This window comes from Ciconia boyciana, chromosome 11 (assembly GCF_034638445.1).
Source record: "Ciconia boyciana chromosome 11, ASM3463844v1, whole genome shotgun sequence".
Lineage (NCBI taxonomy): Eukaryota > Metazoa > Chordata > Aves > Ciconiiformes > Ciconiidae > Ciconia > Ciconia boyciana.
The window spans coordinates 20,281,721-20,538,846 of NC_132944.1; the positions used below are offsets into that span (position 1 = coordinate 20,281,721).

At 43.6% G+C, this 257,126-nt stretch overlaps 5 protein-coding genes and 2 long non-coding RNA genes across 13 annotated transcripts; 4 read left to right on the forward strand and 3 right to left on the reverse strand.

The window, feature by feature from the left end:
* Positions 1–6,048: 6,048 nt before the first annotated feature.
* LOC140658187 (netrin-4-like) lies at positions 6,049–62,980 on the reverse strand. Its single transcript, XM_072876270.1, has 10 exons — positions 61,753–62,980; positions 54,342–54,883; positions 41,471–41,734; positions 25,243–25,369; positions 24,511–24,699; positions 16,519–16,732; positions 15,594–15,730; positions 14,509–14,577; positions 13,186–13,356; positions 6,049–10,182 (listed from the first exon to the last, which is right to left on the reverse strand). Exons 1-10 carry the CDS (start codon positions 61,817–61,819, stop codon positions 10,046–10,048), a joined length of 1,917 nt encoding a protein of 638 aa, XP_072732371.1. The 5' UTR covers positions 61,820–62,980; the 3' UTR covers positions 6,049–10,045.
* A 126-nt stretch (positions 62,981–63,106) lies between these two features.
* UROC1 (urocanate hydratase 1) lies at positions 63,107–109,532 on the forward strand. Of its 2 annotated transcripts, XM_072875844.1 has the most exons (23): positions 63,107–63,187; positions 63,514–63,642; positions 64,456–64,597; positions 65,425–65,552; positions 72,207–72,337; positions 75,070–75,163; positions 76,281–76,340; positions 78,980–79,108; positions 79,770–79,831; positions 80,823–80,889; positions 81,497–81,640; positions 85,391–85,479; positions 87,111–87,173; positions 87,892–88,071; positions 89,561–89,658; positions 89,912–89,984; positions 91,403–91,524; positions 96,284–96,354; positions 97,315–97,413; positions 98,774–98,873; positions 101,752–101,833; positions 107,112–107,211; positions 109,290–109,532. In XM_072875844.1, exons 3-23 carry the CDS (start codon positions 64,519–64,521, stop codon positions 109,428–109,430), a joined length of 2,112 nt encoding a protein of 703 aa, XP_072731945.1. In that variant the 5' UTR covers positions 63,107–63,187; positions 63,514–63,642; positions 64,456–64,518; the 3' UTR covers positions 109,431–109,532. The 2 variants fall into 2 exon arrangements, with proteins under 2 accessions (XP_072731945.1, XP_072731946.1); XM_072875845.1 differs by lacking the exons at positions 63,107–63,187; positions 63,514–63,642; positions 65,425–65,552 and having other exon boundaries at positions 64,496–64,597.
* Positions 109,533–114,083: 4,551 nt separating this feature from the next.
* ZXDC (ZXD family zinc finger C) lies at positions 114,084–126,983 on the forward strand. Of its 2 annotated transcripts, XR_012044563.1 has the most exons (11): positions 114,084–115,185; positions 115,734–115,886; positions 116,873–116,951; positions 117,073–117,203; positions 118,127–118,297; positions 118,873–119,558; positions 120,293–120,377; positions 122,115–122,287; positions 123,593–123,694; positions 124,759–125,145; positions 126,260–126,983. XR_012044563.1 is itself a non-coding variant. In XM_072875804.1 (10 exons), exons 1-10 carry the CDS (start codon positions 114,084–114,086, stop codon positions 124,843–124,845), a joined length of 2,769 nt encoding a protein of 922 aa, XP_072731905.1. In that variant the 3' UTR covers positions 124,846–125,723. The 2 variants fall into 2 exon arrangements, 1 of the variants encoding a protein (XP_072731905.1); XM_072875804.1 differs by lacking the exon at positions 126,260–126,983 and having other exon boundaries at positions 124,759–125,723.
* Position 126,984: 1 nt separating this feature from the next.
* On the reverse strand, positions 126,985–137,785 carry CFAP100 (cilia and flagella associated protein 100). The gene is made up of 12 exons (XM_072876428.1): positions 137,605–137,785; positions 136,900–136,967; positions 136,064–136,227; positions 135,362–135,442; positions 134,564–134,745; positions 134,323–134,485; positions 132,727–132,775; positions 131,998–132,149; positions 131,041–131,176; positions 130,361–130,563; positions 128,687–128,780; positions 126,985–127,703 (listed from the first exon to the last, which is right to left on the reverse strand). Exons 1-12 carry the CDS (start codon positions 137,783–137,785, stop codon positions 127,590–127,592), a joined length of 1,587 nt encoding a protein of 528 aa, XP_072732529.1. The 3' UTR covers positions 126,985–127,589.
* Positions 137,786–148,103: 10,318 nt separating this feature from the next.
* LOC140657984 (uncharacterized) lies at positions 148,104–150,143 on the reverse strand. The gene is made up of 3 exons (XR_012044564.1): positions 149,833–150,143; positions 148,724–149,595; positions 148,104–148,549 (listed from the first exon to the last, which is right to left on the reverse strand). It is a non-coding gene; the product is annotated as an uncharacterized lncRNA (long non-coding RNA).
* Positions 150,144–158,016: 7,873 nt separating this feature from the next.
* LOC140657985 (uncharacterized) lies at positions 158,017–162,016 on the forward strand. The gene is made up of 3 exons (XR_012044565.1): positions 158,017–158,202; positions 158,562–159,008; positions 161,666–162,016. It is a non-coding gene; the product is annotated as an uncharacterized lncRNA (long non-coding RNA).
* A 2,821-nt stretch (positions 162,017–164,837) lies between these two features.
* Positions 164,838–178,910, forward strand: KLF15 (KLF transcription factor 15). Of its 5 annotated transcripts, none has more exons than XM_072876175.1 (3): positions 164,838–165,143; positions 169,544–170,651; positions 176,835–178,910. In XM_072876175.1, exons 2-3 carry the CDS (start codon positions 169,609–169,611, stop codon positions 177,001–177,003), a joined length of 1,212 nt encoding a protein of 403 aa, XP_072732276.1. In that variant the 5' UTR covers positions 164,838–165,143; positions 169,544–169,608; the 3' UTR covers positions 177,004–178,910. The 5 variants fall into 5 exon arrangements, with proteins under 5 accessions (XP_072732276.1, XP_072732279.1, XP_072732278.1 ...); XM_072876178.1 differs by having other exon boundaries at positions 164,855–164,976; XM_072876177.1 differs by lacking the exon at positions 164,838–165,143 and adding an exon at positions 168,247–168,401.
* Positions 178,911–257,126: the final 78,216 nt, after the last annotated feature.

A 257,126-nucleotide genomic window follows, 5' to 3' on the forward strand; every position in this document is an offset into this window, starting at 1 on the left:
GTAAAATGTTAGGCTTTTTTTATTGTTCTTCACTGTAGGCTAGTTCTGACTGCATAGGGTAAGATGACTAGAATTCTAGTTCAAGACTTATGGATCTGTAGTTGAGCATGGAAGAAGCGGCAGCTTATCTTTCTCTCAAATATTGATGTATCTTGATACTATGAAGGCCAAGAAACAGGTCAAAGACTGCTGAAATACTGAAATATTAGTAAATGTAATACCTAACTCTTTCTACTAAAGACACCCTGAGCAGTTCAGACTGCTGCTAGTAACATATTCATAGCATTAGTAAAAGCTTGCAATGGGTTTGCACCCATCACTGCCAGAAGCACAAGGGTTTATGATTAGAGTATCCTGTGCATTCACCCAGTGGTTCAAGCTGGAACAGCCTTTTCATGCATTCAGAGCCACTGAAGTTAGCCCTGTACAACACACTGAAATGCTTGGAATATTGCTTAATTTTCTGCCATTTGCTAATTTAATTGAAATTATTAAATATTTTGCCCTGCTTGTGGAGAGTGCAGTGCTTACTGTTGGATATACAAAAAAAAAGCTTTTTGAAATTCAAGGAAAATAAACTTGAGGTGGCAAGTTTTGCCCCATGGTGTCTGGAGTGGAATGTATGGCCATGGCTGCCTAATATAAGGCTGTGATTATTCTCCTGTTACTGACTTTACTTTCCTCAAGAATCCTTGGACTTTTCCTTTATTTCTTTTTTGTGTGTGTGTCTTCTCCAGTGAATTCCATGTTCTTAGCATAAACTATAGTCAGCAGCCAGAGCCTGAATGGAGAGGCAATCTCTAAAACAAGAAGAAATGTTTTTTGTGGTGTTTTTTTTCTGTGGGGTTTTTTTGGTTTATTTTTACAAATAGCTTATTACAAATTGGTATTGATATATCTGTGAGCAGACAGCTCATGAAGGGCCTGTTATAGCCGAAACAAAGAGCACAGGAAGATTTGTAGTGATTGCACATTGCAGATTAACCCAGATGCCGCAACAATGATGTGAAGGGTAAGTGGACATAGGATTTGCTGTACCAGGTCTGATGATGGATCCAGTTATTTGTTTGTTTCTGAACATGACAAGTTCTTATGCCTCCCAAGAAGGTGAAAGCATCCCCTCATATGCACTTATTTCCTTCATAGGGTGCCATGCGTGGGAGAGAGGTGCTTGATTTCTACATCTGTGTTTTCTGACCTTTTTCTTAGTGTTACAAGAGGGTTGCTGCCTCCACCCTGTTCCTTTTGCTTTCTATTTTGTCCCCTTCTCATACGCCCCCAAAAACTAGTATTGCTTCCTTTTCCCCTACAGCCAGTCACATTTTTCCTTACAGGTATTGGTTCTGTTCCCTTACCTGACCCAAGGGGCCATCTCTCCTTTCTCCTTACAACATAAAGAACCTAAACTAATGAACTAGGTTGGATCCATCTGATTTTCTTCCAGTTTGGCCCTGCATGGAACAAGCAAAGGTTGGCAGAATTTAATAGTTCGGTGCCATGCTTGTAGTTAGCGTTTCCAATGCTGTGTGTGAAGCTGCTGATTTAGAATTAGTCCAGTCGATAACCATTATGTTGGGAGTGTGTAACATTTTATTAATGGGTGTTACCTGCACAATTGATGATCGAAATATCCTCAATGCCTGTGATTTTTCTCATAAAGGCCATGTTACAAATGAATTGGAGTTAATATTTTCGGAGCTAGGCTCACGACTTTTCAAATGCAGAAGAGTGGAGGGCCTGAGAATCTGGGCTAGCAGAACTTGTTCTGTACATTGTACCATGGTGGCCCATGTTACTTGTCATGAAAGCATTACACCTGGCATAAAGCTGCTATCTAGTACCAAGATACAGGGGCAGTCTCCTGGATCAAAACTCTTTTGAGACTCAGACCTGTGCATTTGCAAGTGGTAGATCATAATTTTTCTCATCACTAAGCCACAAGACAAAAGCATGATGGAGGAGCCAGCAGATCAATACCTGGCTCTGAGCCTGGTGTCACTGGCAGAATTTTGGGTTTTTTGGTCATGGATCGGTCTACACAACAGCAGGCCTGCTGGTGACAGACAGGGTACACCTGTCTCAAATGGGGAAAAGGATCTTTGCACAGGAATTAGCAGAGCTCATTGAAAGAGCTTTAAACTAGATTTGAGGGGAGAAAGGGATAAAACCAGGCTTGCTAGAGATAAGCCTGAGGGCAGCATGCCAGTGTTTGAGGGTCGGTGTGCTAGCGAGGTCCTTTGGTCTGCTGTCTCAGTGGAGGTAGGGGATGGAGATCCATGTGGCAGCAAAGACACAAGGGTTATGAATGTATTAGGAACCAAGGAAGTGCCTGAGAATGGCCACGTAGGAATTAGGGCTTCTTCCCCCGAAAAGGTGGCAGGATCAATAGCCCAGCTGAAGTGCACCACCAGTGCATGCAGCATGGGCAACAGGAGGAACTGGAAGCCATTGTGCAGCAGGAAAACTATGATATAGTTGCCATCACGGAAACATGGTGGGATGACTCACACAACTACCGTGCTGCAATGGATGGCTCTAAACTCTTCAGAAGGGATAGGCAAGGGAGGAGAGGTGGTGGGGTAGCCCTGTATGTTAGGGAGTGCTTTGATTGTCTAGAGCTTAATAGGGTTGAGTCTTGATGGGTAAGAATCAGGGGAAGGGCCAGCAAGGCAGATATCATGGTGGGAGTCTGTTATGGACCACCCAACCAGGATGAAGAGGCAGACAAAATATTCTATAAGCAGCTGGGAGAAGTCTCACAATCGCTATCCTTTGTTCTTGTGGGGGACTTCAACTTGCCAGACGTCTACTGGAAATACAATACAGCAGAGAGGAAACAGTCTAGGAGGTTCCTGGAGTGTGTGGAAGATAACTTCCTGACACAGCTGGTGACTGAGCCAAACTAGGGAAGGTGCCCTGCTGGACCTGTTGTTTGTGAACAGGGAAGGACTTGCAGGTGATGTGACATTTGGATGCTGTCTTGGGCATAGCGATCACGAAATGATAGTTTTTGATTCTTGGAGAAGTAAGGAGGGGAGTCAGCACAACTGCCACCTTGGACTTCTGGAGGGCGGACTTTGGCCTGTTTATGAGACTGGTTGACAGGGTCCCTTGGGAGACAGTCCTGAAGGGCAAAGGAGCCCAGGAAGGCTGGACATTCTTCAAGAAGGAAGTCTTAAAGGTGCAGGAGCAGGCCGTCCCCATGTGCTGAAAGACGAGCTGGCAGGGAAGACCAGCCTGACTGAACAGAGAGCTTTGGCTGGAACTCAGGGATAAAAGGAGAGTTTGACCTTTGGAAGAAGGGGAAGGCAACTCAGGAGGACTACAAAGATGTTGTGAGGTTATGCAGGGAGAAAATTAGAAGGGCCAAAGCCCAACTAGAACTTAATGTGACTACAGCTGTAAAAGACAATAAAAAATGTTTCTGTAAATACATTAGCAACAAAAAGAGAGCTAAGGAGAATCTCCATCCTTTATTGGATGCAGGGGGAAACATAGTGACAAAGGATGAGGAAAAGGCTGAGGTACTTAATGCCTCCTTTGCCTCAGTCTTTAATAGTAAGACCAGTTGTTCTTGGGGTACCCAGCCCCCTGTGCTGGAAGACAGGGATGGGGAGCACAATGAAGCCCCCATAATCCAAGGGGAAATGGTTAGTGACCTGCTACACCAGACACACACAAGTCTATGGGGCTGGATGCAATCCAGCCAAGGGTACTGAGGGAGCTGGTAGAACTGCTCACCAAGCTGCTTTCAATCCTTTATCAGCAGTCCTGGCTTACCAGGGAGGTCCCAGGTGACTGGAGGTTAGCAAATGTGACACCCATCTACAAGAAGGGCTGGAAGGAGGATCCAGGGAACTACAGGCCTGTCAGTCTGACCTCAGTACCGGGGAAGGTGATGGAGCAGATAATCCTGAGCGCTGTCACATGGCATGTACAGGACAACCAGGTGATCAGGCCCAGTCAGCATGGGTTTATGAAAGGCAGGTCCTGTTTGACTAACCTGATCTCCTTCTATGACAAGGTGACCTGCTTAGTGGATGAGGGAAAGGCTGTGTATGTTATCTACCTGGACTTTAGTAAAGCCTTTGACACTGTTTTCCACAGCATTCTCCTGGAGAAACTGTCTGCTCATGGCTTGGACGGGCATACGCTTCTCTGGGTAAAAAACTGGCTGGATGGCCAGGGCCGAAGAGTGGTGGTGAATGGAGTTAAATCCAGTTGGCGGCTGGTCACAAGTGGTGTTCCCCAGGGCTCTGTGTTGGGGCCAGTTCTGTTTAATATCTTTATCAATGATCTGGACGAGGGGATTGAGTGCACCCTCACTAAGTTTGCAGACACCACCAAGTTGTGCGGGAGTGTTGATCTGCTTGAGGGCAGGAAGGCTCTGCAGAGGGATCTGGACAGGCTGGATCGATGGGCCGAGGCCAAGTGTATGAGGTTCAACAAGGCTCAGTGCCGGGTCCTGCACTTGGGTCACAACCACCCCATGCAACGCTACAGGCTTGGGGCAGAGTGGCTGGAAAGCTGCCAGGCAGAAAAGGACCTGGGAGTGTTGGTCAACAGCCGGCTGAATATGAGCCAGCAGTGTGCCCAGGTGGCCGAGGAGGCCAATGGCATCCTGGCTTGTATCAGAAACAGTGTGGCCAGCAAGACTAGGGAAGTGATCGTGCCCCTGGACTCAGCACTGGTGAGGCCGCACCTCGAATGCTGTGTTCAGGTTTGGGCCCCTCACTACAAGAAAGACATTGAGGGGCTGGAGCGTGTCCAGAGAAGGGCAACGAAGCTGGGGAAGGGTCTGGAGCACAAGGCTGATGGGGAGCGGCTGAGGGACCTGGGGTTGTTGAGCCTGGAGAAAAGGAGGCTGAGGGGAGACCTTATCACTCTCTACAACTACCTGAAAGGAGGGTGTAGCGAGGTAGGTGTTGGTCTCCTCTCCCAGATAACAAGCCATAGGACAAGAGGAAATGGCCTCAAGTTGTGCCAGGGGAGGTTTAGACTGGATATTAAGAAAAATGTCTTCACTGAAAGGGTTCTCAAGCACTGGAACAGGCTGCCCAGGGAAGGGGCTGAGTCCCCATCCCTGGAGGTATTTAAAAGACGTTTGGATGAGGTGCTTAGGGACATGGTGTAGTGGTGGTCTTGGTAGCGTTAGGTTAATGGTTGGACTCGATGATCTTAAAGGTCTTTGCCATCATAGAATCGTTTAGGTTGGAAATATTTATCGTGTCATTAATGTGTGAAGAATGAAGACTGGGTCTTAGAGGTACAGTTTTCTCAATAGAAGTATACAGGTGAGGTAAGAACTTGTACAGTACCCTGAAGAGAAAGCACAGCTATAATGTAGAGTTGCAAGGGTAAGTCTCTGTAATACACTGGCTTGATATTAAGTATGGAGACTGACATGAGTAGACTTCTATCTACCTAAGTGCTGAGTATTTATAGGTAAGGCATCTTCCACCTACCGGTCACGCAGTTCTATTTTCATGCCTTGCATCCCACGAATCAACTCTGTGTAAAGGAGCAGTTTTAGGACCTGTTAAGTATTTTTCAGACCTCATTAAGACCTCAAACCAGTAAAACTTCATGTATGTATTTCTTCTGGGAATTAAGCACCTGCAAGTACCTACATGAAAGATTTTGAAGGATTGGGTTTTGATGGAATTAACATGCCATTTACATAAATTAACTGTACCCGGTTTGTGTTTCTAATCTGTACATGTTCCTATTCTAAATGTACATTTTCTTTCATAAGTTGCTCAGTAGAAAAATAACATGTTATCATGGTTGCCTTTTAAATAAATGCTTTTCTCCATTTGCCTGACTATGCCAACACTATCGAAGCAAGAGCCTGATGTTTGGAATGTTTGTGGTTTATTAACTTAAAAAGAATTAATGTGCATGTGGTTTGAGGATTGCATGGTTTAAAATTTTAAAAATAGATCCCAAACCTCACATCAATATAAATTTCTGAGTATTTTTAATTGAAGTTTTAAGTACAAAAAAAAAGTGCTAAAACACGTAACAAATAACACATTAATTTTTGCAGATCTGGGGGACTTGAGGGAGCACATCCTGTGAATTATATCAATTCAAAGAAAGCTTACATCGAGCAGCGTGGAAAAATTATGAGACATGGTAAATGCTACAGAGAAAACTTACTCTTTTTAGCAGTGAGCCACTCTCAAAGAGCAGTGCACAAAGGTTGTGCATAGGTACATTTTCCTTCTTAGCTGCTTGCCAAGAGCAGAAGCTGGAGAAGCATTAGTAGCAATATGTTGGTACATTGGAGTTAGGGCTCAGCACTCACAATGGCCATTTAATGAACTACTTTGATGCTTTAATGGGCCATGTTGCCGGAATGATCATGTATTCATGGATACACATGCTGCACAGCTGTTAGAGAGCTGCTTTGACCTCCAGCATCCTGAGTTTGCTGCTCTCTGTGGAAAGTTACATGTGCTTCTGCTTCAAGCTATCACCTGCCCTATTATAAACTTTCCACAGCTTTCCAGACTTCTTGTGAGTAAAGGCTTTTATTTAATCCGTATGCAGGATTTCCAAGTGATACATCAGTGCTACTGTTTGGTATGTGGTTGCTACTGCCTGTGAGACACCTTGTCTATTTGGGTGCTGTAGGGTTGTTCATGTGGCCATTTTAAAGACAGGTCCTATTTTACATGTACTAAAAGAAGCTGTCCAGCCACTTCGGTATTGGGCAAGTGCATCCTTTTTTCTGTGTTAAGTATTCTTTGTATTACTGTGCCACCTAAGACACACAGTCACAGAGACTATCACAAGGTATGTGATACTGTACACAGGCCTACCAAACAATTCTCTTTTGGTACAGGAATACCATACCTTCTGTGGTAGTTCTTTTAATTTACTATGTGTGACCTTGTTTGCTTGTTCTGAGGAATATGTAACAGCTTCTACTAGGAAGACAGTTGTCATCTTGCACTGTCTTATGCTTATCTTCATTTTGGGTACCAGTACACAAGAAAATAACTTTTTTCCTTTCCAAAATTTCATGGTGATCAGTCTAAACTTTCTCATCTCTTCTCTAATCAATAGCTGTTCTAACTTGATCTATGCAGTTCATTTCTATTTAGATACTTATTTTCAGACAGGCTACCTGGACTGTAGCACTGCAGAACAAAGAGATTGCCCATGGTAGCTCTGTGTGAGTTAGAACTTTATTCTTCTATTTTTCTTCTCTGTGAACTCGGAGATACCTGATCAGCAGAAGTGGTGATACCAATAAAAAGCCAACTTGCAGTGTTGTCTCACCCTAATGTGCTTTCATTTTTTGCTTTCAAATTAAATTCCATGCTTATGGACTACCTGCTACTCTCTAGAGCAAATCCATTAAATAGGAGTTAGTAGTTGGAACAAAATGTGCAATGTTTGTAACTAACAGAGGGAATGAAGTAGACTTAGCTATACAGGTACCTGCAAGTACATTAGAGATACAAAAGAATGGGAAATTAGAAGGAAGAGAAGAAATTAGCTGAATATCTTTGGGTTCCCCCCCTCGCTTTACACTTTAAAGTGTGTGTATGTATCAGCTACTTTTGAGATATCTGAAATGTGTGATATATTGATGTCTATCTTGTTTGCATACAACGGTGTCTGCAGTTGGTAGTCGTTAGTAGGCTCCAAGAGAACACACCAGGGTATTGATATCCTTGTTCCAAATAGTATTTCTACTAGCAGTAGCCACAAATGCTTGTAAATGACCATGTTAAAAAATAACTTTTCATCCACAGAAGGGAACTACGCAGATGTTTACCCTCCCCACAAAATCACCAGTCTGGCACAAAAAGTGGAATATGGGAGTTTGCTTTAATATGGTACTGACTATAAACCAAAATGGAATATGATCATCATTAAATAAGATCCCCTGCAGGTAAAATGGCCTGTGTTGAAAAGCATGTTCCTCAGCTTAGTTCTAAACCTACACTTGATTTTCATTTATTCTGAGAGGCCTTTTGAGAACAGACTGTAAATTCATGTACACATCTTTATTTATATTGATATCTGAAAGCAAACTAGTCAATCTTTTTGTTGTCAGACAATTTCTGGAGACAGTAAAGAAAGCAGTTGCTATGCTCTTAATTTCTGTAAGCTGATGTTTCAAATTAAGCCAAATTCCTTGGTTAAGAAGTGTTTTATTGCATTAATTAAATGGCTTGTTGGAGATGCCACGTTGTTGGATACCACTTTAGGTAACAACAAATAAATAATGAAGTGAAAGAGGGAAAGCAATGGCAATGGGGGAGGGGAGACTTTCTGAAAAGGGGGGAGGAAGAAACACTCTTTATGCACTGTTGGGAGAAAAGTGGGGCTTTTATTTTGTAAATATCTGCCTGTCATCCATTTCCAAATGACCTAAGGATTTTTCTGCTGTTCAGCCAATATGAAGTTAGAAGGAAAACAGCAACAAATGGAAGGAAAGAAGCTGGTTTTTCAGGTTCCCAGTGATAAAGAGAACAAACTGCTGGCCTAAGTTGTAGACTGGGACTTCCATACTTCTGCATTAGTATTGGGCTTTTCTAGATACTCCATGTGCCAGTCAGACAGTGCTAAATGAAGATATCTCACCTTTCCTGAGAGCATTAAAAAATTGTAGACATGGAATAGAAATAATACACAAAAGTAGCACGTGTGCATGCTTTTTATCTGTAACCCCCTGAAAGAATAGACTGACTCATTATAGCTTCTGCTTTACTTCATGAGGGAATGTGTTCCAATCAGCTTCATTTGATTGTGAGTCCTTAAACAGGGGGGACAGGTCTTAAACTACACTTTCCTCAAAATATTGTGTTAGGGAATGATTTAAGTAGCCACCTCTTAATTACTATAGGGTAGGGTAAAATTGATTTAGAAAGAATGCTTTTGTAGAACAGAACTATTTTTACCTAGAGTGCAGATATTACCACTCCTATACTTCTGTGGAGGGAAAATTAATCCTCAGGCACAATGGGAAGGAAGCCTAGCTTCAGTATCCTAACCTGAAGTGTGACCAAGAGAAATAAAGCAGAATGAAAGCACTAAGTGCAATCAAATGCCAGTGATCTTGAGCACAGTTTGAAGAGCCAGGTTGCTCTCACAGTAATTATAGCTACCTCATTTAATACACAGTCCAGCCAATCCATTTACCTCCTCCTGCTTCTGCCTTGTAGCTTTTGTAGTGTTACAATCTCAACATTAGAGCAGCTACTAGTTCCTCACACGTTTTGGCTCTTTCCTAGCATAAGGCTTTTTAGTGGTAATCGCTGTGAAACCTTTGTGGTGTTACAGACTAAAGTACTACAGCAAAGAGCAAAATGACCTTAGAGGGCAAAGGCTGGATTTAAAATCAGGTTTCAGCCAAGGTGCCTTCTGCAGCAGACCTCAGCACTAAGCATTGATGAGAGCAATGTACATCTATAAAGTACCTTGTCCCAAGACAAGTCACATGTTAGTTTGTTCTGTTCAGCAATGGGATAATACTGCCTTCTAGAAAGCAACCCGTTATATTGGCATAATTGCAGCCTGATGTTAAATCAATCTGAGCTCTTTTAAATAAGTATTATTTGACATGCTTGTTTAGTATTATGCCATTTGTAAAGCTGAAAGAAATTGCTGCTGGTTAGTGGTCACTTATAAAGAAAACTACACCCAAGTAATGAAGGCATTATGTAAGCAGCTTGTACATGTTAATACCAGGCTCTGACCTGAAGTATGGAAACACTAATCCATATCTTTAGTTTTGCCTTGTAAAATGATTCTCTGGCTGCATGGAATCCAGCTCAAATTAAGAACTGACTTGTAACCTATGATGCACTACTTAATTTTGTATGATAAGGCTGTGCATTTTTTTTAAAAAAAGTAGTCATGTCCCAAGTTTCCTCTCTAAGCATGTGAAAGGAGAAAGGATGGTAAGTCTGCTTTCATCACTTCAGCTAGGAGCATGTTGAATGGGAATGCATGAACTAACTACACCTTTCACTGCAGTGTTACTAGAAGGCAAAGTTCAGCACTGTAACTTCTGAAGCAGAAATTATTTGCACCCAGTTCGAAGAATATCTGATACTTGTTTTCCCAAATGTGCTTTCCAGGGTTTCACCAGGCTGTTCATGTTCACAAGGAGTTTGCTGGTCCTAGAGTCTTCCTGGCCTGCTATAAGATAGTCAGTACCTAGTTTTTAAAAGAAAAAAGGAAAAACTTCAGTCAATAAATAGAAGAAAACAGAACTATGTTCTACTAATGCAGAATTTCTCTATTTCATAAGCATCTGTCATGTAGCATCTTAGCCAGCTTCATCCAGTTTATGCATGTGCCATCATCTTACATGTAAACATACTTTCACATGCATATTGTCACTGCTGACTCCTGGGCACACAGGTTCAATGTTGTCATATGATTATGCTCAGGTATTACAAGTACAAATTGATTTAGTTCCAGTGGCCTTACCGCTTACAAGTTCAACACCTCCATGTGCAGATGACCAGGTTTGAGTCTGATCTGTCTGACCTTTGTTTTAAGCCGTTGTAACTTCATGTGCTTCAGTAGCATTACTCCTGGCTTGTATAGGTATGATGAGTAGCAGAATTTGATCTGAACAGGTGTGGAAGCTGGTATTATATATGAAAATAGTAAGCCAGACTTCCTAGATTATAACCTTAAGATACAAGTAGCGGAGCCTCAAAAAAGAGGTCTGTGAACAAAAAAGTTGATAACTACACACGGAGACAAGAAGCAAGTACTACTACTAATCATGTCACTGCCTTAGTAGATGTATAAGCACTCTTTTGTTGTATTAACTGTAGTAAGTAAAATTCCCTCATTGATCAGGATTTAGAGAAACAGGTGCACCCAGGGCAAGTTATATGTGAGGTTCTGCACACCGATCTGCAGGGATCTGGTGGCTGCTACTTATGCCTTTGTCCCCTGCTGCTGCTACTGCCCTCCTTCTCGAAAGTTGTGTGCTGGGAAGCAACTCCTGATGCTTGTAGAGAAAGGAGGGTGTAAAAGCCCCGAGAAGAGAGAAAAAGTAAGGTTTCTACCATGAGTCAGGGCATACTGGGATCTTGGGGCAGGGGTTCAGTCAAACAATATGTTGAAATCTGGAGAACTGCAGTGATGGAGACCTGTCCGTAGCTTTAATTTATATCAAGAGGCAATGGCATAACACCTGTATCTCTAGCATCTAAATTTCTGAGCTGTATGTCTTCAGCCCTATGTTTCCAAAGACATGCAAAGTAAAGCTAGAGAGGTACAAAGGAGAAAAATGTCCTGTGATATTTTCCCTCTTCAAACATCTGTGTGGGATCAGATGTACTCTCATCATATTTAAGCAATTTGTTTCATTCATGTCTGATTCGGGGGTCCCACAGTTTCATAGGGAACACTGGTAAATACTTAATTATGCACAACTGTGCCACTGGAGTTTAAGTAGAGGAAAACACCTTACTCATTTGGACTACATTAAGCCAAAAATTTTATGTGCAAATTCAAGAACTACCCCCAAAAAGAGAGCTCAGGGCCCATATTACACTTCAATGCAAATTCAGATGCAATCTTTCACTTGATAAGATAATGGATGACAAAATTTGTTTCTGAGACAGTACAGTTCATTTTGCCATAACAGGAAAAATTCATACAGAGTTTGATTTGACACAGCCTTTCCTAAAACAGCTGTCTCTTGTATGTGGCTGATTTCAGCTGAGAACTTGTCTTAAAGGTTAGATTAAATCTTACATTTTAAGTGAAGCACAAGGAATTCCTTTCACTCAGTGGATATGTTTTTAATCTATTCAGAGGAAAAAACACAGGGTAATTTTTCTATCAGGTGCTGCTTTTAGAACAATGGCAAGTCACCATTTTCTGTGGTATAAGGTTGAGTAATGAAACATGATCCCCAGCATACACTACTGGTCACCCTAATGACACCCAAAGTCTTTGTCTTATTGGGATTTGATCCCAGGATGTGGTCCCAAAGACTTGGAACTTCCAGTGATATGAAGGAAAGGTGCGAGTAATCAAAAATCTGTCAGAATTAGACACCTAGCATCTACTTAAGCACCTGGGGACATGGTTTTAGGGGTGGACTTGGCAGTGTTAGGTTTACGGTTGGACGCGATGATCTTAAAGGTCTTTTCCAACCTAAATGATTGTGTGATTCTACTTGAAAAAAATAGAGTCCAGGCTCAAATTTGTAGGATTCCAAGATTTATCCAGAGATTTCAGCTGTTGTTCAAGTAAATATATTTCTCTCTGTCGTCCACTAAGTTGTATCGCAGGAAAGGCAGCAATAGGGAAGGTTGAATGAGGAATGTATCTGCTTAGCCACTGATATCTAGTATGGAGCCATCAGTACTAGTATGGAGCTTTGCGGTCTATAGTGTGATGTTTCTGCCTTCAGCAGAGCTGGGGAGAAGGTTGCTGCCTTCCACTCCCCTACTTCTCCACTCCACTGCTGCAGGGAGATTCCCATAATTAAAAGTGAACAAACATGGATCATTCTGATAGAATGTGGTTAGCTAGCAAACCTAGAGACCTATCCTAAACTGGTTATAAAAAAGGGCTTTATTTACTTAACAGATGATTTTTCTAATCATTAAAGATTTTCTTGTCTTTCTTGGTTTGAAATTAAATTCATTTGGTTTTATGTTCTCCACCCATGATTGGTTTCTAATATGCTGCAGGTTGTCAACCTTAGGCTTTGATGGAACAAACCATTGAATTCACTAGAATTTACAGTAGAAGGAGGAAGGAAGACTTACTTTTTGTTATTTGAAACCATTACAAAGGCATAGAAGAAGTTAGATTCCCCCCACTTTCAAAAATTTTCATAATAATTTCTAGTTTTTCCAAAAAGAAGTAAAGCATGATGTGAGAATACAGAGTGAGGAAGAAAACTCTTTGGACATAGAAATACAGGGATTTTTTTTTTTTCTCACAAACATTATTCTAGTCACAAATATTCTGGAAGACCAAATAAAGTCACTTAAAGTAAAATATTTGCAGGGAGGTTTGAGCTTTTCGGTAAAACTTTGTTCTCTGATACCAGAATGCTTTTTACTGCAGCTGTCTGTTGACTCCCTCTTTGGTGTGGATGAATCAAAAGACTCTGCCCCAGAAAGACTGATGGCAAGTGTTGGGTAGCCATAGCTAATGTTCATAATGAATTGTCCTTACCAGGATTGAGAATGGGACATGTACATCCCCTGTTGGTCCAGGATTCTGGGTAAATGCTTCTGTTGCTCCGAGAAATTTTCACTTTGCCTGATTTCAGGACCTTCTTCACTTTCACAACAACTTCTGCATGGGTCCCTTTGTCATGAGCTGATAGGATTCTTGCTTTTATCACTGCCAGAAAACATATCAAGAGAGAGACCAACAATTAATTTCTAAATGAATTTTTTTAATGCTGCTAAAAGGTAGAATTTTAACACCTTGAAAGAAGACATGAAAAAACACTGCAGTTGTACAGAAAGTGTATTCTAATGCTCGTCCACGTCAGTCATGGTTCTTCTAAATAAATTTGGAGAAGAAAAACTAGATTCTTCTATTGAAGTAGTTAACTGATCCGTTCACCATGTTATTTAGCAACTACTTTTTAATGGGCTGATGTCAAGTGCTTGGAAATCATAGGAAAGCACTCGTATGTATACATAGGAAAGGTGGAAAAAACAGGTCAGCAGCTAACAGTCTGATTTTAAGTGCACTGATTCTAGGCTTTATATTTTGCAGTTTGAAAACTTGTGTTGAGCTTTAACAGTGGCCTCTCAAAAATTTTGTCTTATGGGAAGGGACTGTCTGCTCTACAGGGAGGAAGTCAGGAAGTTTCCCATCAGACTGCAGGCATGTCACATGGCTAAAATTCCATGATTGCACAACAAACTAGAAGAAGCATTTTTGTTTTGTGGCCTAACATCTGGTTGCCGTGATAAACTTCTGTTCCTTTAATTTAGTAGGATCCCATAACTTTTTGGCAGGGTAATCTCATCTAGACCAGCCCCACAAGCAGGCTTTGTTGTGTCATGACACAAGCACATCAAACCTTTGGATGGCAGAGCTTTCCTTTCTTGCTTCATGTGATGGCATGAACCAGGTATTCATAAACCACAGTATTAAATACATTCTTGGTAAACAAGCATGGCCATTTGAACCTGCATAATGAGTGCAAAAACAATGGCAGTTTAGATGCAAGGCTTTTATCATTTATTCTTGATGTAGAGGACCACCATTCCACTGAGTTACAATTCTAGCATTCCTTCTGCTGGAAAGAGGGAAGCTAACTGGGTAGAAAGGAGACACCACAGAGCCTTGCATGAAAAACGCTATTCAGTTCTGATCAGAAGTTGGACATGTCACTAGACAAAAAAGGCAGAAGAAATCCTACCTCTTATTTCATGACTTAGCCAGTCCTGTCATTTTTCATAGCTATCAGCTAATAACATGCATAGAGAGAACATCATTGTGAAATTATCATACCTTGGGGGCACATCACCCACTTACCATAAGCATATTTCATTTGGCAGAAGTCAGTGACGCTTCCAAGCACCTTTTCTTTGCACACACACTTTTCTAGCAGGGGAACCGCAGAACACAAGGGGTTGGAGAAGAGCCAGGACATGAGAGAGAAAAGAAAAGTGAATGATACTCAGTTACAAAGTTGTATGTATATCTCCCATAATCCGGATGGGCCTTAGGAGTAAATTTGAGAGTGAGCTCAGTTATTTGCAAATCTGTTTCTTGTTAGATGATACAATAATTGTTCTGAAATCTGATCAGTACTGTCAAGTAAAACGCAGCCCTCATGGGGTCTATTGTACAGTTAAAAAACTGATACTAATAAAGAGATTTGCAAGAATCAGATCCAGGTGTAAGTCATGTAAATAATAATACCCTTGTTTGATCCCATAAGCTAAGAAATGCTGATCCTTGCTGGTATTAAGGTAACATCTCTCTCAAAAAAGTCTAGATATGCAATAGGTGGCACTATTATCTCTGGGTCTTACAAAGCCGGTGATGCTGGTAAGTGCTGACCTTCATAATGGCAAGCAAAACAGAACTATTTAAGTATTAAAGGCTCCACCTCATTCTATAGGCCTACTTACTTTGTAACTTTAGCTGGATACAGTATACTTTACTTTCTCTCCTGAGCTGTTGTGCCATGAGGAATATCTTACTCTTAAAATCACTTGTATTCCACCTCAGAGCTGATGCATTTCAGTGAAGGCTGACATGATCTTTTTACAAATAGCATTTGAAGTTCTGAACAGCAACTGAATGCTTGAGAAGGAGCTGTGTGAAATCATAAGCATTATGACTATAATTATGACAACAAAAGGAGAGTATTTTTTCTACACAATCTTATTCATGACTTACCAATTTCCAAAACAAAAGTTGGATAGTACAGTTGGTTTGGAAAATAACAATGTAAGTGTAATGATAACCTATACAGTTCAGATTAGCAGATGTTGCCAGCAGATGGGGGACAGGCAAGCTAGAGATGAGAGGAGGAATTTAAGTCAGGCTGGAGAGAAGGAAGAACTGGCACTGAGTGAAGTTACTAAATGTTCCCAGACTCTGGGCTGTACCTGGGTGCCTCAGTGCAGAAAATCCCTGCTCGTGGTCATTCCATTTCCACTCCTCTTCGCTCTCGTTGGTTGGTGTTTGCACAAGGTCAGGGATTCGTCCCCCAATGGGGATGTTAAAGAATGGCTCACTGTCATAGCTGGGGGGGGACACATAAAACAGAAGACTTGGTTAGGAGAGGAGATGGGTGGGAAGCAGGTGTTTGTAGCCTGTGGCTGTATCCAGACAGATGAGCTTGCTTTCTTCAGGTTGGGAGTGCAAATAAGAGCAAGACTTCATGCCATATAGAGAGATCACAAGATCTAGGCTTTTGTTTAGGCCTTACCACTGCTGACTTAGCATTTTTTAAAGTAACTACATATTGGGCCTTTTTTTGCTTTTGTTTGTTTGTTTTTACTGAATTAAGTAACTCAAAGTTAGTGACCACTTGTTGATGTCACTAGGAACTGAGGACACCTGCAGGACCCATGAAACTGCAGTCACTCAGCAAATCATAGGATTTCTGTACTGATTAATGCATGTTTGGGGTACAGATGCCTGCCCTCTAGAAGCAAGAGGGAGACCTTGTAAGTCATTTTACCTTGCGCACAGATGAGAGGCAAGCTCTCCAGACTCTTCCATCTGTTTCCAAGGCAAACAGGTATGCTTAAAGATGCTGTACATATTTCCATGGGGTTGTGGAGTTGCCTATTATTACTGCAAAAAGTCATCATTTCAAGATTGCCTTGGATAATACAATGGACTTAAAAGTGTGCCAGCCACCAAATGGATTCTAAGAAACCTTTTATGATTTACAGCCACCTTTTCAAGTGATTGTGCACCCTCCAGCATCCTCCAACTACTGTCATTGCTGCAGTATTTCACTTCATCTTTGTTTCATTTCACAGAATCCCATCGCAAAGTGAACCCAAAGGAGGGCTTCTTTACCCATTGAAACAGTTTCCAGTATGCTGGTCGCAGTCTCTGGCACAGTCACAAGGGCGACAGCCATTTTCTCCAAAGCCCCAGTAGCCCATGAGACATCTATCGCAGTTGGGGCCCGCCACACCTGGCTTGCAGTAGCAGAATCCCGTCTTGGGGTGGCATCGCCAGCTTCTGCTGAAAGTTGCGTTGGCTGAACCCATTGGCTGGCAGGCGCAAGCTATGGAGATACGGTAAGAGGTGACTGAGATTATGTGCCCAGGGGTCATCTGGTTAAGTGACATTTTTGCAAGGCTGATAAACTCGTGCCCTCTTCCTTACGCTCAGTAGTTTTAAGTCAGAACTGGTAAACTTTGCATTGTCAGCCTACATTTGCAATACTATTTTTGTTTCTTTTTAACTCATTAAGCACAGCAAAACAAGTACAACTGGGACCCATTTATGTGTGAAAGTCAGTTTTTCCCTACTACACAAATCTTGACCATACAGGGTTTTGAAGCAGTGGCAGGAAGCCTCCACTGTGTGTTTATTTTTAAAGGGGCTTGCAGGTGACTCACTTTTAAAGTGTTTTGCAAAAAGATTCACTAGCATGGACGAGGTAAAAAATGATAGCTATTGCCTACGTTGTCTTTCCTGTGAACACAAAGATCACAAAACTACTGTTTCCTCTGGGGCTAGATGCAGCTTATGCAGGTGGTTCAGATGACCTGAGACATTTTTTCAATTTCTGCCTCCAAAGAGTCCACAAATCTCCTTCAGTGCGAGTTCTAAGGGACACATCTCACCATGTAGTACTGTATGTCAGGAAGCTGATGAAATTTTTTATACAAATACCTGAGCAGATTTGTTATAAGGAAGGCGGACAGAATGAGGGAAGATCTCTAAACTCACTAGATGTATTTTACATGTAGCTGGAGATGAGCAAATAGGAGGAAAAAAACCCAGATCTTTCTAATGCTATTGCCAGCTTGACACCAGCCTGGCAACTCAAGGCAACTTGGCAGTAAAACAGCTCCTGTGGGCAACTCTGCCTTCACAGACAATAAATTGTCATAATCCCACACCACCAGTACATTCCCAATGTGACAGCATCAGGGAGTGAGGTGGAAAGTAATATACAGATAGTGGTGCAAAGCCAATGCTTGACTCCTCTCCATCAGGGCAGAGGCTAGCTGAGATGGTCAAGCTTTGTGCCAACAGCTCTGCAGAGATAAAATACAAGCAATAAACATACCCACTCATTTCTGATATTCAAACAAGTTTGAACTTGTTGAGAGCTGAGCTGAACTCCAGGCCTTCATATTTCAGCTCTTGTTTGTATTAACAAAGCAGCGTGCCCTGGCTTTTGCTTGTAGCAGAGACTGAAAAGGCAACGCATCTCTACTTCATCCATCTGGAAGAGGGCAGAAATAAAAATCTTGTGGCCAAGACCCACTTCAGCAGAGATTTTCAGTTAAATGTTGGACACCCAAGGTGTTTAGATAGCTTGGATCATCAGAGGCCAGCCTTTTGGATGCTTATCTGAACCAAACATGATCTCCAAAGCTTTTGAAGTTTGCCCATCATTGCTTCTAATCAAACTACTTTTCTTCATGAGCTCACAGATAAGAGACCAAATGAACACTCTGATTCCACACATCATTTTCCAAGGGGAAGGAACAAGTATATGACTATAAAGACTGTTAAGTGTAGCAGGGGCAGATTCACTTTCATCTGCAACCTCATATTTGATGCTCAGGAAAACAAAATATCTTTTGAAAATAGTACGAGAAAAAGGGTGAGCAATTTTGTTTAAAGGGCATTTCTCTTATGATCTGCTTACTACATAGTTATTTTTTTCACCATGCCCTGTGTTCTTTATGCCAATATTTTTAATAATATTATTACACTCTGCTGTAGACAGCTCTCAGTCCGTTGTTTTCAAGGGACACTAGCACAATAGCCTAAGGACAGAAAATAAGCGTGCTGTCATGGGCAATGTACTCAACACAATGAGCTGGTTGGCGGATGGCAGCAGGCTCGCCTGTTTGCCACAAAGCAGTCTTGACTTTGGGAGCAAACCCAGGGATTTTGCTGTCAGTTCTGGAGAGCAGGTGTAACAATGAAGTGCTCATTAGCACTGACAGTTTCAAAGGCAAGTTCTGATTTGTTGCTGCTCAACTCGAATTATTTTTGCCCAGATTTTTGTAGGGCTGACTACATCACCCTAAAAGAGGAGACACTGAGTTCCATCCATCACTGGAAAAAATGGATGTCATAGATTTAGGGATAAGGAGGGGAAACACACGCTTCCTTTACTGCAGACAGGTCTGAGCCACAAGAATTAAGAGGCTGCCAACATCTGGGTTGGCTTGAACCCAGGTTTCTGATTTCACTGTAATATCTCTGTAGCTAGGATCTACCTGTGGAGTTTTCACCTTAAATTTCTTATATTTCTGCAACTTCTGGGTCTGTCTTTATTCCCATCTTATTTCCGGTTTTCAGGTTTCATCAGTTAGGGTCACATAACAGATGGGTAAATCATTAGCATCATTAGACTACCTATCACCAACTGAGACTAGATCCTGATTCAGGAAGATGAGACCTTCTCCCATCCTATCCCTCAGGGAAAGTATTACAAGACACTGACTGACAGCATTGGCAGAAGCTGATGAGGAGGTAGGAAGAAAGTGGGCGCCCCCCCCCCCTTTTTTTTTTTCATTTTGGGGCTACAGTTCAGGAAAACTATGTTCTCAAATGAACTGTGGGGCATATTCCCCAATTAGAAACTGGGACAGCTTCTGGAGGATCAGAAAGCAAGCTGAATCAATAAATGTACAACACTTTCAGATGAGTTATACAAGTGGCTTGCAAACGCTTTACTCAGTCTGTGTTTATTTAGCATTTCAGCTCGGGTGTGTACATTGTCTGGCTTCCAGAGTATTACGGCCAAAATCCCAGTTGTGCATCTAAGGTAACTCCTAAAATAAGAGCCCACATGTCACATGCTGAAGGGGCAGCTGTTGATGACTGGGTTTTATCTGTTTAATAGTACCACAGATTTGCAGATAAACCTCACAATTAAAGAAGCATAAAAGCACGTTTCCAAAACCTCACCCTTTTACATTTCCCAATATTTGACAACACAGCATCTTTCCCTGCTGATTTTTGCTTCTTTTCTCTTGGCAAACCCTAGTTTTCTCTCCATCCGCCTCCCTGTCTAACAAAACACCAGCCGACATGACAATGGCCTTGTTTGTCAAAGGCATCATCAATTATGTTAGGGACGGTGTGCAGACAGTTCTGGCTCAGAGATGGCTGGTTTATTTGGGTTCTCCCCTTGACAGCAGTGTAATGAAAAATTTCATCATTGTACTTTAGAATTGGCTATCAGTCATGAAGTATCACAAAGTGTCCTCTTGCCTTTTAGTCTCAGTCCTCTACTAAGTTTGTTTTGTCAGAAACTACTGTAAAAAGGAATAATGAAAGGAAGACAAGGAATAATGAAAAATGAATAATTCATACAGCAGTCTCCACTCAAGTCCTCAATGAATCTGTCTGCCCTCTGCACAGCTGTCTTTCCCATGTAATTAGACACAGATGTAAAATATAATATTGGTTGTAACAATATGGTCCCAACTTACAGGAAAATAGCAAGTGCTCCAAGTAATTCAGTGGACTTTCAGGTAGCTTGCCTTAAACGTCTGTCTAATAATACTGCATAAGATATAGCTATGAGCAGACTCTGGGTATTTGATGAAAAACAGGCAAAATGAAAAATCAAACAAAGCCTTTTGAATCTGAAATATATACATGTGCATCTTTGGAGCATATGACCAAATCAGGGCAATTTTTAAAGCATGTCAGATGTGGGGATTGACTCAGCCAATGATGTTTCTTAAATGAAGGAAATAAGATAGACAGCTGTGTGTGTGGTCAGGGCTGATTAAGACAGACTTTGAACCAAGATGTGATCAGGCCTTTGTGATATTACAATTAAAAGTTCACTCGCTCTGCTCAGAAGTAAAAGGATGAGAAGCAGAGCTTTTCAGAGCGTGTGTGTGTGTGTGTGCATGTGCATCTGGGCACATTTTAATTTTCAACCCTTGTGCTTAGAGTAAAAAAGCTTGTTTTCCTGGAGACCTTTTTAATGGGTCTACATGCCTGCATTATTTTTTAAGCTAAGCAAAGGGTGAGTACAAAAGATGGTGCCATTTCAGAGGGATCCCTTAAGCCTCCAAATAAGCCACAGGAAAGAGCCAAGGATACAGCAGCTTTTCTAACCATTGGTTAGGAAACGATTAGGCTTCCAAGTCAAAGCTCCCATACAAGTCTATATCCAAACTACTTAATCCTGTGTTGTCACCCCCAATAACAGGCAGGTGTGTGCCTTGCTCTGGGGCTCTTTTCATGCCTTCCTTTTTTTTTTTTAAATACAGATCTAGGCAGTGTCAAAACAAGGCTCTGCACACAACCTGGCTCTCATTCATCCCCAGCTGCTAGGAACAGGAGAAGCAAAGGGATCAGAGGCAGGCTACCTCTGCAGACAAAAAGGAATAGCAGTTTCACACTTACATGTCAAATTGCAACAGATTTTTTTTTCAAGGGAATGTCTTTGCAGTCTCACATTGGAGGGTCAGCAAAGGGTGGTTTGGATAGTGCCAGGACATCCAATTGTTATACAACTTTTTTCTCCTAGCAGTGATTAAGAGAGAATGCTGTTCATTATTATGACTAATGCTTAAAGACTCTTTCTGGGCCTGGGCAGTGTCCTGTTAACTTTCTGGGAGCCTGAGGGGGATGTCACAGCTGAACCTAGACTTTGCTCTGGATGGCAGAGCACTCTTCAAGCGTGCTTTCTCAAAGGGATTAGCACAGCATTTCATTCAGCTTTTTCATCAGATTTCCTTTCCCAGCTCAGTATCTACTGTACACAAGGGTCAAGTTTTGATCTCCCATTGAAGGGGTTTTTTTTCCCTCTAAGTTCAAAATGGGAAGCTGAGGACCAGGTTGCTCTCACCAAAATCATCCATTCAGTCTGCTGTTTGCAGTTTATTACTGCTTTTCAGCACTTGCCCAGTGGGTGGGTTTTTCATTTAGTGTTGTTAGTCTGGCACTGTTTGCATGGTTTTCTCAAAGTGAGATGATGCCTTGGAATTGGTACATTTAAATCCTCACAAGCATGCTAATCCAGAAGTGGCAGCTCTTCAATTTATGATCAGCAGGCTGCAGTATGGGAGAAATGTACCTGCTGGTCTAATTGTCTAATTTCTTACATATTAGCAATGCTCAAAACAGTAACTGTTTTTCACTGAGTAACCAGAGTTGTTTTTAGGGTCACACAACCTGAACAATTTACTCAGACCACACCAGATTAAACTTAATAGCAAAGTTTTGCAGCCTAAAGATGGAGAAGAGGGCCCCTATCTTACCTCCTGCATGAGACCTTTCAGTTTAATATCAGCTGTAGGCATAAGGGAGCTGATGATAGTCCTGGAGGTTAAATCTTCCCTCTATCAAACTGAGTCTGTTCTATCCAAAACAACTCTGCCTGTCTGCACTGGTGTTTCTGATTTTGCTATCACTGATAATAACCAAAGTAGTGAAACGTTCCCTGAAAATTCTCTGCAGAGGTACAGCATAACATGAAGTGCACACTTATACACTGCCTGCAAACCACATGGGGAAGTGTTTGGGGATCAGTTCTTTCATCATACAAACCACCACCCTATTAAGGTAATTTGTCAAATGTCATTGTGGGAATTCTCCTCCTCACCTCAAATAAAAGAGAAAAGGCGCAGACTAACCACCCGCCTCCCAGGTTTCTCTTAACTCTGTAGTTATATCTGCAGTGTCCCTTCTATTTCCACACAGGTACAAGCATCATGCACACATCAGTCTGCTGTGAAAGCTGAGGCTCCCTAGAGTGAACTGCAATACCCTTTCCTTATATCTTGATATAACAAGCATTAATGCATGCCGTTACACCCCTGTGAAAGATCCCATTGACTTGAATCATGCACAGATAGGGTCATGCTTACCTATTTGCAATAATGCTGAATCAAACCTGTTACAACGAACAGAAACTCTAGTGCAGGCTAGTGATCCAGAATACCTCTTAAGTCAAGGAAGAGAAATAGATATCCTCTAGAGGGCAATTCAGCTCATCTATCTCATGCATCTACATTAGACTGCAATAAATCATTCCCTAGAGGTCCCACTGTTTCTCCACTGACTGTACAGGAGCCTAGAAAAGACATATAACTTTCAGGTGGCTAACGTGGGATGGCAGCTATCTAGGCCTGAGCGTGCAAGTCAGAGTAGAAACAATTGCATTTGGGGGCCTTCTGCTGGCAGCAGCATGTTTCCAGGTGAAAAGAACATTATTGTGCTTGACTGGCACAATAGGAATAAAGCTCTTTCAACGAGGTAAATTTCTGAACAGTTTTTCTTTTGCCAGAGTATTGGCAGGAGGTACTGAGAGGCCTGTAACCAGACCAGACAAAAGAGGCAGAGGTAGAGTCAAGGTCTGATTTCATCCAGGCAGACTGTTCTAGGGTTTCCACACAGATAGGCTGTATTTTCAAACAATGTTTTTTCCTCTTCGCTGCTCTCCAGTGCTCCTTGACTTTAGCGGTTATCTAATATTACATGTGATGTTGGTTACTACATCACCCTGCTGTTAAATATGAGTTCATAGACAGATTCTTTCAGGTGCTATGAAATTGAAAACTAATCTTCTGGCACAACAATTTATTCTCATTACAATATTTCCCTGTAGCAAATCTGCTCAGACTAGAAACAGGGCTAGAAAGGGGCCACCACAGAGCACTATGGGATACAGGGTGAGTTAGGTAAGCTCACCCCCAGCCCTGCCTGCTGATCAGTGTTCTGCGATGAACGTTGTGAAATCAAAAAGAAGGGATCACGTGGAAGCAGTCTGTGCTGGCACTAAGATCCAGTGGAAAGAATACAAACGAGCAGAAACATAGGATGTGTTGTGTTCAGAAAGTTTAAATATCACAGGCCATACAGTCCTAGGGAGAGGAGCGTTTGTAACCTGAGTGTTTAAGAAGAATCTTGAAGACGACCATCAAAGGGTCAGGAAAGCTTCAAAAGCACATGATGCCAATGGACTTGAGTATAGATGACAGAGGATGATGTTCTCTGTGCTGACAACTGATGTCTGAGCTATGGGGAAGGAAAACTATCCAAAGGGAGAAATGAAATTATGTATATTGTTGGAAATAGCAACCTCCCAAATAGATGCCAGATGGAATCAGATGTGTGAAGCCTGGCAGGATACTCAGGAAATGTTTACATCAAGTAAGGGAGATTTGGGCTACGTTCCAGACTGTCTGGGTGCAAACTACCTTGATCCAGAGGTTGTACACCCACATTAGTGCCTCTATGCCCGAATTACTTCCTAACACATCCTGCTGAAGTGTTAATGAGGCAATTAATCTGGGCAGAGCACCCCATAATACAGCTGTAGAATCCAGAGATAAGTCTGAGTGAGGTCTGCTCTATTTGTTCCCAAGTGGATATGCATGGTCTCATGCTTCCTACACCTCCTGCAGCTGTTATTATATATATATATATCTATGTGCACAGATGTTGCACAATCAAATAGACTTTAACAATAGCTTACAAATGGGCACACACAGTCTTGACATATGCAGAAAAAAACAGCTAAATAAAATGTGCCTCAAGAAAAAAGGAACCATATTATTTTAAAGGCAAGCACAAGAAGAATGTACCTTTCCCCAGAATGCAATGCATTTGGAGAACTATAGCAGTTATCACAGAAAAATGTGTGATACCAGGGGGAGAGATAGACACAGAGAATCAGGAAGATTACCTTTAATCAGAAAACTGTAGTTTAGGAAAAGAATACAAAGAAAGGATAGTAATACTCCTGAGTTACTTCTATAGGAGTTATTGATTTCTTTCTTTTAATCATTCTTTTAATGATTCTTCCACCATTCATTTGTCTTCACCGCACGTAGCAACACTTACGTTTGCAGACCTCTGTAGAAGACATGGGTTTCCCTCTATCTCGGTAATACCCCGGTTTGCACCTTTGACACCGATGTCCCTCTGTGTTATGCTTGCAGTTGTCACAGACTCCACCGCTGTGCTTTCCTGATGCCAGCCAAACACTCAGATCAAAATGGCAGCTATCAGCATGGTTGTGACAGCGACACTCTGGTGGGAAACAGGAGAATGTATTTCAGGCTTATATAATAGGCACAGCAATACCTTTCAAAAGGTATCATTTTCCTACTGTGAATCATGGAGGAAATATCTGAATGTAACACATTTCATCTGCCTGCAATCCTTGATCTTCATAAAAACTAGAAATGGGAACACAGAGTGAGAGTCCCAGCAAGGTCTGAGAAGCTTGAGTGGTTGTGAGCTGTGTGGTATTCTTACAGTGAGACAAAGCAATCTGATAGTATTGTAAGTCCCGCATAAAACCCTGGAACGCTAAAACACATGAGGGGACGTAGCTGCATGAAGAACAGATTTCTGCCTTGTAGATTCCACTTCCCAATAGCCCAAATGGGTCAGCTGCAGTAAAACAACATGCATACTGAAGTTTTCCATCAATGACCAGCAACTTATCCCCAGTTTCTGTAATGGCACCATTAGTGTAAATCAACAGAAGTCTTTGTTAGGGAACTCTGCCTGCTGGCATGGTGAGTGCTCATCCTGAAAGCGTGGATCAGTAAACTCCCTTCCACTTACTTCTGCATTCATTTGGCACCCCTGTTTTTCCATCTCCTGGCTTCCATGGCTGATCATTGTATAGCGGTGCGCATTTCTCACAGTGGTCCCCTGCTGTGTTGTGTCTACACACACACTTCCCGTGGACCTGTCAGGGGAAAGAGAATACATTCAAATAGCTACAAGCAGGAACATGGTGGAGTGCCCAACAGCCTCATGAGGAGGTGGGACTTCTCCTGCACAGCTCCCTGGTGCTCTCAGGAAACCCACAGAGCCTGGAGCTTAAATGTGTAGCTTTATCTCTTCAGACAGTCACTAATGATGTAGATTGTTCCTCTATCTTCCAGTTTAAATGCATGTGGCAACAATTTCTTTTTAACTCTCCAGTTGGCTATTTTACTACTACATTGATGAACAGCCTGTAGACTATTTAAATTGGGTAAGCTAACACAGCTTATTTTGATTTACAAGTTCAGGGCAAGAGCATGCAAAGAGCCTGAGCAGGCAGTGTCAAATACACTGTCGGCCAGCAGAGCTGAGTCACAGGAGAGCACAGCCTAACTGAGGATGCTGGACCCTGTCTTATTTGACATTAACAGCGGTCTGGAAGAGAGAGTAAATATAAGGCAATGAAGTCACCATGAATTACTAAATTATAAATTATTGGAAGAATGAGCAAGTAATCCTGGACCTCCTGGCACAGTTGAAAATGCAGCAAAAATATTAAACCTGGAAAAATACCAACCAGTATACCCACAGAAAAACAATCCAAATCACACATTCTGTGAGAGGAAAGCACTGATGTTTGAAGAGACTTAGATACAGTAGGCACCAACCTACCAACTTACATACGAATATATATGTAATAGAGTAGCAGAAAAGGCCCAGTAAAAATTTGAGCTGTGTAACTAAGAGCACTGTAACTCCACGTGGATAGGAAATTGTACCTGCAATGCTGTGTTCAGTTTTGAACATCTTATTACCAGATGAATGAGAAATTGGAAGATGTTCAACAAAAATGAGCAAAAGGTGGCACGGCTGAAGAATGGGGCTGACCTACAAGCACTAAGCATATAAACCCACCTAAGCTAGGAAACAACAGTTTACAAAATATTTGAGGGGGACCCAAAGAAAGAAGTGCAAAATGTCTTGACTAAAACTGGCTGAATAGCAGAGTTCTCTCTGTGACTATTTGCTTGAAAAATTACTTGAAAAAAGAACTTGCTTCCTCTGGACTTATCTGCCTTCATTGGAACACAATAATGATTTTTAATCATGGAAATATTCTAATGTATGTCAGTTTTGGAATCAGGTATTCACACCAGAAACCTGACCTTGGAAACTGAGCTAGTGCAGCCTTCAATTGGAAAGTTACTATTGAAACTGGTTCTGTTCTCAAGTCATTTCACACACAGGAATACAATGGCCAGTTCCACTATAGACAGTGATTTGGGGCACAAGATTCTGTAATATCGAGCCATATCCAAGAAGTGCTTTACAGGTTGTGGATTTTTTTTTTTTTGGTTGGTTGGGTTGTTTTATTAAGAAATAGGATTCCAATATCTGTTTGCAATGTCCCAGAGAAAGGATTTCCCAGAAAAATTATTTGAGGAAATATTCAGCTTAGGGAGTGGGAGAAAGGGAAAGGTGGTACCACAGGTCATGTTCTACACTCGTCACAAGAGAAGTGGTATGTATTCTGCTAATTAGTGGTATGTATTTCACACGCAAGGAGACACTTGTACTAGAGCAGGAAACGCACAGAAATCAGGGACTAGACCCCTCTCCCTCCGCACGCTGTTGAGGATGCTAAGCTCTGTAACCACTGTCACAGCTCTGGCCCACTGCACGTTACACAAAAAGCAGAGGCTGAAATTTCATTTTGACTGGGGTGTGAATTGAATCTAATCCTTTAATCTCACCACTAACATGAGTTATGTTTCTCCATAGTCTTTCCTGAAAGACAGACTCTCCCTTCACAGGCCCCCCACCTCACGTAGCAGGTAGCTTGGAATCAAGAGAGAAATGTTCAAAAGAGCAGTTGCGTGAGTGCGCTCCCCTGCCCCCAAACCCATCTCCCCGCAGCAATTTGCTCTCCGCTCCCCTGGTTCCTAATCCTCCCAGACCAGATATGTCATGTAGCTAGCACAGGGGATAGGCTGCAGCTGATGCCATCGCCCCTCTATGGCCAGCTGGCAGATTTGCTGCTGCACAGAGCGGTTGGCTGCCTCCTCACGGAAGACTGAGCACAGACTTCAGGGTATGCATTTCTGTCAGAGCTCAGCACCAGTAAACCTCAGGAGGATACAGCATGTAGCACATTATGTGATGCCTCTCCAGACCTTTGTACAAGTCACCCACCTATGTTCAAAGCACTAAATAGGATGACAAATTACAGAGCAAAGAAAAATACTAATAAGCAACAGTGTCGGGCTTCTCCCTATTTGGGTTTGGCTCTTTGGGCTTGTAAGTTCCCCCTCTGTGGACACAGTGACTGCTTTTCAGAAGCCATAGAACAGAGAAAAGGACCAGGAATGAGAAAAGATAAAGTGAGCCTGACCCCGAACCATAGATTTTAATGTCCCCAAACTTCAGACTCTATCTGAACTTTACAGCTCATTTCAAAATGGATCAGAACCAAAACCTTGGATCCAGTCACTTTTTAGGAAAATGCTAGTGTATATCAATGCAAAATTTGTAAGTTGGCCCATTGGGTTTTTTAGAGCTATATATACACAAACTCTGCATTCACTATATAAAAAACACATGAAAGAAATGCTGAGAGTGTACAGTTGGGAAATGGCAGAATTAAACCATGCAATCTTGTTTTAGCCTTGAATGACATGATCAAATATTCATTATTCCACAGGACCCTGTGCTTACAGTGCACAGCACAGATGGTGTGAACACTCATGAACAATTATTCAGAAAGTAAACAGGAAAATTCAGTCAGAAAGGAAGAGTCTGGTTGCTCTTTGAAGGTAAGTAGATGAGTTCGTTTGCTCATTGCCCACTGCTTTGTTGCAAACTGTAGTTTGTGGAGGCTATCTAGGAATGGCATGTTGTGAGTAGGACAGGGGCATAAAGGAAGCTTCCTGCCTGTGATCCCTGCTATTGAACAGTTTACCAAATATATGTAGAAGGATGACTGGTTTAGACAAAAGGGTTGAAAAGCCAAGCAGCCAGCAGACAGGAGAGCCACTGAGCAGGCAGAAGTAAACAGTGGAGCTGGCATGGAACTTTTTTAGGAAGTGTTAGGTCTGAGGAGCAACCTTTTTTGTATAGGTTAAAGAAGAAGGAAAAGAGAATTGATGGGTATTGGGGCAAAGGTAAAGGATAATGGAAGATAAAGCAAGTCTGCCATGTGTTATCTGTGGATGGGTATCTCATGGAAGATTTTTTCCATGGAGAGTAATGTCACAGACAGCATTCATAGATGAAAACAGCTAAGGAGGGGAGTGCAACATGAGGGGACACTGTAGTACAGAAAGGAGATGGACACAAGAAGAGGGCAGAGACACAGCTCAAGTAGAACACAGACAAGAAAGCTGATTCATGGATGTAACTGGCCATTGCAGAGACTGGTCAATGCAGGAGAAACTGAGCTGTGGAAGAGACATGTTGCACTTGAGCATGAGGTGAAAAAAGGGGAGGTGAGGTGGCTGTAACAAGAGACAAACAGTTTGTTCTGTTAGAGAGGAAGAGATCAGAGAGGCAGCCAGAGACCAAAGTCCAGGAAGGAATAAGAATGAAATACAGGAAGCTGTCAGATAAAATAGGAAATGGGGTATCTGCTTAGGGAAGGGAGAATATGAGAGTCACGCTCAACACCAACATAAGGAAAGCAGGCATGTCCCTGACTTGTTATTCCTGCTGAAGTCAGTCCACATCTCACAGAAGTGGGTTCAAAAAACTAGAAGATTGTGCTCTCTACCAGATGCAAGATCTCAGGACTGATCTCACTGGAACACAAAGATGATCACACCAAGGTAGAGAAAAATAGTCAGAGAAGTACAGATTCAGGGGAACTACACAGGTATTTTTCTATGCCCTAGAAAGCAGGGTAGAGTTGCAAGGAGGTAGTAATGATTAAGGAGATGATTGTCAGGGAACAGCAAGAACCAGTTGCTGTCTAAGGGTTGTAGAGCTATAAGCTGAGGGTTACCACAGGCTGTGCCCTTACTGAGGGGCCACCATCCTGAGCACAGCAGGAAGCTGGTACCACAGTCCATTGACAGCCCCAGACACAGCAAGGGGATGGACCAGGGGCAATCCAGGAACAGCAAGAGACAGGCCCAGAAACAAGCCCACAACAAGGGTTCAGATCCATCCAGGAAGCAGAATGAGAGACAAGCTACAACACATGGGAGGGGCCCATGAGGAGGGAAGCTACCTACAGCATTGGCCCGAGGTCCATCCAGGAGGCAGGGCAAGAGACAGGGATGCAGACAGACACATCTACAGCATAGCTGAAATAGGGACTAACAGCCCAGGGCTGAGCTTAAATGGAGCCACCAAGCCAATGGACAGAGAGCGTGGGTAGGAGTCCCAGGTGGGGCTGGTCAGGGCCGTTAAAGTCCTTTGGGTGCCTTCAGGACCCTGATAATAGTTCTTTGATTGCCAGTGGATTAATGTCATTGGAAGCTTTAGGATATCCGACTACTAGAGGCATCTGAGGAAAAAAATACTTCAGCTTTCTAGATCTGTAGCTGGCAATCCAGGTTGAGGAAGCTTGAAAGCAATGTGTGAGGAATAGAGGCTTACATGAGATTCATGCCATCAATTAGGAAACCTAGCCAGTTTTCAGGTAAAGCCCAATTAGTTTATGACAGGGATTTATATGAATACATATAAATGTGTTGGTACAGCAGGAGAAAGATTGAGATCCAGGAGATTTCTGTCTTGCATCTCTCATATTTCACTTTATCCTCAATGTTCAATATGTGACACTGCATCACTCAACATACACTTATCCTTAGATGCAAAAGTATTTAGGCCTGTATGGGCTCTTCCATATTGCTCATTGCTGCAATAATTGAGTATTTCAGAAATATTAAGGAATTTATTTTTATGACACCTCCCTTCATCTGCTTCTCCTCATTACTGTGATAACTCTAGTTGTCTTCAAGGATCATTCCCATTCATTGGAGCGTCATTGTATTGAGAGTTCAGTTGCTCTGACAAATTTTTTTTTAATTTGGTGCCTTCCAAAGTTATTGTGGGGAATGGATCAGAGAAATAGATGCACTGGCAGGCAGGCAGACTGTGTGATCATATAAGCCTCCCCATTTCATAAAACCAGTCTGAAGTACTATGTGCATAACCTGTAATAGTTTGTATTCTTGCAGTCCTGCTTTCCGAGTGCATTCAGCTAGGGTTACCCGTGTCACTAATGCATGCTATGAGCTTTGAAAGATGAAAACTGTTGCTTTAGTACTGATATTCTGGCTGCATCAAGCTTCCAGTTTTCTAATCAGCTTTTGCAAAGGCTAGAAGTTTATAGACTGACATACTTGCAGTTAGAGGATATTATTAGTCCAGGAAAGGAACAAAAATGCTATGCTGTACTCTCAATCACCGTCATATTAGATTTAGTGACTGCTTGAAAGCAAGCTCTGCTTTGGTGTCTTGGTATAGCAGCTATATTCTCAGGCTGTGGTTTCATGATGTAAAGTATTTGGGGGCAATCTCAATTTGAGACATTTCTGCTTTCCTTACTACTTCTTTCCATGCTATCACCTCCTGCATCATGCCCTGAGTCATGTGTAAATTGGGCTGTGAAACTAAACCATGTTAAAAAAAAGTTCAAACTGCTTTTTTTTTCCTTGGCACTAGTATTTTTAATCTGGATTAATTCCCTCATCTGCCTCACAGTACAGTCGTGCTGTTACAAGTCTGGTATTGCTGCCAAAGGCTTTGATTTGTACATCTACCACCTGAGCAGCTTCGAATCAGAACATAGAGGAGGTTATAGTTTTATGGATTTTAATGCCAGGATGATCAGTTCCAATCATTTAGCTTGACCTGCTATACAAAGCCATGAATTTAATCCAGTAGTTCTTCCATGGGGCTCAGTAATTTCTGGTTGATTTGTAGCAAATAGTGTAGAACCATATCCTGCTTTTATACAACGGTTCCAAGAAATTACATGATACTTATTCACCTTTGACTGAACAAAGTTGCTTCACCTGAATTCTGATCTGAAGCTGAGAGAGGGAGTGGACATTTTCCCTCTGTTTGTCCCACAATTTTTTTATTTTTTAAACTCTGTTCAGCTTTGTATAATACCTGAAGCCTCTTGCTTTCTCTCTGCCCATTTAATTTCTTTTACGTTTTGTCCTTTCATAAATGTTGTGGTTGTTGCTCTTTCTCCTGGGCTATTCTCAGTCTATTTTGGGGCTTTTTTCGTAATGAATGAAGGTTAAATTTGGAAGCCTTCCAGAACAGAGCAACTGTTGCTGATTCGGAGAAAATGTTTGTCTTTGGGCTCTGTATTCACTTTGTAATGTCGCCAGAGAAATTTTGGATACAGCAGTTTGCAATGACATCAGAGGCTAGTCCCTTACCTGCTTTGAGTAAAATGACTCTTTCTGGGTCATTTTAAATGGTTAAATACAAAACAGTGTCTGCTATTCTGCTTTGTTTCTCTTACAGTTCAAATGGGTTCTGTTTTCTCTCCAAATTAAGACATGTATCTGTGCAGATTTATAACAAATCTGTCAATATCATGTCCTAAGGAGAGCACATATGACTTTTAAGAGGCCAAATTAAAAATTTCCTTCAACTTTTTCAAATTTGCAAAGACCTAAAAGAATGGGTGGCTTGGGAGTAAGTCCCAGATTACTGTACCTGCTATGGGTAGACTGACAGTTCAAATTCCTGCTCTAATCAGGAATGAAAAAAGCCATTATTTTCCTATGTCACTTGCTGGTTTCTGGGAAAAGGTCTAGTAAGTGCATGTATCTAAAAACTAGTACGCATATGGGTGTTTTCTGAGGGAACTGAATTTCTGGCTCATACTTGGTCACTTTGGTAAATTAAGTCTGAGGGAACTTGGCAGGGATAAGTAGAGCTGGGACACTTGTGGCAAGGCCACCTGAGCCCGTGCAGGTTTTGGTCTCCACAGCAGTGAGTGAATGAGCTGCCACAGGTTCCAAATTCACTGAATAGTGAATTTGAAACACTGAATTTTAGGTTTACTGTTGGACTCGATGGTCTCAAAGGTCTTTTCCAACCTATACGATCCTGTGATTCTGTGATTCTGTGAATAGGTAATGGTGAAGAAATATCAGTGATAGCGTTTAGTTGAATATTCAGACTGGCATCACTAAGATCTTTTTGAACAGTAACAAAAGAACAGGATAAATAGACTGGAAGAAGCACAAAATTCATGCTTCATGTGAGGGAATATAACTCAGCCTGTGACAGTTTCAAGACACAACACCATCCTCTGCCTGAATTCACCTCCATCAGTCTTTACATACACGCCTGATTGTGCCTTAGCCCACATTTCACTCTGCTTTCTCGTTGTTTTCTTTCTGAATGCTAGCTTAATTTTTATTCATTTTGGGGCTAAGCTGTCCTCTTATTTTTACCTACAGTGCCAACAACTCCATTGTCAATCTATAACAAACTGCATACAAGTAACAGCTGTCACGCTGAAATGCAGCCCCTGAGTTACCGCAGGTCACCAGCTCTTGGTGAGTCTCTTAAGAATGGAGGAAGCAGAAATGGGAGCAAGGCTCAGTATTTTAATAGGTGAATGCCTGAATCACAGCATAATTAGTAAATACCACCATTCAAATCTCCTGAAAGTGAATGGCACAAGTGGGTTTGGTCTTGTTCAAGGCTTTGTGCCTGATGCCACTGAACAGTCTGGCCTGAATGCCAACCTTTGCTGTAGATAGACCCAGAATTAGTTTTCAGGGGAGGATAAAATGGGAGAAGCTCTAGATTCTGATATATGGACAAGGAATTGTGGATTTACAGGTCTGGCATAATGGGTTAGCACACTGTGGACAGTTCAGAGAAGTTTGGCCATGACCTGTTCATTCAACAGGCAAAAGAATTCTGTCATTTACTTTGTAATAAGTCTGGCTAACTCCAGCAACTGTCTTGACTTAGCTGGGTTTCTACTGGTTAATCCACAGCGGCTCTAGGGGCATGTGATTGAAAATCCATTCCCAAAGTGGACCTGTGAGCTCTTCTCTGACTTTTTACCTCTATTGAGTGAACTTGGCAGCGTGCATAGCTCCCATTCAAGTGAAATTATGTTGAGTAATGGAATAGATTAAGCCAAGAGAAAAATAGTTTTCTGCAACTTCTCTGCAGATGGCTGCAGCTTGGAGAGTGGGGGAAGGGCAGGGCTGAAAAAGGCACAGGACCAGCCAAAGTTATAAGGAATCTGGGAACGGAGAAAAAAGGGCAAGAAAGTCCATGATTTAGCAGAAAACTTGTGCACAACAAGGAAAGGATTTTAAACACCTAAAGGGTGCAAAGCTAATCCCCAGGACCCTTCCAGCACAGTGAGTGAACCAAGGCAAGGAAATATATGTAGCATTTTATAACTTTTGCACTGAGTAATATAGAACTTGTTTATAATCCTGTGCAAAATTTCTCCATATTTTGTGTGCACCTGCTGCCAAAGCATTAAAATGCAAACTCCACGCACCCACAAGGTACAACTCTAGAAAGATTTGCTTAAATTACTGGGAGATTTATTGGGGATGAGTGAACTGGCTGAAAGGCCTTGAAAAGCCTTGGTGAAAGACTGAAAACTTTTGTTCTAGTAACATGTAGGTGAGCTGAGGACAGAAATAACATAGCAGTCTATTCAGGCCCAAGGGAGCTTAAAAACACAAGGACTTAATGTATGAGGCCAAACACAGCAGCTCCTGTGATTGTCACATCACAGCAACTTCCTAGTGTTGGTGCCTGTGTCAAATTCAACTTAGAGAGACAGAACAGTATATATTGCAAGGAGATATGTATGAAAGAGCCTCAGAAATATTCTGTACTATGGGACATCAGAGAGGTATTGGTAGCAAGTGGTGGCTGATAGCTGTGAGATGAAGCAATTATTTCCCTCTCTTAGATACACACACACACAGACTCTTGTAGCTTTAATGTGAAAAGCAATCCTTAAAAGAACTATAAGGCATATTTTACCAGCCCTAAACTATATTTACAAGTGTTTCCAATCAAATGTTTCTACTAGGAGGGTTATTATGGTTCTTTCACAGAGATGAAAGTAGCAGAGAACATCACTTAGGTGATTAAAACAACAAAACTCACTATTAATGACAGCAATTAAGCAATACAATTAAAATACATTTAAATAGCTCACCCATAGCCATTGCTTTTAAGAAAAGCTGTGTTTAAAGGCTAATAATGTCAGATAGGAAATGGTTTGCTACCCCATTCCACAAAATAAGAGACGGTTTCCTACAAGTAAGATGAGTGTCTGCATGGGTGGATCTTCACTGAGCCCTGATTCAGGAAAGCATTTAGGCATGTGTTTAAACGCCATTCCTGCATAGGCATGTTTTTCTGATTTGGACTTCAGTAGTAGTAAAAGACATTTCCACAACAATAATAAAATGCAGGGAAAAACTCGTTGACTTTATAATTGCAGAATTCCTGCTGACTGAACCACTATATGGATCATACCATCAAAATTGTGGTTATTCTCTAAACCATAGATACTCAAAACATCATGTTGATGGTATGAATGCCAGATGCTCTGGCTGCAAACTACAGGTTCTCAGTAGAGCTCATGGAGAACCTGCATGGGTATCAAGTGAAACACACTGATTATAATTAGAAGACGTTAGAAACACAGCCCACACACCCTATGCACAACAAGCAAATTAAAGATGCAGTATGCCATGGTATGTTGTCAGGGTACACCAAAGTAGCCAAATTAGCCATCTTTCATAAGATGAAATAGCACTCATGAACTAATTTGATTTCAGAGCTCAGCAGAAGGCAGGATATGTCCCCTCTAAAAGTGAGTGTGTTGGCCAGTGCAGGTGGATGAGGCTGCACAGGAGCACAAAAGTTCTCCTGCTCTTGCCTGCACTTCAGTGGGAAGTGCTAAGTGGAAAGGCAGGGGGTGGGCAGAACCTTCTACTAAACCACCTAGGAATGGTCCCTGGAACCATTTCAGACCTAACATTACCTGAACCTTACCTGAATGTTAATTCAGAACCGGGTGAACTACTGCTTACATGTGTCCCTGCTATTCCAGCTGAAATGGCTGTAATGCAAAGTAGTGCTGATTCTGTTGGGAGGGGAGGACAATCTTGTTAAAGTTTGAGTCTAGTGTCAAAGATCCAGCAAAACCAGAAGCGTTCACAAAAACTACAGAGAGGAACTCAGATTACACAGCCTAAATCTGTACTGAACAGGACTCTGAAACCTTTAAGATCTTTTCATCAGGACTACTACTGCAGGTTGTGTGCAATTCTAGGAGATACCTGATGTAGCATCTGAGTCAAAACTATAAGAAACCTAACCAGAATGAATACATTTTTTGAAAGGAAACACCCCAGACACCAACCCAGAGGCGTGCTAGAATTTGGAGGATACAATATATTTAAAATAAAGGGGGAGTATGTGCCATATTTTCGCTTGGATTCAAATTTTTAACAACTCAGAAGGACAGGGGTGTTGATTTTTGGGTTGGCCAAGAACCAGCTCCTGGCAGTAATGGAGGCATTACTTTAATGTGCCAGTCTTCTTCACAGTTACTCTGAAACAGCAAGAGAAGCATGGAATGTACAGGAAAACTCTTTTTTAGATTTATTTAGGTATTCTTCAGTTAAGGTTTCTGGTGGCTTTTGTGAGAATGTGATAAAATAGCAGCTTCTGGATGTGACCTACAAGAAGAGTCTGAATATCCTTTTCCAACTTTTATCTAAGTAATTGTTTGAGAACTTAACTGTCATTTAGAGTCACAGTTTTGAAGCACATCTTGCCCTAGGAAACTAGGAACTAAAACTATCTAGTAAAATTAAAGAGAACCTTTCCATGATGCTCCCCTGTCAGCTTCTTCGTCATCTCTGAACACAAATATCTGAAACTTTCTCACCCACCTGCATGTTCCCACAAGGATTCCTGTGAAATGCTTTGGTCCACTGTGGGTAGCAAAGGTGTCAGCAACACCACTTTCTTTTCATGTAGTTCATGTAATTCATGAGTACTTTTTGCTCCGTAACTTATTTGATCTTCTTGTATGTTTTCAGATCATTATGGGCAGAGCTTGAAGTCCATATTCAGTTTTAATTTTTGGAAAAAAATCATCAGCACAGGGATCTGTTTCTAGAATTTGTTCAACATGGTCTAGAAGCTCTTGTAATCTTTTCTTTTAACATTCCTGACGCTACTCACATCGTTGATGTACACAGGGTAACTTTTTCTTAAACAAAACCTACTCTTTGAGTTGCCAACTACATCAGAGAGCACCTCCTGCATCTCTGAGTGCTGGACATCATACAGACTGGCACAGCTTGGATCAGATAATGTGAAAACTTAGCTGGGGATTATCAGTAGAACTGCACAAGATATTTGAAGAGGAGGTAATACTTGCAAGGGATATGGCAGCCAAGTCACCTAGAAAACTGCTGTAGAAAAACAAGTTTTACCTTATGTAACCTCCATTATGCCAAACAAGGAATCTTACTTAGGATCAGATCCTGCTCCCTTTGAAGTAAGTGGAAAACTTTCCATTTGCTTCATTGTGGAGGATCAGACCCACAGGGAGTCTAGTTTGTCTCTGTAAACAGGATAAAGAAGCAAAAGAAACATCTGAGGCAACTTGTAAGAATTTCCTGGCAGTGTAGGTACCAATAATTAACAAGTGAAAAAAACCTAATGCTTTATACAAAAACATTTTAATCCACATTTGCTTTCCTCTGTCCATACTTACTTCTCATGGACTAGAAAGAGAATTGTGAAATGTGTGGTAAACAGAAGGACTTTGGTCTAGATTCTGTGTTCTGTCCATGTGCGCTTTCTGCTTTATAAACTTTGTTCTGGAAGCACCCCTGGTCTCAGCTAAAATGTGTCATCAAAGCAGATCCTAAACCTGACAGCTCTTACTAACTTTGTTGGAGCTTAATAAAGAAATAATTTACTGTAGAGCAACACATAACTTTGTACATCCTGCAACAGCAATACCTGGGACAGGATTACGTTCCATTGCATCCAATGTAGAAGACAACTAGATGTATTCAGGTGGCCAGGTCCTGGCGGTTGTTTCCCTTATAGCAGCATATTAATGTCCTCCATTTAAAAGAAAATGCTTCTCTGTAGTTTCCGTGGCAAATTGCAATCTCAATAATTTCCCTCACTGACAAAGGAGCTACTTGTAAGAGTTTGAATAATACAGGCTGTGAAATTCAGAAAGGAGAATTTTGTTCTTAGCTATCATAAGAAGCTATTTAAGTTGGGTATGACATCTCTGTGTCTCTTTTTTTTGGGCTGAGGAAAGGAAGTAGAAAACAAGAAAACATCACTGTCAATAGCAACAAACCCCAAATTCAAGATATGTTTGTCCAGAAGTTTCTTGCCTATTGTTTACAGCTCCCATCTTCATTTCTTAAAGTTTTTCTCCTGTCTGATATGATATTCTCAGTAGTTAATAAGGGAAGTGTGATCTAGATAAATTGTGTTGAGGTGGGTGTATGGCTTGTTAAAAAAAAAAAGCCACATTGAAAGAGTAATTATTACTGGTTTGCTGCCAAAATAAGAACTCAAAGGATATTTCCATTGGATCCTATGAAGGTCTACTTTGAACCTTGCTGTACTTAGTATTTTCACAAATTACTTATGACCAGAGAGAATATGCATGAAACTATCTAGGATTTCAGGCTATGAGGAATGATGTACCATTTGGAGGTCAGTTTTACAATTTGCAGTTTTCTTGTACGCATTTGTTTCTACGACACCGTGGTGTCTGTGACATTTTACTTCTCATAGAGCTGCATTTCTTATTGGCAGCCTCAGTGGATAAGCCAGAAACTGAATGGGTTGTCATGACTGAACTGACAGAGCCACAGATAAATTGATCATTGACAGATCATCTAGTAGTCATAGATCATCTAGTCCCTCCAAAATGGTGTTGAAAAGTGTTGGTTCAGAAGTGTCAAGAAATTTGCTTTAGTTTTCTCCATTATTTAGCCTCCATATAGTATCAGTCTAGCAGTGTTAGAAGTGTTAAAAATGGAACAGAATACTTTCAAGAAGAGCAGACTTACAAGTTAGCACAATTATGTCTCTTCCAAGACCTAAGTGCAGAATGATCTCAGTTTTTGGGCCTTTCCCATGGCAAGCAATTACAGTTGTTTTCTACATGGACTTGCTTTTGGTTTTGTTAACTACAGAAAATAAATACATTGTAGGAGGACTCTGAACTCTTAAGAGACTGAAACTCCTATTACTTAAGCCTTTCTGTGGAGGTCTGTGTTTTTCCAGCATTTTATTTAATTACTTGACAGCAGCCCAGGAAACATGAAGCTGCTCTGCCTTCGTGCTGTGATATCACCCACACTAGCCATATTAAAAACTGTGTGTCTTGAGACTTGCTCTGCCCATGTGTTCATTAAATATTAGATGCGGCCAGTGGAATGAATCAGATTGTTTCTGGACATGCAGTGTTTATTTCTAACTTCTCTTTCCCCCGTCGTATTTTAGTCACCATGTGACTGAAAGTAGAGCACCTTCCCTGTCTCTGCCAAGAAATTGCAAGATGACAAAGATTTTTGTTGCAATGTGGTTTGGCTGATATGAAATGTATCATTGGTGTTCACCACTCAACAACAAAGGCCTTTTCCTTCTGTATGTAGGCAAGGAGATTACCGTATTGCAAAGTTATACACTTATATAAACTCCCTCATGCTAGCTATGTAAACCAAATCCCGAGATCTGTTTCTATGTGAACTCTCCCTTCACCACTACAATATCATCATTGGGAAGTATTAAATAAAATGTAAAAGGATCCAGGAATCTTGCTCTCCCAGGAGTGGATTTTCATTGTGTATTTGAGAAAGAGCTGGGGTGTAATGACTGAAGCACAGAAAAGAGGAGCAAAATAGGATGATCATCTTTACTCCAGACTTGTGTCACCTGGGAGTAGAATGTTAAGTTTTGACCATCTAAGGTTTCACACTTCCTCTGGTTAGTACACAAAACCCAAAAACTAAGGAAGGATATGGTAAGAACCTTCCAATCATATCTGCATAATGAGGAGCAACTGCTCTCCATGATCATTAGGGGAGAAGGGACAAGAAGGAATCACCTTAATTTGCAGCAGAGGTTATTTAAGCAGGCACTAAAGAAGAGCTTTCAAAATGTCAAAATGGGAAGAACTACTGAGGGCTGCTATTGAATCTCCTTCATCAGAGATTTTCAAAATCTAATTCAACAAGCATTCACTAGTGAATGGCTTAGGTATGCTCGGTCATACCTTTATGCGAGGACTCAGACCAGCTCACTTATGGTCTTTTCCAGGCCTCATCTAGGATTCTAGAGGTAGTTAAAGCTCTGGAAGGCTTTTCTTGCTTTTCTCACTGCTGCATTTGAATCTCTGCTTAGGCAAAGACTTGCTAATATCTGTGCCAGTGCGAATGATGTGATGCATCCACCCTCTTGTCTCCTGGGACATGAGTCACTCATGAAGTGCATTTCATCAAAACTATTTCACCTTCTGCCCCATGAAGTCATTGATGGCACGAAAAGATTCTATTCCCTTGTGACTAGTGGGAAAAAAAAATACAGTCATAGTTTACAATAGTTATGCCAGTAATATACACAATATTGTGTTTTCCTTTTCTGATGGGCAGAGTGTTTATTCTTCTACCAGCTGTATTCATTTAGCATGTTATTCATTTATTTGGTTTCACTATGTGTATATTTAACAGTTTGCAATAGGGAGGATGCACTCTTTAAACAGCTTTTCTCCACACAGTTAGGTATTAAGTGAGTCTATATTTATAGTTAACAGAATCTGATAATAGCACCTAGTGCTAGAATATTGTAGCTGAATGTTAGATTTATACCACAGATGGAATTGATTCAGAAATTATTTTGCAAATATTGTGAAACTCATACAGTCCTAATTATTTTACAATATCTACCTCTGAACCTAGAAAGTTGAAAGGAAGACAATGAATACACATTCCAGAAGAAAATAAACAAAAATGTCAAGTGTACTATATATCTAAAGGGACAGAAGTTAGCTGAGGATGTATTTCTTGAGTATATTATGTCAGAGTGCACCAGGGACTAAAGTTCTAAGGGTTATTTTGGTTTTCAAAACCCATTACAGAGACAGACAGCCTTGTGGAACCCATGGAGCCATTGACTAGTTTAAAGTGGCTTGAATTCTGTCTGTGATCTATGTGTTTAGATGTACCTGGATATTTGGTTAGCATCATTTCCCTGTGACTGTTATTACAGTTCTTCTATATAATACTTGCAGCTAAATAAAAAAGGAGACAGCAGTCATTCCCCCTGAATCACAACTTCTGAGTATGCAGGCAAACACAGCTCACATCTTCTGCACATCCAGGGTCAAACACAGATAAAAGACTGAACAGGGACAGGCTAGTCGTAGTACTATAGAATAATATTCCTACAAGGTTTGGCCTTTAAAAAAAATATTCTAACTTATATTAAGCTGAATGGGTAAAAGAGGGGAGCAGTGGAAATTATTCTCACATCCTGAGCACTGCTGCCTATGTAGTGACAGCAACAAAAACACAGGAGGCTGAAAACCTACAAGTAAAGGCTGAAACCCCAAGTATGACAGAACTGCTCATGTCTCACAAACTCAGAAAATCTGAGATTCAAGATCTGATGCTGAAATTCTGGTCAGGGCAGTCTTTGCATCAAAGAGATTAGTTCAGTTCTGTGCAGGCATATAGGTAGGAGACTTCATTCACTATATTTGGGGTTGGATCTCTGTTCCAATTACAAACCCCTGTCACAATTTATAGGTATTTTGAGGTCAGGTTTTTAGAAGGACCCATCTCTAGCAATGCAATTAATAGCCATGGAACCGCAGCAAGGGTTTTAGGAAATCTTTTCCCAGAGTGGTTTAGGTTTCACTAATGTGGATTGACAGTGCTGCCCTTTTTTAGATAGGCTTAGGGAGGCTTGGACAGGGTCATACACAAAATGTACAGTTAGGCTGAGAAAGCACAAGCAGGTAACAAGTCTAGTAAGTTAGTAAGTGTCTAGAACTCACCACGTTCTCCATGGCTCCTGTCCTGTTGGCAAGCTCGCATTCCTCTGCATGCCCATTGCAAAAGCAGCTTCCCCGGATGATCAGATCATAAATAGCATAGTGGGCAAATCTCTGAGGTTTCTCTACCAGTCCCGAACCATGGCATGGACATTCCTGTCTTTTTAGCAAAAGGAGGCGGAGGTTGGTGAGTTTCAGGAGATCTTGAGCCTCAGGGCTATAGGGGTCTTCGATCTTGTTAGCCGGACTTAAGGCACGATAAATCACCTGAAAGACAGAAGATACACATCCAAGAACAGATATAGGACTCTGCATATACAGCAAACTTCCCATGGCGATGTTCAGGAAAAAGTAATAATTCCTATTTAGAAGACTCTGTATAAGCAGTTGTGGGGCTGTGACTGATCCCAGAACATCACAGCTGAGTTACCACCAGCTGGCCAAGCCACAGCAAGTGACTGTGTACCTGCTGCCGTCCGGTCTCAGATGCGAGGTAGGAAAAGCCTTACTTTAAACATCTCTCCCTGGGGTTACTGAGCCCAGTCGCTTCTTGCAGTTCAGCCAATATGTGGTAACTCATTAAACGCTGGTTACTTCCTTGTGTTTCTGAGCCAAGTGACAACAGTGTCACTCACAGAAATCCAAGGTTTATTGGTATAAATGCAGTATTAATGCCATCCAAATTTCTCAAAGAATTTTAGGAACATGGCTTTAGCATGAGTTCTAGAGTCAGGTAAACTAAGACACTAAGGGGATCTGTGAAAGAAGTGGAAACTGTGATCAGACTTTTGGCTTGGTCACTTGAACTACATGCTAGAAAACACAGCTTGGCTTAGGGTGAGTAAGCAGTAAGAGAACCCTGTCTTCAAACAAAGCCAGCTGGTTTATTCATTAGGAGAAGAGAAGTAGCTACACTGCAGTGAGCTCGCAGGAGCGAAGGTGCTTTGTGCCTACTGGCTGTCTGTGGGTTCTTACTCTTTCGCCACAGCTTTTCTGCTTTTTGATAGCTCTCCAGAGCAGCCACAGTTTGGTTTTAGGTATCACAGTTCTAATTTGGTGTTTCACAGTGACTAAAGGAATGTGTATTTTAGCTCATGCACTGCTCTACCCTTCTGTATCTCTCGGGTTGTGTTTGTTTCTGTTGCTTCTGGGGAGAGGTTGACAACGGAGGGCTGCACCACGGTCCATGCTAGTGAACTAGAGAGCTGCTTGCATTCATTCCCAGGCTTAGATGTCCTCTATGGATATGCTAACTCCAATTTGAGAGCTATTTTCTCCTCTGGTTGAGTTTTTCCATCATAGCAGAGGGACTTGCCCTCGGGGTTCTTTGGCCCTGCTTTGTAAGTGGTGACAGTGTCTGTCTGCTAACTCTGTTAGCGGAGTGAAAGCTTTGTTTCCATAGGGATTCCCTCTTTCTCTTTCTCTGTGTTTTTCTTTTTCTTTCTTTCTAGTGAACCAACCAATTTAAATACTTACAGCATGTAAAATACTTTTGCTTCTTTTTGCTTGCAGGAGCCAGAAAAGAGCTTGTGGTACATGCCTGGAAGATAATTCTGTTGCATGTTGATGGCACATGGGGAGAGAAACCCCCTTAAACTAACAGAATCGGCTGCCAGGCTTCGCACAGAGCTACACCTGGCGGTACCACAGCAAAGGCAGTTGTACCATTTCCCACCTGTCCGCAGCATCTTCTGTTTGGTTAGCTCTGTTCTTTTTTTCTTTTAATTCCCTTCTCTTATACTGTCAGCTACTTACAAAGCTGCAAACTGCCCTGTTTGGTGAGATCAGAGATGCCCGTATTTCCTTGTTTGACAGAGCTATGGGCAGATTGCCCAGGCTGTGCAATGCAGGTGCCTACATTCCCCTGACCAATGAAGCCATGACAAAATAGCCCAGGCCTTTCCACCCCAATGTCTACATTCCCCCGGTCAATGGAACCATAAGCAAATGGCCCATTCTGTTTTGTCCAGGTGCCCAGCATTCCCCTTATTGATGGATTCACAAGACAAAGACCAAATCTCCTCTGTCCAGTTCCCCTAATCCAGGATGGTCTGATCTTTTTAGTGGAAACCAGTTTTATGAACCCTCTCTCCTTCTTCCGAGTCCCCTGTGGACCACACAGTGGTGGAGTGGTTTCTCAGAGTCCTGAGCACCTGGTCATGTACAGACACACACATCTTCCTCCCACATGGTCAGTTAATCTAAGACCAAGGCAGTGAACTGGATGGAATTGTTCTGCAGAGCCTGCTAAGCTCAGAGATCTCAAAGCAGGGTTAAAAACTAACTACTGGGATATTAATGGTTAAAAGTCCTTGTGAAGCTGTTTTAAATTGGCATAAAACAGAGGAACTAAGGGTAAAGCAGTCTGTTCAGTTACTGGTTTTTATAAGCTCTGTTCTCACACTTAGCTTTCTTGTCTATGGCTTCTCTAATATATATGCTTAGTGAAAATGGTATCTCCTTTTAGGATGGCTCTCCAGAGGCTACCTAACAGATCACTGGCTTGAGAACATAAATACTAGAGGTACTTCGCTCCAGGACAAGACATCCGAGAAAAGGTAATCAATATGTCATTACCTTCTGCAAGATCTGCACTGGTCCTGCCAGTGACCTCCTTATACAAGGCTGGGCAAGAGGTTTAATGTCTCTGTGTCCCAGAGATCCCAGCTGTGAACAGCTATGGATCTCCTCAGAGGAGACTGAGAGGAAGGGTGAATGAGGTGAAGAACAAGAGTTTTTACTGGGCCTCTCTGAAAGAAATGACTAGATAATGCCCAAAGTGTTTCTTTTTACTCTATGTCTCTGGCATTACACTTCTGCTTGATGACAATAGTCTTGCATTGTGCTATGTTAACTGTGAAGGAAATCTTGTGTATCATATTGCACTACTAGAAACCTATTTTGTATACGGTATGATAAGTTTAAAGAGATGGATTCATGTTTTGGGATCTCCAGTCAATTATCCATCCTCCCCATGTCTTAATTGGCATCCAGATAGCACTGAGTTCTTTAGGCAAAAGAACAGCTGTTGGGTGCTCTTCTCTCAGCATAGGGCCATTTGCTTTCACAAAGCTGTATTGGTTTTTGTTTCTTTGCTTGACAGCTTGGAAAAAGGTTGGGTTCCCTGTGGGTTTATTGTTTTGCAAATATTTTCATTTCTGGCCTTGCATCTTTTGAGGGGAGTTGCTTTGGCATTTTCCATATCCCCTTAGAACTCTGAACATTATTTGTGAGTAGAGATGTTAATAGCTTGGATGTCCCATAGGGATTGTGGCATCCTTTTAAGAAAAAACAGTATTCCATTCCATTTGAGGTACAAGAGTTTGCTTATATGATTAATTCATGACACATTTCTGACTGGAATATGCTCCGTGGTGAGACTGGATTTGTTTGTCCTTATCTCTCCCAAGGAAAGGCTTGTTAAGTGTTAAAGATCTGATTTTGGTGACATAACACTAGTGAAGTCTTTTGGGAGTGGCATTTATATGTTTTTCTTGGATTCAACAGCCACTAAGGAATTAACCTCCCTTAACTTTGTAAAAATCAAAGATATTGAGGAGTTACTTAAACAAAGATATTTTGTATCAGCAGAGACAAAGCAGATATGTTGGGCCAATTTAAGTAGGTTTAGGTGAGCTGCATTTTGCACAGAGGTAGCACAGTTTTATTTCATATTTAAATCAGTTTAGCAGCATTATTTCATACATGCATAAAACTGGAAAAAGGGAATTTTTGTCTCTCTTCTCTTCTGGAGGACACATTCTCCTTGAAATATTGGTGGTTAAAACCCTTGAGCACAAGGAAGAGTATAACGTAATCACCATCTCTTGGCTCATTTTTAATATTTGATTGGATGTTTCTTCTCACATTAAAGTGCCAGTCATTAGATCTTCCTTAACATATGTGTTGTCCTACTGTCAAGAGCAATATGTTACAATCCGTAAGTTATACTTATTAGTCTACTATGTATATTGATTCAAATAATTGTAGAGTGGGATGAATTTTTAAAACAGATCTGGTATCTCACCTTACATGTCCTGAATTATTTTTCCATAAATGCATAATGTACCTAAAAAAAACCCCAAACCAAAGCACTAAACTTTTTCCATACTAAAAAATACATTATTATATTTTAAATTAATGTATTTGGGTTTATGGTTCCCTACGAAAAAATGAATCCTAAATTAGTAGACAGATTGATGGTGGTTGTATATGGGTTGATAATTTTGTATGGTACAGGGAAGAATTTTATTTCTGTAAAAAAGGAAGAGATGTCACTGTGACCAAAATACAGAGGTTTTGGTCTGGGGAATGGTTGCATAGGGTATGCAACTATTTGTTCAAAGCCCCAGCACAATTGTTCGATATAACGTTCAGCAAGTAACTTAGGCTATTCTGGATTGCCAGTGAATTCAGTAGGAGTAGGAGAGGTCTGTTGTATGTCCTGCTTACTTTTTTTAAAAATAGGATACAGGTATTCAAGTACTTCATGGAATGGGAGGAAGATGAATAAATTTATATCTGTAAAATTCTCTGAGAATCCCTAGAGATGGATGTTCAATACATGCAATTTTAATAATAATAGGTAAAAGATAAGAGTGTGGCCATCTCAACCATTTCTGCATAAATGTTTTAAAGATTAGATTAGAAATGGATCTAAGTATTAGTGAACTCGTAGGGTCATGACCTGCGGGAGGAAACACTCCATCTTTTCACTGTGTTATTTGTTCCTTTTTTTTAGTTTACAAGGTTTGTGTTTCTGTAGCCTATGAAGCAGATTCATTCTATACAGGTAGACGTTTTACTTCTGCCTTTTGCAGAAAGGCAGAAATATCATTGATTTTTCATTTCATAACATTTTTCATTTCATTTCATAGAGATACCTTGCAAATTTGCAGTCGTCCATTATATTCATGTAAAAGACCTGAAGAGAGTGTAATGAAAAAAGAAGTGTGTTCTTATAATTAAGGTGCAAGCTCTGGAAAGAGCTTCCCATGATGTTCACTGTAAAGCTATTTCTCATCTGATTAAATCTCTATCTGGTATCAAGCTCTGTGGTAGCTCTGTTCTTTTTTTGCTGTAACAGACTGCCCTGAAATCTCCCAGTCGTTTCTCTAAATATCAGTGTGCAGCTTTCATAAAAGTAGCATATGCACAGCTGCAGAAGAAAAACTGATGGTGGTTAAGGGACACCCTAGGAATCTTTCCGCTTCCATTGAATTGGGTGGAAGCTGAGGGTATTCAGCACCTCTATAGTTTCAACCCTTTGTGGAAATACATCCTAGATCCTGAGTTTCCCTTATAATCAGGAGCTGACACTGGAGCTGAATGCTGAGTAGGACATTCATGCTTATCTGCATATCTGCTATCAAGCGCATATTTGTCATTCTCATTTTCAAAAGTCAATCAGCTGCACCTCAAAAAGATGGTCACTACCCTGTCCTCTCCTGACCTTTCTAAGAGCAAGGAAATTTGGAGAATGCTGTAAGTGTGTAAAGCTAAAAAAGGTAGCCACTGTTAGAGGATTGGTTTTGCTGTACACAAGTTGGCACAGCTTCAGAGGGGGTGATGTTTTATCACCAATCAAGAGATCATCTTTATTCCGGAGACAGTGTCTCAGATTTTTGATTTCTTGCCACATGTTTTGCCTCTCCATTCTTGATGCAGATAATTCTGTTTTCTTAACCTGATCTTCCAGCCAGTATTAGTCAGAAAAGACGTGGACACAACAAAGGTTCCCCCTTGCAAGCTCATAGCCTAAGGTCAAGGAATATGAGTCATAAATGGAGGGCAGTGCCAATGCATGGCCTTCTACAAAAGAAGATCCTTGTGCAGGACAAGAATTTGATATTACAAATCAACCTTAAGCTATGTTGATCATGTTGCACACAATCAGGTTAATGAGATCAGAAATGTCTGTGTGCTTATACTAGGCCCATCAGAAGGAAGCTGCAATAAAAACTCTCATCAGTCCTAAATCCTCTTCATTAAGAGATTTTCATGTGAGTTGATTTTGTTCTTAAAGGAATAGTAAACAATTGTCTCAGAATTTTTCCTACCCAGTGGCAAATATCCTCTGATTTATTTGATGGAGCCCCTTGACTAAAATTAATTCTTCCATCTTATGGTACAATAGCCTTTACTAAGATGTTGTCTTTTTCCTGTTTTGAAATACTGTTCGGAGCACAAAGTCTAGCTATTCTCTTAGCTATTAGAAGGCCCATTCTGATGATTCATGGAATAGTGTTTTTTAGTCAAGATCCACTGCTTTTCTGTCCTTCCAGAGAATAAAACTTAGAAGCCAGTATACAATATGATAGTTTGTTAAATAAATAATTGTGCGTTTGATTTTGTAGATTTCTCTGATCTGGCTAAACTCAGCTACTACCAAGACAGTGGCATCTTGAATTCATTCTCTGTTTTCCAAAACAGAAAGGGTCAATGTCCCTTCAATTTGCATTTGCTTTGAGGTTATTCCAGTAATCCATTCAGTGGGGCATTAATATTAATATTTAGGCATTGATGCCAGTACGATGATGGGGAAAGACTGCACAAATGAAGTTAGAGGCAGACAAATCTGAAGAGCCATGCAGACTTTTTCTCTTCCTCAAACAAAATGTATTCTGTAGGTTCAGGTTATCCGCAGGTGTAAATCTCTACATCTGTGTAGAAAGGCAAGGTTTGTAGGGAGAAGCAGTATCTTCCGTCAAGCCAGGAAATGTGGTTGGAGTACAAAATCCAGACTATTGGGCACAAAAACCCTTCAGCTTGCAGTCCGTATACAGAGAATGGACAAAATTCCTTCCATTCCTTCCTTACGTGGGGATGTGAAAACATTTCCATGCTCCCACAGAGGACAGCGTCCTTTTTCATTATGAGGAATGATACTTGCTCTGAAATGGCAAACGGTGGCACGAGGAGTTCCGTGATGCAGACAGCCCGACTGGGAACTGGATTGAGAACGAGGAGACTCATTTCACTCTGTCTGCTGAATTGTCAGGGAAAGTTAAAACAACCCATCACCGCCACTGTCAACCAATGTCAACCAAGCTGTATTCTCATGGGAGAGCATCCATTTCTTATAAGTGGAGCCATTTATATCTCTAGGTCTTGGCTGAAATCTTACACATGAACAGAGTTAGCTAAGTGTATAGTCTCACCATGGCAGGGATGCATGGACAACTGTAGAGCAAATAGTTAAGTGTTCTTTTGCCTGGAGTTTGAAAATTGCAACAATTAATCTCTAAGATTCACAGCATTTCAGATAAGAATTTTTTCACAGTTGAGACTTGAAAAAAAAGTCATGGCTGCAACTCCACTAAGGTTTTATAAAACGGGGTGAGAAGAAAAATTCATTTGATATCTGCTGCCTTGTATGTTCAGAAAATGCAGAAGCAATGCTCAAAAAAAATCTGTACTGTGTCTTTCTGGCTGTTTTATAAGGTTCCAAATGTCTCTGAAATGGTTCATTACAAACCAGGTCAGAGTAGGACACTTGGTGCCCTCCTGAAGTTCACTCGTCAGGGATGGGAATGCTGGACTGGTCTCATCAATTCAAATTCCCTTCAGAGACAAATCCTTGAGCCCCTTAATTCTTCCTCCAGGGAAGCAGGGCCTGGCATTGCTATCTGCTTGTTTACACTGCTGGTGTTAACTGCTTCCTCTCAACTTGCCTCTGCATTCTATCTCCTCTACAGTTCAAGTTAAACGAAACGCTGAACAGACGGCCCTAGTCATAACATTCGGGCACTTACCTTCACTAGTGACTAATCCCTCCTGGAATCCTTTCCGGCGGGAAGTCAGAATAACACGAGCATCATGCAACTTTGAGAGGCCAGTCCTGATGACTGTTGGACAATTCACTGCAGTGCAAGACCCTGCCCTTGCATCTTAGCTACTAGGAATTCAACCTTGTGATGAGCTGAGCATGTTTCTGTTCAGTGACCCCACTGCCATATGAGATCAGACCTTTAAGAAGCCACTGAAGCCTCAGTGGTGACCTCTTGAATTATTGATGTTGCCACTTAATGAGGTATGTGTGCAGGGGATCCTCCTCTGTTTATCAAAAGTTTTGGCATGAATACAGTAAAAGAAAAGCCTGAGAAAAGACAGCAAAAAAACTAGGTCCTTGGAACAGAATCACATACGTTCCACACAGAGCCCTGTCCCTGGCCTGGTTTGGTGTCTGTGTGCAAGTGGTCCCCCTCTGCCAAAACTGCTGCTCAGGGAGTCCTGGTAGATGGAGAAAGGCAGCAGAGGTCTTCAGTGTCAGTGCAGAGGAAAAGGCCTTCCATAGGCTTCTGTCTGAGCAACCTGGTGGCTTTTGAAGCAGACAGAACTGCATCCCATCACAACATGTCTTGGTCTGGCATTCACAGAGTATGTTTAGAAGTGTGATTAAAAGTCTTTTAGCTACAAAGCGAGTCCACTCATCTTTGACAAAAGGCACTGCTGGGGACTTCTGTCCCTAAAGAGGTCACCACAGGATACAAAACGGAGAATGAACAGGTCTTCTGTGCAAGGCACACTTAACATGTTGCCATAGAAACCAGTTACTTAATTCAGGCATACACAATTCTTCCAGCCCCCAGTGAATTCCAGTAATGGGTTTATTATATCACACTTCGTTGGTGTCATCTGTCACACAGACACTCACATAAATGAACCAGCCTTTGATTCAAAACTCCCTTCCACTAGCTAGACCCAATAGGGGAATGGTCTCCTTTTGGGTCTGGTGGTTATAAGCAGGTCAGTGTTCTACCCCGCTTTGCATGCTAATGTCTTCCTTTCATGCAAACATCATCTTCGATGGAGGAGAACATTTGTTTTCATTTCCTGATATTCCAGTTTATTAAAAACGTGCTCTTAATCTCTCATCCTTGAGTGCACGTGCTGTCAGGATGCAGGTTGAAACATTTCGGTCCCTGTTTTCCCCATATGATGTTTGAACTGTAAGTCACACTAATGTCTGATGCAACGTTGTGGTAATTTCTCCTTTTGTTTGGGCCACAGTTTTGATTTACATTAGCTGACCTGAAGGCTCTTACATTAGCTGACCTGAAGGCTCATTTTAGGCTCCATGACTATATAGTAAAGTGTTTTTGAACTAGAAAAATAGATGGATGGGCAAGTAGGTAAAAAATGTCTCGGTGCATAAGACTCCATGCAAGCATTGCCTGTAGATGCACTTACAGTAGATGAACAGACCTTAAAAACATGGCATTGGTTTTAGTTCACGATGTTATGTTGGAGGCTGGCGTACTGAAGCTGATGAGCATAGCAGTAACTATTCTTCCTTAAGAATAGTTAAGAATGTTCTCCCTTAAGAATAGGATAAAGATTAAAAGCACTTGTTTCCTGTTTAATATATAATTTCTTATAGTGATAGAAGTCAACAGGCAAAACATAGGGTACTTAACAGCCCAGTCAGGACTTATAACATGCTAGTGGAGGATTTGCACTGAGAAGTGTTTATAAGCATAGAAAGTTAGGTGTTGATTTTGTGGTGTTTCATATGAGGCAAACGATGCATAGGCAATTGGCAGTGAATAAATTGCTTTGCCTCCTAGACCAGAAATCATCAAGAGAGCAAATTTATTGCCAGAAGAATTAAGATGGGGGGAGCTAGGATCTCAGATAGATAGATTCTAGCTGCAGAAGTACTCTGGATCTGAACAGGAGTAAGGGATTTAGTAAGTGCTGGAGTAAAAGAAAACTGCAAAAGAGACATTAGGAAGTCATCTCCTTGCATTTCTACAGGACTTGTTCCCCAATGCGTGACACTGTCTGTCTCAGCTGTACCTTATCTGACATGGAATGGAGATGTGTGACCCTGTCAGAGGTGAAAGATAAGGGACAATTTACAAGAGACAAGGGATACACCTTAACTTAATGATACATTATGTTCTGTTGTGACATTGCCTCATCATCCAAATGTCTTTTGTTTCCATTCTAGTCTCCTAAAAGTTTATCTTCTGCCAAGTTTCCCCGTCATGCTCCCAAGAAAAGCCTCTTTCAGGGGTCTTGGAGGACCACCAGAGTGTGCTGACTCAGGAAGATGCATCACAGTTTATAGAGGCATGTAAGTTACTGCAGCTCTACCACCTTCTCCTTTCACACCTATGTTCTCAGTTCTGGAAGCCAGTTGACCTGAAATCTTGTTTCATGATGTGTTCCACGTGGGTTTTAAACCTGCGTGTTCTTAGTAAGCCATCTCTGGTTTTGATTCCTTTTGTGCCCTGTTAAAAAGGAATTTGTGTCTCTTCTCCAAGTGGATAGGACAATGCCCAAGAAAAACCTGAGTGTCATGCAGTGGAAATGACTTCAACCCCCTTCAGTAGAGAAAACTGGCATTTATCTCAGAGCATTAATTAGCATTTAAGTTGGAATGGTTTTGATCACTTCAGAAATGTTGTCAGCTTGTGATGTGAGCTCCTCAGCAATCCAAGGCTTAGCCAGAAGCAGTAATTGGATAGGTCAGAGTGGAGGTGAAAAAGAAGCAGAGAACACTGCAGAAAGTAGTGGTGGGGATTCAGTCAGCTTCCTTCCAAGTCAGTTGTGAGTCAGTGCTTGAGGGGATGCCCTGGTGACATTTGTGACACCTTTAAAATAGGTTTAAAATTGCAGTTCTGAGATGTGTGGGCAAAGCTCCTGTGACACTTGTAGTAAGAGTAGCAGTGTCACTCAGGCAAATCTGGTCAGGTATCACTTTAAATAACTACACTCTGCCTTCCTTTATTTTCATTCACAAAAGAATCTGCTGTGTCATATTGCTGACCTGAAAAGCCTGATGCTTTTGCACTCTTGCCATAGCGGCATTTCATGGATTGATTAAGAGGTCTCTGTAACGTCTGCCCAGAACTTCAGAATCCTTTTGGGTTAATGTGCTGTGAAACAGTATTTGTCTTGCTCTCTGTTAAGTTGCCATACAGATTCCTGTGTGCTGCTTTAAAGCTTCAGCTCTCTGTCCCGTGGAGGAAGTGACCTCTGTATGTATTCAATTCATGTAACAGTTCATGAAAGTATTTGGGATCTGCAAGGGTATGACCTGTAAATATATGACTGTTCTTACCATTACCATTGTTTTCTAACATCTACTACCACAGCGTAGATTGATTAAGCACACACATATTCATTTCAGTGTAGTTGCTGCCCAAGTTGACAGAATCATTTTGACACTGGTAATCACAAAGGCTTGTGTTGGATGAATGTTTTATTATTTGATTTTCTGCCATCCACTTCTCAGATTTGTTGTAGCAGCAACACATGGTCTTAATGATATTCCCCAAGGTTAAGTAAGCACAAAAGCCAACATAGTGCAGGGCAACAGGGGATACTGTACTAGACAAGGAGTTGTTTTTCATTTAAGGCCAAGACATTTGCCTCAGACCCTGTATCCTGGTTCATTACTCAACCAGAATTGTCCTGTTTTACCATGAAACACTTCACCTTTCTGTGCTGCTCTTTCCCCATCTGTGAAATGGCAACAGGACCCTTATATGCGTGCTGAAGATCATTAAATGGATCTTGCAAAGTACTTCCAGATTTTTGATTGGAAGGCACACAAGAGTGGAAAATTATATTAGTTGCCTAGATTCTGTATTGACGTGGCAAGTTGTAATCTCTCTACGGAAGACATTTGGATGTATTTGACTTAAATGTATCATAACTGACCAGCAGAATTACTACTCCAGGAAGAAGACAGTTTAGTAGTCAGATGATCTGCTCCAGATTTCTAATATGCAGAGATGTTTCCCAGCCTATTGCACAAAGATGAACTCAAGTCTCTCCTTACTGCTGTTTCCCTGTCTCAGGTATGGTACACTAGTTTCTTTCTTCTCAAGTGCATTTTGAAGTGCACTGCTGAAACCTCTGTGTTTTTTGAAGCCTATCTGGACCATTCACCTCACACCTGAGCTCAATTTGCAGCAAAGTATTACTGCCAAACCTGCATGATCACTTCCAGACAGGGAAACCAAGAGGATTGTGACTTCTTTAAGAAAGAGAGAAGAAAGTGAAAGGACTTCAGCCTCTGTTGTGACTATGGGAATGTCTTATAATCTCCCTTTGTGCCTTTATGTCTCCTCTATAAAATGATACCAATGATATTTACCATCTTGCCCATCTAAACTCTTTCAAGATTGAATGAAAAGGGTTATAACTAAACTTAAGTATCTGATTACTAAGCAGTCATTAATGTTCTTGTCAGAGGAATTTATCAGAGCAATTGTACATTTATTTTAAAAGAAAGTCTTCTGCATACGTTTAATAGCACATGAGAATATTCATACCAAGGGAGGGCCTTTTCCCACCGTTGAATAGTGAAACCTGGCTGCTCACTTCCACTTCCTGTTCTAAATGGTTTCAGTTCTGGAGCCTATGGCTTGATATAATCAGAGCGGTCACGCCCAGCATGGAAAGTTACATTAAACTTAGGGGAAGAATGTATTTAAAAGTCATCCAATCATCTAGGACTTTTTATATGGAGAAGAAGAAGAAAGACCATGCAGTTCATGTCATCCTAAAGAAGGAAAACAGTTTGGATAAATCAGGCTCTACAAATGTGTATTTCCCTACATCTATTTTGCTGGAATTCTAGTTCAGTTATTGGCATCTGCAATGTAAAATTAGGCAATGTTATTCCTATCCTGTGCAACTCTCATAAAAGAAATTTGTTAAAGCATTTCCATTCATTTTCATTGATACATAATTTCTCTTCTTCTTCCCCTTTATTTTCTTGACCCAAAGCCTTTGGGGATGGGTTACCTTTCTTAATTTATATGCACAGTATCTCTTTGAGAACACGCTCTCTGATTTTCAGCCAGTCGTCAGCTGTTTGACATTAAACTTAGTCCAAACTCCAGTTATTGCTTACCTCTCCTCTGGTGCAGGGCACTGCATCTGAATACCTGGAAGTGCACATGGAGCCCTCCTCAATGAGATCATCCTGGAGCCCAAAAGTCGCTGTACAGTTGACAGAGAAATACTTGTAGGGCCTCCAAGTCTGCCCATAGTCCTGGGATCTTTCCAACACCATCGCAGCTGGGCGAGGTGACTTGAACACAGCAATGACATGGGTCAGGTAGAACTCTGTTTCAAAGTCCAGTCTGATTTCTTCCCTGTGTACCCCTTGGGCAGACTGCCACCAGGAGATGGGGTTTGCAAAGAAATCATCTGTCATGTCAGCAGGGAGATGGGAGTTATCAGGCTGGTTGGCATTGCATTTGGTGCAGCGAGGCTGCCCACAGCCATGGGAGACCAGATGGAGGAGATTCTGGTCTGGGTAGAAACAGTACAGTTCTGTACTGTTCTGGCCACACGTGGTGAGAGTGACTGGTGTTCTCCCTGTTGCAAGGTTTCCCACTGGAGGGTTGCAAGAACGGCCATTACAGCGGAAGGCTCGTAGCCTTGTGGGATCTGAAAGACAGGCAAAAGAAACACAACTAAGTAGAATTTCTCAAATAGTTCTCAGGCTGTAACAGGTGACCATGCAAATGTTTGGAGTCCCCATCTGGGGACTGACATCCAAGAGGACTCCTTCTACGGAGAGCTACTTCATCTTTTCACACAAAGTCTGGAGGGAGTTTCTCAATAAATCTAGTCCTTGTTTGTGGTGCCTAACTCAGAAACTAAGGTCTTTAGAAAACTCATGCTTATGGCACTTAACTTTGATTTCTGTTGAAAATGCAGTGACGTCTATTGAATTTTATGTTTAACCACAGAAATCTTGTGTTTTCTTACTTTCACTCTAGTAAAGCTCTGTATCTGAGGACTGGATCTATTCAATGCATTTATTTTCACTGTTATCAGAAAGCAAAGTCAAACCGTACTATACACTGTAGATACATCAAGAAAAGATGATTCCTGCCCAACAAATTACAGACACTAATTACACATACAAACACATAAAGAAAGCATGTATTTCTATAGTTATGCATTACTGGCATAATTTTGAGGGGTGTTGAGTTTCTACTGCTCCTATTGAGATCAGCTGGAGTTGTTAATACTTAGCAGAGCTGAAAATCAAGTCTCTCTTGTTTAAATACCTTGACATGGAGGTAGGTGACTATATCCTATTTGCCCAGTTTGCAAATACTGGCAAATTTTTGGTATCTTCAATGTATATATCTACTTATTTCTAAATTAAGAAAAGGTAGGGATAACTACGAAGTCTTACTATTGTTTGGAAATCAGCAGTGTCTTGTGACACGGGAATTAAAGGTCATTCCCAAACCTTATTACCATACTGGAGAAAAATGCTTTTCTAATGACATACAACGTCCTCTTTGCAACTTAACAGTCTAGAAGGAGTTAAAGACTGACGTTGCAAGGTCATAAATCTAATCCAAGAGGTCACAAGTCAGATGACTGGATATAAGTCCTACAGGAAATGACCCTTCCAGTGAAACCTAGGATGACCATAAACCCTGGGTAATCTAGGAGCAGTTCAAAGGTCAGCTATTAGTTCAACATTCTAGGTCAAATTTTAAAATCCCTATTTGGTTTATATTCAGCCTTTCTTCATGCAAAATTAGTTTTAAGATCAAGTTAGGTCAAAGAAAAGACTCTCTAATTCAGCCTTATAAAAATACTCAAATCATAAATGTAGTTGGATGAAACTGATGTCCCTCTTTCCAAAAGGAATGTTTAAGGTGGAAAAATGTGTGCAGTGTGCATGATTTTGCCTCTGAGTTGCTTCTGTCCTTAGTGACATTTCTGCACAGGCCAGAAGAGAAAGGTCAGAGATGGACATTGTTTCGGAAAACACCTCATGCATTTTGCTTCCTGGGATTAGGACACAAAACAAAGTTGCTGTATGTCCGCTGAATCCCATTGACCAATGGTGTGTGCCATTTTAGCTTACATACAGCAAAGGTAGTCTTAAACTTCAGATAGCAAGGAAGCAGATAATCCAAAAATGCTCTTGACTACTCTTAGAAACAGGTGGAAGCCACCTTCAAAGGAACTTGGACTTCATGTGTGTTTGCCTTACAGACATTGTAAGCAGCAGCCTCAAGAAAAGAGGGGGTGTCTGGAGACACAGTGGGTTTCTCCTGGTGGAGGTTGTCTTCCACCAGTGGCTAGAATGGGCTGGCCAAGACTTTTTGTAGTATCCCAGTGAAGTCCTAGGAGACTGGCAGAGCTTAGAAGGCAGCAGTGCCTGAATTACATGTGCACCTAATAGTCCTCAGATCAAAGGAATGAAAGCTGCCCCTCCTCAGTCCCACCACCTCTCCCTGTGCCAGCACAGAGATGAATTTTCATGAGAGGAGGAGTTGGCAGAAGTCAGCTGGAGAGGAAAGGAGAGAAGATGGGGATGTTTGGCTCTATCAGTTCTGTTCTTTGCTCCCCAGCTTCAACTGAGCAGGTGATTCTTAGCACTACTGGAGATCCTCCACCAAGCCCTCACACCATCCTGACTGCTTGATGACCATTTCAATGTATTTTCTTTCTGATTATGAACTTCTTATTCCATCTGAGCCTAGTACAGTTACAGGGGAACACCAGGAGCTTCAGAGGTTTTATCTGGGAGGTTCCTTGCAACTTCTCTGAGTCTTTTTGTCCTAAGGAAGGACTGGGGTTTCCACAAAAGTTGTTTAGAGCTTCCTCCTTTTTGCAGAGCATCTGAAATTCCAAATTTTTGTCTGCTGTGGAGGGTGAATTTCACCGATTCATGCAGAATTCTTGAAATAAAGATAAATCTCTCCTTGCAGGTCAGCCAAAATATAATGAGCTACAACTGCATGCCTCAAGGATGTCTTTGCAAGTGGCATTTAGGTTCGTGTTCATGCCCAAGCTGTTTGGTAAAAATTACTGGAAATAAGGAAAGAACGGCAATTTCTGTGTTTAAAGTAGATTGGATATTAACTGATTTTGCTCAGTGCTGCAGAAAGGTGTCATCCTTGCCTCCAGAGAATTTAAGTGGGACTGGTCTTACCACTGAGCTTTGAACAAGCATTAGCTCTGACTAAGAGTCAGGTTACTTAGTTTTGATTAAGAATGGGTCCATGTTACAAAAGCTATTGGATTATGGATAAATATACCATGTAATTAAAAGAAAGTCCATCTCTATTGATGGATCACACCACTGAAGCTTTCATAAAGGAAATGGGATGCTGGAGTTCTAAATTTAAGGAGTTATTTAGGGGAAGCTTTGCAAACAAGAATGTGAGAAAGTAAAAAAGGAAACATTTTTTTAAAGGGAATGGCTGCTTTTTATATTTCCCATAAATGGGCTATTAGTCTTGTATTGAGTTTTTCAGCTGTTTTTATCTGAACCTGGAAAAGGAAGAAAAACGTAGTTGTTCTGAACAACAGTCACAAGAAGGTTTATCTGCTCTGCCTGCTAATGCAGCAACATCAATAAACAGTTCCTGTCTGAACTGCTGTCATTAGGAAAATGAGACAAGAACAAAGTGCAAATTAGCAGAAGGGAGTTTGAGAGAAGGAGAGAGATTGGAAAATAAAATCTGCAGTCGATTAAAAGCTTTGCATTTAAAGAAATCAATTGGCAGAACATTGCTTGGCCACAAGGATAGCGCAGCCTGTCCATCACTCACTGATTCTGTGGAAACAACATGAAATGTTGGATCTGGACAGCGAGGGGGGACCGCTGCAGAAGAGAAACAGCAGCCAGGTGAACAAACAACTTACCCCAACTGCCAGGAGGACTCACTGAATAATTCATAAAGAACTAAACAGTTTGATTGCACATGGGCAGTGCATGTTATTATGAAGTTGATTAGCTTTTACTCCATGGAGGATGGCTTGGCTCCAGAAGTGGTATGATTAATTTATTTGTTTGTTTTCTGGTCCCTCAGAGCTGTGCCACAAAGTGGCAGGTCAATGGCACATGCCCAGCACGTGTTATAACAACGGTGTTATCCGATGATTAGGGAATCATACAGTTCAAGGGAGGTCATACTATTGATATTCCTGGGACACCATTTCAAACAGAGATCTCTTACTTCAGAGCCTTGTAATGCAACAGACCATTGTAGACATCAACTAAAAACAGGTTCAATTTGGGGGGGGGAGGGGGGTTTCACCCTCCATTCGATACCCGACAGCAGAAAGGTCATATGGCAACTCAGTCAAAGCCTGCTGATGTGACTGGAAAGATGCCTAATATTTTCTGAGCTATTTGAATTGGAATTTTTATTTCTTTTCCATATGCAAATTTATGATTTTGTGTGATCAAGACTCCTACAGTGAGACAGGAGAGCAAATTTCACAGTTCTGAGCAACATGTAAACACTAAAACCTTTGGGCATCTTCTGCTACGTTTTTGATGGAACAGTTTCAGCATGTATGTCCAACCTGGATTTCACTTGTTCTATATCTGTTTAACTTTTTTCTTAATAACCAAAAACTTTTAAATGTTCTTTTAAAGCTGACCACCCTGGGGACGTGAGTTGCTCAAGTTTTTATTAATCAGACCTAGGACTTTACCCCTTAATGCTGGTTACAACAGAAGTGCTATACAACCCTTTGGTTTGTCTGGGGCCAACATGCAATAAGTTTGGCAAGTCTTCATCCATTTATGAGTAGCCTGAGGTATTTGTGCACTAAAATAGCCCTGATTGATAACGGGAGCTAATGAGCCAGCCTTCATAAACACCCAAGAGGTGAGGTTCTGAATATGCTACGAAACCAAGCTGCCTCCGTGACCTGAGGCATGGACAGAAGAGTAAGATCCCAGGTCTGGGCTCTCTTCCATTGTGGCCAGTAGCCGTCTGCCTGCCCGCATCCCTCCTGGAACGAGGGTGGGCTCCAAGACCTACAGCTTCATTTGCAGATGAGCTGAATAACCCCAGACCAGAGGAAACCAAACCCTGCTGATAATCAGGTCCTGCAAACAATTTTAAGCTTGGTGCTAGAAATGGCCATTTTTGACCACACCACGCCCCCTTTTGGAGGGCTGCCATCGGGAGGAGAGCTGGCCCAGGCACTGCTCCCCGGGGGGCTGCTCCCCTGGGCAGGTCTGGGCTGGCCGGGCCTGAAGCAAGAGCCCAAGCTGTTGTCAGTCCCGTTAACTGTACCAATATGCAAGCGTTTTCAGATCATTGCAGAGTTTATTTGAGGGGAATAACGCCCTCCACCTGCATAAGACTAGAGGAAGGATCACCCAGGTGTCACATCTCACCATATAAAACCTAGGTGACTCCTCCAGCCTAACCACTAAGGTTTTTTTTTTTCCCCTTGGCATTCTATTTAAAGATCTAAGGAGCCAATTTTGACAACCCAGACTGTCTTCTCTGCACAGAGATGGCAGAAGGCAAATATTGTACTCCCCACAAATATTGTACTTCATGTGCTCCCCACACAACTGCCCCATCCATTTGTTTCACTTCTAACCAGGAGGGACCAACTATAGGGCTGAAAAGGGAGTTTACTGCATAGGCTAATAAAATATGTCAAAAATATACTTCCCTGTACAACTCTCTGCTCAGGAAAAGGCTGAGACTTCCAAATCGTTTTACACAGATTGGCTGGACACTGTCTGAACTAGCCTTAGTCTGAGCAGTATTGACCCTGCCTGTAACAGGACCTGTAAAGATTCAAGGTTAATTCAAGAATTTTATATTGCTTCTTAAAAAAAAAAAGGAGGGGGGGGATTAACAATGAACAGGTAACCCTTGTGCTGTCACAGGCTGATGGTTTGTGCAACCTTTTGACCAAGCAGCATATATTTATTTAAAGTGACATTGAATCCTTAGCATCATCACCTTCAATATCCAATTATTTTGCTGTTATTCACTATGTCCTACACCATTATTCTGAGTGTGTTTAGCTCCCTCCTCCCAAATTCACTTTCCAAGCAGTCAGCTGTGGGCTGCATTTCCCTGAAGAGTCATTTTTTACTTTGTGAATTGGATGCAGAGAAAATTTAGGCTAGTTTATAACAGGCTGCTTTCCGCAACAGTATCAGCAACTTTACAAGACACCGCTGTAACCTTTCTGTGCTATGTAGCAACATATGTATCCTATAGTGAGAGTCCTAGCCTGGGAAACTAGTGAATGCCCAAGGTAAGACCCTAAGAGGACTAAGGTACCATGTCCTCCCTCCACTCATTCCCTGTAATGTTGTGCTAGCCAGCCTTTTTCCCAAATGAGTCACTGGATAATATGACAGGATTGTAAATTCATGAGCTGTTTTCAGTTTTTAAGAAAATAACTCTTGCTGTTATGGAAATCTGATGCCTATGTTATCAAAAAGGTTCTAGCTGGGGAACAATCTGAGCTGAAGCCACCTGATCTGCCTTTGACTTTACTGGAGCTTGCAGGGCAGCTGAACGCTTCAATCGCTTTCAAATCACTGCATGTAGGAGTGTTGTTCCTGTCCTAATACTCTGAGCACACAGGTGAAATTTAAACCACTGGTATGCTTTCCTGTACAGAAAGAGAGATCCCAAGCCAGTATCTCAAAGGAAAAGTCACCAAGGATGTATTGTTGTTTTATCAATACTTATTTTTCTGACCTGATCTGCATAATTCATCCCTTTTAACCTTGAAGATGTATTAAACCACAGCAAGAAGAAAACAACCTAATGCTTTGCTTCCTTTCCCTTAAGGAATTTGTCTCCATCATAATCCAGGTATTTTTAGGACCCTATGTAAATACCATTACAGCTGTATCATTCCTATAAATGCTTATTTGTACGCCCACATATAGACACACAACTAATCAACTTCTCTTTCTGTCCTAATCCATTTTTTCTCTAATGCTAATTTAATCTTGTCCACTGCATGTTACCTATTAAGTCAGGGAATACAGTGAATGAATGGACTGTCTTGGATAAACAGTAATTCCTAAACAGCGTCTCTGACTTTTAATGATGCAAAATGAAGTTAACAGAGAATAATTCAGACTTCTACAGTGATGCTGTCCAAGAATGTTGTTGTTTCACTCTTGTCCTGCCTAGGAAGGCAGTGTTTCATCCTTAGAACAAATATCCAGCACACCTCAATCCATCTACCTCCTTCTTTCTCTCTTACTTTTCTTTCATTCACAAAAATAAGACACTTTTTTCTTTTAAGGTTGTATGAAACTGTACATCCTGTTGTAGACTTTGGGAGGAAGCTGAGCTATAAAGCTGTGTATTGCAGGGAATAAGAAGCATTTGTATACATTGACTAACCCAGATTCCTTATAAAAATCCAATGTAAAATAAATATATTGACATACTTTTTTTAACAAACAAACCTGATTTCTATCCCCTTTCCCCTTGCTAAACTTAGGATAAATTGTTTCATGAATGGCAATATTGATTTATTTTGCTTACCTGCTTCCCCATGTCCAGAAATAAAATATTCCAAGAACACAATCAGCATGATGCCTTTATGCTGCATGGCTGTCAGTAAAATATCTGTCCTCAGTGAAGCAAAAAAAAGAGCTGCAGTAATCTACAGGTTTGGTGCTTGCATGGCTTTTCCGTATTTTCTTTCTTTCTGCTCACCTTCCTCTCAGTGTAGGGGTCAAGGCTGCTGTCTCATTCTTCTTGTTCTCGTTTGGGTCCAGAGGTGGTTTTTTTTCTCAGAGCTCAGATGCCTTCTGGGTGTCACCCGTACATTGCTTCCAATAAATAAATAAATAACAAGGATTTTCTGTGTCTTTACCCCTCTCCATGCAGCAGGCCGGGGACGTTCACATCCCTGACGCAGCCCCTCGAATGCACCATCGAGGGCTGATGAGACGCGGAGAGCTCTCTTCGGTCCGGTCCTTCGCGCTTCTTTGGATGCTATTTCGAAACTTTCATTTCTGCTCCTCGCTTTTGGAGGAGCTGCGTTTCGGCTTTGCCTGGGCTACCCCCGGCAACCTTCCCTACCCCCCTGGCACCTCCCGCAGCCTGCTGCTAACCGGGGTAGCGATGGGGTCCGGGCAGCGTGAACCCTGCTTTGTTAGGAGGTCCACCCCAGTACCTTCTTTCCCTTTGCTCCCTGCAGCAGAGGGTCATAAGAAGAACAGAGTTGGCGTTTCTCTCTGAGAGATGATGAGAAGCGAGCGCTTTCTTGGCTCTTCTCTCTTTTTATTTTGGTTTGGTTTATTTTATTTTATTTCCCTCCTCCCTCCGCTGTCACGGAAGCCACTTCTCCCCCACCTCCAAGGGATTTGCTTCACACAGCGAGCGCCGGGGGGGATAAGAGTAAAAAACAAACCCAAGGCCAGCTCGCCGGTGCCGGTGCTGGGAAATCCCTTCCCGTCTCGCTGCCGGCCCGCGGCTGCTGTCCGGGTGCAGGGGCCGCGGCTCCCGGGGAGGGGCGGGAGGGCAGGCCGGGCAGGGGCTGCGCCGCTGGGCTGCAGGGGCAATGCCCGGCGCCCCGGCGAGAGGGGAAAAAAGGGGAGGGGGGGCCGGAGGATCCTTCCTCCCTCCGGCTCCAGCAAGGCTCGGGGCTGGGGGTTTCCTCCCCTCCCGAGGGCTGGGCAGTTATCTGCAAGTTTCGTCTCTGCCTCCCTTCCAGCCTCTAGCACATCTCTCAGTCCTAACTGGGCAGTTCTCCTCTCTGGTCCTGTCTGGCTGCAAAGGGGATTATTATAACATGTGATCTTCTTCCTGTTCTTTATATGTGCTTCTTTTTTTTTTTTTTTTTTTTTTTTTTTAGGGTGGAGGAGGAGGAGGAGGATGGGTCGGTTCCGCACCTCCTCGTCGGCTGGGCTGGTCCTTGTTGCGCTCAGATGCAGGCGTTGTTCTCCAGCCGCATCTTCTCCTCCAGGAGCCGGTGCGTGCGTGGGCGTGGGCGTGTGAGTGTGAGTGTGCGTGTGTGTGTGCGTGTGTGTATGTGCGTGTGCGTGTGCAGGGCGGGGGCAGCCCGCGCAGCCCGCCCGGCTGGTGCCTGCTGTCCCTGCAGCACCCTCTGCCAGCCCGCCCGGCACATGACACCTGCCCTGCGCCCCGGGGACACAGCCCCCGCCCGGCACCCACGAGGCAGCCCCAGGGCGTGGGGAGAGCGGGGTGGCTTTGGGGTTCGGTTTAGGTATGGCTCACGCCGTGTACGAACGGGTACGTTGCATCGGGTTTCTTTCCATCATCTTTCTGTCCCACCAGCTGGGACAAGCCAGGCGGCGAGGGGACTTGTGACTTCCCAGAGAAGCTGGGGTGTCTGCTCTGGCACCACTGACACACGTGCCTGCCCCAGCCAGCACCGGGCATGTCCCTGAAGCCGGATTTGCTCAGGTAACTCCAACACGAAGCTCCCAGGGACCCAGAGAGGCTCCAGCATGTAGCGATCAGCGGGTGAAAGTGCTCAGCCCTAGAAATAATTTTAATTCAGGGAGCGAGTTCCCCCCCTCGGCTTCATTCTCTCTTTCTTCAGCTTTCACGGCAGTGTAACGCCATTAACTTCTGCTTGATGTCACAGAGGGAAGCCGGTCCGATGGGAGTCCAAATGTAGACGAGGTCATTCTTGTACCCGTGTGTGCACAGGATCAGACCTTAGAGGGATTTGGAGAATGTGGGTCATACAAAGAAGAATAAGGAAAGATTTAGTTCCCTTTGGGGTGGGAATGTTTATGTAAGGCAGGGTTATTTAGCTAGGTTTTGGGGTAGAATTTTCTGACTTTACCCTTATCTTCCTTTTTTGTATGTTTTTAATATGAAAACCTGATAGAAAATTTAAAAATGTGAAGGAGGCTTTCCCCTCTCCTTTTTGTCTTTGCCTTTTGTTTGAAAACAGCTAAAATACTGTATAATTACAAAACAAAATTCTCCTGCCATAAATGACAGTTAGTATCCTTCAGAGGGTTTGAGTCTGCTGTGTGCTCAGCTCCCCTGGGATGTTCTGAGTTCTTTCAACTCAAGCATCTTCAGTGGGAGCTGGGGATGTGCAGCACGTCCTAGAGCTAAAGCCAATGTGACAGTAATGAGATGCTGTCATTTAATAATTGTGCTTTGTTGTCATCGCGTGTTGATTGCTGCCTTTGTGGGAAAATGCAGTATTTTTTTATTCGCAGGTCTTAGGCTCATTCCTAACTGAAATGTTTCTCCCAGTTAATTTCACCAGGCTTGAATTGTGGCACTTGAGAAAATTCCCTGGCCAAGAGTTGTAGTTCCATGGCTGTAATAAAGGTCGAGAAGCTCCTGTATAATTTAAACAACAACTCAAAATGGAGAGCAAAGTTCATGTTGCACTGTAAGTGGAAAATCAAAGTTAAGTAAATTAATTTACTTGTGATGTCTGGATGGCAGTATCGTAAAACTTTCTAGTTGTTGTTGACTGTAGGGTATAAAAGTGACTTAGAACTGAAAGCCTTAATTCTTCTTCCCAATTATTGCTTGTCTTGAGAAAACCACTACCAGCACTAATGAGTACATTTCCAGTTTCATACTACTAAAATCCAATCATGCCTGTGAGCTAAGAGGAGTTAACCCCTATGGGGGAAATGTTGCTGTTATCATTGACAACTGCTGTTGTCTAGAAGACGAATTGATGAGATCTGAGGAACAGCCCATACCTAGAGGTGTCAAACAGCGAATGCTCATCTTAGCTGAACAGTGTGTATGAACAGTGACGTGAATAATAATTATTAACTTTAGTTAGTTCCTAAACTATAGAAATGTAAATGCACAATCCTTGAGGTCTCAGGCAAGGTTCATGCTCCAGACCATGACTCTCACTAGGACACTGGGGGAATCAGATGATTTGGAAAGTGACCGAGTTTGCTCTCATGGCTTAGCGCAGCACCAGCTGACAAAGCACCCAGAGAATAAACAGCAAAACTGTGAATCATTCATTTTGGGGGAGGAGGGAAGAGCCAATGGCATGGCACAGAGCGGGGAGGTGTGTCACCTGTGCTGCCTGCCCTCTCTGCTTGACAGGCCTGTTTGCAAAACCCAGAGGACACCCGGAGTGGTGGTGCACCTGAACCGCTTAGCATCTTGCTTGCCTGCACCCTTCGTTCCCCATTCCTTGTACCTCTCCAGTTTGCCTTGCCTTTCCTCCTCGTATTTCCTCAGCAGCTATGGCCAGCCTGAAGGAAATCTGTCGTGGCCTTCCTCTATACCCTTTGCCTGAAAACAGAGGTCGGAGGAAAGGAATACCCCATGCACCTGTGAGAACCCCTAATCTCACTGCTCAGGAGAAAAAGGTAACATGGGGTTTCACAGGGCCTCACTTCTTTTCCTTTCAGATAAATGCAGCTCGAGGCAGCAGACCTGATTACCTCAAATGCTTTTCTGAGTGTGCATCTAACTTTGTGGCAAATGTATTTCCTTGGTGTTATAATTTCAGTGGGTAATGGAACAAAGTACTGGAAACTCTTCTGCTTGCTTGCTTTCTTCCTCCCCCAAAGATAAGCAGGTTGATAGAAGGGAGATTTGCTGCACAACAGCTTCTGTGACTTTAAATGGCTAAATAAGAGGCATTAGACTTCAATGTTGTCAATCCAGCATTGCTCCTTGGAGATGAAATTATGAATGCTGTTGCAAAAACACTGCATATGTATGGGAGTGAAAGCTAACCTCTCAGATACAATAAACATCAAATGTGGTGAATCAACAATACGGTACAAGCTACTCATCTGTATATTTGCATAAAAGATCCAAAGATAATTTATTTTAACCAGTAGTCTGAAGCATCCTGGAATTTAGGCAAGTTTGTAGGGAGTTGGGTTAATTATTTGTCTTTAGTTGTGTAATTCTTTTCCTGTCTCTTTTTGTTTGAATAGTCTATGTACACACTAAAGCAATCATTGCATTATTTCATGTTAGAGATTTTTAAAAAATCATCATCAGAAAATAATGGTCAATGGCTGGACATCCTTAGGAATTTGTACGGGAGAGGATAAGGTGGGTTCCTTAGTTTGAAAGTCTGAGCTTCATCACATGTAACATCACTTATAATGTGACATTCTGGTCAGAATACAGAAGTTCTTTCCCCACTAACAAGTGGCACGCAACTTCCTTGTCTTCGTGGGAGTTCCCCACTGGCATCAGCAGCCAAATTCTTTCGAAGTCCACTTCTACAGAGGAGAGCCTAGTCAAAGGGTAGAAAGAGGAACAGCTGTGAGATATCCAAAGAGGATATACTTCAATGTCAGGAGCATTCATGGCTGAGGCATCCTGTCTGTGCCTGGGACAGCTCAGACACATGGAAGTGTGGCTACTAAGTATTCAGAAGGGGGCTGTGGTGTGTGGTGATGGCTGTGAAGATAAAGGAGCAGGGAGTGAGTTTCACTGCTTGTCAGAACATTGCCAATCATCTCCATTTTATCCCTTGCCTTTGCTAAATCACTTTTCCCCATGAGAAGTCTGCTATAGCATGAAGGAGTCCATGTTGCAGGAGAGAAGATGGTATCTCTCAAAAGGATGCCAAAGCTTACTCTCTACCTGGGGAGACAAAGGTAATGACAAAGTCCTCGCTCCCTATATAGAAACTGGAATAGTTTCCTGCCTTCTTTAAGTGTTGCAGGGAGACAGCAGTAGACTGATTTTCTGGTCCCAGTCTACTAACATCCTACCCTCATCTCTCCTTCTTATCTACCACATGCGATAAGAGGTCATGCTAGTTGGGTTTTTTATTAGACTGTTAAAGACTTAAAAGCTTCCTTTCTGATTTATTTTACTCTTAATCTTCCACCTTAAACTCTTAACAGAGTTAGAGGCTCAGCTGGTATTTATTTTATATCTGAAAGGTCAAATCTCTTTTTTTTTTAAGAGGTGTTCCGTGCTTAGAAAAGCATGTAGACAGACAACTGTAGAAAAGTTTGTCTGTCTATAAGGTGGTTTTTAAGTCTTGAGACAAGCTTACAGATTTTGTTGGCAGTGTATAATGCTGAGCATATTGCGAGGCTTGTGTTTATGTATGGCACCGTGTTAATTTTCTAATTGAAGTACTCAGGAGAAGCTTTGACAGAAGTGAAGTTAATAATGCTCTGCTAATTTCCTCAGGATTTGTCCTTCTCTTCATATGCCTTCATTCCAGTTTTAGCCCTTTCTACCTTAGCACTGCCAATGTTTTATTTTCTTGGGCCTCCTTTTGTGGTTATAATAGAAATCCTGTAAGTGAGATTTATAAAGTTCTGTGAGTTTTGGGGCTTGCCGAAGAGGTATATAATATCATATCAACTTTAATCTTCTTGGATAAATCAAGCCATTTCTCAGAACTGATTCTGTTTATATGTTTCCTGAGTTCTCTTCCTTCGGCATTCTTTGCCTGAGGCCTGAAACAGCCATATCCTCTCTCTTTCCCTCCACAGCTTAGCTTTCTGTTTCTCAGCATCTGTATCTTAATGTAAATATGCTACAAAGAAACTACCCCTAAAATCTTATGCGTGGCATGTCCTTTGCAGAACAAGGATGTTGCATGCTCAATACTCATTGACATGCCAGTAAAGCTGGAGCAGCTTAGGAAGAATGTGCACTTCTCAGTGTTGCTCAGAATCAGAAAAAAATGGTATGTCTTCATCCACGCAGGAGTTCCTTGACATATCTTAGAGCCAAATCATGTTACAATCTTTCTGCTACCCCAGCATGATCATCTGTTACCTGGTTGCAGTATCCCTGGTGTCTGTCTCAGGGCCCTGAGGTCAGTAATGGGCCTTGACCTTGACAAGCCTCACCTGAGATCTCCACCCACGCCCTCTGCCCATAGGCTCAGGGGCTCCATTTAAGCTCAGGCCCGGGACTTCAATCTCAGTTATGCTGGAGATGTGTATGTCTCTAGTTCTGTCACAGGGTGTTCCAGTGCCTAGCCATGGACCTCATTGATCTCATCTCCAACCTGTGGGCTGATTTGCCACTATGAACCTTCCTGGTGATTTCTGGGCCCTACCTCTCTGTGGTAACCATCACCAGACCCGATCCTGACTTGCACTCCTAGCTTGGCCCCAGACCTGCACATCACCATGATCTTGCCTGATGACCTGGACTCCTGATGGAACCTGGCTGCTCTCCCTGGGCTGCCCTGCTCACCTCTCAGCTACTGTGAGGCTGGACCTTGGCTGGTGAGGTGCCTGTCCTGCTGGCTGCGTTACTCTGACGCCATATCCCTTAGGGAGCAGCTGGGCCTTGCTGCTTCATGACATCTGAGTACAAAGAGCTGAAAACCAGAGCCTGTGAAGTTACATAGCACCTGAAGTTCTTGTTGAACTTTCTGGAGAAGAAGCAGGACATTTGACCTTAATGGTTGCTTTATGCATCCAGAAATGGGGTCACTTCTAAAAGTTTATATGTGGATTGGAAAGGCCTACCTGTTGGCTTCTGTTCTGGAATGTCTGGATGATAAAGAACTTGGCTAAACTTTCACAGCTCACGGGGTGTTTATAGCAATGGCCAGTCAGAAATCACCAGGTTTACTTCCCAGCTGAATCTAAACTGGGACCTATCAGGAAGAATAATACATGAAACAACCATCTTGCTTTTACAGTTGCTATTTAGAGAATAGTGCCAGCAAAGATTCTGGGCCTGGAGATCATCAGGCAGAAGAGGACAAGTGGGAGGCAAACAACATCTCCACTGGGAAAGGGCAGAATGAAACTGAAACTGTTGTAGACTTTAGTTAGTCACTTCCTCTCCTCAGTCAGTAAACAGGGAGACTGCAAATCTTAGTGTTTGAGTGTCTCAAGATCCTTAAATTGGAAGTCCTGATGATGGTGTTAGAAAAGGGGAATGAATGCCATTTCTTCTGAAGAGGTACTGGTTCTTCAACAAAAAGAGGCTAGTATTCTTGATTTCTCAAGAGGATCTCACACCAAAGATATTTACAGCTGATCAATTGGAGTAGGATTTCATGGGTTCTTTTGACTACATTTTCTTGACATGGAGAGGTCTGAATCTTGATTAAATGGCAGCAGGATCATGTTTTGCTGTATAAATGCCAGTGAATACAAAAAAAGACACCCTACTAGTGACTAGAGCTTAAACACAATAATCAAATGTTAGATCCAGTTGGCAGATCTAAGAGGAAGACTTCGCATCTGATGCTTGTGTTGCACTGAGCTGAACTGAAACAGTAACGCAGCAAATTCAGAGTGGGTTTTTTAAAACAACCTATCAGGCTCAGGAGTATAAGTGCAATTGATTATTTTTTTAAGACAGCAATGAACTCTGGACCTGATTTTTCAGAGGTGCTGAGCACGTGCAGCTTAGGCTTCTGTCAGTGGAAGTTATGAACAGGAAGAACACCTAAATATCAAATGCACAATGCCTAATATTCAGAATGCAGTGTGTCAGTTATAGGTAAAATCAGTCCTACTTAAAGGTCAGAATAATGTTTTATATGGTGCTTTAATGAAATGTATGGAATAATGGCCTTGTATTGCCTTTCCACAAAAGCATGATGAACAGCCTATTTGAATTTGCTCCTTGAGTGCCTTTCTCAGGTTATTCACTTTATGATTCAATAATGAATATGCAAAATTCTTCCTGATGCACATGGCAATTGCCCTTTCATAAAGCAGTCAGGCTCCATCTAAGCAATTTTAAGTGCCCTAACTCTCCTATTGAGAGACTGTTTCAGAATCTCTTATATTTAAATTCTTCTAATTTCAAGACTACATTTTTTAATGGCTAATTCACAGCTATTTATTCCTCTTCCAGCATTTCCCTGAAGCTCCTTCCTGCTTTGACATTTATCCTGCAGTGAGACAGCAATCAAATGTCACCTTTGTTCAGTTAAGCTAAACAAGCCCCAGTCCTAGTCCTCTTTCATAAGATCAGCTCTCTATTGTCTGTGCAACCAAGGCGCCCTTCCCACCCTTCATATAACATCCAAGTTCATGTTTCATTAATGTTTGAATCATCAAAATTCAGGCTTCTGCTAATGTGTAACATTAATAGGATATAGGCTCAGTCTGAGTGAATTTACTTGAAAATCCAACCAGATTTTGCTTGCTTGTACTTTTAGGGCAAAGAAAAATATTTGCCCACCAGTTTCATTATAATACAAATAATATATTGATCAAAGACTGGGTGATCCTTGCCAGACTGGAAGCAAAACACTCATCCTGATAGTTCTCTGTAGTTGTCATAGGCAGACAAAATGCCAAATGTGGCAATGTTTTCCTCTTGATTTTGTTATTGCAAGCGGTGCAGGTGATTTTATTGTTACTTTAGAAATTTCTTAGATCTAGAACCCACTGTGATGGCTGCTTAATGCTGAGATTGGCTTTGAAAATCCCTGCATATTTTGTCATGGTGTGGATATAGCTGGGATTTTTGTGTTTATTAATAACATGCCCTTGAAAAATGACTGCTTCTCTAACTGGAGAAGAATAAGATGGTATTTGAAGATGGAAGTTGCATTTGCTCATCTGGTAAATAGGTTTTCCCCCTTGTCATTCTCTGTGTGGAATGACAAATCTAATCTGTAGGGTTTTACTGGTCTGATTCTCAGCTGGTGTAAATTGGTATAGCTTCACTGATCTGAAGGGGTCTGACCCATGTGCCTGTTCAGTAGCAAGTATGCCAACAAAAACCTCTCTTAGTATGGGGCTTTTTTAGATTTAGAGATATTGTTCTTTCTGTCTGCTCTAAGGTATGTGACACCAGCATGCTCCAATGAAGGGGCTGGAGAGCTCTAGCCATAGGAGCCAGACCATAGTCATGTTGAATGAGGAGGTTTATTACTGAGCTAAGGGCTTTATAGAGCTTTTCAGGACTTCTTACCAGGATGGATGGATGGTGATGATACCTAGACCGGATGGTTCTAGGTGCCTTTGTTCTAGATACCTATTTCCTGTATTACAGCCTACCCCTTCACTTCCTCCAGAAAATACTTGCTTCCCTCAGATTTCGAAGCAAACTTGGTTCCTTTCTATCCTTTCCACAGCTATTAAAAATCAGCCTAAAGAAGATGTGAAATTCCATATGATTTGTGAATCTCTTCAACTGAAAGTCATGTGGATAGTGTTGCCATTTGTCAGGGAACTTACAAGATCTTTTAGCATCTTTGCATGAAATTGGCTTTTTAAAGATTACAAAATCTTTATTCTCATTATTGTTTTAATCAAATGGAACATGGAATACAGAGACATGACTTAACAGACTGTTACTAAAGATAGTGATTTATTTATGGTTTCTTTTATCCAAAAGGACATACTGTACTTTGCAAACCATGGGTAATGTCTTTGAAGGCAACAGGGAGTATAAGCCACGTAGTATCATCTGCAGAATTTAATTCAGTGCCTAGTAATCACTTCAGCTAATTTGGAAGTGATATATGTAGCATCAATAAAATAATGTAAACCACCACCCTCTGCAATACATTAGGATGCTAAATGTAGTGAGTCTTTAATAAAACTTAGCCCAAGAACATCTTCATCTGGGAGTATGTCACAACTCAAGGCTAAGATCCCTTTTTTGAATGGAAAGTACAGTAGGGTCTTCAGCGTCTCTAGGAGTTCAGGGTCTCAGTCTAAGGATTTCTGAACATTTTTTTCCTTGGTAGTTCAGTGCCCCCTAGCATTGTGAGAGGGAATTCGTCCATGTCTGATATTGATAGGATTGAGCGTTAATTAACAAATCCCCACGGCCTCTCCATGCAGATTTTTGGGGATGGGAAGGGGAGGGGACAGTTACATGTGTACAGCAATTGAACCTACAAGGAAAGATGCAGGTGGAAACACTTCAATAGGAAAGCAGAAATGGAGCTCCTCTGGTGTGAGCTTGGGCTTTTAAATTATGTTATCCTTGTGATAGCTTAGGCAGGCTTCCAGATGAGTCTGACTGAAGTTCAGGGCCACCCATTTATCTCAATTTCTTTTTTCACCTCGATTTTTGTCTCTCTTGGGTTTTTTTGGCAGCTGGCTTTGCGCAATGCCTTGCGTTATTTCCCACCTGACATACAAAAGAAGCTGGCACTGGAATTTGCTGAAGAACTCAGGCTATATGGCCATATCTATATGTACAGATTCTTTCCAGATATTGAGATGAGGTAAGGACTCAATGGTTCACATTGTATTTGGCTGCCATTTGCTTACCAGCTTTCACCTGTGAAACTGATCTTTAAATAGTGGCATTGCTGTGTCCTAATTTACCTCTTGTAGAAGTCATGTCGTAACATATTAATGAAGTGCATTATCTGAATAAAGTGGATGTTTTGTGTATCATTAGATAGCAGTGGTTTCATTTCCAATGAGGGACACTGCATGTTTTGGGATGCTCTTCTGTAAAGCTGCATAACAGTGATCCTTCATCCTCCAGCTTTCATTCTGTTCTCTGTCCTCATGAGAGTCCCATGGGACTAGTAGGGAGCCAGCGTGCACCCTTCTGGATAGGCTGTGGCAGGGCCAGGACAGTCTCGCTGCTGGAAAGCTCAGCACCACTCAACACAGGGAAAGGATCGTGCAAGGTTGTGTGCTTGGTAATGCCAGCTTCACCATACACAGAGATCCCAAATGCTCTGCCCCATGACAAGTCTCAGTTTCTAGTGGCCAGTCATTACTCAGAGACCTCTGATTCCAACCTGGACAGAAAACTTGCAATAGTCCTGAGCTGCTGCAAGTCAAGTCTCAACTGAGCCAAGAGGTAAGACCAGATGAGTGGATGGCTTGAGACCTGCTGTGAGTGGCTGGTTGTTTCCCAGTCTCACAGAGAAGGCTTTCTGGGCTTAAAAGAAAGACAGTACATTTTTCCATCATTGGAACCTGTGTCTGACCCTGGTTTGTAATATGCTGTGCCTGTTGCCTGTTGATTTTAGAGCACCACTTCATTCTAGGGCTGATGGGGCTAATGTTTGTGAAGCAGAACAGTTTTAGAGAGGGCTGCCAGGGGCTAGCTGCTTTTTTTAGACTGATTGATTCCTTTTTGCATCCAGCAGGGGCCTGGTTAATGTCTCTACAGAAATCTGAATAAAGCAAGCAACTAGAAAGCACTCTGATTTCCACAGACATCCATATTTCTGTGCTGTCCATACTAGTCTGGGGTCAGCTCTTGCAGAATTCAGCTAAGGGGAGGACAACTGGAAGACTGTCTGAAAGCTATTGCAGAGCTGGACTACAGAGGACCCTAGTCCTGAACTACAGATGAGGGCACCTTCCAAGTAGGCTTGGATGAGACAGTCCACGAGCTTGTCTCCATCACTGGCATCAGTGACTCTTTGATAGCTTAAAATATTTTTTTTCTTTGTGACTATTTCACTGATAGCTCTTTCTAATAGATACTTACAGTCTCAGATTAAGAAAATGCCTTTTGTTCTCTGTAGTCTGGTAGTGTTTGATTTTTGTTCTGTATGTCCCAGGGAGCACAGTCCAACTTGGTTCTGTTCCATTTAACAGCCATGTTCCCATACCAGCACACTCAGCTGACTTCTGAACTTTGGGTTTTTTATGTTCTGAGCAATACTATGTGGAAATATCTCCTCTTGATGAATTGGTATCATTCCACAGAATTCCTGTTATTTTATCACATCAAGCTTAGAAAAGCAGAAAACACTAATAAAAAAAGTATTGTGGAAAAACTCAAATGCTTTCCCTTCTGGTTTGGCAATGACTACAAGGCATTTGTTTTAGAATCCTGATGTAAAAAGCTAGGATAAAGTGCATATGATCATGGGAGGAGCCCATTCCCTAAATCTGTAGAGTATACATTCCAGATCTTAGCTCATGAGCTGGTCAGTGGATGTCCAATTTTTTTTGTAGTTGGCACTCCTTAGCCTAACTTTTTCAGTGTAACTGTCTTCCCTGTACAAAGCAAGTGTCCAGCCACTATCTATGGTCCAATAAAAGGAAGATCATTTAGGAACCATGTCAAATGATCCTATCTACCTTTAGGAATTTCCAGCATCTGTAACGGTGTTGCTGCTTACAGAAAAGGAAAGAGCAAAACTCTTGATCAATGGTTATACTTCCTTTTGGTATCATACCTTAGAGGCCTCAGCACAATGGTACTGAGACCTGTGCAAACACAGCAAAGGAACTGTTCCTGCCCTGAAGAGCTACAGTATAAATCTAGGACTAGAAGTTTTAGAGCAATTCGATATAACAGATGGTGGAGGAGGAGATAAGAGTGAGATGATTGTAGCAGTTGACATTGAAGCACTTTAGCGCTAGGAAATCTGACACAGAATACCTTTGTGAGGGTTTCCCATACCTCACCTCAACTTTCTGGATGAAATGCATCTTATTCAGTAAAAAGGCCCATATTTCTCCTAACTAGTTCAGTTTTTGAGAGCTTCTTTGGGATTGAAATCCAAGCTGGGTGGTTTTTCTTAGATAGGATCTTAAATAACAAGGGCTGATGAGCCTGAAGGGAACTTCCACTGATGCTGTTTTCCTTGGCGTTGCAGGACTTAGCTGCTTGGCATGGCAACTGCATTATAGAGGCCAGTTCCAGCATCCCAAAAATAATCCAGTTAAAAAGCAATAAGAGCTCTTGGCCACCATATTTGTAACCAGTTGTGATTAACTGATTCAGCAAATGATAAGCTGAATACAATTTTTTTCTTTGCTTAGTTCTGATAACAGTTAAAACCTGATTTGCCTATTAAGGTACGTATGTAATTTCAGATCTGCACTTTCTCCTTTTTTTTCTTCTCTCCTGAATAAAAGCCTGCAACTGAAACGAATGCAGGGATGTTGGCACGCAGGGATATTTCTGTGGGCTATGCTGTTGTGGTTGCCCTTGTGAGTCAGTGTCTCCCCTAAATTTTTGTGACTACTGTTTCAGAGCATACCCCATAGGAGACTACCCTTGCAAGACCAAATCAGCTGCTGCCATTATGTTGATGATCATGAATAATCTGGATCCCTCAGTGGCTCAGGTAAGGTACAGTGAAAATAGGGAAGCTGGATTCATAGGGCAGCAGCAAATATGCAAGTTACTTCCTGTACGTGCTCTCACATAAAAACTGAAGAATTTAGGCATATAGGTGAAATTAATCCTTGTGCAGATGATCCTCCTTCCATGGATTGAATAGGATTTTAGTTGTTCACAGGGCTTTTGCTGGTTCTGCGCTCCAAGGTACATGCCAGTCGCTGTACTTGTAGAGCTGGCTGCTGTGTGTTAGCTAAGCAGGCCAATTTCAGTAGTGCCAAGGCAGCCTCCTGATGGAGTGATGTGCTAGAATGTCCATTTCTGTGAGGCTAAGCCTGCAAGGGACTAAGGTTGATTCTGTACTTTTCTTGTGGTTCCTGGGGTCTGGGGTCTTTTGTAGTAAGTTCTTTAGTTTCCTGCTGTGTGCAGTTGTTAATCCTGCACAGTGGGTCCTGGTCCTACCTCAGACCTCTGAGGCCTCCTACAACACCAACAAGGCTCACTCCAGCTCCCGCTATATGCAGCAGCTTGGTCGCTGCCTGTGAGATAAGTAGAGCTCAGCTCTTAGTACATTGCTTCTACAACATATGTTGAAAAATTAGTGCTGAAAAAAAGCTCCTGTATCTTTGAAAGCTCATCCCTCAAGGACAGATTTACTAGATGATTGCAGGACCAAAGTCCATCCTTACAAGTACTACCCAGTGTAATGCATCTTTTTGCAAATGGCAGGGGAGAGGCCATGCAACTATGTCCCGCTGGTTGTAGACTCTTCCAGCTGTAAATGCCAGTAGCAACCAAACTGTAAGCTCACTCAGTCCCTGTTTAAGGGATTTTACTGGGATGTCTGTCTGTTACAAAAACTGCAATCTGGGAATCACTTTGTAGCATTCTGCATCCAAAATACCATTGTAACAATGACAAAGATTCTCATCTTGAAAAATAATTATTAATTTTTTTCTTAAATTATCACTTTTATGATGGTATTTTCTGATTTCAAGAATCTAGAGAGTGTTGATGCAATAAGCTATAGAAAAGATTTATTACTAAGATTTAAAAAATAGCTTGGAGATACAGTGAAATGTTTCAGAAAAGTGCTTGCCTTATTGTTAAATTGTCTTTTTCAGTTTCCTCAGGAGCTTGTCACTTATGGAGGAAATGGGCAGGTCTTCAGCAACTGGGCACAGGTAGGACATTGCTGCTTTTGCAGCTTGTTTCACAAAACCAGTTTCACCCTCCCCCATGCACATTCTGCTTAGGCAGTTTGTGATAATTCTTGGCAGTTGTCTCAAAATACTCCAAAACATCCTGTCTGGATAGAGGAATGCTCAGTTATGAACTGCATAGATGAGGAGAGCTTTGTTTAGTAAGAAGAGCACAGACAGCCCAACAGAAATACTAAGCATAATACCATAAACATACCAAGCTGTGTATGATGATGTAAAGACCAGTTCCTTGTCTTTCTCTGATGCATTTGTATGTGCCTTTGTATTTTGCACAGATCATTTTAGAGTCAAAAAGAATTCTAGGAAACAAAAAAGTGTACCTTTTGCTTGCTTGTTTCTGGTACTTTTGCAACATTTTTCACAAGTAGTGGAATAAAAAAAAAAGGCCACAGAGTGGGACAGGTGGAGATGTGGCATTGAGTTTTGCAGCGCACAACAGAAACGGCACAGGTAGAAAGCTACATCACCCTGAAGGACAGCATCACTCCCCAAAGCTGGGAAGACCTTGATTTCTGATTCTGTAGGTTACATAAGCAAAAGCTGACTTAAGGAGCCAACTTCTGTCATAAAGGATCATTTATGCACCTTGTTGTGGCATTATCTGAATCTGGCCTCTTGCTTATTAAAAAATCCAAGCAAAACTAATGTGTAAATGAAGTTCCTAGTTAGGGGAGAGGAATGGATTCTTCACTGTAGCATGGGACTGAGTGACTTGGGTTTTCTTCCCAGTTTGACTGTGATTTTTCATTTGTGGCTAAAAACTCATGCTTCAGTTTCCTAATCTGGTAAATGGGGGTTAAATGGAAGTCTTAGGCAGCTTTTGAAGCAAAACTGTTCTGACTTTTTAAAAGAAAGGTACCATGGCAATGCACACCATTTCTTTATTCTGTGTATTAATTACTAAACACCAGTTAACTAATGCCTGTTAACTACACGAGTTTTACAGCATTTCTGATGTGAGCAGTGCCAGCAGTTTATGTAGTAGCCTTTACTGGACTGACATCCCATACGCAGATGCTGGGCTGCAAGGTGAAGTAGAAGTGCTGCCAAAGTCAGAAATACTCTCTTTTCTCTTGTTCTCATCCAAGCCAGAGCTATGACCTGCAGTTGTTTCACAGCAGAACAAACAAAACCTTTTTGTTTTTGCTTACTTAAAGTAGCGATCACATGAATGATTCAGTTATGACAGAACATTTTGTTCTGTTTGTGGCTTGAAAACAACATGCTTTTTTGGAAATCTGTCACTGCAAAATTCCTAGTCAAAATTTGGTTTATATCATCCGTGCAGACCTGTGCTTTCTTCTGAATAATTTTAAAAGAATGAACCATGTCCAGAGCTAACTTTACAAGCCTGCAGACAACAGAACTGTTCTTTAAGCTAGGAAAGACTTTCGCTTCTTCCTTACTAGTTGTGCCTTTCAATGCAAAAAGATCTATCTTACAGCTTCTAGTTTTATTACAATGTTTTTCCCAGCCTGCTAAAGAGTTGAGAGCTCAGCTAGTTACCTGTTCTGTCCTAGGACCAGAATTTGATTATTCAACATTTTTCATGGAACAAAAACAAAATGTAAAAAGCAAGACAGTAACTCTAGTAACTCTTTCTTGTTCAACTTAACTTGCAGCTTGGGAAATTAGCTGAGTGAGAAGGGACTGGCTTCAAATCTGTACCATTTTTAATTCAGATCAAAGACACAACCGCAGAGGTTACGTGCCCATGACAACTGGTTTTGTTTATTTGTCACTGATACTGCTGTCTCTTTGATTAGCAGTTCCATTTTTTTCTCAAAACTTCGTCTCTGTTGCTACAGAAACTCTAGTTTCAAGCTATTGATGAATTCCAATATTGCATGGGAAAGCTCCTCTCAGGCCTAGTTGTCACATACTAAAAGTCCTGTGGAATATAATGGGCTTTGTGGTAGACAGTGATGGATGCAAGTCACATCTACAGGCAGCTTAGATGGTCAAAGCCTACTTTTTGGCATACATCAAGAGTAACTATTGAATTATGCAGACAAGTTGAGATGCATTTATTTGTATACTCCTGGGTACCTCAAGGACTTTCTTCACTGTCCATAATGAAAGCTGAATTTTTTTCTTTGAGAAGAAAAATTATTTCATTTTTAAGTGCATATTGTAATATCCATTTGTTGAAAAGATGACAAGCACTAGAAGATGCAGAATTATCCATTTCAGGTTAGGTCAACAACCTGCATCGGTATTTTAATCACTTTTATCAGGAAAATTTTGCAGTTTGTCTTTGGAAAGATTGCCAGAAAAGTGCCAGATCCAAATGGTTAACCTCAAGATAAAATTAGAACGGCTTTAATAATGAAGGATTTCTGGGGTTTGTACTGGAGAAATTATTCTGGAACTTGTTCAGACTTTTGCTAGTTGGTGGTTTATGTTTCCTGCTGAGTGATATCTCTTAATGGACTTTATTAAAAGCAAGAATGTGTTGAGAGCTCTGGCTGTTATTCCATCTGTGAATACACCTCATTATCTCTATAGCTGCCTTCACACTCAAAGTTTAGCAGCTTCACAAAGAAACGTAAATGCAAGATGCAAACAGATTCCCTCACTTTCCTTGCTTTTCCTTTCAGTTCTGGTTGGTAATGCACTATTTGTCAGAGATGACTGAAGAGCAAACACTAGTAATGTACAGTGGACATCCTCTGGGACTCTTTCCCAGCCATCAGCATGCTCCTCGATTAATCATTACTAATGGCATGGTAGGTATTAGCACCTTGTTTCCTTTTTCCTCCTCTTCTGTTTAGTTTTCAAGTGTTTGCTGAATTAAAATATAACTTAAACTACCTGAACTTACAACAGCACGCAGGAGAATCTGAGGTCCAAATTCTGCAGCATTTATTCCAGTACAGTTGCTCTCACCTCAAGTGTGCTGATCTGCAGTGATGGAGGGAACACTCTCCTTATTAGAAGACTTCTGTTCTGACTGAGCCTGAGCTGTACATGTTCTTGACCAAAACAGTTCAGCTAGGCTCAGTTTGGAAGATTTAAAAGCCCTCAACAGGCAAACAGATGATTATTAATCAGATGCTCAGATATCTGGACTGCTTTGCTTGGAAGGCAAGCTGTACAGGTGAACATGCTGGTTCATTGCCACTCTTTTGAGCCATTCAATATCTATCTCCCTACAGGCTAGTTTTGTGGCTAGAGAACTGCTTTCCTTAAAACTCGCATGACAGACTGCCAGAAAGACCAGGCGTCTTTTTTCTAATACTAGCATGCATGGAATAAACCACCCAAATTAGTCCTCCTGTTTTTCACTGTTTTTCTATGTGTGTGATCATAGAGAAATGGAGGCTGTTAAAAAGATCTGCTTAAATATCTAATTTGCTTATGTGGGTTTTCTCTTGATTGTTTTCTTAGGTTATTCCCAACTATTCCACCAGAGATGAATATGAGAAGATGTTTGCTTTGGGAGTAACAATGTAAGAAGACACCTCACTATTAAATTATATCAAATACTTAACTAAAATGTAATTCAGACATCAAGCAGTGGCTGGTTAAAATTTCTAATGCAGATGGATTTCAACTGTGCTGCATAAAGTCCTGATGCTGCAGAGCATTAGTGCACACTTAAGTGGAATTACTTAGGAGTTTGAGTTATGTTCAGCCACATATATAAGGATGTAATTGAGGTCTGCTAGGAATTAGTATTAGGTTTATGTGTGGGACTTGGCTGAATTACAGCCTGAAGCCTTAATCATAACCTACTTATAGGACTGGCTAGTTCCACTTTGCAGGGGCTGTTTTGCAATCTACAGAAAACAGAAGTTACGAAACATTCCTTCACACTAAGAGAAAGCTTTGAAGTAGAAAGTTATATTTTTTTAATGATTATTTACCTACTCTTTTACTGCTGATCTAGTTGATGAGCACAGGATTATTATTCTGCTGTGTACCATAGAGAGAATAAATTAAAACCACTGGAGAGCTGGGTGTGTACAGATAAGGAAGCTGGAAGAAATGAAAGGGCATGAATAGAGAATATCCATTGCCACTTTCCTGGGAATTTCATAGGAATGTGGACAACTGTTTGGGGCTAACAACTTCAAAAGCGACTACGTGGCTTAGAAGCGCGAGCGCCACTCAAAACCAATGGCATAAAGATGCCAACAAGGTGAAAAGGAGTGTTCTTGTGTCCTAGTCACTATGCTAAATGCCAAGACAAGTTTACACTCAGTTTTTTGATCCATGCATTTTTGAACTCAATTTAACAAGCTAAATGCTCATCTGAGAACATGTTGGTGCATTGCTAATGAAGAAACTCAATTAAGCTGTGGATTTGATAACAGCAAATCTTTAACAACAAATCGAAGCACAGAGATTTTTTTGTTATACTGGAAACATGTAGACATGTACAGAATTCATTCCAGCCTGAGTAACGTGTGGTGTCATTGTGTTCATTGCTATTGCTAGGTATGGTCAGATGACTGCAGGGAGCTACTGCTACATTGGGCCTCAGGGAATAGTCCATGGGACTGTGGTAAGAAGCTGGGGAAAGGTCTCTTTGTTGATACCTTTTGGAGGAGGGTATCTCCTGCAGTGGCTGGTGACTGGAGTGCATTGGGTTGCTGTGAGACGATGTTCTGGCTACAAATTCTCATTGCCTGCTCCTTAAAAAAATGAGTGTCCTTCCACTCAGATAGTCCATGGCATCTTATCCAGAACACAGACGTGAAGGAATCTGCAATCAAGGTCTCAATCTGAGCTTATATCTAGCTACAATAAGTGAAGTATGAATTGACCAAATATGTTAGATAAAAACATTTTCTTAGCTTGTTTTCTTAGCTGTGTTCCTTAGCTGTCTTTTGCAGCCATCCTGAATAAGTCTCTATACTCCAAGAGCAGAATGTTGGGAACCACTGATTATGCTATTGTATTTCATGGTGAGAGAAATAAACATAATCAGGACAGATGGTTTCATAACATCACTTTGTAACATGTTTCCTTCTTAAAAGATTAAAACGGTTTCATGGTCCCAATGACCCCCAAGTTTCAAACTCTGTTCACAAAAGGGACAGAAGATCTTTAAATTTCAGGGACTCTAGGAAAAATAGCTCCTGATAATTGCTATATTGTGTTGTGTGCAGCTCACAGTGCTCAATGCAGGCCGTCGCTACTTGAAGGCAGAAGACCTGTCTGGAAAGGTGTTTGTTACTTCTGGTCTTGGAGGGATGAGTGGGGCTCAAGCAAAGGCTGCAGTCATTGCTGGGTGCGTGGGGATCATTGCAGAGGTGAGAGCAATGCTTCTTTCATTTTGTCGTCTCTCCTTCATGTGCTGAATCTCCTGATCTCCCTCGTTCTCCTGAGCTGACATGTTCTTCAAGTAACCCTGACAAGCCAAACTCAAAAAAAGATACTCTCTTCTGATATGTCTGTCCTTTTCATTGCTGAGCATTTTTTAACTACTATTCCACTCTCTATTTGTTCACTCACTGGATTAGACTGTTAGGATATGGACTGTAACTTCTTATGATTGCTTCACAAATAATGCAGAATGATGCTGTCAGATGAGCCATTCTCAGTGCTTGAGCTACCCTCATTTCATGTGTGAAAGGGTGTAACTTCCACAGGCAATTCCCAGGGGAACTGCACCCTCTTATGCAAAAAGTCTGTTAAAAAGGTGTTAGTTACATTACAATTAATCTTTAATGCCTCTGGCACTCTTATCAGGTGCAATGGAAAGTACCAGTTAAAAACGTTGGTATGATTCACTCATCAAGGTTGGGACTAACAAAGTTGCTTGGTGTTGTGATTCTTTGAAGTCAATGGGATTTTGTAAAACTGGGATTTTTAAAGTTGGCTTCGGTATGAAGGTGGTGAGGCTAATTACAAGCACTTATGAGAATCCCAGTTTGTAGACAACAAAGGTAAATTCTGCTAAGGGAAAATCCTGATGAGGGAGAAGTTCTGTAGTACCATTTTCCCTGTTCCCTGAAGCTCACACACAGTGCATATTCTTTGTAGAGAGTCTTTCATCCTGATGTAGTGTTTCTGTTCCAAATATGTTAAAGTAGCCCAGCTATTTCTTCCCATAAACAAAGAGGATCTAATAATGATCTGCGATTCAAAGACTGCTGATATCCAAGCAATCAGAATAGTGTATGATAGGATCCACTGGATCCACAGATATCCTTAAGTATCACATATAATGCAGAACACCAACATCATAATCTTGGTAAGTATATATACCTGTAAGTTTAGAGTGAAATACATTTTCATATAAAAAAAGTAACATTAGGTTCTCCTACTACCTGCATTTTTCATCTATTATGCTTATCATAGGGTTCTGATCTAACAAATCAGGTGGAAGGATGGACTACAAAAACACTGCAACAATTTTTAACAGAAAATATTGCTCTGCAATTCTGTGAAAATGGTAGTGACTATCTTTAATGATATTGAGTATTGAGAAACAATAAACATTTCCATGTGTTTCTTTCCTCATGACTACCTTTGAATTCAATACACTGGGGAAACATTCTTGGTGGAGCAGATATAGGACTGACCAAAATGCATTGAGCTCTTTTGATTATCTGTAGGTGATGAGCTCTTGTTACTGCTCCAGAAGAAGAAAGATTTTGAGAACCAAACTCCGGTGGGAGTTTAACCTTCTCAGCCAAAGTCATTTATAGAAAGAATTAGCTGGTAAACCTCTGCTGTAGGCATGTCACTTGCTGCAATGAAAAGGGCAAGAATATTGCAATCTGACCCATGGTAATTATAATTAAACTTCAAAACATAATAGGTCAGACCGCCCACGTGGCATGCAGTAAATCTGACCTGCTGTGACTAGCTGGGGTCTTATTCATGGAAGGTTAGGGTTTCATCTGTTTTACAATGATGGTGCAAAAGTGGTTTTGTTAGCACATGAGTTTTGCATGTATCTGAGATCTTATCAGGTACTCCCTGCAGATGAAATAATTTTATTCAATTTATTATTGACTAAATTATTATTGAATAAATTATCTTTATTCAGACTTCTACTCTGTCACCATGATCTTTCAAATGCTAGAGTACAAAGGAAAGATTCCAGTGAAAGCTATTCACAGCAGTCCTTTGTCCTTTTCATCTCTATGGCTGCAGATGATTTTGTTCAGGAGACTGAATATCGCCTGGTTTTTATCTCCTGTGAGATGATCCTTGTCGGAAATGAGTCTCAGGAGCACATGTGGATAGCTATATATATGTACATATTATTTATTTAAGGCACTATTTATGCAAATGACATTGATGAATTGTGTAAGAGATGTCATTTTGTCAGCCAGCGCTTCCGAAGCTCAGACAGAAGGGATTAATGGTGCAAGTCTTTTACCTCTTCTGTTTGACACGAAGCAGATTGTAATTTTATGAAATAATTGTGTGGAGGGCCAGACTATCTCCTCTGAGCTGTGCTAAGCTCTCTAGGGTCGCACTGGAGGTGACATTAGCTCATCATGTTTGTGCAATTTTTTTAAACTAGTGAGATGCTGATCAAAATATGAGCATATCTTTGAAAGTGTGGTTCAAAGGAAGCTAGTTTTCTGAGTATGCTAGCGAGTCGGTGAAAGACTAAGACTGTCAGAGAGGTCTGAAGTAAAATATGTAGGATGTGGTAATGCATTTAAATAGATCTGATCTGTGTTATGCTGAGCTTTAAATGAACCCAATTCCTGTAATTCATATGGACCATTTAATATCTTTCCTCCTGTGCTGATTTAAATAACTCCCAAAGAAGCTGTCCCCCACGGCACCTGACTTTATTGAATAATTCCATTGGCAGTGACACTGATATTATCATAATCTGGGGTTTTAGAAGGATAGTCTTTATTACTGATATGGGAAATGATGGAAGGTTTCTCATGCTAAGAATAATTAGAAAGAAAAGGTTTCCTGGTGTTCAAGCGACTCCTGAATATGGAACTTATTTAATTTACATATAAATACTTTGTTAATGAGAAATAATAGAATGAAAATGATGGGAGTGGGTTATAGAGAAGTAAAAATGCTTTAATGAAATACTGGAAGATACTCAGGTTATATGTTCTCATGCATACACACCACTGTGGGTGTTTAAATCTGTTGCTACCACAGAAAATGGGCTTGAATTAATTTTGCCACTTGCTTTATGCCATTGATAGCTCATTATAAAAGTCTTAATGATGTGCAAGTTTGTACATTGAACCATTAATATGGAATCTGTGCCAAAGCCTCCACAGTTTGTCTATCCATTTATATTTTTATCCAGCTGTCTTTTTTGCATATACACTCTGACATACACAGAAGCTGAGCCCAGAAGAGAGTATGGATTTGGGATTGAGTTTGCTTGGAGCTTCAAAGCTCAAACAAGAGGGAATTAAAGATGTAGTTTTGTTTTGATCCGTTCCATTTTTCAGAGGCATTAGCCAGCTGGGACAAGAAAATGCTTTCGTCTTTTCTTTTCCATATTTGGTTGAGATTTTCAACCAGCAGTCGAAGAACAAAAGTAGGGGTCAGTTTTATTCAGCAAACCATTGCTTCATCCTGGGCAGTCTGGCAGAAATGTCTGTCTCTGAGCTGATCAAAGAAAATATTTCCTTAATTAAATAGAAATTTTATTTTCACAGAAAATAGCCAGATTTGAAAAATAAATTGGAAACATTTTGGCTTTCATTTTTTTCAATACAATCATGAAAAGAAACAGTAAGAATAATTAAAATTGGTGGAAAAATAATACCTCTTGTACAATTTTAATCATAATTTTTGGCTTCTAAAATATTTTGTGAAGTGATGTATTAAAGTATTTTTTTTCTTGCTTTGAGCCTGGAGTAAAAGAACAGAAAGTACAAAAAAAATCAGAGGTGAAAAATAAGTATTTGAACAATCACTCCATATTCTTAAGGCCAAGGCAGGGCTATTCCCTTTACCTCTTTTCTACTCTTTCTTGCAGACTAATTGAAAAACTAAAGGTAAAAGTGACTGGATAGGGGAAATAGGAGTTTTAAGATCTCTGCTATTTCTCTTAGGTTGATGAAGCAGCACTTCTGAAACGTCACAAGCAGGGATGGCTGATGGAAATCTCTAACAACCTGGACCATTGCATTGCTCGCCTTAGGTATGACTTGTAACACAATTCAGTGAGTTTACATCTGCTTCCTAATCCTCACTGTACATCTTTCTGCATTGTGCCATTTTAGTGTGCATATAGAAGGGGTTGAGGGACACCTCTTCTTATTCCAGGTCTGCTTTTGAATGTGAAGCCATCCTTCCAAACAGCAGCAGTCATTATTAGTGACTACCAATGCTTGCTGCAAGCCACTACCAATGCTTCATATCATTTATATATGTGTGGTGGGTTGACCCTGGTGGGAAGCCAGGTGCCCACCAAGCTGCTCTATCACTCCCCTCCTCGGCTGGATAGGGGAGAGAAAATATAAAGAAAGGCTTGTGGGTTGAGATAAGGACAGGGAGAGATCATTCACCAATTACTGTCACGGGCAAAAAAGACTCGACCTGGGGAAAATTAATTTAATTTATTACCAATCAAATCAGAGTAGGATAATGAGAAAATAAAAACTAAATCTTAAAACACCTTCCCCCCACCCCTCCCTTCTTCCTGGGCTTAACTTCACTCCCAAATTCTCTACCTCCTCCTCCCCAGCGGCACAGGAGACAGGGAATGGGGGTTGTGCTCAGTTCATCACATGTTGTCTCTGCCGCTCCTTCCTCCTCAGAGGGAGGACTCCTCACACTCTTCGCCTGCTCCAGCGTGGGCTCCCTCCCGCAGGAGACAGTTCTCCATGAACTTTTCTAACATAAGTCCTTCCCACAGGCTGCAGTTCTTCACAAACTGATCCAGCATGGGCCCCTTCCACAGGGTGCAGTCCTTCAGGAACAGACTGCTCCAGCGTGGGTCCCCTGCGGGGTCACAAGTCCTGCCAGCAAACCTGCTCCAGCATGGGCTCCTCTCTCCACGGGTCCACAGGTCCTGCCAGGAGCCTGCTCCACTGTGGGCTTCCCACAGGGTCACAGTCTCCTTCAGGCATCCTCCTGCTCTGGTGTGGGGTCCTCCACGGGCTGCAGTGGAGATCTGCTCCACCATGGACCTCCATGGGCTGCAAGGGGACAGCCTGCCTCACCATGGTCTTCACCATGAGCTGCAGGGGAATCTCTGCTCTGGTGCCTGGAGCGCGTCCTCCCCTTCCTTCTTCACTGACCTTGGTGTCTGCAGAGTTGTTCCTCTCTCATATTCTCAGTCCTCTCTCTGGCTGCAATTGTGCAGGTCTTTTTCCCCCCCTTCTTAAATATGTTATCCCAGAGGGGCTATCACCATCGCTGATGGGCTTGGCCTTGGCCAGTGGCAGGTCCGCCTTGGAGCCGGCTAGCATTGGCTCTATCTTACATAGGGGAAGCTTCTAGCAGCTTCTCACAGAAGCCACCTCTGTAGCCCCCCTGCTACCAAAAGCTTGCCACGCAGACCCAATACAATGTTAAATGTGTCTTCATTCGGTTTCATGAATATGCATAGAGCAATTACAAATAATGTTACACTTGAAGCATCACTCAAGCTTTCTGGAATCAGTGATTAACAATTACATAAAGGTTGAAAGATCTGTTGCCTAGATGAGTGTTGGAAACCACATATAGACTTTTTTGCTGGGTCTGACTCTGTATATGATTTGTACATTGTAAGATGGAATTACATGAGGTGCATTTTCTTCAACCAATCTTTTTAATCTATTCTAGAGATGCAAGAAAGAATAAAATTGCCCTTAGTTTGGGTTATCATGGGAATGTGGTAGATCTATGGTAAGTAGTATATATGGATAATGGATATATTAATGCTTTTGCTTGTTAGTCAACCTGGAATTAGTTCCCAAACTTGGAAGAGAAGAGGCATTAAACCTAGTGCTGAGTTCATTACTCTAGATGCTCATGAAAAACTGTATTGTCAAAAGAGGGGTCTTCATCCTTATGTTCCAGTTCCCAGTTGCTTCCCATGCACCTTCTCCTTTCCTTATGGAACAATGAATTTGTGAGGGAAAGAAATCCCTAAGACTCTTTCTTGGATGAAGAAAGAGTTTATCCCTTTCCTTCTAACCTTTTGCTAACTGGATAGCAAGAAAATGTCTTTGACTTCAGTGAAGAGTAGAAGTATTGAGGTATTGATTGAATAAAAATAATCAGATGGACAGAAATTCTGGCACTCTTGAGGCTTTATCCAATGGTAAATCTTGCTGTCACACCATATACCAAGGGTTGAGACTGACCAATGAGACTGGTATGTCATACTGGTATCTGACTCATCTATCAGCATTCCTGCACAGGTAAATGCAAAGTATAAAAGTTGCACCTAAATCTTCATCACCATCATTTCCCACCTCCTGACTGCTAAAACTAAGACTTAGCCTGCCAAGGGCATGCCTTTATAAACAACCTCTTGGGATGGAAGAAGTTCACCTGAAAGAGGAGCTAGAATGTGAAATGACAGCTTCTGTTCAAACACTCCATTCATTGTCTTCCCCAGGGAGAGGCTAGTATATGAGCTAGACACAACAGGAGAGCTGCTAGTTGATCTGGGATCTGACCAAACTTCGTGTCATAACCCATTCAGCGGGGGATACTACCCAGTACAGCTTGGCTTTGAAGAAGCAAAGCAGCTTCTTTCCACCAATCCGGGGAAGTTCCGGACCCTGGTACAAGAGAGGTAAATGTTCTGGCAACACATGTTTTTAAACTTTAAGTTTAGTTGCTCTGCAAGTGATCAGGCCTTTGTCTTTCTCACAAGAAGTTTCTGTTCTTTGGTATTTCAGTAGAAATCTGGGGTAGAGCTACAGTACTAATAGCTCCCAACTTTGTACTTATACAGCTATCGCTCAGAATCTGGCATACATCGCTTACCCACCATTTTAGGAATGGTGTATAAGATCAGAGCTCTGAACAGTAATGATTTATTTCACTTCTATAAATTCCTAAGTTGCATTAGGTTTTTAAAATCTGGGACAATAAGTACAATTCCACGTAGTCTACCAGTTGGTTTAGGTTCACTAAATATAGCATGAAAACCCAACAGGTAGGCCAGAAAATCCATCTAGCCTACCATGCTTCCAGCTGTGCCAGTAATGCTTTTTTAGGGAAGGATATAAGGAGGGGACAAACTCCCCCAATCACTCCTCCCAGCTTCCTGCAACTGTAACTAAGTTCGGTTTAGCACCTTGATTTCTGGGAGCTACTCCTGATTTACAAGTTTGCAAGTGAAATTGGAATTGGACATTAGAAAGGGAGCAATTTGGCATAGTTTATATAGAAAGAATGAACTGTGGAACAGAGGCAGCAAGCTGTACTGTTGTTCTCAACTGGTACTTTCGAGACTTTATGGCTCCTAATCTGGTTTCGTTCACCTTGAACATTCCTGCTGGAGACCTTTTTCCAGTAGAAGGTAGAATATGGGCATATAATCTATTTGACTTTGGATGAGGGACCTACAAGGACCCTTCCAGTTTCCCAATTTTGTATCATCCTACTTTAAGACAAAGGTAACAGGTAAATTTCTGGGGGGACTCATTTCTAACAAGCTAGGTATGACCTAAACAAATCCAGTTTCATTTGTTAGGCATTGATTTACCTCTCTAGAGTTCCAAGAGGTTACACCTATGCATGTACAACTTCATATGCAACTATGCATTGAGATTAGAACTGGATAATATTAAGTGGAAATGGTATCACAGAGAGCAGTCCTGGGGTATGGTCTGCTATTGGAAACAAAGGGAAAACTGGGCTGTTTTGGCCAAGGGAGAGGCCAGCACAGTGATGTTTAGCCATTTTTAGTTTTTCTGTCTCTGCTCACTTTCTCTGTGAACTTCTTAAACTCTTTTGCTGTTTTGTGGAGGCTGGTTTTTGTTATTACCTTCCATCCTCAGAGCTGGCTGCATTTCTTTGCTGGAAGACGTGACCCTTTTCTGCTAATTAATGAAGTTCCCTTAATGACTGTAAATCACTTCAAGATTTGGGAGTAACAGGTGGTAGAGAGATTGAAAGCATCTCATTTGGTATCTTATGGGTTTATATCTGAATTTCTCTGGGGTCTTTTGGTTCCATCTGTTTCCCCCTACTCCCATGCCTTTAGTGAGTTCATGATATTATTCTTTTTGATATTTTATCAATCTCAAGAATAACTGTTTCCTTCTTTATTTCAGTCTGAAGAGACATGTGGCTGCTATTAACAGACTAGCTGATAAGGGCATGTTTTTTTGGGATTATGGCAATGCTTTTCTCTTGGAAGCTCAAAGGGCTGGTGAGTAGATCCTGGAGTTGTTAGGTGGAAACAAGGACAATCCTGCATGCATCTTCCCAGCTGTATATTTTGGTAGGATAGAGTTGGTCACTGTGTTAGGCTAACTCCTTAGTCTCTCTGTTTCTCTCATTCTCCAAGACCCCTGACCTTCTCTGTGGCTGAGATAGAGCCTTCATGGGAACTCGGGTGCAGTCTGGTTTTACATTTCATAGTTTTTCTCATCAAGTCACTGACTATTAAAATTATTTTATAGGTGCTGATGTTGAGAAAAGAGGAGCCAATAAAACAGAATTTCGATATCCTTCCTATGTTCAGCACATCATGGGGTACGTTGAGGATAGTTTGGAATAAAGCACTTGAGTCTCTTGTGACTCCTGTTTAGAGGGAGAGTACTACAGAGATTCCACTTAGTGCAAATCTTGCAGTGTACTATAAATGATGAAAAGGAGTTAACCATAGCAGTAGGAAAATTGATCTCACAGGAGTTATGCCAGAGTTAGTCTTATTTTTCTCCACTCTGGAGTAATGCCCAGTGTGGTTTTGGAAGATGTTCTGTTGGCTGTAAGCATCATACTCGTGTTTTCTGTTGGCTTCCTTAGAGTTACTCCTTGCGTTTTCCTGTGTACAGGGGAAAAGAAGAGCCAGACCTGGAGGGACATGTTGTGTGTGATTAACATAAGTAAACTCTACAGCATAGGTTTGGCTAATATTTTGTCCTGAAAAGCATGGCATGTCTTGATACTTTGGTGTAAAGCTTTATCCTTTTTAGAAATAAAAGGTCTTATGAAAGCAGACACCAGATGTGTGAACAGTAAGCTAAAGCATTGCCAAATCAAACTCTTCACTCCTTTACGTGAATAGCTGCATTTTCTCTTTTGTTGCGTCAATTTTCCTTAAGCAGTTCTACTCTCTTGAGTTCTACTCTCTTGAATAGCTAAGTCACAGCCTCAAACTGTAACTATATGCAAGTTCACTTCTAGGTGCTAAAAATGAAGAGCTTGTCTCTTCAGAGCAGTAGAGCTCAATTCCAAATCATCAAAGCCTATGTCTACACTGAAGGTAAAAGAACTTCTGAAATAGGACACTCTTCTGCTCATATTGCCAACTGTACCTCTTACCCAAGCTGTGCATACTGCTTGTAGAAAAAGCGGAGCTCAGATCTGTTGAGTGGCTGGGTTTACAACACCTTTTGCCTCTGACTCATACGTAGCTTGCCTATATCATGTGAATAAGAGCTTGAACATAGAGTAAGGCACCAACCAGATTAGATCTCTTCTTCTGGAACTCAACTGAAGTGTGTCTTACTATTGTGTGTAAACAACGTGGACAGCAAATGAGTCTGGACTCAGGCACTTGTTCCAAACCTACATTTGTCTGATAGTGTAGATGCACTCAGAGTTAGCCTGAGTTAAGGATGAAAAGACGAGGCATCAGGGAGAGTATATTTGATGAAACAAAAGAAAAATTGCAATTCATCTGATGATGCACTTGTTTGATTGAACTGCCCAACATTCCTATCAAGATTCTGGCCTGACTGTATTTTTATACACCAGTCGATGCTGTTTCACACAGCCACTGTTTAATTTCTCAGTTAATGGTCCCTGATGCTTCTGTTTAGATTAGTTCATTGAAAATGTTTCAAATTCTTCCGTCTCCAGCTAATGAAAGAAAAGCACTGCTAGCAGCCAGGATAAATAAGGAAAGAATTTCAACTATCTCTTAATGAAACATGTTCTCTTCCCAGGGACATTTTTTCCCTGGGATTTGGGCCATTCCGCTGGGTTTGTACCTCAGGTGACCCACAGGATCTTGCTACCACTGACTCAATTGCCATGTCTGTGCTGGAAGACTCTATACATCAGGGAGGTAAGACACCATCCCATGCCCCCATCACTGGGGGTGCTTTTGGGGAGAAAAGGAAACTCAGTTGTGCAGTGTGTGATAGCTTTTGGATGAAACTGTAGAGCACTCTCTTGCCTGTTCCATGGGGGCAGGAAATCTCACTGTTCTCCAAACTCCTATAAGGAATGTAACCAGTAGGTAAAATATAAAAACGCCATGTAGAGAGGTTATTGAACCCAAAGCTATTCTTACAATTTTGGCTAAGAGCATTTATCTTCATTTGTTACGGATTTTCCTGCGCTTTGTCACCTTGAAACTTTAAAGCAAACAGAATCTTTCATCAATAGGTCTCCAAGAGTTTTTTAAAGGAGTCAGATTGCTTTGCCCCTATCTCCCAGGTGAATGAGGCATGGGAACCTAGGGAGGTTTTCAAGAGGCTAGCAAGCAGATCAGTGGCAGGAAACCCAGGTTTCATGGGTGTGGTGCTCCATCCAGTGTCATTTATTTGTGATTACAATTTTGAGGTCTTTCTTTTTTGTCATTTGTTAATACATTGACAGCTGTTTCTACTCACTCGTGGAACCAATCTCGAATATCTGCATGGCTCTGTATGCTACTCTAGTATCTAGGAATTACACTCTTTCACTCTTCCATATCCCTGAAGTGGGCTATTACTGTTATCTCCTGCTTATGAATGGGAACTGAGACAAGCTAATTTTGCGTCAGCAAACATGAATCCTAATCTCCCAGGTTGCAGTGGAAGGCCCTACTACTTTCCCTTTCTTTGTCTGCTTTTACAGTAGCTGGACAGCAGACTCAAAGACTTAAGTGTCATTGTCCCCTAGCACTAAGTCCTCAGCTCTTCTGTTTCGAGAGAGTGGAGTTTTGTGCTTCTTAGAATCAAGGAAGGGATCAGAAGGAAACGGATCACAAATCCAAAGCATATTTTATGGGGTGGAGAGCATAATATTTTTACCTGGTAATATTTAAATATTTGTTGCTTCGTTTGTGAAAGACATTGTTGAAATATGAATAGAAGTGTGAAGATTTTGAATGCTCTCCTATTTGTTCTGGAAGAGTTAGCATTGCATGCATCTAGGGTGGTATTTCTGAAAAGGATATACCACATTCAGATATGTCTCGTTTGAAACAAAACTACTGTTGTCTTCCTATAATGTAAGGCTGGTGTCCAGCTTCCTTTTCCTCCCAAGAGGTGAATTATTGATAGAGTGGGTCTGACCCTGCAAGGTCCTTAGCTCTGTCTATTCTCTTAAACTTTCCTTAGGAGTCATCTTAAAGAAATAGCAATGGAGCATGAGGGGTTTTTAATGCAGTGCCCCAGAAGTGCCTCCCCTGTTCTAAGGATATTGAAACTTTCATGTTTTTAAACCTGGTCCCTCGGCTTAATCGAAGGGAGGGTGAAATCAATACTATAGTGCTGGATCTCTCTTCAAAAATTTGCAGTAATTTTTCTGCCATGTACTTCAGTCTCCAGTCATCTTCTCTCAAGATTGAAATGATGCATGACCTTTGGATGGTTTGCATTGCAAGACTAGGAAATGAATCAGTTACTGGGTGCACATAGTATGTGGGTGTTTATATAGATGATAATGTAAAGCTCAGGAGAGAAGTCTCTTGCACAGACAAAAAGCATTGAACTCTTGCATGATATTCTTAATTTAAATGAAAAATTACATTTAAAAAATCCCAACAGGTGAAAACAGGCTTAAGGGCAAGGCTATTATTGGATTTGATGTTGAATTTGGCAGGACAATGAGCATAGGATTTCAAAAAGAAATGAAAACAGAATTTGGCCAGAAAATAAACAGCCATTCATGGATTCATGTTCTTGAGTATTCCACTTGCTGTCCACTCCCTATGGGACCTGGGCTTGGACCAAATTCCAGGGTCTGGATATCCTCACACACTTGTACATCTAAAATCTGAACCTATCTTTGAATTTTATAGAGGTATCTGTTATGATGGCTGAGTGAAAACTCCACAGAGCTGAAGTCTGTTGCATTCCAAGTCTAAACTTTTTGACCTGGCCTTGAGTTCAATGTTAAACGTGCTGCTTCTTTCGTGGAGTTATATTTTTGCGCTTAAACCTCACAAACTGTGGAAAAAGTCCTATGTAGTTTTAGTATCTGCTTCCACACCTAAGGTACCCAAGCTTTTAATTTAGCCTTTGCATGAGAGATGCAGCACTAATGATTGCAGTGTAACTTGGATTTATGACCTCTGTGGTAGTTTGAAGGCTGAGCTGATGCATAACAACAATACAAATCTCCCAAGAGCAAAGGGAGCCAATCTGTGTTGATGAGGACTGTTCCTCTGAGTACACAGTGCTTTCCAGTATCTTTTAAACCCTAAATAAGTACAAAGGCCTATGAAATACCGGAAGCAACACAGCTTGCCTGACTTCAAAATGTATTCCTGTTGGAGTGGGGAAATGGGGGCAGCAGTTTAGCAAATGAGACACGTGTGGAGCTAATGTAAAGTTAAGGTCTTTCTAGAAAGAGCTGTAAGATTTTTCAGTTGCAGGAAGTGAGGCTAAATAAAGGAGAGGATTCTTCACTTCCCCAGGGGTAACTGATGAAATCCAACTTTGGACACACCACAGTCTAGGACAGAGAATATGACTGTTTATTGGAGCTGGCTGGGAGGGACAGATGTGCTGTGTTGAGATATGTCCTTGTAGCCAGTATTCTCATCTGGCTTCTTTTCTGGATATGTTCTATAGAATTAACAGACAGTAAGATCTTTTCTTTAAGTCTGTGTACTGTGAAGTATAAAATATGGTAAGTACTCTCTGAGCTTATAAAAGTGATAAAGGAACTCATTCTCTATGCAGTTTTCTAGAGTAACTCCTGTAAACTCTCATTAAATATCTATAATAACCTAAGTGAACACTACCCATTACCTTCTAGAAGATGTTTCCCTAAAGCTTATGAATGGCAGCACAATCCTCCTAGGACAGCTCTAGCAGATGTTTCATCTTTCACTCCCTGTGAAGCTAAGAGCTGACATGTTAATCCTCATTGCAGAGTTTAGAAGCTATCACTGGGAGCCAACCCCTAAAGCACTGACAGGTCTTTTTAGGATCATTAAAACTCTCTGTATGGAAGGCCTGCCTCTGCAGGAATGAGTGTATTTTACATTTCCCTTTAACAATGTGTTTAACCTGGATTAGATATGAGTATCTTGCCTTTTCCTCTTTCCTTTTTCTGGTTTTACTATGCGTATCTGCTGACATATTGCCTAGTGGAAAGACAGTAGTCTTAAACACTCTTATCAGTTACTGGGGACAATTTCAAGTTAGCAGTGTGCAGTTTCTCCAGTTTGACTGACTTTCAAACACAAGTTTCAGATTTAAGATTCACTTTGGTTCAGCTGGACAGGGTGCTGGGCTATCTTGTCTAGACCGTGCTTTTGCCAAGAAAGGCTGGGCCAGGTGATCCTTGAGGTCCCTTCCAACCTGGTATTCTATGATTCTGTGAAGTTATATATCCATTATAATTTGACTGGAAAATGGGTGAGAGCTGGAAAGTGATGGGGAACATGCTATCTTGGCATCTGCAGAAATGATTATAACTTGAAGCTCTAATGCATGAGCAAGTCACTGTGGCTTAGCATGTTCCCACATGCCAGCTGAGCCCTGGTAGCTGACCATGTCTCTCAGGACAAGGTAATGTGACGTAGCTTAGCCCACAGAGAAAGAGCCTACCGGCAGTAACTTCTTCAGCCATTGTAACCTTATCTGAGCTCACACTCAGCCTGCGGGGAAAGGCATAACTGTAAAAGCCCCCAAAATTAAGACAGTAAGACAATGCTTCTGTCCCATTCCATCCTGCCTCTCCCTTTTGTTACTCACTTGCTACAGATGGTGCCATGCCTGTGGAGGCAGTTGATTGTACTGAGGTTGCCATGTATCTGACTGATACGTGCCATATTTCACTGTTTCACTTCAAATATCTTTATTCTTACTCTTCTTTGGTTTGGCTGATTGAGATGGAATGGCACAGATATAAATAAGAGGAGAAGATGGAGAATATAAAAAGATTATATATAATTCTCTTCTTAGATAACAACATATATATCTAACCAAGGTGTAGGGTGGATTTACACATAAAGTAGCTACTCCATAATTTTTTCTGTGCAGTTTGTGCTCCATAGTAATGCGAAGCAACATACCTCTGTAGGATGAGAGACCTCAGTTTTATCCTGCGATAAAAACATTCATGTGGGCCATTTAGTACAGAGCAGTGGCTGTGCTATAAATCTATATCCCAGTGTTGGTGTAACTTATCCTCAAGTATGTATTGCCAGCTGCTTCTGAGAATTTCTGCTGGCTGACTCAAAGGAGTTATTTACTACCTGATGCAAGGCTGGACTGTAGTACCCAATGTCATGGAGTTTGCTAAAGCTCCTAATTTAGCAGTCTCAGAAAGGGATTAGGCATTTAGTAGGCAGCAAGCTAGGTGACCAAAAAATGAACAGTACATGTAACCCATATTTCAAGGTTTAATTTAGTTTGCTAAAGATCTGAATGGGAGTTAGCATTCCCACTGCCTCCTAGGTGATATCTCATACCTTCCTCTAAATATATGGTACCAGTTACTGCATCAGCTGCACAGAGGATTCTATATAGCATTTCCTATATGCGTGCTCGCATCTGAGAGTAGAATTTGACTTCCTAGTGCTGTCAGATGAATTAAATTAAACTTAGAGCATATTGCATTCATTTCCAAAACCTCTTTTCTTTCTTGCTTTCTCTTGCAAGTGAGCACATCTGTGAAGCAGCAGTACCATGACAACATCCGCTGGATTCGCGAAGCTGGCAGGCACAGCTTGGTAAGTGCACAACATCCTTCAGCACGCGTGACCACTTCTGGTCCAGAATGCAGTTTTGGAATGCTGGAGTGAAAAGCAGGAATGGGCATGAGTGAAAACACTAGCTGTAACTCCCAGGGCTGATAACTTAAACCTCCCTCCGCAGCACGGTTTTACGGTGAGGTAAAACAGTTCTTTCCCTTCACTTCCTCATCTGGAAATGTTCAAATAATTCAGCAATATGTAGTCTTATCTGGAGTGAAACACGTCAATGATTCACTATCCACCTCATTTGTAACCACCTTTCTTTCAGAGCACTATTCAAAACGTCCTTCTTGGCATGGCTTTGGCCCAAGCTCTCCACACCTGCAGTTCCCAGTAGCCTCTTCAAAGCAGGTGATGAGGCCAAAGAACTGCCATCCTCTTGCACTGTGGGAAGCAGGATGCCAGGGAAGCATCCTTTGTTTTTCTTTTAGGGCAGGCTCTCACTGTGAAGCTAACTGGTAACACTGTAGGGCTCATATGTGTTCTTCTCATCTGGAAGCCAGATTGGTCTGTGGGGTAAAAGCTGGAGAGGAGCATAGCTGTGCAGGACAGATGTTCTTTGCCATTCTTTGTCTCCATATTTCTCTTCCCTTCCAGCCCACCATCACCAGTTCCAAACCTCTGCTTCTCAGCTGTTGATAAGGGATTTGTTGATAGGGGGATTATAGCCTAGCAATCAGGTTGATTTAAAAAGTGGGATTTATTGGACAGTAGCAGCTGAATACAGAAATACATATCACTGATTGTGTGAGTGGAGATAAAACTCAGTTCAAAGAGGGATTTTAATTTCTTTTTTCTGGCAGCTGGATGTTGACGAAGAAATAATCTGCACTTTCTCCTACAGAAGGGGTCAATCCTGTGACTCCATTTATCTGGGGCCTGAAGATAAGCCAGTTGCACAGAGAACCTTATCGCTCTGGCATTTTTATTTTCCAGGTTGTTGGCTCTCAAGCTAGAATCTTATATTCTGATCAGAGGGGTCGTGTGTCTATAGCTGTGGCTATTAATCGAGCGATTTCCGAAGGAAGGATTAAGGTTTGTCTCTTTTGTCTTGATATGGTCCGGTAATTGTGTTTAATATCTGAGACTGAGGTGGCAGGTGGGAAAGGAGAAAGCTTCAACCAGTGAGAACAGAAGTGCCTGCCGTTTACATGGGACCAGTATTCTGTTAGCATGTATTACAGCTCAGTCCTCGTGTCTGCCTGTCACCAGTATTGCACTACATAATAGAAGAGAGACGGGTTTAGAAACTCTCTGAAATATGCCACCTTTTATTTCATGGTGGGAATCTGCCTTATTTTCTATTTGGGCATCTACAAGCACAACGTATGCTGTGATTTGCTGAAAACACAAGGCAGGAACTGTAACTCCTTAGCAGTACCCCAGACATTAAAAGTAACAAGAGACTGTGCCACTGCCCAGTGCTTCTTATCCTCTGTCCCTTTTTAAAGGGGCAAACTCAAGTAAAACTTAGAATGGATTCTAGCTAGGAAAGACCTGGTTTTTGTTAGTCAGAAAATGTTTGTTAAAATATTTCAAATGCTGTTGACCTTCTCAGGATTCAAAATGAACGTTGCTGTAAGCTAGTCTTAAAAAATAAACCTGACCAGAGCACTCCCTTGGAGCTATGACTGACAAGGTCAGACTCCCAGGCCCTTCAGATTTTGTTGCATCCTTTTATCATTTCTGCAAATCTCCATTCCCCCTCTCACAAGTTAGGTGCTCATGTCTATTTTCAATGATTTTCTAATTCACTGCCAGCAGAAAACAGAGCCAGCTAATTCCAGACCACACCATGCCAAGAGTGAATTATTCTTATATAAACCCCGTGCATGGCAAATGATAATGAAGACCTGCAAGCTGATCTATATTCATACTGTCAATTAAATTCCAGATCAAGAATGGACTTGTTTGAGCTGTATGAAATCACTGACTTTCATTGCTAACCTGGTTTTAGTGTTGAAGTCTTCCAAAAGAATGAAAAAGTGTAAAAATTCTTACTGTTACTTTTCATTTTCAACAGCAAACAAGAACTATTTTTGAATGGAGATTTTTGCATACTGAAATGTCTTTGAAATTTCAGCAAAGAAATGCTCAGATGAAATAACCATACTGCTTTCCCTCTTCTCCCTGCCCTCCTTTGAGGATGCCATTGGCATAAAAACAAGCTCTTGTTCTTAGTTATGAAAGGATGGTGGCTTTCATGAACAGCATTGGAACTACTGTTTTATAATAAATAATAGCAGGCAGAGAAGGTGTTTCAGGGGGTTTAGGAGAGGGGACAAAGCTGAGGTTTGAAATAACTTAAGACAGAAATGAATTCAGCAAATTATGATTGTTGGTAGCATTGACAGTCCATGAAGGATTCCATTTTCTTGTCCTTGGCTTTTTGCAGGCTCCAGTCGTCCTCAGCCGAGATCACCATGATGTGAGTGGGACTGACAGTCCTTACAGAGAAACGTCAAACATTTATGATGGATCAGCCTTTTGCGCAGGTCAGCAGAGCAGCTGAGGCTTGTCTGTCCAGGCAAACAAGGAAATTGCTTTAAAAGAGAAATTTTTTAATGCAACATTTTAAAAATGTTTTTTATTAACCCTTTAATCCCAATTAATCATATTTCCTGAGAAGCTTTGTGGGATTTAATAGTGATATAGACAATGTGGAGCTAGTTAAATAGGAGAGGTCCAGAACAATGCTGAAAATTCAATGAAGATGCATCAGATTTACCTGAATGTAAATGGAGAGCAGTCTATCTCAGAGGAAGATACTTCTGTTTGATTTTAATTTTGCACCTCGCTGTTTCAAAGAGGTGACCTGAGCAGAATTACAGCCATATTTCCTTGGGGTCCACAAGATCAAAATCAGGTCTATAATAGTATTTTGCTTAAAGCAAAAAGATTCACAGCTGCATTTATTTCATTGCCTGAGGACTCAAGAAAACAGTCTGGAGGTTCTGAAAGGATCTTTTCTGGTCATAAGGGAACATACTTTGATAGCAAAAGCATAAGAATGGAAGTCAGGTGTTATGGATTAGACTCCAAGCCTTGTTGCTCACTTACAGTGTGACTGTGGGCAAATCATGTAGGTTTGCTATACAAAAGAAGCCTTTAATTCTGCACACCTGACCTGAGCTAACCAGACTCTGCTTTTAAGTTTGTGAAATGGTGCTTTATAAAAATAAACCCAAGAAATATCAGATTGGAGACCTGAAAAAAATGACTGAAGCACTAAGCAATTTTTAACCTAAATCTTCCTCAATTTTCCATCCATAAAGTGGAAATTATGATAATAGCTTTAGCCCAGTAGTGTTTCCGCATGTCATGAACTGACAATCACAAAGTGGCTTGAGATTGGAGGATACAAGCTGCTGTAGAAGGAGAAATTATGATAGAGGTAGCTGAGCATATTGAATTACTTCCATTATGGGAATTCATAATAGAACCAAATTATGGCTCAATTTTAAGGAGAAAAGTTCCCTGCTATCTTAACTGGATTTCCTGATGAAAGGAGGCTTTTAGCTGTGTCTATCAGTCCACTTCAACACTTTTTGAGTATGTTGGCTAGTTCTAATAGGCCAGATGGATAGGTGCCTCGAATAATGTTTGGTTCTGACAAGCTATGAGAAAATGGTGCAGCTGCACAGAGAACAGCAATCCAAAGTAATGTCTCCACCAAAGGGCTTAACATAAGTAAACCTCAGGCAAAGCCCTCAGAAGATGGCAATAGAAACAAGGCTTGCAGAATCCTATTGCTCATCATGCTATATGTTTTTTCTTTGCATTTTGTGATTTACATGAACATTTGCCTTCTTCAAGGGCTTATCTAAAGCCTGTTGACCACTGATTGAACTGGTCTTTGAAACCAGGCCTAACTCTGTTTTACCAGGTGAGCCTCTGGAGGTAATAAAGGAACATCTTAGGTCTTCCTCTCTCCCTTCTTCCCTGTTGTTTTAACCCCACATTTGAGCTGGTTCAGTTGAAATTGGCTCCTCTCTAGCACACAGGAATTTTCCAGTGTATTTGCCTGTCTTATTTTGTTTTGCAGTAAGTACCTCAGTCTGATCCTTGGCAAACATGGGTCATCACGGCTCAGCAAAGTGTAGTTCAGCACAGACATTTGCACAGTTAGTGACCTTTATCAAAGCCAAGGAGCAGCACGTTATTACATTGTTAGTCCACTTGCCATGCTCCTTGTCCAACCTCCACTCTTATCATGCTAGTGGCTGAGGAAGCAATCTGTACATTTTTAGAATATGGGGATTTTGATCTCTCCCATTCCCTCTTGACAGCACTGTAATTATGATAATTGGGTTATTAAAGTGACATAATGCCAGATAAAAGATGCCATAATGGGGCTTTTGACAGGGTTTAACATAGATTAGTGCTCAAGTAAACTCATTTTTCCATCAGACATGTAACAACTGTGGGTCTGCAGATGTGGCTGGTGGGGATATTGCTGTTTGTCTAATTTTTTTTGCTGTTAAAAGCACAGCAAATGATCTGTTAAATCTGTCCTGAATTAAATCTGCACAAACTTTTTCAGTAAATTTTACCCTGTTATCCTCTGTGTCTACCTCTTTCCACTTCTCTAGGTATATCCTTTAGCACAAATTGTAGTAAACATACAAAATTCTAGTGAACATTTCAGTGGAAATCATACATTTAACATTTGACTAATGACATTTGTCTGCTAAATTATTTTTCTTCTTTTTTTTTTTTAAAGAAGAAACCTCCTGTGTGATTTCAGCACTTCATGTTCAGACTAAAATTCCCCCATGTCCAGAGAATCGGGGCCAATGTCACTTTCATCCCAACTGTGTTCCCAAAACGCAACTCCTTAGCTTTAGACTGGTTTTCTGCACAGGGCTGGATTAACTCTGCAGTCTGATCTGAAAATACTGTAGGCTTCTGAGAACTGCAAGGTGTGTAGTTTTCCAGGTGTCCCTCCCGTTTTGAAACCCTCCACATGGATGTGTCCAGCCTGTTCTTCCATGACTGAGGCATCCCAAAGGAGAGGATTGTATTTCCCTCCACCCTGAGGCGGTATCTCCCAGCTGAGGAGTGGTAGGTTCTTCAGCTGCTTGACTTGGATCACAAACGCAGAGAGCACCAGGGTCCTCACAAACCACAGTGTGAAATTGGCATTTGCTTCCTCCCGTGCAGGGGCAAAGAGTGGCAGGAAAAATCTCTCTTGCCCGTTCCTCCCAAGAATGAGATGTTCAGTGTCTACCTGTGAGAGAAGCTATGAGTAAACCCTCCCTCCAACAGTGCCTTCACACAGCCAAAATCAAGATGTTAGTGGAAGGAGTGAGCAGCACAACAAAAAAACGAATGCAGCATGTCAGAGCTGTAACACCTTTCCTCTCTTCCTAGACATGGCGGTACAAAATTTTGTAGGAGATGCGTTCAGAGGAGCAACCTGGGTTGCGTTGCACAACGGTGGTGGCGTTGGCTGGTAAGAACTATATTTATGTGTCTAAAGCTGGACTCTGAATCCCGCTACCGCTGCTGTGTATGCGTGTGGGGAGGAGAGACAGGAGGGGAATTGCAGAAAAGGTGTGTATTACTGGAGTAGTACAATGTCGTGATCATGGGAAGGAAAGGATGGGTTTGGAGACAAGGATGTATTATAAGGTAAAGTGTGGTGTTGTATGAGGCTTTTTTAATTAACACCCATATGTCTAGAAAAAGTGTTTTAGACATTGGCCACAGCACAGTTTGGAGAACTTAATTTGCCGAACAAGGACAGTCTGCCGTGGTCTTTTTGAACAGATCCTACTTCCAAAGTTGTCTTCACACATGCACAGCCAAAGTGTTAGTGGATGGATTATGTTTAGGTTTCCCCTTAAGCTGTATTTAAATCTGTGACCTTAGGACCCCAATATAAATGCCCATGTGCTAAAGTGCAACGAGGGGTTATTGATACAAAACAGCTCAGGTGCCAGCCAGCCCCCCAGTCTTCTTTCTCCCCTTGCTCGTGCCTGGTAGGATAAAAGACCACAGCCAAGTAAGGACTTGATTAAACACCTCCTTCACATAAGATGCAGAACTAAGAGAAATCTCTAAACTGAGATGCAGAATGAGAGAAATATTATGTATGGAGTGGGAAATTAATCTCCTTCATGTGCCACCAAAAGGTTACTCTGGGTTTGCAGAGCTTTAGGGAAAAGGAGAGCCTGGCCACACTGCAGAGTCTTTAGTTATGGTTTGTTCTTTCCAGCAAAGCCTCTCCCATTTACAGTCATGTCTTCATTTTTGTGGTGTCCCCAGTCAAAAGGGGGGCAACCCTCTACTAAATGCTGTAGCGAACCCTCCCACTTCCCTGTTCCATCCAGCTCTGGAATATGCCAACAACAGCAAGCCAAAGAACTTGTAGCAGATGTTATCCTCAGAGATGTTTGATAATTTATTATTACTCATCCAGATGACCTGGATCCAGAAAATATCCCTTCAAGTCAGATGGAGAATTCCCTCTCCTGTACTCCAACTCCTTTGATTTCAGTGAAGTAACTACTGAATAGAAGGTACATGAGAGGAAAATTGAACAGTGGGGTAAGAAGGCTTTCTGAGGGCTTAGACACATGGAGTGAAAATCTGGCTTAACTGATTTCAGCGATAACACCCCCTGTGGCCAGCATTTTATTCACAATTTCCATAATTCTGAATGGAAAATACATACCAGAATATCTGCTTACTCTCGTCATCTCAGACTCCAGAGATAGCAGCAGACGAGATCTGTCTGAATGGTGTTAACCTTTTACAATATCTGCTTATGAAATACAAGCAAAGAAAGTAACTTTCCACTACATGTTGTGCAAAATATTTGGAATATTTTTGTGATAATTGATGATAATAATTATTATAATTGCTAAAATAATTGTTTATGCCATGAATGTTTTGTGCATCGATGATGCTTAATTCAAAGGACACAAGTGATCATATTCCCTATCTCTCTCTGGCCTCTGTAAGGCCAGTCCCTCCTGCATGTTTCTAGCCCTCTGAGCAATTCAAAGAGAGATTGGCTGAATGGTGAGACTGCCCTTACTTCTGGAAAACTGGCACTGGCCACACTGCAATTTCAATTATATTGTTTTAGTTGTTTCTTAAGTGGAGTTACATCATTAGAAAGAAGCTCTTCCCCAAGGCAGAGCAGAGGTGCTGTCATTTATGCAATGCATCAGAAAATTAGCATGTGGCTATTCACTGAAATCAAAATATCGATGGAAAAACAGGGTTTGGTTATCCTTTTTTACATTTCCTATGGCTGCTTAGTGGCTTGTCATTGTGGAACAGTATCTGCTCACCTTGTTCTCGGGAGCAGTCATAGCCCTCTGATTAAATTACTGTGCTTCAGTGAAGAATGCAGGGCCTGAAAATTAGGCCCGTCTCTGCATGAACCTTAACAAGCCACCATGCTGAGACTCAGACGTGGTTAACAATGTTGTGTCATTAGATGCCGTGGTCTGGAGAGCCCCCGAAAGCCACGGCACGGCAGGTGGTTCTGCTCAGCTTAACTAGTCATGGCACCACCCCGGCTAGTTAAAGCTCTGCACCCCTTTGCCTTCTAAGGAGAAAGAGGAGAATAATTTAAAGGTGGTAAAAGAAGCAAAACCAACCCCCAACCATAACAAATTACTTTCTTTGCCTGGAAGAGACAGATGCGTTCAGGTTTTTAGGACCCTTTTTCTTCTGGAGAGCTAAAAATTCAGCTGACTTTGTTATAAAGAAATCTCCATGCGCCTGATAAAATCTTCTTGTCATCAGCTGATTTGGAAATGTGGAAGTGCATGTGGAAGTTTGCATATTTATTTATAAACAAATACGCATGTGATTAGAGAGAAATCAAGTTGTCATTGTCAAGTTTCTGTTCAGGGAGTTCAGAAATGGCAATTGCACTGTGTTCAGCTACCAGTCCTCCCCACAGAGGCTGGGCTTCCCTGGAACTGCTGACAGATCTGCCCTGTCTTCCCTATGAGACGAGAGAAGTGCCTTTTACCTGCTTGGATTTTTCTGTGGTATAGCCTTGTGGGACAAAGAAAAAAGCAGGATTAATATTTATTTAGCTGGAATCTGCATCACATGTGCTGTTTGAGAGACTTAAGATTAACATAGTCTTGACTATAATTACAGCAAATGAATGTTATTCATTTCTTGCTGCCTGTTTATTTGCAGGAGAATGTATATCAGCACGCAGCCTGAGTAACCTGTAGTAACAAAAAGGCAGAAGCAATTTAAGAATCGAACTGCACTGTTGACAGTGTGACATCTTGATTGTGAGAGAGGCCTTGTTTTCTTTGATCACCTTAGAAGGAGACATCTGGAAATTATAGGAGGTAGCTTAGGTCAAAATGCCACATGTTTCTTTAATTACCTGAAAATGTGACCCAATGCTAATGAAGGCAGAGCGCTCCCCTTTAAAAGTGAGAGGTTTTGCTAGAAAATCCATCCTAAAAAACATTGGCATTTAATTTATGAGTGATTTTTAGACAGTAGGACAGATTCTGATGAGTGACTCTGATTTACACTGGAGTAACTCCATGGAAATCGATGGAGAGGCTCTAAATTTATGGAGTGCAAGTGAGATCAGATGCTCACTGTTCATGCCTAAGCTTCAAAGGATGCTCTTTGGGATGCTGTGCACAGAGGGGATCTTTCCCACTGAAAGGACATCATCTTCCCATATGGAATATCTTTAGAAAGCACTGGTCCAGGGGTCTGATTTTCTTACTGTCTTATACTGTCGATGGGCTGTCTTGAGGTGTGTTCGTACTGTGGTCCCAATTACATTGCAATGGCATCATTGACGTTGATAAGCGTACTCTAGCTTGGTACCTTGATGGTAAAGAATGGTGCTAATTTGGTCTCTGTACACAAAAGCAGCAGAGTATGGTGAGGTAACTGTCCCTGGTCTTGATATAATTACATTTGTAATGTTGTCATCCAGGCCGGTCCCTTCTTTTGGAGAAGACAGTAACAACACGAGCTGTTCAAAAAGTAGAATTTGCAAGAAATGCAGATGTTTGGATGTTCATTTTCATCCCAAAATGAGACTAAGAGCAGAACTAATGGAAGATTTCACACAGTAAAAATCCTGAGAATTAAATTCCAGGCTGAAAAGTGTTGATAGTGTCAATCAAAAGAAACATTTTATTTTGAAGAGTCAGAGCTTACAATATTCAAACATCTCAAGTGAAAACATGTCTTTGTTTCAAATTTCCCTGTTAAAGATAAGAAACCGATTCATTCACTGACATTCTGCTGTGCGAACTGTCAGTGTCAAGAAAATTGTGCCTTTCAACAGAAAATGTATTTGTAATAATGTTGTATCTAATAATGGTAAAGTGGAGGGAATTCACAGAATGGTACCGTGATGGTGAGATCTGGAGCTTTACGTTCCCTGCTCAGCTAGGTGATAGGGTCCTACTTAGCGCACAGGTAGTGTATATAACTAGTGAAAGGGAATTCACATCACATAAGTAACAACATTACATTGAAAATGAGAAAATGTGAGTTCTAGTTTCAGGAAGAAGATCTCAGGTCTGTGAGGCTCCAATGTAGCCTCATTTCCCCATTTATTGAGAAACTCAAGTTACTGCAGGAAAATAGAGTAAGAAACAATTCCTTCCTGGACTGGAAGACATCCAACTCCTGTCTGATTCATGGATATGGCTGATGTTATTCTGTGTAAATTTTGTAAACTTATTCATTGTATTAACTGTAAAACACAGAGGACAAAATCCTGCCTCCAGGGATCTCCGTTAGTAGTCTCTCATACCATGTGTTGTTGTATGATATGCCCCGTCTCTCAGGTATTGCTGATGCTGAGTTATAATGCCAGAACTCTCATAGATTTACAGCAACAGATAATTATCCAACTGCATTCACCACTATTCACCATATGCAATGAAACAAGAACTTGAGCAGGCCAGACTCTGAAGTCAGACAAGATGTTTTGCTCTATGTGTTTTCCCTGTCCTTTTAAAACCAGACTGGTATTTCTCCCAAGTATAATCTGTCAGTTTGAACATATTTCTGTTCTTCTTCTGCCAATAAGTCTGCTTCCTGAAAAGTTGGCACTGATATCTTTAAGCATCTATGTATCTCATACAAAATGAATGACTGTTTTTGAAATGATCAAGGCAGATGTGCATTAAGAGGTGGTTAACGCTTTTTTAATAAAATACTTATGCTCTCTCATTTGTCCCGAGAGAATATAAATAGATCCATCTGTCTGTTTCAATAAGTACACAGTCCTCCTCATGCTCTTACCTATATGGCAGGCTCCAGTGTAGCAAACATGAACTTAACATGAACATGAAGCTTAACCTTTAAAAATACCCTGCGATAGGTAACGCTTCAGACCATCAGAAGTGCTAACCTTTTTTTACTAGTTTCTAGAGCCAGTACAGCGTGCAGTCCTCAGGAGATGCAGCACAAGCTTAATTTTTTGAATTCCTGCTTGGAGCAGATACTGACTGCTAGCTGGGCATTACAAGAAAGGTGGAATAGGTTTGCCTCAGGTCAGAAAACTAGGCCTTTGCCCTGCTAAACTCCCTTTTTTTTTTTTTTTTTTCCCTAAGTATAAAAGGTCACTGATAGTGTCTCCTATTCAGCACCATTTCTATGTTCTCATCCTTCTTCTTGCAGTGCAACTGAACAAAACTCCTGTGAATTTTGTGGGATTGGTTTGAATTATTTTGATTTAATTCTCTTACATTTATATTTTTTTTTAGGGGTGAAGTGATCAATGGGGGATTTGGCCTGGTTTTGGATGGGTCCACAGAGGCTGAAGAACGGGCTAAGATGATGCTCAGCTGGGATGTTTCCAATGGAGTAAGCAAAACTCATTATATATGTTCACTTTAATATCTTCCTCCCTCCAGGACTATGTTTATTTAGGTACTCAGGTTCCAGTGCTCCTATTCTTTTTAACTGAATGGGAGTATGAGTACTCAGGCAGGAGTTTTTGGGATCTTTTTGTATCCCAGGAATAGTCCTAATGGGCTGAGTGACTCATTCTATTCACTGCTTCTAATACGGGTGGTTATGAGCCTGATTCCACTAGAGACAAGGAATTGGGTTTTTTGGTTGAGTTTTTCCTCCAACCAACTTCAAAGGACTTTAAGTCAATAAAAGAGGCTGAATAATTCTTGGGTAAAGGAACTTACTGTAATATGTCAGGACCACCCCCTCTGACTTTACAACATATTGGAGCCCAATAGTTTCCACATATCTTGGTGTGTGTGTTATTTTTTTTAAGCAGAAAGGGAAGCATGCTTATGATAATTTTGTTAGATATGTTGGCATTGTTGTTTGCCTACATAATACAGTTGACAACTATATGAACTTTAGTCTTGTCTATACCTAACTTCTAGATCCAGGTATCTTGAAAGGCTTGTCATTTAAGTGCCAGCTTGTCCAGCCCTTGCTACCGTTAGAGTTTTTGCATTCCATTAGTGTCCAGATTGATCCTGTCTGGGTTTAATACTAGAATCCCATCTCTGAAGTGGCAGAGAGGTTTTGATTCAATACTTGCAGGGAACCTAATCAGCAGGACACAGTGATGCATAGTCCAATTAAAGGACAAAACCTGTTGCATTTCAGTCACGAAATCTCACAAGGACCTGATGTATTGAGGGAGCTCCCTGCCAATACTGACATGATCTCTTCTGTTTTACTTCTCAAGAGAATTGCAGAATTCCTTCTTGCCTTAGACCTAAACATTTTTTTTTTCTCCCCATAAGACCTGGCATGACTGGGTGTAGAATAGGAGGAGGAAGAATTTGCAAGTATTTCCTGTCCCAGATCTGAAATAACACATTAGTAAACTATTAAGGAAGGAGGAGGAGGACAATGATATTAATTTGTAGATTAGAGTAATGAAGACAAACTCTTAACACACACTGTGTATCAGAGACTGCCTATTAAAAACCCAATAAATCTTTTGCTGCTCTGATTTATTGCAAGCAAAAGCCCCACTCCTCCACACACATGTTGAAAAAGGACAGTCTGAGAATGCTACCCATATTATATACAAGACTGGAAAGAAACTGGAGTGAACCCTTGAAAATATACTGCCGGGAATAATCATAGGTGAGTGGCAGGGAAATTGAGTTGTTAACTTGAAAGGTCATTTCTAGCTGTTAATGCTATGATCCTGGGAACTTATTAGGCTTACATTAATCATATGCTTAAATATTTTGCTAAATTGGAACCTAAGTATTTTTTTTCTTGAACATTTTTGAGTCTGAGTATTTCAGACACGGATTTGCAATTCATAATAGAGATTTGTAAGGCATTGAACAGAGGGAAGGACTTATTTCCTTTGTGCCAAATCTTGTCTTTTTTTCATCTGGGGAATCTTGCTTGTACACAGACCAAAACACAGAGCTTTGCTCTTGGAAGAGGTGTTTACCAGTTCCCTGGCTGTCCACAGAGTTTCATCCTTATGTGCTGGCAGAGAATTTGGCTCTTTGATTTCACAGTTTGAAAATGCATTGAGTGGCATTTTCCTTCTTAAATACTTATCCCACTACAAAAGCATCGATTGCTTAAATGATACTGTTATCTAAAGCAAGTGCTAGTTTTACAGAGGTGGGATGGAGTGCACAATTATTTTTAGTGAGAGAATTTTGTAAAGTTTATAAGGTACCTGGCTCTACCAGTGTTATCTGTCCAATGTTATGTTTCTGCATGAAAATATACCAAGTCTATCCAAATACTGCTCATAAAAATGAAGTAGGTATTACACAAATTATTTCCAAAATCAGTAAGGAAACTAGAAACCAGCAGAGGGTTGAAAGATTTGTTGTCATGAAATTGGGTGCCAGTGTTTGTGCAAATATTGTGTCAGATGGATGTGGCAAGAGAAGTGTACCATTTTTACACCCATTGATTTTCTGGTCTGACAGGTCGCCAGACGCTGCTGGTCGGGTAATGACTATGCTTATGAAACAATCTGCCAAGCAATGAAAGAGAATGCCACATTGAAGGTGACTCTCCCTCACAAGGTGGTCGACGAGAACATCTTGGAGCAAGCCCTGAAACGTTAGTGGTACTCCTAGGGCAATGTTGTCCTTGCAGATACATTTCAAGTTGCTTCCTTGATATCCTATTTTGCTCTCTGGCCAAATGATAAAAGCCTTGCAAATGTCTCTTCCATGTGAGTTCTTTTTTTCCTCTTTAACTTGTCGTGAGGCAAACCTATATCTGTCTGTGACAGGTCCACTGATGTCAGGAACGGTCGTTTCACTAACATATTTGAAAAAAATGTTTGCAATAAGAAACTATTCATTGTAAGGAAAGGAACTGGAATTTTGTCCCTGAAAACTAAATGGAAAAAAAAATCCACTTGTTCCTGATAATTCATAAATTAAGGAGACTCTTAGGTCTGGTAGATCAACTGTGGAATGGAAATTGGAATTCTTCCTTCTAACTCAGAGTCTGCTATCAGCAAAGAGCCATGAAACCCAGTAGCCAAACATGTGGGTGTGTAAACAAACTTATTCTTCAGCCGGTGGAGGATGTACTGATATAACATGTACTAGACTCAAGCTTTTCTATATTGCCATAAAAGTGTTTAGTGATCGCAGTAGAAAGCAACAGATAAACTGTAACTGGTTAAGCGCAGCTAGCCTGCATGTGTGTTTTCCCTGAAATTTTCACCCAAGATTTTCACCACAAGCAAGAACAGAATGCAGTGCCAGATAAGTGGGTGGAAAAGCCTGAGGGCAGTAAGTACTAGACCGTTTCCAAACATCTTACAGCAAGGCCAGGAAAATATGGAACAACTCATGATAAATTAGCGTGAGCCAAATTCTGCATCAGTCTGAGATGGTGCCGTTCTGCTGAATCTGATGTTGTGTGTGCTTTGCTGCCTCACAGTGATGAGTTTGTTCTTCTGTAGAAGCCCATTGCACTTGAGCAGCTTCTAAATGGATGGAAACCTCCAGAAAATCTAGATCGTTAGTGCTGGCTGCTGCTTTTTAATGAAAAAACATGGGCTACTCACCCATTTGGATGTGTGTGGTGCAATTATTAAAGCACTAGAACAAAATAATCTTGTAGACTTTCCTTCTGAAATAAAACACAACTGATGTGAAACAAACTAAAGCACCAAAGACAAGACAGTGTGGGCTTCCTTCACACAAGTCGATTATAAAGTAAAATAGAGATAGAAAGGTCTTTTTGGTCTCCTTTCTTCCTAGGAAGAGTTAGGAAGGCACACAACCCAGTGTGCCTAGATGCAACTGAAAAAAAACTTCATATTTTGCACCTGAACCTACTATTATATTTGTGTTAACAGTAACTCACCGAAGTATTTTGTTCTAATCAGCTGTGATGCAGAACCAAAAGTTGAGGCTTACTTTGAACCCCCTATCCACATATTGACAGATATATATATATATATATATTTACAGAAACATATTTTACATACACATCTATATGTGTGTGTGTACAAAAATAATTCTTAGCTATGACGACTCATGCTAAGCATGGCCCTTGCATATAGGCCTCATTCAGACATGAACACAGGGCATCAGCAATCCCTTCCCCAGTGCGCACGTGGTACTGGAGTTGATCTGGTCTGTCGCTCAAGTCTCCTCGGCACCGTACCCGTTACCCCTTGGAAGGGAGAGGGGTTACACAGGGAAACCGGCGTTGGCGGCTGCGGATGAGGTGTGGTGAGCTACAGTCCTCAGGACTGTGGGGTCTCAGGAAACTATACAACTGTGGTACTTGCCAGGTAAGCACACTCTGCAACTCTGTATTGCCTCTTGTGCCAAGTAAAGGAAACCATTTATTTTGAATTACAAATCAGTTCTTTACTCTGTTCACGTACAGTATATGTCTCCAGATGAATAGTGAGAGCCTGGCATCTGCTTGTAACTGAACCTTCTGTGAAGTGCAATCTGCAGTTGATCGGAATTGCTTTATATTATGGGAAAAAACGCCCACATTGCTAAGTGACACGATTGAGATGTGAGTAGTTGTCAGCCAGATTTGACAGCCTTTGCTTTGACATATGTTATGCATTACCTATTATTAATAACCACACTGGACTGGGTCCAAAGTTAGTATCTTGGTATTGCACAAAACCATTCGTCTTCATAGCCTAAAAGCACTAGGGTACTGTGTTGTCATGAGGAACAGCCAGAAAATACACTGGCTTTTCTGTACTAAGGACTGTAGAACTGCTCCTTAGATTCATCTTAATTCTGAGTTGTAATTCTGAGTTGAAAATCCACCAAAACAAAATGTTGAAGAAATATTTATTAATCTTTGTATGATTTTTGAACTCTTTGAACTCTTAATCTTTGTATTGTTTACTACTGGGGTACCTGCCAGCATGCCCACCTTCACATCCCAGACAAAAAAGGAACCTTGTTTTCATCCTTACAGCTCTACTGACCAGGGGACACAACCTTGCAAGTACACCCATGTTGAATGGCACTCAAGTCCCTGGGAGTTTATAACTCTGGACTACTTGTAGGGAGACACAGAACCGGAATGTATGAGCACAACTGAAGACCTGTTAGTTGAAGTTCAGATTATAAAGTCTTTGTCTATTAACCAGGTAGCATGAGTAAGGCAAAACGGGTTACAGAAAAGCAGTGAACTGATGAGCAGTTGGTCATATTTATGACTACTCACTGTGGTTTATTTTAATTATGAAGTATATATATTTATGTGTCTACATTTAAATCTACTTTGGTCTTTTAACTGCGTATCTCAAGCACTTAACAAATGTGAACTGAGGTTTACTGTATCTTTGGGAGGGCGCAGGGAAACAGTAACCTGTTACTGCCTGGGATGAAATAGCAGGCGGTTTCCAGCATACAGAAACTGTGAACAAGACCAGTGTGAAGATTCTCTTTCTGAGCTCTGCTGAGCCTCATTTTATCTGTTCTCTACTTGTTTGCAGAGAGGCTGGGACTGTGAGTGGGCTATTGTTCTGTGGGGATGCTGATGTCATTTTTAGGAAGCTGACCTCATTGCTGGACAAACCCAATACAGGGAGAGCAGTCTTCAAGCCATGCATCTGTAGGGACTGCATCAGATCCAGACAGTAGATATAGAGGTAGCAAATTTCTTTAGTGAATTCTCAAGCTTGCCACAGGCTGAAGCATCCTTCCTATGAATCCTAGTACCTCAATGCTTTCCTCAAAACACAGACCCTTGTCCTGAAAAGCTTGTGCGTGGTTGCAGATAGAGGCAAGAGCTTGGTGACAAAGGATAAATCATGCAGGACACTTGTATGTCTGTAACTACAGTGTTTTTTAAAGGTGTAAAGCTTATGACATGAGAGAGCTGCTAGCTCTTCTAGTTAGGGTCTTGTTGAATCTCTCCAGGCTGTGGCCAACGAGGGATTTGTGGGTTGATTTTTTTTATTATTATTTTTTATTTTCTCCTTCAGGTTTGACATCCTTCAACCAGGGATGCACTTATGTGTTAAGCAATAAACTCCTGAGCAGACCTTTCTTTTCCTAGGAACAGGAAGGAAGGTACTGCAAAGCCCTCCATAGGGAGATGAGGGTCGCTAGGGGCGGCCAAGAAGAGGAACTGCCCACACCCAGTGGCAGTCAGCAGTGGGGTAAGGGGGATTTCGGAGGAGGCCGAGGTCAAGCACCCAGGGACTTCACAGATGGCTGTGAAGATGCACAGCGGAGCTCTGGGTGTACCTACAGCTCTATGGCAAGAAGTACCAGCTTCCCTGGAGCTGAGCGTGCCTGGCCAGCGGTCTCCCATCCTTGCTGTTGGAGATTTGATGCTAAATTGCTCAGCGGAAAGGAGCCATAATTTGCCTACTGGAAGGATCACAGCACCATCTGCTGGGACTGCTCCTCGGTCCCAGAGCAGGAGGCAACTGGTGTCCCTTCCATGGCACATACAGGATAACTTTCCCTTTTCCTTAAGCATTACAGAGCCAGAAGGCAGCTGAACATTCTCCCAAAGAAAGCTTTGCCCAAGAATGAAAATTTAAAAAAAGTTTTTTATGCATTAGCTGAATTTGTAGGATTTTTTTGCATAGGTATGCAACAGCGTGTCACTGTAGAGCCTCTTCCCTACCCTCAATCTCTTTTTGTCTGTTTGTCCTTTTTCCCTCCCTGCTTTGCAGCCACCCCTCATGGCCCTCCTTCACCCAGCTCCACAGTCTCTGCCAGTCTGCCCGTCTCGCGTGATGCAGCGGCACGACCGTGCTTTCAACAGGAAATCTGCATTGCTCAAGGCTGGTTCATAATGCTATTTTCGTCTTTCCACTGAAGGTGCACAGGACATTTTGCTGAAGTATTTATCCGTGTGGCTGCAAGCTTAGAATCGCTCTGCTCTGGCACAGCCTCTTCCTTGCTGTTAACAGGAATAAACAGATACCGGACTAACCCCCAAAGACCGAAATAATTCCAACCACGCCACTTTGGCTCTCGAGGGGAATTAAAGGTACGAGCTGCTGTGCAGCAGCTCGCTCCTGTACGCTAGCCACCAGGGCAGCCTTCCCCCGGCAGCGGCGAGGCCGACGGGGCGAGCGGCCCCGGGCCAGCCCCCGCCCGCCCGCAGGAGCCCCGCTCCGCCCCGTCCGCGGCTCCGCGCTCCGGGTTTCCCCGGCGCCTCCCGCTCCGTGCCGCCGCGCTCCGGGTTTCCTCGCTGCCCCGCGCCGGCCCCGCCCCGCGGCTCCGGTTTCAGCCGCTGCTACAGGGACCCCCAAGATGGAAACGCAGGGGCTGCCCGCCGCGGAGGCGGCCCGGGCCCGGCCCGGCGCCCAACATGGCGGCCCTGCCGCGCCGCCCGCCGCCCCGCGCCGCCCGCCGCCGCCGCCGCCCGACTGGGAGCCGGCGGCCGCCGCCGCCTCCTCCTCCTCCGCCGCCAGCACCGCCGCGTCGGGCCTCTACGTGAGCTTCCCGGTGCTGTTGGTGGAGGAGAAGCCGGAGCCCGGCGCCAGCCCGGCGCCCAGCCCCTGCGCGCCGCCGGCGGGGCCCGCGCCCGACAACGACGGGCTCCTGCTCGTCTTCAACGTGGTGCGCGGCGCGGCCGAGGCCGGCCCGGGCGGCGGGGAAGCGGGGCGCGCCCGGCCCGGCCCGCCGCCCGCCGAGCCGCCGGAGGAGGTCCCCGGCTCGGCGCCGCCGCCGCCGCCTCCTCCTCCCCCGCCGCCGCCGCTGCCCCCCGCCGACGGCGATGGCGACGGCGGCGGCGGCGCGGAGGACGGCTCCTTCTCGGGGACCATCACCATCAACAACCAGAGCCTGGTGGTGCGCATCGAGAACGGCGTCCTGACGCTGGGGCCCGGCGCCGAGCAGGCCGCGGGCGCCGCGCCGCCGCCCGCCCCGCCGCCGCCGCCACCCGCCGCCAGCCCCGCCGAGCCGCCGGGCGGGCCGCGGCCGCGCTCGCCGCCGGCCTTCCCCTGCCCGGAGCCGCGCTGCGGCGAGGCCTTCCCCCGCAAGCAGCAGCTGCGGCTGCACCGCCTCTCGGCGCACGGCGGCGGCGAGGACGGCCGGGGGGCGGCGGGGGCGGCGGCGCGGCCCTTCGGCTGCCCGGTGCCGGGCTGCGCCTGGTCCTTCGCCACGGCCTACAAGCTGCGGCGGCACCTGCACTCGCACGACAAGCTGCGGCCCTTCGCCTGCGCGGCGCCGGGCTGCGCCAAGCGCTTCACCACCGTCTACAACCTGCGGGCCCACAGCCGCGCCCACGAGCAGGAGGCGGCGCACAAGTGCGAGGCGTGCGGGCAGCGCTTCCCCAGCGCCGCCCGCCTCGCCGCCCACCGCCGCCGCAGCCACCTGGAGCCCGAGCGGCCCTACCGCTGCGACTTCCCCGGTAAGCCGCCGGCGGGCCTCTGGGGCTTGGTTCCCTTCCCTCCCCTTCCAGAAGACAGCTCGCCCGGGTACGGGCGGGATGCCTTCCCGGAGCCTGTGCAGCCGCTCCGCTGGCTTTTCCTCCCCGCTGCCCCTCCCTCCCCTTCGGATCGCCCCCAGAGCCTTGAGGGGCTCCCCCGCTCCGCGCCCCCTCAGCTACCGAGAGGGGACGTTTGGGAGCCGGAGGATGCCGCGCCTTCATGGCCAGCTCAGGTGCGGCTTCGCGCCGGTGTGGTGAAACGCCTCAAGTCACAGCACAGTCTTCAGTGGGGTGCCTTAAACCGGGCTGTACGTGTTTCGATTGCCCACCTTGGCTAAACGATTGTAACTCGCGGGAGTAATGTCGTTTTAGGATTGCGCTGTTTGGTTTTTCCGTGTGCCAGGATGTAATATCCTGGAAAAAAGAGGATCATGAAAGTCCCCCGCTAAAAGTTGGGAGGGAGAAAAGGATGCAGTTTTCCCGATTCAGTTCTGTATCGAGCCGATGCGCTGTTTCCCTTCTCTTCCCAGGCTGTGAGAGAACATTTATCACCGTGAGTGCGTTATTCTCCCATAATCGAGCCCACTTCAGAGAGCAAGAGCAGTTCTCCTGTTCGTTCCCTGGCTGTAACAAGCAGTATGACAAAGCCTGCCGACTGAAAATCCACATGAGGAGTCACACAGGTATTCACGAGGGTGGCTTGTACCTGGGGAAGGACACAAAAGATAACATGTGGAGAGTGAACTGCAGTTCGCTGGAAAAACTGAAAGTCATGAAGGGAGAAAGACTGACATGAGTTATGTGGAGTCAGGGAAAATGTCTGATTCTTGGCCTTCTGGGGGGGTAGGAGTCCACTGAATGACCTTGCCAAATGCAAAGTAGCGATGGACATGCAAAGCTGTGGCTTTTGGCATGTGAATTCTGTTCAGAAAAATTATCCCAGCTCTATTCCCGAGTTCATAGACCTTCAAAACATTGTGTAAATTCTAATCTTGGTCAAAACAAACACCTAAAAAACTCTCAGAACATATGAAACGTATGTACCAAGGTTTGGAACAGCAGGAAGATCAATTTTAACTCAAGCAAGCACTCCTGACTTGCAAGGCCCGCTGCTAAGCTGAAATCCAGCCTTTTAATGTCTTAAAGACAATTATGTATATTCTCTGCTGTCCTCTGTTTTCCTGGTTTCATGGCTTTACAGTGTGGGTTTTGGTTTTTGTTTATTTTTAAAGTGTCACTTTTGTTAAGTGAAAGTTCATAGACGTGATGGAAACTAACTTCACATACTTCACTGTACTGTAATCAGCATGTAATCACAGGTCATGAAAACAGAACACAACATTTCATCTGTGTTTCTGTTTTGAATAATGTTATTATTGGTTATTGAAGCACCTTCAAGATAGCTCAGATTAATGTGAGATGGATTGATAATTATCTATGCTCCCTGATGCACAGGGAAAGATGTGAGTTAAAGAAGTTAACCTTGAGTTAAAGAAGACCCCGATTGTACGATGGGGAAGGGGCTTCGCAGTACTCTGCAGTGAATTGCAGGAGAGGGTGGTTGAGTCTTCTTGTTTTAAATTAATTCAACTCAAGCAGCTTTTGAGATTTTCTAGTAGCAGTGTGTATTTCCATATTAGCTTGCTAACGTAACCTTTCTTTGCTTAAGGTGAAAGGCCTTTTATCTGCGACTTCGAAGGTTGTGGCTGGTCTTTCACCAGTATGTCCAAGCTGCTGAGACATAAAAGGTAGCCTTTTGTCATTATACTGTCCTAAGTCACTTGCTGTTTGTTTGTTTGTTTGTTTGTTTTCCAGTACTTAAGCAGCAGTGGATTTAATCATGCCAATGGCAATTTCCTTCCCTTGTAGGAAACACGAAGATGACAGGAGATTTATGTGCCCAGTAGAAGGCTGCGGGAAGTCCTTCACAAGAGCAGAACACTTGAAAGGCCACAGTATAACTCACCTTGGTACAAAACCATTTGAGTGTCCAGTAGAAGGTATTGTTCAATTCTTGTATGTGTTAACTGGTAATCCGTGTGTATGTTGCCTAAAGATTGTGTGGCTTTTCCCCAAACGCAAGCTTGGTGCATGATCGGAGCAATTTAGAGTGAGTCTTCTGACAGAGTTGAGGTAAAACTCAACAGAAGATGTGTAACTGAATGAGTGATCATTCTCAAATGTATGGATTGTGGAGAAAACAGCGGTTCGTGCTCTAGCTTGATTTTGTTCTTTATGATGAACTGCTTTATTCTAGAAAATCCTGCTTCTGATACTCAGTTTCTGCAGTTCAGCTTTTTCACTTGATTCATCAGAAGTAATGAAAAGTGGTCCTGTCCCACACCTTCAGGGCCACGTTTTGCTGTTGTGACATGTCATCTCGAGAGTTCGGTGGTTGCACTGTGGTAGTCTCTGCTGCTGGGATGGTGGATGGCCATGTGAATGGCCTCTGCTCTGGTTGTACGGGAGGCTCGCTGACGCTCCGTGCGTTTCTTAGCACTACCTCCATCACTTCAGTAGGACTGCAGGAACACAGATTTTGGGTCTGATCTGGAATATTCTGCTTCATAAAGTAAAGCAGGTCTACTTGGTGATTGTTTCTCCTTTTAATGGTTTTGCTAGCAGTCGTCATGAAGAGTTTACATTTAAGATGCCATAGCAGGGAAAGGTTGTGCATTACGGAATGACTTAAGAGTTTCTTGTCAGACAGGTTGTTGAACTGTCCTACCCACTGGGATGTCCCTGATGTAAAACAAGGAAATGTATATTTGCCTTTCTTCTGATTCCTCTGAACGTATGTGCAGGCGCTGCAAAATAGCAAATAGGGTTCTGCAGAGCTACTCTGATTTGATACTCTGATACGAAATATGAACGTCAATTTGAAATTAGATGAAACTTTAAAGCCTTGTATATCTTCTCGCAGGCTGTTGTGCAAAATTTTCAGCACGAAGTAGTCTGTATATTCACTCCAAAAAACATCTACAGGATGTGGACTCATTAAAGACTCGTTGCCCTGTATCGAGCTGTAATAAATTGTTCACTTCCAAACACAGTATGAAGACGCACATGGTCAAACAGCATAACTTCAGCCCAGGTAAAGTATTTGTTTCAAACTATAGGAGGGTGCAATGGAGAAACTGAATGTTTTATTAAGGAAAATGTCTCTTTACTGATGTTGAAATCCGAGCCCCATCAATATGACTGGCAAAATCTTCACCGAGACTGGAGTTGGTTTTCCCCCACTAAAATTTTCAGTGGGACCTGAGTGTTAGAAAGTGAGACTTGAGCTTGACCTATGTGAAACTGTGAGAAATTGCAGCTTTTTTGAATGAAGTAGAGCTTGTCCTTCTCCATGCCATCTGTGAAATATGAGCAAGGACTAAAAGCACTTCCTTTTGCACTCATTTTTCCACTCCTCTACAACCTAACTTAGTCTGGACTGCCTTATTGTTATCTTTTGGCAAGTGCTTTTGTAACTGAAATTTCTCAGTAAAGGAGTGAACTTATTTCAGTAAGCCTTTTTTCCTTAAATCTGCTTTCAGGGAAGTGGGGAAGTGTTTTAGTAGGCTGAGAATCTAGAATTTTAAGCTTTCTGCTCTGATAATTCATATTTTTCCTCCCCATTGTGTGATGAAAGGTCTGTCTTGTAACCAAACCCTTCTCTTCCAGATCTCCTAACTCAGCTGGAAGCAACCAGCTCCCTCACACCCAGCAGTGAACTCACTAGTCCAGGACAGAGCGATCTCAGCAACATAGACCTTGTATCCCTGTTCTCCAACGTGTCCAGTAGCAATTCTGGAATTGCAACAGACATGGCGCTAGTGAACTCTGGAATTGTCACGATCGATGTTGCTTCGGTGGGCTCAACGCTCGGAGGAAACCTGCCTGTCAGTAACAATTCTTTAAGCCAGGCAGTTGATCCCTTGATACTGGTGGCTAGCAGCGATATGCCGCAGAGCCTGGACAGTTCTCTCTTGCTGGGAACCAGTGCAACAGTTCTACAGCAAAGCACTTTAAATTTGGATGATGTACAGACTGTCAATGCAGAAGCCTTGGGTTCGCTGGCATCTCTGTCGGTGAGGAATTCCAGTCAAGATGTGCATGGTTTGACATCCAGCAATAATTTAGCAATCGACACAGCCACTTTGACTCCTTCTAGTAGCCTCGGCGGTACCAATGTGCCTGAGTTACTAACACCAACTAAAGTTGAACGGAATTTGCTTCCTAGCTCGGACGTTGTTGGTCAACAAGAGGGCAGCAAGGTAGTGACGCAGTTTGTCTTCTCCAACCCTCCAGGGAGCTACAGTGCACAGAAAGAGATGGATCTTGGCACGGTGACTGGCAGCTCATTTTTGGTATGCAGTAACTATATTCATTTTATCCCTAGATGACTGAGACGCCCTGACTTTGGGGATATCCATTGCTACTTATACCTTATAGGGAGACCTTTCTCAGATTTTGCAGATCATGCATTTTGGCTTTTTTTGATGAAGGATGTACAATGTTATGTTGAATAGTGTGTTGTCAGAAGTAGATTCAGTGTGGTGATAAGTTCTTGTAAGAAATACCAGAATTCTGGTGGGGAGAGTTAATGGTGAACCTTTCAAAATAAGGGATTAAAAAATAAGTGGCCATCTGTCTGAGGATGAAATGGAATTTACAAGAATACACAAGAATACCTGGTATGTCTTGTGCCTTTCATTCCAGGGAGAGATTTGGGCTGGGAGAGTAACTGAAACATTTTCATCTCAGTCCTCATTCCCCTTTTAAGTAGTCTTCCCTTTCTGCTTTACTGTGTTACTGCAGACTTAACTCTTTATTTACATTACAAAGTAAATGTTTACCCTGTTAATATCTGAACACTTATAAATGTGGAGCCAGCTGCCTTTTGTGTTGAACTCCAGATAATTACTGACAGGGAATTTATTGAAACTAATCAGAAGAGCATGGGAAACTACAATGCAAACACTGAATTCTAGAAGATAAGTGTAACTGAGAACTCATTAGTCTGTGTCCATTGTCTTGGTTTGTTCTTGCATTCAAAAAACTGCATCTCTTGGCTTGTGGTTTTTTTTTTTTTTTTAACCAGGAGAGCAGTGGGTCTGCGAGAACAGACTACAGAGCCATTCAGCTAGCCAAGAAAAGAAAGCAAAAAGGGAATGGGAGCAGCACAGGTGAGAAGCCATTAATTTTGTTAAATTTACTGAATACAATTATTTAGGGTTTTTGGCAGTGAAGTGGGAGCAGGTATCTGAGTACATTCTTAAACATCCCATCCGGTTTATTGCTAGTTAAAATAATTATGCATGTGGTGTACCATCTGTTACTCAGGATAATCACATTCTGTGGAATATCAAATTCACAGTAAGTTTATAAAGAAATCTGCACCATATGTTTCATGACTGTTAACAAGACGCTATCCCTCCATCTCTTCATCTGCTTTTTATTTTCTTATTAAAACAAAAAAAATTAAGGTCACTTTGCTTTGTTGTTTATGCTTTTGGTATTACCTAGTGGGTTCTCTTTTACTCTGTAGAGACAATGAAAACATCAGCTGGATTTGTTTTGCTTCTGTGTTTCACTTAGTAACAGTGTGTATGCAGTGTTAAGGAATTTATTTCTTAGTTATCTAGAAATACTCAAACCTCTCTCTTAGGTTTTAGCCGTGTAGAGAGTTCTTGTGCAGGGTGAGGTTTAGGTCGTGATTTCAGGAATGCCCTCTTTCTCTTAGACTGTAATTTGGCTCAAAGCTGTCTGATGTGAATTATACACCGTTACTTTGTCAGATCAAACGTGGTCCATGGCTCACTAGACTTGCATGAGCTCAGGCATTTCAGTTGTGTCAACCCTTGGGCTGGGGTGAAACATCATGTATATGTGTGTGTGTGCGTGTGTATATATATATATATATATGGGTGGGTGTTTTAGTTCTTCCTTGCTGTCTGTTAATACCTTCCACCTCTGAAAATCAAGGTGATAATTTTTAAGGTGACTTAAGAGACTAGTTCTGAATTGAGCGCTGTCATGTTTCTGTATTTGTAAAAGGCATACCTGCATAAATTCTGTCTGGTTGCACTTAATCTGCATGTCTCCTAAAATGGCCTCAGAAAATTCCCATTTCTGTTCCTGCTCAAGACTCCCAGTAGTCCACTTTTCACCAGCTGTTGCCTTAATGCTACTATGTGCTTCTCAAAGTGGTCTGAAGAGTCTCGTATTTCTAATTGCTTTAGCCAGGTTGAATAAACACTGTAGAGGGAAGTTCAGCGTTTAAAAAGAACTTATCCAAGCCTTTTATTTACTCTAGATTTAAAAAACAAAACAAACCTGAAACAGCTGACAGGATTGTATCCTTACATTTATTTTGATTTGGTTTTTGGTTTTCAGCTTGTGATACAAGCAGCTGGTTCATCTTGTTTTAAACTGAAAAATGCTTAAGATTGTGATAGTTGTACTTCTGTAGCCTGTTCTAACTAACAGTCCTTGAAATCTTTCTGGAAATAGATGAGCTTCACTATGCTCTTTTTACAGTTTGGAAAAATGATGTACATGGCTTCTCAGGAAATGAGTTGCAAAATTAAATATAGAAAATGCAATTCTATTTCCTAATTCCATTCTGTAACTCCACAAATATGCTGATATTTCTGTGCTACTACAGGGGTGAGCCCTAAGCTTAGCAGTTTGTGATGTGGTTTTAATGGCATTCATGTAAAAAGATGCTCAGTCAGCAGTTGGAGTTCATCAGCTGATTGCTGTCTGGCCTTTTAGCAGTTATCAGATGGTGCTTAATGATATTGCACTGTTCCAGGCATTTGCTGTGTAGCGTAAATAACTGCATAAAATTGAAAAATACTATCAGGAAACTTTGGCAAATTGCTTCTGACCATCTAAATATTAAAATTGCTCTCTTTTAGGGGCATCTGGCTCTGGTCAGAGGAAAAGCAAGGGTGGTAAAGTAAGCCCTACCAACTTTCCATCATCCACTCCTGGCAGTCGACTGGGGGGCAACATAGTTCTGCCAAACGGAGGTCTGACAATAAGGGACCCCGCCACTGGAGCCCAGTATGTGCAAATTCAGCTTCTTCAGGTAAGAGCTGAGGAAGAAAAACACGCTCGTCTTCTCTGTTACCCAAGCTGACATATTTATGGAAGAATCTGGGTATCTGTGAACTCAGGTACTGCTGCCCCTAGATGGGATCCTGAGATCTGCAGTATGTACCATGTCCATTAAGGCATTGGCCCACAAGAAGCACTTTCTTGGGAAGTTTATGTGGAACTGGCTTTAGAGAGGTCTAGAAATGCCTGAAAACAGAGCTGGTTCAATCATACAACTGCTGGGGGCCCAAACAGATCCATTGTGGAAATGGGTAAGATGTTTTTATTTGGTTTAGTACTAATCTTCAGTCCAGCCTGGAACATACGGCACTGTAACTGTAGGGAGCATCCTGTTCAGCTTCTTAGGCTGGATACATTTGATGTAGGAAACACTGTGGTGGAACTAAGAGCTTTAGCAAACTTTTTTTTTGCATCTGAGAGTTGTGATCCTTCAAAGGCTTAAGATTTTCCCAGTTTGGTCAGGCAGTTATGAGAGCAGCGAAACAGGTGCTACATTCCTGTCCCCAAATCTGGGGTAACTGTTCTTCCAAAAGGAAAGGATTACTAACATGCGTTACCTTAGGGGATGCACCGGAGTATGACTTTTTCCTCCCGTCTTTGTTGACACCCCCCAGATTTTTACATTACTCCACCTCTCTCTCATTTGCAAGGTAAATGAGACTGACATGAAAAGATTCCTGCAAAATGAAGTTTCAGCCTAAACTGTTATTTTTCTAAACTGTTGAAATAAAGCTTAAGATTTTTTTTCTAAAAATACCTAGTAATCCATGTGGGCTGTTAGTGGAGCATGCCAGGTAATATGTTTTTGGCCAGGTGTATATCTGAATAGTATCCAGAGAGAGGGTAAGTTCATTCTACTTTATTCCTAACAGCATATGGTATGGAGGAAGCTATGGGCAGAGTTCTACCTCTGTCTATTTTTCTGATGGGTATAAACGTTTGTAACTTTTATGTTAAGTACCAGCTTCACACAACATGATGAAACTTGTCACATATTTCTGAGTGTTATGTTTGTTGGAAGATGAACTGTTCCTTCCATTTCAGATCTTCCCAATTTTCCGAGTTGATTATGATAGGATAATAGGTTGTACAATGAGCTAGGTTCCGATTTAAGTGGTAGTTAGCTTTCCACATAGCTTTGTGGATCTAGGCCTTACGAGTACAGTGCAGTAGCTTTATCAGATTTTTTTTAAGATTGTGAGGCTGAGTGAAATTTGCCATGTCGTGCTGAGATGCTTGGGGGTCTTGTAATCGCATCATGTTTCTGCATTCACAGGATGATTCCCCAGGAGAGGGAGATTTGCCCTTTCAGCTGAGCTCTCAGTCCTCCTCGTCACATTCTCAGCTTACAGTGGATTTACCTGTTCACATACTTCAGGTACAGCATGTCAGAGCCATTGGGTTTTATTGCCTAGCTTGAAAGGGAAGAGAGTTTACTGTGAACACTGGTGTTCTGCCTAATGAAAGTCCCATGTTTTCCACTGGGAGTTTGATTTCGCTTACAAGAAGCAGTAAGCAGAGAGCTGCACTGCAAGATTTATCTTGTGTGTGTTACCAACCTTTGGCATGTCATAGGTGGTTGTTTTCCTTCCTCTGTTGCCGAGTAATGAATAACTAAATGTTACTCATTTATTACTGAAGTGCCCCATCCTTGTTTTCCTGATCCCATCCTGCAGATATTAAATGGGTCAAGAAAGAGGATCAGAATTGATATGTAACAGGCTACAGGAAGGGTGGGAAGAGGGAAATAAAATCTTGAGCCTAGATTTCAGAGCAGTGTCTATGTGGGAATGGCAGTTAGATTAAAAAGCCTGCTGGCTTCTACAGTCTTTCGTTCCTCTACTTGCCCTTGTTAACTACTGAGGGTCAGCGTTGCTGGAACGCAGAAAGCTTCATATACCGTCTTGCGTGAACGTTTTGTTATCTGCTGTTCTGCTAAACTGCATGTTAGTGAGTAGGAGCAGCTGAGAGCCCAGCAGCAATGAATGGTTAGCATGTACATAAACCACATTTTCTACTTGACCATGTGGGGCTTCGGTTTTGATAAACTCTGCGATGCACTTATTCTTACCAGGTGTGCTTCTCCTGGATAGAAAATAAAGCTTTTGTATTTGAGAGGAGCACCTTACTGTGATAAACCTAGAAATACAAGAAGAGTACTAGGATTGTTGGCCACGGCAGAGAGTTAATAGAGGAAAAGCAAGTAGTCAGTGATTTTAAATTTATCTCCATTACTAATGCTCATCTGAAGTGTTCCAAACAAAAACAGGAGTGGCACTGTTTGAGTGGGTCCCCAAAGTAGGAAAGCTTTGGGTTTCTTTTAAACCATTCAGAGCAGTTCTCTGGTCTTGGATAAATGTCAAGGTAATCTTACTGATAAGTGTTGAAAGCATCTAGAGGTGAAAGCACCGAACTCTTCATGCTGTCTGTTTGCTTTAACAGGAACCACACAATTCCACTGAAGATGATGCAGGTTCTGATAACTCTCAGTTCACTGGAAGCACAATAAACTTACAGGATCTGGAATGACCATTATTAAGAACAGTTACTTGAAAACAAATTGGGCAATCATGTCTTGAACAGAGGGAGATAACTGTGTGGGTCATTTTCCAAGGAAAATATGAAAACTGGAAGTACCGGATGATGGTTGCACTCCTCGCAATTTGCTAAGGACAGTTGCAGCTGAAAGATTTTTTTTTTTTTTTAAATGTAATCCCACTTGATGTGCCTGTGTAAGATACCCTGTCTGCCTGGTGGCTGGAGAGACGGAGGCAGACTGCTGTACAGTGTTGTTTCAGGGAGAAGTACTGTGTTAAACTTCAAACTGAGGTAATATTTACTGTTTTCACAGGAAAGCAAGTATTCTACAGCTAACAAGTACAAATTTATAATCCTGCCTACGACAGTTAAAACTTTCCTTCTGTTGGTCTCCTGCTGGAGCCAGTAGCATCAAGGAATTAAGAGCTAAAATTTGCAAGTGTTTTCCACACACAAAAACCCAATTGTTTCGGCCCCTGTGTTTTGGCAGAAAACTGGAATAAAGTGTCACATGTAACAAAATTAATGTCCTATGCCATGAAAATGAGATGCTCTAAAATATTTGTTTTAGAAAGCTAGATTCTAAATGTTAACTTAGCTGTGAATCAGTTTGTAGCTCATGTTGAGTTTCTCCCTTTCCTTGCTCCTGTGTCCCAAATACTTTGCTGAATTCTTCCAGCAAAACTTGAAAAAGAAAACTGCAATAGAACTGTACTCACTGTAAGTGATTAGCTAAGAGTCCAACAGCATCTGAGAGAGGTTCGTTTTATCTTTGTGTTCCCTTTTTTGGGAGGAATGTTGACCGTCATGTAAATTTAAGCACCTTGATTTTATCTCATCTATAAACTGCTGCCAAGTTAACCTGTAAACTGGCCACTACCTTTTATTTTGGGTTGGTTTGTTTTGTTTTTGTTTTTTTTTCCAATTGAACACTGTTAACACTTGTTCTTTATTGATATCCTAGAGTGTCACATGCACGTGGAGCTTCCGGCTGGTTTACAGAATATGCAGAATATTACATAATATTTTATGAGGGGAAAAAAATTGTTACCTAGGAAGATTTGCCCCACTGAAAAACTGCAGTTTCTCTTGGGGGCGGGGGGAGAGGTTGTATGTACTGTACTTATCTGGATTGCAGACACCTAAATAAGTATAGGGTTGTATAGGAAAAAAAAATTGCTTTGGTTACATTTTAAGGTAGTAATTTAAATGTTTCTTATGGTGATGTACTGAATGCCTATAAAATTATGTATAGGAGTTTGATAAAAGGGTGTATGTACTGTTTTTTATTCTCAATGAGGTGTGTGTGTATGCACGTATGTGTATTTTTTTTACAAAATAAGATATGTCATGCAGGAGAACGTTGTGATCTTTCTAATCTTGCACATATTTATTTATTTTACAGTTATACTGATGTTGAATTCACACGAGGTCATTCAGAAATGCTTTTACTTCCTGTGCCTTTTGAACTATGTATGTGTCCAGATAAATGCTTTTTTTTGGTTGAAGACTTGGGGAGGAAAAAAAAGCATACAGGTTACATTCAACTTCAGATCCTGATTTGTAGGCAGTATTATATCCTCTGGTTGAACCAGTTTTATTTTTCTATCTTCAGCTTAACTGAGCATTGAGGTCTCTCTGTTCCTCTCATCCTGAATTTACAGCTTATGTCCAGGGAATCTCTTAAGCCTCTCAAGCTGGCTTTCCAAATCAAACGAATTGGTAGATGAGATCTACCTGGTGGCTGTGACTGCAGCATGGAGTCCACTCCTGAGAGGTAGAAAGGTTGGGAAGAAGTCATGCTGAAGAGACTACTGGGTCTTGGTCTAGTGGTCACCATGCTCTCCCTGGAAGCTGAGACACCTCGAGCTCCCAATGCCTGCATTATTCTGTTCTCAAGGACCATACCAGTTCTTAATCTATTAAAATGGCCAAGGAACACTCCATCTTTTTATGGGACTTGCAACCAAATCTTTCTACTTCTGAAAATGTACCTCACTCAGCTTTGTAAGTGAATGTAAAGTGCTAACTTCTTGGGGCCGAAAATTGGATCACTTGGCTTGAACTCCATTGCTGGCAATGGATACCTGGAGAACTGCTGGTGCAAAAGGGTTAATAAAGCTTTTTTTTATGGTCAGTTTGTCACTGGGTATCGTTCTTTGTATGGATGCATCTGACATAAAGCTAATTGGTAGCAGCTTGGTTTCCGCAGAGCTTGTGTTTTTCCTTTGCTTGTGTCTTCTCCACAGTAGTGGGGCAGACTCTGTAGTGAAACCCATCCTTTGGATTAAAGCATAGCCCTCGGTTTTTATAGTCCTTCAGCAGATTTGTGATTATAATAAATGTCTGGCAGGTGCCTGGCTTAGTCATGCCTTCACAAAGATTGTTGCCCAGGACTGCGATAGATCTCGCTAGTCAGGTTTGTAGGGATAGTGCTGTTTGCGTCAAAAACTGAATGAGGAAAGCATTGTTGCTAGCAGGAGCCTGAGAAGCAAAATAAGAGAATTTTAATTTATTTTCTTAGGCAAAAGATCAATAGGAGGGGAAAAGAGGTTGCCTGACACAGAAACTTTCCCTGGGATCTTGGGGTAGGAGAAGATCTTGGGGTAGGAGAAGAAGGGGGAATTTCATTGGACTGTGAAGTTCGTCAACTGAGCAAAAACTAACAGAATGTAGATCTATGAAAAACTTCTAGAGCAGCATCAGCCCTACGTGCTGTGGTTAAGGCTGTGCTGTCAAGTGAAATAATAGAATTGTTCTTCCTTCTCCTTATCCACTTGTTCTTGGCTGTGCTTTTTCTTCTCCTTCCTGGCAGGTGGGTTGGAACGAAACACCAGCCTCCTGCTGCTCTGCAGAGGAAGAAAAGGATGTGCATCAGTGCTGTGTTGGAGCAGCGAGTCAGAACCACGCAGCTAACGCGGCTTCGTGCTGCCAGGGGCCGTGGCCCCTTGCTGTCTGTTTTCTAGGCAGGTTTCAGTGTGTCTATTGTGTTTTTTCTATTAGAGAATGAGTGTGAAGCACCTGAAGGCCATGCGTGTGCTCGTGCTTCTACAACGTACTATTGCACCTGCAAGTGGTTTCTGAGTAAAGCCTTATTTGTACCATCTCAAGAGGAAGGGAAGCTGGAAATCTGAAGAAATATCTGGGGGAGCCTGCAGAACCCTCTTATCTTGAGTATCTCTTATCTTATGCTCAAGTCACCGGCTTGGTGTGTGACTGAGAACTGGGATGTCCTCGCTGTGGTGTTGACCTGTGAAACATGCAGCAGGAGCCATGGCCTGAAGCTCCGCACCGTGCCTCCTGAGAGGACAAAGCTCAGTTCAGCATAATGCGGACCACGCCAAAAAAGGTATGGTTTGATGGTATGGCTGAGCTCATCTAGGGCCTTGCTGCCGTTGTCGGGAGTGTCTTGCTGCTGCCCCATTTCTCATGTGCTGATTTTCATGCTTTTTTTTTTAATATTGCCAAGTTAATGAGTTGAAATGAACTTACTGAGAAAATAAATAAAGAAAAATAATAAAAATAAAAATTATAAATAAATAAATAAATGTGTTTTTTTTAAAAAAAGAAAATAATAAAAAGAAAATAAAAGACAGGAGGACGATGGAAGGACACAGAGCTGGAATAACTGGCAGTATAACTGACTTCCCAGCAGTTGCTTAAGTTACACCAGCCCTGTAAATTGGGCTACACCTGACTATGGGTGCATCCCCACCCAGCCATGGAGGCCCCTGGTAACACTCTTCCCCTTAAATGCTTGACGTCCTAGTACCCCCAGCTTCCCTGGAGTGGGCTGTTGGGGCGAGGTGTTCCTATGGATGACTGCACTTACCTTTTTTTTCACAGTCGCCTGCGACCTTTCCAGGGCCCTTTGCAATCTTTCCTCCTGCTGCTGCTTCTGTTGTCTCAGCTTTTCCTCTCTGAGCCTTTTGAAGGGAGCAAATAAAGGATGGGTTAAATGGGGTGTGCAGCTACACCGAATATGCTTTTGACACACAGCATCAACATCTAACGTTACATCTTACATCACATCTTACATCTAACAGTGTAAGACCACCGGAGCACAGGGGTTTGGGTACAGCCGATGCTGGAGTTTGTTGCTGTGAAGGTGGTAGGAGGGAAATGCTGCAGTTGATCCTGCTCTTTCTGGAGTGAGGGGTGGAAAAAGCATGTCAGGCTTTGCAAATGGGGATGTCAGACGGTCGTTCTCTGTCACAGACATGCTCTGTGCCACCTTCAGCAGGTGGCTTATGCTCTACAGTTGACCAGGATGCTCACCAGCTTTGTGGGTGAACGATGCTTATCGTGTCTTAAGTTCTCACCAGTACAGATGTGAGTGGGAGGGTTTCACGTCCGTGGAGCTACGCTTTGCCTGAATGGGCACAGTGGAGGCTGGTACCGTTCGCTGGCTCCAATTCCCCATGGAAATGAAGCACTGGAACAGAAATGGGTTCAAGCTATGGAACGCTGCGGTGGAGAGGAAATGAATTCCTAACCTTGTGATCTTCAGGAAGATTTTAAATGCTCTTTGAAGGTTGGTTTTTTGTTGGTTGGTTGGTTTTGCTTTTTATTTGGGGGGGTCTGATTCCTTCCTGAATTCTTCTCCTCCATCCCCAGAGTAGAATAAATGCGTGTCTTATTTCTTTTGTAAGACAAGAGTGCAAAACCATTCACAGAACATCAGGAAGAAGCATCACACCCTTTCTACTACAAAGGTGAAGAAAGATGCAGAGAAAGAGAGTAAGTAGGAGGGAAACGTCACTGTTCTGGCTTTAAATCCTCAGGCTATTTTTTTTTTTCTCTGCTGGATCTGATTCACCTGAGGACGGCCAGATACAATCAGCTGTCCAGTTGCATCTTTGCTATCTGTGAGGGGAAATTGCATGTGTGTAACTGAGCCAAAAGGAATGTGTCTCATCTCAGAACCCAAATTTATTGTGTTAATTGGCTACTATTTAATTTAATAATACAAGTTAAACTTAAGAGTTTTGTAGAAGAAACATTTGAAAGCTGGCATTGCTGACAAATGCCCTTATGTACCTACTGAAGCCTGACAAAATATCAGGGCATGTCAGGCTTTGAGTGTGTTAAATAACCACAGAGGAGTAATTTTCTATTTAATCAGTTTTACTGCAAATGGTCTTCTTAAAATGATGATTCTCATAATTGAATCTGGGTTGGGGGTTGTTTTGGTTTGTTTGTTGGGTTTTTATTTTATTCTTCCAGATTTTGCCCTTTTCTAATGTAGCTTCCAGGTCTTTTCTGGAAGAAAAGACACTCCCACAGCAGCAGCTGTGGGCTGCTGCTCGCCGATCGGGAGATGCAAGTACTATGAATGTGAAACCCTTACAGAAGTAAGCTGGGATGGACTGGTCACATGGGCTTTCAGATTGCTGCTACAGTTTCCTGGGCTGATCTGACAAATTTGGCTCTTTCAGTGGCTTTGCTTTTGGCTGTCAACATTTAAAAATAGAGGCCCCATTTCCATACAAGGGTCTTGTCTTACCTTATCCTCCGTTCCTTTTTTTTGGCTTTCTCAGCCTGTTCTATCTTTGCTGGTGGGATTCTCTCCAGGTTGTCCAGTAAATCATTGAGCTGTTTTTCTATCACCATTAGCATCTGTACTGTCTGCAGGTTTGCCTCGTTTTCTCCGGTGCAGTGGCAATAGACTTCCAGCACCTTCTTGTTCAGACTTGTGAGCATTTTGTCCTAGAGACGAGAGGAGATACAGTGAGAGGCATGGCTGGGTTCTGCCCAGTAGAACCACAACATCCCTCCAAAAGCAAAGGAAATCAGTACACTTTAATTCCCTCAACAAGACTCAACTGCTTGTTTCCTGGTTTGCTTAGTGCTAGTGTCTGGGATAGATGGCTGTATCGAGCCATTCTTCTCTTGGTCTCATCTTCCCAGCTTTGCTGTGCCCTGGGACAGGTTGCAGCTGCCCGGTGGCCTCGCCAAGCCCTACTCCCACCCTATAGCAGCTGCGTGGAGCAGACACGTTTGCCCCAGCTTGCTGCCTCAGTGGTGCCCCAGACCTGCCCTTGCTGTAGCTCCATTGCTGAGAAACAGTGCTGATCCCTCCCCGGTGCAAGCCGCTGTCTGCTTTTTTCCCAGGATGGATATGGCTGGTGGAGAGGAACCATTTCTGCGCACACTAACCCCCCTTGCCTTGACCTTGGGATGTACCTCGTCATCAGCTTTGTGTTCTCCTGAGGAAAAGAGGTGAACTTTGAGCTTCAGATCTGCTACTTTCTCTTCTTCCTTGGCAATGGAGGATTTGAGGGTGACTACCTGCTGTTTCAGCTCTGCTAACTTCTTCTCCCTAGGCCAGGAGAGAAAGGAGGTATTTGGAAAGGGCATCTCTGAAACACATGACTCCTCTGTTGCTTTCCAGCCTGGGACCATCCCTCCTGCTGCCGGCAGATGGAGGTAACACTTCGTGCCATTTCTGGGGAGCTTGCACCCACAGCTCTGAGAGCAGAGAGAATTGTGATTTTTCTGGAATAAGTTACTGCGCTGGTGTGGGGGAGGGAGAAGTAGCATAGCTAAACGTTCAAGATTTTTTAATAAGTCAGTGGGGGAAGTAGATTAACCTGTACAAACTTTCACAAGGGGATAAGCTACGCTTTAAATGGGAATATGTGTGCCTACCTGCCATTGAAATACTAGATTGCAATTACACTTGGGTTCCCTGCTGGCTTCCTCTAGGAAGGATTTGCATTGAGTCAGAATAGGTGCTGGTCTGAATCACTCCAGGACATGCCTTGTTTCTTCTTTTGATCTTTCTTTATGAGAATTACGTGATACTTCTGGCTTATGTCCACTCCAGGATGCTAAACGCATCAGTTCCCCAGCCTGTGCCTTGAGGACTAAGGAACTGGTCCCAGGCTCAAGTCCTGTCTCCTAAGTGACACAGATGGGACGCTTTCCTAGCAGCTCACGAGATGGTGAGTTGGGTGGCCTGCAGCTGGGCTCTAACGTATGAGAAAGAGACTCTTTGTCGTGTGCTGCGTGAACAGCAGTACGTGTGGTCTGCGGCATGCAGCCTGATGGCGAGGTGCTAGTGGGGGGAAGAGGGGGTCACTTATGTTTGAAAGCTGGGGCACAGGGACCCCTTCCCACCACTGGCAGGATCGCACTTACATGCTTTCATATGTAGTGATGAAAGTGTGTTGGACCTTGTCCAAACTTTCCTCAGTCTCCTGGGAATTCTGGATGAAGGCCAAGTTCTCTTCCTCCATCTCCGTGAAAATAGACAGCAGTTGTTGGGGATCAGTAAAATACAACTCAGGCTCCTGGAGTGGAAAACACATGTGATGAGTTTTTGTCCTCCTCTAGCTTCTTTTCCATTGAACTACATGGAGGTTGGTCTGCACCAGCCCTGGCTGTTCAAATGCTCTCCCATGTAGAGAGGTCCATGACTGTCCACGTAGAGATGTCTCCCACCTCCCTGCCATGTGTGTAGTTTTATGCTGCCTCAGTAGCTCACCCCCACAACAAGTTGCACTTTGGGGAGTAAAAAGTGGTGCAAACATCTGTGAGTGGGAAAACTTCTATTTCAGACATAAAACAGTAACTTCACTAATTTCAAAATCTCCCATTATATGATGTCATATCTTGTTGGGCGATGGCAGGTTTTGAGATGATGGTAGGTTTTCGGAAAGTGGAGGAGGAAAGTTAAACCAAGGTATTTATAATACGTGTTGCTAAAACATGAACGTTTATGAATGTGTAAACGTACATTTATAATTAGTGGCTACAGTAACTCCTCAATACCATAATGAATGGTTAGAAGGTGAGAGAAATTAGTAACAGCAATAAATGAGACAGGACAAACAGAAAGTGTAAATATTTCAACATGAGACTTCTGACCTCATCTTCGTCTGAGCAGGTTTCGCTTTCTGCATCCTCCAATGAACTTCTGAAAAAGCATTTTGTGTATCAGGCCCTTAGAGAAATGATAACTCAAAGGAGACCTTGTTAGTGAATTAGGAACACTGTTGTTTGCTGTCACTGTTTGCTCCTGAGCAGCCCTTTGCACGTTCACACGTTTGGCCCCCCGGGGCTGTGGGCTATTCGGGGGTCAGGAGGAGCAAGGGGTCACACAAACATGCAGCGTGGGAGCTGCGTCTGTCCACAAGCAAGCTTCCTTTTGAGCTGCTCCAGGCTCTGCTGGCCAGCAGGGTCGGGACGTGACGCGTGAGCCTGAACTGAGCCTGTTGATCCAAATGCCTTTAAGCTCGATGGGAGGCTCTGGCTCTTGGGCAATGAGAAGGCAGGGGTAAGAGCCTTATTAAAAAGGCTCAGGCAGCAGCACAGCAAGCGTAGAGAAAGCCTTGTGCTCCGTGTGGGATGTGGTACTGCTCCTAAACAACATGGTGTAGCCACCATGGGAGTCTGCAGATTTTACCTGCCCTGGGAGGTTGTTGAGTGCTTCTTCCTCTGGACAGCCTACTACCATTAACCAGCAGTGCGGCCTCTTTCTTCCCTGCTCAGCCCCAGGGACAAGCCAGCGCAAGAGCTGGAAGAGCATGGCAAGAGGTGCCTGACTGATGTTGGCAGCAGAGCCTGCTCATCACCTTCACTTGCATCCGTCACCCTGTGCCATGGAGGGGTGAAAAACCTCCACCTGCATCATCTTAGTGGCAGCCCCACTTGTGTCTGCATCGTTCCTGCCATGTGGCAGCAGCCCAGTAATTGTAGTGGCTTCATGAGGGTGGCACATGGCAGCCCTGCTTGGGAGAACCTGGTGCCTGCAACACTCTGAGTGGAGGCAGAGGAAATGGCCCTGCAAGCAATGACTTACTTCAAACTCTATCGATAGCCAGGTTTTTTGGCCTTAGGAGCTCGCCAGCTACTCACGCTTTGCTTTTCCAGGCAATTACTTTCTTTGCCTCAAGAAGCTGGAGCTGGGCACGCTTGTCTCATACTCCCGCTTGCCCCTCCTCTTCTCACGCTGGCCCTGCCTACATTACAGCAGTGTTAGCTCTGCCTGCATCCCAGCGTAGACTCTCTGAAGGCTCTTACTGAAAGCAGACAGTCAATGCAGTGTGGGCTACAGTGACCTTGGACCTTCGTGAACGGCAAAACAACAGGCAGCTATTTGCATGGTGGCTGTGACCAACAGTGGGAACCAGTATCTCAGCCACAAATAGCCCACAGAGAAGCTTTGCTCCAGGACGAATGCCCAAGGTCTATGATTCCTCCTGGGGTTACCTCAAGGCCCAAATTCTTTGGGCAAGGCTCTCAGCAGAGGGTTTGAGGATGGAGCTCTGTTGGAGTAGGAACATAGGTACTGACTTGCACACCTGATGGCTTTCTACTGGTATTTTGATTTTTTCCGATAAGACCCAGATCTCAGTATGCTCGCAGCGAAGGTGAGGAGTAGGTTTCCTCTACTCTGACTCCCAGGCAGTTGAGTGCTCTCTACAGTATTTAAGTCTGTAGTTCGCATTGTCTTGTACTTACAGTTTTCTAGTTGATAGAGGCTTCAGGAAATTCTTGAGCTGTGGCCTGATCTCATGTAATGACCCAAAATCCAAACTTTTTGAAGACAGCAGGGAACTTGGCCCATCTATATAACTGGTGCCGTAGGGTCTGGCAGCGTTTGTCCCGGCTGTCTGACCCTGTCCTGGAGACAAGAAGAGATGTGCACTTAGAGCATGGGGCTGTCCCAGTGAGGAGCGGGCAGCTCTTCCCTGGCACTCACCCTGCTCTGCGGTGGTGGGAGGCGAGGCACTTTCTTCATTAGCTTTGGATGCCGTTTTCAAATCCTTTTCCTTCGTGTGCTTTTTTCCATGTTCCTCCTGCCACTCTTTTGGAGATAGTTGATAGAGGAAGTCCCTGTACATCTTGTACTCCTGCAGAGTATTCTTGAATCTGGATATATCACTGGGTTGAGAGAAGTGGATAAAGTTTGTTAGCCGGGAGGAAAGCCCCTGTTTGAAGAGGTTCTTTCTAACTCTTGATATTCAGCTTCACCCAGAGAAGGCACAAGAGGGCACATGTCTTCATGGACATGCAAAGACAAATGGGAACCTGCCCTGCGTGCTCTCTGTGGTTCCTCATGTGGAAGCTGTCTGGTCACATCTCTGTGGCCAGACCCTTGCTATGGCACTGGGCTTCCTAATTTGGGAATTTTTACTTCAAAATGAATGAGAAATCTTGCCAGCTCAACTCATAATGGGAATTATAATTTATTTTTTTCATCTTTCCCCAGGTCACCATTAAAATGCATTACTTAGTTTTGAATGGTTTTTAATCTGAGACTAGGCATTTAATTTTGGTTTTGGAATATTTATACTTTTTAAAAATATCATTAAAAATTAGTTGAGTTGTTTTAGAAACAAAGCCAGCATCTGGAAAACAAAAGCTGAAACGTTTTGACTCTTAAAATCGAACATTTTTAGAAATCTTTTTCCCCGATTCCCTTTTTCCCCGCGGGCTGGGAGGGTATAGTGCTGTAGGGGCTGTTAAAGGCTAGGCAGGAGTAGCGTGCAACCGTTACCTTTGGAGGTTCTCTATTTGGGAAGTGATTGCCTGGATCTCCGTTATTTTCTTTGTCTTAGCTGCGCTTTCTTTTTCGGCACTAGGGAAGAATGCATAAACATAAGCCATAAAACAATTTAACAGTAAGTGAATTGAGGTGCATATAAAACAGAGAAAAAGATGTGGGGGGAGGCTAGAAATCTCTCATATAGATGTATCCCAGGCGATGCTTGGCTCCTGCCTGAAGGCCCTGCTTGTCTTGGCAAAGAGAGCATGGGGTCCCAGCGACGCTTCCAGGTTAAGGCCTCCCTCATCTGGCTGCTGCTGAGCATCAACCGCTGCTCTGCCCTTGTGATACCTGTAACGGGCCAAAGCGCTCAACTTGCTTCACCAAGGGGGGACTGTCCCTGCTGTGAGGGGTTGGGCAGAAGCATCTCCCTCTCGCAAAGGTGTTGTGAGAAGAATGGAAGCGGTGGGGTCAACCGCAGGTTCCTTGCTGCAGCCAAATCAAGGGCTTATGCAATGAGGGGAGTCCCCAGCTGTTGTTCTCCTTCCTCTCTTCCATTGAATGTGTGGGGAGAAAGTGCCACCAGGACTGTAACTCTGGGCAAACTTGGACATAGAGCATTTGCTAGCCAAAACCCTGCAGGGAGGTCAAGCAAAAGGCCTCCTGTGTCCAGCACAAAAAGAGCACATGGGTGGTTCGCGCAACTTCCATTACATTTTCAGGGCTTGAACAGAGTTTTTATGGTTCTCCTTCAAGAACTCATCAAACATGGCAGCATCCTTCTCCAGGTAGTATTCCGCCTTTTCCAGTTTTCTTTCCTCATTCTTTGCTATGTTCTCCATCCTTTGAATCTCATCTCGCTTTACTGCCATGGCATACTGAAATGAACCCAGAAGGCAACACAGTCACATCGGTTGGTTGATTTGGAAGGTATGTTGGTTTAGCTTTGTTCTCGGTTACCTTATTACCTTATAGTTTTTGGCGGAGAGGGTAAGGATTTCAAACCAAGGTATGTGTCTTACTGCAAACTAGGTACGTAGAGATAGAGGCCAGTAGAAATTTCAGAGGTAACATAGCAAATAAGCAGTGAAATTTAAGACAGCATCCAGAAGCCCCAGCGCTGCATTAACTCCTGGCTGACAAAGATTGATTCGGTTGTGTTACAGCACAATAATAGAGGTGGATAATGGGGATGTTCCAGCATGGCTCCCTTATTTTGAGTTCAGAATGGCTGCCAGCTATAATTTATATATAGGACAGCAGGAGCCAAAAGGTCAGTATATCTGTGCATCTCACAAATGCAATAGTTGCATGGCTGCTACTGGATGGTGTGAATGACCTATGTTCCTTTCTTTCTTGGTTGGGGATTGCTGGGCTATAGATTATCAGTGTCTTTAACACAGGACTTGGACAGTCAGTTCATGAGGTCTGATGTGTGCCTCCTTGGTACAATCTCTAGGCAATGGATCTCAGGGGAAAAAAAACAAAACAAGGCAACACAGGGAAGAATAATTAAATGAACAGAAAGTAACATTCTTAAAGCCAAGTACCTCAAGTAAAAATATCTCTCTTCTGTCATTTATGTAGTCACGGAAGGTCTCCTTTTCTAATGGGTAATCTGAAATGAGGATATAAAGTTGATCAGACTAGAGGGGGAAATATGGCCAAGGCAAAACACAGTGAATATGGAGGCTGCGTGAGCAAGGATGTGGTTGGCGTTGGAGCCAGCAATACTGATTATTTTATTTCAGGTTTGACCTTGTTTAGGATCAGTTTCATATGGGCTTTTGTGGAGTAAAACCAGGTAGAACGGAGTGGTGACTCTGGTCCTTATAAAGGTCAATGTCCTCTAGATATTAATGGCAAAGCTACTCCTCACATCAGAGGCAGAAAATTTAGGCCGACATCCACCAAAATCCAACTTTAGGTCAGCTTAGTAGAAATGTCTGCATGACACAAGGTCCTGCAAACTCTCAACTGACTGCCAGCTGATTCCCAGAGCTCACAGCTACTGCAGAGGCCATAGGGGATGGTGGAATCCAGACTGCTGCAGTGGGGGTGATACATGCTCCGTAGGTAAATGCATGAGATGGAGACGGCCCAGCCGCACAGAGGTTGGCAAGATGCAGCATATAACTATTGTGTCTGCAAGAGCTCACCGAAGTCAGCTAGAGCTAACTGCTACTCTTTGGTTTTCACTTCAGGCTGTTACCCAGCTGAGCAGCACCACTACAAGGACAGTAACTGTTCCTTACCTTTTTTAATGGCTATCTTCCAGGAAAGACTCTCCTGAAGGGTTTTCAGTCTCCCTTCATTTGTTGCCTGTTTTCTGCCTTCCTCTTCTTCCTCCTTTTGCAGAGCTTTCCTGAACCCTTTTTGCTTTGCTTTTATTTTAGTGGAGTAAGTCATTTTCTCATGGATTTTCATGGTCTTCATCCTTTCACGTTCCTATGAGGAGAAGTCAGTTATGTGGACAGATTGATTATGTGCTTTGTTTGCTGTGGTTTTTAAAGACATGAGTGGTTATTCACAGTTTAGAAATTTGCAGGCTACTGATATCCTGCTGATGCATGTTTGCCTGGTTTATCTGACTAATCCCAATGACATTCTCTCTTGAGGCAACTGAAACATTTCATTTCTTAGCATTTGTTCTCATTAGTTTGTTGATTTGTATTCTGCATCTAGCCACCAGCTGTGCCAGTTTGTACCTACTCAGTGTCCTCATTTTTCCTTCCTGGATTATTCCTGGGAGAGAATGGAAATTTTCAGAGATTCATCCTTCAAGTTCCCTAGTAAAAGGGAACAACAGGACAGCCCAGGCTCAATACCGACTCAGTCCAGCTTTCACAAGGGCATGTAAACTCTCAAGTTCAGATTGAGAGGACCTATTCAAACCCACTCCAGAGGTTTCTGGAGGGTAAAAGATTGTTCATGCTCAGTGCTTTCACATGGGCTGAAGTGTAATTCATTGCTCTTTGCGCAGTTTGGGCATGGGTTAGGCTGAGGACGTCACTCGGCAGACATCCTTAGTGCACTTCATCCTAAGCCCTTCCCCATACTTATATAGGGACCTTCAACCCAAGCTAAAAGCAGGCTATCAGTCATCAATGTGAGGTGAGGAGGCTTGCTTAAGCTTGTTTGGAGCCCTCCCTTTGTGATTCAGAAACAAAGACATCTTGCTTCCACACTACTGCCTGGCTTCTGCAACCATGTGCAACAGTCGGACCTCTCGGAGATGCGACAACCTCTCCATGACTTCCCACCCTCTTTGGATCGCATGCCCTAAGGAAAGTCCACTACAGAAATAAGGAAGAAAGAGACAATCCTGAGACCCAGCTCTCTGGTCTGGTGGGTTGCAATTCCCTGTCTTATGGGGAGAAACCTAAGGCATGAAACCCACATCATCCTTCTTCCTAGGCATTCATTTCGTTGGCAGTTCAGAAGAAGGTCACATCAGGCATTGGAATACAGCTTCCTAGGCAGAAAGCCAAGCCTGTTGAATGGAAAGCAAAAGATCGTGCACCAAAGCTTTATGTAGAAATCAACGCTAACAGCACTGGCAGGTATCTTCTCCAGGAACAGGAATGAGTGGTAAATCTGCCTGAAGTAAGTAAACAAAGTGACAATACCCAGATTTTGTACTAGCAACCAGCAAGCCTGTGCTCAGATCTGCTCTTGGTAAAGTTAATCTCTCATCATGGATTTCAGTGGACTTGAAGCTAATCTGGGAGCTGAATAATAGCTGAATTTGGCAGCTATTATTTCTGTCATGCACCAAATTTTGGTATTATATTGGTTGGTAGCCTGCCCTAGTGAACTGCTTGTATATACCTTGGCCTAAAGCATGTATACATACCGCCTTAGCCTTTTTTCTTTCCTTGTCCCTTATTGAGAAAATATCGATATCGGGAGGAATTGTAAATGGATTTTTCACTGGGTTTTCTTCATCCTCTTCTGGGCTTTCTGCAAAAAATGGATGAGGATGTAGAAGACGTGAGGCAGAATATCAGGACCCAGTGCAAAGGGACTCTGCTACATGGTGCCTGAAGGGTGGGCAGCTGTGCTCACAGCTGCAGATGTCTAACGATGCTGAACCAAGAGTGGGGAGCTGGGTAGGGCTTATAAGAAGCCAGTGATATAAGACATCTCTATGGTTTATGTCACTTGACCGTACCTGCTGATCAGCTCAGGATTTCAGCCAGGAATTTGGTAAGTCTGGAGCTATTTTACCTGTCTCATCTGATCATGGGCAGAAGAGTCTGAATACAGGCCTCTCCTTTGACCTAACAACGAAAAGCTGCCAGAGCACTGTGACCTTACCTGACAGCACAAGCTGGGTTTCCATCCCAGGTTCGGAAGAGAGACTTTTAGATGTTAACTCTGTATGAGGAGATGGCATCTTTGACCCTGGCCCAAGGAAAACCATAAACAAATCAATCAACTGGGACCTGCCAGTAACTGGCACAGTATGTTTTACAGCAATGATGGGCCCTGGGGGCTTTCTGGACCTTAACCACTGAGGCTTTTGTGTCTGTAGGAATTAACAAAAAGCTTCAGTAAACTGGAAAATATTTGTGTTCTGACCCCAAAATGGAGATGTTCATCCCGGAATTATGTGAAAGCTGTGTAAAACACAGTCCTCCTTACACACACACTGATGGGAAAGCAAAGACAAAACAGTTGGGAGATAACAAGCAACTCAAGTCCCTTGCCTCTTCTTCCACCCACATCTCCAGTTCTGATCCACACCCATACTTTTTCATCCTTCCATCGTTGGTTCACAAGCAACATTTTTACTCCCTAAAGCTCTTACCAGGAATTGCTTCAGCACTGTGGATTTCTTGTGATAAGGCTGAATGATTGTTGGACAGCACAGACATGCTGTAGGGAACTCTGTTGTGTTTAATTTTAGGCTGGCAAACTGTTGAAGGTTAGGTTTTTGTTTCTCTGAATCCAGTCTCTTTTTGCTACGGGTCCTAGGGGAAAAGGCATAATTGTAATGATCTCACTTACAAAGAACAGATAGACCATTGTTATAATTATCCTCTAATCAACAAAGGCAACGAGCTGGGTCCCAGTGAGGTATCAGTTCAATTGATGCAATTCTGCTGCTGGGACCATTCCTGATCTGCACTGGTAGAAGACACAGCAGAAAATATCCTCTTCCGCTTGCACTAGTTTTAAGGCTATTTTAGAGCATCATTTTTTGCTCTGAACAGCGTCCAGTTTTTATGTACTTTGAGCTAAACTCATCTGGCCTAATTTCCGTGTACGTCCTTGGTGCTTTGTGCTTCCTATTGGCTGTGTTTCTGCAGCTGCCCAATTAGTACCTCATTCTTTGGAGGTGTCAGACTTTCCCTGTTGATGAGACACAGAGGCTGAGGTAGAATTTAGGCTGTCTGAATACATCCGCAATGTTTTCTCTCTCCTTTTCAGTTCTTGAAGTACCTTTTCCAAAAGCCTCTTTGACTGGTCGCTTAGATTTCGGGTCTCTCTGAACTTTGCGTAACTTAATGGGATATTTTTCTCTAGGGGTCCCTCATCTACGTCCTGGAACAACAGAACCCCTGCTGATGATGTGAGTTTTGGAGGAAACCCCATCAGGGCAGGGGGCGGAAGGCAGTCAAACGCCTGCAGCGTTCAGTTGAATACTGAAATATGCAGAGCAGTTGCAGCAAACACCTGGATGTGCAGCCCTCTTAGTGCACACCTTGACTTCTGTAATCTAACCCCCTTCTCATAAAAGTCTTCTCGCTCATGTGGTTGATTTAAATTCCTGCTACAGGGAATGGGACTGAAAAGCAGGACTAGAGAGAGGATACTGGCATACGGAAAATAATTGTCAGTGAAACTCTTGGAGATAAAATAATGTTTATATATAATATAATTAGAATATAATTATAATTAATATAATTTTAGAAAAGTATATGAATTTGTTTCTAAGATTAACTTATAAATATTCATTTTATCAAGGTATTTATGGTTTGAGGTTGTTGTTTTGGTTTTTTTTTAATCGTTTGCGCATCACTTTGGAAATAGTGCCAAAAGCTACAGAAGCACTAGTTGTGCTAATTATAATTATTAAGCTCAATAATGCAAATAAAAAATTGCTTTGTTGCTAGAGTAATTTGGCATGTATTTCACTGCCTCTGACATTTTTATATTTCAGTAGCTACATACCAATGGCCAGTAGTATGTGAATCAATAGGTAAGGCATTCATGGTTTTAATTTACCAAAACATTTATTCAGTGCCTTTCCCTAGCATCAAGCTGCTGCGCAGAAAAAAATATGCCAAAGTAAACATGCAAACAGTTCTAAAAAATAATACAATAAAATCCATCCACCATGTTCCCAGACCGCTGGATGAGCGTATGTTTTATGCACTCAAATGATTTAAATGATACCAGTGCTTGCAGAGAAGGCTCGTTATGCTTGCTGGGAAACCACTCCAAGTTTTGAGCTACAGAGCGACTCTTCCAGGGACAGATGTGTCCCATTTCCCAAGACGTACCCCCCCACTCGCACACGGAGGAGCAGAAGGTCAGTGCGTGTGATTTCCCGGTGACACAGGCCAGCACCTCCGCTTGTCTGAGTGAGACGCTGTATCTGATGTCGAAAACAGAAAAGAAATTGCTGTGATTGCCCTCACCCCCTTTATTTGTTGGTTTCTCACCAAAAGGAGAGCTCCTCCAGGCTCCTCTCCGTGGCGGGGCCGTGGCCAGATGTGGACGTGGATGGCGTGGCCGTGGATGTGGCCGTGGCCGCGGTGCAGCTCAGCTCAGCTCAGCTCAGCTCCGGGCTTTCGCCCGTCTCGTGTTTGCACTGCTATGGAAACCTGCGCTCCCGTTGCCGGGCGGCATCCAACCGGCAGGCGCGGAGGGACGCATCGCTCCCTTCTGGCCTTAGGCCTGGGGCTCCTGCGGCCGGGACAAGAGCCCCTACCCCAATTCAGCGGGGCTGAGCCAGGTGGGTCCTCCTGGAGCCCGGCCACCACGGGAGGCTTTGCAAAATCACCTGCCCGGCTGCAATGCAGGCACATGGGTCGGTCTCCTGAGCAGTCAGCTTGCTGAAGTTCAAACCAGACGCCGGGATGGAAAAGGAAGAAAACTTCTGTGGTGTAAGAGGTCTCCCTGCCTTGCTGGGGTCTTTATTCATTACTGCAGTCCACGTGGCCTGGGAATCAGGTATTTAAGCCCATCTCTGCAAGCAAAGCAGGGGGTTGAAGAAATGGGAGCTGGAGCCCCTGAGTGTGGAAATGACTGTAATTTTTAGTCGCCGTGTGACTTTTGTAGTCTCTGCCTTGGTCTTTCTGTTTGTAAAGTCTGAACAGTCACGGTTTGGAGGCTCTGTGTGGTATGGGTGAATGAGCTATCATTTACTGGAGGTTCCCCAAGTCAATACTGCTGTTGAATCCCAAATGTCATGTTCCATAATATCATATAATTCTGAAGATGGTTTGATAAAATGTCAGTTGAAAAAAGTAATGCATTTAAAGGGAGGAAAAGATCCTTAAATCCCCATATTTTCTCTTTCCTGTTTCTGAGAAGACCAAATCAGTTCCAAATGGATCGTGTTCTTCTCTAGGCTCTTTAGACTCCCTATTAATACAATTTCAGCTTTCTGAAATAGCAGTTTCTTTCATTTACCAATAGGTTTCCAAACAGCTTTCTCCATCTGAATAAGTCATGCAATAAATAGCATGATTTTCTGTAAGTGCAAACTCCCATTTGATTGTTATAGTTCTTGTCTGTAATTGCTGATTATCAAGAGACTGGATTCAGGCACCAGAAGGAAAATGCTTATACAGAAAGAAATTTCTCTTTATTCTGCACATGAATGCTTTGATTTTTAGCAGTGGTGCAGAAAACCATAGTGCTATCTTTAGTATGTTTTGGGAAATTTCCCAAACATATTGAGAAGTATGTATAAAAAATGACACTACAGAATGATTTCCATTACAAAAAAAAAAAAAAAAATTCAGGAATAAATTGTACTTAAGATGCATTTTTCTAAAGGCATAATATCAAATGGTCTTTGTTCAGAAATACCAGTTTATTACAGAATTGCAAATTTGCAGTAGTGGTAACATCACAGAAATAGATAACAGAAAACTAAGACATTTGAACAGCTATGGCTCTGTCTGGCATAATCTCTATATCAATGAATGGTACAATTATGCATCCATTGCTCTGTTCTGTGTAATCCTTGCTAAACATTTATTTCCCCACACTGGAACAGAGATTATTTAAAAGCAGAGATGTATTTTGTGAATTCTTGGAAATGTGCAAGCTCTTCATAGCTTTGGTTCATTGTTCGTGTCCCACACATGCCATAAGCCACTTAGGCTTTGCATTTCCTTGAGGGCAAAGAAGTTTTTAAGGCCAGAAGGACATCTGGGGTCTATTCTTAGCCACCATTAACTTGGTTAATGAATGAAACAAATATCATGTGCAACATGACGGGAAAATCTGCTTGGTGGCATAGGCTGTGCAGCTGACCAGCACTGCAGCTCCATAGGGATTTCCAGGTTGTCTAATGTCGCTTCAGGGCACCACATTTTTGGGGCTTATTAAATGTCTGAGCAGTGCTTCCTCGGTGCACAGCTGAGGAAGACGGGCAGTTTGCATGATAAGAATGGCAGATTGCCGTTCCATTTCTAACAAGGCTGTCTGCAGATGTGGGGGCTTGTAGGGGGTGGTTTTGTTAGGACATGGGATTGGGATTTTGGGATATCGTTATTTCTTTGCTCCCTTCATTTCTTTCTTGAAGGGATTACTTGTCTTCTCCGTTCAGTCACCCCGTTTGTGACGTGGGGACGCTGATCCCTACCACAGCAGTGCTGTGAGGGTTAATTAGTGTTGGCAAAACATTTTGAAAGGGCTGATTGAGAAACGCTGCCAGAGATGAAAGCTGAATAAGTATCTAGATAAATAAATATTCCTTTGTAGTCTTATCATTACGGGAAACTCCCTGTGTACCCAGGATGCTGCACGGTCACTGAGCAGTCATCTCCCCGTTGCCTGGAGTCTTCTCAAGGGGACTCATTTATTTAAGTATTTCACTTTAGTTTCTGTGACGTGAGCCACAATATGTACCATACAAAGAGAAAAGCCTGGCAGTAACCAGCAAACACCACGGAAATACCAAATGGGTCGGCAGTTTTTTCTTTCTCTGGAACTCTTGTTCCTGTGTTCCCTGGTGAGTTGTGTGGCTGCAGAACCCGGAGCATCCCAGAAGGGAGAAGGGGAAGTCAGACACAAGGAAGGACGAGGGATGATCAAGCGAGTGTCTGCAAGACACTGCCTACAAGAGCTCTGCTGAAGGCAGTGCAGCCAGCTCTCTGCTTCAGTATGGTCTCTGGGGAGCTGTCAGGAGAAGTTTTTCTGCTGGTGGGTCTCTTTGGGACACTGCTCTCCTGCCTTTCCCCTGCCTGGGGGGACAGCTTCGAGATGGTTATGGAGATCCCATGGGGAGTATAAGGCTGCTCACACACTTCTTGCAAGGTCTGTGCACACTGCTGAGCTCTGTAGAGAGGATGAAAGGGGGAGAAACAGTGACCATGTGGTTCTCCTCCATGTATACTTTATTCACAGTACAAATCCCTGCATCAGCACCACAGCTCAATGAAAGATGCCAAAAGAAACAGTACTGGAGACCATATCCATCCCATCTGATCCCAGCATGTCTCTGTTTCCCTGGAGATCTTCTCCGTTCCCAGCACCAGCCCGTCGTGAAGGCCAGGCTGAATGGCCGCACGCATTGACTGCTGCATGTGCACAGCAAATCCAGGGCCTCTCGACAGCGACAGGGATGCCTCCTGTCTCCTTAGGTTATAGGGCACAAGGAATTGCTGGCCTGACAGAAAAAGGGTTACTATGGCTTGGGGTGGAGCCATCCCGAACGGGGGCGAGCAGGTAGCACGGAAGGTAAGCGGGAGACCTCCTGTGAACAGCAAAGCTGTGATACCCAAGTGCCATGGCCCCATGGGGTCTAACCACTGGCACTGCTGTTTACCCCCTGCTCGCTCCAGCTGAAGCTTACTTCCAGGAAAGATTTTACCTGATTGCGAAATTTTCCAGCTGGAAAAATGTGTCCCATACCCTTTGCATGGCCAGAGCCAGCCACGAGATGGCAGCAACCTTGTAGTGCCAGGGCTGGGATTTGGCTCAGTGACCCACAATTCCCACTCTTTCTTCTCCATGTCCCTTTTACCTTATAGATGAGGTCTCCAAGCTTGACGAGCACCAAGAAACCCTGGCCCATCCTCTGGGTTGAAGGAGAAATGTCCCCAGAGGGGAGCTCTGCAAGAAGACCTGTGAGCTCAACTCTCATCTTTGCAATGATGAGAGTTGAGCTCACAGGCTGATGGAGCAGGACTCTCTCAGGTCTTCGTGCCCTACCACTGATCCCCGGCCCCCCAGTGTGTTCCTGGGCTGTCTCATCCAAAATGAATTTGTGGTATTCTTTCAACTGATCTGATTTCAATCTAGTGGATGAAAGCTCCTAAAATCTCTGAAGGGCCACGTGGAAATGACAGGACAGCCCCTGCCATCTCTCCTTTTACTGTGGGTACGCATGGGTGCTGTGTAATGACTTGGACAAAAAGCAGCAAGTGCTCAGTGATTTGTATTTCGCACTCGTTCTTGCTGAGAATGCAGACTCCTTCCTGCTGAGAAGAAGAGAAAATGTTCTACAATCTTCATCTTGAGACCCTTGCCAGATCTGGGCCAGTTTCTTTTGCAATGCAAAGCTTATTCTAGTGTGTGCTGTGGTGGCAAGGAGTCTTTCTTGCAGTGACTGTCAGCAGTGCTCTCCTCAGACAACTGCACACAAATAAGCTCTGTGCTTTGCTCTAGCTCCTGAGCTAACGCAGCCAACGCCATGAAGAAGTTGGTTGACTCAGGCTCCCTGACTTCTGGATCAGTCAATGTGGGGACTGCTTGTTCACAGAATCACAGAATCATATAGGTTGGAAAAGACCTTTAAGATCATCAAGTCCAACCGTAAACCTGACACTACCAAGACCACCACTACGCCGTGTCCCTGAGCACCTCATCCTGAGCACCGTGTCCCTGAGCACCTCATCCAAACGTCTTTTAAATACTTCCAGGGATGGCGACTCAACCCCTTCCCTGGGCAGCCTGTTCCAGTGCTTGATAACCCTTTCAGTGAAGTAAAATTTCCTCATATCCAGTCTAAACCTCCCCTGGTGCAACTTGAGGCCATTTCCTCTCGTCCTTGTTGATCGGTCGAGTGGTGGCGGTGTAGCAGAGCCTGATGCAAATGCAGTGGAAGATGGCAGAATCACAGACTAATACCAGTTGGGGGGACCTCTGGAGGTCTCTAGTCCAACCTCCTGCTCAAAGCAGGGCTAACTTCGAAGTCGTATCAGGCTGCTCAAGGCCTTGCCCAGCTGTTTTGAAAACCTCTAAGCAGGGAGATTTCACAAACTCTCCAGACGATGGAGGGTGAGACCTGGAAGGCTGAGCTTGGGCTCAGTGGGGTGGCCCCACTGGTTTGCTCTGGTAAGGGTATAAATAAATGATACGGTTGCAATTTCAAGGCCAGTTCTGAATAACCATTCAGACCTCATCCCAAACTGAAAACTGTAACTAGTTCCAGACTTCCCTCAGAGCTCAGTACTTTTGGGACCTAGGAGTTTGCATTTGACCCATTGTAAAGAGAGCCACAAAGCTGCAGCCAAGGAGACTTTCCTAACCAGGGCTATAAATCCAGGCTATTTGCAGCGACAAATGACCCAGGAACCTGAGGCTGCAACTTCATGATTTTGCATTAAGCTCTTAAGGCACAGTTCCAGCCTTTTTCCTGGCCCCTGCTTTGTGGCAAAACTACAGCCGCTGTGACTGCATGGGAACTGATCCAGCTGAAAAATACCCTGCCTGAGGAAAAGAACCTTTTTATTATGATCACCGTGATGGCTTGAGGAAGAGGGACACATGGGCTGGGGGAAGGTGGAGTTGTGCCTTTCGGTGACAGCCTGTGCTTTGATGGTCTTAGGGAGATAATGAAACTGTAGCTTCGTGGTGGTAAAACAGGCTGATCCTGCAAGCCCTGCGCACAAATTTCCTTCAACAGGGGTGTATGGAGCAGACCAAAAAGGGTTCAGAAAGTAAAGTTATGGGTCATGCTGATTTCAAAGAGCTACAAAAGGAAGCACATGGTTCATGGCTCCAAACTCTTTCTGCTCATGTGGAACGGATTACAGATAAAAACAACCCTGCTATTCACTTTGCTCCTGAGCTGTTTCAGTCCTGTCTATCTCCTTCTCCAGAGAAGCTTGTACAGGAACCATTATCTGTGATCCAAAAGTGTGGCTCATATCCCCAGGGTAGCTCATGGGATCCATTTCCTCTTGCCAGAGAATGAGGCATCACTGGGTACCAGCTGCAACGGTTCAGGAACGCTTGGTGCCAGCCTGGCTGGTTTTTTGCAGGATCCGCCTATTTGTATCTCTATTTTAAGTAAGGAGTACTGGGGCACAGAGAAGCAAAGTGACTCCACCGATGCTGTGCAGTGGGTCTTTGGTGGGACAAGCCCCAAATGCACGTCTTGTATCTGTTTGGCTGGGATCATGGACAGCACAAACATGCTCCTCACGCAATGACAGCTTTATTACTTGGAAATGCTTGGAAACATCCCATTCCTATTCCTTTGCCTGCACCTGTGTGAATGCCCGCTGTTCTCCCCACCAGGATGTCAGCAGATCCTGTAGCTTGTTTTCCACTGAAATGTCTCCTCTTAGGTAAATATTACATCTGGGGTTGCTTTGCCAGTGGCTTTCCTACCTGGAGTTTGTACAACAGGTCAATGCCCTGCTCAGAGATAAGAGGAATACTTGCTGGGAGCGCTGTTTGCTGCTGTGATATGCCACCCTGCTCTTCCCTCGTCAGCTTCTCCTTTAAAGGTTTTTTGAATGCTGCTTAAGTTGTGGAGGTTTTAGCAAATTGAGGGAAATTTAAGACAAGCCGTGGAGTGCTTGGACAGAGCAGAAGGACTTGTTTATTGCAACAGCCGTGACTTGTAAATTATTCATCTGTGTGGAATTGAAGCACGCAGATCCTCAAAGATCTTGTTACAAAGGGTGAGGTGAAGGATCAGCAAGCTTTGAGCAAAACAGGAAGGTTAACAGGTCCTGGGGAACTCTTCTCCATCCACCTGCATCTGCTCTACGGTAATGCCTGTTTGCAGAAGAAAATTGAGTTGCCGATAAGTGAAGCAATGCACAGGGATATGTCTGTAGGGGGGGGGAGGACATCTGTAAAATATCTTCCTGTGTCAGTTTTCCCTCCAGTGGGAAACACAGATTTGAAGCTGTTTGCAGTGAAACGTATACACAGCCTGTGGGCACGTACCAAGTATCAATTCACAATGGGCTCTGGCCTCTGTGAAACGGAGAAGAAGTTTCCAAAGACCAAGAAAGATCAGAATAGCCGGCTAAGCAGAAAAGAAGCCAGCACACTTCTGCTCAGCAGTTCTGTCTCCAGACGAAACCAGACTTCAACTAATTAAAAAGAGCAGATGCTAGCTGGAACATTAATTGGAACAACGATCATCTCTTGTCTGTGCTTAAATCTGTATTCTAGCTCTCTTGTAGTAGGTTTGGAGAGAGAAAGAGTTAACCCTTTAGCTGGCTTATTATTTTGTTAGGTACAGCATGTCCTTAGAAGAGAGCATAAGGAAACAGCTATGAATAGGTTTGGATCCTTTTTTTTTCAGGAGCAAACAATTCTCTGTCTAATAATGCAGAACCGTCATCACAACCAGCATTCTCAACCCTTCCTTCTCACGGTGTTGTTAGTAAAGTGATCTTGCTCGGCTTTCAGAGGCCTTGTAAGCAGTGCTGGGCACAGGGCCAGCTGCTGTTCTTCCCCGTATGTATTGTATTAAGAGGACACCTCTTCTTTAACCTATGCTCGTTTGTTCCCCTCAACCTGTGTGCCTTCTCATTAGACTTGATGTATGATCTATAGAAAGTGCAAAGAGCTCTGCTGACATCTGATACGCTTATAAATAGCCTGTCTGCCCTGTTACGGTTCTGTAGCTATCCCAACATGAGCAAACACTTGACGTATTGCACTCTTCCTGGAACTGGGATGCTATCGAAGATTTTCCTCTAAAGCATCCAAATTTGGCCTCTGCTGGAAGCCGGGTACTTGACTGCAGGCACCATTGGTCTGTTCCAGATTGGCAGTTCCTCAGTCTTGTCCTAGTCTCCGATTCCTCCCTAAGAGATGAGGCAAAGGCGTCGTTCAAGTAATGAGGCTCTTCCACTGTTCCCTGCCCGCCCTGCTCCAGTCCCCTGTCGCAGGCAGAGGCTCCCTCGACACAACTGCAAGCCCCGGTCCTTTCCTACCGCCTCGCTCGCACACCACCCCCAGGCTCCTGTCACTTCCTTCATTCCCGCACCCCCGGTTTCCTCCCTCTCCATCAGGGCCAGATCCTGTTTCCTCGACGCGCTCACCAAGTCCATCACGAGTCTGGCAATCCTCGCTGAGATTTGTCCTGTGACGTTTTCCTGAGCACCAGCGCTCCCATCTAAATGCAACACGCTCTGGCTTCCAGTGGACCAAGAGCAGCAAAGCCAGCAACCCCCAATGCAAACTCCCCCCCGCTTCCTCGGTACGTATCCCTTAACCCCTTTTTCTTTTGCCGACCTCCTTGAGTGATAACTATTGTCATTTCTCACCCCCTACTTGCACTGAATGAGCCTCAAATTCAGCTCCCAAAGAGATTGCCAGAGAGAGATGAATTTAGGCAGGAGATCTACAGAGGCTTAGGGGGCTGACTGGGATATTTAAGATTATCCCTGACTCATTTTCTTGCAGATCTGATGCAAGAAGTGAGTCAGATCCCTCCAACACAGTTTGACCTGACGGATGCGGCCGGCAGACAGCCGAGCGGCAGCGTGTGGAGCTCATGTTGTTTTGCAAATGGAATAAAGTTCACTTAACACAGCGGGCAGCTGCCTGTACTTGCTGTTAACTCAAAGGCCTCTCACCTGAAAACAACCTGCAGATCACTTACCCCATCACCGCTCGCAGGTGGAATTAGCTCCTGAGAGCTGCTGAGGGTGGAGGAGGTGGGTATTTCTGAGAGGTGACCCTCTTTCCCAACACAGGGCAAAGGTCTCTTTCCTGTGACGTTGAATTCATCGTGCTTGAAATGCTCACAGTCCTCAGCCCCTTTTGGGTAGCCAAGACCCTGCCCAAAAAACTCTCTCCCTCCTCTGTGCTTTCTCTCTTAGCAATGCTGCCAATACTATTCTTAATGTAATTTTGCTTTTTTTGGCTGCTTTCTTTTCCTAGGTGTGAATGCTGTCAGTACTAAATGACACCTGTTTCCTATGGGTAGCCTTCAGCCTCTGGCAAAATCCTTCTTTCCCCCAGTTCAGCTGCAGGCAGGAGTCTCCTGGGGCTGGTGGCTTAGGTCAGTCGCTCCTTCTGACTCAGTTCTCCTTGCACGGAGCTCTCAGTGCCTGTCTTCCTTCTGGATCTGTCTTGTTGACTACTGGCAGCCACAGGTGAATGGCTCACACACTGATACATGTCTGATTTTTAGACACTTAGAGGTTAGGAGATGAAGTTCATGGAAATTTGTCTCCTAATATTTACCTCCCATGTTCTGCCAGCATCTCCCCTTACCAGCACCACCCCAGTTTCACTGCCCTCCAAGTCTCCGCGGTGGTCTGCTGCCTGCCCTGTTTTCCCTCTCAGCCAGGTTCTGGTTCAAACTCTGCCCATTTTCTTCCAACAGGAGACAGACTCCTACTACAGCTTCCGCAGCCTGCTTCCCTGCACCCCCATCCCCGAACCCCGTCGCAGGTACGGTGTTCCCCTGGGGAAGCTGTGCCCTTGCAGTCCCCCGTGAGCGGATTTTGCAGCTCAGCTGTCTGGAGAGAGCATCAGCATTGCTGCATTTGGGCTGGGGGCAGGTTTTGTGATTGCTTCTTGAGTTGTTCTCTGTGGTTGCTAACTCCACCTGTACATGCCAGAGGTGCAAGGTGTATCCCGACCCCAGACTTTTCCCTGCAGAAAATAGGGACAGCGGTGCTCAGAGCCCCTGATGGGAGTTTCTTTCGGGCATGGCAGCAATCTCGCTCTGCTGAATGCAGACTTGTGCTGGGTTAAGCCATCACCCTTGAATGCCTTCTCTGTTCTTGTTCCAACACAGCTTCTAAATTAGAAACCCTACCACCTGCATATGATACGAGCAGGGATTTTGCAACACTGGGAGGCTGAGCCAGGCACAGGGACAAGAGCCATTTCTGGTGCCAAAAGGCTCAGTTGCATTCAGGTGCCCACTGCAATGGTTTCCCTTCTCACCCCATCTGCCCAGGGGTTGTGCAATATTGGCAAACGCACTGGTCAGGCCGGTGTCGGAGGAGCAGCCGTCCCAGCGCCGGCAGCTCTGTGAGGCCCCGGGCGCTGGCTGGCTCAGCAGGGACTCTGCTCGCTGCCTGCTCATGTCTTTTCCCCCGTCAGCAGCAGCATGTCCAAGGTAAATTACCTCTTTTTGGAACGGCTTTAGTTTGAGCTCAGATTGGCAGCCTCTGTCTTACTGGGAACCTTTTTGATATAGCAGCAGGGCACCATCTGGGTACGGAAAACAGGCTGAAACCCTTGCCGTGCTGTACCCTCTCCGATGGCCCACCACACGTGTGTTGTATGGAGGAAAATTTACTGCTCCCAATTTCCCTAGACAGTATCCTGCAGGGAAAGCAGTCTGGTGCCTATCCTTCAGATCCAACCCCTTTTGCCAGTTCCCACTTTTTAAGCTTCCTAGACAAAATCTAATGGAGCCTGTTAAGGCTGTTCAGATCAGCTGTGGCTTTGGGAAAGGGTATTGTAAAATAAGAGTGTTTGGATTTCTGTTATCCTCATATTCAGTTTCCTGTAGAGCTTTCAGTGCTTTCTGAGCCTGGCCTACGGCTAAATCAGTCTCAAGGACTAGTTAAAGACTCTTATTTATTTTCTTGATACTTTTTCTAGCATCTTGTAAACCATCTTCTGCCTTTGGCACTGTTAAATGGTGAAGCAAGGAGTTTTACCACTACAATATATCTGTGTTTTGTTACAGCAGAAGGAAGAGAGCCCAGTTCCTAACTGAAGGTGTCTTAAATTGTTCTAAGTTTCCCTGTTTGAATATATAGCATCACCTTGGGATAAGCCCTATGAAACCTCCAGCAGTTTGCCTGATTTACCTTCCACTCCCCGTACGCTGTGTTAGACCTGGGACTTTGTGCTCTGCTCATCCTGGGTCGCAGCTTGATCTCTTTTCAGAGGGTAAATCCTGCAGCGCCATTAATGTACAGCTGCTCAAGACAGCCCCTTGAAGCAGCCCGGGCGGCTCCTCAGCAGGCTTGTGGACTTGAAGGCAGCCAAAGAAGGCTGCTGGCACGTTTTCCTCTCGAAAGTGGGGATGAGGGAGGAGGAGGCTGCAATAATTGAGCTGACAACATTTTTCATCTCCTGTCTGGGTCCCAGTGGGCTCTGAAGAGAGTCGAGAAGTGCCAAGTCCTCGGGCTGGCCCTGTCCCATGCGGAGGCTGCCTTCCAGTGTGGCTCAGGAGCCTCTGCTCAAGGTGATTTTTCGGCATTTTTATTCCATTCTGCACCTCTTGTTCTGGGTTGCTGAAGCTTTCCTGCTGGCTTATATTTTTATGAGGACTTGTCTAAGCCATTGGGCTCTGATGACTGGGCCACCTTCCCGTCCCCATCTCCAGAAGAGCCATGCTGCAGCTAAGCCTCACCCGGGACGCCTGGACACAGTCCGGCTCTGCCCCAGCAGACGGCAGCTCCACCAGCAGCTCAGCTCAGCCCTTTCTGGGAAACCTTTTGCAGACTCCCATTCCCCTTTTGCAAAGCCTCCATCTCTCTCAATTCTTTGGTCCATCTTTGAGCCCAGTGGCCCCTCCGTTGCTCATTTTCTCTTGGCTCGACGGAAATGCTAGCCCTCAGCGTTCTCCTTGGAGGTGACATCCCACGCCTGAGTCCAGCATTGAACCATTTGCCCCCAGCAGCCAGCGGAGCTGCCGGGTGCCCTCGGGGCTTTCTCTGTTCCTGCCTGTGTCCAGCTCCTTCGGCTGCCTCAGAGCCTTTCTGCATCATGTGCTCTGATTTCTCTCCCTCTCATCACCCCCAAAAACATCACCGTCTTTTGACTCCTCCATGAACCTTCCTCAATTCTCTTACCGCGGAGAAGACCTAAACATCTCCATGCACCCATGCTGACCGATGGGTCCCTGGGAATTTTGTAGCCTTTCTCTTGCCCAAGCCCATTTGTACTAGGCAGTGCCCAAACAAAACGAAAAAACCCAAGGATTGTTCAAACCCTCTCCTCCACCCCATGCAAACGGCCCCGCTTGTGGGGGCAAGCAGGTCTTTTGTACATCATTTTGCTGCTGCACAGTGATGTCCCCTCTATTTTACAATGTTTTCGCCTGAAAGCAAATTATTAAACAGCTTTTTGAGCAGACTTGCACCGATTTCATTGCCATACTCTTGCCATTTCTACACACTGAAGGCCTGATCCTGGCGGTGCTTAGCCAATTTGCTGTGAGGCACGGTTATTCCTGATTCCTCCCAAACAGTAAAATCTGTTTCAGCGTTGCACAACACGTCTGTTCTCCGGGGGGGCCGTGCGCAATCTGTGATCAGGACAGACGTCTGAGCTTGATCCCGCTGGAATGACGTCAAAGGTTGCAATATTGTACCTCTTCCCGGCGCTGGCAGAGCCCGGCCTGGCGATGTGCCACTGCAGCGGCTGCAGCTGCGCTTGAAGCCGCGTGGCTGCTGCCAGTTCGACCGGCGCAGCGCGATTAATAGGTTACCAAATGGCAGCACAGGTGGCCCGTGTTGCTTTGCACGGTGGAGATCTGCTTACACGCCTGGCTCTTCCCAGCAAATTCCTGCTGCTCCAGAAACCTCTGACCGAAAGCAAATGGAAGTTGCTTGTAAAAGGAGCATCCTCCAATGCTGACCTGTGAGCAGATAAAACTCCAGCAAACTCGCAGCCTTTCCGGTGCTTGGGACTCAGGCTGGCACAAGCAAATGCCATTTATCATGGAGCTGCAGCAGCCAGCGCAACAGAGGGTGCCAGTAAATCACTGGCTGTGGTTTGGCGCTCATCTCCGTGGCACTGATTAGGAGAAGAGGAGTACATAATCTAGAAACAGCTATTTTGAATGCTTGCTGCTGAGGTCTGCTGAAGCCAACAGCGACAGTTAAAGCAGCAGCCTCAGCTTGCACCCAACCAGCCGTGGTGAAATAAGGGTGACAGATACTCTGCTACACCTGTCTGTTTGCAATAGGGAAGGTTTCCCAGTGCTGCAGGGAAGGAAGAGACCGGCATGGCCTCGGGGCAGCGCAGAGTCACTTCCCCGCGCCCCGAGGCACCCCAGCCTGTCGCGCTGCCCCGAGCCTACGGCAGGGCAGGAGAGTTGTGAAACGCCGCTGTGCTGCTCAGCAGGATGTGATTCATTGCGACCTCTTGGCATCATTGCAAGCATTGCCTGCGCCTTGCCGGCCCTTCGCCGGACCTACCCGCTGGTAAGGCGGCTGCTGACATTTCACATCTGCCAGACCCAGTTTGAAGTGGGCCGATTCCAGCCCTAGATCGGCGAAGTGATGTTTCTGAGTCGGTCAGCTGTGCGCTGGCCCAAGCTACGGTCCGTTTTGACAGCTCTGCACATAGGTCAGGGGGAAGGAAGGAGTGTTTGACGGTTTCAATTTTTATATGAATGCCCAGGCAGTTCTTAGGTTCTTCTTAAAAAGGTGCTGACAGATTAAGAACAGCTCCCAAGTTTTGATTTTTTGGAAATACTGGGATTTTCCAAGTTGCAAATCCAGCAGGAGGAGTTCCAGCGTGCCTGTGGCTGTGCACAGCGTCCTCTCCTTTAGGCAGCTCAGTGCTGCTCAGCAGTAGCTGCACCCTGGGCCCTGCCGCACGTGGTGAATGCCCTGGGGAAAGGAAAAAAAGACGATCTGTAATGTTAGCAGGAACATTTCTGATGGCTCATTAAGTGAAGAAACTGTAAGATGTGTAAATCTGTATTCAAAAACCCCAAACATGCTCGGTTTAAAAAAAATATGTGAGAGGTTGGTTTTTAACATGTAGGAGCAGAGGTAAGGTATCTTCAAAAAAACTGTAAATTTGAGCTGGAAATAGGACTGAGACAAGTCTTGAAAGTAAATATTTAATTACTGGATCAATTTTGATAAAGACCCAGAGTTTGCCATTGATTTCTTTAGCCTCTGCTGAGCCCACCAGTGAAACTCCCAGTTAGTACTGGTGTTGCTGTGGGTCCCATCAGCAAATAACTTACACTTGTGATTATAATTGAGTTTGCATGCTAGAAGTAACAAACTTGACATCCCAGAACCAGCATCCTTTCTGTCTTCTCTGATAGCGATAACTATCTTATTTCCAGGCGTAAAAGCAAAATGAGTTTTCTTGACCGGTCGCCCTAGCGAGGTTGTGAGAAGAAGGGCTGGTACTACAATACTTCGCTCTTTGCAGGGCAGAAATTAGCCAGTATTTACCTTAGGGGCTGTGATATTTAGACAAGAATTCCAAAGAGAATGACAATAGTGAACTTCAGCTAACCCTGACAAGTTTGCACCATCGATGCTTAACTGTAATAAGAAAGCTGATACTTTTTGATTGACAGGAGCCGTAGTGCTATCTAGAGAAGCCCTACCACCTGCGTTAGTTCACAGGATGATCACAATTAAATGCAAGCTTAAGCAAAAGAAAAAAAAAATCCGGATCTAAATGTTGCCCAAGCATTGGAGTAAATTGGCTCTAGAGCCAAGGGCAGTTGCTGCGCCGTGCCTCTGCAGCAGAGAGATCCCAGGTCCACTTGGTCAAATACTGGGGGATGTGCAGAGGCTTAGAGCTATCATTTCTCTAGGAAAAGATGAATTAGCGTGTCATTAAGTAGAGGTTATGGAAGAATGAAATCATTAAATAAGATGTGATGTTCTCTCCCATTCAGTGATTACAGGTTCTTCTCATAGGAGCTGCCATATTCCCTGTGCCATTGGCACGGTTCAAGTGTCCAGAAAAAAAGTCTTTGTCGTCATCTTTTTTCTATAATACTCTTCACCAGACAATCTAAGTGCATTTTATGAACACCAGTTTGTTCTGTATTGTACAGTGTCAAGATTATTATCCTCAGGGAACAGGTGGAGAAACCGAAGAGCAAGGAGATGAGATGCGTTGCTTCTGGCCTTATAGACAATTAAATAGTAGCAGAATTGGGAAAGGACATGGTTTCCTCTCAAGCAGTGCTTATGGGAAAAAAAAAATATGCCAGTAATCTGAATTTAGCTCTCCATTATTTCTTGTGACACCAGTAGGGGTGAATATTTTGCTCCCAAACACCTACAGAATAAGGAAGTGTGCATCTTTAGATCACAGGATATATGACTAAATTCCCCCCAAACTTTTTGACAAGTCCAAGGTTGGTGTGAATGAAAACACTTGCTATGATCACGTCTGTATTTTGAGGAAGAATAATCCGGGTCTGAATCAGTATTTTCTTCATTGCTTACATTGCTGTTAAGGATTCATTAGATGAGGAAAATAGAAGATTACATCACAATGGATCATTTTTTAGATGAGCAATCCATTTGTTTTGGGGTTTTTGTTTGTTTATTTGTTTTTAATTCTTCTGCTGAGAATATCTGCCCTGTGACAAGCAAAGCAGTCAGCTCTCAACAGCGGCGACATAAATCTCAGTCCAGGGCAGCACAAATTGGGAAGAAACTCCAGAGAGTGGTGCTATTTGAAATAAATTGAGGAATTATTTTGAAAGCTTGCATGGAAGAAGGGAGTTTTGCCAACTATTACAATTGGACTTCAGAGGAACTGCTGAGTGGGTAATTAGTCCCTCAGGAACATGGGAGTCTGGACAAATGTAAGAGAGAACAAGAGGGAAAAAAAGTGTATGAAGAAATTAACTTTAGAAAACAAGCTAGAACATTAGTCACAGGAGGGATATAACTCAACTTCCATTTAATGTTTATTTCTGTGATGAACAGAAACGTTGTTCTTAACCCCTGTACTGAAGCAGGAAATAGGAACCTTCTCTCTTTTTAAGGCAGCTGGAACTGCTTTATTGAAGTTCATCTCTTCGATAAGAGGGTGAAGGGGAGGGTAAAGAAATGCGCTGAACATACCACAAAGCCAGAAAACGGGACTTATACCTGGGTAGAGCAGGGAAAGAAACCGCTTGTGGAGCTGGTCGAGATATTATGTAGTGTCTGTTGTGGTCTTCAGTGACTCCCCCATCATGAAGACAGAGCAATAGCCAAGGTTTAAAAGATAATCCCCCCCCTTCCCTCCCCCCCCACATGAGTATCAGCTCACGGTCTGTCTACAAAATACGGTCTCATTTTCCTCTGTGCTGAGCAGCACCCCAGCTGCAAGGAGGTGATTCACCTCCCCAGCACGTTGGAGGATCTTGGCATACCTCTTTGCTGGGTTTACAAAGACTTGATGAAATACAACTGCAAAGAAAACTCGAAGCACGTGAAACGCTTTTGAGGTTATATAGTGCACATGTGGTTGGTCCGGCCCTTCCAGAGCTCCTGATTCATAGTCTTATGCTGTAACTGCGGAACTACAGACTTATCTGTAGAGTTTCTACACTCGGCTTTTGTGGTTCATTGCTCCCATCATTATCTCAATAGCAGCAATTTGCTCATCAGTCCTCTTCATAGAACAGGACTAGTATTGCTTTGGATGTTTGGCATTTAGAAAAAAGAAGAACGTAATTCACGTGACTCTGGAGGAGAAGGAAGCTTCGCAAAAACGTCTAATATATTCAGGTATGAATCTCTGTAAATGGGTCATATTCACTGAACTGTGTGCCTGGAGGGTTAACAGTAACATCGCAGCTGAAGGTTCAGGACCAGACCCCCAGACCTGGATCTTCCCAATTTTGAGGACTTTGTACTTTGGCGCTGTCTCTCCTCAACCTCCAAAGAGATTGGGTCAACCTCCCTGCTGGGCTCTCACCATATCGTTGGCCAAGTGATGGGGTCCCACTTGCCCATTCTGCACCGGTACCCCCAGGAGCACTGTCTGTTAGTGCTGCGGTGTTGCATTTCCGACCTGGCGATGCTCCACTGTGACCTGAGCGAAGGTTACCAATGTTTTCATGTAGGCTCTGTGTTTACTATTTAAGGTGAGCAAGAGGCTCTGGATTCCATCAGTTGGGTCATCATCTCCATTTCCCAATTCAATGCAAACGGCCAGACGGGCAGGTAGCTCTTCCTTAAAAACATTCAAATTCTCTTGAGAGGTGTGCCAGTTTCTGGCAGACTCGGTATTGGCAACACATGGTGGACACAACATGGTCATATTCATTCCTGTAAGCGTTGTCTTCAAAATCACCATCTCCTCTCACCACCTCGAGCCGCTTCCCTGGAGTGCTCAGCACAAGGATCCTGCACAAACACACCCAGCTCTGGCGTATTCCTTCCAGGAGAGGGCAGGGGAATACAGTTTATTGCAGATCCATTCCTGAACTGGAGCCAACATTCGTCATCTCCCTGATCTTCCTGTACGTCTTCCAGTCTATTTTGCTTTCCTAAACTCGGATGAGCAGAAGTAGGTGCTGAATCTCCTTGAGGTGAGTCAGTGGGTTTTGTCACATTTGCAGGCTGCTCCTCTTGCTCTTGAACCTCTCGGAGTGAGCCTGATGTGTCACATTGACGGCATCGGCGCCAGTACATCTTTGGAACCAGGGTTTAAACAGCTGAGCCCCAGCTCTTCTGCTTCATCTCACCATCAAGCCAGGGGAGGCAGTGATGGGACAACTTGTCTGTCACACAGCCAGCACACCCATATCCCTGCAGAAGGTGGTCTGATTCCCTCAGATGTTCATAATATTAGCAGGTGCAGCTCTGCTCATGGCTGCTTTTGCCAACAGATTAAAATGCAGGGGTTGTGCATGGAAACCCGAGGTTGGAACTGGACCTAGTTAAAGATGGCCTGGAGAAACAGCAGCCAGAAAGTCAGCTGACATTTTCTTTCTCAGTATCTTAATGAACAGAAAGTTTGGGAGAAAAATCAGAAACTCTCCCCAGCTCCCCACTGTCCTTAATAGTCCAAAGGGCATTAACATAAAAAAATCCTAAAATGAGTTTCTTCCATTTTGTCTCTCCCTAGACCCATGACTCCAACTTGAAAAGACAACATAATTTCCAAACTAGTGAAGGAAAGAAAAAAAAAATCAATAAACGGTTGGCTCTGCAGCACAGATGCCCTTGCAAGGCCAAAGTAATTAAGTCCTGAGATTGCTGTTGCCGTTTCCACCTTGTCCTGCAGAACCACAGTCAGGAATAAACATATTCTTTGTGTCAATATTTCTGTAGTACCGAGAGAACTTGCAGTCCTTATCTGCAAGTGTCAAGGACTGCTAAGTTAAAGTGATCATAACATTATCGGAGAGTCTGACAGGCTTTTGTGTTCCCTCTGTGTCCGTGTAACTGTTCTGGTGCTGAAAGCTGCAGCCCAGCGGAGCTCGGCCGGACATGGCCATCGGCTTTGTGGCACATGGAAGGGATCCGTCTGCAGGAGGCTAATTAAAAAAAAAAGTAATCCCTAAATGGAATTTGAACTTCCTTCTAATTTTTTATTTGCCTGATTATTTTTGCTTCTCTCATTGGAAAAGAGCAGCCTTGATTCCTAAATCACATGGAAATGTGCAAGTAATCAATTCAGCCTCACCAACCCTTGTTTTGCCAAGTGGCCGGGTGGCTCATCGGATTACTAATAGTTTGCTGCTGCAGTAAATGGGGAATAGCAGGGGCTGGGGCAGAAATACCACAGGTGACCTCTAAAGACAGCAAAGCACTTACCCTGTGCAGCACAATCCCTTTTTTTTGCCCATGCACGAAGTTCAAACACTTTCCCTTCCAGTCCCCTCAAAAATGAGAAGCCATTTGCAACACAGAGCTGCGCAAACAATGTACAGAAGATGGGAAAACCCGAGGCAGGAAAAATCAGCCACATATGGAAAGGCAAAGCGTGGGCAGAGCCAAACAATTCTTAGGTGTAAACTGTTGAGCAGGGAGCGGACGAGCCTTTTGCTGCCTTTCCCACCTTTAATGGGTCTGTGCTACGTGGCATAACAACTCGGGAACAACTTCAGCTGACGGTTTCTTTTTAACTTCATAATGCAGTGCTATTATTATCTCGAGGAAAATTTTAAAAGGCTTGAACGCCGAGGTTTATTTGCCTTTCCTGATTGGATCTTTAACACACAGCCGTCAGACAAAAGCCAATGAAAAGGACCTTAACTTTACATTAGTCCTGGTGTTTGACCGGGCTGTAGGAACCAGTTTGACTGAAGTTCTCTCCCGAGAGGTGGCAAAAGAGAGAATGGAAAATCCCCAAGCAGGACCAAGGGATAGAGGCAATACTAGATTTTAAAAGGACTTGGCAAAAAGATGAACAGTGGGAAGGAAATCTCTCAGCGATGCACAAAAAGGATGGGGCTGGGGAAAAGACAAATGTATTTTATAGCAGGGAGCGGGGGCTCAGTTTTGCTGCCGTAGCAAATGAAGGATGCCGATGTGAGACACCGGTCACAACTGCACAAAAACTCATCCCCAAAAGCCTGTCCCAGCCCAACAGTCATTCCTGGTTCTCATGAAAAGTTGGCAGCCAAAAGTGATCAGAAGTCATTATATTTGTCTAGATCTGTGCTTTTCTCCCGCTGTTAATAAAGGCTCGTAGTGTTTCCGAAACCTTGAGCAAAACTTAGATGTGTGTTGATTTGCTTTCGCTGTCATGGGGCTCCGAAGAATTAATCAGTAAATCAGTTGACAGCTTGAGAAGTGCGTGCAGGTATCCCCGAGGGGTGGAGAAGAGGCTGAGTCAGCCCAGAGGCTGGCACCTCCCACTCTGGCTTCTCATTCTCAGTTTGGGGTTTAAGCCCCGCAGTGCTGCTGCGGACCCCAAAACCAGGACTGTGGTTGGCGGCCCTCACAGCAGACTCGTGGGTAAAGCAGTGTGATCATCCTGGGAAAGAAAATTTCGCAGATAAAAGCTCTGCTCAAAAAGGTGCTGCCGAGGATGAACCTGTGGACGTGTTTCACCAAGGATGACCCCAGATCCGGGCTCCACGTGACAGTGACTTTTGGATGTTTCCTCATTATTCTCTGTCGTGCAATGGTGGATTGGTGCAGAAGTGAAATTCTTTACGCTAAAGTGAAATATTAGAACTTGTACTATCGTATATCCCGTTTGTTTGTTTTTAACGTGTCCTTTGTCTCTCTCTAGAAATTTTGTCTGGGCAGAAAAAGAGGACTTTGGATATTTGTCCAGGGTGTCCTGATGTCCGATAGCCTCGTCAGGGCAGTAATTTCTACAAGAGTGCTGGACACCCAGAAATGCCTAAGGCACAGTCACTGAACGTATGCCCGAGGGCTTTGCTGAAGTTTCCCAGCGCAGCTGATCCTATGTGCACGGCAAAGGGGATCTGGGCATATGCAAAAAGTTTGGTGCATCCAGGATTTGTCACGTAGTGCATGAGTGAGCTCAGGTCAGGGGTTCATCGCAGATGCTCTGGACTCACTTCCCAAGCACTGTGTGCTGCCTGCCTGCATTTTTAATATTTTTTTTCCAGGGAAATCTCAGGGAGAAATACAGAAGCCTCAGTTACACTTGCCCGATTATTTCCATTGCACTTCACCTCCCGATGACCACTGTTGCCTTATATTGAATGGGTAAGATGCTCTGTGGGGTTCTTCAGATGCGAAAAAGCATCGGATCCCCCCTCCACAGCAGTGCGCAGCCGCGCAAGGGCTGGCGCCGGCACAAGGGGAGGTGGCTGGGCATCTCCTCCAGCAGCAGCACAGGTTTGGATCTGTTTGAGCCCACGGAAAACATCCCATCTTCGTCTCGCTCGCTTCAGCAACAGCTAACGGCGCAGTCCCGTAGCTGTGTAGGGGGCAACGCACCCAGCCTTGAGTGGTACTTTTAGGGAAGGGGAAAGGTTGTGGGCCTAGGAAAATGGATGAAACTTGAGAAGCAGAACTGGGACACACACTGATTTATTTCCATGTAAGGTAAATATGGGATTTCACTGCCTCTCCAGCAATTTAGAGAAATTCAGGAATTACTGTAACTAAAATATAATGAAATTGTCTTTTGCAGGTGGAAAAACAAAATTTAGAGAAACCTCTAATGTATCCTAATGCATATGTAGGTCATAATAATGACAAAATTAAGATTGTAACTTTAGATTGTTTTCATGGTAATACAAATCATAAGGGAATTTCATATCCATACAGCCATCAATTCAAATTCCGTTTAAGCCCAGTCTTGAGGGCTTTGGATCTTAGCTGTATCTAAATCTCATGCCCTTTGCGTTGCATCAAGCTGAACTTCACCTACTCGGGGAACAGGGTTTTTAACTGAGAGAAAATAGTAAAGCAAGGTTTGCCAAAAATCTATTTTGGGTAAAAATATTTAAGGCCAACATTTTTACCGATGTAACGCTTTTTACATCAGCGAAGTTGCACTAATGCAGCATTTGGCCCTGAAGTTTTTGTATAAATATAGTACCTAGGAATTTGATGAGTGTGTATTTATGCATTATTCATTGACGTAACGGAGAGGAAGAGCGAGGTCTGTGCATGAGACCAGAGCCCTGAGCACCCCGGGGCCTTCGGCGATACCCACGGGGGTGAGGCCACCTGTGGTGACCCCCACCTGATACCGGCTGCGGGGTCACCTCAGCGCTGCTGCTGGGCCGTGTCTGCCGGGACTTGTCGAGGCTGAACGTCCTCTTGGGAAGAGACTGGTTTATGTTTGCCAAACTGTGAAACGTGTTACTGGCAATTCTGAAGCAATGTAGGAGGCGGATATTTTTGCCAGTTTAAGGCATTGAGCTGGAGTTGAGAAGAGACTGCAGCTTGGTTCTGTCACAGCCATTTGGTTTGACTGTCTGTGCCTCAGTTTCCCCACAAAGTCATAAAATGAGGAAAATACTTCATTTTTCCTGCAGGACTCAAGGCCCACAGTCCCGCAGTGGGAGAGTAAGGATGGTGCTCCCTCCCGTGTAGCCCTCAAAAAGGTGCACAGACCTGTTGTCACAAGACTGCATTCTGGTACCCCGGACTGCACCTTCCCAAGGATCTGAAAAACGAAAACCTGAATTTGAAAAAACACTGATTGAGCAGAAGAACTCAGTGCTGCTGCAGCTGCCACCCCTGCATGCTTCCTCAGCTGGGCTTCCCCGCTGCCGGAGTTAAACATGGATCCTGATCCATGCCGAACATTACATAACTATAGTATATACATAAAAAAGATATATATATATAAATAATATATGTATTTATATAAAAAAACCCAGTAATGACTGTAATAGCCCTGGGGGCGTACCCCAAAACCCAATACTTTGCAGCATGCTGGAAATCACCCCACCAGGCTCCAGCAGGTGGGCAGGAAAGGGGCAGGCGTGAGGCCACGGGGCAGGAGTGGGGGCATGGGACTTGCACACCTCCAGGGACCTGCTGACCTCCAGGGACTTGCACCCCTCCAAGGAGCCTGTACACGTCCAGGGGCTTGCACGCTCGCAGGAGCGCGCACACCTCCAGGCATTTGCACTCAGCCAGGGGCTCGCACGCCCCTGGGGCTCCATACGCCTCTGGGGGCTTGCCCATTGTATCAGGAATAGCGTGGCCAGCAGGACGAGGGCAGTGATCGTGCCCCTGTACTGGGCACTGGTGAGGCCGCACCTCGAATGCTGTGTTCAGGTTTGGGCCCCTCACTCCAAGAGAGACATTGAGGGGCTGGAGCGTGTCCAGAGAAGGGCAACGGAGCTGGGGAAGGGTCTGGAGCACAAGGCTGATGGGGAGCGGCTGAGGGACCTGGGGTTGTTGAGCCTGGAGAAAAGGAGGCTGAGGGGAGACCTCATCGCTCTCTACAGCTGCCTGAAAGGAGGGTGTAGAGAGGTGGGGTCGGTCTCTTCTCCCAGGTAACAAGCCATAGGACCAGAGGAAATGGCCCCAAGTTGCGCCAGGGGAGGTTTAGACTGGATATGAGCAAGTTTTACTTCACTGAAGGGGTTGTCCAGCACTGGAACAGGCTGCCCAGGGAAGGGGCTGAGTCCCCATCCCTGGGGGTGTTTAAAAGCCGTTGGGATGAGGTGCTCAGGGACACGGTGTAGCGGTGGGCTTGGCAGCGCTGGGCTAACGGCTGGACTGGGGGATGTTAAAGCTCTTTTCCAACCTAGGCGGTCCCGCGCCTCCGTGATCCGCCGACCCTCCCGGGCACCGCCCCGGGGGCCGGGCCGGGCCGGGCCGGGCGGTGCCGCGGCTCCCATTGAGGCGGCGGCGGGCCGGCCCCCGCCCGGCGGGGCCAATGAGGGCGGCGGACGCGGTCGAGCCTCTCCCCGGCCTCCCCCGCCGCCGCCGGGCGCCCGGCCGTGCGGGATATAGTACTACGGGCGCGGGGCCGCGCTCCGCAGCCGCGCAGCCGCCTCCCGGGGGAGCTGCGCCCGCCTTCCGCCGCTCCGCTCCGCGCTGCCCTGCCCGCCGCCGGGGCTTCCTCTGGCTGTCGCGTCGGTGTTGGCTCGTTCGAGTTTGGTTGGTTTAGCGCCGTCGTTATTTTTGCTTTTTATTTTTGTGGTTTGGTTTTTGTTGGTTTTTTGTTTTTTTTTTCATTTTCGTTGGTTTTGCATTCTTCTGATCGTTCTTGGCATTTTCTCCCCCCCCCCGCGCCCCCCCCCGCCCCGGCTTGCAGAGGAGTTCAGGTAAGGGTCTGCGAGGGGCGCGGAGCTTTGCGCGGGTGCGCGTCCCGCCAGCCGTGCCCCTGCACCCCGTTGCCGCCGCACCGGTAGCCGGGGGGGCTGGTGGTGGTTGTGCCGCTGCTGCCCGGTCACGGGGCGGGGGGGGGGAAGGTTAAATCCCCCCCTCCCCCCCCCCAACCCCCCGGCGGTGCAGCAGGGGGGTGCCGGGCTGCGGCAGGGGTGGGGGCTGTTTGCAGGCTGGGGCTGCACCGTGCCATGGTGTGACAGGCGGGGGGGGGGGGGGGTCACTCCCGGTCATCGTGGCCAGGGGACCACGCCGAGGGAGGGGAGGGGTGGGGAGCTCGGTCCCCCAAATCCTCCTGCAAAGGGATGGAGGGAGCAGGAAAACAATTAAAATAAATTAAAAAAAACAAAAACAAACAAAACAAAAACCCCACAAACCAAAAAAACCAAACAAGCGAGTGCTTTGCAGCCGTGGAAACCTGGCTGTGCTTGTGCTGGGGTGGGAATTGTGCCCCCCCCGGCCCGCTCGCACTGCCCGGGCAGCCCGGGGGTGCGGGGGGCAGCGCCCGCTGCAGATAAAGTGCTTCCTCTTGAGGATGCCAAAGTTTGGGGGTGAAGGGGGGGCGTAATTTCCAGAAAATAAGGCTTTGGGAACGTTTCTGCAGCTTCCCAAAGGTGGTGGGGTTGGAAAAAAAAAAAAACGAACAAATGGGGAGACCCTAAACAAGCCCCCCTCTTCCCCCCCGTGTCCAGGGAGCAGCGCAGCCGCCTTGCAGAAGGGGTGAGAGCGAATGGGTTTCCTCCTGGCTCTTGGCTTTTTTTAATTATTATTATTATTAATTTTTAGGGTTTTTTTTCCCCCATGAGTTTCTATTTTAATTTCTTAGAAACGCTGGGCCTGGTTCACCGCCTGGTTTATGGCTCTGTGGAGCAGGAGTTAGCCTGAACAGATTTAAAATCTTCTAGGGAACAAGAGAAAACCCTAAAGAGACTAGTCCTAGACTAGAAAAAGCTGTAGCAGTATACATAGGAAATGACTGTCAGCGTATCTGAGCCTGTATACCGCTGTGTGATCAGTTGTGCTGGGCTGACCGTCCCGAAATGACAGGCTGGGAAATATGTCCCCGTGTTTCAGCAAGTTCCCAGGACTTAACATTTTAATGTTATTCAGAGTCAGAATATGCCTTCTCTGGTTTTGGGGGATTTTTGTTGTTGGTGGTGGTTTTTTGTTTGTGTTTTTTTTTTTAAGCTGGGGATTAGATGGACAGGTTTTAAACAGAACAACATGTTTCTGGCAGAAAGGACATCATAACAACCCAGGGAACTCTTAAAAGTTGGAGACCGTCGTGCTGCCGTGTGCTGTCGAGCAGCTGCTGTATTTCACTCCAGAAGCGGCTGGTTTTCAGTGGCTCGGGCACTGAGGTCCCTCTATAGGTGCTTACATTTCTAACGTGTTTTCAGGGCTCCAAGAGATGGAAGTGCTTTATATAAACAGCATCATTAGTTTTCATAGCTTGTGTAGCCCTGCCTTTTTTTGGTTTTGTTTTTTAATCTTCTGGGTTTGGCTGTGTCTTCAGGCAAAGTAGGGATGAAAGCCTTTTGGTTGTTAGTCTGGCCTTTAGGATAAAATATAGCCCGGGCCCGATCCTGCATTCCAGGCATTCCCCAAAATCTTCTTGGCTGCTCTGCAAGTTTTGAGTGCACAGAAAGCAGATCTGGCCCGTACCGTGCCTGGATCTATTTGCCTCTGACAGTCCCCTGTCTTAAAATGACTCTGGTTACACCAAGTGACATTGCTCCTTGTCAAAGAGAGGGGGAAATAAGCGTGCTGGCTGTTTTCCGCTGAGGTACGTTGCTCACAGCAGTTGCTAGGGGTTTGTTGGGGTTTTTTTTTTCCCTTCCTTTCAGCCCTTATTCAAATTAGGGTTTAGTTCTTTTCCCAGTGAAATATAAGGATATTTTGATATGTGGCTTCCTAGTTCTTGCAGGCATTTAAAGAAAACCTGAACTGTTGGTTTTTTTTTTAAAAAAACCCAAACAAACAACTTTACCGACTGCTTTTGGTGCACGCTCTTTTCCCACACGCACAGAGCACGCCAGCTTTTCTTAGAAAAAAAAAACCCCACCACGCTGCAGTCCAGATTTCACTCACAGCACCGCTCTTCAGAAGTTCAAGCTGGAACAATGCAGACACAGGAGGGAGGATCTGAGGGCAAGTCCTCCTTTCTGCCCCACATTTCACAAGGCAGTCACCGGGTTTTGGTGCAAGATAGAAAGAAGCTGCTTGGGTGAATTCTTACTGGAAGCCAATACGAAATTCTCAGAAGCAGGTTGTGTTTTCTGTTTCAAAACTGGGAATAGCTCAGCTCTGGGGCTTCTGCTGGAGGAACTTGCTGTCAACGCAGAGATTTAAAAAAAAAAAAAAAAAAAATCCCTGTGTGTTAGAAATAGTTTGGCTGTTCTGACTCTTCACTTTTACTATAAGAAATGATTATAGGCTAAGGTCACAAAACAGAGCCACTAACCTCTGTTTGAACTTCCTCGTGTTCGGCACATGTGGGTATTTCATTATCGGTTCAGAGGCATAGCTGACTGACAGGCCCCGCATACCAGGAAAATGTGCAATCTTACTTTTAAGCCTTTCTTTCAACCTGCCCCTACTTCCTCCATGTGCGTATGAAGGAGGAAGCTGTATCTTTAAGAAATATGTTTTTTTTTTTTCCCCCGTTTCCTGTGAAATATTAATAGATGCTGCCAATGGGATGGAGCTCTTTAAGGGTGTTGTGTAAAATACCTCGCTCTGCGTCCGCTGCAGCACTGAGCACATAGACGCCTTTTGATTTTACTCCAGAGAAGGCAAAGACAGGGCAAATTTTGGAGATCAGGCAGCAAGGATGCTCTGCAATAGCAGTAACAACCATCCCCTTCCCTGCACAAAACTGGGAGCTATTGACTATTCATGGCAAAGCGTCCAAAGCGCAGCGGCAGAGCCTGTGGAAAATGACAGCGTGTAACAAGATTGACTGGCATTTCCTTCACGCTGGGTCACATGCCTCCTAATTCACACACACACAAAACCTCATAGGCTGATCAAATGACTTCTATCTCTGCAGTCCACATACCTTCCACAGAAAGAGTTGTTTTATTATGTACATATACAGCTCTGTTTTCGATCAGTCACCTTGAGCGAATGACTGAGGGCCAGTGTTTGCTCCGTCCGGAGGTCTCTGCGTTTGCTCTCTAAGAGACATAGTCTCTGTCCGTAAGCAATTTCTTTTTTTTTTTTTTTTTTTCCTCTGGGGCAGGGAGGGGGGAACCAAATACGCAGATGCCCCTCCTGCCTTCCCCTCCCCAGAAACCTTTCTAGGAAGTTTGCTTGGCTTAACTGGGGAAGTGCAGAACAGTCGCCGCTGGCGGCGAGCGTTGTGGAGGGCTGTGCTAGGAAGGATGGATTTTGCCCTTGTGCCTCCGTGGGGTTGCAGCGGGATTATGGCTCACGTGAGTAGGGGCTTGCGGGATGCTGCCCGCTCGTCGCCTCGACACGGGGGAGAAATCGGGAACGTGGCTGCCCGCGGTGGGTTGCGGCAGATTGAGATGCTGGGGGTCCGTACGAGCCCTCCCAGTTTAGCAACTGGCAGGAGGTTCAGATCACCTCGACCTCCATAGCCGGGGAGAGAGGAGTATGGAGTGATGAGGTGAAACCAGCCACCAGCTGGCTTGCCAGGACATGGTAATTAGCTCAGCACAGTGCCAGCCTTATTAAGGGCAGTGCAGGTGATGATGACGTTGGCACACTGATTCGTTACATCTGGAGGGGAAAATCCGCCTAGTAAATGCTGAAGCACAGTAAATATTTTTGGCTCCTGACAGATTGATCCTTGCATTATGCTGATTAGCCTATATTTGTGGAACTGAGGAAGTTAAAAATAAGGTTGGTGGAAAGCTACAAGATAAGGAAAGGATTTGCATTTTATGGCCACCAGCAATAAACTTCTTTTTTTATTTGTTTTTTCGGGTGGTAAAAATTTCAACACTTTATTTTTTCTCCCCATTCCCTTCTTTGGCTCTAGGTTTCACTGTTAGGTGAAAGCCCATTATTTATTTCCTCTTGCCAGTAATATTCTGGAAGGGAGCTGTAAATCTAGAGCACACACAGTTGGGAAATGATTTCTGAAAGCATTCTTTTGCAAATACGTGGTGCAATCCTGCAAAATGCTTCGGCCCTGACAGTCCTTAGGGTGGTGGTACAGACATATCAAAGCGTGTGGCAGCATGTGTACTCAGTGAGACTGGATGCTTTGGACTTTCCTGTGAGCTAGAGGGCTTTACGAGCTTTAGTTTATGGAGATAAATGATTAAACCAACTTCTGACTGTTGCTGTTTTGTTTTCCTACACCCAGGCTCTCACCTGAACTTTCGCCGCCTGGTATATGCTGTTGGGATATCCATAAGAGATCGCCCAGGAATGGTGGATCACTTGCTGCCTACTGATGAATCCTTTTCATCTACAAGATCTTCTCTTGGATACTTTGGGGACATGACAGCAGGGGTGAGGTCCTACCAAATGCTGCCCTCTCCCCTGTCGGAAGATGACAGCGACTCGTCCAGCTTTTGTTCTTGTTCCAGCCCTGATTCCCAGGTTCTCAGCTCCAGCTATGGAAGCACGTCCAGTGTGGAAAGTCAAGACAGTATCTTAGACTACTTATTGTCCCAGGCATCTTTGGGGAACACCGCTGCGTCATGGTGGGACAAAAGGAGACTTCAGCCGATAGTGAAAGAGGAGTACTTTAGGTTGCCTGAATTTGCCGTGGATATGGAAGACTCAGGACCATTTCAGCCCACACTTGAGGAAATTGAGGAATTTCTGGAGGAGAACATGGAGTTGGAGCTCAAAGAAAGACCTAAAAGTGAGACCAAGGACTTAAGAGCTTGCAGCCAAGTTTCTGTTGCTTCGCTACAGCAAAAAGACCATATGTTACCCAGCGGTAGTTTAAAAGAGAGCAAAAATGAACAGTTGAGCAGCTCAACGGAAGGTGGCCAAGCTTCAAATGGAGGAATGTCCCTGGAGAATGGGATACCGGTTATGCTCCAAATTCAGCCTGTACAGATCAAACAGGAGTCCAACACGAGCCCCAGTTCCCAAGGACCAGCACAAGAGAACATTAAAATTGCACAGCTCCTAGTCAACATCCAAGGACAGACATTTGCCCTTGTGCCTCAGATAGTTCAGTCGTCCAATTTGAACTTGTCCTCTAAATTTGTCCGCATTGCTCCCGTCCCCATCGCCGCCAAGCCAATTGGGCCAGGAGGCATGATCCAGGGTCAGACGGGAATCATCATGGGTCAGAAATTTCAAAAGAACCCTGCAGCAGAACTCATTAAAATGCACAAATGTTCTTTTCCTGGTTGTACCAAGATGTACACGAAAAGCAGCCATTTGAAAGCCCACCTGAGGAGGCATACGGGAGAAAAGCCTTTTGCATGCACGTGGCCGGGTTGCGGCTGGAGGTTAGTATTGGGGTGCAGCACTGTCCTATCCCCCTTCCCTTTTTTGCTCGCTTGACCTAACTTGCCGAGCAAGTAGGTTTGCACTCTGATTTATAAACTGTTTGTTCCCAAAACTTGTTCACTTGGTTTGAGAAGTAAGTCCTTTTTCTTCCTGTTAGGTAATCCAGGGACTCTGATAAATTAAATAGCAGAGCATCACCTGCTGGCACCAGCTGTTTAAGTGTCTTAAAAAAGTAAAAGTAGTCCATTGTAATTTGTATTTCATTCCAAGACGGTCAGATTAAGCTTGTTACCGCAGGCAGTACCTTGCGTTCACATCGGTCTGGTTGCGACACAGCAGCTGCAGTAGATGCTGGGCTGGTACCGGCCGAGGGCTGGAAGTGAACTGGATGGTCTAGGGCAGAATCGCTGTGCGTGGCTGCGCGTGGCTCCAACTGCACGGGGCTAAACGTGATCACGGAAGGGCTGTGAGAAGCGAGGCTGTGTAAGGGCCGTGTGGTTAAGAGGAGCAGTATTCTATGCAGTTTCATAGAAAATGCACTCCATCCCACTCCTTCTGGAAATGCTGGCAGTGACACTCTGGCATGCTCTGGGTTTTATTCTCTGCATTGACTCAGAAAAATGCGTGGGTGCCACTCAAAGTTGCAAAAAGCTGTCAGATGTAACAACATAACCAGAAGGCTGAGGTGGAGTTAAGCATTGCTTGAATGGAAGATTGCAGGTTTGATTGAGCAAAACATTTCGCAGAGGGTATCTCTTGATTTTTTTTTTTAATTTATTTTTTATTTTTAGTACTAGTTGAAAAATTAAAACTTTGTTGAAAAAGTCAACTTTTTATTTTAAGGAAACTTTGACGGAAGCCTTCCTCCCTCTTTCCAATTAGTTGTATTACAGCTTGCCTGCTGGCAAGTGTTAATATACAGCACCACAAATTACGATGGCAGAAAACAAAAATCTCAACTCCCTAGTATTAAATGAAACCGTATTTCTTTCAAAGACTGTCCTGCAGAGCTTCAGCGAGCAATGTCTAATGAGGAAATGGGTTGCGATCATGGGGAACAGGCGAGGTAAAAAGTAACAGGAGAGGGTTGTGTAAAAATGCAAGTATGTGAGACGCAGCAGTTAGAGATTGGCTTGAGGGAAAAGGTCAGAATGGGGCTGAATCCTCTGCTCCCCAACTGGACCAGTTTGAAGTTTTCCTCTTGGCAGGACTGAGGAGATCCACGCGCTTAATTTCTTTGGTGATTTTCTTTCCCGTTTCGGTTTATGGCGGCTCTACAAACTGGTGGTGATTTTCTTTCCTTTTGTACTGGTGGCACTTCTCATGAGCTGGGCTCAGTGGCTTGCTGCTCAGGATGCACTGAAATTAAAGCCACGTTATTTAGCTGATTGGTCCCATAAGCCGCAGGCTGGTTTGCTCCTGACCTGCAGTAGAGGCACTCGCTCCTTTTTATTTGGTTGCCAGAGTACGTGCGTGCAGGCAGCAGATGTGCCTCCTGCCTGTGAACGTGCCTGTGGGTGTCGTGTTGGCTTTCCTTGCGCTGGGATGTGAGCAAAACTCTCGTTTTTGTGACAAATGCATGTGGCACGTGAGGGTTTGTCTGATCCACGCAGAGATTTATACCAACGCTCCCAGTGACTTTTGTGGCTCAAGATCAGGAGCCTGAAGCGTTGCCTGTGGGTGACCTCCAGCTCTGTCGTATTACAGAGCTGGCGTTTCCCAGGCTGCAAAACCAAGGGGAACATTTAGGAAAAATATTGAGTGGTAAGGGATGGAGATCGAATTTACAGCAGGGTGCCTGCCTTCTCCCAGCATTACAGCAAACGGCGTGGAAAAGCAGGGTGCAGGTGTAAGGTGGGACAAAAGAAGTGCAGGTCCCGCAACCAGGAGCACCCTGAACTTTCAGCCAGCCACAACTTTTTCAAGATGAGGAGCGCAACAGGGATGAGAAATTAATCACCTTAGCTATGAGGAATGTGTGTCTTGTCCACAAACAGCTGCTGGAAGGGCTTTTCGACCTCTCTATTGCTGTTTGCCTTGTTGCATTTCACAGCCCCGGCTGCCCCAATGCCCAACACCCCCAAACTTTGGAAGGGCTCTGCTCCGAGGAGGAAGGGTTATAGCCTGCAGGAGAGGCAGCGCTTGGGGAGCTGCTTCCTGCACTCACAGCGATCCTTAGCACCGGCCTGAGGTTCCTGCACATCCCCTGCGCGCTGCTCACACATCAAAGGCCAGACCCAATTGAGCACTGAATTACTCAGTCCCCTTTCATCAATAAAGTGTGTTTACCTTTTCCAGAAGTTCAGTGAGAGCTGTGATCTCACATGACTTAAGTCAAATGCATCTGGACTCTCTGTTTGCTCCCAGTTTTACATAATCTCAAATGAATTTAAGCACTAAAACAGTGCTGGGGTCTGCTTTCCCCCTCCTTTCCCTGCATTCTTGTGCTTGCGTATTTATTTTTTCACCAAAGACACTTAAGATCTGACCTCACCGAAGACAGTAATTTCAAAAACAAAACAAAGTGTTGCCTAGCACAAAGTGGCTGAGCTGTGGCGGGTTAAAGCTTTCCCAGCGCTCTGGGCAGCCCTGCTATGGTGAAGTTGCATGCTTTAAATGCACCGAGGTAGGGGTGTGTGCACAGCAAACCCTTTTGCTAACCCCTAGGACAGCGGGAGAGCCCCAAGCACCTCCCTGGAGGAGGCTGAACCCTGCTTGCTTGTGCCCTTCCTTGGCACAGGGCGAGAGCTGTTTTCGGCAGGCTGCAGAGAGGCGTTCATAAGTGGCCGGTGACCCGTTGCGTTCAATACCCCGCTGTACCGGTCAGCGCGCTGATCCGTGTCATGCCAGCTTATACCTTTGGCACACGGCAGCCTCTGGTTAGCACTGCTCCTGAGACAGCCCCGACCAAAAAGCTGGGCTGCAGCGTGGGCCGGTGCCCAGCAGCCGTGTTATGGCACGGAGCAGGAGAAGCTCTTGCTTTCCCTCCCCTGGTGCAGCAGCATACAAAGCTGCAGTTGTTGTAAGGCCCGGGGGATTAGGCAATCGCGTTTAAATGCCCTGCCGCATCTTCTGGCTGGAGGCTCTTCCCCGCAGCCGGCTCTGCAGGTGACAGTGTGCAATACAAGCTCTGCCTGGTTTGGTAGGGAGGGTTTAAAGGCTTGTAATGCATGTGGCCGGGAGCGTGGATGGGACTGGGAGAGCGTGGGGAGGACCACGCGTGGGACGGGTCAGGGTAGGCATTGGCCTTTTTTGCTGGTGCTGTGCAAAGGGGTTTGCGGGTGCGCAGGAGGTGTGCTGGTTTACCGTGGTGGTGCTTTGGGGATGGGCAGGATGAATCTAGAGCCTCTGCGGAGGAGTCAGTCAGTCTCCGTGACTGGTGGCCATGGTAGGGACCATGGAGTACCAGGCTGAAGCTATTGACCTTTCTTGCCCTGTGAGCCACATAGCAATGTCTTCGTATGGCCAGGAGACACGGGCCACATCCTACACGTCAGGGAGCTCTAGGATTTGTCTTCAAGGGAAATGTAGTTACAGGTCCTTTGGGGTTCCACCAGACAGAAGGATGAAGGAAACTCTTCTAGTTGCTGTGGGATTGCCCAGATCCCTCCACCTTTCTTTTGAAGGAGGAATCCTGGAAATGGCAGTGACTTGCGATAGTGAGGTGTTCCTTGGGGGTACCTTTTTTTGGTTTGAATTTGGCATTCCACTGGGGATTATTTGCAGTTTTCTTGTGGTGATCTCAGTGCCAGAACGTGCTGCAAATATCATTTCACTGCAGAGCCAGGCCACCAGATCCTCCCGGCTTCCTTGTCCTAACCTTTGCGTTGTTTTTTTGTAAACACACCGACAGCTCGAGGTTTATTTCTGTGGGTTCTGTAAGTCGATCTTTCCGTGACTGCTGGGGAACAGTATTGCAACATTCCTGCCTCTTCAGCTAAGGACATCGTTATGAGGCAGAGTGTATTTTTGTCGGATGAACTCATCCGAGCTCCCAGGGTATGAGCAGAGCTGCTTATTCCTGACATGCGCCTCTTTCTCCCCCACCATCCATGCAATTCCCATTGAAATGCACTTGCGGAGCTCTTGTGCAGGATTAGCCATGTGCTACTGCATTTCTGTTGCAGATGGTGACCTTAATGGCCAAGGGCATGGGACAAGGCAACCCGGCCACATCTGGTTTTACTCCTTTGGGTGATAAGCCTGTATATAAGAGGACGGCTCTTTGCAAAGACGCTTCTCCCTCTCTGCTCCCTCTTTTCCCTGGGTGTGGTTGCCACCACTGGCAACAGGTCCGTTCCTTGTCCAGCACTGAGTCCCACTGAGGCAATCTGCACAGGCAACATCCTGCCCTCTCCGGAAAGATGCTTAGTCCCACTCATCTGCAGCTCTACGAGAGCATCCCTCCAGGGATGCGGCACTGGGACTAGCTCACTGCTAAGGACTCAGGGGAAAGCCCCGGCCCTGCTGCTCCCAGGTCCAGACTGTGGTTTTGGGAAGCCATGGCTGGAAGGAGCAGAGGTGCTAGAGAAGGCAAATGTGCAAGTACTAGGGGTGAAGAGAAACCTCTGTCGTAGCCTTTATGAAGAAGATGCGTCCCAGACAAGGAACAGGTTGATGGCTCCATTAGGACATCTGCCTGTTGCTCTTAATGGTGAATCTGACTCTTTCACCATGGGGATACCAAAGCAAGGAAAGGGAGAAAAGCAAGAGAATGGGTGAAGGAATCTCCTTAGAAATGGCCCTGGGAGAGATGTGTCCCCACCATACCTTACCCACGGTGAGTATCTGCGTCTGCTTTGTGCTGGCTGAATGCTCTCTGGGTAGCACCACCGGACTGAAGAGCTGCGGGATCTAAGGAAACCATTCCCAGCTTTCCCAGTGCCTGCGCCTTGTTTCTCAACTGGCGGCAGGAGATCAGAGCTAATTAAAACCTTCATGTGGAAACTTATTTTTCTTGTGTGCAGGACTTATTCATAGGTGCCCAGCCGTCCTGTTTTCCCCCTTTCATAAAAATAGTGTATTCACTCTGTTGGTGATATGAGATTTTGCTCCAGAAGGGCACATTTTTCTACATGTTCTTTCCCCCATTTATTCAGCTAGTGCCCATGACTTCATTTATTTATTGTAAATAAACAGCTGATACCATTTCTTGCAAGCTCTCTTTCTGTGCCGCTCTTTGTTACTGTTCTGGCAACAAAACACTTAATTGCCCTTTGTCAGGCAGCAAATTTTTTGTACCCATCTGGACAGGGCAGTTTTAGTGTGACATTATTAATTAACCCTGTGGCTCCCAGTCATGTCCCAGCTGGAAATAGAGCCAGCCACGCTGTTAAGACCAAAGGATTAGCTGATTTGAGTTCAGTAAAGCCTGTGGGATTCACGGTGGCTATTTGGGGATTTTTCTGTGGAGATGGAAGGTGGGAAATATCTAAAATTGAAATGACTCTGGGAGACAATTTTGGTAATTAAAGGCTCAATCTTGATTTCAATTTACCCATGAAGTAACTAAGCTAATGGCCATTGGAGCCCACCTGGATTTCAGCTGTTACGATGTTGAGCATCTCTGGTACTGAGATGTTAATGACTCTTTATTTAGCCTGCAGAAGCATGTACAAAAGCCAACTTTTCAGCTGGATCTGATAAGCCATGTAGCTTCTGGGTAGCTATGTCTGGCTGTTATCTGGGGTCCATCTCAAACTAGGTGCAATTACTGGATGTCTGTTGTGCTCGTGTCAGTGGGAGCTTGGAGCAGACCTCACCTGCAGGATGTTGGTGGTTGTCTCTGCTCGAGAAGGGTCTGTGCTTGGATTTGCAGGAGAGAGATTGCAGGACAGGCTTTGAAGGGGACTGGCAGACGGATCAAGAGCAGCGCTGTTTTTGTTGAGCTGTACCCATGTTATTGGGTTTAGGGCAAGGTTGGTACAAATGTTGCCTCCACGCATTGCTCTGAGTCCAGAGTTGACATGGGATGAGGTTGATAATTGTGTGTTTCCGTCACTGCTGCCGACTGCCGGTTGGGACCAGACCAGCCCTGTTGTGTGTCGCTTTCAGTTCGCGTGTTCGGGCTTTGCCGCAAACGGAGTCTCCCAGTGGCCTGAGGGGACTTTTTTTTTTCCCGCTGTGGGAGACGTAGCAATGTAAAAAACCATTTATATGAAAAGGCTTCTCTTCTCTTGCAGGTTCTCCAGGTCAGATGAGCTGTCCCGGCACAGGCGCTCCCACTCGGGGGTGAAACCCTATCAGTGTCCCGTCTGCGAGAAGAAGTTTGCTCGAAGCGACCACTTGTCCAAACATGTCAAGGTGCATCGGTTCCCACGAAGCAACCGCTCCGTCCGCTCCGTGAACTGATTGGTCCCGCTTTCCCCTTCCCACCCAGCCATCCTACAACAGCCGATGACAGCACTTTGCTCACTATATTTCTAGTGATAATTTATTTGTCTCCACAGAACAGTCAATGCTGTTACTTGATACCACCATGTCTGAGTGTCCCATGTCCTTTAAAGATGATTTGAGAATGAAGTTCTTTTTGGGTTGGGGAGGGGGGTGCTTCTTCCTTTTTGTCTTTTTTTTTTTTTTTTTTTTTAAGGACGTTATTTGCCTTTCCTTCTATCTTTCCCTCCTTTGCTGCTGCTGCTTTTTTAAATTACAGTGTTTTATTTTTAGCTGTTTTCTGCTGCACAGGAAAATGTAAGAGTTGCTTGCTGCTAGTTAATTATAGCCCTGGCATTCCTGAGGGCTTTGCTCATGTACAGGCCATTCATTGTGAGTTTTTATTAAGCTGCTCTATTTGTCCAGTTTGGAAACAGCAAATTCCTTTTGAAATGAAAACAACTCCTTTGTTTTTGGGTCGCCTGAGCCAAGGATTTGTAGGGGCTGGCCATAGGAGGAGGAACAGTGGGAGTCGGGGACAGGGGGGCAAGGCATGGAGAGCGCTGGAATGCGCCTCTGCGCCTCTCTGATTTCTCCAGCTCACATTTACCTTTTCCTTGGCTAGGGCTATATATAAATTTATGTATATATATTCATACATACATACATATATATATATATATATACACACACACATATATATATATATATATATTTAAGCAAAGGCATATCCCAAGCAAACCCAGAAGCTCAGGCTGGATGAAATGGCTTGGAGTGGAGCCTTTTGGTGTGGCTGAGCGCGTACTGTGTGCATGCTTCTCCTGTCCTGTGCTGCCGTGGGGGTGAAAGGATGCTCACGCGTCGAAGGAAACGCTGCTTTCCTTTGACTCTGGTTTGCAGCATCCACTGTCTTTAGCAGAAGAACTGTCGTCTAGCACATAAAGCAGCAGGAAGCCATTTGTGAGAACGGCTGAGCTCTGTTCCCCTCTCTGCTCCTGTCCTCTTGTGTCATCTTGGGGGAGAAACCAGAGCGCCAGCCCCGGAGGTGCCCAGTGGTCCTGGTGAGCACCGGGCATCCTGAGCATCCACTGCGAGTCAACGCCTCGCCGGTTGGAGCTAAGTCGCTGTTTGTCTGCTGGCTGGCGGGGTCTTGTAGGATGTACCTGTACCCAGGGGAGGGTGGGAGGCATCGTGGCCGGGTGGGACAGCAGTGTGAGATCTTCTGTCCAAGGGTGATCTTCGGTGCTAATCCTCTCCTTACCGACAGCCATGTCAGAGCTCCATGCAGCTGGGGCGGGCGAATGGGTGAGAACAGTAGCCAAGAGAAACAAATTTGTGTGGTAGCTGGCTAAGAAGGGAATTTAAACAAATAATCAGATGGTAGCAGGCAAGTGATTTTGTTTGTGTTTCTTCTTGTTTTGCTTTTCCTTTTGAACTCTGGCGATTGTAAGAAGCTATAGAAGAAAATAGAATTCAGTAATTAGGAACGATTTTATAATGGATGTTGCATTTCCTTTCCATTCGCAGACGGCATCTGTTTGTCTTTTTGTTGGCAAAATGGGAAATAGGAAACTGCGATTCTAGCGCTAGGCAGAGCAGGAGCCCGCGCTGTGCAAGAACAGTAGGTCTAGCTAAAGCGAATGCATTCCTTTTGTCCTCTAGAAATTAATATAAATGAACTATCATCTATTGACTGGTTTATATCACATCCTATGAATGTATGTAAATAAAACTGTACATAGATGCATATCTATATAAAATATCTTTTAATAACGTATCAAAATTTGTGTAAATTGGAAAAAAAAACCCTATAAAGCCAGTGTACATAAGTTACAATTCTGTATATTTTCTTTTGTTCTTCATAAAAATATATTTACTTTGACAATAAAATGAAAATGGAAATTTTAAATCCCTTCTTGAAATTATTATTCATTAATTTCCTTTGTAGCCAGCTCTGTAATCAGGACAACAGCGCTTGAAATTTTGATTCACCTGGATGTAACTTTTCAGGTGCTGGGTAACAGGGAAATGATGGAACAGATCTGAAGTTGTCTTCAGAAGTTTTTCTCATCTCAGAAAGTTCTTGGGAGGCGCGAGATGTTTCAGCTCGCCCTTCGCCGGAGCCCTCACGCCTCACCTGGCAGCCGCGCTGGGACCCAAATGCCTTCTGTGGTTTCTGACTGCTGTGGAACAGGTCTGCAGCTGCAGTAAAACTGTGGTTAATAAATTAGAGCAAGCAGGTTTTGAGGAAATTCAAGCTCTAGTGGTTAGTGTGAAGGAGGAAGGGCTTCAGAGTCTGCTTGAAACTGTGACGGTGACTCACTGTGACCCAGGACAAAGGACTCAATTGCCATGTGCCACAGTTCCATTTCTTGTAAAATGGGGATGATAATGCATCATAGTGATACTGTGGGACTTAATTGACGTTTGTGTGATCCTTGGATGGAAGGAGCAAGCAATAAGACCAGTAGTCACAGGATTAGATTGTGAAAGAAAGGCTCGGCACGGTGGAGGTCTTGGTGCCAAGGCGCTTCAGTTGGCTCTTCTGTAAATCCCACGTCTGAAAGAGTGATGTGAAGGATCTGTGGTACGAAGCATGCCTCAGGCCTGAGGAGAAGACGCCCTGTTCTGCAACAACCATTGCTTCCCATTCATAACAACAGGGGCATGAACATGATGCTCTTGTGATCTGCAAGCCAGGACATCTCTTGCACTGTGCTTTTGGTTGCTTGGCCTCCACTGGAAGAAGAAACCAGCAACGTTACTGGTGTTAAAATCGCTTCTTAGTCTCCATGGGAGCAATGGTGCAGTGGGTCCCGATCTTCTCCTAGCAAGAATCACTCTGAGACTAATGGGCACTTAGGGATTAAAGTCTCTCCCTGAAGAACAGCCACCCAGAAACGCCAGCTGATGAGCCAGGGCTCTCCAGACCCCTGCTTATTTTTCCCAGAGAACACCTATGAGTCTGGCAAGAGGACCGAAGGATGAGGCAGACTAAGTTCTGTTCACTCCAGGTTGTTGTTACCTCCTGAGATGTAGCCTGAAGACCAGAGTCCTAAGGACAGCTGTTTTAAGAGTGCTAGTTGCGTACACGCTTTAATTAGCAAGCCTGCACCAAGAGGATCTCCGATTCCCTTCTGTTCTCACCCTATCGACATCATGCATTAAACCAGCTGCTTTATTTTAACCAGCGTCTCAGTCTCCTCCCCATCTCATCTGGAGTTCTGATATTGCTGTAACGTTGGGCAATTCACCCTGCAAGACACTCGGGGCAGAAGTTGTTATTTTTCTGCAAGAGGCAATACTTAAAGCTGAAGTGGAGTAATGCAAAATACCTGCTGTTGGAGCGCAGCAGTGCAGAAATCTAAGATCTAAGCTATGTTTTAGCCTGGAATATTTTCCATGAAACACTTATTCTCTCTTTCTTTTTTCTTTCTTTTTTTTCTTTTTTCTTTTCTGTTTTCAGTACGGTTTCTGAGTGTGGATTGTGTGGGTTTTTCTGGCTAATACCTGTAAGGAAATTTAAGTTTGAGTAAAAGTTGCAACATTTTGCTCAAAAAAGTAGGGCCGTGTTTGCTGTGAAAGGAGAGTTAGTTCTGCATGAAAATTAATGACATTTTCAGAGGTTTGTCACAAAAAAAGTAGAAATTTCCAAAAGAGCTTTTGATGTTTATTTTATGTGGAATTACTGGCCTGCCTGGGCCTTGCTGATTCATGAGAAAAATGTGGCGTTGCCTTAAGCCTGCTTACTCTTTACCCACCTGAAGATAAATATATATTTAAGTGCTTTGATGCCACAACTGTAGGTAAGTTCATGATGTCCCTGCTTCAGCAACTCTGCACAGCAAAGCACAGCATGGCATCGTTACACATATGCCGAAGTCTCATTGACTTAAAACATCTAGAATTGGGTTTCTGAGGTGTGAATGGACACGTGTGCAGTGTTAGAGCCTTCACATAATGATCATGATTTGGTTCCTAACACTTGCGAGATCTCTGTATGTTTCTAAAAGGTTTTACTGGCAATTTCTGGCTGTTTATACTGTCTCTTCATCAGAGCTAGTGGTGAGGGAATAGCGTTATGAGAGGTGAGGAGCCGTCAACTGGGAAGGTTGTACTCACGGTAAGGACTAAGCATAAGGAATAAGAGTAAAGTGATATTTCTGTAAGGTGACCTGACTTCTGTGACCCATGGCTAAACACAGAGCAGTGGAATGATGTGTCCAAGACCACAGAGAAATGCAGAGGGGAAATGGGAACAGAACCAAGAAGTCCCAAATCTCCTTTGCCCCAGACAGTGGCATGGACCACACGTCAGTAACACACAGCGGGTTATAGAAGGCAAGGAGTAATAGGACACGTAAGTGAGACATCAGATAAGCAAAGAAACGTAAAGGCGGGGCATGAGAGAAAGTCAGGCTGCACTGATAACGTCTGCTTTTGGAAAGGATGCCAAGGAGAGAGGAACAAGACCTCGCTTGCTGGTGTGTTGCACTTGGGAGTCAGCAAGGTAAAACTCTCTAAGAAGGGTCCTTCTCCCCTGACCTGTGTTATGTGGGGGCTTTTTCCCCTGGCAGTTTTGGGGGGAGCTCAGGGAGCTGCACCCCTATGGAAAGCAAACCAGCCCATCGAGCAGTGTGGTGTGATGAAAGGTGGCAAATCTGGCTCCCTGGAGGAGTGCTTGGGTTTAGACCCTGCGATGTTTCCAACAGTCCCCTGCTTCCCACCCTCCTCGGGGGGCTGTTTCCACTTAAATCCTTGTGCCGGGAGCCTTCTCCTTGTCTAAATGGCCACTATACATTTAATCCAAACAACCAGGTGACTCTAGCTCAAAGCCAGTGGCAATAAGCCAGCGTTAATGATTACCCTGGGTCCCTTATGTAAGCCTGGATGTGCTGTACCACGGGCTCTCGACTCGGACCTGCCCTCCCCATCTGGGAGAAATACCAAGGAGCTGCCAACACACATAGAAAGCTCTTTGGAGCCAGCTGGGCTTTTCCTTTTCCCCTTTTGACAGCACCTATGAAACCCGTTATTCACTCAGTTCAGCGATTGCCATGCTTTGCTTGCTTGTTATTCAGAGACATTGCTTTTAAAGAATGAGTTGTGCTAAGCTCCCACTGACTTCAGCACAAGCCAAGGTCGGTGACCGCCATGGCTTATCCGGGGAAAAAACTTCCCAGCTAAGGCAGGGACTGCAGATCCTGGCAGGTCCTTGGCTTCCCTTGCTTGTTTCTTCTGGGACATCTGTGTTTTTGTGGCTTTTAATCTCTTATTCCACAGGTTTTAGTTTTGTTCTTGCCTTTTTTTTTTTTTGGGGGGGGTGGTGTTTGAAGGTGTGTGGTGTGTGAAAAATAGATATTGTGAAGAATCTTCTAGCCTTAACATCTTGTGTGTCTTTGCATACAGCTAGAGGGATGGGACTTAATGACTCTTCTAGTCAAATGATCCTATATTATGAGCTTTGTAGCTCCCCAGTGCTCAGCGTTCTACAGGTCTGATCTCTGCCAGCTCAGTGCAGGTCTTCCTCCAGCTGGAGCTGGAGCACATCCTTCATCTCTTGCCGTGTTCCCTACCCAAGTCTCACTTTTCTAATGGTTTTGTGATTAGGCTGGCTCAAAGCCCCTGTAAGTACTTGATCTACAGAGCTAAGGCTGGATGAACTTCTTAGTCCTTGGAGAAGTCTGCTGTGGAGAGCTTTCATCAGCTCACCTATCCTGCCCCGTGGAGTGCATATGCCTTGGCCAGCAGCTTGCCGAGCCCCAGCTCGCTATTTAAGCATCCTGTGGTTTAGAGCAACATCTGACAAGGCTCTGGCCATCACGAGCAGAGGGCAGTGTTTGCATCTCTGCCGAGTGCAGCAAGCCCAGGCGTTAGGTAAAATGGGGGTGAAATACATGAATGACAAGTAACTGTTGGGAAAGCCAGCTCTCCTCTTGCTCGCTCTGGTGCACGGCTGGTAACTCTTCCCCTGCTCATGTTGGAGTCATAACCATCCTGAAAGGGAGAGAAAATTGAGGCGAATGTGGCCTATAGTTTCCTAGAAGGGAGCGGAGGAAGGGAAACAGAAACTGAAGCAAGGTATGGCTTAGCAGGCACTGTTCTGTCTTTTCCAGCACAGAGTGGCAGGCTCTTTTCGCAGAAAGGGCTCTGCTTGTTGGGCAGGAGGAGGGTGGGCTGAGCTAGCAGCCAGCGTCAGAGCAGCTGGTATACAGTGCTCTGGGGCAAGAGCAGCTTTACGGCAGGGGGCCTAGTGAATGATAGTCATAGGCCGTGCCTTGGGCAGTTGGCAGACATAAAGAGAAGGGGCTGGGATTGCTCGCTGTGGGTCCTTCAGGTCCCCTTCCTTGTATAAGGATACTGCTTTTCTCCTCCTGACTCTGTAGCTGATTCTTGGAGTGGCCTCGAGAGAGTCTTAGCACTTCCCGAAGCAGAAATATTATTTATCCATATGACTGAGATACCGGGAACCTCAATAATTACAAGGCACTCTGAGATCTTTAGTGGAAATATCTATCCAGGAATTGTTTTGCATGTGACTGAGGGTGGAGTCCAGCAACCCACAAAAAGAAAGGTACAAAGAATTACTGTTCTGTATCTAAAAAAGCCTCTGGCATCTGCCTCTCCTATTGAGTCCAGCGGGCACCAGCTTAAGCCCCGCTAGTTATTCCAACATTATGGTTGCAAATACAGGGATTGGGCTATTGGGCTGAAAAGCGTCCAGGCATTTAGTAAACTCGCCTTCCATAAGTGAAGGAGTGACGTGAACGTTCAAGTTTGGCTGTTGACTGCTGACTTTTTCTGAGAAGTCTATAAACGGCAGCCAGGTAGTCTCTCACTTTTTGTTTCTCTGGTGTGCGTTGTTTTTCCACAGACAACATGTCCTGGACCTGAGAGAGTTGGCTGGAGCTAGATTCATTCAGACCGGGTGTCCCTAGTGGCAGATAATGCATCGGGGAGGGCGAAGGGCTTGGAAATTTCATTGTGTCAGAATAGCTGTCCTGCAGCCAGAGTGGCTGGAAAAACACCCAGGCTGTGCTGACGGCAGCAGCGCCGTAGCAAGTGGTCTCATGGACCAGCGCCTGTGCTGGACCTCAGCTCCGCTGTGCCGGTTCTCGGGTCCGACTAGGACACTGTGACACCCCGGATCCGAGACGTGGACGTGGGCGTCCTGGGGCAGGGCTGATGTGGGGAGCCCCTTGCTGTAAATGAGACCTCTCTGCCTCGGCTGATGTGGAAATGGCCTCTGGTAAGGGCTCGTTTCTTCTGGAAGTGGCAGATGCTCCTGGGGAAGGTCAGCTTTGGCTGGAAGGGGAGCGCAGGGTGACGAGCAATCTGTCCTCTCTCAGAAAATCGAGTTAGTTACAGCTGACAAGTTTGCTGGTAAACTCTCCCTCTTGCTCCCCAGGAATTAATGGCACAACTGGAGGGTGTTCATTTACCTCCCACCCGGGACCTTTAGTCTCCTCACAGGCTATTCCAACAACTGTTAAATAAATACACATTAGTAACACATTCGCCTTCAAGAGACCGTGGCTTTTCTTTGGCACTGAAGCTCACAACAGCCCTTCTCAAGCACTGCCCTGTTGCCTAAGTGCTTACCCCTCACTCAGTATCACTGGCACTGCCTTGTAGATAATCCAGGTTTGTGCACGAGATCAGTGACACCCATGAAATTTTAATGTGAATCCATCTATGTCATGCCTAAAGCAATGATTAGCAAATTAGAACTGGTCCTGATGACTTCATGCAAGTTACCTGATGGCCTGTGACAGATCCCTGGTGGGTGGAGGACCGTGAATCCAGGGAGAGCTGGAGCCACCTTCCTCGCTTTGCTCCTGTGTTTTCATGCTAATCTCAGTGAAACAAATTAGCTGTGCTAAATTAATAATAATATTTGGCACTCCTCTAGCATCTTCCAGCTGAGGAGCAGAACATGCTTCCCAGTGGGGAATTAAGCCTTTCAAGCCCCCTGAAGAGTAGTTGTCACCTTCATTGTGCAAAATCAGAAAAAGGATTTAAATGATTTGACCAATAGTTCTTGGGGAGCTTATGGCAGAGCTGTAGAGCAAACCCAAAGGTACCAATTCCTTCTCAGACCCAGGCGTTAATCACAGCTTAATCATTTGATGTGATTTTAAGACGTGTACACACTGATGTATAGATGCAATTAATTGAAGCACACCGGGGGAGAAGTGGGGATGCTTTTTAGCTCTCTGGATAGGCTTAAGACCAGCATGAGGTCAAGCACAAGGAATGACAAACGTTCATTTTGCTGATGTAGCATGAGTGATGTTGGTGTGGGTGTGCTGTGGCCCTCGCAGCTGCTGCAGGACCAGGGGAACATCAGGGGAACAACTTCGCTATATCTGCTTGTGACTTTTTGAGTCCTTGCAATGGCCCTCGGTGACCTCTGCAGATGGGTTAATGTCCTTCGTCTTCCGTGGGGACCATGCTGGCTCCCACAGTAAGTAGCAAGATGTTCAGCTTGATTTTTTTTTTTCCCCACTGACTTTATCATCCCATAAAGCATTTCCACACTGCTTAAGACTTCACCCTTGTGGTATGACCAAAGGAGGCTGATTAGGACCCTTAGAGGTTTCCCTGCACTGAAATCCAACTTGCACCTTGCAGTACCTTCCTATACATCTACCTACGATCTTTCCTTCCTTAACTTTGATACTTTTTGCTTAGTCTTCTCAAATACATTTGTTTTAAAGAAAATGACTGGCTGCTGATGCACTAGCTGTTATCTATTAACACAAACATTTTAGATTGCATAAGAATGCCCGTTTTGAAAGTTAGTACAGAAGATCTAGTCCAATGTAATCTCTGCTGTTTATTCTGATCTTTTATTCAACTTCTGCAACTAGATAATTTGTGTGGGATTTAATAAACTCTACTTTTTGTTGTGATAAGTTCTAATTATTACTTTCAAGGCAGTTTATTGGATCAACGAATAACTAGTCACCAGCTAGAGCAATGTGCTGTTGAGAGAGAGGTTTAGAAACCTTGTAGTGCCTTATAGTGACTTAGTAGGTATATGTAACCCACAGAGAAACCTTGCAAATAGAGTCTCTGTGTCATAGATGCAGTATATTTGCAGAGCAAGAGATAGCCTGAGTCTAACAAGATGCGCAGGACAAATAAAGCACATTTGGGGCTGCCCAGAAAAAAATAATTCCTTTTCATTAGGAAAAAATTGAAAGTGTTCACCAGAAGACGTGAGAGAGCAAGGGAGCAAGAGAGAGACAGCAGAATTGCTAACGCAGTGGCAGGCAGTCACTGGGGATGCTGGCTGTGCTGGTTCAGTTCCCGGCGCTGCTGGATTAGTCCCTCACTGCAGCTATGCGATGCCTGGACCTGCCAGTGTTGGGTGTTTTGAAGCGATGCTCCTTCTTCCTCATTTTCTTTCCACAGAGGCTCCCCTTGTGAAATGAGAATATTGTGATTTTTACCAGAAAGATTCTATTGATGAGCTAATGTTAAAGACAAATAAAGTTTCTAGTGCAAAACATCGCAGCCAGCTGGGGGTTTATTTAAGTGAAGTGTTGTTCGGGGACTTGCTGTGGTCATGCAGCTATGCAGAGAGAACGAGGAGTGGAATCATCTCTTAGTTTGTCCTTGAAGACTCCTCGTGAGGCCACATCTGTGCCTACATTAACAGAGGAGCGCTGGGACAACAGGGTGCGAAGGCAGTGGAGCGTTCTCCCTAACCCCCTTGTCTCTGCTGTCGGCACCTCCTCTCTCCTTCTAGTTCAAGGTCTTCCACCAGTCCAAACTTTTCTGTCAAATGAATTTCAGATTTTTTTCAGCTCTTGTAAAAGATTATGTTTGCTTTTTTTTTTTCCAATGCGAATTTCAAGAACTATGTGTTTTTGTTCAAACCTCAGCAATTCTCTTTGAAGTTGACTTTTCCTTCACTTTTCAGCAAGCCCAGAAATGTGATTTTTATGACCAAAGCATGAACAGCTCACTGGAAGAGACTTCTTTCATGCTCATAGGCATTTTCATGGGATAATGTCCACCGTTTCCTGCTTGTCTTTGGAAAATATCCATCTCAGAGTCCCATGGCTGCAACCTCTAAATGCAACCATAAGATAAAAGCCATTTGCCGTTCCCCTTGCCTGGCATCAGCACACAGACTCCACCCATGAAGACCATCTCAAGGCCATTTGCGTACTCTGGGGGAAGTGCAACACTGAAGAGAAGTGAAGACTCAACTGAAATCTTCAGGGCCTTCAAGTGGAGGCAGCAAAACCAGAATGATATTTCTGATTAGAGTTGCAATGTGATGCAACCATCATGAGGGAAAAGAGAAAACCTCTAGCAGAGAGAAGACGTTTAGATCTTCAAGGTCATATTCTCAGTCATTCCTAAGCTCCGTCATTCTTCACCATGCTTTGCTTTCTCTGGTCAATGCAGAGGTATTAGCTCCCCTAATTTTTTGGACAGGCACAAGGACAGAGGTGGACCTCCTTGGCAGAGGTGGAAACATGATTTGCAACTTCTGACGTCCTGCCTCGTGTTTAATCTGTGAGTCTGTGGCTGCCAGGTTGATAAGCAGCACATGGATTTGGAGCCTCTCCTGTTCGGGCTCTGGGTGCAGAGACCAAGACAAAAAAAAAGGGCTCTTGCCCAGGTGAAGTCTCAGCTCTGTCAGTGAAGGCTAAAGTCTTACGGAATTTGTCAGAGCCATGGCTTCACTCTCAGTTTGTACTCAAGCAGCCTTCCCACTCAGGGTTAATGACTTTGCTTGCTGGGTTGATCTGGGAGGGAACAAGGACTCTCACCTGGGTCTGGGGCTAATCAGAGGTCTCAGCTGAGGGCATGTCCAGGCTCCCATACGGGGAGGAGCTCAGGTGAGGGGGTGGGTAGGTGGGGTGCTTATGGCTGCCCAGGAAGGTGGTTTGGGTGCGGACACTTCCAGGGAGTCATCAAGGAGGGAGACTAGAGCGAGGAGTGGCTGGCCTGTGTAATGAGGTGCTTTGAGGAATGAACCTTCAGCAGGTACTGTGCTGGGGAGGCTGTGATTGACATGGTTGAACCTTTTATTTTGGGGTTGGTTTTTTTTTTTTTGAGGAAAGAGGCTCTGTTCAGGGCTGAAAGAGGCTTGAGGCTGGTGGCTAAAGACTGCTGGTGTTTAAGCCCAGGTGGTGATGAATTGTGCTTGGCTAGGAGGAAGCTGAGGTGCTCACTAACTGAGGTGTCTGAGCTTAGGGTCCTGGTTGTGTTTGGTCTTGCTCAGGGCAATGTAGGATATGGTCCTGGTCAAGTTCTGGTGGCTGGGCCTAGGCTGTGCCACAAAGTGTGACTCAAGGGACCATGCTCCTTTCTGGACCTGCTCTTTTTCTTATACTGGCACAGAAGAGAGGGCTTCCTCCTGCTCCAGTGTCCTAGTGTAAGAATAAACCTCTTGTCAATTCTTTATTTTCCTCTTCCCTGCATAAGAGAGGCTGTGCTCTGAACCATAAAGGCAAGCATACAGGCTGTTTTTGGGAGACAAGGAGGAGCAAACACAGTTTAGCCTCTGAGCTAGAGAGTTTCCTAGTACAGGGCACAGTCCAGATTTTTCCACGTGTGGGCTTGAGCCCAGACATCACCCTGACAACATGTGGGAACATAAATACAAACAAAAATAATTTCCAGATGAGGGATGTATGCAATGTTTTCTTTTACTGGCATTTATGCTTGCTTATTTGGCTGAAGTTGACAATCAACTCTGCTTATTGCAACAGGGTAGCGGGAGGATGCTAGGAACAGTGAAAGTGCCTGTTCAGCTGTGTCTGCATCCCAAGAGGGGTATGAAACCCATGGCAGCCACCTCGGGGAGGCCCTGTGCAATTTTCAGAGGGAGACAGGGCCCAGGAACCAGCAAGAAGAGTCTTGTCGGAGAAAAACCTTTTGGGGGACTCTGAGTGACCCGTAACTGTTAGGAGCTCTTGCTTTGTGGCCCATCTTGTGAGCCGCCTCTTGCCTGGCTGGGCTGCGTTAGGTCCCCTCCTCGTGGTGTGTCCTCATGGATTTGGGTAGGGCTGTGTCCTCAGGAAGTGAAAGCAGTCCCCTGAGGAAAGGAGGTTTTGCATTTTATCTTCTTTCACTTGCGAATGATATTAGTGGTATTAGGTATTTTTAAGGTGATTTTTGGCTGGGAGAATCCCTAAGCAGCCTGATCTCAGTGGGCTCAGGGTTGGTTTGGGCTGCATGCCCAGCGTCTCTCAGGTTTCCTGTGGGGGAAGAAGGGAGATACCAGGGGCTGTAGCCCCTTGTCTTACATTGGCACCAACTTCTTATTCCCTTCTGCATTGTGTGCCTTACTCGTGGGGCTACGCAGTCTGTTTCTGATCTCCCCTGAGGCTAGGGCTATGAAAGCAGTATCTCAAGCTCCTTTTTTTATGTCAGAAGATAAAATAATAATTTCTTACACATGTGTGTTTGCATGTATATATATTCCCATAGATAATACAAAAATATGCTGCTCTAAGCAATGTTATCAGGATGCTTAGGCATGACTCTGTACTGCAGCCCTTAGAGGGGGTCCTGGTCTACCTGGACACTGAATTTTCTTGCCAACTTGTCCCCAGGGCAACATCATGGAAGACAATAAGGATGCTGGCTTAATACTGGTGAGAGGAAAAGAGGCTGACTGGAGGTGGGTGCCCTTATAGCTATGTATCCTTTTTTTTTTTTTTTCTCCTCTGGAAAAATTAGTCTCTGAATGTACCTTCATTATATTACAATAGCCAGACCCTGATGTTGCTTCTTTGGGCCTGTATGTCTAACAGGTCTAAAAATAACTAAATAAATCACTCAAATGAGGCAGTAAGCAAATAGATTTGCCCACCTGTTTATTAATAAACACATGCACATGAACCTATATTTCTATATTAGAACATGGCTCTGCGTCTCCTGTGGGTATAAAAAGAAAAACACCTGGCAAAGAGCGAGGGCAGTAAGGCAAGTACAAAGTTTCCACAGTAAACATATTTGTGTTTGCTGAGCAAGTGTTGCCTTAGGAAGGCAGGCGAGACGAGCAGCTACTGCTCGCTTGCAGAGCCTCAGATTACCAAGCACAGAGAGAGCCGACTCTGACAGCTGCAGATCTGAAGATTGCAGTTAGATCATACGGGGGGAGTATTTGAGAGAAGGGACGTGCAGGCATCCTTCCCAGCCTCTCTCCATGCTGACCGTATGCATGTAAGGTCCAAGTGTGCTTCCTCCTTGGAGTTGGCTTCAGAAAGCAGCCAGGAGATAGCGCAACAGCAAAGCTTAGCTTTGGTGTGTGGGTTTGTTTTTGGTTTTTTGTTTGGGTTGTTTTTATTTTTTTTTTCCCCCCCTGGGGTTTACTGCTTGGAGGGTTGTTCCTCAGGATGGCTCAGCGCATGCTCTAATCATTACCCTTGCAGAAATATCTCTGCTGACTTGCAGAGCAGTCCTTTCATAGCATCAGTGTAGAGGTGATTCAAGGCAAACCTTTCCTAGTTGGATTCGTGGTCATTTACTGGTGGAGCTGTAATATGGGGGTAAAGGATGAAGGAGGCACAGGAGGAAGCTGGGGGAAGAGTATGCCCAGGGTGTGCCAGGGCCTGGCATAGGGTCTCTGGGAAGGGAAGATCAGGGTGTCCTGATGACAAGTGTCGTTTGTGTGCTGTGAGGTGAGGATAGCCAAAAATACCCCAAGGGGATGCATCCATCATGATGGCTCCTTTTCTTGCCTTCCCATTCCTGTTTGCAAGCTGTGGTGTACAGCTCTCCCAGCCACGCTACTGTTTCTGCTCCCTCACAGGGTCAGCTGAAACATGCTCAACAAGGGGCAAAAGGATAACAAAAAAAACCCCAAGCAAGGTACTGTCTAACAGGGACATGTGAAGATGTGTGGCCAAATCTGGGGCTGTGTGCGTGGGTGTCTCGGGTCTTTCTACGCTGTTTTTTACCTCTGCAAGAGATCAAACAGTTCAATTAAGGATGATACCTCCTTCTAATCAAACAAATAGTCTTGCATTGGATTAAGACAAAGCCTCCCATCTAACTGCTGCCAGCTGCAGTGGTGCAAAGATGTCAGGTCCACACTAAAAATGATCTGAGCCCATGACGGGCAGTTGCACCTAGGCCTGGCTCCTCTAATGTATTTATAAAGCTTTGGGTCCTCTCACTTCATCAGCAGTAGCATGAAAGGTTGTTTTTATGAAGCTGTTGGATAACATAATCATGCTTCACAGCTTTATTTTACAAGGTGATTTTGCTGACCATTAATGTACAAAACCTGAATGTTTGAATTATTGGTGTGGTCTTAACTCTGGGGTTGGGGAAGGAGGATCAGAAGTATTAGAAAGTGCTATGATTCAGTGATGTGTATGTTACCGCATTTGGCTGCGTGACCTGCATCTTCTGCCTCGGATCTGCTGATGTTTAATCAGAATCACAAAATGATGTTTAATTAGGTCATGAATGGCAGTGAACTGTCACTTCTTCTGTGTATTAAAAGCCTTGAACAGCCCGGAGAAATCTGGTGAAATAGACTTGCCATCCCCTATCCTTCCTAGAGATACTCTCTGCCTTTGTGTTAGGACAGGACAGACTTGACAAATTACTATTGTAGTAGTTTCTGGTTGCATCCAAATGTTTTGTGTCAGCAGCTACTACCTGCAACGAGATCTCCCAAAAAGAAACGGTAGGCAGAGAAATATTTCTGGGGCAGACAAAACCCTTCTTTGAGCCAGGATTGGTAGTAGGAAGTAGGTAGAGAGGCATTCTTCCTCCTAGTGTTTTCATTAAAAGCTATGTTCAGTTGGGATGGGTGTTGTCAGAGACACATGGGACCTAGTCTGGCTGTATCATAGCCACAGGAAATTCCTGAAAGCAAAGGTCTACCGAGGTCCTTTGGCATCCATGTACTGAAGAAGATGTGTTGCTTTATGCTAGTAAAGTAGGAGCTGACCAAATGAGGTCGTTCCTTAGAGTATCCTTGTTCTACTGGTGGACAAACACAAAGTAGCCCCAGTTAATAGGTCCCTCCTGGCTGTCCACGGATGCTATTTCATTGATGAAAAATAGTAGTTAATATTGAAAGCTGTGGAAAGAGTGGCCTGCCAGACACTTGAAACAGCAGTGAGGGAGGCTAGACGTGTTTAAGCAATAGTAGGGGATGGGTCACTTAATTTTGCCGCAGCAATCTATTTCCATTTGGTTCTGCCTGCTGGGCCCAAGGCAAAGCATAACTCACCCCTGGAATGGTTGTCCAAAGGACAGAATCTAATGAGGCTAAAAATGGATCATGCTCGTTCTCCTTAGCTCTTAAAACAAAAAAATGTATAATGCCGTTAGATTGTGGAAATGATTAAAAACAACATGCTTAGACCCCTGCATATTAAGTGATTGTCAGAAACAAAAGATCAGAGGAAATAGCTCTCTACCTAAGTATGTTGCTGCATGATGTTGCTGCCCCTGGGAAGAGGCAGCCGTCAGAGCCTGCACCACTGAGGAACTGGACATTATTTGGGACATGTACGAAAATTTCAGTGGTCTCGTGGTTCCACAGCTATTTCTGAAGTAGATCCACGAGGCAACTGCTAATACAAAGTGAGCTGCATGTTTTTAAACAAATAAGGGGGTTTAGGTTAAATATTAACTTTGGTCATTTCAACTCTGATAGCTTTGGCCTTCAGGTTGATCATTTAATGAGCTCCTTCCTGTTGCTACAGCAACTGCAGCCCTGGAAGACCTTGATGTTCAAGTCAGCAAAAAAAAAAAAAGCTTGTCCTGAAATTTGCTTAGGCTTCTATTGATAAGTGTCTGTGCTCAGAGTCAATTGTTCAGACAAACAAAGCTTGGAAATGTACCATAGGGTTTAATGCAATCCTTGCACAACCCCAGCCCAATCCATTGGCTCTTGCGCACTATTAAAAAAAAAATAAAAAAAAAACCAAACCCCAACAAACCTTAAATTTTGTGCCCTCCTCTGACATGCGCTAAGGCATTCAGTGATGTTGCTTTAAGAAAGCAAACGGACTCGTTTGTTCTTCTTGCTGAGTTATCATCGTACACGATGTGATTCTGGCCCGTGAATGTGCGTGCCCTTGGTGTGCTGTGTACCAGTGGAGTGTCCAAGGTGTGATATAAGCTGACTTTTGGAAGGACAGCGTTCGTCTGTGCCCCCTTCCAATATGCGCTTGTACACAGCACTGTGCCAGATCTCAGCTGCTTCTTTTCTGTCCCTTTCAAATCCAGCTTCTGGCCAGAAGGTCCTTTCTTCTTGGACCTCTCCCAGACTTCAAAATTTCAAAATTTCCCCTGAATGCTGGTCCTATTTTACAAACTCTTTCTGGGATGACTTCTCAGCTGGTGTAAATCAATATCACCTTGTTGAATTCACTGCAGGCATGCCATTTAATGTCAGATGAGGTTTTGGCCAGTTGTTTTTGCAGCAGTAGAAACCTCCTCAGTTCTCTCCACTTCTCTGAATGTTAATCTTAACACTGTTGTTAGAGTTCTCTCATTTTCAAGGACAATAATTCCTTCTATGTCTAGGCAATCACATCTCCATCTCTGATACAAGCAGAGGTCCAGAATGAGACACAGATTTTTCTTTCTAGTTAGAATGCTCCCTGTCTCTGAGTTATAAATATTTTAATGAAATGTAGGGCTACAGATGTATAGCTGAGTGCTCATCAAGGCTGATAGCAAAGCTGCTGTTGTCTTTAGTGTGCAGCCCTGAGGGCATCTTGTTTGAGTCATGTTTCACAATTGTTTTTAAACATAAAGCTTTATGGCCCGATTTAAAGTACAGCTGGCAGGAAATGTTTTTTCCTATCCTGAAGAACACTCGAAACATTCAAAAATAGTCCTGCTCCGTGCTGAGATGGACTGACAGCTCCCAAACTGGAGAGCAGAAGCAGCCCATTGAAACTAGCTAAAGCCCAGTAATTTGGATTCTCTTGGAGAAGCTGAGACACTTTTAAATCCACAGTCTGAACCTGACTCTGCGTGTCCTGTATCAGGGTGGATGGCCTGGCCAACAGTACTTTGCTACTTCGTGTTTTCTCTTCCTGCTTTGGTTCTGACAAGTGGATCATGGATCTGAGATAACAGAATTTTTACTGAGCTGTCACTGTGAAAGCTATTCCCAGAAACTGTTTCAATTTCAGTAAGTCTGCATTTTCTGTCAAAATAACATTTTGTCAAAACCCTCCAGGCTGTTTCTCATCCAAAGCCTGCTGAAGTCAATGAAAAACATTCCTCTTCAAGAGAATTTTAATTACTATTAAGAATACCAGAATAAAAGCATAATCACATTAGGAATTTGCTCTCTGGATGGAGATCTGTATTGATCTTTGTGTTTTCTGCACTAATGAAAAATAGGAATGGGGCTATTGGATAAAGATCTGGACTTCCCCTTGGTTTGAAAAATGGGGTATGAGACTAATTCATACCTGCCAGAAAGCATGTATTTCTTTGATTGCTAGAATAGTCTAGCAAGGGATAGGCTGCATGAAGGACAGCTGTGACCACATAGCGATACCCTGGTCAGATGTGTGTTAATACAAATTCCCTCTGATACTTTTTCTTTTTTTAAAAAGCAAAACAAAAACAAACCCTCAACCAGCAACACAGCCCTCCTCCTCCTCCGTTGAAACTTTTGGCTGCTAGAGCATCACAGATTTTAAAGATGGCTGGAAGAAATTCAAGAGGCAACAGTTGCAACATCATAGGGATTTTTTATTATTATTATTTTAAAGTATATAGTTAAGAATGAATGACAACAAAAGACAAATGAAATCACCTCTTCAGCTAACTTCTTCCATAGGAATGCGTGCGCATACATGCACACACACAAAGAAAATCTTGGTGAGCTATTAGCCTGCAAGTTACTCAAGTCTTAGTGATCCAATTCTCTCGGGAAGAAGAAGAAAGTAAAGCTGCCAACTTCATGCATCAAGTGGAACAATAATCCTGAACTAAGAGAAAAGCTTCCAAGTCTTCAGATGGTGAATTATTTATCTGCTGACATAGAACAATACGCACTTTGTAGTTGATGTACGAGATCCCCTATGTGCGTTGCATTAGAAAGCAAGGGGGTGTGGAGTTATACAATTATACTTTTTTTTTATGGGGGAAACACCCACTCCCTCCACAGCTTTAAAATCTATAATTAGCCACAAGGGAATCCAAATGTCTCCAGCAGCCCCTTTTGAGGTGTTTGATTATTATGTTACTAAGACCAAAGGATGCTGCTGGCAAAAATTGTTGGAGTCAAAGCCCTGGGATTATCTGTCAGTCCCCAGGACAGCTCCAGCAGAGCAACCCAAAGGGCCCCAATCAGTGCACTCCAGTTGCTTTATAATTTTTTTCCCTTTTTCTCCTCTTGTGTTCTCTTATTTCGCTGGCTTTTTATTTTGACTGCAAGACCTCATCGCAGGGATCTTGTCTCCAAGACTGCCTGTAAAACACCTCTTACCACTGTCCTGTTGGGAGGATAGCAGAAACATGGTTTGCTTCTCAACAGGGAAGAGCCATCCTTGAAAGTGAGTCTTTGTCCCAGCATTGCCAAACCTTGGCCCTGAAGCTGAGATCACAAGTGGGAGGCCTGGCTGAAGGCAACTGCTTTTGGGCTTTCATTGCCTGAAGCCCTATCTGAGGAGAGCTGGGCTCACTTCACCTGAGCTATCATGACTTTGCAACATGATCATAACATCTATATAATTAGCACCAGTTCTCATCACCAAACCTTTGAGTCAGCTTTTAATTGCTTTAACCTTTATAGAAGGTAGAGTTTTCTGTGGACTAGTTGCATCATTGTCTGTGATCAGAAAACTGGTATTGCTTTCTCCAGTATCCCTGGAGCAGGCAAGATGCTGCTGCATGAATTGCCAGAGGCAGGCTCTATTACCACTCTTCTATAAAAAGCACCTACCCTGCAGATTTCCTCTGTAGGTTGTAATGCCAGGTTATGAGCCATAAAAAATACTTCAGAGATGTTTAGCAGTGTTAAACACGACTATCTCCTGATAGGAATAAGTGCACATAGCTAGTAGACAAATGTCCTCTGCCTGGTCATCAGAGCAGTGACATTACCTGCCCTCTGTGCTGGCTTTCTCAATGGCGAGGCCCAGTGCTCGAGAGAGAGTGGCTACCCCTGCAGCTGGTCATGCGGGTCAGGGCCAGGGCACGTTGCGTTGCTGTTGCCTGTGAGGGAGATCAATACAGGACTTCAGTCTCCGCCGCTTCAGCACCTTTCATTGCAACAATCCTCACATGCATTTAACATGTGAAGAAAAAAAAAAAAAATCCAGGCGCCTCCCAAGTTCCCATTCAGGGCAGCATGCGTGTTTTGTGCAGGTTGCTCGCACGTAGTGATTCCTGCCTGGATGCGTTGCCTCTGCTCTGGGTGTACGGCTTTTGGTGTATATCCCTCAAAGTAGAAGAGCAGCATGAAAAAAAAAAACATGCATGGGGGAATGAAAGGAAGATCAAGGGTGCGATGGCCCCATCTCACATTCTAGTGTGAACTAAATGAATCACTTTCCAGAGAGCTCAGTGAGAAGCACGAGGCATTTTTTTAACTGAAATACTGTGGACAGAAGGAAGCCACTGTCAGCTCTTACAGTGTCATTCAGAAGAGGAGAGAGCTTTGTGGAAGTGCAAGACAAATATGGTTTGTTGTTGTTTGGTGTTTTTTTTCCGCCCCTCCCTGATCTAATGTGAAGACTAGTTCTCATGATCAGTCTGGGGGTTTACTGGTGGTGAGTTGGAAAGACTTTCTTGTGTTAAACAGAAAGTTATACTGTTATACTAATCAGGCCAAATGTCAATGAAGCTGATTAAATCCATTCCCTCAGGCTCAGCTCCCTTCCTTGACTGTTGTTTTGCAAAGGAACATTGATTATGATTAGTGCTGAGTACCATTTTTTTGATAAAGGTATCATAAACCACAGTTTTATCCTGTCATATCAGCTCCAGCAAAGGGAGAAACCACAGACATGAAACTTTACACCGTTTGCTGCATTTAGTCAACCAGCTTGATGCAATAAAAGAGCTCACATATATCTCCTTTCAGAGCCTTTGCTTCCTTGTTTCAGGATTGCAATCACCTGCAAAATGCTCTGCAAATATCTAATCACCACCTGTAATGTGACCGAACGCAGGACCATTCTCAGCCTTCATCACCTTCACTGTCCTGGGCAGGGATTGCCAAAGTTGCTCTTTGCCTTCACTTTCTTTGAGCTTACACAATTTTGCTGTTAAGCATGTTGCAGAACAGCCTGCTGACTGATGAAATACCTTGTGGAGGTGACAGGACACAGTGTAGATCTTCACACTGCACTCTCACAGGAGAGAGCTGCACATTGCAATGGGCCTGGGTCTGTCAGAAAGCTTCAGACTTTTTGACCGACATATTCATGCAAACTATGTCATGATCTGATATTTTGAACAAGAAAAATTCCTCTGACCTTGCACTGAATTCAGGTTTGCATCCAGAATGGTTGTTCATTCAAGCCCTAGAATTTTTTATCTTAAGACCTTTCCATCCTGTAAATTTGGGATCCCACCACTGCAGAGGCATTTTGTGGTATATGTTCAGAGTAACGATCGGTGCACCAAGCATACATTAGGACTGGAGGTAATGTGAGGGCATTTGGCTTGCTGCCTCCATGGAAGACCTCTTTCCTTCATAGAGCTTTGTGTGGCCAGGTCTCCTTTGTCCAAAATGGGGGTGTTGGCACATGCCCATGCTTGTGTTGCACTGGTAGGACCGGCTCTGCAGCAGGCTGTCAGCAGAAGAGGGGTATGCAGGAGCTCAGCTGAACATTGACTCTGTGGCATTCTGTGATCGTACTACTTCTTACACCCTGCCTCACCTGGGCCTTTTCATAGGCGCTAAGGTGGGGAAAGCAGCATTTCACCGCCTTGGAGATATGTGTCTTGGGGACTAAGACAGGAACTGCCTTAGGAACAGGGGTCTGTAGGAAGGGCTGAGATGCTCCTCGGGTTATGCTCCAACCTCATTCAGTTGGTGACATTTCCATGCAGGGAAAGTGGGCACCGAAGTAGCTGAACCTGATATTTTCTGTTGTGTTGGTCTTACCATTGCTGCAGGTCACTCTTTTATAAACACTTCATCTCTAGGAGAAGGGGTTTGTTCTCCTCCCAGCTGCAGGTTACAGCGTGTCGGAAGATGATCGTGCAGGAGCTTTGCCTTCAGTAAAAGATGGACGGGGTTGTCTAGTTTGGCCCAGGTGCTTGTTTCAAACATTTTTTAAGAGATACTCTGTTCTGCATTAATTTAAAATATGGCTAAACTATTGGCAATGAAACAGTTTGGTGCTTGCTGCAAGATACCTATGCCTATGTAAAGCAACACAGGTAACTGCCTGATGCGCACCCTAAGTTGCCTTTTTTATATTCAAGTGGTATGAGCGTGTAGGTACCCAACTCCTAAAAAGTCAGCGAGACTGAAAAAGAGAGGAAAGATTTTCTCTTTGCCTTGGATTCTTTCCTTCATTGCTTCCCTTTCCAATAATCTCAGTCCCTCCTTGATGTCCTTGCTGCCAGCTGCTTCTGTGCCAAAAACCAGTGATGCAGAGGGAGCAATGCAGCCTGGCATCACATTAATGCCTGATCCCCCTGCACAGAATTGGGCCACCAAAGCAGTGACTGCACTTGCCAGCATGGCTCTCTGCTGGGAGCAGCGTGTGGCTCTCGGCAGACCTTGCGCCTCTTCCAGGAGCCACGTGGGTCATGGCGTAGAGTGGATTTGTTGCGGGTGCTGTGGCAATGCCAGACATCGTCAAATCCAGATAACCTCACTTCTCTGAACTTGGAGGAGAGTCTGGTAGGAATCTGATTCCCCATCAGCGTAAAAGCAAAAAGACTTTGTGCCTCCAAGGCCCCGAGCTTTGGAAATCTCAGCCTGTAATTCTTGTTGGTGTGTGTGGATGGCAAGTTTGTTCTGCCGGGCAAGGCAGTGCCCTAGGACAGCTGACAGGGTTCACTGAACTGGAAACTTGACCCTCTGTAACTCTTTTTGGACCCTGTAACTGCTTAGCAAGTCTTCCATTTTAACCAGTGCACTCATGTGGCACAGTTTTAATCCTTCACTGCTTTTGAAGAACGGTCATTTAAAGTGAAATCCTGGCCTTGGAGGAGGCAGTGGGAATTTTGAACTGACTTTAGCCAGTGCCACCGCTCACGTCCCCACAAGGGCACGGAGCGAGCGGAGGGGAGAGCACTTGCGTGTACCAAGTGCAAAATAAAGCAAGGGGGTCGGGAGGAGGAAGTCAGGGCGCTGAACTGTGCATTAAGCTGCTGCTGCCAAGGGACTCCTGCCAAGGAGGGGAATATGTACTTTACATGCCCCATACACACGGTCTCTCCTCGCTCAGCATCAAGGCCACGACGTACCAAGCACTTTTGTGAGAAAGCAAAATACGCAAGTAAATAGCAGCAGCCTTTAGCTCCAAACATGTCTCGGTTGGTTGCTCCTGTTTTTTTGTTGGAGGAGTGGTTCAGCTAAGGGAAAGGTGATTGAACCATTACCAGAGGGGCAAAAACACCTATTAAAAGTGAAATTATTCAAAATACTGGAAATGGCTCTCTTGTGTGAGAGCAACTGTTTGTCTTGGCCGCTGACCTGTCCTTAGTAATCCTTTCTCTCCTCTGCTGCTGGCAAAACCATGTTCAAGAGCTCTAGGGTGATTCCTGACCTGGAGAAGTGTCCTCGTCCATACCAATACATGGGTTAGCTGGGAGAAACGGTGTACGACGACAGGACATTTGAGCCAGCTGCAAGTACCTGGAGGCTGTGAACACGGAAGGAAGGAAGGAAGGGAAGGGAATGGGATGCTAACTCAAGTTTGAGCATTAGGAGTAAAAAGCTTAAACTAAGCAATGGAAACTGTAGGTTTAAATGTCAGGATATATTTCCTAACAGTGATTTCTGTCAAGTTGTTGGATAATCCCAAAGGGACATGGTAGAAATCTCATACACAGAGATATTTCTCAAATTAGGTTTGGATGAAGGCAGCAGAGAATTCATACTTGCAAAAAACAGTTGAACTAGATAATTAGGAGTGTTTTCCCATCTCTAAAGTGTGATTTATGCTATAAACACTGCCAGACCCTGCAAATGAATCTGTTGTACTAAAAGTGACTCAAACACGATTGCTTATATTTTTATACCCCTCATGATGTTAAACATTTGGTTTGCCAGGAAGAGTTGGAGTATCCAGGACACACTCTACTGTGAATGGATTTCATGAACTATAATTACTAGGCAATAAATCCATGCAAGTGGGAAATATCTCGGGTCTTGTGCTGGATAATAGGAAAGGACAGAAACTGACTGTTTTGGGGGGTTACATTTTTGTGTGAACTTGGAAGGAATTAAAACACCAATGCTACTTTTGAAGGGCCAGTTAGGGCAGAGGCCACAAAATTGTTCTTTACATTAACAGTAAAAAATGTATTTGCGTAGCTATTTCTTGGATGGAAGCTAGCACAGAGACAGCTGGCTTTAATTACGCAAACAGATGCAATAGCTGAGCAATTACAACTTGATCATGAGCCCATGCAAGGCGAGGGGATCTTTAGCACTCTGTGCTTAAACTGCTTGTGTTGCGCAGGATCAGACTCAGAAATGAGAAGTCTTGCGCTCACCACAGCAGTCCTAGGAAGCTGCTGGGAGTAAGACTTTTTCCTGTGGCAGGCTCCATTTGTGCACCAGCACACCTCGGTCTGGTTTGGTGGTGGGTACAGGTCTTGGGGAGCAACCAACTTGACTATGGTTCATTGGCTTTGTTGGTGTTTCTTCCTGCTTCCAATGGGGTAAACAACAGGAGAATATGACTAGTTGTGCCTCTGGGCAATTCTCTGCCACCATTTTGGGGGAAGCTGCAGCTATTTCTTGTGTGTTGCCAGAGGAGTTTGCTACTGATCATTACAGTAATTGCTATCAGTGGTAATGGATTTATAATAATACTCAAAAGGGGTTTCATATTACTACAGACACACTGAAGAGAGAGTTTCTTGCCCAAAAGTGTTTAAAATCCAAACTTGGATCTGGATCTATCAATCTGTGGCTGTTTTAGGCACAGATCAGCACAGTACCAAAGCACGACCAGGCTTACCACCCCACTGAAGGCAACAGGACTTTGGTTGTTGGTGGCAACGTGAGTAGGGTTAAGCCCCTACAATCTGTGTCTCTCTATTCAGTGTCTTTAAGTATTATTTTCCTCTCCCTGTTTGTTAAAAAGGATGTACAGGGTGTCAACAGGTGAGCCACATCTTCATCTGCATCTATATATACATACATATATATACAGACACATATATACAGTACAGACTTTAAAAAGAGGTAATTCTAAGCTTCCAGCTGTCCAAACTCAGCATTATCTTACTATCAACAGTCATGGGGCTGCAGTGGAACAAAGATCTAGCACTGCTGAGATGGACAAATATGAACTCATCAGAGGAAAGACGTGCACTTGTGCATTCAAGGTATTGTGCAAAACCCCAGCCTTTAACTGCTTGTCATAAAAAGCCATGGCTTCTGCAGGGGGCTCCTGTCACCCCCTCCCCTCCTCTGCCCCAGGGCAGAGCCTGTTCACTGTGTCCAACTGAATCGAGAGGAAAGTCTTCTCCGAAGTCAGAGTCCAGCCCTCAGGCTCTCGATCTGTCCCTGAAAATAGCAGCTCCAACCCATACGAGGTCGGGCCTTCTTGCCTTCTCACTCTGTTTAATATCACTGACAACTCTGTGTAGGAGGATTGTTTCTGGCATGTACAAGAGTACCCATGAAGCATTGCTCTGCTGATTAAAACATGTGCAAAACAAACTGTGTCAGGTCCTGCTCCCTCCCTCCCTTGGGGAATTCTGCCCAGCCAGGATGGCCAGCTGAGACCCTCTGTGAGCCTCTACTACAGAGGAGCGGGAGTGGGAGACTTCAGAAAGCAGCCACTGTCCTGTGGCTTTTAAGGCCGCTTTGTAAAAGACTGACTCAAACTGCTCCCCCATCAACATGAGCATGACTGTGCAGCCATCCCAAAGCTCTCTGATCTGGCAGTGTCTGGCTTGGTTTCTCTATGCCTCCATGACAGCAAATCATGCTGAAGTAGAGCTTGTCAGTGCGGAGTGAAAAACAAAAAGGTGACCTAGCTGTTGGAGGAAAACACGGGCTCCTGCCCTCAGACTGGGCATCGAGCCTGCCATCTGGTTGTTAAAATTACAGCTGGGTCCCAGGTTGGCCAGGTTCCCTCCATCCCCCAGCTGGACCTGACTCTGGGGGACATGCTGCCTGCATCTGGCTTGCAAGTGTCTCTCTTTCCTCGTCCTTCCCCTGTCCCCTCTAGCTCAGATCCCCATATCCCTCCCTGTGTGGTAAAGAAGGGGATGTGGGGATCTCCCAGGACTCCCCTTCAGAGATGGTTGATATTGTTTTGACAGCCCTGCTCATTCCAGTCTGGTCTTGTTCTGCACTCGCAGCTCCGTGCTTCCCTTAGGCTGCTCCCTCTACTTCTCCCATTAGCAAAACACAGCAGGTATTCAGTCTCCTTTTCCTTGTTGTACTCCTGTTTAAAATCTTCCCCTTATCACAAGTTCTTCCTCTGCTGGTGTCCTCACAAATTACGTTTGAACTACTGTTCTAAGCGAGGAGAAAATGTCCTTATCTGTTTGGTAATGACTTCTGGCCATCCCAGACCAGCTCCAAGAGCTTTCTCAAAGAACTTGAGGATGCTCAGAAGTGTATAAACAGGAGGTGCTGAATACCATATAGTATTAGATCTGGTAGGAAATGATATCATATGGAGGAATGACTAGGCTCCACATTTGCTTAGTCCTCTGCCATATAGCATTGGGCAGACCCTTAACCTTCATTCCTACCTTTGTGATGGGATAATATGCAGGCCACTTCAAATTAGAGTGGAGACCTCTTAATTCCTTCCAGAATTACATCCTTGCTATGCAAAGTTTGAGTTTTATTGCAGATCCTAGACCAACCTTTATCTCATAGCATTTGATCACTGAATTTTTTCTTTGTCTAGATGCTTTTTCATTGCAAATCCTGCTGTGACTTTCCCAACACTGCCCTTTTTGTTAGTCTATATATTTTTTCTGGTTGGAACCGTAGATCTCTGGATAAGCAGTATCAAGTACTGCTTTGAATATTGAGCAATTAGATGATAGAAAGCTCCTCCATGAAGCCAGTAAAATGGTCTCTGGTGCAGATACAGTTAGTGCTTTGGTGCTCTGTTCCCTTTTGCTTTATTAACCCTGGCCCTGTGGGCATTGAGCAATGATCCAAATGATATCTGTGCTGCACGTACAGTGCATTCTGCTGGCCACTTCTACATAGCAAGACAACTGAACAGATTTCTGAAGCTGAGTGCAACATTAGCATAGGTTAGCTTATGCTTGCAAACATCCATGGTGCATGCAGGACTGTTTAGCCAAGAAATGGGCATGCACTCACACTAACCTAAATAGGGACAGTTTGCCTCTCTACGGTGGCTGTAGCTACAGCAGGAATATTCTGCACCCTCCCGAACAACTTTTATCTGTGCTTAGGTTTTTAATCATTCATAAAGTGACTCTGAGTGAGACATTGCGCTTCCTTCAGGTGAAATCTAGGGGATTTGTGCTTTCTTTTTGTGCAAGTAAGCAGGATGTTTTCCAAAGAGGGACTGAGAGAATGGTATGGAAAAGAGCTGTCTGATGGGGTAGGGCACACACTCTCGTGCAGATAAAGCTTCTTTCAGTATCACGCAATGGGCTTTATTTTTATTTCTGATGGTGTCTTTGGGGCTTTGTTGGCTACATGACAGCAACATACGAACAATATGTTACTCATCAAAAGCTACCTGGCATGACTACCTCGAAAAAGAATAGAGCAGTGAATAAATACAGCACAGAGGGAAGTGACGACAGCAGCCATATTTCAAATAAGTTAATCTTTGTTTAAATGGTGTTTTGATGAAGAAAGATTAAATGATGTGCTGGAAGTGGTGCAGTATGACTAATGAGAGAATTCACAGCTATAAGTGATAGGAGAGGAAATATCAGAAGAGATATAAACCATCAGGCATCCAAACACTGGTGGATTGTCAGGAAAAAATTTTGCTGATTGGCAAAAGATATCACTGTTGGCTGTTTTTTAAATCTTCCTCTGAGATGTTTCAGCCCATTAGAACTATCTCCAGAGGACCCAGAGATGAAAACTTGGGCCCAGAAATGTCTTGCAGCAGCTCCAGGCTGTGGCTGCATGAACAAATTGGCCTGAGATAAATTGGGCTGATTTCTGGCTTGTCTGTTCCTCCCCAGTAAAAGCCCAGCTGCCCACTATGACACTGCGGAGGGTGGAAAGCAGCTTCCCGAGTTTTCATGGCCAAGGAAGCACACTGACATTTATCCAAGGCCATATCCAATTGCAGATGGGTAGCTCCTTGCAGGATGGTAAAGTTGCGGTGAGTTGTTTGTGTAGCTCTACTCGGGCAGGAAGGAACAGGAGGAACGTCATAGCCCCATTGATTTGGCAGGGGAGCTGAAGTTTTCTATTATATGATGAGTATTAACATTGTGTTGCAACTCTATGTGTATTTCCTCATGAATTCTCCAGTATTTATTAGGCCTCTTAGGCTGGGTACAAGTCGTATTAGTGACATACAGTAATAATAATTAGTTCTACTTTACAGCAAGTAACACTGCAGCAGAAAAATGATCTGGCAGGCGCTTAGCTCAGGGCTAGAACAAAATGAGTCCCCAGCCGCTCTCTAACCAAGAAGCTATACTGCCATAGTCCTTGAGATGAGTGAGGTTTCTTTCTTTCCAATAGTTTCAGTATTTACGCCACTCTGCTATTTTGGTCTTGGTGCTTTCTGGGCTAAACCAGTGTATAACAATGGAGAGGACCGAGGAAAGATTCTGTGGATGGCTCTGGACAGTGGCTCCACATACAGTGCCAGAAAACAGTTTTTTTATGGAAGTTGTTCAGCTAAATACCCTGAGGTTGCTGTCCACATTGACCAGTAAAGCTCAGCCCATTTCAGTGGGATATGGCAAAATTTGCAGTAAAGCTCCTTCCTTACTCTGTGAGATTGTGCTACACCCATGCCACTGTGCAGTACTGTTAGTCACAGCCATGTTGGTATTGCAAGACCTTGGAGATACCACAGCACTAGGAAGACAGGGAGACGGCACCCAGCAGCTCGAACCGAGCCCTAGCGCCAGTGCTGCAGGGACCACACACAAAACAAACCACCTTTTCTTTCTGGCAGAGATTTTGATCATTGATCCCTATGGTATTGGACACACAAAAGAAAATATCAGTAACAGGAAAAATCTGGCAAGAGAGAGGAGAGGTCTCTATGCACTTTTCAGTTCAATTGCTGTATTTCAAGCCTTATCCAAAATCTAATGGATCAATGGGAATCCTTCCAGTAACTTCAGTTGGGCTTTTATAAGGCTTTAATTAATGGCCTGGTTGCTATGATTGTGCATGTTCCTCTAGCAGTACCACTGAGGGTTGTACCTCCAAAAAATAATTAAGCAAACAGGGCTCCTTGATCAACATTTTGTAAATGGCAACAAATTAACTCACTTGGGAAGGACTTGATAGCAAAGGTTTGTCTCCAACTGTCTAAAAGTTTTTCATTATAAATGGAGGGAGAAAAAGCCATTTTTGACCCCATTTATGGCTGAGTTCCAGCTGTATTAGGTTTAAGGCTTATTTTCTGATAAGAGGTAAATGTTTAACATTAATACTAAAAATGTCTCAGGATTAAGGAGCTCTTTGGAGTTAATATGAGTGTTTGGCATAGGACTTCAAGCTGCATCTGACGTGGAGGAGAAAGAGTGTGCTCTAGTGTAAAGGTTCAGGCTTCTCCTGTGGTTATCTCTTTCTTCTTGGGCAAGGGTCTCAGTGGTGTGGTGTACCAACCCAGCTGCTACCCCTGATTCTCCAAGTTTCTTTTTTCTCCTTGTGTCTTTTGAGGAATCTGTCCCATCTCTTTTTTAACCATGCTGTTTATTTGCTCAAAAAATCCTCCCTTTGCCCTGCAGCACCCACCCCATGTCTCATCCCCAGCAGCCACAAAGTCAGCTATGTTCCTTAAAAGCCAGACAAGGTTTTAATAACCAGCCAGCCAAGAGAGGCTGGTATTGAGTGGCAGCTTGTGGGTGCTCATGTACCTGCTTGCACCCACAAACAAGGCCCTGCAATCCCTGCCTTGTGCCAGAAAATAACTGAGTTTGAAACCACAGAGCTGCAGACACAAAGACAGGGCTGTGGTCAGGACTGGGCTGAAAGAGCAGTGCCTGTCCTGGAGAACCTCGCTTTGTTTATGACTGACTCTCTCTGGGCTGCTTTTAGTGATGTGGGATAAAAAATGATAGTACGTACTCTGTAGGAGTGTACATATATATGTGTGTACACCCAGAGACAGGCACATTTATAAACGAACCACAGAACACATTGCAATGCTTGAACACACTCCAGTGTGTCTATGGACATCTTGTTCTCTCTCTCCTTCTGTCCTTGAGGTATCAGGTTTCCTTGTTTACAGTCTGCCTCATTCAGGATCTGGAATTCCTAAAGAGCAGCAAAACACTATCATGTGACTGAAGACTTATTTCCAGGAAAAGTGGAAGAGGTTCTAGGAAAGGTCAGTCCTCACGTTCGCATTTGCTCCCATCAAGAATACAGAATGAAGGAGATGAAGCCAATGTGATGACCCTGATCCTTTGTCTCTCTGTTGAGCCTGGGATGAGATCTAAAGGAAAATGTAATGCTTGATGCAGAGTTCCTTACACTCCTCATATTTTTCTCCCTCTTTAATGGTTTATTGAGATGGAACATTTCACACAGAAGCAGGATTTCTGCCTCCTGCTATGTCAGTCCTTCCAGTGGCTTCCTTATCTTCTGAAGGGTTATTTTTGCATGTGCTGTCACAAGTGGTCATAACCCTGCCTGTGACACCACTAACAAGACCATGGGACAGATCCAGGCAACAGTACATGTAGGGAGGACTACATTAATGTAGTAACAGAAAACAAACAAAGAGGAAAACACAAACAAAACCAACAACCCCCAGGTCCCATATGCCAAAAAAGTATCAGAGAGCATTTCTAAAGCTCTTGTCATTGGGCAAGAGAAGAACTAGTGAACCTTGATTATATGGGGTTAGATGGATGGGTAGCATCTGGGTCCCTGGCCCTGTGCTATAGCTTTCAAAGACCCTGCACTATAGCAAGGCTGCAGTGCCTCTTCTGGCTGTGCCCCACAGGTACCAGGTGCCTAGCATCTCTCTCCTTGTGATGGGGCCATTTTGGCCTCCTCAAGGACTTTGCCTTTTTAGATGCTGCACTCATGGTTCCTGGCACTCTCAAGGTGTTTCTGGTCCTGGATGAGATGGAGTATGAAGGATGAGCAAGGCTGAGACCTGCTGCTGACATGCCTTGTTCAGCAAAGAAGACGATGGGTGTGATGGAACGAAGTGCTAGAATATGTAACGGAAATCCCTAGCTACCTATCCAATGGAAGACTGGAAGACTCACAGGGGTTGGCTTTTGGGTACAAGCAAGGCAGACAGTTTCCTACAGTGGCTGGCTGATGGCTGCCCTGCCCTGCAAGGCCATGTTGGCTAGTGGAGGAAGGGACATGGGTGAGGGACACTGGCTGTTCCTGGGGAGCTGCTGCTGAATCTCTCCTAGAGGCTGCAGCCACTGCTTCCATCCCTCTGATCTTGCTGGCAGCAGCAGGAGAACCCTTAGGTGATGACAGATATTGAATCTTGTTCTGATAACATCATGGTCAACAGCAAAAATTCCCATTGTCTAGATTTTTGCCCTGCAGCTGTGTGTCTTTGTGCTTTGAGGTGCTGAGTTTTCTGGTCTAGCTGCAAGAAGAACATGTACAAGCATGCTTAAGTTTTAGCAAGGATCCTGCAAAAAGACTCACATGCATAAGCCCTTTCTTAGATCCAGGCTCAAACACTCAGCCCCAGGCAGGACCAAGCCCGTAATGCTTCTCTATTTCTGCACAAATCTGCTGGAAAAGACATTTATTTGGAGACCTGCAGCAGGCCGAGGGTTTAGAGCATTCTCCAGGCATCCTCCACTTGTGCAACCCACTCACACCTCTACAGGCCACCTGCACAAAGTCCCGTTGTGCTGTGTCAGTACTGCAAGGGTCATTGGTGAAGTTGCAGGGGGGAAAAATATCAACAAATATGCAGTGAACACACTGCAGCTCTATTGCCACGAAGTGAGAGCAGTAGGTAGTCTAGGCTCCGTTGACTATTCCAACACAAATCAATGTTGGATTATGGAGCAAATCCAAAATTTGGAGAAGCAGTAAGGAAAACCAGTAACGTCTGCACAGTCTTCATTCCTGAAGCACACTGGCTATAAAACACAGGTGCCTATAAAATCTGGCACACGTTGCTGTGTTATGAAAAGAAAACTCATGGCTGCAGCATGGTAAATACCTACAGCACCTGGTGTGGAAGCTCAGTAATTTTAGGAAATTCTGATTCACTGGCTAAAGTCTAGACTGTAACTTAAAATTAGCCATACTGCCTGAGATCAGGGCCTTAGCTCCTCTTGCTGATAAAGGCCAGTGGTGGTTACTTGCAGAAAGAGAAAAAGAAATAGGTATAGCTAGTCTGTCCTTCCAGTTACAGCCAGCAGCAACTTGTGGATCTTCTAAGCCAGAAGTTCCTTGTTGGTCTTCAGGTTAATACCAGACATCAGCCATGGGCTGATCCTCTTTTTGAACACAGCTATGCCTTTGGACTCATAACATCCTGCAGCAACCAGATTTGTGGGTCCATGAGGCTCAGCGTGAGATATATTTGTGAGCTTGTTTTAAATATACATACTAGTATGCTGTAGTATGTAGCATTTCTGCACATTCTCCCTTGCCCATGAGACAACATCAGGCAATTGTTCCCCAGGTTCGAGTCCCTTGTATCAATCAGGCAGTGCAGAGGTATGCTCTGGTTCCTGTCAACATGCAGTCGTCTGGCCACTGGACTCTTGGTTACTCTGAGTAGAGGTGTGACTTTGAAGAGAAAGTCCTGGACCAGAAAAGTCCTACCCCAGAAGGTGCCTGCCTTACTGTACCGTGTCAGAGTTTGTACTGAGTGAAGTCTTAGGCCATGCGTTCTGTTTGCTAACCAAAAGGCTTATGTGCTGCCAGGCTGCAATTCCATTTCAGTTTGAATCAACAAGTCTGACTTATTATCCTGAGATCTCATCTGAGCTGCTATCAGCTTGGATCCAACCTGGTGGATCAATGAAAGTTATGACACTGTACAGATTTGTTTTTCAGTGGCATTGATAAACCAGTGTTGCAAGATCCTCAGCTCAGACTCAGAGTCTGGCTAACTGAAGGTTGTGAAATTTCCAAAGGCAACAAGGGGCAAAAAAGCAAAAAACCACTCTCCCCTGTGTTGCAACTCTGAGTGCAATCAGTTGCAAACAATAATTCTCTCACTGGACACTCAGATTCATTTTAGTTGGGTCCATGGAAAGTCATTTCTATATATATCAGATAGATGTCTGACCTGAGGGTTAAACCAAAGAAATCTGCTTGCAGAAAAGTTGCGAATGCAAAATTCTGGCATGGCAGTCCACGTTCTCCCCTCGACTAACACAGTTTGTCTCAAAATTGTGACCACGTTGAGCAATTGTACAGGGGAAGGGAAGAACTTAACTGTTCTGAAGAGTATCTGTAAGCTAAAAACCAAGCAATGAGAACCGCTAGAAATGGAAATACTTGATTAATGAGCAACACTTTAATGAAGATATTTGCTGTGAAACAGCTCCCAGGGCTGCACTGGTGCTTCAAAGCATTCTTCCTCATCTTCTTGGGCAGCTATTATTTTAGCTGCTCTGTGTCATAGATAAATGAGAGGACCCAATTCCCCTTACTCAGCATTTCAGCTGCTTTCTTTGACACAAAGTGTGGACTAGTGGCTGAAACATGAAGGTACTGTGTATTGGATCTGATTCCCACAGCAACCTACTGAAGCATCTCTGGTATGAGTGGGCACTTCAACACCTGAACATGACGCAAAGTCAGAAAGAGTCTAGTGAGTATTCCGTGATGTTGGTTGAATTATGGCAGAGCAGAGAAGCCCTAGTCTTGGGCTGTGAAGGTGATATGTAGGCAGGGGACACTCAGGCAGTCCCTACCTCAATAAGCCTGGCCAGAGCTCAGCAGGACTTTCCCAAAACACTCCCTTAAGCAAATTCAAAGGGGCCAAAGGGGAAGAATCAACACAATTTGCACCTGGGAGCTGAGGAAAACAGCAGAAAAGCTCTAGGAAATTCTGCTCCAGCTCTTTCCACTTGGAAGAATGGATTCACAATGTGATTTCAAGCTCCTAGAAATCCCCCAGAATATAGGCCAGAACAAAAATAATCTGATCTAATCCAATCCCATCTCATCTAATTTCATTTCTCACTACTGTGAAATGGCCATAAAAACATCTAAGACATTTTTACTTCTTTTAAATGTTGACCATCTGCAGGATCATGTGATGCATACCATTGCTATAAGGACACTGTTCTTTAGTGGAATTATCATTTAATTGAACCCCAATATGTTGCAAGAGGAAATCCTTGTTAATAACAGCTACAGCCAGGAGAAGCCTTGTGAATATTTTTACTAGGATCACTATAACAACAATAGGAATATGCCACGCCATGATGATCGTTAAATTTTACCCACTGTGGAATTGCCATTGTGGGTGACCTTTCTTTCAGCAAGGGCAAAATGTAGCACAGAACAGGCTCCTGATTCAGCTTACCTATACCTCAGTGGGCCTGTCTTCAGTGACCTTTCACGTGCATGCAAGGAGGAGCTAAGATGATCCCCCATCTGAATCTGGAAGAGTAAGTATAAGAGTAGGCCAAAGCCCTTCATACCTTTTAATGCAGTAAATAATGCTGCATATGCAGTGTAGCAACCACTGAGAGCAGTGCTTAACACCTCAGGTGGTTTTCCATTTTTCCTTGACTCGTATCTTGATCATCAGACTTCTGTATTTGTAACTGATGTTACATTGGACTCTGAATATAAAGACTAATGACAAGAGAAAGTGGCAGTAATTTCTGACTCAACATTTCCATCAATAAAAAACAATCCTAAAATGACTGACACTGCATTGGCTAGGGCAAGAGTCTGATCCTTTTGTACTTAAGATACTGCTTTGAACCATAAAATCAAATGAGGTCACATACATAGCAAGGTGCATGAGTAAAGGCATCACAATCCGACACGTGTCTTAGGTGAAGCACATTGAAGTCCTCCAAAGGGAGGTGCAATAGAAGGGTAAAACGTTAATAGTTCCTTTGACTTTTTATGACTCCTGTTTTGCAAAGAGTGATCATGTGCTGTTGTTTTGAACTTCACTCACGTTTGTTCTGTTTCCTAGATCTGCCTTTGTGATGGCCACTCCCAGAGTAACCAACCCTGAGGAAATTCATGTTTGGACTGAGCAGTGGATTAGTTCTGGCTGCTTTGGTGTCAGCTCTTCCACGTCATCTGCACATATTCTATTACTTCTAGGATCCCAAAACCACACGTGAAATGTGCCAGGTAGACTTTCTGTTGCCTGGCGTTTTGTGTACAGGGGTACACAGGGTCTGTGTTTAAATTCTGATCCAGGTGTACCAAGCCTGGATTTCAGTGAACCAAAAAGTTGTGATGACACCATAGATATGGACTATAGCAAAAAAATATTTAAGCCAGCAAGAGGCGAATCTGCAGCACCTGGTGGTGTTGAGGCCAAGACACTAATCCCTGACACTGGGTTTGCTTTTTTAAGTGGGTACAATACCAGGTCAATGGTAGGCTACTGCAGATGGCTTGTGTCCACACAGTGCGAGTACCTCTGTATTATACCTCCCCACATTTCCCATTTTGTTTGAAAAAATGTCTTGGGATGCTCTTCTGCTTGTTGAGGGGTACCCAAGGGATTCTGCTGAGTTCAGTCTGGTTTCTCTTCTCTCTTCCTTAATGAATGCTCACAGAACAATATTTTAGTTTCAGATAGAGAATCCTTTAAATTCCACGCATCAACTGTAGACCGTGGCCTGCACAGAGCACACAGCATCAGGCAGACAGGAGGAGGTCGAGGGTTATGAAAATGGCCACTCAGCACCATGGACCTCTAGAAAGCTCTGCGTTCCTACAGAGACAGAGCTAACCTGCCTCCACACCAAAGCACTGAAGGCTGGCAGGGGCAGGAGCAGCCCATGTTTGGATGCATGAAGACTCCACATTATGAAAACCTCCCAAAAACAATACAGAGGGAAAAATAAAGTGTTTCAAAATTTGAGCCCAAAGGAAAAGCAAATTGACGTCTAACAAAAGACTGATTTTCTTCTCCCGTAGAGAGGTGTCTGCCACTTACTCGAGCTGGCAAGGCAGTGTCTCAAAGGGCAATTTAACCAAGTTGCATAAGGCCTTGGCTGGGTGGCTGTAGAAATATAGGGCCTCTTATCTGAATGCTGGCCACGGCTGTTAGAGATCTTGAAGGAATTATCTCTGTGCCTGTGAAACATCTGCTTTGTAAGCAAACAAAGAGGCTGAAACACTAGTGGTGTACGACACACTGCAGCTCATGGGGCAGAGCCAGGAGGCAGCAAATGGGAGCTTTTTTTCCCTGGCATCAGAAACCTGATGTGCCATGAGTGACTCCAATGGATGGATAGGCCTTAATCCCTCTGCATTATATAGACCTGTGCCTTGTCATAGAAAAATAGCCAATGTGGCTGAGGCACTGATCTCAGTTCTTTGGTAAGCTATAAATAATCTACAGCTCTCATGAATATTCTGGCATATAGCCTACAGAACTACATTTATTTTCTCTCTCACCACCCAGGAATTGTTCCATATAAATGTGGGTAGACCCAAAAGGGCTGATGCTAAAAATCAGGATGGGCATTGGAGCCCTTTGACATTAAGTATCTTCTTCCTTCTCTGTCTTCCCTCACTTAGTCATCACTATATTTTTCCTCTACAATACAGTCACAGTGCTTCCTCTGTGAACCAAGCTAGCTGCCTTTCTGTATCTCTGGTAGTCTCTCCATTACCAACACCCCCACAACACATAATAAATACCCTTTGAGATCCTGGCCATAGGGAGTGTGTGGTGCCTGTATATTGGGTAACCAGACTACTTTGTGTTCTCTTGTCTGTGTTTTTGTGCTGCCACCAGTCCCATAAAACCCCTTGATAACTGCCCATTGCTGTGACTCTTTGCATGTATGCATGTGGGTCCAGATCTGGTCCACGTGCAACATGAACTTTCACTCTCCCAAAATGTAGATGCTGTAGGAGAATCTAATCCAAGTATGACGACTGGCCACTACGTGAGTGTCGTGGTTTAGCCCCAGCCGGCAGCTGAGCACCACGCAGCCGCTCACTCACTCCCCCCCAGTGGGATGGGGGAGAGAATCGGAAGAGCAAAAGTGAGAAAACTCCTGGGTTGAGATAAAGACAGTTTAATAGGTAAAGCAAAAGCCGCGCACGCAAGCAAAGCAAAGCAAGGAATTCATTCACTGCTTCCTGTGGGCAGGCAGGTGTTCAGCCATCTCCAGGACAGCAGGGCTCCATCACACGTAATGGTTACTGGGGAAGACAAATGCCATCACTCCGAATGTGCCCCCTTCCTTCTTCTTCCCCCAGCTTTATATAATGAGCATGACGTCATATGGTATGGAATAGCCCTTTGGCCAGTTTGGATCAACTGTCCTGGCTGTGTCCCCTCCCAGCTTCTTCTGCACCTGGCAGAGCATGGAAAGCTGAAAAGTCCTTGACAAGTGCAGCAACAACTAAAACATCTCTGTATTATCAACACTGTTTTCAGCACAAATCCAAAACATAGCCCCATACCAGCCACTATAAAGAAAATTAACTCTATCTCAGCTGAAACCAGGACAATGAGGATACTGATTTTGTGTTTTGTCCATTCAAGACTTTCCTTCTTTGTGCTCTATCAAAAACCACTGGCACTGAAGAGGAGGATGGTGACAGCATGAATGGACGAACAACCAGATGAATTAATGTAAAGCGTTGTCCTGAGGTCTCTCTCATCTGTTTTTCCCCTAGCAGAGACCTCTAGGTGTTCCTGCAGCATGTTCCTGAGCTGTTTATCCACATCTTTTTGAAAATATCTTAGTTCAAAGTGACACAGCTTCACATTTTCTTTATATGTATAATCAAATGCAAACAATTAAGATTGCCTAACTGAACTCTGTGCCAACAGGTAACTACAGTTCAAAGGACCTTTTACTCAGTTAACAGGTTGGACAGCATTTCCTCCACACCCTTCAAACAAAGTTATGGTGTAACATCTAACAGAACTTTCCTGTCAAAATCTCCAGTTCTAGGGTAAGCTCTCAGGCCAACTGCCTGAGGCCCCAGGTCGTGAAGGACACCTCTGGGCTGAGTATAAAATCAATGCATGACATTCAGAGTTCAACTGAAGAAGTGAGAACGCATCCATTTCGGGCTCCATGCAAGACCGCAAGGCTATTGCCAGTTCTGTGTGTGTGTCAGCTGGAAACTAACAAAGCAGTATCCCCTTGCAATGAAGACAGTCTTGTCAAGGACTACCAACTAATTTCCATTCCAGTTATGTTGCTGCAATTTTTATCTCATTATTCTCAATGACACCAGGCAGAGGAGGTGTTAATATAAAGGAAGATTGTGTTTCTAGTTACAGCTTAACACTATAAAGTAGAGAGAGTGGATTTTGTTCCAAGCTTTGCCATAGATCTGGGTTGCTTAACATACCTTTGCCTCGGGGCTTTTAATCTGCAAAGTGGCGTAAGCAGTTACACTTAGCTGTGAATCTAAAATCATTACTATATTTAAAGTGCTTTTTCTGGAAGATAGTGCTGGTGCATAAATATCATTGCAGTGCAGGTGGCTCGGCTATACTTGTCACAGGAGAGATCACCTCCAAGTGTCTGCTTAGATGCTGTATTTCGGAGATTCACATAGTTAAGTTTGTGCTCATCGTTCACGTGGATAGCTGGATTTAGTTTAGCTAGGGCTGGTGGTATTTGGCTGGACAGGTGTCTCATTGTCTGAATGAAAACTGAATCTTCAGATTCAGCCAAGGACTGGCTGTGAGATATGGGGCTTTTCAACTCCCAGGTTCAAATCCAATAAAGTTAATAGAAATCACATGGCTTTCTTGCCATCTGGCAGTCAGTTGGGAGCTTGTGTGCATTGTATTGCTGAATTTTACTATCAAGTTACAGGACAAGTGACTTCATCAGTTCTAAGGACAAGCTGGGAACACTGAAGAAAACGGAATAAACTGTATCAACCCTAGGGCAGTGGTTTGGTACTTTAAAGGAGTGACGTATGACAGGAATGAATTAAGTCTTAGTCTTATAGCTCTCTTTTTTGACAAAGGAGGATAAACTTCACAATGGATGAACACCAAGGTGTCTTCCTGGGAAATCAAGTAGGTCAAAATCTTCTATCAGCTCTGTGGTCCTTTCCATGAAACTGGATGACTGTTCTGATGCATGAGGAAAACTCACAGTTCTAACCACACATTTTCTTTGGTTTGTTTGAGAAGACAGGATAATCTCCCTTTTTGAAAAAAGTTTCGTTTGTCTGCATACTCACAGAAAAGATGGATGTGAATACAAGAGAGAGGTAAAGGGATGGTTTGCCAGCATGGCCAGGGCACCTGCAGGATGTGAAAATGTCCAGTGACTTGTGGATGCACAGTGATATTATAAAACCTGGACTAACTGTGCAGGCTTCAGAAGGGTTTTTACCTCTGAAGAACCTGAACTGGTCCTGACACCGCTCAGCTCCGGCCTTGTATCATCTCATGGTTTTCAAACTGATGTCATGCCTCAGCTGGTGGCCATTTTACAGTAGCCCATGGCTTCTTGTGTACTGCAAAAGTACAAGCCCTGTGATTTCTGAAATACCCTGCTAATCTGAAAACAGAACCCAAGGCACATTGCAGTCTACTAGGAGGAGAAAGGGGTTTCTGAATTTCTGACTACCCCAGTCTCATACCTGGGGAGAGCTCGCATTTCTCCACAGGCTCCAGAGCCTGCTTATAAAAAGTGACAAGGGACCAGTATGCTTCTCTCAGTGGGGAGTTAATTAACAGCCCTGGGTGAAACACTGGGAGGAAGGTGGCTATTTTCTAGAAATTTCTCATTTTCCCTCCTCCCTCAGCACAGCGGAGGACTCCCAGCCGGATGCCGCCAGGCAGGCGGGCTGCAGTGGTCGGGGGCTGTGATTGGCTGAGAGCACCCCACGTGACCAGGGAAGCCATTTTAGCTGCTGGGGCTTGAGGTTAGCTGGAGGTTTGCATGTCTTCTGGTCAGCAGTGGTGTGTATTAAGAGCAGCTGTGTTCAGTTGTATTTACTGTAAGAACAAGCAGTCTGGCTGCTCTGGAGGTGGGAGAAGTGAAGCACTGGCCGTGCCTCCTCATCCCAAAGGTACTGGAGGAGAGCTCTGTCTAGGTGGAGCCTGCAGGGCCTGGTGGGGAAGCACCCAGGGCAGTAGGTAAGATTCTGCATGCCTTTTGGGTTTATTTGTTTGCATAGTGTTGGCTTGCTGGTGCAAAAACTGGTCACAGCATGTGTGTGGGAGCATATGCTTGCTTCACCCTCTAGGTGTATTTGGAGAACTGGATTGGACCATCTGTATTTGGAGCTCCTGGCATGTATTTCTGTGATGTTTGGTTGCTTTCTTTTGACTAAGCTTGTTTTATCCATTTTAGTTTCCTGTTTGTCTCTGTTTACCTGGAAACTTGTAGTGCCTCCTTTTATTGTTGCAACAACTCATTTTAGGTAGGGGGGTGCGTTTCTGTTGTTGTCTGGCTGGAACTGAAGCATCGAGAGGTTGGCTAATATAACTGATGTCAAGAAAAAAGGCCTAGCTACAATGTGCATGTGTTTCCTAATGCCTAGGCACAGTCCTGGAGCTGCTTTTGTCCACATTGGGTTTATGCATCTCTTTACCTTTCACTTTGAGTTTGTGGTCATAGGAGCAGATCTTGGCAGATGCAGCTGGTGTGGCTCTTCCATATGAAACTTCAGGGTGGGGAGAGAATTTCTGGGCCTTTTCAGGTGGAGCTGGATGTCCCAAGCCAAGATTGGAGCTCCTGGAGTTGTAAAAAAAAAAAAAAATATCGGAGCTTTGGCATGAAACTAAGCAGTAAATCATGGGTAGTGTGTCAGATTAAAACAAGAAAACAGGCCCCCAAGACCACTGTTATCCACATTCTGTCAGTGTTAACAAATAAGAATTAAACTCATGATTGTGTAACTGGGGAAACTGAGGCAGGAAGTGACCAAGACCACACATGAAATCATTGAAAGAGCTTGGAGTGTCATCTAAAGATTCTGGGTGTGACTTCTGGTTAGAACTGATGATTTTTGGGTGTCTCAGTGTGAGAGCTTTAATAGAGCCTGGGGGGTGTGTGTGTTTTGTTTGGTGGTTTTGGGGGGTTTTATGTTTGGTTTTGGTGTTTTGAGGTTTTTTTTGGTGTCATCCCTGTCTGTGTCCCCCCCATCCTGCTCCCTCTCCCCACCCTAGACATTCATGCCTATCTATAAGATATAAGATACCTTTCCAGTGCACAATTTTGAGTGCTATAGAAGTGAATTGTCTGGAATAATATGTGGTTTTGAAAATTTTTTACCTTGCATCCACCTTCTTCCTTGAGTAAGAAGGACTATCTATGGGAAATAGTTCCACCTACGCGTACCTTGAAGCTAGAGTCTAATGCTGAGAAACCTACTTAGCTTTGTCTGCTGTAGTGCACAGGTGAGAATGGGCTTCCAAGTGCATTTCTAAAATATGAACGGTTTATGCAAGGAACAGCAGATGTAGCTACAAACCTGCCAGAATGTATCTTTCTCTGTGTGACTGGTGCGTGTTGCTGAAACTGGGGTCTCACTTTAAGGAAATAGCAGATGGGACTGTGAGAGGGACAAAGAGAAGTTAAACCTTAGCGTGTTTGGCATGTTAATGTGGGCTCTGAGAGCTCCAAAGGGACATGCCAGAGGCGTGTGTTGGTTAGCAGTTTTGGCTCGCCACAGGTAATAGGAGGCTATGCTCATGAAGAACTAAATGTACAAGTTTATTAAAACACCAGTAGCCTGTTGTGTTTCTCCAGGATAAATTTCTTGTCTTCTTTCATCACACTTTATAGAGCATGTTGAGACATAATTGAGAACACTCTGCTGTTCTTGTTCGGAAGCAGGGAGTGTTCCTGTGAATAGGAAAGCTCCATTTGGATTAATCATGGGTGATTAGGCATCTAATGGCCTCTGCAGCTCTTTAGATCTGAAGTCCACAGCAATAGCCAGTGCAAAAATAGTGTGTGTGTGTGACAGTGAGTAAGAACTAGCAAGCAAGGGCATGTGTGTAGCCCTGTCTATAGGCATGTATATGAGTTCTGTTTTCCCAGCCTTGCAGTTTCATACTTTGACCAGGTTATGTCTCACTGCTGTCTGCATGATCACTTATTCCTGTCCTCAAAAACAGGGTTAGTCAGCATTTTCTGAGCTTTTTTGGGAATTGTGAGGAAATAGAGTTGTCAGGAGTGTGCGTGTGTGTGTAGAAATAATACCAGTAAAATAATCACCCAAAAGGGAAGATTGACACTCACAATTTTTTTTTTGTGTGCTTGGTTTTATGAGCAAAAATTGGATGCATTAAAAAAATTAACCAGACAGTGGTGGGAATATAATAAATGAAATCTGTGTTTGCTCTGTGTGTGTATGTGTGGGTGATTTTTAAGTGATGGGAGGAGAAAATATACTGAACCATCCCTTTTTAGAAGTGTCCCAATGCCTGTTTCAGATCTAGGCCTGCTTACTGATCTATTCAATCCTTCCTCCAGGGAGTTTCATGGAAGGTCTTAATTTCTGCAGGCCATCTCTCTTTATGCTGCTCCATGTGCTTGTTGTGAGGGAGAAAGATCTCGTTGTTGGATGTCTAAAAATCTATATCAAAGGGGAGTAAAAAGCATGAGATGTCTTTTTGCTCTGCATTTGTAAAGCTCCTGCTCAGCAGGACTGCTCATGACTGAGATCCTTGATGTCTATATCAATAGGGAAAACTAGTAAAATAAGCTGCTACCTGGGGCAGGCCAAATTCCTAAATCTGACCAATGCAAAAAAGCAAGACTCTCTAAATACCAAATAGATCATCTGTCAACATGTTATGCCAGGTTTCTGGAAGACCAGCAATACAGCTCAAATTGTGAAACTGTCTAAAATGTTGCATAGATAATAGTTTGTGATACGAAGTTGTGATGAAGCAGCAAAAAATCCTGCTGTGTAAGTCATGCTGTATGGGAAGGGAGCAATCAGACAATAGCAGTTCAGCTGACTTCCCAAACCAGCCTGGTAATGATGCTTGACATATTACAGGGCCAAGCACTTGAGGTGAGACTTCTGGCATTTCAAAAGCCTACATAGGCTTGTACATTGCAGTCAACTGTTTTATTCATGTTCTTGGAAGATACCTCTCACAAAAGTATCTTTACTGAGACTCACTTTAACGTGGTGAGTCCCTGTTGTAATGATTCATGTAAAGGAAGGCGCAGATCCTTGATCCTCTCTGAATACTTGTTTGCATCCTGATTACTTTTAAGAATGAATAGACTATGGGGTGATCAAAGCTTAGCCCAGGCTGAGTGGGGTGGAGGAAGGAGGTATTGCTAAATGAATGCTGTGCTATTAACTGCTGAGCAGATGCCTCCCAGATTGTAAAAACAGTCTTTTTGCAAGGCTGCCTCTGGGAGGCAAGATGCAGCTGAATAGATTCCACCCTGGCTACAGTGAGAAGTTGTCCACAGCACTTGCTTAAAGTTGTTGCTCCAATACCTGAGCTGAGATTAGGAATGCTCTAGGTTTGTGTTCTCCATCTGAATGCTTGTCCTTCCCTTGTTCCCGTTTGTGTGATTAGGGGCTTAACCCTTGGGATTTTTTGCTGTAATATGTACTATTTTATATCAACACTTGTTTAAGTGCCTCAGGTGGACACAGGTAGAAATGGAAAGCTCTTCAGACTGCAGTTTTTTCTCTGAAGTAGAGAACCAAATTACACTGGTCTTGCAGATCAATCCACTGTGGCATTGCCCTTCACCAACGGTGTTTTTTCCTGCAGTTTCTACTCCAATTGTGTGACCTTATTCTGCTGACTTCTGTCTTGTGGAGGCAGATACTTCCCAGCCTACACTCCGGTGAGAGGCCACAACCTTGGGCCCTGATTCTGCAGATGGGAGCGTCCTTACCCTAGTTTCCATGAGTGTGCTACAGAAACCTGCTGGTTTCTGTACTAAAATTTAGTACAGGCGTGTGTGTTTGTGGAATTGGGGCCTGAGAGAACAGAAGCAGAATGTCCCAGAGAGTGTGTGCTTTTCACTTTTAACCCTCTGATGTGTATGTGCTTTGAATTTATTCTTGAAATGCATTTGCTTTGCTGTATCTGCTTCAGAGTCCTTTTGCAAGGAAGAAAAGGAAGGAGAACAGAAATGTTTTACTCTTAGATTGTGATAGTTGCTTTTGACAGGGGGTGGGATTGGTTTCTAATTTGACAAGGCAATTGTCTCTGTCTTACAGGATCTTGTCCAAGCATCTCTTGGTGTGTAGGGGATTTATGGGCACAGATCTTCAATGTCAGCAAAATAGTGGGTGTCTTGGATGGCTAACGAAGGGGCCTCCCAAGTCCTGTCTGAAGGAAATTTATGAAGGCGTGGAGCCAGTGTCATTCTGCAGTGTGAGAGGTTTTGAAAAATATGTATGTGGCTGTTTTGTGTAGGTGACAAATGGATTTCATGGGTGTAGAGAGACTGTGTGCTCAGGGTCTACACCTGAAAAATGTTTCCGGAGCTGCAAAAATGACTGAAGGAAAGCTTAGGGATCTGGGATGAAGCTTTGAAATGGAAGGCTGGCTTTCAGTACAGTTTTGTAGATTGGGAAGTGTATAGGGTTGTGCTGATTGTGTTCTGGTTTTTTTTAGTGCCCTTTGTGGTTTTTTTTTTTTTAAAGCTATTGCATATGGAGTCATAAATCGCAGTGAGAGTCATATCTCAAAAAAGCCAGAAAATTAAAAAATGAATGTTTTCTTTTATTTTTGTGCATTCTCATTCTTTCCTTTTGATTTTGCGATTTCCAAGTGACTGAATTCTGTGTTGCTGCTGCAAGGATGACAATTGTCACTGCTAGCTACAGGAATTGGGTATCTGTTACTCATCGGGTCTTCCTTGACTCATTGGTGAGGGCTAACTATGTACCTGCAGGGTGATTCAGCCTGTAGTAAGACCTTTGGTGAAATAACATCTGGATGTGCCTGGCTATCTCTGTAGGTAATGGGGAACAGTTATCACAGCTCCTGAGTTAGGAGCACGTGGTAGAGATCAGACCATACTCCATGAAGATCCATCTCCTCATCAGTGCTTGTTGCCAGTGGGCACCTTTTCAGCAGGAACATCCTGGTGTAGCAGTGTCCAAGCCTTTTTCAGAAATGCTGGCTTCCAGCAATTCCTGTTCCTGCTCTGATCTTTGACCTTGTCCTGTGTTGAGCAAGGTTTCTTGAGAGTACCTGTACTCTGTGCTAACGGGTAGAGAGGTGATTATAGACTTAAACTGACAGCATCCTCAAGCTGTGGGAAATCCTCTTTGATGCAGTGGCATGCTGAAGTGTGACACTTGTTTGATAGAATATGATATAACTCTTTGGTGTCTGACTGGATTTGTTTGCTGCTTGCTTCCAGTAATACTGGACAAATTGTGTTGTCTTGCATTTTAGAGGAAGTAAGTGCCTATGGAAGGCATTGATGCTGTGGAGACTTGAAGACAGACTGGCATTGCAAAGTTCAGCACTCTGGCAGTCAAAAAGGTGACAAAGCTAGCCCAGACCACTCCGGGAAAGGGGAGTGACTGTGATGCTTAGATCTGCTTGCAAATATTTCTTTCCCCAGATTTAGAGATTCAGGTCCAGTTCAGATTGAGCTGTAGCAGCTCACAGAAGAGAGACAGTACGGTTCCCTGCACCAGAAGCATCCATTGCTTCTCCTTGGAGCCTGGCAGAAAGTGTCATTATGCTGCAGGGATCCCAGGCGTTTGCACTGGTGACAAGGAGGCAAATACCAAGAAGGGAGGGAGCTTTCAGTTACTTTCATGTTAAATTGTTTCCTGTGGGGTTTTTAACATACAGTGTTTATGGCAGAAACCTGTGACCTAGAGATAGGAGACACCTAATTCGGAGCCCATGTTGTGTCACTGCTCTTCAGGAAAGATGCAGCAGGGTCACCTGGCTAGGCAAGAACATGTGCTGAGCTCTTCTCCCCATCTCCTGCAGTTACATGCACGTGTGCCTGTGTGTACTCGTGCTGCAGAAGCAGCCAGAGGCCCTTCCCACTGCAGAGCATCTGTCATCATGTGTTTAAAATAATCTGAAGCTAAAATGGGAGCATTCACTTTCCCTTCCTCTCCAGCCAGAGCCCAGAACAGGCAGCAGAGTCTGCCTTAAAGACTTGCAAGTAAATTGTGCAAGATCTTGGCAATGAAAGCATGTGTCGTGTGTCTCCACAGCTGGGAAGCTGTTGCAGGAAAGGGTCGGGGGACCCTATGCAGGACTGTGAAAGATGCCAACATAAAAGCTCAGTCTGCATTGCCAAATTGCAACTCCTGGGGTGATGGAAGGAAGTACTTGTAGGAGCACTGACCTTTGGATCTGCTTTCCTTATAATGTGTTATGTCCAACCACAAGTCTTCAAATTATGTAGAGGAGTAATTTTCCCAAACAGTACACTTCTGTTTTCCAGTGACGCATTAAGGCGAGGTAAATGGTAAGAAATAAAACATGCTTAATTTAATGGGGACGATGGCAAGACAGATGGCTGGTGGTGGATCACTTACTGCAGGCCTGAGAATGCCAGCTTCTGGGTGGAGATGAGCACTGAGAAAGTGCTCAATTAATCTCACTGGAGGCCAGTGAGCTGCTTGTGCTCACACTCACTCATGAGCTGCTGTGAGAACTCAACTGCATTTGTGAATGTGTTGTCTCTGAGGATGCCTGTTCAGGAGTGATTGTTCTTCATATAAACACCTTCCCTCTCAAGCAAACAAAGCAATTTGTGCTCAGGCAGGTATTTGCAATTCTCCCATTTTGTAATTCATTTCTCAAAAAACATTGTCATTCAGCTGTGGAGAAGTAATAATGCCATCCACTCGCAAATAAAGGGCAGCAAACAGTCTGTGACCTCTTCAGGCTAAAAACTGTTTGTTCAAAAGGTTTGACAGCTACTTTCAAATAACAAAGATCTTCACAAAAGCATGGCCTGGGTGATGATTGGTGTGGGGTGTTTGGTTTTTGTTTTTTTTTTTTTTTTTCCCAGCCTGCTTTCCTTGTACCCCTTAACCTGCATGCATGCTGTACCATGGCCTTTATGTGCATGTCTCTCAAACATAGGGCTGTTGCACATAAATGGCATGTGCTTAAGTGGATGGGACAAGTAAGGGTGGTAATTTCTTTTAAGGCAAGGAGAGAGCTGGTAGGAGTTACCCTTGATCTGTCCCCCTTGTGCCACCAGAGATGAAATTTTCTGATTCCTCCTGGATATGGCACTGGGAGAAGGACTCATCAGATACCTATATTAATTTACCTGGGCTATGCATAGCGCAAGACAGCAACACCAGCATGACAAGATAGTCTAAGAAAGCTGATCATAGATGAATAAGGGGATAGCACAGACTGTCATCCATATGCTGCAGTCTACACCATTGCAGCTAGAGCATGTCTCATCTGAATTCCTGTGTACAGATCTGCAGATGAAGTACCTCCCGGCGTGGTCTGCCTTCCAATGCACTCATTCTTTCCAGTCACCTTATGCATATAATCAAATAGCTTGACTCTTGCTGCTTTTTTCCCTAAATAAAATGAAGAAATTTCCTGTTAATTGTAGCAAAGCCTGGCAAGACCTTCCCAAAACTGTCTCTCTCCTTGGCTTTTACCTATGGTATTTCTAGTGTGTCTACAGAGAATTGTTAGCTGAGTTGGGTCCTAATTCATTAGGTACAACCCTTTGTATTGCTGCTTGCTACTGAAGTCTTTGAACTGCTTGGAAGTTTAGGCCTGTTCTGAACAATGGAAGATTTTGATCTGGGTTTAGTATAGGAGCAGATTTCACATGGGAGGGGAATATATTGTATGATTTTTGTACTTCAGAAACAAAATGACCACATACGACTTGAAGGTAATTTAACCTGGATTTGCAAGAACTATATCGTCTTGGGTGGGAGCCAGGATTTCTGCAAGGAGCTCAATAGATTATAGCTGTTAAGTTCACCTGAGAGGTGTTATAGGAATGTGTTTTTGGTTGGCAAAGCTAGTCCAAGTAATGCCTGCTCTTCTCCCATAGAGCTCTCTTGCTGCGTTGTGCCACTATGACAGTTTGTAGGGCCTCAGTGTAAATCTGATTATTGAAATAAACCAGGCTAAGAAAGCCCTTCGGGGGGGGGGGGGGGAAGGTATCAGGCATGAAGGGCAGCACTGTCCTCAGCAGCAGAGGCAGTTTATGAAAGTGTTTGCAGAACTTAATGGCACCTGGAGTGGTGGTACTTCACCTCATTCTGAAAATTTAGGGTGTGTTATTCTATACAAAGAGGTAGTAAAGCAAATTCTTGTAGTAGAGTCTAGGAAATCGATGAAAGCACTTCAGGGTTTGGCAGCACCAATGACTCCAGCCTTCTGTTTGAAGACCCTGCATTTTTTTTTTAGTAGCAGTTTATTCTGTTTTGTAGCCTGATGCGAGGGACAGATTGTTAGTCAAAGAGTTCTGAGACTTGAATCTGGGAGTGGATTCAACCCAGACTGGTCCCTTCTTAAAGGTGACAGGCACCAATTGATACATCAAGTCTTTTCTGGATGGGCTTGTATCCTTGCTGTCTCGCAAAGGAGATGCTACCTACTTCCTACTTAGCACAACTGATGGGAACTTATGCAGGGATTTCTGCTAATTTCACTTAACTAAAGACCTTCCTGCTCTGCTACAAAGGAAGAGTAGATTGGTGGCAAGAGCAATGTGTTCTATACTGCATAGGTCTCCTTGCTGAATCTGAGTCAGCTAAGGAATAACAGCTCCATGGCCAGGTGAGGGGCGGGATTCCTCCTGGTACTGGCACTCTGCTCAGAGCAAAGGATTTCCCTTAGAGCCAGGGCAAGTAGACAAGTTTATGCAGAACTTCAGCATGCATCAGAAGGTATAATTCTCTTTCAGGTGATCTCCTTTCATAGTGAATTCTCCTGGGCTCTTCCTTAAGCTGTTGCACTCGCTGGCTTTGAGTAAAGGAAGATATTTCAGACTAATACCCACAAAGTAGCCACAACAGTAAAGCTTTGGTGTGTCTGAAGCATGGGAATGCTGATTTATCTCTTCTACCTCAGCACAGGGAATCAGCCAAGGGGGAATGAGATATGAGACACTTTCAAAGACCAAAAAAAGGCAGCTGAAATAGGAAGAATTATGGCCCATGTGTCTTTTCCCTGTCTCCCCCACTTCTTAAGGTTGAAACCGTGACCTCCTTGAAGGCAAGAAGGCTTTAACACCAGAACTGAATTCTTAATCTGAGGAGAGTTATATTCTGAGGAATACTTCATGTGCACAATTACAAGACCAAATCTTTGCTGGTATAAGTTAGCACAGCTCCACTAACTGACTGTGACCCAGTTCAGACTTGTGTGCATCTCCCCTCTCCTCCTTTTACACATCACTATCTCAGTTTTATCAGACCTGTCGCTGCCCGGTGACAGAGAGAAAGAAGTCAAATGATAGAGGGATGGTTCTGTAGTGGCCATTTGAGTGCTGAACATCAGAAGCTTCTCTGACTGTTTCAAAATCAAAGTAACTTTGTAGCATCTGTCATTGATTATGCAATGCATTCTTTGCAGCCCTTAAAATGTAAATGTACAGGACACAGTAATTTATTGCTTGTACCAGGAATTACATAGCAAACTGCTGCTGGATTTAGAGTGGAGTTCTATGTACTCTGTAGTACTATAGAGTACTGTGTACTATACAATAGATTACTTAACACTCCTGTTTAGCAATACCTGATTGAGCAATAAGATGCAAAGCAGCACATGATGAGATCACTTTACGTATGGTTTAGAAACCTCTAAAGCTAGAAGACAGAGTGGGTATCTTATAGAGTGACCTGAGTCATCCTAGATAATGCTGACTACCCACATACCAGAACTTTAGTCATATTATAGAGGTTACTGCATAAAGACTTGCTTGTGGGTACCCTTGTCTGTGTGAGTAATTGAGCTGAAGTTGTTCACACTTGCTAGTAGAGTACAACTTCTGGGAATTGGGTCAGATCAGGCCTTGGTGTCTTATTGTAGGACATTTTGTATCAAAACATATTGTTGCATTAAACATGGACTTGTACTGATAGCTTTTAGTGCTGTAATAGCTGTGATTAGCGACAGCTCTTGTCCCATATAAACATCTGTCTTTCCCATGTAGGTTTTCTGGATAATTCTCCTGTTGGCTGTTCCCAGAGTGTCTCATGTGAGAGGTGTTCTGCCACTTCTGAGCCAGGCAGATGTGGGAAAACATGCTGAAAAAGCACCTTTATATTAACACAGTAGGAAAGTGTCTCTGCATATGATGCAAAGGTTGAAACTTTAAATTTTTAGACTTACTGAACTGAGATGTTTGTAAGGAACCAAAAGGTCGTAAAGCCTGATAGGAGAAAGTATAGTACAGGTAGGGTTAGAAGCAAATAAAATGTTTGTTCATGTGCATGAAGCTCTGCTCTTAAGTTTTTAATGCTGCAATTGCCAGCAGGAGAATGAAGTTGCATTAACTAGTCCTGTCCTGCTCAGGTATGCATGCCTTGGACGAGGTACCAACCACCCCAATATCCCCCTGACTTCAGGGTGTCCTGGCTCAAAACCCTCCATCCCTCGTTCTGTTTGGTGAAGGCTCAGCCCTGCAGAAGGAGATGCCAAAGTGCCTTTTCAGTGCAGAGAGGTTTGGGATCCTTCTCAAACTCTGAAGAAATGTTTGTGCTAGGGGGTGAAACAGGAAGGTTTTTGTTAGGTTGTTTTGCCATGTGTTAGTTAACTTGTGACAACAGTTACACAATTGTAACCCTGCTGGATTTCTGCTGAAATGTGTGGTTGGATCTCGGTTTGCCTCATGTGTCTTTGCATGTTCCAGCTTCGCTTGATGAAAGTAGGCTCCAACAGTGCTTGTTGCCCAAGTCTTGCATTCAGTCAGCTGCAGGTGTATTTTAAAAGCCTGAGGCCAGATTCTGCTTCCATGTGAAGCTCTGTAGCTCAGAATAGCACAGCTGATTATCAGAGTGGCTGAGACCAAAGCTGTTGTGCATAGTGCAGTGAGCAAAGGGGTTAGAGGAGCAACCAGCTGCTCTGACAGGGCCAGATGTCGTTGTGACCTTGCTTGATCACTGTTGTATATAAGTGGCTTTTGTCAGGCAAATTAATTCAAACACTGACATATAACCAACAGCTGAGAAATCACACCCAGTGTTTGCTTAACCTGTTGCTTTGGGGGTCTGCCTCAAACAGAGTTGTCTCACTCCTCTGAAATGAATACTGTTAAGGTCAAATTGTTTAGCTCCTGGTTCCTGCTCAGTAATTTTGATCTGTTTGCAGTTGTCATGAGGCTTGCTTCAGTGCTCCTTTGAATTTCTTGGTAACTTAAGTGAGATGTATGCATCGCAGACAGACAAGGCAGGGCAAACTGTAAAGATTATAGAAATTGATGTGAGAGCATATTAAGGGAGGAAGCAGATGATTTTCTCTTGCATATGCAACTTCCTGAGGCTACCTTGCCTAGTGCAGTGCAAGGGAGGGGAAAAAAGTGCTGAATTGGGTCATAAAGGCTGCTTCGTTCATGAGCCTGCATTATGGCTGACTGATGTTCAGATTCTTGCAGTGTGCAGAGCCTTTGTAGCCACTGAGAAGTAGGGCTTGCCCTACTGAACTACTGTGTGCGAAGCACTCCAGAGACACAAAGTTCTCTATAATTGTTTGTAGTAATAGCTTGTGTACTGTGACATTTGTTTGCTGCTCCTCTTTCTGATTTTTCCTTTGATTCTTGGCCTCTAGTTTAATAAACTCAAAAAATTTACCTTCCTAGCTTCTTCTGATTGAAATTGGTGAGGCAAAATTGCTCGCAAGAAGTAGTGCTGCTTTACAAAAATCTGGTCTTCCTACTGCATTCATTACTCTCCGTTCCCATGTCTTGACCCCTTCAACTAAATGTGTTCCTCCACTTCTTCATAGAGCCTTGATGCCTTCTATCCTGCTTTTCTCCTTAGCAGGTACTAAACAGGCAAAGTTAGAATCTTGCCTTAATTTGATCAGGGAGACGGTGAAATGTTTAATAGCCATTTACAGACTCTCTGAAAGGCATTAGCATCCAGACAGAGGAAAAGGATTGCTCAAGGAGCAGCCAAGATCAAGGCTATAACTTAGAGGATTTAGTTAAAAATAAATTGAGCAATGGAAAATGAAGGATGTGTATATAGAAAAAAGTTTCCTGGCAGTTAACTCCTTGAGGTTGTTAGCATTTCCCAAGGGGTAAGATGGACTTGGTTAAACTAGATGCGTACCTAGGACCAGATTGTAAAGCTAGGATTCAAGAATTAAGTTTTCTGGAGTCTAAGTGCATGAGTCTGGGAGATAGACTGGCTTAGATCTTTCTCTTTAAGACTGGACATGATTTTTTAAAATTTTTTTTCCAAGCAGCACATTCCCAGTGCTGTGTTACTGCTGCAGTGGGCTGAATGACAGAGAGAGGAGGCTGTCCTGTTGAATTTGTACCTTCTCTCTTGTTTCCCAAACCTGATGCAACCCTAAAATGAGAGATCTCAAAGGGACAGGATGGTAATAAATGCTTAAACAGCTTCTCAGTAGACTTGAGCCTATTGTTGATATACCTCCTTTCTTGAGTAACAAAGGCACATCAGCTTTTCTAAGATGAAAATATGATGTAAACTTTCCAGACAAACTAACTCAATGATAAATCAGTACCTGGTCCTTGCTGTATTTTTATATTTGCAATTGGTAGCATAACAGCCTGACAGTTACCCAAAAGTTTAAAAAAATGCAGCCTTTTCTGTAGTAAAGATAGGAATCCATAGGCAGAAATTGCCTGGTTTCTCTGGGAGGCTGCTGCGTTAGGTCATATTTTGTGGTTTCTTGGAGAAATAGTGGGATGGGAGGGAATTTGAGCCCAAGACAATACTGCAGTCTCCTTCAAATGGTCGTGTACAGCTCAACTGTCAGCAAAATCATCAGCTTGCTACTGAGAAGATGTATCAGTGTGCATTTCCCCTGTAGCCAGTGTTGTTATCTCTGATGCCCAGCTCAGAGGCTCTGTATTTCTACATAATATTTCACAGTGGTCTCCCTTGGAATTGCAACCAGCCAAGATGAAACCGAGACTCTGTCCATGTTTTCTAGTTATGGGAGATGCTGATTAGTCCCTCTGGGATGTGACCTTAGAAAGGGAGAGATTGTTCTTATCTTAGCTGGCTTCAAAGAATTGGATTCCTCGGTTTTCAAACCAAGCTTGAAGCCAGCACTGTCTTCCCCAGTGTCTGACACTTGCAAATGCATATTTTGAGAACTGGCCTCAAGCTGTGTCTGTGGGCTGGCAGGGCCCACTGGAGGCTGCTGTGGTGGTAGGGACTAGATGTCCCTCAGTCTCTAAACCTCTGCTCAGCTGCCACCAGTGACACCACCTCTGTGTGTGATGGCATGTCTTGATCATTATCAGCATTTGCTTGTAAACCAGCAGGCCCACCACTGTTTGTGGATGTCACTGTTTATTGCTGTTTTGCTTTTCCCATGTCTCTCTAGGCCAGAGCAGCCTGATTCTCGGTAGCAGTGTGGGCTTGGGTGTGAGAACAGAAAAGTTTAAAATTTCTTAAACTTTAAAAAATTTTTGCACAAGAGAAGACTGAGGTCACGGAGTAAGTCCAGAAAAACTGGGTACCCAGTGACTAGCCAGGTGCTCCCAGTGGACCTAAGCACTTGGCTTTTCTTCCTGCTCTGTCATTTGAGACTGGAGTCACTGTGTCTTTCTGCAGACACATGATCGGTAATCACCTCCCGGGTTTCTTGATGGGGTGCTTATTCCAGGCATCACTGTCATTCGAGGTGGCTAGCTTCCTGTTGCTTAGCTGGTGAAGCCTAGATAATGGTGGAGATGCTCCGCTGAAAGGTAAGGCTTCCTGTTACCTGCCAGGGGAATGAAAATACAGGAGGATTTACAGCAAATGCAGCCAGTAGAAGGGAAGGTGTTATGAGCTATCACAATTATGTGTTGTTCTTTAAATGTATTTTACAGCATCTGCTCCTGTCATTCCCAAATCATGTGTCAGGCTTGGATGGGCCTTAAGGTGTGATCATTTGAACATAACAAGTCTGGGCTTCCTTCTGTTTTCTCTTGATACCCTCAGGCTGACAACTTTAAGAGACTGAATTTAAGTGTGAGCTGTGTGGCACCTCTGATGTGATATGGGGTACGAGCCAGCTGGGGTTAATAGGGTAAAGCCCCCACCCTGAAATACCCACAAGCCCTGTCGTCTTCTCCCCTCCTGCTTCTACCCTCAGTAAACTGACCTCCTGGAAAGTGCATCAAGAGTGGGGGGTGAGGAAGAAATAAGAGTATGAACCTCTTCTCCTAGACTTGGAAGTGGACATATGTGTAGGGCAGAAGAGGTTATATAGCAGGTTGAATTTTCTCTGTTGGCTTATTGCCCCTTAACATGAGGGTTGTAACCTTTCAAGATTATCAGTGTTCAGGCGATGTTGGATGCCTTATTGAGGGTGTAAAATGGAGTACTAATGGTCAATACGAGCAAAAAGTCGAACGAGTTAAATGGTGAAGGTCCACACTGGCTTTTAGTAGAAACTGCACACCACATTCAGCAGTTCTGATGTTGTCCAGGGGATAGGTAGACATGATTGACCTCTTGTGCATATCGCAGAGCTATTGTTTTGGTGGTAAAGATACTGTTTGAGGTGCTTTTTCTCTTACCCTCCATCCCCATCCCCTTAATGCTACAAGGATAGCTGTTGACCAAGAGCATCTCTCCCTTCTCTGTTCAGTTTTTATGCCATGGCAGATGTTTATCTTTAGGCAGGAAGTGATGGGGTTAGTCCCTGCTGAGCTGTCAGATTAACAGAAGCTATTCAGGAGAAATCTGATTTACAAAGGAGTACCTGTAGAAGGGAATGGGGGCAGAGAAAGGAAGGATGGTTCAGGCTGGGATAAGATGCAGCTATAGGGCTAAAGAAAAAAGGACGAAAATAGAGAGAGGCAAGCATAGGGTGGTAAGAAATACCCCTTTGATAAGAAATAAGAAATGCCCCTTTAAACTTAAGAAATTGAACTCGTTATTTCTGTCTTGGTCTGATAAAAGCTAGATCAGGAGGAAATTAGTGCTAAGTAAGAGGTTTAGAAAGACAGACCTTGCTTGCTTTAATATTGACAGGCAAACTGTCCGTAACTTTTGGAGCAGTACAATTGCAGTCTGAGCAAGAATTTTTCTTTTCTCCTCCCTCTAAAAAAACACCAAGACAAAACACAAACAACAAAACCCCCAAAAAACTGGGAAAGTCTTATGCAGAGCCCCAGGAGTGGTAAACTCGGGAACCCGGAGAACATGTTTTAAAGGGCAAAGTAGAGTGGCTGCAGCACTGTCTGCCGCTGCCACGTGCATGCTCATGCTGGCAGATGGTATATTTGGCTCTAGCTCGGAGGGAAGAGTTGGAATGATTTCTGGCTACAGAGTTTGGTGAAGGGGAATAAAAAATACGGGAGTGGCAGAAACAAAGTGATGGCAGTAGTTTTCTGACATGAGGCATGCCGGAGGATGCTGTTTCAAACACAGCCCTTCCACAAAAAGAGACTTTCTGTGGAGAAAAGCAGGAAGAACATCCTGTAGTTAGATAGGGCTAGAACAGCCAGGGGCTTGAGGTTTCTGTGTGGATCTCTTCTTCCAAGCAGACAGAGTACTAGAGTGCTCAGGCAGCCTTCCTGGCTACTGTTTAATTCCTGGAGGCTTCAGGACACAGGTCTTCCTTGTAGCTGGCCTGGGTAAACAACAGGACCCACAGTAGCAGGGACAGGCAGAGCAGTACTATTTAAAAAAAAAAAGTTAGCTATGTAGTGCATGTCCTCCCCAGCTGATAAATTCATGCCCTCAAAATAATGCCTGATTTAGGGTGTGGGGTCCTACAGAGCTGTTTTCTCCTGGATACAGATTGCCTGCTATGTCTGTCCTGTTTAGCCTGGTTCACATTGCTCAGCAACTTGGAAAGTGTGAGGAAATCATTGTGATGCTGATGTGTCTAATGCTTGTGGATACCCCTCACCTGATTCATCCTGATGGGCCGTAGATATGACAGCAGATCCTGGGGAAGTGGAGGGGACAACTGTGGTGGAGGGAAGGTGTGGTGGAAATGTCTGTGGAACCACAGCTTGAGTCTAACCTCTCATTTTGAAGTTTCTGATAAATATGAACCCAAAACTGAACTAAACCAAACCCCTGTTACATGCTTTGAATAACAGTTTGACTAAAACCTGATGTTCTTTGGGAACGACTGCTGGTTCCTGAGAGGGGGCCCATGTTCTATTTTCCAGTAAACTGGCTGGAAGTCATGGAACCCATAAGCAGATGCCTTTTTAACCTCCTTCTTACCCATGAAATAATTGTTTTATCAGAACGAAACAGGACAGTTTTACCTGGAACTGAAGATGAATCAGAACTATGCTGAAAAGGCAACCATTCAGCTTCCTGTTATGGGTTTATTCTGTGACTAAATATAAAAGCACCTCCACAGGCCTCATGTTAGAACCAGGGCTGATGCAGGGAGGTGTTGGGTCTTGCCGTGGCTGCTAGGTTCAGCTGCTCAGGCTTTCAAGGTGGGAATTGTTTGACTGTCACCATGTCTTCAGGAGATTCAACTCACCTGTCCCCTTTCTGGGAACAAGATCAATGCTTCTGGCAGACCAGAGCTTTGGAGATGATTGTGTGAAATGAGAATCTCTCTTTCCTGTTAATTCCACTGCAGATGGTTGAAACCTCTACTTCAGGGAAGGTGGAGGTGCAACAACATTGAACTTGGAGGAAGATTTGCAGGTGGCAGAAGGAAGACTTTGATGGTGGGTGATTTGGGGACGTTTACTGTAGCCTGTAGGGCTAGAGTGCTCTCTGCTGTTGCACTGCAGCTCAGAATAGCTATAAAGAAAGAGCTGGTTGAGTTTCAGTCCTGCTAGCCTTATGTGTTACCCTGGACAGTACATGTAACACAAAGGAGGTAGCGGGGCTTAAAAGGAGAATTATCTGGTGCAAAAACAAACAAAACCATTCGGATGTCAGACAGCTGCATTCCTTTCATGCTAGGCCATGAGTAAGAAGAAAAAGAAAATGACCATATTATTTGGAGCAGTAAAGCTGTTCACCCCTCTCACCTTTCACAACAGCTGCATTTCTTTAGAGATGGCATGGGGCTACTTTTAAAGTGACAGTGATACTCTTCTGAACCCTTCTTTCCCTTTTGCCTCTTCCTTCATGTTTAAGGGGCCTTCTCACCACTTCTAGCATTGCTCCTAAAGCAGAGTTAGTTACCTTGGAGCTTCCTTGTCTCTGAAACAAGTGTGCTTGTTCTCAAGGAGTTGGAATTAATTATTTTGGCTACCTCAAAATGCTTGTTTGCTTGGCTGTTCACTCATTATAGGATGTGGAAAGAAAGATGGTTCTGTCCTGAGAAGAAGTCAGGGAAAACATTTTGAGGACCTTGAAAGCTGCTGGATGTGATATTGGAGAGTCCAATACTTGCGTTTCCTTCCTGGTTGTAACAATGGAATTTCCAGTAGCCTCTACAGGAACTGTTTATGTAAAGGCTGTATTGAGAGTTTTGAAATAAGCATGCATTTTGGCTATGACCTCTTTTTTTTTTTTAGGACAAGATCTTAAGGGAGGTGGGAGGAATTGCAGTGATGAGATCAGCAGATACAGAGTTGGAAATTTGGAGCTTTCTCCCTGTTTCTAATCCCAGACCCCTGGCCAGATTGTAATTTGCATAATCCCATTTTTACTTCCCCTCTGTGTTTTCAGATGTTGGAGAACTCTTTGCTTTCTGGTAGTGATCTGCTCTTTATTGCTTTAAAGGTAGAAGAGCAATTTCTGCATGAGGGAGGCTTTCAAAAGCACTTTACAAATAATGTCATGGCAATGATGCATACAAACTATTATTGTAAGGATAAAGCTTTTCAACTGATCTGTGCAGTATAAATCTGACAGTTTTGTACAACATTTGACTGAGTCATCCCCTGAACTAGTTTGGAGACCAGACTACTTGTTGCCAATGTCTAATATCTAATTTGCTTCATGTGTGTATTTTTATCAGGCCTGGAATTCTAGCTTTATCTGGACCTGTTCAGAACTTGATTTTTTTCCAGTCTAATTTAGTACAATACAGTTAAAAATAAGTTCATTGTTTTTAGGGTTTTATACACCCTTAGTTCCCATGTATCACTTTTGGTACTAAATTGAATTTGAATTACTGAGCTCTACAAGATGGACTTTAGACTGGAAGCAGCTGGAGGGAATTCTCTTAATTCTGTCAGTTTGGGGTTTTCTTAAAGGGAAAGAATAAATTATTTTATCCTTTCTGGCACTTAAGCTTCAAACACTGACAGTTTGGAACATATGGTAAATGTAAGGCTCTAGTCCCTTTTGCTGAAGTGTGGTAGGGAGAATTGTATTAGGGTAAATATAAGGGTGTATCATGCAAAGAATCAGTCAGCTTTTTTTTTTTTAAATTATTGTCTAGGAAAATATTGGATCTTCAAAACCATGGGTATAAATGAAAAGAGAATTTTCCAGTCTATGTGACCTTAAAGCAGAGGAAGCCCAATCATTATGCCGTTCAAGGCTGCTCCTGTCATTCCTGGCCAGTAAAATCTGCAGTGATAGATTTGCTTGATTAAGACTAAGTCCATCCCAATAACTAAGTATAGTTTATAATGAAGGTTTGAGTTTAAAGCATCAGAAAAGGGAAGGAAATAAATGCTACTTGACACATCAGTCTGTCTTTTTTTAATCTGCAGGCTGCTCTTTTTCATAAAGGAACAACTTATTTTCTAGAAGTTACAATTTTTAGGTACTATGAAATCTTAAATTAAGACTTCCTTATAAATGCTAAGTTTTGTGGCACTGAGTTACGTAGTGACTGTTGCAAAATTGAAAATGCATCGATCTTTTATTCTCCTGTAGATGGGAGAGCAGTAGTTAAAATTTTTAAATATCATTTTAAGTCCTTCTTAAGTAGTGCTGGCTGTGACTATCAGAACACTGAGTAATGAAAAACCATGGAGGAACTGTAAGGGAAAAAAAAAAAATCTAAATTAGCTTTCAGAATCCAGAAGTGCTTTTGATATTTCAAAATGTGTTTTCTAACATCAGTTTTTTTGGGAGCTATATTTTCCACAAAGCATGAAAAGCAATAATAAAGGATTTTAACCCCAAAGTACAGTGAAAAGAAGTCTTTTTCCCCACAAAGAGTTAAATGTTGCATCCTGTGGCTTAGTTTTTGAACCCTTTGGGATTTAAGGGTACCATAGGATTATGCCATTCTCTACGGACAGTGAAACTAGACACTGACTTTTTAAAGTGGAAGCTGGAACTTTTTGGTAATCACAAGACTGAGAGCTGATCACAAGCTCCAAGATGAAATCATGAGATTTGCAATGCTGTGAAGGCAGACGTTTTCCCTTCTTTGACAGTAGGATTCAAGTGTTTTATCTGCACCCCTATGAGATCAAGGACTTTCCAGAATGTAGCATAGCTTTATATGATTCATAGTGCATGCTAAAGATCCCAGTTTGTTGTAACCTCTGAAAGGGGAGAAATGATAAATAACTGAATGAGTCTTTGTCCTGGTGACAGTCCTCTAAAATCAAAAGGCAATATGTGAAACACTTGGATTGTGCCAACCTTATGCTCCATATATCAGTCTTCTCTCACAGTTGTGTGCGATGCTTAATCTTGACATAATGCCAAGGACGATGCAAAAGATCTTACGTTAATACGCTGATGTATAATATGCTGATACATAACAAATGTAAGACTTATAAATCATAAAGCTCAGGGACTGGCTTAAGAACAATATGGCAACCCAAGAAGAGGTTTAAATATTACTGGTAATGGCTTACCTGTGAGAAATGGATGTGAACACGAGATAGAGTTCTTCTGGTGGGAGCAGTTTAGGAGGGGAAGGAGATACTAATCCTGGCATACAGAGGTGTGTGTCCCTGCAGTCTCTTAATGCCATTCTACTTCCCCAGTAATTATGCTGCCTGACAAATCAGCAGTTATGGGAAGAAACTGGACATAAAGAAGTTCTGAGCAGGGACAATTGTATCACTCATCAAGCAGGTCATATTCGAGCCTCTCTTGTTTTCTGTATTGAAAACGTTAAATGTATGCCACTTGGTGGGAAGCTAATTTTGTTTCCTTAAGCAGTATTTCTCAACAGAAAATGCCACTATACAAAAGAAACTAGCCTTCTTTGTTTTAAATGGAAGTACGTGGGAAGCTGTGTGTTGTAGAATTTCATTGTTTTCTTTCTAACTATGATTTCTCATTTTGTTCTAAACATCTCATCCCCTGAGAAAAGTATTTCCAGAGAAATAAGATCTCTCTCCATCCAGAGTTAAGATATTATTGCTGCAATGAGTTTTGAAATTTTTCCATTGGGGGGGAGGAAATTCTGTCTTATGTCAAAAAATGAAAAACAATTACTTTTTTGCCTTGGATCCAGAAGCTTCCTTTTTTAAAAGAAAAAAAAGTAATTTTTAATGAACAACTCTTTCACACAAAAGTTGGTTTAGAGACCCTGTTTCTCATTGAAAACAGTTGGGAGAAGAAAGAGGCAGCTTGTCTTAATGATGTGATGAGCAAGGTTGTCATGAAATATCAAATTCCTTTGTTAAAAATAAACTGGAAATGAACCAGAAAAATGGAAATGGAACCAATTGAGTGAAAGAGTTTAGGAATGAAACTTTTGACATATAGAAGATTTTTCACAATTCTTAGAGATGCAAAAATGTGCGCGCTCTTCCTAGTACACAGTTCTGGACAGATGCCCTGTGGTATTAAGAGCAAACACAGAAATCCATTCCTAGGGGACATCAGAGTCTGTTCAGCAGACACTAGTGACAGTGTTAATATATGGCTTGCTAAATATTCTGTAAGCCATAATGCTAGTATTTGTTTTGTTTTGTAGTTTCCTCATTCCCAGAGTATCAAGGTATTAATAACTTTTCTGAATCTGATTTTTATGTTTAAACCCACTGATATGATTCACTGTAACAGTTTATCCTGTCAATCATTGTGAATATTTCACGTATAGAAACCACACTCAGAAAGGGATATATGGCCTACTAAGGTGCAAAATAAATACTGAGAAACAATGAGGTGGTTGACTGTGGCTACCAAAAGTAAGGGAATTCTGAGGGCTTTTCCTTTCAAATATTTTTTTTTTCTGTCTGCCTAAAGTCAAGTCACTTGCTTGTGGATCAGTTTCCAGGGGAGTTCTGCATCTATTGTGATCCCCTATATAAATACAGTGAATAGTCTCTGAATAAAATTTAACACTTCATACTTTTATCTCAATTTGCATATTGGTATATGATTCTTATATTGGCAGTGATTTGTAAGCCTGAAAGACCTCCCAAAGTAAATGAATGATTATTTGAAAAGGCAAAACAGACAACACCTACCTCCCCCTCCCCCCCCCCCCCGCCCCCCAAATTCAGAATGATTCTCTTGGAAGAGTGGATGGAGTCTGACTTGGAGTTTCTTCTTGGACTAGTTTCAGTGGCCTTAAATGAAAATTTCAAGGTATACTGAGAGGGGAACATACAAAAACATAGGGAGTGGAGGAGACGGTACAGTCCAGCATGAGTACCTAGAAATACCAGTTTAAGTCCAAGAGTTCTGTTTGATAAGAAAACACAATTCAGTATGCCAGCCTACAAATAGGCTTGTTTTGGCTGTGCCTTTGCTGCTCTGTAGTCAGAAGGGAGATGTAGAGAACTAGCTACAAAGCAAGAACGGTTAGAAAATTATTTGCATAATAAATAGGCAAAATTAGCCCAGCTGACAACATGCTAAAAAGCTTTGGACAACTTGAAAACTGAAAGCCGATAGCAATTGTTGAATGAACTGCGGTAGTCACTGTTGACAAAGAAACAAGGAGCCTTAATGATAATGAAACACATTGTTCTTGATGCAGACAGGCACAGTTTCTTTGACTCCACTGATTTTTGCCTATTCAGCCTAGTCACTAATCTGACACAGTGACTCAGTTATTTAGTTATTGCTTGGTTTTATGATTTCCAGTTGTTCTCTGCTATTGAGAGTTCTTTGGGTCCTGTTCATGTGGCTGCACATTTATATAAATTTGACCTGCAAAGGAGAATCACTGGCTAATAGTTCTGTGCCTGGATTCAGTCTGGAAGATGCTCTCATGCAAGAAATCTCTGCTTCAGCCTTCACTGAAGCTGGTTAGTAGCAAGAGTCAAAATGATGACTGTACTGTTGTACTTTTGAGATTATTATAGCAGCACGCTTAATGCTGTGTTTCGCTATCTGGTTAAGTCACTTGCTCCTTGAGGACTGAAGGAGTCACTGCCCTGTGTAGATATCCAAACTGAAGACTTCTGTCACATTAGAGTAAAAAAAAAAGTTGGATCCTTTCCAGTTTTTTAGGAAAAAAAAAGCTTATGAATCAAATCTGTTTGTGTTTAGTCTCTCTGTTTTAGTGGGCAGCAGTTTGAACCAGTTCTTTGTTTATTGGAAAATATTTGTGTGCTTTCAGAGGCCACTGTCAGAGCGCCATACAGAGCAATTGAAATTACAAGCAAATATTTTCCTCTTTCATGCAGTTAAGTGCCTAATAAATCCCCAAAAACATGAGCTTTGCTAAATGAGACAGCATAAATAGGCTTTATTAAGCCCAGACTTAATTTACTCCACAGCCACTTTGAGAACATCTGGCAGTGAGGACCAGCCTTAAAGTGAATGTAAAAGTTGCTGGTGCTGACTTTGAGGCCACAGCTGTGTAAATGCGCCTCAGTATGAACATGAACTGGGCTAATGGTCTCAAGCATGACAATAAGGCTGACTGCTGGCTTCAGTGATAGGTGGTTCAGGAGCTGCACTGAGCAGTAGATCGCTTCTTTGTCTAAGCCAAAGGAAAAACTGCAGCGTGCTGTTGCGTATAGTTCATCTCCTCCTGTCTCCAAAGCTGCTGGGGTTGAAGAGCATAGATAGAGCCAAGGCACTATCAGAGCCAAGGCACACTGGATTAGAAAAGTTCCCTTCTTGGGCAGACCTGGACACCTCCTCTTTCCCACTCCAGCAGCTTAGCAGGTCTAGAGTGGGAGCTGATGATGGGAAGGGAGATATGTGAAGATGCATGGGAGAAGGTGGAGAGGAGCAGGGGAGCAGTCCACAGCTATTGCATGGACAGAGTATGCATAGAGGAGAGTTATATGAGTGTCCTGGGAGTGTAGGTCCTGAGAGTGTACACATAAGGAGGGTGAGTCCTCTGAAGTAATGGGGAAAAACTGAAGGAATAGAGTAAAAAGACAAACTGAGCATAAATACAGTTCTTCTGAAGGTTCCCCAGAATGCTTCCTCAGCTGACATTCCTGTAGGTCGCAATCACCCCCTCCAGAATTTGCTGCACCACAAGAAAAAAATGAAATAAATGACCTTTCTCATTCGTGGAGAGGCAAATTGAATGATTCTGTTGCTATTGAGAAAACTGCATGCTGGCTGTGGGAGCTGGATTCCGATTTTAGTTGCTGTTATCTGAATCCAAAATAACTGTCTGGTATAGCTCTTAGTGCTTCAAAGTGTAGTCAAAGTCTAATCATGACATGGTGTACAGGGATGAGTGATGGTAAGGGATGATGGAGACATCCTTCCCCTTCCACCACTGCTTTTTGCACTCCACCCGGTGTACTCATAGCTGTTTGAGTATGGCCCCTTCCCCTTGCTTCATTTGGATTCAGAGCTGTTCCCAGGTTTTTTATAGCCCACATTCATGAATATGGACCAAGACTGGCTAGCACAGAACTCGTTTATGTGGGGGCAGAAGTTGGCAAGTTGTTTTTGTCTTGAAAGAAGACCAAAGAGGCAGACAGATAACTACTTTATTTCATTCAGTGCTTTGACAATCAGTCGGCTGGGACCTAGAAAGTATTTAATTGATAACAGTAAAAGATGGCAGGAAGAAAGGTTTTCACACTGGACTGATATAGTGTGCCCAAAATCTTCTGGTCTCTTTTCTGTCTGCTTTTCATTTGATTATCTTGATTAAATTGTCTTCATCCAGGCACTAAATAAAATGTCCAAGTTGATAAAAATAATTGTCATTGCTGAGATCTTTGCTGAAGCTTTCTATGTGGGAGAAAAGTTTCCTTTTTCTTGCTTCTCAGAAAGGTGTTTCCTACGGCTCAGAGCCAAGGCACACTGGATTAGAAAATGCATGCATTTCTACACCCATTTCCAAGCAAAATATTATTAAATCTGTGGAGCTTCTTTACGTCAGTTGGCATTTTTGTCACAATTACAGAATGTACTTTTAGACTGGCTGAAATGTGCACTTAAGAAAAAAAAAACCCAAAAAAACAAAATCGTGCTTTTTAATATGCAGACATGTAGGGAAAGAGTGTGGTAATGAATTTGGCTTAGTTTGTTGAGTCTGGGCCAAATTCTGATCTCAGTTACGCTGGCCTCAGCTGAGTTGCTCCAGATTTTCACCAGTCTGACTGAAGCCAAACTGTGTTCTTTTGTCCTTCAGCATTTGACTGTTGGTATTAATAGTTTGGGGGCGGGAAGGGGCGATAAGTTTTAAGTGCAAGGATTTGCTAGAGTGCTGTCCAAAATACATAGTTTGAGAATACTTTAAAATATACAATACATATTTTCAGTCATTGGTTACCTGATGTCACAGGTGAGGTGTTCCAAGGCTTTCTACATATTTTACATTTGTATAGATATCACCTTTTGCATGGAAGTGCAAAAAGCTGGCTCCAACATCAGTGTATCTGTATCAGCTGAGTCCCATGTAAGCTGTAAAAGCTCTTCCTGAACACGGTCAGTAGCTGCCTTATTATAGACCGCAGATTAACGCATCACTGGGCAACGTATGCTTCTGTATATTTAACAGCTTTAATCTTCCTAGCCATGTACAGCTCTTAGGACTTTGCTTTTGAACAGTTTTGTCTTTAAAGTACAATATTTATACATAAACTTATCAAATGCAATGAATGAGTCTGTAGCACTTATGAGTTCCTAAGGCAGAGAATCTATAATGTTACATGTGTATGTTTGTATACATGCACACCCATACTGTTCATGAAAGCAATGGCTAAGCTGTTAGTCCAGAGGGGATGTTATCTTTCTGTTATTTTGCATGAGTACTTGCACAGTGGTAGCAGGAGAAAATCACTTAAGTCCTTCAGCCTATGTCTATGCTAAATAAATGTTCGCAGAGATGGGAACTCAATCATCTGTACCTTTATATTATTGGCATTGTCCTTGGCATACTGTTGGTCATCTAGCAGTCTCCCAAACAATTCCTCGACATGGTTCAGGAGTTAGTGCTGTTTGGCACCTGTCTGCATAGGTGTGATGAGCCTGTTCCAAAAAGTAAATGAGTTAATAGTATGACTGTGGAAGGCTCCCATGCCAGTGGTCCCTGTTGTTAAAGAACTACCCCATGTGAGAAGCAAATCAGGCCTTATATTTTTTAATATACTTTAGCTTTATTTATACTAGTAAATTAATCAAGAACAGCTCTTGTCAAGTCAGTGATAATATGTGTTAAACCAGTGCAGAGTTAAAAAAAAACCAACAAACCACAAACCAAACAAAAACAACCCCCCCCCCTGCCCCAAACAAAAACAAAAAAAAGAAAGTCATGGTACTTCCTGTGAGATGTTTTGAGTGTCCTTGAATTCCTTATTCAAGAGTAAAGTTACTCAGCAAAAAGAGATTGGGTTCTCCAAGGGTAAATCTAGGATATTAGAGAGATTGCCCTGGTGAAACATCCCTTTCACAGAAAGGATAGTAATGGCGGTGTACTGCTGCATCAGCCAAAGAGGTTGACCAAAATCAGCTGTTATCAACCACAGCAAATGCAGAGGTATCTGTCTCTTTCCCAAAGAGCTTACAGCCCAAGACTACTAGAGAGCTTCACTAGGAGGGAGAAAACATTGCACATAGTATATGCATGTTCTAAACCCATTTCCTTTGTCTGTACCCCATAATCTTAGAGAGGAGGATATGAGCACTGAAGGACAGAGTTGAAGACTCTAGAGGTATGGACTAGCAGCTGGGATGCCAATGAAGGGATTCAGTCAAGGCGGAGAGGAGGGGATGCAAGTAGAGTAGGTTGAAAAAATGGTGTTAATCCGGCAGTAGAATAACAGATTGAGCTAAGGTAGAACAGCAGGAAAGAAGTTCAGATAGCTGAGCTTGTCTAGTCTAGCACTCCTTTGCAACGGACGAAGGGCAAGACTGAACTTCAGAACTATGGAAGAAAAGGACATTAGGATGCAGTGATGGACATGTAAGAAGGAAGACTCATCTGCCCTATAGCTGGGCTGAGGTCCAAATGACAAGAGTAGCAATGTGGTCAGCTTTGACAGAACGAGGCAGCGGATTAGGCTCAAGGAAAAGGTTAGGAGTTCAGGGTGGGATGCCTACTCATCGGACTCTGCCTTGGGCAGACAAAGCTGGCAGGAAAACTGGGGGGACAAGGGAAACAGATGTAGAGCACAGCAAAGGAGAGTGGCTGGTTTAATAATTTTTTGGTTGGAAACCAAGCGGGTGGCAATGATTTTAGGAGTTCTCTGCGCTCCAGGCCTATGTGAAGATTGCCAGAAGATGAAGCTATAAATAAATGTCACAGATCATCATACGTACTCCTTTCAGAATCTGTTCTCTAGTTTATGGGAAATGCTTAGATTTGCTGGCTGGCCCTTTTAACAAACATCCTCGTGTAGAGTGAGCATATCATGACATAAGGGAGGTCATCTTCAGTGGTTCCATTTGGTGTTACAAATATGTTATTGTCACATTGTAACTGCTGTCCTGAAGTGGAGCATATGCTTCACTGGAAATACTTAAAACAAGAGGGCTACATACTTGAATGAAGTAATGTATCCTGAAATAAATCTTGGTCCAGATCACAATAACTGAGCGCTTCAGCAGATTTGTCTAAATCCAAAGAAGCTGTGGTAACCTGGACCATAGTTTGGCCTTGAGTGTGTGAAGAACATGAACATAATGTCTGAGAAATTGTTCAAGAGATCTTTTCTTCTTAATACATCCAAAAAAGTGTGCAACACTGGATGTCACCAAAACCTTTCTCTCCTTCCCTTCCATACCACAAGTATAAGATTATCCACTAGTCTTCTAGTATTCTAGTATTTATGTCCTTTTAAAAAGTTTGAAAACATGGAAATTGAAGGGATAATGTGAACAGGCAGTTGTGTCCAAAAAAGGAAGCTACAAATGAGAGGCATAATGTTACTGGTTAAATGAATTTATTCACTAAAAAGGTCGTTGTTATATAACAAATGCTGAATGATAAATCTGTTATGTGCAGAACTAAATCTTTGCTCAAAGGGAGCAGTGCTAATTGAATTATGTTGGCGTAAAAGTCATGTAAGAGAAGTGTCCCCAGCCTCCTTCCACTTACATCCCACTGTTATTTAATAATCTTGTGAGTTGGGTTTTTTGGTTGGGAGGGTTTTTCTGAGTGTTTTTTTTGTTGGTGGTGTGTTTTTTTTTTTTCCTTCCCCAGTTGGTTTTGATGGAGGGATCAGGTGTAAGAAAAGTTAGAAAATTAGATGCAGGGCTTTTCATCTTCCCGAGCAATTTGGGGACTGAATGGAGGGGCTTCAGGGCTGAGAGTCTGAGTTCCTGTTGCCTGAGCAAAATCACTGTCTTGGCACTAAAAGACATGGGCACCAGGCAGAGAGTGTGCATCCTGTCCCATCAATAGGTTACGTATGCCAAAATGATGCCATTTGAAATAATACCACCATAGTCCTGGTGGCTTGATCAGTTTAACATCTGTTAGGCTGCTCAGCTCAGGTAACTGAGGTGCAGACTTGTCTCCCTGTTTTGACAAAAGCCAGGAGATGCTGTTGAACTTGAGGGATTCTGATTTCTGATAAGGAGCTGTATGATCTTTGGATCCAATATGGCAAACTTTCTTCTCACCCAGCTCTCTTCTTTGTGTCTTTGTGGTCAGCCACATCTTCAGGGTGTTCCACGCAGTGGAGAGACAGTGTAGAGTCTATAGACACTCAGGTATAGCAGACCCTGTACTGCAGGACCACAGATTCATCTTTCTCCCTGATATTTGGCCAGAACTGGCATGTTGAAGTCCCTCTTGCAACATACTGGGTTGGAGAATCCTGACACAATCTTTTAGAGGCAGGTAAGACTTGGCTGCAGTGAGGGTGCCCACTATGGATACTACTGGGGATGACAGCAAAGTTGCAGGCATTTATAGGCATTAGTGTAGATGCCTAGCATTGTATTTGGAATATGCTGGAATTGAGCCCATTTTACATTGACTTCAGGGTATCAGGACAAAGGCATAGTTTGTGTTTGTTTCATGTTAGTCATGACTCCATGTCCCTCTTGTGGATGTCCTCATTCAGATGTGCTCAGGTTTAATCTGTTGTGTCAGAGGACAGCTACATTGCTTGCTTGTTTGCTGCAGTCATGTTATTTACTTTGACTATTTACATAACCTACAGGACTGGTAACAAACTGTGATTGCAGTTACCCTGGAATAAACCCGGAGGGATTCTAGTGGAGCAGGTGTTACTTTTCCTTAGCCATTCAAGTCAGAAGGGGCCCCTTCATCTGCAAGCTGATATCAAACTGAAGACAGAAGGCAGGAAACTGCTTTCTAGCTGAATTCCTGAGGACACTATAAAACTGCTTAAAGGGAGGGAAATTCATGTGCAATGACACAATTCCTTATAACAAAGCTAGGGGATGGTATTTAACATAAAAAGGTCTCCAAATGAACCTCAGGGTAGAGTAGCATCTCCTTTTCTTAACGTTACTGCTGACCGGGCATGGAATAGTTAAAGGATGTTAATTATCAAACAGTGGAGGCCTCCAACAAAACTAATGCCTCACAAAGACATGATTCTGAACTTAATTAAAGCCAAACTAACAAACAAGATGTAACTCTGTTCTCTAATTGGTTTAGATTTGCTGTCTGTGTCTGCATGTGATTATTTTTATGTGTGTTTTGGCACCAGTAGCTGGGACTGTACAAGTGTTTCATTGACCTCGGCTTAAAATATTTCTGCAGTGTTCAGGTTCTCTTCTGACCAGTTCATGATGAAGTGGGCATACAAGCAGAGAGAGCTCTTCCCCATCACAAACCTGTTATGATCCTACCAATATTTTTGCTTACAAATTTAATAGAGGCACCCAGGTGAAATGCCCTGATTTATTTTATAGGAAATGGTGTTTTCCTCATGATAAGGTAGCACTGCAAGCAGCTCAAACCATTGTGGAGTACTCAATTCCTGCAGCCTGGAGAGGCGGGTGAGTTGAATGGGTGAGAACTAAAGCCATCTCCCACATCAGACCTAATTCCCAGACTGGGGTGGAAAAAGTTCATAGCTTTCATCGCAGCTGTTTTTCAGTGCATGCCCACTTCTGAGGACACAGTTTAGTTGTGTAATAACATGAGGAAGAGACTTCTCTCTGTCTGAATGACATGCCAGGTATGTTTAGGACCTTTCCTGCTCTTCTCCTGGCAGAGTAGCTGACACTGGATCATTTTTCTGGGGAGCTGCTGCTCTATGACAACAACCAAGCACTTAAACAGGAACCTGCACTGAGACCATGCAGGATCAGAAGTCAGCCAGGGAGCTGCATATTGCAGAGTATCGCCAGATCAGGACCTTCATTGTCAAAACAAACCACAAAAAATAATAATAAAGTACTGCACACCCTTGTTGGGAGGGTTACTTGTGAGGTTCTGGCTTGCAGGGTTATGGCAAGTGTCACTGATGTACTGGTGACAATGCTATTTGCTGTACGTGTAAGAAAAAGATGTCATATTTTTTGCTCAGGCATTTAGCACAGTTTGTACAAATCATCTTGAGCTGTGGAGGACCCGATCTCTATATTTCTGTGCGGTACCCAAGAAGTGACGGCTATCTGAACATCACTTGGGGCCTTTTGCCACGGGCTGTGTGTCCAAATGCTGCCTATGAGTAGTGCTGCTGGAGAAGAAAATAATTCTAGGGGTAGGCTGAATGAGATTTTATATTAAGGACTGTGCTCTGGCCTCTATTCTCTGGATTTATTCCATTATTGAACTTGCTTGCACTTACAGTAAAGGAACTGAAGTCCAAAGTAGTTCAGGAAATGTGCACTGGAGCTGGAGTTGACCCCAGAGATTATGGATTTGTTGCTTTGTTTGCCATACTAACTGAATGTTATCCACTAGTGATGTCTATGTCAAGACCCCATGTGTTTTTGGTAGTATGTGGACTTTGTGTATATAGAGAAGTCAAGACAAATGTAACCATAGCGGCTTATCTGACCTTTACAGGCAGCTCTTCAATGGCAGAGTTTAAGGATGCTGGTAAGGTTTGTCTTGTAGCTGCTCCCTGCATTACACAGAAGACATCAGACTCCAGCCAGAGAGCTGGCAAGTTCCCACAGCACTAGTGACCTCCATCCTTTAGTATCACTTTCACCAGGTTAGATAGGTTGAGGTAATTTTATTCTTGGGTTGAGTACATTGTTTCTGCCATTTTTCTTGGATATTAAGTACCAGCTTAAGAACAGGGGAGGGTTTTTCCCCTGTGTTATCTGTAGCTGGTATCATGTAGCTTGGCAGAATTTGCTGCTGTATCATGATGGACTGCAGTGCATGAAGCAATGTTTGGAGTTCTGGTTCTCTGTTGCTGCTGATCTGCTCTATGAATTTTGAACTTCATCTCCGTCTGCTCCTCTCTTTCTGTTCCTTCCTCTACTGGTCTTGCTTATTTGGATGAAAATACCTTAGGGCAGGGATGGCCTATTGATCTGGGAGAAATCCTGCCTCTACTGATATGAGTAACAAAACTGTACTTTGATTCTGGAGCCTAAGATTTCACCCTGCATATTTATACAGTGCTTAGTGAAATGAGACCTTGATCTCCATTGGAGTCTTAAGGTGAATTAATAATAACAAAGGAGACAAAAGAAATGTATGGGAAAGTTATTTCCTTTTGTTTTTATGTTGTGCTGGGTGCCTGTTTCTGTTGTATTATGGATCTGCCTTACCCTTCTGCTCAGTATTTCCTCTTGATCCCTTTCCAAAGGCACTGATTTTAGCTTTGGCTGTCCAACATAAATGTGGAGAGGAGTGAAGTCATTCCCAGGTTACACCTATCTAGCTGAGTCTGCGTCTGGGAGCCGAGTGTTATCCACAGGGTACCAGTTCATGCTGATGGCAGTAAAACTGTTACCCTGTGACATCCAGTGCCTGGAGGAATCAGAGCTGCTTCTACTACATAACACAACTGTTCCCATCAGATACTAGGTATCTGTACCTACTGTACCAAGGGCATGCTATCAAGGCTCTCACTTTGCTGGGAACATGAATAGGGTAGCTTTATCTTTCTGCTGCTCCCCTTTCCATGCATTCTCAAAAACTTACTGTTCTCATTATGAGAGATTCCTTATATTACGGGTCTAATTCTCAACAGTACTTCAGTGTATCCTCAGTCTTAGCCGAGCCTCGGGTTTGATGAGCGAAGCTCCTGTAAGAACCAGAGTTATATTGATCAAACTTGTAGCCTAACTGGTGTTAGAAAGAACACTGGCAGTCTTGGGCAGTGCTAAATACGTGGTAGATCACGATGACATTAATGGTGATGCATTTTTGCAATCACTAGTGTTGAATCACAGATGTTTTCCTCTCTCAGGCTCTTTCTGGAAGTAGTGCCTTAGGTGAATTTGCAGCAATACACATACTGGAAAAGGCAAGTTCTCTGGATGCTGGCCTCAGGGTATCTCTAACTGGGTAGCCTTATAAATAAACAGTTCTGTCTCTGGGATTCCTTGGAGTAGAAAGTGTGGTGCCCAGGGTAGTTCTGCTCTGACTGAGCTACATTCCTCTAAATGCCCTCTTGCTGCAGTAGCTGATGCAAGATGCTTCTGCCAAATGTCTGTTCTCCAGAGCATCTCACAAGTTCATTTTCTTTGGCTTTAGTTTGAAGCTGTTCTCAGGCTGCCATCATGCTGACTCGTACAGACAAACAGTCAAAAAGAAAAATACAAAAAATAAAATACAAAAAAGGTAGTCTAGGAGAGCACGAAAGGGCAGAACTAGCTTAGCTGGTGGAATCCTGGCTATTCCATTCCTGTTGTTTGTTCATCAGTTCCCAGATTAGGAATGGGAGCTTTGGGGCTGTGACTTCAATCTCTGGGGTGGCTTTTTTTTAGATGTTCTTCTGTCTGCTTCACCAGGCATTTCTAGTAATTCCCTTTCATTCATTGGGGCTTTCACTAGAAATACCTGTTTGCAACATTTGGGTGTCTTTCAGATACTATTTTTAGCATCTGCCTTTTTTGCAAGTAAGTATTTCAAGTTGACATGCACTATGTTTCACGCATAAGCCTATATAAATTTTTCATGTCTGTTCATTAGGCGACTGATGCCACTTTGAAAATTTAGTTGAGTTGCTGGTTGGCTGGGATGTTAATTCGACATCAGACAGGTTTTCATGGAGCCATTCCAAACTTTCCCAATGTTAAAATGATCATGTTTGATAGAATACTGACAACAGGTGTCCCGTTTTTGCCAGCAGTGGTCTTAGACTAGCTGCCAACACGCAGTGTTTGCCAGCATACCACAAGTCTTATGCTGGACTATTTTAAGACTATATTCTGTAAAAGAGCTGAGATGCTTTTAAAATACCTATTAGCATCTAATGGAAACTGCACATGACTAGAATATGCGAAGCTGTAAAGCATGGTTGGTATAGCCTTTGTTGTGTGTTGCGTGCTACTCCTTTGAAGGGCAAAATAGGAGTATTTCCACCCTTTTGAACATCAGTCGGTCAAGCCAGGTACTCCATCCAGAGCAATACTTTACCAGATGCTTCAGAGCAAGGTGTAAAATCCTATTAAGTAATTATATGGTATCATTACTTAGAGACATTTTCCTCTGAATTCCTAGTGGTTCATGTTTGGCTGGCATCCTGGAGCCTGAAGGTAGATATCTCATATCCTACGTAGTGTCACTGTGAATATTTTCTCATTATCTGTGTAACTGTTGAATCCTTCTCTCAATCCTCCAGTGTGCTTTGTTATAACTCGTAGTGCTTGTTTTGCTTTTATCTTGTATTGTGTGTTGCAGGGAGTATCTCACCAGTTGGAGGGAGGGGATATATTTTGTGTAGACAAAAATGATCTCTGCCATTTCAGATCTCCTGACTCGTGATCTTGCTTCGTGTTTTGTCCTTCTGTAACAATAGAAGGAAGTTAAAAGTGGCCAGATGGGAATTGTCTAATTCACATATTTAGGGAAAAGGCCACCACCATGAGCATTCATAATATAGGGCTGACTGTAAAAGCCTTCTTTAGATCTTTCATGGGTTTCAGAGAATCACATTGTCTAAGGGGAAGCTAAACTATCCGTTTGTGTGGGTTGCTGCAGGAAAAGCACTGAAAAAGCAGGTGCATCTTCTGGCTATGCATTCTGTTTTCTAGTGAAGATATGAAGAGTTCTGTGACCTTTTTAGCAATAACTCATTCCCACAGAAGTGAAAGAACTTGAAAATATTGCAGATCTTTTTTCCCTACTAAGATATTTCAGCATAGAATGTAGGTTACAATCAGGATATAAAATGGATTATCAACAAGAACAGGTGTATTTCACAAGTTTAATATGTAATAGTGTTAATATGTGTTTCTAGAGCAGGTCTTATCAGCTGTCTTTGAACTGAGATTTTCCCATGACACATGGTGCAACTTTTATCAAACTGTCACCTTTCCTGTCCTCCCTAACTATCTTCTGTAATTCACACCACAGCGAATATAAATGGAAGAGATGTGTCCTTGGTGGTGGAGGAAGGAAAAGAACTATGAAGACTGGAATCTAGTACAAACTCAGTGAGACAAAATGTAACTTATTAATGAACCTTCTTTGTTAGAATCACACATTTTTCTGGTGAGGTTGGAAGATCTGAAGTATTGTACTTCCAGTTTTGAACTTGCAGCAGTGGAGAAAACTGGAGAACCTGTGCATTTTAGCCCAGAGAAAATGCAGTGTTTCTGTGTTTTAAGGAGTTTTTATAGGTCAGGCTTTCATTAATGCCATTAAGTTTTCTAATCTCATTTCAGCAGAGCATTTATGTTGCAAAGTAATGCCAGCAGATTAGCCAAGCTGGGGTTAGCATTGCAATGTACAGGCATTAACTTCTTCAGTGCCAATAGCATCAGCAGGAACAGGAGAAATGCCAGTGTGTGTGCCTGGTGTGAGCTCATGTAACGCAATAGTATGCGCAGAGCTCTGTGGTGGTTCATAAATGCCCATGTGTTGCTCCACAGAGAACATTAAAGCTAAATCTGGAAAGAAACATCTTTCTGCTTATTTCTGACTCCTAGCTAGTTGATTTATTTGTTATAGATCGTTTTTTTACTGTTCCCAGAATGGCTTCTCAGCATTTGAATAAATCTTGTAATATAGCTTAGCTTCAGAAATGAAAATGTAAACTGTTTATTCGTCCCCACCCAGCCCTATTGGTTGTCCACGGGGGAGTCTTTTAGTATTTTAAAGAAACTGGGTGCATGCTTTAAGTTTTCAAGTAGCTCAAATAGTAATTGTGCCGTGGGTTATTGTTAGAATTACAATGACAGAGGCTAATTAAAAATAATGCTATTGCCTTTTAGGAAGAAAAACAAGTTTAATTGGTAACATCCCAGACATGTTCTGCCAGAGTCTTCCTCTCATCTTTTCCTAACTGGTTTTGATTAATGTAATTTTAACCATAATTTCTCTGTGTAACTTGGCTTCTAAGATTCTTTCTGCCAAATTGCATTATTGTTCTTTACTTGATGGAACTGTTTACAAGTGTCATTTTCAGCATACTGTTGCGGGAAGGCACTGTACTATTGCTGCTACTTAGTGTTCTTTCTCATTAGCAAGCAGATAAACCAAAATTTAAGAAAAGTAAGGTAAGGAAGAAAAAGCCTGTTTTCTGTGTCCTGGAGTGTTTACACTGTACTAGTGGCAGCTAGTTACAGAGTAACTGTGTGCACTCTACACTTGTTTTGGTATAACCCCTAGATCATCAGTTTAAAGCAAAACCTTGTAACTGAGTAGCAAGGTGGATACAGGCATGTGTTGGGAGTTTACCCCATACTGGGAGGAGTTTACCTCCATTTTTCAACTCCCTTCCATTAGCTGCCTTTGTTTTAATTCTGCAACCTGCACTGATCTGTTCCAGGAGCCAAGTTCCTCTGGTCCATCCTTCTCTCTGTCCCTTATTTCATGGGAGTTATCCTGAGATGTGGGTATCTAGTACCTGGAAAAACAGTCTGTTTTAAAGCAGGGTGGATTTTTGTAGTGGAGAATATAGGCATGAAAATATGATGGTACCTGATACTACTTATAGGGAGATAAGGAAATAGAGTAGTGGTATTTTGGCATACTATGTTTTGATTTCTAGAGTTAGAAGGGTCTTAGCTGTGCTCTAGAAACTGCAGTTCTCTCACTGTAACCTGTAGACTTTGTTTTGCCCCAGCTTAGCTTTAGGAGGATATAGTCGGTGGACTGTGGCTAAAACACAATTTTTACTTAGTCTTAATCCACCATAACAACGTCTTCAGCTCAGTTGAACTACCTTGCTGTTGGGGAAATGAATGGCCTTGTTTCAGTGACTTCATGTGTTGTAGATGCTGTCTCTGTATGTAAGGTGAGGAAAATCCAATTGTGTAATCCTCCAGCAGCTCATGACAGATGGCTGTGTTCATTGTATGCAACTTGCTGGGGTTTTGGAGGAAAAACAAGTTTTTCTTTTTCTTCTGACTTCCAAAACTCCCACCAAAGTTTAGGTGGGACACAGGCACAGAGCTGGGCTCTGCTAAGCTGGACATCACGTCTTGCAGTGCTATGGGCTAGTCCACCAAACACATTGGTCAGCATCTGACTCACTTTCCAGGTGTCCAATGCATAGAGGGTACAACTTCTTGGCACCTTAGCTGGACAGTACTCAAGTGAATAAGGCCTCTCCCTGTGTCTTGGCCATGGTGGTGACCTTCACCCATGCAGTTCCCACCATGAGACATCCTGAAAACTTCAATGGGATTTAATGTACAACAAGTCTCTGGTAGGCCTGCACCCTATGATAGTGGTTACGAGAGAAGCTGAAACAGGTGATGGAGGTGTTGTGCTTACTAAAAGTACTGAAGGCTTTGCCAGTGAGAAACAGTGCTTTGCAGGAGATGTTTGTTAGACAAAACAGTGCCCAGATGAACTTGGTTGCTGTGTGCTGAGGGAGCTCCAAGAGGTCTTTAGGTAGTATGGTGGGTGCTTCCTGGAGCTACCACAAAGGCCAGAGGATCGCAGCTGCTGTATCAGCCTTTAGTGAGACTGTGCTGTGCTTTTTCTCCACAGCTGGTTACTTTTTGAGGAGGGTCCAGATAGGGCCAAGGGTTGCTATTGTGCCACCTTTTTAGCGATGCCGTTAAATTAGAAGAGGTTCCTGGGGCTTTTTCTCGCTCTTGAGTGTCCAGCAAGAGCTGGGCTTCAAGCCTCCGAATGTTGGTTCTGAAATCTCTTGGATGAAGTGTGTGTGTCTCCGTGTGTCCCAAGGCAACCAACTTCTTGTTTTGAAGCCTGCCTCAGCAGAGGGAAGGTCTGTGTTTCCAGTAATGAAAACCGTCATAGCTCCAAATGAGTCCCTTGCGTAACTGACAGATGGGTGCAGAGCGGAGCTTGATTTAGCCTCTGAAAAGAAATAATAAACCTAAAAAAAAAAAAATCCTCAAAGTCCCAACCATTTCAAACTCAAAATAAAGTACTCATTAACTGTGAGCCTGCTCATATATATAAAACTTTGTATGACAGCTGCAGCAGAACTTCTTTTCCTAGTAGAGTCATTCCTTTGCCTCAGCCTAATTCCCTTACCAGTGGAGATTAACCTTCTGTGGACAGCATATGCACTCCAGTATTACCTCTGTTGGCAGCCTATGAGATAACGTTAGCCCTTTCCTAATCTGAGTTCACAACTGAACCAAGCCCATAGATCCAAACTCATCTGAACGTGAGGGGTGGGGAGAAAGGAATCACATGCAAATGCAGAGTTTTCTGGCTTGTGGATACCACTGAAGATTATTACTGAGAACAAAATCTTGCCCTTATTTATGGAAATAATATTTGTATTCAATTTTGGACCTGTTCCGCTGTTGCATATAACTCCCCAGGTTTCAGTGGGGCTCCACCAGCTGGGAATTTGGCATGTTTTACCTTATAGCGTGTTGTTCTTAATTTTATTCTATGTGGCTCAGAGCAGTTTGAGCAGGGCATTAGAAAATTTGGGGCATGTGGGCTCTGTTCCCAGCAACATTGTGGGGGTGTTTGCATATCTGGGCACTACTCAGCACTCACATCTTCTTTGTCTAAAATTTCCCTCTATTACTTAAGTCAGGATCTGGAGAGGAGCAAGGTGAAAGAGTAGGAATAGTTATTACGATGATATGCTGAGGTAGTTGCCTCGCTCTCTTGAGATCATTGTATGGGCACACAAGGGTGTGTATGCATGAATGGCACTGAACATGCGTGAGAGTGGTGTAGCCCATTGCTTGATAAAGGTTTCTGTGGAGAAAGTGGCACTGCCACGCTGTTTTGTGCCCGTGTCTCCAGCTTTTTATTGTTCTTGTTCCCGTACCATCCAGTATAGTCTAGGACCTTCTCTAAGAGACTTTCCGTGTATTTCAGCACTACTCAGGACAATAGAGATCAGGCTCTGAGAAAGACCTACAGTGAAAACTTTCTCAGCTCACTGGGGATGTTTTTAGCTTCTCCTCCCCATGTCTCTAAAAACAGAGAGCCAAAAACAACACTGAGTCACTCCAAGCTTGCTCTTCCCCAAAGCACAAGCATGTTCCCCACCCCACCCACATCCAGAGATGTATTGCTGCAAAGAGCTGCGAGAAGGGGTGCGGGCTGGATGCTGAGCCTATTCCTGATGATCCTTGTGTATGTTTTTTGTAGCTGCATGTTGCATGGTTCTTTTTAGCTGTGGCACGACGTCTGTGCAGGTGCTCCATCATGCGTTGCAGTGGGGATGGATGGAAAGGGAAGGGGTTGTAAAGATGTCATGTTTAAATTGATTTGGCTCATTTTTGCCTGGACTGAGGAGTGTTCATATGAGCAGCCTGGCTGGATGGATGTTATGAGCAGCTGTGGTACATTCAGGGCCATGTTACAGCTTCAGAAGGATGTTTCTGGAGTGCCTCGCTGAACAGAACTGGGCTGTTTGCTAACTGGTTGCCTTCCCATAAGTATGGGCTTAGAGGAAAATTGAAAGAAACCTTCATGTCACTGAAAGCAAAAGTTGTTAACCACAGAAGTCTGAATGCTTTATGGACTCCCTTCCCCTCACTCAGAATACTTACAAACTGGATTACAGGGACATGGTGGAAAAGTCGCGTTGTCCAGTTCATGTACATGGCATGGGAGTAGATACGGGCTTGAAATGGGCCAAGGAGAAGGAGCAGGCTGGGTTGCACCGCAGCTGCCTTGCAGACAGCTTGGGTGAGGCACCCTACCAGGGGATGTTTACTGCTGAGGATGACCGTGTTTGTGCCTATCCCCATGTATTCAGGGGATACCCCAGCTGCCCCCAGACCCCTTAAAGTCCTGCAGCTCCTACCAAGTGGAGACGTTGCCTGGGTGTTTTAGTTTGATTCAGTATTCGGTGGCTCATGATTTATGAGCTGTGCTCTCTGATTTATGATCTGTATGGCTGGCAAAGAAAGCAGGATCAGGCACTTGGCTATTGTGCAAACAGGGATGACACATAGTATCCAAAGAAGAACACAGGAAAGATAAAATTACACAGATTGTTGAAATACTCTCCTCAGCTGTGTTGCTCATGTGGATGAGTAAAATAAGAATAAGGGTTGTTGGGTTTTGTGTGCAAGTTGTTTTTTTAACTCCATTTTTTCCCTCCATTTGTGCTTTGTTCAGCGCAGCCAGCAGTGCTGGGCTCTAGTGTAATTTGTGATTCTGAATGTGGGTATTAACATAAAACTGTTCTTTGGGTTTCTACCAACTGATGGAATTGTTATATATTTTCCTTTCCCAAGCTCCAAATAAAATTTGCTTTTCTGACACACCACAAAACTTGTGCTTTTGACTTACTGGATATTTTATTACTTTTTTTAACATTTTCCTGAATGTGTATTTGAAGAATCACCTTTTTCATTCAGTACTTGTTAAACGTCAGCAGAGGAGATTCGGCCGTGAAGTACATGAGAGGAACTAAACTGGGGAGGGGAAGAATTACAGACTTGGGGTGTGTGCTGTCTTGTGACAGCAGTACAAATTCGAAGTGATTTCACTGAAACTTGTGGTGTAATTAAGAGTAGAATCTAACCTCTTTAATTTTGTCAGAGTGAATAGCAAGTGGTTATAATCAATATCATCCTGGACAGAGTTCAATCACATTTGATCAGTGTCTTTGCTGAGCAATGTGGCAATTGCTGTTCCTTGTTTAGTCTTTTGTTTGAATAATAAGTTCCTCTTTCTTTATTTCTAAGTAGGGATTTCTGCTGAAGCAAAGCACACTTTTTTTTCCAATGCAATTACTCTGCTGTTAAAGTGAAGTACTTTCCTTTAAATACCAGAATGTGCATCTATGCGCAAGTGAGAATTAACTTGGAGGTTTGTTTTCTGAGATGATGAGAGATGTAGAGAGCAGTTAGTGATCCAGCTCTGGTGTAGTGACATCAGCCCAAACTGTGATCACCAGGAGCTCAAAACCAACAGTCTTTCTTCTGTGAAAGGTACACTTTCATGTTGTAGCCTGGTAGGAGGAAGGTTGGTATTTGAGAATGCCTTACAGGGCTGAAGGCAGGGAGACCCAAGCACATAACAATGGTCTAGAAAGATGTTTAGGGTGGTAGGTTGAGGAACTCAAGAACTTGGGAGGGTGTCAGAAGAGCTAGTACATCCAAAGGTCCAAGGTGCAAACAAGGATCTGAGATATTCAGGCCCAGATTTTTCAAAGGATCCAGCTCACCTTAAATTTAAGGAAGGCTAAATACTTAGGTATCCTTAAGGTTGTGGGCAGACCTGGCACAATGCTCCCTACGGCATGAGCAGAGTTGGAAACCTGTGCCCAAATACAGTCAGACTGTTCTTGCAATGAGAAAGATATGAGGAATATGTGGAGTTGAGACAGGAGTAGGAGACATGAGGCTGAGGGCACTAACTGCTGTTCTGCAAGAAGCTGCTCTCCCATTAACTGCTATCAGTGCCTGCTGCTCTAGGTGCCTTATGCCCTCCCTTAGCAGCCACCGCTGTGGATTTCTAGGGCTGTGACGCAGGGAAAACAAATGCTCGGGCCATGAAGGTTTTACTATGCCTTGCCTGTTGTCCTTGCAATTACGCCTACATCTGGCTTCCTATCCCAAGATCACACAAATAACCCTTGTGGGACTACCCTCAAATTTCCTTGAGTGCCAGGGATCCTTGCTGACTGAGACACCCACCCTTCATTTTCTTCCCCACCACGCATGCAAAACAAAAACAGTGCAGGTGAAGACAGTGGAATAGAGTCTACCCTTAACAGTAAAGGTGAAAAACCATATACTACTTACTCTCTATGCTAATGCTTGGTGTCACCAAGATGTATGATGTGGCCTGAACCGAACTACAGAAATGCACACAAATTAGAAGAAAAACTCTTTT

What these genes read in the sequence shown, in the direction of transcription:
- LOC140658187 (XM_072876270.1), bottom strand. Translation starts at nt 61,819, where the DNA reads ATGCAGCATAAAGGCATCATGCTGATTGTGTTCTTGGAATATTTTATT. An exon ending in TTCTGGACATGGGGAAGCAG is followed by an intron (nt 54,884 to 61,752) that starts GTAAGCAAAATA and finishes CCTGTCTTTCAG; the next exon opens with ATCCCACAAGGCTACGAGCC. An exon ending in ATGTCCCATTCTCAATCCTG is followed by an intron (nt 10,183 to 13,185) that starts GTAAGGACAATT and finishes TTTAAAAACTAG; the next exon opens with GTACTGACTATCTTATAGCA.
- UROC1 (XM_072875844.1), top strand. Translation starts at nt 64,519, where the DNA reads ATGGCTGTAATAAAGGTCGAGAAGCTCCTGTATAATTTAAACAACAAC. An exon ending in CTTGGAAGCTCAAAGGGCTG is followed by an intron (nt 89,659 to 89,911) that starts GTGAGTAGATCC and finishes ATTATTTTATAG; the next exon opens with GTGCTGATGTTGAGAAAAGA. An exon ending in TGGATCAGCCTTTTGCGCAG is followed by an intron (nt 98,874 to 101,751) that starts GTCAGCAGAGCA and finishes CTCTCTTCCTAG; the next exon opens with ACATGGCGGTACAAAATTTT.
- ZXDC (XM_072875804.1), top strand. Translation starts at nt 114,084, where the DNA reads ATGGAAACGCAGGGGCTGCCCGCCGCGGAGGCGGCCCGGGCCCGGCCC. An exon ending in CCACATGAGGAGTCACACAG is followed by an intron (nt 115,887 to 116,872) that starts GTATTCACGAGG and finishes TCTTTGCTTAAG; the next exon opens with GTGAAAGGCCTTTTATCTGC. An exon ending in TGCAAATTCAGCTTCTTCAG is followed by an intron (nt 122,288 to 123,592) that starts GTAAGAGCTGAG and finishes CTGCATTCACAG; the next exon opens with GATGATTCCCCAGGAGAGGG.
- CFAP100 (XM_072876428.1), bottom strand. Translation starts at nt 137,785, where the DNA reads ATGAAGACCATGAAAATCCATGAGAAAATGACTTACTCCACTAAAATA. An exon ending in CAAATAGAGAACCTCCAAAG is followed by an intron (nt 134,746 to 135,361) that starts GTAACGGTTGCA and finishes CTCTCAACCCAG; the next exon opens with TGATATATCCAGATTCAAGA. An exon ending in TCCCACCACCGCAGAGCAGG is followed by an intron (nt 134,486 to 134,563) that starts GTGAGTGCCAGG and finishes TCTTGTCTCCAG; the next exon opens with GACAGGGTCAGACAGCCGGG.
- KLF15 (XM_072876175.1), top strand. Translation starts at nt 169,609, where the DNA reads ATGGTGGATCACTTGCTGCCTACTGATGAATCCTTTTCATCTACAAGA. An exon ending in TGGCCGGGTTGCGGCTGGAG is followed by an intron (nt 170,652 to 176,834) that starts GTTAGTATTGGG and finishes CTTCTCTTGCAG; the next exon opens with GTTCTCCAGGTCAGATGAGC.